A 288,358-nucleotide genomic window follows, 5' to 3' on the forward strand; every position below is an offset into this window, starting at 1 on the left:
TAGATTGAACAATGCCTACTTTTCACCAAAATGTAAACCATTCTATTGATTGTATTTTAATATAATTGATTAATTGGACTAATCCAGATGTTCCCAAACTAGGGGTTGCGACCCCATGATATGAAAATGGGGTCGGGAGAGAATGTTTTACAATTGACTCTCATAGTCTCAAATAAAAGAATAACAATTGTAGAATTTTTCTTCACATGGTTGAGGTCAAAATATTTTTTAGATATCAAAATGGGGTCATTGGCCAAAAGTTTGGGAACCCCTGGGCGAATCTGTGCAAGGTATGGTAAATCAGCATAAAAACAGCCAGTTATATTATGTCTTTGTACACCTATGCTAAGATATGGATTTAATAATATACAGAATGAGAAATCCATAAATGGAATTACAAACAAGCACCCCATCATCTGGTGAAAAGAAGGCACTACCCATTGCCTACTTCATTGAAGTCTACAACAGGGTTATTCAACTCTTACCCTACAAAGGCCAGAGCCTGCAGGTTTTCTGTTCTACCTCATCATTAATTGCACCCACCTGGTGTTGCAGATATGAATAAGTCCTTGATTAGGGGGTTGCAATGGAAAAAAATTGAGTGGAACTGGCTTTGAGGGCCAGAGCATAACACACCTTGTCTACACTGAAGCCATTTTCTTAAAATGGTCTGTACCAGAAGTCAGTTGTTATAAAACTAAACCAGTTATCGGCAGATTTTAAAATCAGATAAATATTAGTTACCTACATTTACAAGTTCATCTTGAAATCACTGCATCTGTGTCTTAGTGAGGTCCAGTGGTCTTCTGTCTCATGGTCCCATGTACTGCTGCAACATGGGTTTCCAGCCCACTGCTTTTTCAGCAAATTAATATCTTTCCCACTGTCTCAATCGAGAAAGCATAAAATGCCTATAAGTATATTTTACAAATTAATAATAATAATAGTCTGCATCTATTTGACATACTGTTTGAATCATGAAGTAGATTCCTTTCTCAAAAGCCAAGACTGAAAGTATATCCTCCTGAATGGAGCAATGGGATGTTGCAATACAATCTTACCTTTAAACCTTCAGCTCACCGTGTGTTAAAGATCAGGACCCCAGCCAAAGGTCCCCTAAGGTAACCACAGCTGATGACATCAAACATCCCAGAATTCTATTGCCAAGACCAATATAAGAAAGACCAGACAGCTTTATCGCAGTGTTGCTTTCCTCGCAAGCACAGCATCCTGGATGATATGGGCACACTGAGTGTAGCCTACAAGACGTCTTACATCCCTCTCAAAAATGTTGTTTGATCATAACTTGATAGCTGTGTATTTTATAATCACTTTCCTTTTAAATGCTCATATTTGTGATAATTTTTTACATTAAACAAAAATAAATCTTCAGTTAACTAACCAATTCCTATCCTGACAATAACACATATCAGGAAATACCAATGCAAACACTGTTTGAAGTCTAAGAGGCTGAGGGCAGGGCCAAAGAAATAGATGGGCAGGGCTTTGTCACTGTTTGATCTTAAGGAATCCCATTACCATGCAGTTTCATCATCCCTCCCAATGCAAAGTCAGCTGCAAGGTTGTGAAAAAAACGGTAAACCATTACATGTGGGCAAAGCGGCCTGTCACTAGTATTCACTGAAGCAAAATGAGGCAGTTTCATTCAAGAGAATCCCTGTGGAGGAAATGGACAGACCAATTAAGGGTTTCAATATCTTTCCTCATCGAAGTCAAACTGGGTTATACTTTCCAAGTGCACGACAGTACAGGCCACCTTAAGAGAAGAATGATGCCTCTTTCCCACTTATTGATCTGACCAGCACTCAGAGCTGAAATGCTTAGCCTTGATTTAGTGTAATGCCTGTCAATGCAACCTCTGTGTGGAACAGAGGTGGATCATTCTGCATCCATTCAGCCAACGAAAATAGTCTAAACCTTTATTTGACTATGTTCAATATTAAATGACAACTAATTATATCTGATAGATTACTTGTATGCCCATGAGATGACTTGTGCCAGTAAACACTGATACAGTGTGTAGGCAGCCTTTTACAACATGTAGATGGGAAGCCAGTTAGAATGTATCCAAAGAGGAAATGGTTCCATCATTGCATTTAGGCTATAACTGTACCAGTTCTACACTAAATGGTAATGAATGAACATCAAAATATGGCTGATTGTATGAGGTCATCTGAGATTTGACAGTGGTGACTGTAGGCCAAGGCTATGCAACACCTGTTGTTATTGTCTTATTACTTCAGGGCATTGGCTAGTATCCATTACCAAAGTGAACAAACCCTAGGCACTTGCCCTAGCCACCTTCCCTCAAGGGAATCCCTATCTAGACTGGAGACACTGTTGATTGCCATCTTAAGTGCTGGTCCAGTTTACAAGAGCTTGAGGGGACGATTGAACAACTTTGCTCACTTACAGGGATATTATCACTCACTATTTAATGGGACCTGTAATCCTCTGTGTGAAGCAGCTGGCAGTGAAGTGTCACATTTAATCAACAAAACAACATTTTTGAACATATGTGGATAGACTCCTAGTGAGTTGTGTTTGTTATAAACTCTGGTCACCACTCTCATTTGCTTGGGCAAGTGCATCTGCAAACACACTTATATGTAATAATGTAAAACATAATTCAAGAGCCTAGGGTTTAGGGGCTGTCTACTTTGTTTTTGTGGTCTAGCCATCGATTCAGAACTGGGACACCATGTGAGTGCGCTTACCAGATACAACCAAAAACCAGGACTGTTATGGTCCTCCAGGACCAGGATTGAATCACTGATGAACAGTTCTGCTTGGAGGTGGGACATGGAAGGTGGGACATGACTTCTGTTTTGTTCAGTGATTCGCCACTGCATGGAGGCGGTGTCCACATTCCCTCGTTTGCAATTGGTCCAGGAAAAAAAACGTGCCCAAGTGCTGCAGTAGCTTTGACTGGACAGCGTGAATGACACTCAAGAAACTCGTGTTCACACCGCATGTGGCGCAACGGAGAGAGGAGGCGTAAACATCAGAGTCGCGTAGCTAGGTAGCTAAGTAAGGTGAGTAATAAAAACACTTAATTACAAAGGATCGCTTTATGTAAATTGTTTGTTATTGTAGAGAATGTATGAAACAAATATCCACTATAAAATACAGTGCGTCTCTGAAATCTATGTATTAATGGCGGTATGGCTTGTTAATGTTAGCTAACGACTAGCATTAGCTACTTAGCCTTTTCTAGTAGGTCCATGGATGGCCTAGCTACTACAACGACGTGGTTCTTTATGCGCGGGAAATTACGCCTATTAGTATTGTAATTTGGCTTAATTATAATAGTTCCAATTGATGTGGATAACAATTTAGTATCGTAACGAACTATTTTGAATATGGTTGAGCATTGAACATTTTAGAATTTATATGGCTCCAACGCGGCCTTGCAATGCCAATTCCACATTCGAAACTGCAGTGGTGGTCATAACGTTAGCGTTTTGCTAATGTTACACTGCAAGCAGCTGCTGCCATCTCAACGTGACAAGGCCAGAAAGCCTCAGCATGCACTGGTCGCGCTTTTTACGATGTTAACTACCATTTTATGGCTTTTCTTAAAACAGTAACTCGGTAGAGTTAACCAGGTTTGTGTGCAGTAGGTTGCCTTGCTTATGGTTATCAACTGGCAAGACGTGACATCTTTCATTACCGTGTTAATACTTACATGCTATAGTAGCTAGTTAGCTATTTTAAAGTAGGCCCGTTAGTTTGTCCGCATGTCAGTTTGCTTGTAGATGGTAGCCATGACCAAACTACTATATTGCTGTTAAACTAATTTAACATTTCAGCAATAACTCTCTAATTTTAATATTAAATGACCCGCGTGTACTGTACCTAACTAACTATGAAATTGAATTTGCCTTAAACGTTAGCTAACTATCTAGCTAACTTGTAAACAAGAATTGGCAATTTTCAGATATTGTTGGTCTTTCAGTCAGGTAAGTACAGTGCGGTAACGTTACTACCACCAAAATCAGGCTCTTGGTATTTGGTTACTTTTTAGCTAACCAGCCTTTTCTTTATTTAGATGGATTGCTGTATTTTTTATTTACTGATACCTTACAGCACACGGAGGTGATAATGGGATACTGTAATTAGCTGGTCTTTGCTCAGAATTAACATATTTCATTATTCTCAGATTATGGAGTTCAAGCTTGTCACACGTGTCGCTACTTTAGTGCCAGCATAGCATGTGTCTGTAATTCATCGAAAGGCAACTAGTGACAGGTGGCATACCGATCCTTCCTTTTGACATTTTAGAATAGTAGTAGCCACAAGCTAACTAGATACCAGAGCTTGCTACTCACATTACCACATGTTTGAGTCAGTCAATCATTTATTTGAGTCAGGAAAAGCCATTTATCAGTATAGATTTTATTACCCACACCTGACCTTTGCCTCTTCTCTGGACTACCCTGCGTCTTTCTAATTAACTAGTAGACAACCTTGCAATTTTAGTTTTCAATAAGAATTTTCTGTTTTATTCACAGATTATGGAGATGAGTAGCAGCGAGTGCTTCCGATGTGGACGTCCTGGGCATTGGATCAAGAACTGTCCCGAGGCCGGGGGGCGTGGTCGCGGCAGGGGCCGAGGAAGAGGAAAGGGTACTTTTCTTGGTTTTTGGCACACACCCTAACTAATTCTGTAGTGTGAGTGAGAGAGAGACTTTTTTTTTTTCAAGCAGGGATGAATTACCGGTTTGAAGTAGCTGCCTTAATTTAACTGAGTACAAAGGTCTTTTCCTACTGATAACCTAAGTATTATGGGGGATTTCACTCATCACATTGTTATAAGTGGGATATCAAAATATATATATTTTTTAGAACATCCATTTTATAACTGTAGTTACCTTCACAAGCACTATCTCAAATTGGATACAAATGGATTGTCTGTGTTTTTTTTAATGGATGAGTGTGAAGCAAGCCCTGGTCTCTTCTTTCTCTAGATCTGTTCTGCTATCGCTGTGGAGAGCAAGGTCACATTGCCAGGGACTGTGAACAGACTGAGGATGGTGAGAACCATTTTAATTCCTTTAGTGAATGCTTAGTGCACACATGGTTTTGTCAACAAACTTTTTAAATGTGTAGTATAGACAGTTTTGCAGTTAGTAACAATACTGTCATCTATTGTAGATGAAGGCTCTAGGGACACAGAATTTCACTACATTTGTACCAGGTTTATTACATGTTACAGACAATATACAATGCAACTGCTTTTATAATGGTGTTTAAGAGTATTAATTATTGCTATATGGTGGTCTTAATTGATGTAGTATAGTTGTGACAACTTCATATTATGCGTTCACTAATAGAACACATGTTAGACATACTATTGTTTTTTCTCCTCAGCTTGCTACAACTGCCACCGGAGTGGCCATATTTCCCGGGACTGCAAGGAACCTAAGAAGGAAAGGGAGCAGTGTTGCTACAGCTGTGGCAAAGCTGGCCATGTGGCCCGGGACTGTGACCATGCCAACGAGCAGAAGTGCTACTCCTGCGGAGGCTTCGGTCACATCCAGAAACTTTGCGATAAAGTCAAATGTTACAGGTGAGTGACCAGTGTTTTTGTGTGTGTGGGGGGGGGGGGGGGGGGGGCGGCATTTGGTAATTGAAACTCATGGTATGACTCATACCTGCCTGTTCCCATGTACAGAGCACACATGACTAGCAACTGCTGAAAGCACAAACAAACATGGCGTTTCGACAAGTCTTTGAGTGACATGCAGTAACTGGTACCCCCTTCTTTTGGGGAAATGCTTTTTTGTTGTTGTTGTAGACTTTAGTCATAGGTATGTACCACCTTGAAGCTTTCAAGTAGTTGTGCTTTGTTTCTGAATGGTTTTTTTTAATGCTGTGAACATGTTCCATCTGCTTTTTGAGAGTTAGCCAAATGCATTTTAGTATTTCCAATTTAGTTCGTCTCCACCAGAACCATGAAAATGTGAAATGTTATGTAAAATTAATTGAATTCTTTGCTATATTGACTTGCCCCTCCAGGTGTGGTGAGATCGGCCATGTTGCTGTGCAGTGCAGCAAAGCCAGCGAGGTGAACTGCTACAAGTGTGGAAACACCGGCCACCTGGCCAAAGAGTGTACCATCGAAGCCACCGCATAATCAGTGCCCTTTGTTGCCCCTCCTATTTTTTTCTGATTTGATGGTTGGTTGTATTATTTTCTCTGAATCCTCTTCACTGGCCAAAGGTTGGCTGACAGAGGCTAGTCCCGGGCCAGTGAGCCTCTCGACATGTAATATGAAGAAAGGGGGGAAAATATCTTTATGCATTCAATACAAAAAAATGTTTGTTTAGTTTGGTAGCGGTGTTACAGTATGTATAATGCTTTGTTAAAGAACCCCCTTTCCCAGCCACTGGTGAGCAGAGATGAATGAATGGGACTAAATATATGGGATATAGAGGACCTGGGCTTGTGGAAAGTAAGTCTCAGTAAGATGGGGAGGAAGAAGGGAGTAAAAGGAAACCTGAACTTCCATGTATGGTTATTTTTGGTTTGTTTTAGTGGGAAAACATGAGTTGGCCAAGAGCGTATGATGTGGGAAACAGGTCACAGCATATGATCCATCTGCATCTGGGCCCAACAAGCAGCTAAGTGCCGGGCGATAACAAACTACGTTATATCGGTAAATGCCGTTACATTTTGGAGGAATTGAAAGAATCTTAAGTTCTTTTATAAAAAAAGAAATGTGTTTACAATTTCAAGGAGCAGGCTATCACAAAATAGACCAAGGTAGATTTTTCCCAATATGATTTTGGAAATGTTTATCTTGGAGAAAAAATTAGCATCAAGAGCAGTTGTCAGATCATCAGAATTAGCAGTTATTTGGGAATGGAGAATGTTTTCACAGAAATCAAATGTTATTTTTGTACAATATCACTTAGACTACTGTAAAAATACCATTTGCTTGTACTCAGTTTTTAAGTCGGAAGGAAAATGCAACTGAAGTCCTAGAACATAGAAATGTAATTTTAAACTATCAATAAAGCGGGAGGAGCACGGGGAAGAAGATTCTTGTCTCAGCATTTCTTTCTACGCTTGACTACTTGTATGTATTGTATTTCTAATTTAGCAGCTTTGAATTCCATTGGCATCAATTAAACCGAAGTTGAACATCAAAAAATGGCCCTGAATTAGATGGTTGGTAAAATGTCTTAACATTTTTAAATGAACTCATTGCCTTTGGGTGCCCCCCTCATCTCCCAAAGAGAATGTAGGACAGGTTGTGCCTGCATAGGGAATCCTCCTGTCATCTCTTAACCATTGGCTCAGATTTCCATGTCAAATTCCCCTCTAGTGACACTTGCAGTGTAAATTTAGCCAACCTATATATAAAGACCCACATACGACTCCGCGGATATCATGTTTTTTAGTACAGTTAGTTCTTTGTGGTATTTCTATTTGGTGTATTGCGTTCATTGCAGTAGGAAAGTAATCTTGATCTATAAACACAGATTGACATTGGCTTGTTTTTTTCCCCCCATTCCTTTCGATCGCTCCACCTGATGTTCAAAATGGCAGCGGGACTGCAGTCCACAATAGTTCTGCCTGCTGCTGTTGACGATTTTCAGTCTCAACGTTTTCAACGGCAAGGACCTCCTACTTCTCATAATGTCGTCATTTAGCCTTGCCCAGAAAAAAATCAATGGGGGGAGAAAATCGGAGGAAAACAAGCCCAATCTAACAGCCAGCTTAGCCCAAGCCGGCTTTTTATTCGGGCTTCATTCTTTTTCGGTCCCGGTGAAAGTAGGAGATGAGGGGACTCCTGCGGTTTTACCGGGCTCTGAACGCCCTGTATAACCGACAAGTCAGGCGAAGAGCTGGATTTGCCGGTTCTCAGTGCGGGCTTAGCGGAACCGTGTCTGATAGCAAGGTACGATTTGAACTGCAGCTGTTACTTCCTAATGAATTCTGCACCGTCAGTTGATTCATTGTAGACTTCTGCAGGCAATTGATACATTGTAGCCAAATGTTTCCTTGTAATGGGAGGCACACCAAAGAATGTACCAGCGTAGTGGTTAACTTGTGTCCACGAATGTTACCGTCTCTAGAGGATCAGACTTAAGAGCAACTACGATTTCATTGCAAGACGTGTTTGTTTTTCTGAGAAAAAAAACATCCTTAACACATAACGTTTTATTGTCTTGACAATGTTAGACCTACATTTAATAAAACTTCGACACATTTTGCACATTTCAATTTGGTAACATGTGAACCAATCAACCAATGTTTTTCCCTATCCAAACAACGTCCCCCTTTTAATGCCAAATCCCAATCTTTAGTGGGTGCTGTATGGTAATGTTTTGTCTATAATGCGGATGTTGATGATGCATTCTGCTGTGTCATTCCCAGAGGTTTCTGCCTTTGATCACAAAGATGCACTGCAGTCAATGCTGCTTTTATCCCCCTTCAATGTTTGATATTATTAAGGACCATTTGAAAAGAAAGAGAGATTGGATTTTAATCACCATCCCATATAATCCCCTCAATGTGTGTGGTAGTACGGCATATCTTATTTCTCTATAAATATTGCTGTATACGTGATAGATTTGATAAAACATTAAGAAGTATATTCTTTAGGAGACTCAAACATTTTAAATCCCAATGTCTTGTAGTTCTTTCTATTAACATGAAAAAATGAAGTTGGCATATGTTTTTTAATGTTTAATTTGTTAGTACTACAAAACAATTATCATTACATTTTAATATAATGGAATTATGCACCAATTTCAGTATACTGTTACACATGGTTTGAATTGTGAATGCTGATTGGCTTATAGCCATGATATGTGTATCAATAAGGAGTGCAGTATATGCCCAGGATAACATGGCTAAGTGCTGTTCGTAGACACGACACATCATGGAGTGAATGGACAAAGCAATTAGACGTGGTATAATGGCAATATATCAAAAATCCCCAAGATGCCTCATTTCTTTTATAAACAGGTTACAGACACACTTAGAGCAGTAAAAAGTGGCCTAATGTCATTCCTGTGGTACATGTGACCAATAAGGCACAAAGGGGTATAGTATATGGCCAGTATTCCATGGCTGAGAGCTGTTTTAGGCACAAAACATTGCAGAGTATCTGTGGTATGACATACCTGGACACAGCGCTTAGGTATGTCATAGCCATGGATTATGAGACCATATACCACGGGTATCAGCCAATCGAAATTCAGGATTCAAACCACCTGGTTTGTAAGAGAACGTATTGGCAATATACCACAGCTAAGCCCTGTGTCCATGCACTCCATGAAATTTAATTAAGAACAGCTCTTAGCATTGTAAATTATATTGGCCCTATTCTACACCCACATGCTTTTTATGTAATTATACTCTACACCCGCAGAGGGCTGTGATTGGTTACATTGCTTATTAGGGCCAATTTCTCTGTGTAGTGGGCATTGAGATTCGGTTCTGAAATTCCATTTTGTAATGTGCTGTGTCTGTAAAGCATTATCAAAAGAACAACATTAAAATATGCAGACTATTGATGATAATGTTTTTGTGATATTTGTTTTAAATAATACAATAATACATGTAGTTCCATCTAGCATAATGAAATGTACCACTCATTTTGAAAGAAAATTAGAATTTTAAATTACATTAGGATTGTGTATGTGCCATTCAGATCAACAGTCACTGGTTCTTGCAATGCTGTGAGACACAATCATGTAAATATAGCAATTTTACATACAAATGTAAAATAATGGTCAATGATTATTATTTTTAAGGAAAATTCTTTCAATTCAGTTTTGTGAAATTCCAACAAAACATGTTTTTTTGTTTCACGTTTTATGAGGAGTTTTAGTTCTACCCATGAATTGTAGTTATAAGCTATGAACTTCCACTCTCACGTCACATATGAAAGCAAAGCTCTTTTGTTGCCTGATCCAGAACCTAGCGAAAAGAATGTGTGCTTGCAAGATTTCAGCATGGTCATACAATACTGATATAACAACAAATAACAGAAACATCTAACAATATATGAACACATTAATGAGTAAAACCTTCATAACAGCTCCAATCATTCTTGGAATGCTGTCATACATGTAATGAACTATGGGTTTTTGGATGATGCACCATTCTTTAAGAAAAAAAGCCTCCAGTTCTTTGATGGATGAAGTGGATGGAAATCTGCTTTGCACTGGTGTTCATAAAACCACCCTTGAATGAAAAATATGCACTGCTAATAGGCAGTTAACCTTGTGTTACCTCAACTGCTTAGTTTTTTTGATTCAGTTACTTCAAAGGAATAGTCCTTTTCCATGTGGTATTTCGGTCATTTTGTCCACCCCCTGTAGATATGTGTTGTTAAATACCATCTCAGTCCCATGGTTTTGGGATGTTGTGGGTGTTGATCCCATTGGGTTGAATTTAATGATATGTCAAACTGTCATGATATGTCTAATGATCTAGACCAGGTGTGTCCAAACGGTTCCATGAAGATGAATATCTACAGGTTTTCGCTCTCACCTTGTACTTTGACTAATTAGGTTACTAATTGGTTAGTTTCTACCCTCACCTGGTTGTTTATGTGTGAACCAATTTATAGGAAAAAACCAAAAACCTGCAGACACTCGGCCCTCCATGGAACTGTTTGGACACACCTGGTCTAGATGCTGGAATAAGCCATTCTCTCTCTCGATCTCTTCCTCAGCCACAACCACGTTTTGGCCTGCTGTTTGACATTGATGGTGTTCTTGTCCGGGGAAAGATGCCTATTCCTGCTGCAAAAAAGACCTTCCAAAAACTGGTCAACTCTCAGGGACAATTTGTGGTACCAGTTGTTTTTGTTACAAACGCAGGGAACTGCATGCGGCAGACGAAAGCGGACCAGCTCTCACATATCCTGGGAGTGCCTGTAAGTGTTGCAAAGAACTCCTCAACCACAATGACCAGACCATCACTCTTAGTCATCGTTTTAGTCCATGTTAGCCAGAACAATATTGTCACGTACTGCAGGGTAAGGATATGAATCAGGACTGGATGAAGGAATATAACCACTTGGTGGCATTTTTTTTTACATGGCTCATACAGAAAGGATTGCTAAAACATGTCCCATACTGCATCCCTTCTGCACATGTACACCACCATTCAAAAGTTTAGGGACACTTAGAAATGTCCTTGTTTTCCATGAAAACATACATAAAATGAGTTTGAATTGGACATACACAAAAATTAATAGACAAGGTTAGAAATAATTGTTTGATTTAAATAATAATTGTGTCCTTCAAACTTTGCTATCATCAGAAAATCCTTAATATGCTGCAATTACAGCCTTGCAGACCTTTAGCATTTTAGTTGTCAGTTTGTTGAGGTAATCTGAAGAGATTTCACCCCATGCTTCCTGAAGCACCTCCCACAAGTTGGATTGGCTTGATGGGTACTTCTTACATACCATACAGTCAAGCAGCTCCCACAACAACTCAATCGGTTTGAGATTCGGTCACTGAACTGGCCACCCCAGTTTAGACAGAATAACAGCTGATTGTTTCTTCTTCCCTCTATAAATCTTGCATAGTTTGGCACTGTGCTTTGGGTCATTGTCCGGTTGTAGGCAGAAATTGGCTCCAATCAAGGGGGTATGGCATGGCGTAACAAAACAGTGATAGCCTTCCTTCTTTAAGATCTCTTTTACCCTGTACAAATCTCCCACTTTACCACCACCAAAGCACACCCAGACCATCACATTGCCTCCACCATGCTTGACAGATGGCACAAGCACTCCTCCAGCATCTTTGATTTGTCTGTCCATGACACTTTTTTCCAATCTTCCTCTGTTCAGTGTCTGTGTTCTTTTGCCCATTTTAATCTTTTCTTTTTATTGGCCAGCCTGAGATATGCCTTTTTCTTTTCAACTCTGCCTAGAAAGCCTGCATCTCAGAGTCACCTCTTCACTATTGATGTTGAGACTGGTGTTTTACGGTTACTATTTAATGAAGCTGCCAGTTGAGGACCTGTGATGTGCCTGATTCTCAAACTAGACACTAATGTCTTTGACCCCTCTTGCTCATGTTGTAAACTGGGGCCTCTCACTCCAACTTCTATTCAGGTTAAAGCCAGTTTACATTGTTCTGTGAAGTGAGTAGAAGGCAGCGTTGTACGAGATCTTCAGTTTTTTGGCAATTTCTCACATGGAATAGCCTTCATTTCTCAGAACAAGAATAGACAGATGTTTCAAAAGAAAGTTCTTTTTTTCTGGTCATTTTGAACCTGTAACTGAACCGTTGCTGATGCTCTATATACTCAACTAGTCTAAAGAAGGCTTCCTTAATCAGCAAAAAAGTTTATAGTTGTGCTAAGATAATTGCAAAGTTTTTTTTAATGATCAATTAGCCTCTTTAATGATAAACATGGATTAGCAAACACAACGTGCCATTGGAACACAGGACTGATGGTTGCTGATAATGGGCCTCTGCACGCCCATATAGATATTCCATTAGAATTCCTCACTTTCCAGCTACAATAGTCGTTTACAAAATTATCGATGTCTACACTGTATTTCTGATCAATTTGATGTTATTTTAATGGGCAACATATTTGTTTTTCTTTCAAAAACAAGGACATTTCCCCAAAACGTTTGAACGGTAGTGTACATTTTCTACATTTTCTGTCAACTTTGAAGAAATGTCAAGACCAATAGAGGTACCTAGACAATTATGTACATTTTCACAGAAAATGTAAACTAGTGTGTGTTTGAGGGTGGTTGCAACTTAGAATCACCTCTTGAAGATATTTCCTGTTGCATGCCAGTCTTCCTCTGGGTCAGTCTTATCTGACAACAGTTTTTTGTTTGAGGGTGGTTGCAACTTAGAATCACCTCTTGAAGATATTTCCTGTTGCATGCCAGTCTTCCTCTGGATCAGTCTTATCTGACAACAGTTTATTGTTACCAGATTGCCATGGACCAGGTAATCATGTCACACAGTCCACTGAGAATGTTCACAAAGTACCATGACAAGTGTGTTCTGGTATCAGGACAAGGACCAGTCCTGGATATTGCCAAAAAGTATCCTTTTAAAATCTACTGTCAGACATCATCAAGCTTGACCTTACGAGAGAAAATATAGCATTTCAAATACAGAGGAAGTCAGCTCATTATAAGCAATCTATGTGTAGTCCTTAACCATGTAAAGCCTTGGCTTCCAGAATGTGGTCAGTATTGACATGCTGAGAGAGTCCTTTCCACTGCTGGATATGGTTGACCACAACAGACGACCCAAAGTACCAGTGAGTGTATACAAATACGTTCATAGACAGGCTATATATAAGAGGTTATGCTAAAATTCTCTCCTTTTCTTTTCAGTCCAGTCCTATTGCCAACCTTCCCACCGTAGAAGGTAAGCGCTTGCGAACAGATACTGTTTTTCTGATCTCATTGGTGAAATGTCACTGTAATTGTCCTTGGACTTAAACATTCTATTAATTTTCTTGTCCTGGTCCAGCTGTTATTTTGTTCGGGGAGCCCATTCGATGGGAGACCAACCTCCAGCTGATAATTGACATCTTGCTGACCAATGGGAACCTGAGCGGAGCCCACCACAGTCAGAAGCAGCCCCACCTCCCCCTGCTGGCCTGCAACATGGACCTAATGTGGATGGCCGAAGCCCAGTCTCCACGGTAACCATGGTGGCTCAAAGCTGTTGTTGTAATGTGGTGAAAGGACACATATGAATAGAGTCAAAGACATTTGTTTTTCTCCTCACAGAGTTTATTCATGTCCAAAATGCATAATGGGACCGAGCTCAATGATGTCTGGCCTTCAAAAATGCTGTCAAATGGGACAAATGAGTACTCTCGTTTCTTTTTGATTCTGTATATCATCTACTCTAGGTTTGGTCATGGGACGTTCTTGGTGTGCCTGGAGAACATATATAAGAAGATTACTGGTAAAGAGCTGAAGTATGAGGCCCTGATGGGGAAACCCAGCGAACTGACCTATCACTTCGCAGAGTTTCTTATCAGAGCCCAGGCTGTGGAGAGAAACTGGACACAACCCATCACCTCCCTCTATGCTATTGGGTAAGACAGCTGTCACGTCAAATCACAAAAAGCCATTTATATTATGTGAAATAAACTGGGTTAAAATCAGTTATTCCTTTTGAGGGATTCAAAGCAGCGTTGAATTCCTCTTGAAGCAGTTCTGCTGATATCCATGAGGTGGGGTGTACCACCTGTACCACTTGAATTCCTCTCTTTTTCCTCTGGTTTTGTCTACCTCAGGGATAATCTGATGACTGACATCTACGGGGCCAACCTTTACAACCGACATCTGGAGGAGAGGAACAGGAGGAAGAACTCCAAAGTTGTGGCTAAGATGGCCACCGGGACAGGCTCCAGCGCAGCCCTGCCACAGGACAACGACCACGCCGAGAACGCTTGGGAGAGTGAGCTGGCTCCGCCCTCCGCCACCACCTGCAAGTCCATCCTGGTTTGCACTGGGGTGTACAACCCCCACACGGAGGTGCCCACCGATGCTAACCAGTGCATCAAGGAGACTGTGTTCCACGGGCATCGCGACTTCCGCTTTGACCCAGCGCTGGTGGAGCCTGGGCACATCGTGCAGGACGTGGCTGACGCCGTGGAGCTCATCTTTGAGCAGGAGAAGTTTGCGCCTCAGTGACGTTCTCCGCAGAGATCTTAATAGGCCTGTGCTGGCCATAGAATTCTTGATGATTCTATTCAAATTCTATGGCTGAAAGGATAAAGGAGTCCTGAAAGGATAAAGGGCAGATCCAACTGACTGACAATTATCCATTTGTCCTGTGTTGTCAATTGTTTTGCATGATAAAATGGACATGGAAAGCCCCTTGGTTTTAAACTGGGAAACACCACATACTCAGTCATTTTGACTTCTAAGGGCATTGAAGGAACAAAACAGAGGTCACATTTAAACTCATAACAGTGGAGAATACTGTAGTGAGATTTAATTTAATTTCTATTCCTTTTTTTTACATTGTTTTATAGGGGTTAACGTTAAGCACAATTACCCACTTATGTAATGGCATGTTATTTTTATTCAATAGTATTAACACATTCTCTTAGTTGCTATTATGTATAAAGATTATGAAAATATGTTAGATGGTTAATTTGATTCGTTGTCTTATTTATCTTCGTGACTACTATAAATATTTGTATTAGTATGATTTCGACTTGCTGAGACTGACCACATTTCTGTAAGCCTGTTACATCTGTCCATGCATTTCATGATATAGATTTAATGCATTATACTGTACTGTAAGATTACATAATTATGTAGGCTGCAATACCGTCCTTCAACAGTGCTGTCTACTTTATTTCTAGCAATGTTAACTGTAAACTTGTATTTGCACAAAACAAAATCAATTCTTTGTCATTTAATATTACCATATGGGCTAGTAATCTTGCCCTTAGTTGTAAATGTATCACTTGTTGTTGACATTAGAACCTTTACTGCAGAGGCAAAGACTACACCTAGCCATTTATATTTATATTAAATATATAAATATAAGAAAAGGTATTTTTTAAATGGTGGATTAGCCAAGCATTTTAGTTGTGTGTTACATGTTTTATAAGATGTTGTCAACGTCAGTATTGCTTGTTTGATTGAAGATAGTTTAGCTTAAATAAAGAGAAACATTTACCTATTTTTCAGTGCTGAAGATTAACAGAATTACTTTGTTTACATGAAAACAGACGTAATAGAAATTAAAACCTGTTTTAGTTTTTGCCATCCTACTGGTTTTGTTTCTGTCATGCACAAAATGTCAGTTTCACTCTTGTCTACAGTGTTTGCAGATTGGATGAAGGTAAAAAAAAAAATGAAATGTGCATAAACAACATGAACAGGGACAAAGCAAACTTCTATTTGAATTATGTCAAAGATTTCCTGCTGACATGCTGGCCACTCCCAAACACGCTGAGAGAGACAGCTGAGGGTAACTTGTCTAGGCAAAGCCCCTGGGTGATAAATACTGTTGAAATTAGCCCTCCCTATTCTCCAAGTGTAGAATTGGTGTTAGCCAAGTAGATCTACAATGGTTATTGGTCACATTGAATGGTTTTCATTGACCAGAAGCAACAACGGAGTGGATCTTGAAAATAGCTGTGTTATTTGGTAACACTTTATATTACAGCTGATTACTGACATGGTAATGACTCATGATAAGAGAGTAGAAAATAGTGGACAAAATAACTTTGTCATTGAAGATACAATGCAAAAGATACCAGGAAGTACCATTTGTATACCATATTTCTCCTAAATATCAACAGGGCTGTTATATTACAGCTGATTACTGACATGGTAATGACTCATGATAAGAGAGTAGAAAATAGTGGACAAAATAACTTTGTCATTGAAGATACAATGCAAAAGATACCAGGAAGTACCATTTGTATACCATATTTCTCCTAAATATCAACAGGGCTGTTCAACTGTTTTTCCATGACCAGTTTTAAAAGCATACAATTAAAGGCTTGATTTAATATGGAAGACATGCACTCTCAGGACTGAAATGTCAGTGCTACGAACTGAATCAAACTCTCAATAAAAAGGTGACTGCTACATTAATGTAATATCAGAAATTCAATTTAAATAAAATAAATGAGCAACTATACTCTTTTTTTACTTGAGCATCGTTTATTAAATGTAAATGAATAAAGTAAAACAACTTACTACACATAACAGCAATGGTAGATAACGGTTCCAGAGAGTTACAGGCTTGGTAAAAAAATGATCAAATCAAGATATCATTCCAAAAAGCCTGATAAACAGTGTTTCAATAGGCTTATTAACTCATTCATCAGCTGAGGTTATAAAGATCTGGTCAGCGCAGCTGTCTCCTCCACACGTCATATTGCCTTAATCTTTACATGCTTCTTGTGAAACATGTTGAGCCTCTGAGGCAACATATGTGTGTTAACCGCTGGCCTCTCTGTGTCGTCGGTCCAGGTGAGGAGAGCGGAGTTTTCGCTCTCCTCACACAGAGTCCTCTGGAGGCTCCTCCTGTGTTTGGGCTTCAGTGACTTCAAAGATTCAAGGTTCAACCCGGCATGTCTCCGAGTGATGTCAAGAGTGAAGGTGGAGTTCTTGGCCAACCGCAGGCTCCACAACAGCAGGCCAATGACACCGCACAGCATCGACCCCACCAGGATGCCGTACGCCCCGTCCGTGCAGCTTCGCCGGCCGCAGGAGGAGAAGTAGCTCTCGCTGAGGGAAGTGACGGCGACGTGCGCCACGCTACCGGGGCTGGCGCAGGTGGGCACCGCACCAGACACGACAGCCCGGTTCCTCCTCAGCCAGGCCCACAGGTACTGGATGCCACAGTCACAGTGGAATGGGTTCCCAGACAGGGTGACGCTCCTTAGACTTTGGAGCCTGTCAAAGTGCCCCGGAGGTACTCTGGACAGATGGTTGTCCTGGAGGTGGAGCTCGGTGGTGTCCAGAGAGAGAGGGGGCACTTCGGTGAGGTTCAGGGAGCTGCAGTTGACCTGTAGTACTGCAGACGGGAGAGCTGAACACCGGCAGGGCTGAGGACCTGCGGTGGAGGTGACCAGGAGTAGGAGGAAGGCTAGCCCTGAACCGACGAGCATCCTGCGGAAAGAAAAATGTATCATATGAACAGAAACCATTGGTTTGTATTTCAGAATAGGCCGGCCTGCTAAGTAAATGCTGCAGCAGCAGATACGTATGGATCTACATACTGTGAAATAACAGGACAACCTCATTGAATCATGTGTCTCTCATAAATTGTGGTTGGAACACATTTCTGTCATTCTACAAGCTTAACAGGCTGATTATGTTAAAGTGCTTCACTAGTGTAAAGCTTACCTTTCAGTTTCAAACCAAAGTAGTTGTTTTTGTAATTCCACTCATTGTTGTGGCCTGTTCTCCATTAAATATCAACCCACAGGTCTTCTGTTCAGCTGTGCTCTAGATGCACTAAAAATGTATTCTCCCTTTTTTGTAACAGACATTTTATAACTGTCAAAATATTCCTAGCACATACATAACAGCGGCAGAGTGATTGAAAGCCACCACTGGTAGGGCTAGCTTTGGGTCACGTGTTGAGTGTGAAACACCTCTGTTGGAAGAAGATAAGGGTTTATCTTCCAACATTATGGTAAAGGCACTTAGTGTGTTTGTAATATGAAACTGCTCTTTATACCCAATCAGAACCAAAGTGCCTTTGGACCTTCATTTTCAAAAACTAATTGTTGTGTTTTAGACTGAATCTAATTAATTAAAAAAACTATTTTGGTGAACAATCTACACAAACCCCTTAATGACCAAGTAAAAACATGTTTTAGACATTTGTGTCAGTGTATTGAATACAAAAAGCTGAAATATGTACATTCAGACTAAGTATTCAGACTATTCAGAACCTTTTAGAACAGCTGTTGTCAGCAATATGTCTCTACCAGCTTTGCACACTTGGATTTGGGCAGTTCTTCACATTCTTCAATGTATATCCTCTCAAGCTCTGTCAGATTGGATGGAGAGTGTCAGTGAACTGCTATCTTCAGGTATCCCCACTGAATTTTAATGGGATTCAAGTCAAGGCTTTGGCTGGGCCACTCAAGGACATTCACAGACCTGTCCAGGTGTCACTCTGGTGCTGTCTTAGCTGTGTGCTTAGGGTTGTTGTCATGCTGAAAGAGGAATCTTTACCCCAGTCTGAGGTTATTTTTTTCTTCAAGGACCACTCTGTATTTTGTTCTGTCCTTTCGGCCCCTCAATCCTGACAAACTCCCAGATCCTGCTGCTGAGAAGCATCCCCATAGCATGATGCTCCCACCAAAATGCATCCATGTAAAGAGGGCTAATCAGACGTAGTGCTCATCAGACGTAGCGCTCACCAGACGTAGCGCTAACCAGACGTAGCGCTCATCAGACGTAGCGCTCATCAGACGTAGCGCTCATCAGACGTAGCGCTCATCAGACGTAGTGCTAACCAGACGTAGTGCTAACCAGATGAAGTGTTTGACATTTAGACCTAATAGTTCCATTTTGGTCTCATCAGCCCAGATAACCTTTTTCCTTATGCACTTATGAGTACTTCAAACGCAGTTTGGCAAAATACAGAAGGTCATATGCATTTTACTCAACTTCCGGCTAGATCACAGGAGTCAAACCGATTCCACTCAAGGCCTAGTGAGTACAGGTTTTTATTTTTTCCATTTCAGTTGGTGCCCTAATAAGACCTAAACAACCAGGTGAGGGGAAATCCTAACTAATTAGGAACCTAATTAATCAATCAACTACAAGGTAAACGCGCAAACCTGCAGACACTTGGTCATCCATGGAACCAGTTTGACACCAGTGGTCTATCCACACTACCATAAAAGCCTGATTGATGAAGTGCTGCAGAGATGGTTGTCCTTCGGGCAGGGTCTACGATCTCTGTGGAGAATCTCTGAAATTCTGTTAGAATAGCCAAGTTACTTCATTTGGCCGGATGGCCAGTTCTAGGGAGTCTTGATGGTTTCAAACTCCTTCCATTTCTCAATGATGGAGCCCACTGCACTCCTGGGAAATTTTTTATAACCCTCCCCAGATCTATCAACAAAATTCTCTCCGAAACCTCAGAATCTTGGTATTGTGTATAGATTGATGCTGGGTATTTAGATTAACAGAATGTTAATTTTAATGATAAGCACACTTTCATAATTGCAAGTATTTGAATTCCATGGGTAAACATCAAAATAATTGTAAATCATTTAAGGGTAATATGTGGGGTACATAAAATATTGCTGGTTATATTCTTTCCCTCTTCATTAAATGTGAACTTCATGATCATTTTATGCCATATGTTGTTAGGCCAGTGGGAAAAGCCTTTTTAAAACCTGCTGCTGACTGTTCTAGGAAGATGGGCAGTGAGCAGAAATTAGACTAAGCAAAATCTGTCAATGCCAGTGACTGATAGCCTATTGATTTATTCCTTAACCCAAAGGTTGCTAGATTGTGAGCCTGCAAGTTGAAAAATTTTACTTTTCTATCTTAAGTCCAAGTTCACATCTACCACTGACCTCAAAAAAGTAAAGTGTAATTTCAGCAGAGTCCCAGTAGAGGGTGGCATCGGACTGGGACGCCTTGTTTCGTCTCACTACAGTAATAGGTTGGGTGCCTTTGAGATCAGTCATGGTTGTTGGCCCACATATGCGATCACCTCCAGCGTGTGCCAGATAAAATGTACGAAAAAGCTGAATGGTTTTGCGAGATGTGCTCGGGAGGACACATAGACTTTTGACTGCTGAGCGCGATGATGAGGCAAGGCCTTGTGCATGAATAGTACTTCTTGAACGTGCAATGGGAGAAAATACTGTATGTATACAGTTTATTGACAGCTAGAACTTTGTTTCTAAAGAGCTGGTGCACATTAATCTAAGACTATTTGTCAAACCTGAATTACTGAGAAAAAGACTCACCTCATGACATTTGTCTTCAATCTTCTCAAAGACGTCTTGGGCAATACTGTTCATCCATTTCATCACGATTGGGCGGTGCCCATACAGCGCTGATGATGTGGGGCTCTATACAAAGGCCAGTGATATCTTCCACCCGCTGAGCTCCTACCTCTAACCTCTAACCAATTCCTCCACTAATGTATTTGGTGTGTGGGGCCTCTCCAACTCCACAGGCAGAGAATATTCCTTCCACTCTCATGTCTATAATGTTTACAACTGAAGTGACTACGATCTGCTCGATGCCAAAAAAAAAAATGCTACACCTGAAATGCAACATCCCAATAACCTTAAGCTCCTTTCTCCCTGAAACTTGGGGACATTGAGCTGAATGTGTGTGTAGAGGTTTCACCCTAAGCTCATCACTAGACCAGTGTTATGTGAATATGTGAAAGCATGCCCATCTTCACTAACACTTAGTTCATTTAAGGGGCTGTGTCATAGTATACTAGGCTTCTTAAATGCAATGCAAAGCAATGAAAAATATTTTTGTGCTGTAACTACACTTCAATCAAGTAAAGAATAACACTTTCTTTAGGGATTTAAGATTACTTTAGGGATTTAAAAGGATGAATTTGTTTGGTACCTTCTCTGTATACACTCACCTAAAGGATTATTAGGAACACCATACTTATACTGTGTTTGACCCCCTTTCGCCTTCAGAACTGCCTTAATTCTACGTGGCATTGATTCAACAAGGTGCTGAAAGCATTCTTTAGAAATGTTGGCCCATATTGATTCCACCACATCCCAAAGATGCTCTATTGGGTTGAGATCTGGTGACTGTGGGGGCCATTTCAGTACAGTGAACTCATTGTCATGTACAAGAAACCAATTTGAAATGATTCGAGCTTTGTGACATGGTGCATCATCCTGCTGGAAGTAGCCATCAGAGGATGGGTACATGGTGGTCATAAAGGGATGGACATGGTCAGAAACAATGCTCAAGTAGGCCGTGGCATTTAAACGATGCCCAATTGGCACTAAGGGGCCTAAAGTGTGCCAAGAAAACATCCCCCACACCATTACACCACCACCAGCAGCCTGCAAAGTGGTAACAAGGCATGATGGATCCATGTTCTCATTCTGTTTACGCCAAATTCTAACTCTACCATCTGAATGTCTCAACAGAAATCGAGACTCATCAGACCAGGTAACATTCTTCCAGTCTTCAACTGTCCAATTTTGGTGAGCTCGTGTAAATTGTAGCCTCTTTTTCCTATTTGTAGTGGAGAGGAGTGGTACCCGGTGGAGTCTTCTGCTGTTGTAGCCCATCCACCTCAAGGTTGTGCGTGTTGTGGCTTCACAAATGCTTTGCTGCATACCTCGGTTGTAACAAGTGGTTATTTCAGTCAAAGTTGCTCTTCTATCAGCTTGAATCAGTCTGCCCAATCTCCTCTGACCTCTAGCATCAACAAGGCATTTTCGCCCACAGGACTGCCGCATACTGGATGTTTTTCCCTTTTCACACCATTCTTTGTAAACCCTAGAAATGGTAGTGCGTGAAAATCCCAGTAACTGAGCAGATTGTGAAATACTCAGACCGGCCCGTCTGGCACCAACAACCATGCCATGCTCAAAATGGCTTAAATCACCTTTCTTTCCCATTCTGACATTCAGTTTGGAGTTCAGGAGATTGTCTTGACCAGGACCACACACCTAAATGCATTGAAGCAACTGCCATGTGATTGGTTGATTAGATAATTGCATTAATGAGAAATTGAACAGGTGTTCCTAATAATCCTTTAGGTGAGTGTATATTGTCAATTGTAGGAAGTGAGAGTTAAGCTTATAAGAATGCAAAAGCCATGAGGGTAAAACTCTGAACTAAAGAACTCCCCAAGAAATGTAACTAATTTGCACATTTTTTTAAATATTACTGAATTTATATACAAAACATTAAATCTGTTTTCTCTTTATATTTTTTATTTCTGTTACCTCTCAAAACTAAAGGCGATAGACTAAAGCCTTACTAGAGTATTCATTTTTTTTTTTTACAGTCTTTTGTGATAAGTCATCGATATCCATAAAGCTTCCCTAAATATTTCAAAGCAGGGGAGCATTGCAGTAGCCAACAGAAAAAAATAAAATTAAAAAAATAAGATTCAGCAACTGATACATACACTGAACAAAATTATAAATGCAACACTTTTGTTTTTGCCCCCATTTATCATGAGCTGAACTAAAAGATCTAAAACTTTCTCTATGTACACAAAAGGCCTAGTTCTCTCAAATATTGTTCACAAATCTGTCCAAATCTGTGTTAGTGAGCACTTCTTCTTTGCCGAGATAATCCATTCGCCTCACAGGTGTGGCATATCAAGATGCTGATTAGACAGCATGATTATTACACAGTTGTGCCTTAGGCTGGCCACAATAAAAGGCCACTCTAAAATGTGCAGGTTTACTGTATTTGGGGGGTCCGGGTGGGTCTGGGTCAGTATCTAGTGTGACCACCATTTGCCTCACTCAGTGCAACACATCTCCTTCGCATAGAGTTGATCAGGTTGTTGATTGTGGCCTGTGGAATGTTGGTCCACTCCTCTTCAATGGCTGTGCGAAGATACTGGATATTGGCAGGACCTGGAACACACTGTCGTATACGCCGATCCAGAGCATCCAAAACATGCTCAATGGGTGACATGTCCAATGAGTATGCTGACCATGCAAGAACTGGGATATTTTCAGCATCCAGGTATTGGGTACAGATCCTTGCAACATGGGGCCGTGCATTTTCATGCTGCAACATGAGGTGATGGTGGTGGATGAATGGCACAACAATGGGCCTCAGGTTCTCGTCACGGTATCTTTGTGCATTCAAAATGCCATCAATAAAATGCACCTGTGTTCGTTGTCCATAACACACGCCTGCCCATACCATAACCCCACCACCACCATGGGCCACTCGATCCACAAAGTTGACATCAGCAAACCGCTCACCCACACAACGCCATACACGCTGTCTGCCATCTCCCCTGTACAGTGAAAACCAGGATTCATCTGTGAAGAGAACACCTCTCCAAAGTGTCAGACACAATCGAATGTGAGCATTTGCCCACTGGAGTCGGTTACAACAACGAACTGCAGTCAAGTCGAGACCCCGATGAGGACGACAAGCATGCACATGAGCTTCCCTGAGACGGTTTCTGACAGTTTGTGCAGACATTCTTTGGTTATGCAAACCAATTGTTTCAGCAGCTGTCCAGGTGGCTGGTCTCAGACAATCTTGGAGGTGAAGATGCTGGATGTGGAGGTCCTGGGCTGGTGTGGTTAAACGTGGTCTGTGGTTGTGAGGCTGGTTGGATGTACTGCCAAATTCTCTGAAACAGCTTTGGAGACGACTTATGGTAGAACTCTGGTGGACATTCCTGCAGCCAGCATGCCAAATGAATGCTCCCTCAAAACGTGCAACATCTGTGGCATTGTGCTGTGTGATGAAACTGCACATTTTAGAGTGGCTTTTATTATGGCCAGCCTAAGGCACACCTGTGCAATAATCATGCTGTCTAATCAGCATCTTGATATGCAACACTTGTGAAGTGGATGGATTATCTCGGCAAAGGAGAAATGCTCACTAACACAGATTTAGACAGATTTATGAACAATATTGGACAGAAATAGGCCTTATGTGTACACAGAAAGTCTTAGACCTTTGAGTCCAGCTCATGATAAATGGGGGCAAAAACAAAAGTGTTGCGTTCATCATTTTGTTCAGTGATATTACACAAAAATACACTTAAGGATAATGATATAACAAGTTGCAGTTATATTACTATCCACTAAGATGTTTTTATTTAATTCCCTTGTCCTACAAGAATCCTTGAATCATTTCAGATTTGTCATAGTTGCACATCTTACCCTGCTGTTCTGCTTGGTTAAATGCACATTGTTTACTCAACCAGGAAGTACTCACCAGCACCTACGCACCTGGAGAAGGAATTCAACAGCCGACAACCATGATTGCGCAGGACTGACACAGGAAGTTTGTTAGTTTATGACGATGAAGCAATAGAGCGCTGCGCAACAACCCCTCTGCCACTCAAAGCTGCAGAGCCAGTTAGTGGTGCCACGTGAAAGCTCATACACTTCTTGCCAACCCTTTAATGCTTCTGTGTCAGCCGGGAACTTAACACTTCTATGCTGAGCATGCTGCTTCTAACTGAAAAGGTGGTAAATTAATATGAATTTTGTGTATTGGTTGGCCTAACTTGAGATTTAACTCCCAATACAATTTAGACTGCACAACCAAGTAAACCACTATGTTGCACTGACACCTTCACCTCTGTTCATATGCCTGCCCTCTTGTGGTCATGCTGTGTATTGCTGCCAGTTTACTAACCATAACACAGATCAAACACACACGATGTTCCTTATTTTTCACTTTTCTTTTTTTAAACCTTGCTGATAAATATGCAACACGTATTTAAGAAGTAAACAGCACTATCAAAACATTACAACAAAAGAATGACTTACATTGCATATTAGAATCCAAAAACCAACACATTCATACCATAAGTCATATTTGTTTATTTAGCGTTCTTGACATTGTCACAGTTGAAGTTTTACAACAGGGTCTTACTGACTCGCTACACACTGGACAAACTGAATGCACACTGAAATGAGGCCACTCTTATCGTTCCCTTTTTAAAAGTGTGTCTCACGCCTGACAGAACAGCTTGCAGCATGGGATGAGAGGAAACGTGTGTGTGCATGTGTTTCGTAGGAGGCAGTGAACGTTATAACAGTCTGTCTTTGAGATCCAAAGCGAATGACTGTTACATTACAGTTGGAGGTTGACTGTTCATTACAAGCGATATGTTGAGAATCATATTGAACCATAAGAAGTGGTAGGAATATACCACCCTGATCTCCACAGCAGATATTAGATTGGGGTAGTGACAATATACATACTATGTACAGATCCTCATTCTCTCTTGGTCCCCTCTCATCTTGATTTTAGATAAATCACCCTTTTCAGAAATCCACAATCAACACTTTTCTCCTATTTACACAACTAAAGCCCTCGACTCAATAATAAAAGAAGTGCATTGATGTTTATGTTTTGTTGTTTTTACAATGGCTGTGTATATGTAGATGAAATGAATGCTGAGCTCCAACCTAAACTTGGGACAGCATGAAGAAATCAGGAGACTTCAAATCAAAACCCTGCAAAAACTAAAATAAAAAAGAACCCAATTAAGTTTCCAGGCTGACCTGTTCCGTCAGCTCACAGTGAAAAAGGACACAATGCATTAGGTCCATGCAGTGCATGGGGTATTCCTCAGACTACAGATGACTGTGGATTTCTCCAAGCTCTATGACAAAAAGAAACATGTATATATTTCATCTTCATTTTGTTTTACATTGTCCAACCCTTTCTGAGTTACAAAAAAGAAAATATAGAATCATTAGAAAGACATTCAATGGATTATTCATGGTCCAGATAGGATATATTCAGGTTCAAAATGTCCTTATTTTTCTGTTATATAATCATGGGTCAAACATGATCAGACATGTGTTAAGTCTGTCCTAAGCCTCAAGTGTGACTATGGTTTTCTTAGTGAATGTTAAAATACATTTACACCCTGAATATTGGGACAAACAGTTGACTTTTACTTTATTGTACACACGATAATAGACTCTTATTTTGTAGAATGTAGAAAGTTTTTTCTTTACACATAACCCAGTTCCCTCACAATTCTTTGTTGTATATTAGATCTACATTTCCTGAAAAATGAAAGCGCTCCTTCATATGTGCTTATCCAGCAAAATATTTCTGTTCTGCCTCTAGGGAAGCATATTCCTTTATTAAAATATATACACACATTCCTCGTTCTTCCCACTGTGAACGGTGTACGTATATAATCTGAAATGGAAAAAAAGATATTTTCACCTGAATCTCTTCCTGGAAAACATATCTGACTTGAACGCGTAGGAGGCCTACAAGTCTGTTTTTTCATATGTGATTGCACTTCAATCGCTATGGTAACACTGATTTGTTATACAATGTGCCAAGGATAGCCTCACATCAATAACGTCATTACATGCAAAATCACTTATTAGACATTCCACTGAATTCTAGGACTGTGTTTCTCAGAGAACCAATATAACAGCCACACATTAAGCCACTGAGAGAAAACGACAGGGGTCCAAACAGAATAAATAAATAAATGACACAACATGAAGACACACCAAACAAACAGAAGAGACACTTTGCTTGTTGCGAATGTACAAAATCAGTACGAAGATATTGCACATACATAAAAAAAAAAGAAGATAAAAAGATCACAAACAAACAAATCCATACCTAAAAGCTTATTTCAGTCACTCACCTACTCAGGTTTTGTGAAGAAAACAAAAAGATATAAGTACTTTAAGCAAACAAAACAATAAAAAAAGAATAACTGTACTTTGATTTATAGAGTCAAGAATGCAGCTGCTCCATACATGGAGAGCGTGAGCACTGGCCAGCTCTACTGCAGGTCCATCAGTAAAGTGACTTGAATCTCAACTTTTATAATGTTAAACATCTAGGAGGCCAGCATACAACCAAAGACCAAAGAGGCCACTGTGAACTCAAAAAGAGATCGGGGACACGTCTTCATTGCAGTCTTGACTTTACCCAAGGTACTAAACATCAGTACTTCATATAGGACTCCTACACTGAGTCAAGGAGGACGCATCCACCCAATATAGCAACGACATATGGTTGCTGGACACCCATGCCCAGAAATGTCTGTCCAGTGGGAGGTTTCATACATGACTGGCCATCACAAGGAGCGCCATATGACACAGCTGCATTCCAGAGTCTCACAACACGCTGGTTGGAAGGCAAACGGTTCCAGAATAGGTGATTGGTCTGCCTGACTGGATGTGGGTGTACTCACCTTTTTCCCCATCTGTCCTGTTACCATAGTCAGTTTAATACTGATAAAGTTCTAATGATAGTACTATTAATAATAATAATGCTTGTAAGTATAATCTTACAAGGTACTTTACGCACAATATACTGTACATTAACTCTGGACTAAATAGTTTATGCATTAGTAATTGGCACATTTATTAATGAGAGCAAGGAAACGACATGTAAAGCTGTCATCTACAGTACATACAGCACTACAACTACTAGTGTTGAAAGGGTCTACTAAGTTGTTAGCCTGTCTGTTGGTCTACTCACTGTGACATTATTTTTTCTATATTTTTTACACCATTTCTTTATTTTGAATTGAATCAACCTTTCTTTTACCAGGAATATCAAATAAGACAAATGCCTATTCACTGTTAGTGCCTGGCGAACCATCTGAGTTCTATAGGAAGCAACAACAAACGTCATTTGTTAAAATGGAAAGTGGACTTTGCTGGCCTCAGGGAAGCAGAGTGTTAAATGCTAACTTCGTTTAAAAAGACTGGCTACAATATAATATGCCGTGGTGACAGAGGAAACAGTCAGACGTGTTTTCTCAGGCGGTCTCTCCTCCGTATTAGGCGAAGGGAAGACAAGTCAATTGAGAGAACGGCCCAGTGGACAGCTGCCCGCACAAAATGCACCGTTCTCATCATTGTTTGGTTCATGGGAAGGAAAGGGTAAAGCTCATCCCCCTCTGAAACGCCTCCTCCTGGATCCCCCGACAGAGCGACTGGGGCCTTTACTGAGTTTTGAGCCGAGGCCCATTAGGGAAAAATATTGTCCAGTTTGGCTCCTGCATATTGGTGAGCATCTGAGGGGATAAAAAGGGTCACAGCAACAGCGGAACACAGTGGACAGGCCATCGACCTACAGCACACCCTCTGTCCATTCTATGACTGTCCCTCCTTTAAGTTCACTCCTCCCTCCCTCCCTCACCCTCCCTCTCTGTGAGGGATGTCACACCACAGTGCTGATGCCGCTGTGTTTGGGTTTGGGGCCGCCAGGCGCCGGGCCCTGCTGCTGACTGTGGTGGGGGGGTGCATGCTGGGAGTGCGGGCCGTGATGGGAATGCTGGTTGTGTTGGGCGACGTGGCTGTGCGGTGGTGCGACAACGTGCGGGTGGGGGTGCACGTGTTGATGCATTTGGGCGGAGGCGGCGTATGCCGCCGGGTGCTGGTGGTACTGAGTGTGGGGCGGGGGGTGGTAGTGGTGGTGGTGGTGGTAGGGAGGGGGGTTCTGCTGGACCTGGCAGTACTGGGAGTGGTGGAGCTGGGCCTGGGTCACCTGCTGGGCTGTGTGGTGGAGGTTGGACGGGTGTGGCATGTGAGAAATCAGGGTGGGGTGACCGGGCAGAGGAGGATGCATCTGGGACGAAGGCTTCCCCCGCTTGCTGCCGAAGAGGGACCCGAGGAGAGACGAGGAGTTGGGGTTGACGGGGGGGCCCCGGGGCGGGCCCTCGCCGCGCGGGGCGTGAGCTCTCCGCCGCGTGTGTGGGCTGCTAATGATGGACCCCTGTGGGAGAGAAGAAGGCGACACCCTGTCTATCAGGACCTCCTACACAGACGGAAACTCAGAAGCACACGGCCTACCGGGCGACCACCGTTAAGGGGGGGCGGCGTCACCTCATGAAAGCAGCTCAAACCTGCCTGCATATTCAAGGGTTGACAGCGAGTTGCAAAAAAACATCACAGTCAGGGCATGCAAAAATGGAACTGAAAATGTCATCTCATGATGGCGGACAGACGAGTTATGAATGGTAGAGTCAGTGTTATGGCCACTCTTGACAATGTTACAAATGGAGATAACAAGCCTTACAAGTTCTTAATATTAACGTGTCGAATGTTTATGCGAGCGATACGGAAACAGGACCTCCCCAATAGAAAGCATATAGGCCTATACATGTTCATATTGTTGAACGCCTTCCAAACCTGCCAAGAGTCCCACATGCAACTGGTTAAAACAAAACAATGGAGGCAGAGCATCTACATGCAGGTGACAGGCAAACTCTCCATCCATAGGCTTAGCATTCAACCGGACAGCGGGAAGCAGCAATGCTGGAGATCTGCTGGGCACATTTAAAAAAAAACTGTGGTCACTTATCCGCTTATCCTACTTCCAACTCTATCATTTCTTGTCATCCATCCAAGTTTTAAAAAGACTTCCTTCGAAGCTCTGTCGAATGTGGGGAGAGACCGTTAACATTTCGTTGAAAGCGGAAGGACATTTTCAAGGGTTCCCAGACTTCAAAATTGACACATGGACTCATGGACACATGGAATGAATAAATGACGATGAATGAAATCCACATCTTTCATATTGACACTTTCAGAGTGTGTATAAAGCCCATCGAGTCATGACCGTTAGGGGATGTTGTGACAGGTAACTGCTGTAAGATAAACTCCCTTCCTGAGCCTCACGCCTCTCTGGGCATTCTTTCAAAAGGACGGGCAGGGCAAAGAGAGTGACCAGGGTGGGTAGAGAGAGGCGCTTTAGGTTTAACCCACAGTGGGGGAAGAACAGTAGGCTCTACAAAAGGTATTCACTGGCACTCCTGCGCTATGGAACTCAGAAGGAAAGTGAAACTGCGAGTCGGGACATGGCTTAATGGAGGACAACAGACTGGGTTCCAAAAAGACTGGATGGGGGAGGTGGGGGTTCAGAGAGAGGGGAGAATGAGGGGTGGGGATTAGTGGCAGATACATGCAACTGGCCCACGTGACCAAAACAAGAGACGTCTTCCATTCGGACAAGGCCGACGTCCGAGGCAGGCAGCCCATGCATGCAGACTAACCCAGGCAGGCGGGATGTTAGAAGGCATCCGAGAAAAAAAAAGAAATGGAAGGAAAAAAAAAGAAAAAAAGAAATGAACTGAGAGTCTATGAAGCAGAGAGGGGTGCAAGACCAAACAAACTGAACGGTGTGTTTTGGTGCACATCATCACATAGAGTAGCTCGGACACCAGCTTCTTCCAACTTACTTCCATATTGCTGTCTAGTGATCCTGCACTGCTGCGACGCCCCCGCTTGCCTGGCCGAGACATGCAACACCACAGATTAGAGATGGACAGCACTCCTGGATCAACTACAGACGTCAGCGTCCCCTAACCTAGGAGGTAGCGCCGGGGGCCGCGAGCAGGATGCCCGGGAAGCGGAGGAATGTCTAAATGTGGGCTGAGGTGGGTTCGGGGTGGGGGGTGGGTCGGGTTGGTTTGGGTGGTCAGGGAGAGTGTGGGGGTCGGGAGGGACCGCTTGACGAACAGGTAGGAATGACCACCGCGAAGGCGCTTCCGTCACGCTCATCGTTTTTAGCTGCTTTGTTGGGATTTACTCAGGAGATTAAGGCCCGTGTTTAGGTCCGTGTGCTTTGGTACGACTCAAGAGATCCTGTCAGTCTGGTCATAAGCTCTCTCGAATGCTCCAGGGAGGTTCAGATGGAAATGGAACAGGATTCTACTTTTAGAGTTTCCTGCATAGTCTCCAAGTTAAAAGGACGAGGAACTAATTTTTTGTACCATTCAGCTAGGGAAACCTATCTAGCTACCAAGTGCAACGTAAGGATCTCTAGTTAGCGTCATCCATGTTATATATATATATATATATATATATATATATATATATACACACACATAAATATATATATTTTTTTACATGTCCTGATAAAAACTGTGACAACAGAGATTTGATGTTGTCACAAGATGTAGATTGTCAACAGGGAAGGCAAAGGGGTGGCTTTGTCGAGAGCCGATGGCAGGGACAGTCGCGTAGTAACAGAAACATCAAAGCAATATAATGGCTGTTCCACATGAAATGTACTGGCAAATACAGAGGAGAACCACTGTTCGACGGCACACATTCAGCCAATGGATACATGACCAGTCTTCACATGTGGACAAACGGGAAAACCCAATGAGAATGGAAACATCAGGAAGTACGTTATGAGATGGAGAATGACAAGAAAAGACAAAATACATTGTAGAGAGAAAATGGCCGCGCTGTCATGCCACGTCCTGCGCTGAGAAAGTTAGGGCTTGAACATAGGTGTAAAAAAAACCTACAGACAGGAGCAATAGTTTTTGGATCATTAGACTTCAGCCCTAACTAACCATGTCAGAACGTCAGTACAGTACCCAGAGAAACAATGGTGAGAGTAGATCCATCCCAATGAGAGATACTGTAGACCATATATGGATTTCATTATGTTCTCAGAGCATTTTAGCTGCGATCCAGAATGAATGACATGTCCTTAACATGACTCGCTTTATGTTCTGAGATGCAACATGAAACACTGATATTTATGACAGTGAAATGTTTTATTATCTGGAGCCAGATCTAGTCTAGTAGCAGGACATATTCCCATTAAGACCAGTGAGTTATGATCACATCAATCCATGACAATGGCTGATAGGTAGAAGAGGAATGGTGGGTTAATTAAACACAGAACAAGCAAGGCTCACCATGAAATGTTTTGAGAAACAATAGGGATTAAAGAATGAGAATGGGACACGTAAAAGTGCAAAAATCAAAGGCGTTCATTGAGATTCAGAAACAGGGGCGAGATCCATCCTTTCTTCAATTTCACTCTTTAATATAAAGACAAACTCTATTATGTAAGCCTATGGAAAATATCACAATGTGTTTCAGAAACTTTAGGACATTCTCCTACTTGTCCCAGATTGTGATAATGCTATTTATCACAAATAAATAATATCGGGAATAAAATTACAAAGGCCTAACGATCTAACGAAGTCTCACTACAGTATGCATATCAGTTATTTTACCCTGAAATGATGTTTTCGTTGACCTTGATTTTAAACATCATGTGGGATTCTTCTGACTTGAGCTACTGTGGGGATAGTGAGAAGGTGGCTACGACAGAAGGCCCCCACGAAAGAATAACCCTCTGGTGAACCCAGTGATGACCTTTGACCTTACCTGCTTCGGACAGGTCACGGAGGGAGCTGCTGAGGGCGCTCCTCTTCAGGCCCTCGCCCATGGTGTAGCTGTCGTCCAGGCTGGCACGGTTCATGTTGCCATTGCCAGCCTCTTTTTTCAGCCCAGAGCTCTGGGACATACTGGGCCTCACCACGCCCTTCTGCTTCTCCAGCTCAGCTGTATACGAACACACACAGAGGAAGAGTAAAGAAAGGTGTGTGTTTGTGTGTATGTGAGCTCCTCTTTTAAGCGCACAATGTTTCCTCATGGAAATCCCCTCAGTGGCGCTAGTCACCCATTCATATAGACTGTCATCACCTATCAGCATATACTGAATGTGAGAAATGTGACACGGGTTTGATTGCACCGAAATCCGACACATTCTTCAGCGCGTTTCCCTTTAATGCATAATGGACGCCCTTCCGCAAGCGTGGCCCTACTCCTGGTAGCCAACTCTTGAACTCCATAAACATTCCTCCTCATAAACGTGAAAGAGTAATGAGGACCGCGCCCTTTCTTCCAAGAATTCGCTGAGTTTAAATGGCCCTCGGTGGCAGAGATGGACGGTGGCAGGGAATGGAGGAGGGGCGGAAGGAGGGAGGGAATGAAGGAGGTGTGGAAGGAGGGAGGGAATGAAGGAGGTGCGGAAGGAGGGAGGGAATGAAGGAGGTGCGGAAGGAGGGAGGGAATGAAGGAGGGGCGGAAGGAGAGAGGGAATGAAGGAGGTAGGGTCAGACAGATGGGCGGGGGTGGGGGGACAGCCAAAATGTCTGCTCACACTCTATCCTGTATTTCTCCATTTCCTGGACCTCTGCGATGGACTCGCGCAGGTCGTCGGTAAACTTCTTGCGGTCCTGTGGGTTGGGCGCATTGAAGTTGATGAGGACTTTGATGTCGGCACCTGGTATGGCTGATGTAAGCCTGATCCCATTCCCGTAATCTAGAACAAGAGGAGAGAGACCAAGAGAGTGAGACCTTTAAAACCCAGCCCATCCATCACAGAAGTTCAAAAAACACGTTCGGAAAATCTGTGTAATGTCTTGAAAGTCTAAACAGTGTCCCATTCCATCACCGCAGAGTGGCGAGACGTATTTCTGTAGTAAACGAAATCCAGAGGGATCCACTACACAGACATTCGGAGGCTAACACAATGAGGGGGACTGAGAATGGACAGGGAGAGCTTTGAAGTACTTACACTGGTTCTCAAACATCAAAACCTGCATGCCATACAGAGAGAACGACTGCCGGAAGCTGTATGTCACAGAGTTCTTCTTCTTCTGGAAAATCTTTGTCACCTGCACCCAAATCAACACAGAAACAACACAACAAACAAACATGCTGGTTAGACCGCATAAACAATAAAGAGATTACAGAAACAAAAGAAAGCTTAGAGTTTTAACGTTTCAACCAAAAGCTCACAGACTAGAATGGTTCCCTCACGGTTGCTGTTGAAAGAATGTTATTTGAATGGTGGTATTTAACACAGGACAGGTGAACGTCATGGTAGGGGGACGTACCACCAGAAGATCGTTGAACAGGAAGATCTCCCGCTGGTGCAGGCCTAGCTTCTGGAGCTTGTTGGGGTCTGGTACTTCGAACAGGCGGCAGTAACACACCAGCCTGCGGTGGGGCAGGGACAGTACCTACACGCCAAAACAATGACAATGTTTCACACTGCTACGTCACACCATGAGCTCAGGCCTGGTCTCTGGTCACCGAGGAAAAACGGTTGAACGACACTCAGAGAGAACTTTGGCACATTTCTTTTGAATCAAAGCCTAAAGGTAGTTGTTTAAATTCTTCAGACTGTTATAATAGTTCTTAATTATTTGAAAAAGTTTTATTGTAAATGTATTAACACTTTAACCATACCGCCGGAGGGTGGATGGAGCCTGCTAGCCCTTGCACAGGGATGTGTGTCTAATGCTGTTTTGACGATGATTTAGTTTACGTTTGCTATTCATGTTTTCCGGTAGTTAGTTTAAAGCAATCCATGTATGTAAAACAAGCTAGTAGTATGAGGTATGTGTGCTCACAGTCCCATACGCGTGCCTCAGCTATGCTAACAGGGGGCTCCATTTTAGGATGATTTAGTGTGAGGAGTGCAGGGGAAATGGCTTTTAATGATGTCTGAAGAGTGTGCTATAAACCCACCAGCGCTGCTGCTTCTCCTTGTTACATTATTCATCCTACTGCATTAATTGTCGTTTGGGGACGTGGTTTCACCACCCCAATTTGTTTGGAAGTCTGGGGGACAGACTAATTAGACAAGCTTCCTTTCCAACAAAACACATCAGTCATTTATCCTCGCAAGCTAATGTGCTCGTAAAACTTTAATGCCGTGAAATAAAAATAAATATAAAACTCTTGATTCATCTAATGAAATGTAATGCAAAGCAGGAGTTGTTGATATCTAAATTGTTTCCTTATTGTAGAAAACAGTGGGTGGGTGTTAGAACAGAAGACAGTTTAGATAGATAGGTCACAGTACGCTAAGCGTAAGTTTATTATTCAGAGAAATACATTCAGAGAAATCTTTCAACACACTCAAACCTTTAAAACATTTAGGATTAATAACACCTATATGCCTTCTGTTTGGCGTAGGGTTAAGGTTAGGCATTAAGTTTAACTATTGGGTCAAGTTTAGATTTGGGGTTAGGGTAAGGTTTAAGAAAAAATCGTTTATACTCAATATTCGGTCCTTACATTGGCAGGAATTTGTTATTGTGTGTGTATGTAGCCCCTCTCTGTGTGGTAAGTGTCTGTGTGGTCTGCTCGTTGGCAGTGATATATGCTCTGTCTAACACACAGTCATTAAACAGTGCCCCTCACTGGCACACAGGAATGTACATGTGTGTAGACTCTGTCCACCAGAGCATCAAAAGAGATCCTGCTCATCTTGGTGAAAGGCTTGGGCAGTCAGGGGCAAGTAGCCCTCGGCTAAAGTCATCTGAAAAGTGTCTACAGGAAGCAGATCCTGGTACAGTTTCTATCTACAGGACTGGACCATCTCTTAGCCACCCTGATACAGTTTGTATCTACAGGACTGGATTTCCAACTTTTTTGGAAAGGAAAGAAAAAGGTGCAGTGGTCACTTGCTGTATAGAAAGTGGATGAACTTTCCTGATACAGTAAATATATAGAAAGTGGGTGATTTCAGGCACCTGAAATTCAAACTAAAGTCATTAGGTAGTGTTACAAAAGGAATGGTAGTGTTACAGGTAACCAATATAGTGAGACTACTGCATATTGTTGGAGGCTTCACACTAAATCCATGTAGAGTCAATGCCACGACTTAAAAACGTGGGTTAGGAAAATAACAGGATGATATGTTAAGAACATGCAAACTGGGAATTCTACTTACACATCCGATACCATGGTGGAGAGATCCAATCTGCAATGAGAGAAGATCAGAGAGACTCCCATTAGCCTGTAAGTGCATAAGGACACTGGCCCAGAACACATTCCAGAAAAATAAAGTCCAAACCCGTAAGCTCATCTGATTGATGAGGTCATACTGATGAGGTCATAATGAGTCCTGTTGCCCTCTGCAGCTGTATCTTTACATCTGGAACGGTCTGTCTGTCTTGTTTGTAAGTGCCGTCTTGCCAAATGCCTACAGGTCAACCTCAAAGTAGGGTCCTGTCTGTGAGTTCGGAACAGGGTGTAAATCTTACTAGTTTGCAGAAACAGACTATTAGAGTTTGAATGTCCGATATGTTTTTTAAAAGGGAATTATGTAGAATATTTACACTGTAATCAGTACTATATGCAGACACAGTGTTATGATTGTGTTCGCAATCTTTATTCACCCAGATATTGAGTGCGTACATAAGCGTGTCAAAAGTTGGGGTTAATATGTCTTCTTTCGTCAATATCCTTAGCCCTTAATCAGAATCTCAGGCCTTTTCTCCTTATACTGTTTCACAACTGAAATATTCTCCCTTTGCTCCTACTAGGTGTGGTACCTTGGTTCTCAGATAATCCAAGCCAAAAAAGCACAGGTCCCTCTCTCTCTTTATGCGAAAGTGTTAAGGCAGGGGCTTGTGCTGCGGATGAGAGGGGCCTCATTCTTCATTTGACTGTAGAGGTGGTTGACACCTCTCAAGGGCTGCGGATGTATTAAAGTCACCAGCGTGAAGGTCTCAGTCAGACTCTACAGAACCAGAGCTACAGGAGAAGCCGTCTGGAGCCAGAGGACAGGCAACACGGCACAGCATAAATCCTCCTTATCTTTCTGCCGGCACAAACACAAGGGTTTGTACTCCAGCAGCAGGAGAAGAGGTGATAACTTCAAATATGACAGTGTGCGAGGGAAAAAGACACAGCACTCTCTCAGTCTGCATAAATGCATGTGTCTTCGGGCTGTATTTGACAAATCGAACGCAGCAGTTCATTCCAGCGCTGTGGAGCGACACGTTCAATTAAGACGACAATTCTGGCCGGTGTAAAAACCCAAGGCCATGACAGTCCCCTGCCAAGGATCCGGGGACGTGGAGAAAAAAAAGTCTGTGGAAGAGTGTTTAGTAAAGCAGAGTTCCTCACCGGTTTCTTCCCCACGATGAGTTTCTCCACTTTCTGAACCTGAGAAACGTGGTCCTCGTTGGTTTTGAGCTCCCTCTTCCTGATTCTCTCATAGATCCCTGTCAACATTTCCCTGGGGATGTCCTCCCCGTCATCCACGCCTGGGGAGAGCAGAGAGATGGGACACTAAGTCAGGTGCCCACGCACACACCCACAGAAACATTTTGCTTTGGTATTCTATCGGGGAACGTAGAAACTATGAATCCCTCTTAGCTAATGGCTTCTTGTTGTTTTTCCCTCATTAGAGACACTTATGATAAATGATGAATTAGCCTGTTGTGCCTAATTTATCCAACAAAATCTCAAATGCCAAGCAAAAGAAGGCAAACGGTTTAGCCTGCCTCTATCACGCTGCTCACCCAAGAATAAGAAAGGGTAATGCGATTGTGTGATGGACCAATTAGTCAGAGGTGTAACCCTGTTCTTCACACGTCATAGTTAGCGATCTTTTTGAACTATAACACCTCTACCTCAAACAGCCACCACTCACAAACTATCAGAGGTTGACACATAGTGACATTTGTTTTTAACACCGGACATGTGGCAACTTCTTCTGAAAGAGTTAACATACCACTGTGAAAATGTTTCGTTTTCATCATCTGTTTGCATGGAAAAGGTTGCTTTCATCATTTCATTTTGACAGAATTGCTGATAAACAGCACAAACGCACAGTATTGTTACGACTTTGGTCCGAATAGTGACACTATGCCTGTGAACTGCAGATCAAGTTCCAGATGTCACTGATGCCAACTTCGCTCCTACTGAGATTGAGTGGATGTGCCTTTTCTCATTTTCTCCAGGTTGACGCGCCTTGTGAAAGACGTGAATCCATGCCATTGTGAAGGACCCCCACTCCCTCTATTATGAAGTCAGCTTTTATCTGACTTCATAATTAGTCCATGACTAATGCTGATAATAGCGAAAACAGGTATCTCTCTCACCTCTCAGGTTTTTGACAAAATCCTCTAACTTCATCTTTCGCTCAGGCTTGACGTTGGGGCTGTACATGTCCGTGTTGAGGAGGATGATGGCGAAGGCCAGGATGAAGATTGTGTCCGGGTTCCGAAACTGTCGCACCACCGTGGGGTTACAGATGCAGTAGCGTTGGCTAGAACACAGAGCCAGGAGATGATGTCACAAGTCAGAGGTCATATCGTGATATAATATGTCCGTCAAAGAATATAAAACTTGAATATAAAACTCAATTTGGTACGCACAATGTGGACATTTGTATTGGTGACTGAAATGTCGATAAGGCCGGGACAGAAAGCCCAAGGCACCAGGTGACGGTCAATACTTGTCAGCATTGAATGTGTATGGTGTCATCATTATCGCAGCATTGCGTGAGGAACTGCTCCATTTACTCAAGCGAAAGTAACTGAAGCACCGAGTCCCTCTACACATCAATAAGTCATTTAGCCAACGCAGCGTTGGAAGGATAACAATGACTTGCATTACCAAGACAGTGATAAACTTCAGAGCATTTGAAAATGGAATACATAAGAGCAAATAACCAACTTGTGACAAACTGAACATTATCCCAACCTATGGTGCAAAGGTCCAGGAATTTTACTCAGTCTAGTACTCTCGCATCTGTCTCACCTGTAGGCTTCAATGAGGCGCTCCACCTTCTGGGCCTCTCCCTGGACCCGGATATGGTTCTGGAACTTTCTCAGTGCCTCGTCCAGCTCCATTGACGAGAAATCCATCTCATCCACCACACAGCTGGAACGCAACCACCAACCAACCAATCAATTCACCAACCAGAACAAATGTCATCGATTTATATACAGTAGTATTTAATAAATGTCAAGTACAGTGAATTCTAATATGATATTGATATGTAATGGAATATGGATTTTACATACAGTTCCAGTCAAAAGTTTAGACACACAGTTTGTACAATAATAGTTAAGCCATCAGAACTATGAAATAACACTTACTGAATCATGAAACATTTCATATTGTTGATTCTTCAAAGTAGCCAACCTTTGCCATGATGACAGCTTTGCACCCTTTTCGCGCTCTCTCATCACTTCATGAGGTAGACACCTGGAATGCTTTTCCAAAAGTCTTGAAGGAGTTCCCACATTGAGAAAATGCCAAGAATGTGCAAAGCTGTCATCAAGGCAAAGTGTGGCTACTTTGAATAATCTAAAATATATTTATTTTGATTTGTTTAACACCATTTGGTTACTACATGATTCCATGTGTTATTTCATATTTTTGTGTTATAACTATTCTACAATGTGGAAAGTAGTAAAAATAAGGAGTAGGTGAGTCCAAACTTTGTACTGGAACTGTGTTGATCTGTTGTACAAAAACATCTAGTGGGATGTTTTTTTTGTGATGAACACCTAGAAAAAGGTCCAATAAGCATTTGAGTGTGGCCAAGTTTGAGGAGCACAAGAGATGTGTTTGAGCCATTTCTATTGCCATTACATTTGAATAATTAGTTTGGCCTCTCTCTCTCTGAGCCACAGTCACCTGAGTGTGGACATTCTACAAGGCTGGCTCCAAGCCACATACAAAAAACCTCACCAAACTTAGTTTGAGATGTAGAATTTTTATGGCCACAATGCTGGCACCAACTGTTCTAAGTCAATTACCTCCTAGTTAGCATCTAAATTAGGAGCAGTCAGTGCCAAGATGGAAGATGGAAGTTTGCTAGACAAAATAAATTGTATTGTTCTGGCCAGGTCTACAGTATATAGCTTTCTGTGCTTGGCACAAGAATAATAAGATTATTCCCCTGTTATTTCCAAAATGATGAAGGATTAATAGACTATTACAAGAATCCAGACATCTTCATCATGGCCAGGTCATGTGGGCGTGGCAAACCAACAGTACTCACTCCAGGACGTCTCTGTTGAACTGTTTCTGCCTGTTGCCCAGAAACTCTCCAATCATCTGCCTGCTCAGGCCCTTCCTCTGAAGCAGGAAGTGAGCCACACCCACAGGTGTGTCTGGGACAAAACCCCTCTCAGTCAGGTACTGGATACCTTTCTCTGGCTTCCTGCAGACACACACACACAAACGCACGCACGCACACACACACACACACACACACACACACACACACACACACACACACACACACACACACACACACACACAATAATGACATCAAAATAATAATGACATCAAAATGTGGCCTGTTTGTTAAGCAGGCATATCCCCATGCATCCATTCAGTGCACTGAGCAAAGAGTGGTGCTTGAGTCTGATAGACTTATAGGAAATGGTTTTAGTAGGAACAGCGTGGTTAATATTTAACCAGGGCACAGAAAATGGAGAGACTCTGTCCAGCTGTATTTCACGGAAAGTAAACAGATAAACATGCACATCTAATAAGGTCTGCATACATGTCTGTAAAGAGATTACGATGCACAAATATACACTCAGAGACCAGTTTAATAAGACCGTTCATGAATAGGAATCGCTCCTTAAGGCAGTGAGTCACATGGCCGTGGCTTGTTAAATAAAGCCGCCAAACAGGCATCGAGTGATTCAGTTACTGTTTGATTGGATGATAGTATGGAGAATATGTGGCCAAAGTGACCACATGTGGTATGACAGTCGGTCACAGGAGTGTCAGTTCCACCAACTCAGAAACCAAAGCTGTTCAGGGCTTTTCATGAACAACCGTGTTTATGGGTTAGAGAGAATGGTACAACCACAAAAAAAAAAAAATCCAATAAGACCGGTAGGCAAGAAACAGCTAACTGATGACAGGTCAAGGAATAGCAAAGTACCGTGAAAGGTAAAAGGCAGGCCACAAACAAGCAAACAGAGTCTCAGTCGTGGTGTGCAGAACGGCATCTCGGAATGCACGACTTGCCCACACTTGTCACTGGTGATCTATTGCAGCAAACGTCCACACCAAATTCCACTCATATCAGCTAAAAACCAGAAGAAACGGCTCTAGTTGGCACGCAATCACCAACACTAGACAACTGACGAATAGAAAAACATTGCCTGTTCTTGCCAGTTCAGTGGACCAAACAGTCCCCAGACCTCAGCCCAACACAACATTCTAGGGATGAGATGGAACACGTAGTTAGCAGCATGGATGTTCTGTTGTCCAATCTGTAGAAGCTGGGATGTCATTGCAACCGCATGGACCAACATCCCTGTGAAACAACCGCATGGACCAACATCCCTGTGAAACAACCGCATGGACCAACATCCCTGTGAAACAACCGCATGGACCAACATCCCTGTGAAACAACCGCATGGACCAACATCCCTGTGAAACAACCGCATGGACCAACATCCCTGTGAAACAACCGCATGGACCAACATCCCTGTGAAACAACCGCATGGACCAACATCCCTGTGAAACAACCGCATGGACCAACATCCCTGTGAAACAACCGCATGGACCAACATCCCTGTAAAACAACCGCATGGACCAACATCCCTGTGAAACAAGAGCATGGACCAACATCCCTGTGAAACAACCGCATGGAGCAACATCCCTGTGAAACAAGAGCATGGACCAACATCCCTGTGAAACAACCGCATGGACCAACATCCCTGTGAAACAACCGCATGGACCAACATCCCTGTGAAACAACCGCATGGACCAACATCCCTGTGAAACAACCGCATGGACCAACATCCCTGTGAAACAACCGCATGGACCAACATCCCTGTGAAACAACCGCATGGACCAACATCCCTGTGAAACAAGAGCATGGACCAACATCCCTGTGAAACAACCGCATGGAGCAACATCCCTGTGAAACAAGAGCATGGACCAACATCCCTGTGAAACAACCGCATGGACCAACATCCCTGTGAAACAACCGCATGGACCAACATCCCTGTGAAACAACCGCATGGACCAACATCCCTGTGAAACAACCGCATGGACCAACATCCCTGTGAAACAACCGCATGGACCAACATCCCTGTGAAACAACCGCATGGACCAACATCCCTGTGAAACAACCGCATGGACCAACATCCCTGTGAAACAACCGCATGGACCAACATCCCTGTAAAACAACCGCATGGACCAACATCCCTGTGAAACAAGAGCATGGACCAACATCCCTGTGAAACAAGAGCATGGACCAACATCCCTGTGAAACAACCGCATGGACCAACATCCCTGTGAAACATTTACCACACTTTGTTGGATCCGCCACCCCAGAACTCAGGCTGTTCCCTAGGCAACAGAGTCTGACCCAGCACTAGTAAACTGGTCAGGGATGTCCATATCGTTTATGTCTAAGCTTTACATTTTCAGTGGTCTCTTAATCTGAACCCTTCTGTTCCTCACTCAAAACCTTCCTTTTCAACTTTTTTGGAAAGGAAAGAAAAAGGTGCAGCGGTCTCATTATTTTTCCTGGAGCTGTATGTTTATTTTCATAAAGGACGATAAAGTTCTTAACTCCAAGTGACTGAAATTAGCCTAATTTATAAAATTATAACTTATAATACCAGACAAACCCAACAAACACAAGTCATGGTTTTCAGCTCACGGACACTTAACGGCAACAATCAGAGGTTGAACACGCAAGCACTGTGTCAGAGCTCAGCACCTACTTGTTGAAGAGGTTGAGGCCGATGCGGTAGTGCCTCTTGCGGATGACGTCGTTGCTGAAGACGGGCGAGTCCCAGCTGTTGCGCGTCTCCTTGTGGTACGTCTGCTTGCTGAGCGTCTGCTCCCTCAGGCTGTCCCGGGACGACGACTCGGAGCTACAGTTGATGGTGTCATTGGAGTTGGACGTGCTGTTGACGCTGTCGTTGTCCCCGTCCGAGAAGTCGGATTCGGACTTGCTCTGCCGGTTGGCCGAGCCGTTAATGGCCAGGTGGCTTTCCAGCGCCCGGTGGCGGTGGCGGAGGGGCGCCTCCTCGTCCCGTGACTGCGCCCGCGGGGGCGGGCCGTGGGAGATGTGCTTAGGGCTAGCCTGGGAGGACGCCACGATGTGGCCGCCCGCGTGGGTCTCGTAGATGGGCGGGCGTTTGATGGAGCTGCGGTCCGAACGGTCGCTGTGCTCGGCTGAGCTGTCGCTAGGCGGCTCGATGGTCAGGAGGGGGAGGTGGTCCACCCTAAGCCGCTGTTCCTGGCACTCCAGAGAGGGCGTGCTGCGGCAGCTGGTGTCCGTGTCACGCCCCTCGTCCTTGGGATCCAGGGGCCAATAGTCCTGGGAGGAGTTGGCAGAGCGCAGACGGAGGTCTGACTCAATGCTGGAGGGCTGGTCACCTGAACCCCGCGACAGACCCATTGAGGGAGACAGCTCCTCCTCATCGATAAATAGCGTCACGTCGCTGTAGGATGCCATCATGTCCTCTCGCATGCGCCCCTGCGTCCCGCGGTGAGGCTTCACTTGATAGGCCACCTCCCTCTCTGCCTCAGGGCAGCCCAGGACCTCGGGGTCATGACCCTCGTCTCCCTGAAGGCTGCGGCAGTTCAGGGCATCGTCGATCGACTCGGCTAGCGACTTTACCTGTCTGGAGAAGGCGTCCTCCAGCTCCGTGATGGCGTCCGTCAGGTCGTTCTGGGAGGTGGGGTGAGATGCCAGGTTGGCCTGGTGGTGGACCTCCATGTCTCCGCACTCAGACTGTACCAAGCCCAGGGGGTTCCCGTCATCGGTCAGGGACACCTGTTTGCCCTCAAAGTAGGAGCTGTGGACTTTCTCGGGGCCCTCGAAGGAGAACTGCATTCTCATGTTTGACAGAACGATGCGCCGGGACATGCGGTTCTCAGACATAGAACTCCGGAGACGTTCAAAGTTCTTGTTCATCTGGTACTGGCGGAAGGCTGTCTGGATGGTGCGGGCCGCATGCCGGGTTATGAAGCGTCCGCCATATTTACGCTCCAGCATCTCCACCTGACGGACGGACGGGAACAAATGTTAATTTGTGATTAAAGGAAAACGATTAGAACACAACACTAATTCACAAAGGAGAATATGACTCATGAACCAGCTTGTTGGCGAAAAGGGTAAGCTGAAAAACAGCAGCAAAGCGACTTCACCATTCTGTCCCATGTAGCTGCTTAGTTCGGTAGTAACGTATTGTAAAGTCAATGCTAGGGTTGTTCAGTATTGAAGATATGAAATGAGGATCTAGGATGAGCAGGACCTGAAGACAGGAGAACCTCACCTGTTTGTCCTGGAGGTCAGCAGAGAGCTCATAGCCCTCAGAGAGCGAGCGAGAGCGTTTGATGGCCTCCTCCTCGGCTTGCTTGCGAAGGATGGACTGAGAGTGCTGTAGCTTGGGCCTGCGTGGGGGGCGCTGGGGTCCCGGCTGTACCCCGTGGCTGTAGAGGGGGCCCTCAAAGCGGTCAGGGCTGATCACGGGGCCCCGGTAGCTGGCTCCACTGTCAATCTCACTGGGCCTTGCATCCCCCTCCACGCTACAAAAACACAGAAGAAAGAATGTCAGTCTTCTGCAGTGACACAATCAGACACATAGGGCTTATTTTCATTGCGAGAGAGAATAAAATGCTAAATCAACTGATCCTTGTTTGAATAATCATCTCTACAGAGGTTTAATTTACACTGGCATGTTGAAGACATACCATGTATGATTGTGGGTGTCAATCGAGGGAAAATGTATTGATGTCCGTGTGAACTGCACAGAACCTTGATACAGTTGTTTTTAAACCTGCAAAACACTTGGGTGGCTTGATCAAAAATGTGGCACTTGCTACCTTGGAAGGCGGAATAATATTGCATTGTCAACCACCAACATTGACTGTTCAGTAAACTAAGGTTCAATCCCTACCAACACTGACCGTTCGGTACAGTAATGTTCAATCCCCACTAACACTGACTGTTTGGCACAGCAACGTTCAATCACCACCAACATCGACTGTTCTGGTCAGTAACATGCATTGAAGGGCCTTGCGCATGGTCTTTAAGAGCCTATGTTAGGTTATCTGATGTACGTAATCCTCCAGAGTGGTACGTCAGTCATGCTCTGATGACTTGTATGTAAAGCTCAAGAGGATTACATGATCTGTACTTTCAGGTGTGTTACATGTATTATATATATATACAGCTCTGGAAAAAATTTAAAAAACACTACTAATTTTTTTTTAAATCAGCATCTCTACATGGCAGCCATTCCATTCCAGTGTCTGTTAAATTCCAACACAGGCACACTTCATTTTACTTAATGAGGTACCAATTCAGTGATTACCTGAATCAAATCTTATTTAACAAGGAAAAAGTATGCTGTTGTCATCACTGTCCTCTTACAATAGGACCAGCTGGATGGCAAAAACAGTGCAAGTAGTACCTCAAAGGTAATTTGAATAAAAAAATAACTATTCAGCATGACAAAATAGTTGAAAAGAAAAGCTTTGAGGGAGGAAAATAAGGGTTCAATTCTGGCTTTGTTGGCAGAGGGATACAGTGAGCGTCAGGTTGCTTCTATCCTGAACATTTCAAAGATGGTGGTTCATAAGAACAAGGTCAAGCAAACAGACATTGGGGACAACAAAGCTACAGACTGGCAGAGGGAAAAAACCACTGTCCACTGACCGAGATGACCGTCAACTCATTCAAATGTCACTCAAAAACTGTAGGATGACATCAAGTGACCTACAAAAAGAATGGCAAACAGCAGCTGGGGTGAAGTGCACGGCGAGGATGGTTCAAAACAGGCTCTTATAGGCAGGGCTGAAGTCGTGCAAAGCTAGAAAAAAGCCCTTCATCAATGAGAAGCAAAGAAGAGCCAGGCTGAAGTTTGATAAAAACCATAAGGATTGGACCGTAGAGGAATGGAGTAAGGTCATCTTCTCTGACAAGTTACATTTTCAGCTTTGCCCAACACCTGGTCATCTAATGGTAAGATGGAGACCAGCCACAGTGTCTCGCACCCACTGTGAAATTTGGTGGAGGATCGGTGATGATCTGGGGATGCTTCGGCAAGGCTGGAATCAGGCAGATTTGTCTTTGTGAAGGACGCATGAATCAAGCCAAGTACAAGGTTATCCTGGAAGAACACCTGCTTCCTTCTGCTCTGACAATGTTCTCCAACTCTGAGAATTGGTTTTTCCAGCAGGACAATGCTCCATGCCACACAGCCAGGTCAATCAAGTTGTGGATGGAGGACCACCAGATCAAGACAGATCATGGCCAGCCCAATCTCCAGACCTGAATTGGAATTTGATCAAGAGGAAGACTGATGGTCACAAGCCATCAAAAAAAGCTGAGCTACTTGAATTTTTGTGCCAGGAGTGGCATAAAGTCACCCAACAGTAATATGACAGACTGGTGGAGAACATGCCAAGACGCATGAAAGCTGTGATATAAAATCAGGGTTATTCTACTAAATATTGATTTCTGAACTCTTCCTATATTAAAACATTAGTATTTTGTTGTTGAAAAATCTATATGAATTTGTTTTCTTTTTTGAGGTCTGAAAACAATGCATATTATTTTGGTTATATTGACCAGTTGTTTTCTACAAATAAATACTCTAAATGACAATAATTTTACTCAAACACATACCTACCTAATAGTAAAACCTGAGAAAATGATCATTTTGTAGTGGTCTCTTAATTTTTTCCAGAGCTTTATATGCTTCGAGGATAAGTACACTGCATTTGTTTAGTACACCTTAGAGACAGCGCAGACCTCGCCAGGCCACTGAGGGAATAACCACGGTGTATTAAAGCAATGTGCTTTGTCTTGTGTTATCCGGGAGCGTCTTGTTTTGTCTCTTCTCCGTGTCTTATTTTGTCTGTACACCGTGTTTTTTTCCCCTGTTTGTTTTTAGTCATTGAACCAAAACGGTATATATAAATATGTATACACAGGGCCGAGCTGTAAAAGAGACCTTGGTCTCAGTCTATGTTCCTTGTTGAAATAAAGATTTTATAACATGCAATCACCGACATTTACCATTCAGTACAGTCTACTAAAATCACTACGGACACTAACCATTCAGCACAGTGTACTACAAACACCATCGACATTTACCATTCAGTACAGTGTACTACAAACACCACCGACACTAACCATTCAGCACAGTGTACTACAAACACCACCGACACTAACCATTCAGCACAGTGTACTACAAACACCACCGACACTAACCATTCAGCACAGTGTACTACAAACACCACCGACACTAACCATTCAGCACAGTGTACTACAAACACCACCGACACTAACCATTCAGCACAGTGTACTACAAACACCACCGACACTAACCATTCAGCACAGTGTACTACAAACACCACCGACACTAACCATTCAGCACAGTGTACTACAAACACCACCGACACTAACCATTCAGCACACTGTACTACAAACACCACCGACATTGATCATTCAGCACAGTGTACTACAAACACCACCGACACTAACCATTCAGCACAGTGTACTACAAACACCACCGACACTAACCATTCAGCACAGTGTACTACAAACACCACCGACACTAACCATTCAGCACAGTGTACTACAAACACCACCGACATTGATCATTCAGCACAGTGTACTACAAACACCACCGACATTGATCATTCAGCACAGTGTACTACAAACACCACCGACACTAACCACTCAGCACAGTGTACTACAAACACCACCGACACTAACCATTCAGCACAGTGTACTACAAACACAACCGACATTGATCATTCAGCAATCATTTGGCACCATTCTTCTTTCATTGGCCATTACTTATAAACACTGGATATACTTAGGAAATATCTATTAATCAAGCACCCACCAAATTAACTTAATTGTAAATGAAACCAGCCAAACAAAACAATGTCAGAATGAAGTCCATGTTCCTGTGTGTTTAGAAACGTCATTAAAAAGCCAATACTGCACAATTGGAGGAAGAGAAGCATTCAGCAAGAACACAACTCACAGTTAAAAAGTTGCAAGCAATTCTCAGAAATGCTGATACTACCATTACAACACCGCCCTCATCGGTTTCTCAACTCTGTGGGCTTTTTAAATGGACATTTGAAATGGGTACGCTTTGATTAGCATTTGAAATATTACTGGAATGATCCCCATTTACTCTCTAGGAATCAGAGAAAAGCGTCCCACTTCCAAGTCCCCCATCAACCCAGACAGGACACTGATAAGGGGATCACGCTGTGGGAAGTAGAGCAATTAACACAGAGACCAGAGAAACCTTCACCCAAGCATGAAGACAAACAGGACAGGGTACTCACAGACTCTTACGCTTCAGACGCCGAGAGCTCCGGCTTTCTATGAACTGCCAACTCTTCCTCCATATCTTGTCCACCATGTCTGACTACCAGCAGGAGTCCAAGGTACACACTCACAACAGCTCCACCACTAAATCCAACATGCAGTTTAAAGGTCAACCGGTGACCAACGACAGTTGCTTCATGTCTTTCATACACGAGACTCGCCTCACCTAAACTGAGTCTAATAAATATATATACAATAAAAAGTCCAGTTTCAGCTTGCAGAGAGAAGGTATGTGTACAAGTAAATAATCTTTCCGAGTCAACAGGAATCCGTTCAATGACTCGACGTGGAAGGGTTGTTTGAGAGAAGGGGCGGCTTTACAACGTAGTAGCTCCTGTCTTACTTCTTCTAATAGGTGCTTTCGTTTTGACACAGGACGTGTTATGGTTTGTATAGTGAGCTTACCTGTGCTTAATGCCAGACACGCCCCCGGATTCTTAGGAACATAAGGAGACTGAAGTATTGAGTAACAACCAGAAGGATTGTAGTTGGTAGTCAACTTCTCACATGTAAATTAATTTGAATTTTCAAACATGGTCTTATAGCAATGACGTCTCCAATTACATTTTTTGTTTCCTTATTAGCGAAGTGAGAAGTAGTGGTACTTCTCAACTGTCGGTATCATTTCATATTAAAACTATTAGTGAATTTTAAATGTTAAACCCCAGCTAAGTTACAAAAACAGATTGTTTCCCTATATTATCCAACCTACAAACAGACCTCTGAGTCAGAGCTGACTACAGCCAGTGTAAATCCCGTGACCATGACCACAATGTATTTGCAGTCTCATAGTGGGATGTCTTTTCCTTAAACAGTCAAACTGCAGTAATTATAGAAAATTCCCATCAGGCCTTTCTGCCTTGCAAACACATGCTGATGCCATGTTTAGACATTCACTCCCTCTGTCTGCCTGATTACAATGTTTAGGCCCTCTAACTTGGGTTTCAAAGCCATGGTAATATAAAAGTGGCTGTAATCTTCTGTCCTTTTCTTAATTATCCTAACTTAATCTTAGATAGGTTCAATTGAAATAAGTAATAGTAAAATAATAATAATATAAAACATCATTAGTATCAGTACAAAAAACTACAACATCATTAGGGCAGGCAGAAGAGAGCTGTTAATGTCTAGCCTTGATTCTAGACTCAAGAACAGGATGGCCAAAGGTTATTGTGGACAGATGAGACCAATACTAACCTGTAACAGAGTGATGGCAAGAGTGTGGACAAGGAATTAGCATACCAACTTAACTGTCAAATGGTGGAGGTTGTGTTTTTTTGGGGGCATGCATGAACTTTCACTTGTCTTCATTGATGATGTAACAACTGACGGCAAATTCAATTAAAGTCTATAGAAAAATGTAGTCTGCTCAGATCAAAACTAAATGCCTTAGATTCATTAGACAACACTTTACTTCCGCAGGAAAATGACCCCAAACTTTATTTCAGGATCAAAAAGTTGAATGTTCTTGACTGTTTAAGACGATGGAGAAGTGGGAACAGAGGGCAATGAGAGGGTGTTTTCCAGCCACTCTGCCCTCCCCACTGTTCGGCCCCAGCAACACGGGAGCCAAGGACAGAGAATGAAAGGTCGGGGAAGATGGGTGCCGCTGGACACCATACCGCCCAGCCCTGGGGAGGCCGCCACAGAGGTGACAATGCATCCCCATCACAGCGTTTTGTTTCCCGTTTTTGATACCTCCCTCACCTCTGCCCCTCACATTTATTTCCCCCTTTATTCAAACGCGCCCCAGGGCCATAAACATTTGTTCAGTGTCCATTCCCTGGTTCTCTCCAAGATACAAGTCAATCACCCAACCAGAATGCAATTTAGAAGACAAGACTGAAGGCCAAAATGCCCTGAAACAAACAGGAACTGGAGATTGCTGCAGTTTATGCCCAGCAGAGCATCACCAGAGAATATACTCACTGTCTGGTGATCTCTATGGGTGGCAGACTTCAGGCAGCAATCGAATACCAAGGATTTGTAAACAGATACTAAATATAAAAACTTTCTTGAAGATTAAGTCAATTTGTCCAGTTGCTTTCAGTCCTGTGAAATGGGGGTGTCTATGTATTAAAAGGCCAGTACTTCTTACACAGTTCCTGTTTTCTGTAAATTCCCTCCAAGTTCACATTAACCTCATTCATTGTATAATTTCAAATCCAATGTACCGGAGTACAGAGCCATAACAACACTTGTGTCAGTGTCAGATTACTTACGGACTGCACACAGTATGAGCATATTTACATTAGTAGTTATAAAAGAGTGTAGAAACATACTATAAAGCATAAGAAGGATATTACTATGCACACAGAAGGGTGACAAATAAAAAATAAAAAACTGAAAGAAATGAGTGGAGGAACAACGAATGCAGATGCTTCCATACAGGTGCACTGCATGACAGAATTAAGGCGTTAACATTATATCATGTTCTGTGGCATGTATACAATTGATGAGCAGACCCAGTTGAACTTGATTTTGGATCAAGATGGCAAAAGGAAAAGATCTAAGTGATTTTGACAGAGGGTTCATTATTCGGGCACAGATGGCAGAAGTCACAAAGACTGATCAACTGGTTAGTGAATTCAGTAAGAACAGTGACTAAAGCTGCATGTGCATTTAGGTCTATGGGACAGACATCAGAAAATAGGGTCAGACATTTTGGCTGAAAGCGCACATTCGATGACCGTGATGCTTGTGCATGTAGGGAAAAACAGAAGAGGTACTCTTTTCCAGGTGACTTTAATTAGGACGTGATCAGAATTTCAGTTGAGAACTACAAAGAGAGAGATATTATAATAGGACTTCAGTGTACAAACCGGTCTTTACAAAAGTTATTTCCTCTAATTTGTCACCCGTTTGTATATGATACAAAAACATGTACCCAATATGAAGTACCCAAATGTGCCAATGGATGCTTTGTGATTAGTAAATAATGAATATTCTCTCAGTAAAAGTATTCAGCAATTAGCAGCTATGCCAACTGATCGGATATTGTGGCCTCAAACAATTGAGGGTGTCAATATTCATCAAGTATATGAGCAACATGGAATTACTGAATATCAAGAAGGAGAGAATGTTGGTCACTTGACTCACACAATTGATACATTTCCTGTCAACGTAGGATTCAAAATAGTTTTCCAGATTGCAATGCAAATATTATATTAGAATATTAGGGTCCAGAAGCAAAACCTACTGACAACCTTCAGCAATAAAGTCTAGTAAAGTCTATTTTTGCAGAATCACTGACTGCCAAGTGGGCACTCTACCTGTATATATATCCCAAAACGCAAGGAGTCCGGAGGTAAAAGCATGAAACACATTGAGGAAAAGACACTTCAGTGGAGCTCCATCTGTGCAAAACACTACTGAAAGAGACACATTGTGCTTTGCAAGGCCTTTGTACTCGTTTTAGACACTCAGCTGCATCTCTCAGTGAAACGGTGTGTTTGTGATTTCTGTGAATGTCGGTAGAGGTGGCTCTACAGCGAGCAGCCAGCCTGCCACCTGGGACATGGTGGAATTAGGTGAAAGCAGACATTTCAGTGAACCACCTCAGACAACTAAAGCTCCCAGTAGGAACCCTACAGTGAGACATGGATCACATTAGTCTGCATTGAAATTGAATCCCTTGGGGGAATAAAACAGGCTACACCTTATTAAGTTGAACCAAATAGGATGTAACAAATTGTCATGGTAAAAAAATAAATATATATATATATATTTCTGTGGTAACCAAATTCACCCCCTGCCACTATTTCCACAGGAGACTATATGAGAGGAGATTCCTGAGACAGGTTAAGTGGATCATTTAAGTGGGTCACGCAGGTCACTGTGACATGGAATACCTTGACAGCAAGTGAATGCTAAGCACTTCCCTGGGGCCATTAGATAAACACCAAGTGTACTGTATCAAAAGCATCTAGACCTGCTGAAAAACTAGTCCGGTCGACACACACAGGCCTATTGACTGCCTGCAGAAGCAACACGGACCCATAGTGACAGAGTGATATCACACCTCTTGCATAATCGCTGTGGGGACGAGTGTCCCTGGCCATCTGCTGTGGCAAAACGGTGGAGCCGCAGCCGTCCCTGGAGTGAGAGGCGGCTCCACCTATCACGCTGCCACCAGAGAGATCGATGACAAAGGGGCCCGCGTTTCACCAAGGATCCGACGGAACCGCCATTTTCATGGTTTTTACGATCCCTGTCAATGATTTGCCATGGTTAATACAGTGTAATGCTTTATTTCCATGGGGAAGGTTTGAAGAACTGAATCAACATACCTTTATGAGGATCTAAACTGTGGTGTAATGAGTCTCTTACTCTGTAATGTTCTGGGGAATTCTCACCTGATCTTGTGTGTGAGTTTCAGAACCTACTTCTCCGACTGTATCGGTTTCTATCTTAATGTTTCAGGCCAAATACATTTAAGACCTAGCTGCTTTAGGGGGCACGAATTCACCTCCTCAACTATGCGGGTCAGGTCTATTGGAATATTGAAGAGTCTCTTCCAACCTTAGTCACTCCTTCTCCACTCCACTTATCCAGCTCTATCCATTACTTGGCAAACTCTCTCCCTCTGCTTTTAGCTGCCCCTCACTTCAACCACCAAAATGGTACAGGTAAGGAGGGAAATAGCAGGGAGGGTGCTAGAGCACATGGCTGCCTGCTGTATTCCCCTCTAAGGTCACCCTCAATTACCCCGCCAGGTCAGTCGATCATGATGGTTGGAGAAGAACAGGACAAAAAAATGCTGATGCTTCTGGCTGAAGCAAAATGTTGAAACAAAGGAGTAAGAGGAGGAAAGGAAAGCAGGGCCTCAGATGACATAATTCTAGGAGACAGCTTTTAATAACAAAACATCTACAGGAAAACCTTGGTTATTGAAGTTTAGACTACAAAGCCGCAGTGTCAGCATCAGCCAATCAGATATGAAGGGGATTTGCAAACCACCCAAAGGAAAAGAAAGAAGGTAAAACAATGGCAAAGTAATAAAAAAGCAATGTACAAACAGCTCCCAATACACAGAATCACATTGATATCCACATGAGATAAAACCGTTTTGGACTTGTACTTCACAATATTGGCAAACTGAAGCAGGAATGGAGGACCACGATCTCTTTCTAAGCGCTCTGGTCTAGGTCTGGAAAGACTGGTGAGCGGTGTCAACTCAGCTGGTACTGATCTTTAGCCGTGGGGCCAAAGATGGGTCTTCCACCCCGGTAAACGTGCATACAGTTGGCTTAAGTGTATTCCATCACATGGAAAGAAAAAAATCCACCCAAAATCTGAGAAAAGACGAGTCACATCCCATAGAGTTCTTGGAATTGTGGACTGCTAATGATTTGCAGGCTGGAGTTGTTAAAGATTCCCAGTGCAGAGTGAACCCTTTCAACACACACTCACACACACATTCCTTCATGACTGTCTTAACACCACTAAATGTGTTTTTCTCATCTCATCTGCAATATATGTTTAGCTTAATGTATGTATCCTTTCTTCTCTTGTTTAGAAACAGTCAATGGCAATCAGGAAAAAAGAATGACCGCACCCCTATGTTGTTTAAATCAATAAACTATGGCATTAAAGCAAGCCCTCAACCCACACACCACAAGGAGTGTACCCTTGCCGTCAGACCACCAGCACATGTTCTGTGAACACAACATAAGCAGATGTTGCCTTTCCCCTGCCAGCCAGTGACTCAGAGAGCTCATAAAAACAAACATAAACAGCGCTCCAAAAAAGACCCAGATGTGAAAGAATGTTCTGGAGGTCAAAGTTCAAGCAGACCACACAGCAACATGGTAAATTAGCACAAGTGCGCTACTAAAAAAGCAACAAAACTCCATGATAAACGTTCAGATACATTTCTCTTTCAGGTTCAAAAACTGTGTTAATGGATCCTTTTACATAGCTACCAAAGCTGAGCTGGTATACAGAACAGTACAACTGGAAACTAGCTAGCTAAGCCTGCCAATATAGCTAACTGAAAGATAAGGAGAGTTTCCAGAGATTATGTATTTGTCAGCAGATCTGTAATTTTGTACATTTTAATTTTAATGGTCTACTAACTCAGTTTCATAGGCAGGTCTAGCTGAAGCGTGGGCAGAACAAAGAATGATCGTCTAGACAGAACACCAGTCCCAACGTCCCTGGTGCAAAATGTCTCCTCTTCTGGCCTACAGCAACATTAATAGGCAACACACCTTGGTTGCAACACGTATTTCCTGCAGATGAATCATGCTTCCAGTGTAAATAGTTTCTCAGCTGATAAAAAATGGTTGACCTTTCGAATCATTCAGTCAGGAATAACTACTGTGGAACTTGTGTCTTCTCACACAATCATAGCTGACAAGGAGTCTGGAACCATGTTATTAATGTCTATGAGAGGTCTGACAGCTGTCACACCAAAACCATCCACAAATGCACATTATTGTTGTTTTTACTACTCTGAGGGGAACCTTCCCTATCAATGATCACCCATGTCAACCTTACTCAGAAACAGTACATATCAGTCAATGTCGCCAATTATCTCCTACCCACCTCTGCCAAACAGGCACTTAGTATTAATGTCATGCATGACTTTTCCAGCTGACCAGCACCACGCACTTGATTCATTTACTGATGGAAAAACTCTTATAGGGGTTGATAATTTACTTAAACAAGACTGTATTATTCACACGGCATTCAACCAGCAGTCGCGCACATGAGTTCATAAGCACTGCAGAAATTCAGCAAAACACAGATTATGGAAAAGACATGGCTTGTTGTTGATGTGACAGCAACAGATCTCTCACTCAGTCATTGTGACAGTCGTCCACTGTACAGACTGCTACAGTGTAGTCCTTAGCCCACAGACCTGGTGTTGGATGGCTGCTGTCTAAAACTGAGCCTGCCAGTTGTCATGTGTCTCTCTAGCGCCGATGCTAACAGCCAACTAGCCTGTCATTCTCTCAGTAATTAATAATTTAATTAGCCACCGCGCCACACTCAGCACCTGCCCTTGAACATTCAACCATTAGAGGAAAGTACTCTGTGACTCTATAAGAATGCCCTTCAGCTGTTGCCCTGGCCCCTATGCTGAAGCAGTGTTATTATAGCACTTGCAGTAAATCTATTATTAATGTATTCAGGCATGCAAATTATGAAAATGTTCTGTTTTGAATGGAGAGTGGATATCAAGAAGGCACACTTAACGCCTATCCAACAGAATTTATTATCATTACTGGCACCAGTACCTGAGCAGGAGACAGCAGGATTGATGACTTTGTCAAAATACGTTGGGCCCTAAACAAACAATCCAGTTTAACTGAGAAACTGTCCAATAAATTGCCATTATGCACAGAAGAAAAACATAACATCTCCAAAACACGGTAGCCATAGGTTCCTGCTCTCCAACTTTCCCCTCCAATTGGGTTTAAGAAGTAAACACAGAAAGTTAGGGTTAGAGGCCAAACATTTCAAAGAGACAATGTTCTCGACTACTTTATTAATTGTGTTGCGCTTAACTGCAGTCCATCAGCTAGTTGCACAACAAAACTATAGATTTTCTTACTGCCAAATGTATTTGACATTAAGAACATTTCTGACAATCCATTACAATCATGCCCTCTACAGCTCATATGCTGAAGAGACCATTACTCTATTTTCACAACTGTAAGAAAAGCCACTCACATACACTGGAGGGTATGATGCTGGAATGCTATGCACTTCACAAGAATAGCACTGTGTTTAGCATGACATACACACATCACAGCCAACATTCAGATTGCACATACAAATCACAAAGACACACACACACATTTTTGTTTCTGAAAGTGTCACCTACCGCTAGCCATTATAGACTTGTCTAACCTTATCCAATAACAAAATGTACAGACGTGAAGCCCAGATGACAGCGTGCACACACACACACACAGACACACACACACACAGACACACACACACAGACACACACACACAGACAGACACACACACGCACAGACACACACGCACAGACACACACGCACAGACACACACGCACAGACACACACGCACAGACACACACGCACAGACACACACGCACAGACACACACGCACCGACACCCTGTCTTACCAGCTGTCCAACTCCAGCTCCAGTAAAGACTGGGTTTTCTCTGAGTTACAATGTAAACACCACATGCTGGCTTGCCGCTGCAATCTGAGTTGCTCCAAGCATTACCAGCTCCCTCTGCCAGCCCTCATCGCTGGCCGTGGATCCCCTCAGATGAACAATGTGCCATTGCTTAGGTCTTTGAGTCGAGGTCGGGGCTAGCAGCAAATATCTCCATTGCTTTGTCTTCTCAAGGCCGCTACCCGTGGATGAATGGGGAGCAGGCAGCTAGCAGTGACTGCTAAGTGGCTATTGGCAGTAGGGTAGGGGGGCGGAGCGGTGAAGGGGTGTGTGTTATGCAGCCAGGGAGAGGGGAGGGGATTGAATGCCTCCGGCTGCACTCTAATGGTGTAAGGGGGGGTGGGGGTGGGGGGGCAAGAATGGCCGTGGACCAAGGAGGACAGAAGAATCTCATTCGATCGTGCCAGCTGAGGAAGGGGGGAAAAGAACATTAAAGATAGGATGGGATGGAGGGAGATATGGAGGGGCTCGGAGGGCAGAGATATTAGGTGGCCAGGATTCAGGCAGACTGGAGCACGGAAACAAAAATGGTACAAAGAGAGGAAAGAAGGTGAGTAAAAGGAGATTCAGAAAGAGAACAGAAGTGAGGGAGAGAAAGATCACTGGTTGCTTTTGGAGCCCATGGTCTACCCAGTGGAGGAATGTAAGTGGGAAGAGAGAAGAAAGCTGACGCAGAGAAAGAGAGAGAGAGAGCGACCGAGCAGTGGAAGCACCTCTATTAATAGAGCCTTTCAAAGCACAGATGACTATTTGGATATGGGAGGGAGAAACTGAAGGCTTCCTGAGTACTGTATGAATTTAGCTCCTCTCCCTCCATAGTCCTAACGCCAGCCTGAAGGACAGAAGAGCTGAGGCACAGTGCGCAAGCCCTCCTTTATTCTCCTCTGTTTTCGTCACCACCCCTCTCACAACCCGTATTCGATCCACTTTTAGGATTATCCTGCCGCGTTCTGTGTCCTGTATCGGGTTCTCTCATCCTCTTTCATGGAGGCTAACTGGGCAGCACACAGAATGTCTCCCATTGCACCTTAATGGTCGTGGCCGGCATCACTGAGCCACGAGCACCAGCGGATGCCATCACCTGCAGACGGCACGGTGCTCTCTAGGTTTCTTTGGGTTGATAGGAAAGGGCCAAGGAAGAATTAACCCTGTGAAAGGGGATGTTTGGGTACAGACTAATGCCTCCCCATCCAGGGGTATTTTGTTGACATAATGACACACAGGCACCGGAAATATGAGGGAGAATGATTCCCAGGTGGGGACACCTATCGCTGATGCGCTGGTCTCAGGAGGGAAGGTGGTGATGTCCTCTAATTACGAGCCCGGACACTTGGCCTCCCTGTGGAGAAAATGATTGCTTCCTTTGGCCCCCTTTCATCTGGGACTTCAAACGGAAGATTGAGATGAGATAGATGCAGAGAGGGAAATCGAAGGAAGCACACAAGGAAAGGGGTGCATATTTTACATACAGTATGCCAGTGAGCTGAGCTCAATGTCAGGCATTGAGGATAAGCCTAATAGAGATGGCAGATGGTTGTAGCGCTGATGGAGGAAGGCGACCTGACTGAGGAGCTATTTGACGGAGCAGACCGAAGTGCTTCTGTACAGACCCCCAGCTGTCGACACATTGGCTTACAATAGTCCCCTGTCACCCAGTCTTTCCATGGTTTGTAAACGCTGTTCCGACTAAATGCAAAAACAAATATCCACACCACAGAAAAACAACATCTGAAAATGTCCTTTAATCAAATAAAGGCACAGTATTTGGTAGTTCAGAAAGGGTTAAGAGACCTTGGGGGAGAGCGTCTATTCATTCTTCAGTGTTTTGAAATGAGTCCAGCATATTAGGAGAGAACCTGCGGGCTGCGGAAACAGTCAATAGTTTGTTGTTCCATTATGAGGGAGGACTGAAGAAAGCCAATCTCTGCTGACATGGATTTGAAAAGAAGAAAAGCGATGATGAGGGGAACATTTCATTACAGTCAGTATGGTGGTGAGAGGGGCGGCCATATTATCACTCGTGATTGATGATTACATGGTCTGGAGAAGATCACTGGTTTTTATACGGTCAATTACAATATTTTACAAAGTACTGTTACAAAGTACTGTACAAGTATGCTTTCAAGCGAGCCAAACTTTCTGTGTTATTATCTGAGCAAGAAAGACATGCACTGTTGGAAGAATCCGGAGATCGGGATTGTCTCATCATGTGAGAACAACTTAATTGGAACCATTGATTTGGAACCTCAACAGAAAACGTTGATAAGCAGTCTTAATAGAAGAAAGCTGTATGTAATCGCGGTGTTCCAAAAAGATCAATCTTGGACCTATATTTTCCCACAGCAATCTCAACAATCTCAGTATGCTAAACACACAACCTAGAACTGATAAAACTGACAACAAAAAAACTGAACAAATCTTTAACTATTCTCAGTAAACAAACCACCATCTCTCACTTTCTCCCCGTTCTCGTGTTTTTCTCTGTGTACCTGGAAAAATAACTACAGCCCCTCTGCACTATTCAAGTGTCTGCCTGGCTCTCTCCATGGGAATGATGTCATAGCTGGGAATTCCAACAGGAGGCCCTCTCTATACTCATAAAAACCCCAGGCCTCCCCAACTTACAGCACATGGCCACCCTCTAATTCAGTTCTCCCCTTTCCTCTCCTGTCCCGTCTTTCCTGCCTCTCTGGCAGGAGCCAAAGTAGACATCACTGCTATATTTTGCCCTTTAAAGTTAGTTTCACAGCCCATTTACATTTTTCAGTCTAGGGTATTTATTTATTTCACTTTTCATATGTGTTAAACTAATTAAAATACATTCATATTTTAGGTTCTTCAAAGTAGAAACTGTCCAAACGTTGGACATGTTGGACATGTTATTATTTTATTGTTATAATTTTTAACTGGAAGATATTTTTTATTAAATGCCTCATATGTAAAAAAATAAATAAAGAAACTGCTTGTACTGACCAACAAGGTTGCTGGACTGTCAGCTGGATACATAGCAAGCTTGCCTGCAAAGTAATTAGAATTTGAACACATGAATAGCCTATAGAACAGAGAGGCTTCTATGCTGACTTTTGGATTGGTCTGCCTTGGTTTGAAAAGGATATTTTGGAGTGAGGGGATGCAGAGGTCTGAGCGAGATGCAGCTATTATGGAGACTCCACTGGATTACTGCCGTCGTGTAGAGTTCATTCTGGTCGTTAGCTTGCAGCCACAAACATATCGCCAACCAGTAGTGTGCTACACACCCAACACTTGATGATCCAGGTTGCTGCCTGATGAAAAGGAGAGATACTTCTTCCTTCCTGGATCACTGATGCTCCTTCTGCTACTACTGCCTTCCTGACCTACCTCTAGTGATGGCCAAACAAGGCCACAATAAAAACAATCATTGAAATTTATAAGGCCATATATTGCCTCCAGTATGTAAAAAAGAACAGACAAGAACTACATTGGAACGGATATTAAACATAAAATGACAGACTAGATTGTTAAATATTTCGCCTTATACAGTTCAATGATGGCTTTTATTTTGAAAAAGAAAATATGAGTTAGCGCTGCTAGCATAATAACATGCTGCTAGAAGAACGGTAATGAAGCCTCCAATGGCCATCACTTGCTACACCTCAGTACCTGGCTATCACTATTATCCACACTAGCTGTCATCATTAGCAAATTATTATTTAGTTTAAGCTTCAGATTGTTATCAAATCTCATGTCTCTGAAAAATCCATTATGTGAAAATATTACTATGAAATCTGAATTTCATAGTACACTAAATGCAGATTCACACATTAGAAAACTATAGCGTGAAATTTGTGGGATTTTAATTTGATATCTTATTCCAGAGAGTTTCTGCTGTAGAGGCACGCCTCTTTTCTTCATATGTAGGTTATTATTGATCATCACAAAAAGCCCAGTGAAAAAATACTTTTCTATTTAATTTTTTTTGTACACATACACGTTTTGTACACGTTCATGTGACCAGAAAACTACACCAAGTATTCTAGAAAGGTTTTGACCAAGATAAAACAAGTGAGATGTTACTATATACTTAAGTAAAAACAAGCTAGGTAGCAAGTTTAGTGATAGATGATAACCACTTTCTAGCTAGCTATTTTTAGCTTCTGTTATTTGCCATTCATTGGTTTTGATTAGGTTACATTTAATATTCAGGCCTTCAATGTATAGGAACATTTTTATTTTAGGGCTGTCAAAATTAACACATTCGATTAATTAAAAATGCTTAACTCATTTTTTTCTTTCTTTTTTGAGCCTCAGAACCATGGTTAGTGCTTGACTTGAGCGGTAGCTGTCACATTAATTTGCAACAGTATACGAGTAACTTTGTTTGGCACTTTATTCAATATTACAATGTAGAGTAGCCTACGTATTCATGTCATGAATTGTGTTTACTTGCCACTGTGAATCCTGCAGTCAAATACTGTAAAGTGCTTACGCTTTTAACGACGGCATGCAGTTTGTGTGTGAACGGTGTGTAACAGCACGTTAGTACTCACATGTCAGAACACATTCTGCGCTAAGTTGGAAATTGGATTATCTACAAGAACAGCCGTGCCCCTTTGACCCTTTTCTGAAACTGATCCCTCGATGCTGTGTGTGCACGAATCCACCTGTTAACCTTGCTTTTAGCATGGGAAGTCATTTTGTTGGTGCTAGCCTAAACTAGACATTAATTTCATTGCCACTCACATTTCTACTAAAACATTTTATAATCACATAACCAACAACTTCTAAGCTGAGCATAAATAAATAACATATCTGATCCTGATTAACATCTCTGGCTATCTTGCCTATCTTTGCATTTGCCTATTTAAGTAATCTACCTTATGGCATTTGGAAATCATTTAATAAAGACACATATTTGGTTGTGGCCAAACATCTATCAAAAAAGCTACTTGTTTGCAGGCCCTGACCTGAACCCCAAGTACAACACCTCAAAAAGCACAGGTGTGATTCAGTGTTGGATAACATGCCTGCAGCTTTCCAAAGAGAGGGGCTGATGGGTGTTTTAAACAGAATTCTAGCTGTTATTGTACTTGGTGCCTAAGTTGACCAGCAAATTTCTATTTAGATTTACAGTGGGGAGAACAAGTATTTGATACACTAATGACTTTGCTAGTTTTCCTACTTACAAAGCATGTAAAGTTTTTAATTTATATCATAGGTACTCTTCAACTGTGAGAGACGGAATCTAAAACAAAAATCCAGAAAATCACATTGTATGTAAATAATTAATTTGCATTTAATTGCATGACATAAGTATTTGATCACCTACCAACCAGTAAGAATTCCGGCTCTCACAGACCTGTTAGTTTTTCTTTAAGAAGCCCTCCTGTTCTCCACTCATTACCTGTATTAACTGCACCTGTTTGAACTCGTCACCTGTGTAAAGACACCTGTCCACACACTCAATCAAACAGACACCAACCTCTCCACAATGGCCAAGACCAGAGAGCTGTGTAAGGACATCAGGGATAAAATTGTAGACCTGCACAAGGCTGGGATGGGCTACAGGACAATAGGCAAGCAGCTTGGTGAGAAGGCAACAACTGTTAGCGTAATTATTAGAAAATGGAAGAAGTTCAAGATGACGGTCAATCTCACTCGGTCTGGGGCTCCATGCAAGATCTCACCTCATGGGGCATCAATGATCATGAGGAAGGTGAGGGATCAGCCCAGAACTACACAGCAGGACCTGGTCAATGACCTGAAGAGAGCTGGGACCACAGTCTCAAAGAAAACCATTAGTAACACACTACGCTGTCATGGATTAAAATCTTGCAGCGCTTGCAAGGTCCCCATGCTCAAGCCAGCGCATGTCCAGGCCTGTCTGAAGTTTGCCAATGACCATCTGGATGATCCAGAGGAGGAATGGGAGAAGGTCATGTGGTCTAATGAGACAAAAATAGAGCTTTTTGGTCTAAACTCCACTCGCCGTGTTTGGAGGAAGAAGATGGATGAGTACAACTCCAAGAACACCATCCCAACCGTGAAGCATGGAGGTGGAAACATCATTCTTTGGGGATTCTTTTCTGCAAAGGGGACAGGACGACTGCACCGTATTGAGGGGAGGATGGATGGGGCCATGTATCGCGAGATCTTGCCCAACAACCTCCTTCCCTCAGTAAGAGCATTGAAGATGGGTCGTGGCTGGGTCTTCCAGCATGACAACGACCCGAAACACACACACACAGGGCAACTAAGGAGTGGCTCCGTAAGAAGCATCTCAAGGTCCTGGAGTGGCCTAGCCAGTCTCCAGACCTGAACCCAAAAGAAAATCTTTGGAGAGAGCTGTTTTAGATTCCGTCTCTCACAGTTGAAGTTGAAACATGCTTTGTAAGTAGGAAAACCTGCAAAATCAGCAGTGTATCAAATACTTGTTCTCCCCACTGTACATGGAATACCAATAGATTCTGACAATCATTGTGATTATTTGAGGGGAGACATTTCAGAGCCCTGTTCTAATGGACCAACTTGTAAAAAGACATGTCCTGCACTTATTTAATTTAAAATCAAGCAAGAATCAAACAATCTCTTTAACATAATGCACAGCTTTTTAAACAGAAAATTGGTTATATAGGACCAAATCTCAACACATTCTAAAATTGTGGTTAACTGCGATTAACTACAGACATTTATTCAATTAATCACTATTAATTATTTTTATTGTTTGGTGGCACTAGTTTATTAACAAAACAATGTAAGATACTCTTCCATTCAGAACTTGCAATTAATAGGGTTTAATTACAGCAAATCCTGTGGTTTACCTGATTACATTTCTAAATCCAATACATTTCTAAGGCCAATGTTGAAGAGAACAGTCAATATAGGCTACTAAGATGAATAATATATTTGCCCTACAGAGAAAAAAAAATTGTTGTCTGCCCTCTTGGGCAAGTGGTCAAATAACCGTTTTTTCCAGTGAAAGACCCAGATTCAATTCCCCTGGTCGCCTCCCAGGCTTGAAACTTAGAGTGTCTCATGTGAAACGCCGGGAAATGAGTCTGAGTCAGGTGTATTTTTATCCCACATGCGATTTTTCCTCCCACGTGTGATTTGTTCACGTGTGATTACGTTTCCAAAACGACATATCTGTGGAACGGTAATACAGCAGATTCCTGAGAGCCACACTGGTTTTCCATTGACGTGATAGTTTCCTGGATATCCACCCACTGATTTAGTATATTTCTAACAGAGTTGTCCTGTCCTACTCTGTCTACATGAAACCTTGCACCATTTCTCATATCTGCTTTTGTCTGGAGCTCAAGCCAAAGCCGGTGAGCACTGGACCAGAAATGGAAAATAAAATGAAAAACATCCACCACTTGGCCTGGTCTGGAAGCAGTTAGCTTGGTGATGTCATTGTTTGATACAGCAGCATTTTAACAGAGAGGTAGAGGCCCGGGACTTCTGAAGAAAACAGTAAGGAACTCATTAAAAGTTAAAACGAACACATTTTTCTGGTGAACTGGGGGGGAATAAAGGATTCCTGTGTCTAACAGGGGGCTGGAAGCAGACGCATAAAAGGGCCGGACTGACAGGGATGAAAGGATATGTTGCTCATCAGATCAAATCCTGGCTGCAAACAAAGCTGGAACAGATGCATTGCCTCTGGGATCCCCCTGGAAACCATGAACACTCATCAGACATCGGATAGTGATGTCTGGAGCTCTAGGAAAGATCCCTACTTCCTTCAGGACTGCGTGATCTCTGTAGGTTTGGGATAGGGCGAAATGTGCCCCTCATGCCGTATGGCAGTCCGTACGATCCCCTCTATAGGCAAAAGACCCATTTTAATTGGCTGCTGGCGGTACTGGGGTTATTTTGGATTTGCACACAACCAATGATGCTGCATTGAGCTGATGCACTCGGCCCTCTCTAATGACGATCTCTGGACCTCCACGGTGCTGCCCACGGCCGTGGCTGTGAGAGAGGTTATCACACACTGGCAGAACAGGAGCGCTGGAGGCAGGAATGGGAGGTAACACAACGGAGTCGGCTTAGCCTAGAGCAACACGTCTGCATCCATTTTGTAAGGGATGTATAGAAACCAAATTTTCTCGGTTTCTCTGGAACGCATAAATTATTTCCTTTTTCGTCAGCCTGAGCCTGTACAGAACCATGGTACATAAACTGCACTGTTGTGCTAAATACAGAGGCACGTGAGATTGGACGTGACATGTTGGGTTAAGTACGCGGTTGGGGAAATGAAAAACACCCCGCATCTACCCAGAGAGAGCTGATCCAGTGGTACAGTACCTGAAGATGTAGTACAGACTGTTTTACTGATGTTCTGTATGTTACAATGGCCATGACCAATGTCTCGTACCGCCTTGTCTCGCTACAGAAAAAACAAAAGAAGACTGGCGTTCTCTAATGGGCCTACTTGGAAAGTGAGGGCATAAGACTCAATAAAGAGTATTACCATAGTGTTTTCATACCATCTTTGGCATTACCATTAGTGTATACTCGGCCACCACGGTCCTCAGGTTTACCCCCAATGTGAGTGACCATGGAGAATACAAATAGATGGAATGGCAACTGGAGAGCATGTCAGAACTTCTCCTAACCACTGGTGCAAGAACAGATATGTGTTCATCGCCTTAATGACTAAATTAGGATTGGGGAAAAGTAATCTGATTCTAGATTTGTGGTTAAGGGCTAGCTACATAGAGCGCATGACACAGCTGTCCCACGCTGTGGATAGACACACAGGGCCTGCAGGCTGGCCAGAGTGATAGGGCCTTTCACAGTGATAGGGCCTTCAGAGTGATAGGGCCACCTGCTGGCCAGAGATGACATTTGCAGTCAACTTGCTTATCCAAACAGCTACAGTGACCCTGAGGGAGGGCTGAGCTGTGACCATGATCTCATGACGGACAAAGACGTCAAGCATCTCAGTGACCACGGAGGGTGGAATAAGACACTGACCAGCTTTTACTAATGAGTTGAGGTAGTGTTGCAATCTTCTGTTTGAAGCTGTGCAGAGACACACGTCTTTGTCATGTTAAGATGGTTAACTGATCCGAGAGCTCAAAAGAAAGATTAATGTAATATTTCTAAATATCCGAAACTACCCAGAAGGCCTGTGACAGGTGTGTGTTTTCAATGTCTAAACATGATCAAATGAGGCTAATTATATTTCCTGCCGATGGATACGTTTTACAGGCGGTAACATCTTACAACAACAAAGGCGGATGTAAAAAATAGAAAAACATCAAAAAGAGAGAGCAGTTGCAGTACCTTCTAAACACGTTTTTAAAGGATGGATACCATGAGAGAGAACGCCATCCCTGACTCCCCTTCTGGAGCCCTTAGAACCCAACTAAGCTGACATCTGCTTCCTGGTCTAATGGCACCGTGTTGACCAATCCATCATGGGACAGGCTCTTCATCCATAAAACGAAGGCCAAACGCTGTAAAAGACGCCTCCCTTGGCTCTCTTTTGTCTGGCTCCGAAATGGATTTTCAATGGCTTTCATATATCAGAGGATCATAATTCTGTCTGCTTCTGACGGTTCCAAAAATAGTTTGAAATCTGATATCCGCCCTCCAAACTTAAGCTGTGAGGGAAAAGCTCTTGATATCATTTGAACTGTGGCTACTGACAAGCACACCTGACTACAATGCAATCAACTGTTCACTTCAAAGGCAAAGGAATGTGATGCAGTTGATTATAGCGAAGTGCGGCTCACGATCAGTTGGTGGTTTAATACACTTTTACTACAATTCCTTCTGCCAATAAAAACCTTGCAATAAGGAGACTGACTCTGCGCTAGGCTTGGTCAGTTCCATCACTTGAAAAAGCATTACAAGGGGTTTGGGAGAACGAGGGGGAGGGAAAAAGAATGAGAATTACCCTAACAACGAGCCTGGTTCCCCCTATTCCCCTCTCTCTGTCTTCTTAAACCAAGCCCCCCCCCGCCCTTCACTCACCGACCACCCCCGATGGCAGCCAGACAGCCACTTCTCCAGACCAGACGTGCCCTCGGTGCTGTGCTCTTTCTCCCCTGCTCTCCGTATTCTTCTTAAGCCCCGGGCTTCTGCTGGAGGTCTGCTAGATCCAGCGCGTGCTACCCCACCCTACCCTGGCCTGGCGGTGTCCGTCATGTCGCTGTGGCATCCCGGCCCCCCCGGCCAGAGACACTGGGTCTATTGAGGCCCGGAGGGGCACCTCCCTGCCCGACAGTCTGCACTGGCGCTGCCCATTGTTTGTGTTGGCACGGGGCATAAAGCGAGCCCTTCTCGCGCTGCCTGCCGCAATGCACATTTTCCATCTTTGATTAGGGTGAAAATACAGACTTAGAAAAACAAGGCCTGCCCTGTGTACAGGCTACATGATGTGTCAAACTGTGTCAAAGACCGGCAGCACACAGTTTAAATGACACTGTTTTCTTTAAGAAAGGAACTCACTGTGGACTTATATTTTCAATGTATTTCTTTGAGAAGCTCTGTGAGCAGCTCAGCCCTTGAGCTGCTCGATTCCATTACTGTTCTACGTCATGGTTGGTGTTTGATGTGGACCCCACATCTTCCCCAGGAAGACAAGCTGCTACAGCAACAGTAAATTGGTGTCCAAATGAAACCCTAAAATGCTTCTCACAAAGCAGCTGACAAAGGCTGAGTCATAGAGCAGTATTCCGAAAAACTTTCTCATTTCTCTCCTAGTTGGTGCTCTTTCCAGGGAAAAAAAAACCTTGGAGAAGACATCTTTTTCACATTAACAACCTTCTCATTTGGCTGTAGACAGAAGAACAATAATTCATTTTAGATAAAGTTGTTTTAGGAAAGTGCTCTGTAATAAATGATTAAGGCCAGCTGTGGGACTGCAGCCGTGGGCTATTCGAGATAATAACTGAAAAGGTGATTAGCACTGAGTGACATCACCTAAAGAGATCTCCTGCAGACGGAGAGTTAAGCTGTGGACTTGACAAGAGGAAATTAATGTGGATTAATGGATGAAACACCATGAACTATCAGAGTGATTAATAAAGTACGGTAGATCCAAGCTTATGAAAAAGGAATGGTCTTGCTTTTAACAGTGTACTGTATTTCAGAATATTAAAATACCCAGGCCAAAATATTTACGCTTATTAGAGTAATTCAATTGTTATTAGAAAAAAATAAAATGTAAAGACTTTTCTGGAACATCGTGAAGCCCTTATACACCACTCTAAAAAATTTATTATCACAATATAACACCAAGTCAATAAACTTTCTGGGATATCAATCTGTCCATTTAGGAAGCATAAGCAATTGTGTTTTGGTGCAACAGGTGCACTGAAGAGGCAACAGCAAGACAACCCCCAAAAAAGGAATGGTTTTGCAGGTGGTGGCCACAGACAATTGCTCTCGCCCTATCCTTCCTGACTGAATCATCTTTTGAGTTTTCCTAGTGTGCTTGTGGTAGGATACTGGTAGGATGAGGCAGTACCTGCAGCCCATTCAGGTTGCACAGGTAGTCCAGCTCCTCCAGAATGGCACATCCATATGTGTTGTCACAAGTAGGTTTGCTGTGTCTCCCAGACTCAAGAGCAGGGAGGAGATACCAGGAGACGGGCTGTTACACGAGGAGAACTGGACAGGGCCGTGGAAGGGCATCAACCCAGCAGCAGGACCGGTAACTGCTCCTTTGTGCGTGGAGGGACAGGAGGAGCACTGCCAGTGCCCTACAAAATGACCTCCAGCGAGCAACTGGTGTGCATGTTTCTGACCAAACTGTCAGAAACAGACTCCATGAGGGTGGCATGAGGGCCCAATGTCCTCGAGTGGGACCTGTGCTCACAGCCGAGCACTGTGCAACTTAAAATGCATTAGCTAGGAAACACCTCAATTGGGAGGAGACAGCAGGACTCCATCCGCCGTCTCATCAGAAGCATGACCAGACGTTACTGGGAGTGCATACAGACACATTGGCGACATACACACTACAGTTCACATTAAGAGTTGGAACAACCTGTGATTTCAATTGTTTAATTGGATTTTCAGTGTGAGTTTGAATCCAGCCCTCAATTGGTTGGTGATTTTGGTTTCCATTAACCGTTGTTAAGTCATTTTGTTCTCAACAAATTACACAATGTACAGTAAAGATTTTGATCTTCAATATATTTTGTTCATCGAGACCCTGTGTGCGATTTATGTGTTCACTTAAATATTTTGAAGTGTATACATTTTCACTAAACATGCTTGGCCAATGTACATAGTCCCACAGAGCTCCCAGACCCAAGTCAGCAGGTCACAACCTAGACTGTGGGTTTTCTAGTCAAATACTATTCCTTTTACATGAAAATTATCTTAGTGTGTGTTGATATGTCTTGAGAAAAAAAGGTAGGTCTGTATCAGACACCTAGCTGTTAAAAGAGGCTCATACAATGCTAAAACCACAGAGGTGTTCTGGTTTTAATCTAGGAGTAGGGATCCTAAAACGTGTTTCCATAATAACAAGAACTATCTGAGTGAATTTAAACTATAGACTAACTGAGGTTTTGGACAGGCTGCCTAGTAGTTTCACCACTAAAAGCTGTGTTTTGGTGCTTGGGGAAAATGCAGCGTCAGGCCCACAAACATTTGTTAACTAAAGGAAATCCTGGCCACTTTCAAGTCTTCTCTCTTTTCCAAAACTCTGCAAAACTGAGAGGAAAACAACATCCCTATTACCGAATGTACGCCTGAAAACTCTCAGTGTAGGCCTATCCGCTTACTGGTAACGCTAACTTGGGACATCAGAGTTTTTTCCCAACTGCAACGGGATCTGGGTCATTAGTATTTAAATATTAATTGAAAAGTTTGCTTGAAAGCATCTCAACAATGAAGGGTAAATTAGGAGATAAATTATTCATGACTTTTGTCTCTGGCCTTGGCTGAAATACCTATTCTAGTCTTGTTTTTTTCTAGCTAACAAAAAGCACAGGCTAGGTCACTGAGCGAAACTAAAACGAAAACAACTAAGAAACTAAGATTCATACCTTTCATGCCGTCTTTATCTTGGTTTTCACTAAATGCAATTTTGCTCTGTAAGAATAAGCCGACTTTTCTGATGGTCACGAGTGTGTTGAGAAATGGGTTCATGTCGACACATTCCAGTGGAACCAGACATCCTGAGTAGGCACATTCCATTCAGACTTCATTTCCAGCAGGTTCTGGAAGAGTGCAAGTCAGCACATCCACTGTCTTTCTATGTTCACACACACAAAAAAAAACTCCCAAGCTGGCAGTAAGGAAGCACAGGTCTGTTTTTATATTGTGAACTGAGACATTTTTAAGTGTTTGAACCCCATGTCATGACCCATGCATTGGGCAGAAGGTGAAACTGTCCCATGAAAAAATGATACAGAAACAAATATTGTCTTTTGGCCAACTCAATGCTTTTGATCCATTCAGTCTGAAATAGTGCCAGGTCCTCACTATGGGAGGGATGCTGTTATGTAGGATTAATTCACCATGTTCCACGACAAACGACCTGACATGGACACACTTTCAGGCTAACTTTTTATCTTCTGGACCTCATCCAACATCCTTTTGAAAGTCAATGGAATCCCTTGGTTCAGAATGGAGCAAGAAAAGGCACTGGGTACGTAAGATTCAACAGCCCAATTAGGTCCTGCACAATGAGGGGAAAGGATTACAGTCATTATAGAGAAATGGATTAGAACCAGAGTCGATCCATCCGCTGTCTCGGCCTTACCCTGAGCAGTATGATATATAAGGCTTACTGCTTTATTGACTAAATGCACATTCCTAGTCTCGGTGGGCTACAGGGTCTATCGACCCATAGGCCCTGAATTACTCATTAGAACCCCCCCACCCGCTCCCCCAGCCTGCAGGTTAATCTGAAAATAACACTTTGGTCATTCCAAGGGCAGTGTGCCGCGAGCGCACTCTTAATGACCCCTTTCAGGAGAAACAGCGCTGTCAGTCACCTGAAGTAGCTGAGGGATCCTTGGGGGGGTGGGGAGAGAGGGATGGATTTCCCTCCTGTGTCACTCTGTTCAGCTCCAAAAAAGAATCACCTGAATTGAGAGAGATTGAATCATAAGCACGGCGTGAGCTCTGCCCCGACGCCACGGAGGCGTCACAGGGTGAGAGACATCCACAAGAACAGGGGACCTTCACCCAAACCTCCTGAGACAACATACACATCTTCAACTTCTAAAGGTACCCAATGTGTGCAATACATAATGTACTGTATGTTACTTAGGATCAAAGCGTCATCTAAATCAGTGGTTCCCAACCAGGGGTACTAGAACACCATAGGCTTACTAGTGAAATTAACATGAGGGGGTACTTCAGGGTTACTCAGAGCAGAGCAACATTCTGTTGGTGCTACTGGAACTGAAGAACCGCTGATCTAAATGATTCAAATGGTACAAAAGTTAGTTTGAAACTAAGTGATTATGGTTATCAAATATACAGCGAACAGTCATTCTAATCCTGTGACTTTACTCCAAAGCAGCGGTGTCACTCAAGAAGACCTAAGTGGACTTTTTTAAAGGCAACTCCTACTTTGATACCACACAAAATGGTATGGGAAAATTCCCAATCTAATCTGTGTGTGAAGACAAAGAACACTGTGACGGTGGAGTTAGTTTTTCGTAACGCTGAGCAACCCCTGCACCTACTGTGAAGTCAGATATCACTGTCTTCATGACGCTTTCCCTTAAATGCCCTGTCCTTGTCAAACTCTTGTTGTGTTCGTTTTCATGAGCGTTTTAAAACAGGGGATGGGCTGAACAGATTTAGGCGGAGGCAGTCTAACCTAAAAGGGATTTGGCTTGAATATCGCTTTAGATAGGAAGATCTCTATTCATACATATTAATCTCCCTTTGCATCTTATGATTCCCCAATCTACAAAAAAAAACCCTCAGTTTTCCCTTTCCATGGAAATGTTAGCCGAAGCCAAAGCAGAGGAAAAACTAGAACACAGAAACCTCACAGGAACAGCTATGCAGCCAGGAAATGCCCCTATCCTTTCCAATCTCATACACTACAGCCATACAGCGGGACCCCAGAGCACTAAGCCCGGCTGAACAGGAGAGCCAATGTGAGCGTGTAAAGAGCACTTTATCAGCCCCCTCGCTCTGGAGGGTAGGTACGTCTGCATCGATTGGAGCAGCACAGGGTTAAGTTGTTTTCGGCAAAGGGTTACTCCTGATGTAAATAACATTCTGTAGAGACCGCTCCCTTTACCTTGACACAACGCTGAACACGCCGATGCTGCACAAATGATGCCAGACACGCTACGCTGAACACAGAACAGTGTTTTGACACTCTTTTAAAAAATGTAGCAATTTTCCGTTGTCATTTCAGAAGAAGGCCACAACACGTTGACATTCTCAGTGGAATGACTGTTTCACAAATGTTTTGCATTTTATTTTCAGCCAATACAAAAATCGCAGACTGAACTGCAGATTTTCAATTGGTCAACAGGAACCGGACCAACTTCTGTTCTCAAAGGGAAAACTGGATCCCGCTCTTCCACTGACATCACTAAGAGATGTGGTCATCTCCTCCAATGGCTGTCAAGTGCAAACAAGGAGACATTTTTGGAATTTCCTGGTTGCAAAAATTCAACACCATTTTGAATAATTCCAGTGCATGGAATGTGGACAAAAAAAGGGATTTATTATTTAAATACTCACTAATGATCATGCGGGGTATTCTGAGTGTCAGTAAAATCCAACCCCCCCCACCCCCGCGAAGACAACAAAACAACAAACAATGTATTGAAAGGAAAAAGAGGAAGAAGAACATAGAACGGTGAGAATGACAGAGGAATAGATGAAAATGCCTGCCTAACAACATAAAGCAGCATGGAAATGAACCATGCATTCATTTAATCTCTGTAGCTTTTCCCAACCTCTGCTCCGCCACATGACTGATGAAAGAGAGACCCCTCGCCGCTTGTTGCCTTTCATTTGCTCTAATGATCCCACTAAGCAGGCCGTCCCCACATTTGCTCTGCAGTTCTGAGCAAATGTGGGGAAAGCAGGCAGGGGTCTTTTACAACCAGCAAAGCCTTGCATGCAACTGCAGGAACCCTTGGGGAGAAATCAATGGGCAGTCGGAAGAGAGTCCTGTCCTGTCCACTGTAGGTTCAATTGTAAAGATGCTAATAGGTTGTTTAGCATCTTTACATCTTTTGGGTCCTGAGCAGGATGAATCACCCAGGAGCTCTGCTGTGAGTCAGAGGGGAGATCTTGGCTGGATGGGGAAAGGCAGGGCTGCTTTGGTCCAGCATTGACAGAACACAATGGAAGAACCAACATAGAAAGGACAAAGTGGAAGAACACACATACACAGAATGGAAGAACCAGCATACACAGAATGGAATGACCAACATAGAGTGGACAGAATGGAAGAACTGTAGACAAGACAGAATGGAAGAACCAAAAAAGACAGGACAAAATGGAAGAAGCGTTATTGGCAGAATAGAACAACATACATAGACAGGACAGAATGGAAGAGCTGGCGTAGATGGCAAGCAAGCAAGCAAGTTTATTTATACAGCACAATTTATACATAAAAGCAATTCAATGTGCTCTACAAAGAATAAGAAAAATACAGATACAATACAAATAGATAGAATGGAAGAACCAAGATAGACAGAATAGACAGGACCGAATTGAAAAACCAACATTTAACAGAACAACCTACATAGAATAGCCCCAAAACATAGATTGAACGGAAGAACCAACTCAGAACGGAAGACCCAACATAGAAAGAACAGTAGAACCAAGATAGGACAGTAAAGCCACAGCTTGAATCTACAGGGCCTAAGAAATCCTCGCAGACCACCGCTGTCCATGACAACAACACCATCACAACGTTGAACAAATGTACGCGCACCCCCAGATGAGCACATGCATCTGAGCACTCATGTCTCCGCCCACCGCCGTCCTCCTCCGCCACGGGACATGCATCCCGTGTGACCATGACATCAGAGACGATGAACGGAGCCAGCGCTCTGCCGCACCGTTCTGTCCGCTGACATGGCCTCTGCGGACAGCTGCAACGCCGGAGCCCCCATCTGTTTGTCCGACCGCCAGCCTGCCACAGACAGCACGAGCCGGCGCACGTCAACAACACCCCTCACACACCACGCTGCTGGGGCCTGGTCGCCGCTTCCTCGACCAGCCACCTGACACACTCCGCCAGGAGGGCAAACAAGGCACACGTAAACCCACCCACCTGAGCCTTCGTATAGATGAGTCCTCTGTGTCAAGTAGCGAGATAGAGACAGGGAGAGAAAGCAGAAAGATATCAGAGAGCCCACATGCTATGGCATGTTGATCTCCGTAGCACTGAGGTCTGTCAACAGGCTGCTATCCAAGCAGGAGGATGAGGTGAGTTGCTGGGATAAAGAAGTGCTGAACGCTGCCTGTGGTTGGAAGACATGGAGCGCCAGAGAGGAACCTCCATCTCACAGATTTACTCTCTAGTCATCAGCACATTCCCCTGAACGTCAATGAAAAGGGGGAGGTTCTCCCGGCACTCGCCACCCGACACTACCTCCCCCTCTCTTGGCAACCCCTCTCTCTCTCTCGCTCGCTCGCTTCCCTCGGTCGATCGTACCCTCTTCCCTCTCCCTTTCACTCAAACTGCCCCTCTTGCTCTCCATTTCCCCACTCTCTTTCCACTCTCCCCCCTCTCAAGTCCCCCTCTGTCCCCCTTCTCTCTCTGCTGCCATCTCTCTCAAAAACTCAGCTGTTCCTTCATGCTTCATGTACTATCCATCTCTCGCTCTCTTTCAGATGCATTTATTTAGCTGCCGTGTTGATTCCGGGGTTCAGACAGAATGTGTGTCCAGAGTCAATGTGTTGATGCACTTGCAAGGCCACTACCTCCTGTCTCTCTCCCGGTCTGCCTGTCTCTCCCTCACTCTCGGTCTGCCGGCCTCTCTTTCGGTTTGCCTGTCTCACTCTCGGTCTGCCTGTCTCGCTATGTCCCACTTGGGGAGGAATCTGAGCTTGCAGAGACCACTCTGAAAATAAGACAGTATTACTGCATAACCTACACTGATCAAATCAGAACAAAACACTGTCTGACAATCCTCAGCGGCCGATAATAAGTGCTGGGTTTTAACGGGTTTGATTTAAAAACACCTCCGTGGTTTTGTGAAAGGGAAAGAAACGGGTTGGCACTGCACCATCTGAAAAGGAAACCGTGGACATCACAAGCGGAAAGAGCTGTCAGAATCATCCAGCTTCCAGGAAACGTTAACCTCACTGTCTTTCCGTCAGGCCTTCTGTCCTGTCCAGGTCTCACCACCCCAGCTCCCACATTCTCTGGCTCGACACTGTGCCAGCGACCACAACTCTGTCTGACAGGCTGATGGAACACTAGGAAACGTCTCTCCGAGGAAGGCTGCTTCTGGTTACCACTGTTACCACAGGACGTCCCTATTGCAAACTATCATTTTTTCTGTTTCAGATGTATCTGTAACAATTAATCTCAGACTTCCAGAACCAAATCTAACATAAACGTGTTGGCTGGATCGATTTTACCCATATTTGTCCGTGAGAGATGACTGAGCATGAATAAATGAAATGGCGCTACTAAACCCATCTGTGTCAATCAGGACTCAGCAATGACCTGGGTCTACCCAATCATATTCGGGTCGTATTTCATCCAGCACGCAGGCACTCGCATATGGCTGCTGTATTTGCCTCGGCTCCCAGCAGGCAACCTCTATTAACTCTGAACAATAGTTAAGTAAATGCTACCTATAAATCTCTGTTGAGAATCTGATGGAGAAACCGCTGGATGGAGGCCAGGGAGAAAGACAAGACTTGAAAGCGTGTTAGAGAGAAGGAGGGAGGCAGAGGGAGTTGAGAGAGCTAAATAATCCACTCTCAGGGAAAACACTCAAGGGTAACTAATGTCTCCCCACATCCACTCGTCTCTGATTGCTTCACAGCGGAAAATGCCCATATTGTTTGTTTGGGTAAAGACATTTCTCAGGTCGCTGTCCTTGGATAGATCACTGTCCTTGGAGTGCTGGTCGTATCGTTAGAGCAGTCTGCAGGGAAAGCATTAAAGCGAGAGGGAGGGAGAGAGAGAGAGAGAGGGGGAGAGAGAGAGAGAGAGTGAGAGAGGGAGAGAGAGAGAGAGAGAGAGAGAGAGAGAGAGGGAGAGAGAGAGAGGGGGAGAGAGGGGGGGGGGGGGAGGGGTGGGTGGAGGGGGCATGGGGGGAGAGAGAGAGGGGGGGAGAGAGAGAGAGAGGGGGGGGGGAGAGAGAGGGGGGGGGGGGAGGGGGGGAGGGAGGGAGAGAGGAATGTTGGTCTTACCATCACTTACAACAAAAACTAGAACCAACACTGTTGAAAGTGGACTACTGATACATGAAGAGGACTTGGTCTGGGAACATTTTCAGCAGAGAAGAGAGACCACTGTTGTAAAAGGTTCTTACCAACAGATGGTGCCAGTGGACAGCAAGTCAGTATTCAAAAACACTGCCATTCAATTTTCACCAGTCAGCCAGTCAGTCAGCCAACCCTTGAGGGAGTACAGAGAGACACTGCTCTAAATGAGGGAGAATGTGGGTGAGAAAGATGACTGAGAAAAGATATTGTATACCCAGGGAGAAGCAGGAATTATAGGGGGAATACTGTTCTCTCTCATTTTGGGAAGAGTGTGAAGCTGACAGAAAATGTAAAGAGAGAAAGGGTTTGATCTCGAAGTTCAATGGCAAGAGAGTAGACCGACAAGTTACTGAATGCTCCAGAGACAATTACATTTTCAGACTAAAGTTTTTGGCAGTGGGTCCCACTGAATACATTTCGTCATTGAAGTTTTAATGACAGAAAGCAATGATTAGGAGTCAATTATATGTGAGTAACATAAAAGAGAGATCCATAACACAACCATTTCACTGTGGAATGCTCAGTCTTTACATGATGATTAAATACAAGGAAATTCCAAGTGGCAATGCAGTCCAAGGCTCTCTGTAGTGAGGTGAAGTTGTCCCCCTCAGTCTAGGTTTGAGCAGTGATAGATGCATTTTGATGGGTGCTGGAATGGTCAGCAGGGATTTCCTTGACTCATCACACTCCAGCGACTCCATCAGGAGAGTTGGGTGACTGAAAAGGTAACTGAGGTTATCAGTTCAGTAATTGTGTCCTCACACACACTGATCTGATTGAAAATGGCTTGACGCTGAAGCCTAGAATGAAGACCTTCTGTGATCTTCAACTCTCCAGAGCTTGTTGGGAGTTGCTGTAACAAGACAGAGCCCTAACTACAATTGGATACCACAAAGTTGTGGAGAAACAATTCATGGATTATTATTACAACAAATTATAATAACAGCAAGGTAGGAGATTAAAAGAAGCAGTGCATTTACAAAAAAATATATATATAAATGAACCTAAAAAAGATGAGCAAAGGTCTTTTAAAAAAACTGCCTTGTGGAACATATGAATGAGAAAACCTCTTCCAAATGAAGAATAAAAAGGATGGAGGGCACGGCAAACAGAGAGCAGTTGTGTATCTGGGAAAATAGAGTGCATCTGGGGAAAGAGTGCACATGAAGTGTGCACATGAAGAGTGCACATGAAGTGTGCACATGAAGAGTGCACATGAAGAGTGCACATGAAGAGTGCATACCTACCATCCAGCACTGATGGAACTACTGCTGATGGTTGTCCCGGCAACTGAAAAAACCAAAGGAATAACTCCTTAATAGTCAAGGGAAAAGGCGGGCCGTACACACGGATAGTGCTAGAAGGATGAAGTACGTTTTAATGATTATTTACATGCCACAGTCCCAAAACTGTAATTCATCACAGAGGCAGGTTCTAATTTAAAGAGGTAGGGATCCATCCCCAGAGCCCAAACAGAAGCCTGCTTGAAGCCAAGCAAGTCAACAGTTTGTCCTAAACAGCTTGGGTGCCCGAAACACCACAAGGCATGATGAAGTATTTCGGTATATTACTTGGGCGCGTCGTGATTAAAAACGACTGAACGCTGCAATCAATAGACACAACCCTGCGGACGATACTTCTCGGTCCCTGGGATGTCACCCGACCAAATATATGAATGAATGTGGCGTGGTGATAACGATCCAATAGATGAACTAATCCTCCCACATCAACAGGGAAAATACATAATCAGCAGGATATCCAATATCAGCCTGGTCCGATAGATCTTGGCCAGAGAACGTGTAATGTTTCAGATATCACCCGAGGCCTGGCGTAATGGACCTATTGTTTCCCTGTACAATCTCCGGGTTGGACAGCTCTTTCAGCTCTGCCTAAGTATTTTATATTATCCCTCTTCCCCGTTTGTCTCCCTCTCTCAGTCTCTTTTACAAAACCACACACACGGAGGTATTTCTGCACACACACACGCACGCACGCACGCACACACGCACGCACACACGCGCGCGCACACACGCGCGCGCACACACGCGCGCACACACGCGTGCACACACCTTCCTCACACTCATTGCTATTTATCTTTCAAATACAGATTAGGATATGATAAGAAGATTCCGCAGTGGAGTGAAAATGGCTATCTAATTCCGGATAGAGGTTTCGACAACTTGCTAAGCACACACGCGTCCAGGTTCTGGGAGTGTGCGTTTTGCGCACGGACGTACGCACGGCATCGGAGCTGTGTGTCTGCGTGTGTGCGAGCTGCAGTGCAGCAACATGAGCTCATCGCTCCTCTAGTCCCCCTCCCCTCTTCGAACATTACATAAGTTAATGCAGCATGCTGCCTCATTATCCAACAGGCAAACACGGAGACGAACTGCTCAGGAATATGTCATCAAAGTAAGAGAACGATAGCGGCGCCAGAGAACGACGTGGGAGAACAGACAGAAGCCGAGGGGACCTTTGAGCCCCATCAACTCGGAAGACCAGCCCCACACACCGCCCCTGTCAAACACACACCAGAGGGGCCCAGAATTTTCTTTCTGTATTGCGGTCAGGAACACCAGAATGCTGTGGCAGAAAGATCGAGAAATAACAGGGATCTGGGAGAGTGACTTCAGTGCTTTAGAGAAAAGTCCTGCTGATGTTGTGTCTACCACAAAACAACTCATACCAACTTAACCCAATGCATGTACTGGAAGGCTTGATATCCTTGACTGGTTTCGAATTCAGAGTCCGCACAGCAGATAACTGCCTCGTTTGCACTTCAAAGCCACAGGCTGGAGCTGAAATCTATAGGAGCGTCCAAAGTGGCACAGCCCTGAAATACAAATAACTGGCTATAACTTCATGCACATTAACCACTGAACAGAAACAGCAGTATACATTAAGGTGAAGGGAGAGTTCTGTAGCTCCGGCTTGAGCCTTTAACCAGGTTACGTGGATAGTCTTTTGTACGTAAGCGAATCGTTTCGTTATTTCAACACACGGATAAGAACACGTGATCAACTGCAGCGCACTAGGAGCACTATAGTACAAAACGTTGTCCAAGCACAGAATGGGCTAAGCGGTCAGTGTACACTGGGCAGTGTCTCCCCAGAGAGTGACACGACTTCACATTATTCATTGATACAGACCTCCATAGCCCTACGCAAACACAGGGAGAGCCTGAGATGCCGCGGGGTGGAAAATACTGGGGTCAGGTCTAATGGGATAGAGCTCCTGGTCTTATCTGCAAACCAGGAGAGACTTGGTTCTAGTGTCAGACTTAAAAGAGTCGAGTGATTTACAGGAACCATGCTGAAAAAGACACGGATACAATTTCCATTGGACGTGCGCACTTGGTTGCGAAGGCAAATCACAAATACAGGCGTGAAGAAAGGAAATCAACTGTGAACTTGAGAATTTGGGCAAGAAGCAATGGCATTTGAGAGTATGTGAGTTTTGAACTGATGTCCGAATGATACATTACTTTCAACATGCCGATTCAACAAAAAACATCAACAGAAACCAAACTTTGCAATACTGAAATGGCTGGGATACAAACACACTTCAAATGGCAAGAACTAGAAGTAGTATCAAGTGGCATTATTTGACCAAAATGATTTCCCCAGCCATGTTTTACACCAGAAATTAACTTAACTCACCACAGTGGAACTAGGCATATGACTGGCAGGTTCTAGCTGTTCCATTACACACGTCTGTGTCTTCGCTGCCAGGAAAAGATCTCACTCGTCATAAACCGACGTACCAACACAGAGACTAAACTTCTCTGGGTCCCGATGGAGGTCAAGACTCTGCTGTTAGTCAAGGTGTCTCTCCACTGGGCAGGGCTAAACTGGAGATTTATGAAGCAGAGTTGTGTCACCGTTCGCCTCACAACAACCCCAGTTTCAGCATATTCCGCATTAGTTTCGAAACATAGGAAGTTACAGACACTGACATGAACCAGCTAATAATACACCGCCAGAAGCAGAAAGTGGACTCCAGTGGTTTACCATTCCGATGACACCCAACAGTGAGGTCAGCCTGCCGTTCCCTCTGGATTGGGGATGAGGTGCGGCAGCTTTCGGGCACCAGAGACGCTCTGGAGACACACGCACAGTAAATAAGTCATGGCTGCTGTGTTCCATTCTACTCGCTGCCATGGAACCAGGATCAGATCAGGTTGCCTGGCTTCTACTGTGTCATTACCAGGACACTCTCTCTGTCAAACAACATTATCATCAAAACCCTCCTCACTTCAACACTGTAGTGAAGCGAACAGTTGAGTAGTTCATTAAAAACATTTTTTTTTTTACAACCCAGAGAACACCACAGGAACGCGTCACCTTTGAAAGCTTTGCAGCCTTTGAGATATTATCAGAAAAGAACTGGAAGTTGGAGAAAAGTACATGTTGAGAAACAAATGGGACAGGAGGTCAAAAAATGGGATTGTTTGTTCTAAAGATAGGAATGTTCCCCCTGGGTCAGTCCTTGTCTTGCGAGTGACAATAGTTATATGTAAATCAGCTGGACAGGGTTCACTAAACAGATATGAGTTGGCAAAACACTGGAAAGTGGCTGTCAGGAAAAAGTCAGTGACAAAAAAAAAAGGTGTCTTCAAGTTGACAAAGATAATGCTTATCTAACGCAGATTGCTTATACATGTCTACCTGGGACAGTTCCTGCTCTAGGAAGATTTGCACTACTGCCACTCCTATAGTCTGCCTTCATATTCGTTCATTTGGATCCTTAGTCACTTTAACAGAAGCCACAGCTATTCTTCCTCAACACAAACCATGACAATTAAACCAACCACTTATGATGTCTAATGACTAAACCTTTCCAGGGTGTTGAAAGCCCGTCTCATACACATTTCTTTGGCAGTTTTGAAATCAAAATAGAAAATGCACACTTGAGCGTCTCGGGCCAGTCATTAGCAAACCAACCCTAGCGTTCCTTCACCAGAACAGGCGTGGTTGGAACAGATGATCTCCTACCTTATGGTTCGGCTTGAAATGCAGTACTTCCACATCACGTTCCACGCAGCAGTGACATCACTGCGGACACCAGACACGCAGGAGAAGAAAAAAATAAATCTATGCAGGTTGGCACAAGCAGTGAGGAAGTTTCCAAATGTCCCAAACGCACCAAACTGTGGCAACACCCCCTACAGCAGCCAGTGGAGAGACACAGTGTACCAACTCCCTTCCACTAGACCACAAATTACACCCCACATCCTTCACTTTCCAAAGAAAAACACAGAATTCATTCCCCTCCGGCTCCAGTTTCTTCAGTTGTGCCTTTTATAAGTGCTCCGATCCAGTTCATCCTGCCCGCAACCTAAAGTTGCCGGACAAGCAAGATCGCCTGATGACCAAGTAAGGTAAAGACTCGGTACAGTATGTATAGGCTAGCCGACGAACACCCCTTCCTCATGACAAAGCCTCTCCACCCACTCTGTTCACTACAAACCCACTCCTCCTTCCTCTAGAGAGAGAGAACACCCCTCGTTTATATTTACTTATAATGCACCCAAACTCATCTGGCTGGGACCAACTGCAATCCCCACTGGCGGTGGGCTAGGCCAGTGCTGTGTGTGTGTGTGTGTGTGTGTGTGTGAGGTAACACCTGGGCCTATGTCCAAGAATGACAGAGCTCTCAGTGGGAAGGCCAGGCAGGGGGGAGGGTCGGCCCCAGTTCAACAGCTGGGAGAGGCTGTTTTGAGTTACTACACCGGCCTTGATTTAACAACACATCTAAAGTCATGGAACACAATCTGACAAAGTTATGGTAAATCCTCGGCTGGTGCTTTTGACTTACACCCCATGACCACATTATTCCTGCGACTTGGAGGGATGAGTATGATGGACTAAATGACAGAATGGAATAAAAAAAAGGAAAGAGCAGCCACCATGTATAAAATACATCATTTGAGGAGACTAATGTATGAGAGAGAGAGAGAAACAAGGGCAAGAGAGAGCACTGAAGTGAAGGAATTACAAAAAAGCAATAAGAATGATTGCTACTAAGTTTTCCAATTAGCCAGGTTTCACGTACTGTACAGCATGTCAATAAAACGTGTAGCAAGTCAAACTGATGCATGCTAAACAGTGTATTGATTCAATACCAGAAGAAACACAATTGACATAACGCCTAGTGTTGCGGTCGCATTTTCAGCTGATGGGAATTCCCAGCAATATAAAGTCACATTGGGAAACCATTTTAAGGCTTCATTAATGGCTATGTATTATTAATGTACTTTCGACATGCCCTCATTCTCTGAATACTAATTACCATATTGTGGTGTGTGTGTGTGAATATGTTAGCATATACAGATGTGACATGGTGACAGCTTGAGCATTCCACAGATCCTGGGTGAGTCTTTCATGTCCCCAAACACAGCTCAGTTTAGATTTAGACATCAGGCTCTGGACTGATGCCTTTTAGCAACATCAAACCAACTATATAGGTTATGTGTGAATAAAATCCACAAGTAGGTGACGTATGTTAGTGTCAGGAGGATATTTAATTGCCCGAAGTTACAGAAGGTGAATAAGTTACTTATTATTATAATAACCATTCTCACCAGGGACAACGGACGCTTAATGGTTATGTTAAAAAAGGCCATTTGATTTCCAAGCATCAAAATGCAGTATACATAATAAAGCAGTGTGTGTGTGTGTGTGTGTGTGTGTTGAACATGTCTGCGTGGGGGGGGGGGGGGGGGGGGGTCCTTATATGAAGTGGCATCAGTTGATACAATGGGAAGATGGTCATATTCCCCAAAATAATTCACTGTACCAGTTTGAGGGTTACAGGCGCAGCTTTGTTTTTCTGCAAAATGCTAAAACATGCAGAACTTATTATCGTTAATGAAAACGTTTCATTGAGTGGTTAGGAAGAGAATTTGAAATAATCTGAATGGTATCTTTGTTTCATGCAGTGTCCTGTGGTGTGACCCCTGGCTCATATATGTATGTTGACACAGCTGTTTACTTCTCCTATGCATTCATGCTTAAATGAAAAAAGTTGGAATTCAATACATTTCTTCAGAAAAAAATATTTTCACAAGTGTGACACATTATTGCGAATACATTTCAGATGGAAGGACACTTTGTTCAATCAAGATGTGGGGGAAACATCACAAGCATTATCAGAGGGATATTTTGTCATTATGAATTCATGTATTTTACTTTTTGACCCTCCCATATTAGTTCCCATTTTATTACCAATCAAATACCTATAAAAAGAGAAATGTAAAGAAATCAAAAGTTTTAGGTTATGAATCTGTAGTGTTATGAAAACATATTTTAATAGTTATAGTAGTGAAATGCTATATAATCACTACAAGGCCTGATTTAGCCCACACTGCATTAAATGTTGATCGGTGTGACACTACTCCAACCTAAAACTCCACAAATGTCCCTTCCTTTTTTTATTTATTACTTTGAAATACTGTCATTACTTATAATGTTTTAGATTAGATTTTCATATTCTAAAATGAAACAAGCACTACAGCATGCACACACACTGAGCAATGTTCTTGTTTCGAAAGTGTTTTATTTTAAGACCAATAACACGGTTTTCAAGAATGTTTATACATATTGGCCAAATAATATTAAAAATAAAAATAAAATGTCATAACACCATATATGTCATTTAAATACATGGTATTTGAAAGACAAGTCAAATTGAGTTGTTTAAACGTCAAACAATCTAGTATGTCCAGTTAGGAATGTAATGGATCACAGCCATTCTGTACGAGTCAGTTTGTATTCTGAACAGGTCCATGGAGGAATCAAAGTAGCTGTCCTGGAATCTAGAACGGCAACTATCTGTGTCGTGACAGCCAGTCAAAGACAGGAAGGGCGTCTTATAATCCCAGCGGAGTAACAGGGTGGTGGGGGACGGTACATTGGAGAAGGCTTGGCGAGAAGAGTGCAGGGATCCACCTTCCTATCACATCAACTACCTAAAGCCCTTCATGTTAGACCTCTAATGAAACCCAATTTGTAGATGATTTGACCTGCCCTGCACTCACTCCCAGTAAATCCACTGACAGTATTTCCCATTCCTCCACCACTAAGCTGATAACGCTGACCTGCGATATGATCATGCAGCGTTAAATCCAATCTTATTAAGCATTATATCCACTCTCCTAGGAGACTGTGTAGCAGCATTAACAAACCACTGACTATTTACACTCACAGATTAACTACCTGCTCCTCTAGCTTGTGTCACTTCATAGAACACCCCACGCAGACATGTTTAACAAACACAGCGTTGTGAGGAATACTTTGAAGACGTTTTTTTTTAATAAAAACTGGCTGCAAAACGTAACGAGCTGACCTGCATAGACGCTGCACTAGGTGAAAGGTCAACGCCAAGATGGAAGGCTGGATGCTGAGCCTGTACACCTGCTCCTCCCTCCACCAAAGCCCTTAGCAGCTCCGGTGCCTTTTTTAGGAAGCCACGTTAAGACAACAGCCGTGAACATGAACGGAGTAAGTTAACCAGGAGCGCGAGGGGGGGAACTCCATAAACTTTATTCAAGTGGGTTTCCGCTAGATCACGGCCCAGCATATGACAATGGCCAATCACAAAGAATCACAAACGCCGTCAGCAATATATCTGACCAGTGCAGTGTTATTGTCATCTAGATAAATAGTCCCAGAGAAAGTTTTTATTCACTTTTGGTGTTCAAATATGGGTGATCCATTAGTCACAGGCAGAACGTACGCAGACCGACGCCAACTTACCTTTTAGGAAAAGTATTGTGAGGATGTAGGCACAGAACATGCCAGTAGTCCATACAGAATGTCTTAAATTTCCACATTTCTCGTGCAGAAGATCAACAGACTTCACTGTTCAGAGACAGTATCCTGTTAATCCATGATGACAGGTTTGGAGTATTCCCGGTGTTAGCAGATCCAGTGAACACTATGAGACCCTAGGTACTGTTATGGATGCTGCCCAGTTGTTCAGTCCAGACATGGGTGCTCCTCTTCTGGCCCATTTTACAGGTTCTGAGTGGACTAACCTCTCTGGACCACCATAGAGTCTACAGTCCGAACCAAAACAGAGGAATTGTCTCTACAAACTTCAGACCTGATGAGAACCTTGGTCCATTTAAAGATCCAGACCAGAACCTATTTTGATCGGTTTGACTAGCCAACCAAAGTCTGGATCCGGCTAAAACTGCATGCACACTGTGGACATTCTCAGCTCTATTCAGCTGGTATCCAGGTCACCCAGGCGCTGCCTTTCCCTCCAGAGGGTGTGTCAGAATGGGAGCCTGTACGGAGGCACGGCTCTAGATCCACTGCACGGAGACAGCAGGCTGTGGGAGTTTAGAAGCACAGAGGACAAATCCTCCGTACATCCCACATCTCTCTCTTCCCTGCTCGGGTAGAGGACGACTGTACCAGGCTCGGCAATGGCCTCCTACCTCCTCCTCCTTCCCCACCTCCTGCCTCTCAAAAGCAAACTTTCTTGAAGAGGGCAAGAGATGGCGTCACCTCACCATTTATCACTCCTCTCGTTTGGTTTCTCTGCTTCTCTTCCTTCTATTTGCTTAAAACAACTATCCTCAATTAATGCACCTTCACGTGATCTCCCAATCTTTCTCTCATTCTCTCTGTCTCTTCTGAAGTGAATTACAGCTACTGCCATCCACACAGGACCTCCCAGAAATGTGCCGATTCTGGTTGCCTGGCAACACTACAGTACAACTGAAACTGCAAATGGAAGCTTGCTGCAAATGCTCTCATTGGCCAGCTGGTATATGGGGAGTGGCTATAATATTGTCCACGAATGCATCCGTTTACGCCCATGCTGTGACCAGAATAGGCAGAGGCTTCGAGTGCTGAGTGGTTTTGGGAATAAAATCCTCTAAAGCAGGAGAAGGGCTGTTGCTTTAAACCGTTAAGGGCAAATAGATATTTTTGTGAACACAGTGACAACTGAATTATACAGAATATATACATATACATATTATGACATATACAGAAGAATAATTACACAATACCTGGTCTTCACATCAAGTGAAGGGTCCTTTTTAGACTACAAGTGAGGGAGTGAAGGAGAGAGGAAATTTGATTTATTTTACATAATCATTTAAATAAAATTTAAATTTACACTGTCATGTCCCGCAGAGGTTTGAGGGATTTATACAGGATTTATGGGTGCAGAGCAACTTGACTAGCCTCTTATCAGGGTCCAGACTTCATTTCAAACATGGAGGTATGTGAAGTAGCCTTTACATGGCCACTTTGCTACACAAAGCTGAATAACACCAGCGCTTGCCATTTCCCTGCTCTTCGTCTTCATAACTAACACAAATATAGCAGTAAGATGTTGTGTTGTAATACCGCTGGTATCGATTCTCATATTGATTGATTCTCTCGTACAGCAGCTATCAGTATTTAAGGATTAAACCAGATGGTTAATAATACTAAATCATGTATTGGTTTGAGTATTCTACTGTAAATATCTGTAAATATAAGGTAGTGCAAAAAATGTCTGGGTTTGATAGAGTATTTTCCATTATCCATATGAAAAAGATTAGTCAAAGTGCAGTTCAATTCAGTAGGTTTATATTTCTGGGTCCAAAAAACATTTTTGCCCAAGATCGATCAGGTCCATTTCCCCATCATTAAAAATCAAATAAGCAGCACACGGTTACGCTGCAATTGAGATGACACATAAGAAAAGGTCTCCTCTGATGGGCTGGTGATTTGTACTGGAATACAAGCGCATGCCTGTTCTCCCCAGTGGGTTGGTGACACTGTGCCAGCCTGTGGTCGCACCTCGTCTCAGTGGCCGTGACAAACATGGTACGGGTGAGGCATCATCTCATTACTATTCAAATCTCATCCATCACCATCCGCCAAATCCCCATCCCCCATTCCACTCTGCTTCACATACACACACAAACTCCCACACACAAACACACATACCCAAAAGAACCTGTTGATCTGGGAATTTAGCTCGCTCTTCCATTGACTGGCAGTCATGGCCAGTCCTTTTCACACCCTCCCTGGCACAATATTGGCTCTCTCAGTTCCAGGACAGCTAGCCAATGGGACCCAGAACACACGACACAAAGAGACAGGCAGCAACACTGGACATCTATTGTGAGCAGAGACAGTGAGGGATTAATTAATCTGCAAGCGATCCATCAGTAGACTGTCACAAGGCCTGGGTTTCCAATTCATAAGCATCTCACGACTTTAACCACTCACACGCTGCCATTTTGTCTCTGTTAATAAACCTTTGTTCGGAAAATGTGTAACCATTCTACTGAACTAACACAGCGACAAGAAGTGAGCTATTGTTTCATTGCTAAAATATGGAATCATCGTGGATTTTCTAAAACATGAAAGTAACCTATTATATTAGAGAAAAATATGGATTCCTTAACATCAACGCTGCCAATATTTCCTTATTTGTTAGCAGTTCCTGCCTTTCTGTTTATTAATGTTTGGTTGACCATTACAGACGTCAGTTAGTGTGGGTGGTAGTTCCTCAATCTTTCTTCACAACACCGAAGAGCATTTCTGCAGCGCAATGAGAGATGGGAGCATCCACTGATTAATTGACACACACACCAGCCTAATGGATACATGCAGCCTATGGTATGTGGACGAATAACAACAAATTGCTTGTTTATGCTGTATCTGATACTGCAAGGTATGCTGAAAATAATGCATTAACTGATGTCATCATGTAATGGCAATAACGCACTAACTGATTCAATACTGCTTTCCGAAGACAATGCATTAACTGATGGCATATCAGGTAGTGAAGATAATTCATTAACTGATACTATTCTGCTTTCTGATGATAATGAATTAACTGAGGCCATATCACATACTGGAGATAATGCTTTAACTGATTCTATATTGCATACTGTAGATAATACATTAACATGTGGCATAGCACATCCTGAAGATAATGCATTAACTGATGCCATAACACACCCTGAACATAATGTATTAACCAAAGGCATATCACATCCTGAAGATAATGCATTAACTGCAAGTCTCTTACTGTACAGTTATCGTGTTGAGTATAAAACCAATGGCCTCTGGTTATTGGATATAGCACAGCTCAAATTACTTCAGACTGACAGAACCTGGAACTAAGACATACAGTAAGAATACAACATACAGTAGAAATGCCAGGCTTCTCCAGATGTCAGAGGCATGTCAAATGACACATCCCGAACACCTCTGACCATCCCACTTCATTTAGGGGCAACCTTTATGACAAACACCTGTCTTTACTGGAGCAAGAGAACACTGCTCGCTCCGCGTCCGCCCAGACTAGAGTCACGGTGAAACGTCCAAAGAATGACCCGGAGTGACATTAACAGCGCTGTGTGTTTCGGAGGCCCACCAAAAGACAGTGTCATTCTCAGAGGGACATTGAGAACGGCTTCTTTATGGCCATGTCAACATAAATCTGCTGGCCCTGCAGACTGAAAGTCAGTAAAGGGCACCCAGTGGCGTCAGCAGAGCCATCAGTCAGAATAAATGAGCTGACACTCCACGCTGTCTGACAGGCTCTGGTCGTCTCCCTGTTGTACAGTGACCTGCCATCTGCTAATACAGTCTCATGTGGAATATTGTAGCGGTGTGAATTCCTATTCTCCTTAACAATCCTCTATGCGGGAGAATCCCAACATGGCGGCTGGCCCGTTCACCAAGAGGGACGTTTGAATGCGATGTCGACAGACGGTCAGAGAGGAACCCTGTCTGTTGAGAGCGAACCAACAGGTCAGCACTATTCTATTGGATAGGGCATCCTGAAGTGGGAGGAGGGGTTCTGGCTTCAGGGGCAGAGTGGGAGATGAGATAAGACGCAGTGGTCGAGCATGGGCAGTAGAGGTTGGAATGGAAAAAGGGTGAAAAAAGAGAGAGGGAGAGAGAGAGAGTGAAAAGAAAAAAACATGGAGGAAATAACGAAATGCTTGCGGGGGAAGAGATGGTATTTTGCCAAAAGAGAGAACAGGGAATTAAAGGATGGAGGGAAGCTGGAGGTTTGAGGTATCTGTGATAATGCTCAGTCTCTCATATTACTAATTGTGTTTTTTTCTGGGTTTTTCTCACCTTCTAACCAAAAGACATCTGCAAAGCCCTCGCCCAGTGAAAGGCAGTTAGAACAGATGCCTTAGAGGTGCACTCCCCCTAGTGGCAGCCAGCATTAGTCTTCTGGCCAAGGTGTATAGCTGCATTACCCACTGCGTTCCCTCCCCCATTTTCTTTCAGTCCAGAAACATACTACATACATGCTGCACCATTTAACCTTGACTTATGAGGGTACAACTGCACAATATAGCTGAATTCATTAAGCTGTTTCTTCTAATTCCTAAGGTAATTCCTAAGAATGACCAGAATTTGTTCATATCCAAGCCACAGATGAGACCCCTGGAATGGGGTATTTTTTTATATTTGGACAAACAGATATATGTAATATTCTCTATTGACAGAAAAAAGGAACCTAATTTGTAATGACACAAATCAGGTTACCGACACAATCATTTATTCATCAACAATCTAAAGAAATAATTCCATAGTGTAGTTGTTTTGCGTAGCTGTCTAGTAAACTCTTAAATTGACTGGGAGGAATTTGCATTTCTGTTATTATTTTAGCATAAAGGCATAACAGCGTTTTTTGGGTGTGATTTGTTAAACTGGGTTACCTTCATCGATGAATGTGGTTGGAATTTAGCTCAAATATCCACAATATCAAATATGTAACAAAAAAGAGCACACATGACTGTACATGTGTTCTGTATGTATGACCCAATCCGAGGAAGGGAAGAGGGAGGATTGTCTTACAGGGTTATGTTAGATGGGACAGGAGGTTACTGTATAGAAGGGCATGGAGATGCCAGGAGCAGAGCCACGGGGAGATCCTCTTACAGTCCAATCTCTCCCATCAAAGAGACGCTCCAGCTGTTCAGCCTCCAGACGTCAAGCGACGTCAAACCAAGAGGAAACGCAGGGGGGAGGACAGAGAATGGAGAGTAAAAGAGTGGGGAGGAGGAAAAGGGGGAACGGGGGGGGGCAGACAAAAGTTGAAATGTGATAGAGGGCATGAGCAATTGCATGGCAGAAGGTAGGAGTGTTTAAAAGGAGAGAGCAGAAAGCGAGAGGAGAGCTTCAGTAAGGACACCAGGGGGGATGTGTATAACGTGCCCCCCCCCCTTTCGCACTAGCTTGAAGGCTGATCCTTCATCCTGAGACAGCAGGGGAACAGAATACAACCTCAGACACCAGACCCCCGACAAAGAACATACAACATACGTTACAGGAAGTTGTTGAGATTTTCACCCTTATGAGTGCAGAGCTATAGCTGCTGTCTTGATTTAGTGTCTGATAACGGACAGTGATTTGACTCTGTCCGATGTGGAGAAAATGATTGGGAAGATATTGTGTATGACAAATACACTTACAATTCTGGATTTTCCCAGCTACAGAAAGGTTATCGCAGTTCAAAGGTTGTCAAAAAGAAAACAGACACACTGGATGTAAACGGACACGTTCAGTACCTAAAAAGGGTTTCAGTCGCAGTACAGGGGAAAGAAATATGCTAATGTAATCAATGTTTCTGCAACGTTTCACTGTATGTAAATATATCCCCCATGAATGTGTATCTTTGGCTCTGGGTACAGGCGCTCACTGCCACCCTTCTTCACCTCAGTGCCCCCCATGCCCCTGCTTTTGGCAATGTTAGGAGCCTGGTTATGCCTAAACCACTAGAATTTACCACTGAGCAGACGACAGCTCCCTGAAATATACTCCTGAGAGAACAAAAGCTCCCAGCGGTAGATAGAGCTAATCTGTGCCCTGAGCATTTTTCCAAACTGCCCCTGTCCAGTCCAGGGCCGGTACTTCAGTTACAAGCCCAGTAGCAATCACATTCAGAGACTCCAGCTCTTGCATGGATTGTCTGGAAACACACTCGGCTCGGTTCAGTTTCAGACGATGGAGCTGGCCAGCGCTGGTCTGTTTCTAATTTAGCCAATTTGTCATTGTCTTGGCAAGGCGACATTGAGGTAACCCTGTTAAACAAATGCTGGTAACAGGAACGGTGGCCATTTTATAGTCAATCCAAGGAGTGAAGTCGAAATTCGAATCACGAGTTGAACATTCCTCAGGAAAATAAGGTTTACATGCTGACTGAATTTAAATGGAATATCTGGAACACATTGGGCACCCCTGCTGTCGTAGCGTGATCCGTTCAGCAACCTCACCCCAAGGACATTGTGCACTGCCTGGCACGGCCATCAATGGAAACCAGCTTTAATGGGGGTGATCCTAATCATACTACAGGAGTGACCTTACTGAGTTATTTATCATCTTTTCATTCCAGCAAATCAAAACACCATTAGTCAACCCTGAACCAACCACATATTAAAAAAACAAGCAAAACAGCTAGGGGCATACAACAGTAAATGCAATAAGCTAACTACTGTAATTGCATAATTTCATACCAGTTAACATGAAGCAGTGAGTGTCTTTCTCTGCCCAGAGTCGGCGTGGAATTGGTCGACAACAAAGACACTGTGGCGACCGGTGCTTGGTGTGCCAAACACGTGGAAGAGAACCGGCCAGAAGACCTTCTCAATCATTTTCAATTGGCCAATGAAGGCCAGGTTTGACGTTTTATTCCACAACACCTGAGTTTTCGGACAGAACTGTCAGGGAATTAGATGATGCTTTTAATGACCCTGTTTGGTGGACAGGTGGAAAAAGCCACCAGGGCGCTGACCTTTCCATCACGCCAATGTAAGGGAGCTTCCAAGACTAACAGTAATCCCCGCCATTCAGATCTAACTATCAGGAATATCAGTACCTAGAAGCGTGACAAAAACATCAACCCGTCTATGCGCTAATCCCGAGATTTCATCCATGATCCTCAGAGACTGATCCGTATTAACGGGCGAGGCATTGCATACGCACAATCGACCCGGGCACAGGAGTTGGGTCAGAACAGTCATGGGTAAGGTATCGGGGGGCAGGTTCCGTCATGGTGTCCACTACACCCTGTGTCCGTCAGACGCCGGCGGATGTGGCGCAGGGAACAAGCTGACGACAGGCCCTTGCGCTCATGCAGAATGTATCTGAACGTAAGCCTGCGTGTGTGTGTGTGCGCACGTGTGTGTACGTGTGTGCGTGTGTGCGTGCAGGCGCGTGTGACTAGCAGGGCTATAGCAACATTCCCCACATGCTGACTAGATGAGTTATGACAACTGGGGCCAGGCAGTGAGAGTGACATGCTTTACTTAGTCATGGTCTTGCGTAACAGCCAACAGTGAACACGTGGGTAAAATACATTCCCTCGACGCTTTTTAATCACTCCGTGGTCACTTCCACTTGAGCCAATTACGGGAGTTTAAATTCAAAGAGAACGCACGCTTTCGGTCCATTCTTTCGAATTGAAATTCTACTCGGCGCGTCATCCAAAGTACAGAGCGCAATTGGATCTGAGCCGAACACCGGCCGTGTCGGCGCGTGTCGTGCAGGCTCTCTCTGGCTGGGCAGACATGATTGGTACATTGCGTTGCTGCCGTGTTTCTCGTACTACAACGGGAGAACCGAGCTGCCAGTATCTGGCTGAAACGGTGACGCACTCTGTTCTCTTCATCTGCCAGCCTGTCCCGCACGGCACTGGCATCATCGGGACAGAGGTTTACCAAGGCCACATTGGCTAATAACAATGCCTGGGCATTCCTGCATCCTCGCCTAAGCCTCGCAGCTCCATAGGGGACTCCAAGAGCCTTCAGAGAATCTGTGACATTATTCAAATGATGTAAAATGTCCACTGCTTATCTCAACGCTTTATTTCAATAGTGCAGATTTGGGCCAGCATAAGAATGAAATGTAATACTAAGTATTAATGGATATTAAATCCAGGAACTCATACCGCCTGTATGTTAAAACAACTGGCATGACTCTTAATAATAATTTCTAGCTCACAGAATAAGCATGCAGAATAAGCATGCTTCCCATCTATTTCATGATGTGAAATACAAATTGTTTGCGTGACAGGAAATATCTCAAATATATTTTTAATAAATGACTAATCCACTGACTAAAGTCTATCTGTACACTCTGAACTTGGAGCTGAAAACCGCTAGCCGGGGAAAAAAGTGATTTTCGGGCTGGGCAGCAACACTGATGTAAAGTATTTCCAGACCTTCCACAGGCAGCCAACCCCTAAAGGGCCGACCCTGGTGATCATTGCTGTATGTCTAGCCCTACACTGTTCACCAGGCATGCTGTTTTAAGATGCACTGTGGAGTACAATTATGTGCCCCAAGATCATTTCAGACGAATTAGGTCATCCAATGCTTTACCACATCACAAGTTTTGCATAATGTGAAACAGTAATACTAATATAAGTAAATTATTATGTAAATATGATATATATTTCTCATAAAACAAATTCTCGAAAAAACACTACAGATTTGGAGTGCTCACGATCCTGCATTTTTTTACGTATTTAGGAATAGCTCATTTAGAGAAGTCATTTTTTTTCCTGGGCATGTAGCCAAACTTCGATCCCTAAATCCCTCTGCACAAGGAGGCTATTAGTATGATGACTCAAAGACTATTGTCCCTGTGACCCTTAGCCCAGCACCTCATATATCTACCTTACAAACCTTGTACCACATATCCACATTTCAAACATAGGACTAGCACCTCGTACAAAACCAGGTTCCTTGGCTGTCCTTGTAGATTAAAGCTCTTTCGACTCCAAGGAGAAAGTTTTTTTGGTTCCACTATATTGGAGCAAGAAGGATTAACCAGGAATAAAAAAATTGTTCCATGTGAAACCAAAAAAAGGGTCCACCACAGAAAAAGCCAAAGTATCACAGGGGACGACTGTTTTTAGTGTCTACTTACCCATAACTTAGGCTAACGCCTTAGGAACAATAGGGCTTTCCTTCATGAGGAAGAGGGATTCTTCATTGAAATTCTGGAAGAAAACCAGCCTGACATTTCAACAACAGCATCATCCAACTCAGTCTCCTAATGAGAGGGGAACTGGCACCCTGAGCCAAACACAGATTGTCAGAGTAGAGCAGACACATTTGTGTCAATTTGCATCTCTATGCGCCTAAAAAAAAACAAGACACTGCAATTTCATATGACACAATGCATGTGTGTACCCACGTGTATGTGTGTGTGTGTGTATGTGTGTGTGTGGTTTGAACTGAATCCCTCCTCAAACTGTGACCCACTTCACCTTGAACGGGTCATGTGACATCTGCGTCTCATTTAAAGTGGACACTTGATGACCAGTAGAGTGGGCCGGCTGGTACTGAATGGTGTGAGGAACAGACAGAGATATGCTGCTAATTAGTCCATGCATACAAACAGACATTTCACTGTAGCGGTCGAGGCCTGATGGAGGATTACGACATGAACGTTATTAATGCAGAAAACACATGAAAAACCTTGTGTGGTAATACTGTGTTGCAAACCTGCACTGCCTATGGGACCGTGTCAAGACAGAGCAAAATAGGATACACCATAGGCAGAACTGGATTCCTGAGGCCTCAGCGTTGAAGTGAAACGTGTGCATAACCACATCACTAGTGAACACAGCTGAAACGTGTGCATAACCACATCACTAGTGAACACAGCTGAAACGTGTGCATAACCACATCACTAGTGAACACAGCTGAAACGTGTGCATAACCACATCACTAGTGAACACAGCTGAAACGGGTGCATAACCACATCACTAGTGAACACAGCTGAAACGTGTGCATAACCACATCACTAGTGAACACAGCTGAAACGGGTGCTTAGGTGTGCAATGAGTACACAAGTTTGGGTTAATTCCACTTGTCTTTTTGCAGTCATTCCAGCTCCGTGTGAAGTCATGATAGTCTGCGCCATTTTGTGAAATTATGAAAAGTTAAATGATTATAAGTACTATATAATTAGTTCTCTCCCAACTAACTGTATAGTCACTCCCGCTAAGGCCAAATTCGATTGGTTGGCAGTGGTTATGCTAGAACACAGATGTTAGTGTAAATGCCAGCACGAAACAAAAATAGCAACTCAAACACACCCCTGCTACCAAAGACAAGGCAAGAATTGCAACAAGACAGGAGGGAATGTTGAGTATATGACATTGGAATATGATATGATTCCTGAATCCTTTCAAAGATCTTAGGAGAGATGACACAAGGATAAATTCAGCTGAGGTAGCAGCAACACTGAACTGGTGAGACAAACATGAAGCAAATGGTGACGAAATGAACAATGACGTCTCTAAAAATAACATCCACAAATACACTACCAGGACCAGACATTCTTAAAGGCCCAGGCCAGTCAAAAACATGATTTTGAAACCGCTTTTTGTAAGAGCAGTTTGAAAAGTTGATTTGGTTATATTAGACCAGAGATTGTTATCTGAGTAAGAGGGAGGAATATAAATCATCCGATCAGCTAGGGCTGTATATGTAAATATCCTCAAAAGTCTTGTTTGTGTTTTTCATCACATAAACAGATACATATACAGACACACACAAAACACATACGTCAGAGCTAGGAGGGGACAAAACACGCTAGCTGTCACAGGATCAGCCAGAAATGAGTCATATTCTCCTAGTCACAGTGTCATCCCAGACAATCAAAAAAAAAAAGTCAACCCACCCAACACAAACCAGCCATCATCCCTCATCACATCTAACAGTTTTACCAGTATGGCAATGAGGAAGAATTACCCATAACAGACACAGAAACACACGACTCCTAGAGAGGCACGTCTACCACACACCAAACAGACTGTGGTCATTAATAACATTAATAAGTTTGCACCCAGAGCCACGGACCATCCCATCTCCAGGACAGGGTGAGGACAGGAGAAGGGAGGACGGAGCGAGGTCTGGTCAACGAACGCCCGGGTGGGTGACTCAGCACAAGCACACGAGACACCGCAATAACAACACGCCACACACCGCCACACACCGCCACACACCGCCACACACCGCCTCCCAGCCAACGGGTGCCACCCCCAACACCCCACGGCCACACATGGCCCACCCTGCCTGTATGCCACGGCATTCCCAGGGGCTGTGTTCTACTCACATGTCGTATAGACGGTAGGACATGGCGGAGCCGGGTCTGTCCGGGTGAGACCTGGCCCCGGGCGGCGCGCTGGACTCGCTGCGGGGCCGCCTCGGGTCGGTGCTGCTCACCACCGCACGCCATACGCTCGGTTTGTCCATGGTCCGGCTTGTCAGCAGTGGGACTCGGGTCTACGGGATGGACAGCGTGCGCACACGGACTCGCACGCTCGCTCACTGACACACACTCTCTTTACTCGCTCAGTCACAAGCGGCCAGCCAGAGAGAGCTCTGACTGGGATGTAAGGAGAAAGATCTGCCAGGCGGGCGGGGGTTGTCCAATCTGAGAGCAGTGCACCAGGGGGCTGCCTGTTTACCACTGATAAACAGCTTTCATTTACCGCCACGCTGGGTGATAATGACTCAACGCCAGCTAAGGGCTGAACACTTGATGGAAAGCCGTCTAAAGCATGAGGATGACCCACAGGAGGAATAACGTTCCTATTTTTAAGTCTTTAATGCAAACAGGATCCCGTTCTTGTCGTCCCCGCACCCCCCCCACTTTTACTCGCTGTAGTACAGTCCACAGCTGGGCCACCTGATTGGCCCGCTGGTCTCCGTGGAAACAGGAGGATGTGTTGGAGGTAGGGCTCATCTTTCTGTCTCCGTATCTATCCCCTCCCTTCCTCTCTACTCTCGATCCCTCGTCGTGGAATCAGTGAGTTTCCTATCCGCTGCACCTCGAACTCATTAAGACTAATGAGGGATTGTCCAAAAGTCTAGCTCGTCAGGTAGGGTCAATTCTGTTCATGGGTCTATAGGAAGACAGGCATCTGCTGTGTGGCTTTGTAGTGTCGTCTAACAGATGACAATTCCCTTATACTGACAGAGAAAGAGAGAGACAGACAGACAGATACAGAGAGACAGGCAGATACAGAGAGACAGGCAGAGATACAGGGGGAGGGGGAGGGAGAGACAGAGAGAAAATGGAAGAAAAAGAATGGAAGTGTGAAGACCGGCTGATAAAATAGTGAAGATGCAATTCTTATGAGGTTAGTGACTTCCGATGTTCAACACTGCAAATCAGCACCACCCAGAAATACTGGGCTTACACAGACATTGCATCATAAGGGAGGTTGGTTGACCCCACTCAAACAAAGAGAGGCTTACATGTTTACCATATACATGTATAAAAAGGGACTAGACACATTTGGTCCATTTTAAAACGAGCCACCTCAATGAAACTCTACTTTGTTGACCAGGGAGGCTGGGGAGAAGACAATAGATGAGCTCTGAATGTGAGCTGGAGAGCCTCGGCTGTGCTAATGTTGTCGTTACAACCAGGTGATGGGTGACAGCTCTCATCAAGACCCTACACATCGACCCAGAGGGCCATGGGAGTTTAAAGGAACCACTGAAAACCATAAAGAAATGAACCACCATTTCCTTCACTTCACTTCACTTCACTTGACTGTCACAGATGGAGCCAATAAAAGGTTGCTATGGTCTGGATTCTCCAGGGATGATTGATTTAATTCTGAAAAGGTTCTATGGCAAAAAGAAGCCCTTGTGGTAAAAAGGAAAGGCCTTGTTGAAAAAGAAAAGATCCTGTGGGTGAATAAAAACAGTAGTGTTGAAGGTCTTGTGGTTAAAGAAAGCTCTTGAGGTTAAAAAAAATAGATGTTGTGGTAAAAAAGAAGGTCCTGCGGTAAAAACAAGAAAATGTCCTGTGGAACACAAAGAAAAAGTCCAATGTGGTAGAAAAAAAGGCTGTGTTGTAAAAAAAACAAAAGAAAACACCCACTATAATTTGCTATACCAGGAGGAAGTTCGATATCTCAGAAATGAACACGGACGGCTCTCCCTTCAGCCAAATAGTTTTCCACGTGATCACCACAGACCACATGAAAAAGACAAGTGACCCTCCCCCATACCTCAAATAATAATTAAAACCAGCGCTTCATTTGTAAATTGCGAGATGCCATAACAAACATAAGCTCAAATATGACGGAATTAATTCGTTTTTTGCATCTGGCAAAGAGGTTGCACACGTGCCAATAAAGTCCGGGTAGAAAGTGCCCTTTTGTAAATGCATTTTGTAAATGTTATGTCATTTCAAATGAGACTGAATAATCACGTTTAATATAAATTATCAAAATTATAGGCTACTTTGACACAAAACAAGAATCTAAGAACTATAAATGACCAGGCCTTGAATCCATGAATACCTTTGTCTGAGGTATGTGGGGAAACATTATATTCCACAATATGAGGGAAGTACAGTCCTTAATAACAAGCTTTCCAGTTTCTGACTCAAATGTATCACTAAGTTGTTTTAACACAAATATATGCGCCCCCATTACATGTCTTATCAGGAGTGGGAAATATTGTGCAAAACATTGACAACAAAAATCTATATTTTACTAACACCAGAGTTTGGCATTGGGGGATAGAGTGTTTATTTCACCAGCCACACTGGCAGGTATTGACACATGGCTCCATACAGTGTTTCAATCACTTTTTTGGGATGTAAAAAATAACTCCGATATCAAGTATGCAAGTTGTGATTTATAGCAAGAAAGGTCAGCCACCAACGCTTTCAATGGATTTCTGAAATGTATTTTAATAGCTGTATTATTTCAAACACGCATACACACAATGACGTCAACAATGTGTGCACTGTATGGTACTGGCGTAGACTACTGGAGCGCAAAATTGAAAGATTAATCCCTAGCGCAAGAACGTTTTACCTGAGAACCACCTGATATGAGTTGGTCGGGGGTATTTGCATAGTTGTGTTCAGTGAGAAACATTAATAAGCTCATACTTTACATTACCATGCGAGCTCATGAATTTACAGCTCCAGAAAAAATGAAGAGATCACTGCACCTTTTTCATTCCTTTCCAAAAAAACACGAAAAGGAAGGTTTTGAGTTTGGAACAGAACCCTTCTGTTCCTCACTCAAAACCTTCCTTTTCAACCTTTTTGGAAAGGAAAGAAAAAGGCACATTGGTCTCTTCATTTTTTCCGGAGCTGCATTTCAGAAGGCCTACAACTGTAGCAGGCTAACTGCGCTTTTAATCTGTTGCAAGGCGACTGTTGCATCTTCTGTCAAGTTGGTGATGGACAGAAAGGTTGCCAGTTCCCATGCATTTGTCAACATATCATTTCACATGTCCAGTTGGCATCATACTTTTAGCCCTAACAATCACATCTTAATTTCAGCAGTCACAATCACATCTTAATTTCAGCAGTCACAATCACATCTTAATTTCAGCAGTCACAACCACATCTTAATTTCAGCAGTCACAACCACATCTTAATTTCAGCAGTCACAACCACATCTTAAATTCAGCAGTCACAACCACATCTTAATTTCAGCAGTCACAATCACATCTTAATTTCAGCAGTCAAAACTACATCTTGATTTCAGGTGTCACAAAACATATCCAGCCTTTCTCCCTAATTTAAGAAGCCTTAGCATGGAGTTTTAAATAAACATGTTTTAATTCACCATGAGACTTAATAACTAGCATCACAGCAAGAGCATACATTACAAACACGCTTCTGAAATAATCACTCAGCAGAGAGTGCTCTTCCCTAGACACTTCTGCCCAAGTAAGCGATGTGCGTTAGGCAATGAGCTTGGCACAAGGTCAACAGCAGAGAAGTTGATGGATAAACACAACTGGGGGTGCACTATGTGAGTAGAGGTGTGCTCCTGCTTGTACCACAAAGGAACAGTCACACTTTAGGTCTCAAACCTCCACTGTGGGGCTCACCACACGCCTTGGCTCACCCCAACCTGAACAGCCTATCCTGGCTAATAGTGGAAGCAATCGGAACCCGGCATACATTAAGATTAACTAATTCTAAAAAGCTGAGAGATATTGGAATTTTATTGTTTACAATTGACAAGACCTTCCCCTCCACTAGACATTAAACATTTAAACATTCCCCTGACAGAAATTAAAAAAGCCTGACCCGCCCCTATTTTATTTGAGGGATCAATTACCGAAATTACTATCAGTCCCTAAAAAAAGGAAAGACAGTATGTTAGGTTTAGAGTTGAGCCAACAAATAGAAAACGATCGCAGGCATTTTGCCAATACTATATTGTTCTGATCCATTATAACAGGTAGCCAATACTAATGGAAAGGTGAACATTGCAGGGAAATATGTTTCTGATTGTTTATGGGACAATTGATGGCAACAATAACCAAACTAGACGGAGCAGTTCAAACAGTAATTTAAAAAAGGTGTACATCGATGTCATCTCCCTATTTATTGTTAGTGTATCGATTCTGGCAACCGATTCAATATCCATATCACAATTTGGATATTGTCAGGCCCTGGAAATGCTATTGCTGTTCCTAAATGCAGGAAGTGTGTGTGTTTGGAGTCAGACAGTCTGTGACATTCATCTGTCAAGTCATCACTCACTCACCCATCAATATCACCTGTGTTTTGCACACAGGGAGAGAGGGACAGGCGAGGAACTCCAAACCCTCTAAACCTCAATCTTCTTCATGAAAAGGCTGACAGGCCCATTGTTCCTGAAAAGGACAGCTTGCGCTGTTCCCCGAGTAGCGTCATTCTCCACAGTGGACGAGGTGCTTTGAGTGGGGTGGTGAGATCCATGCCCCACTGACAGCGGCACTGTGAGCCCAAGACAGGATGTTAGTAGTCAGAGCACAGTCAGAGGAGGTGGTGAGCGTTAAGCGAGACAGACTGTCAGACTGACAAATGTCTTCACACTCCTTACAACACCAACACTGCCTAAACAGGTGTACGCACGCACACGCGCACACACGCACACACACGCACGCGCGCTAGGTAAACGCACACTGCTTAATCAAACTATTCACCTTTAATTAAAGCTGCCTGTTTTTATTTAATTGAAGCTTCCTGTGTGTCAGTGTGTGTGTGTGTGTGTGTGTGTGTGTGTGTGGCCCCTCTAACGTCGAAACAAAACATCCTCCACCCCACCACCCGTTTCCATATGGCCTTTCTGTGCCCAGCTGGCTCAGTGGATGAAACTGGGCATGGAGTCTGGCAGGGGTATGGAAGTAGTATGGCGCCCTGACAGCCTGCCAATACACTGGCACGCACATTCACCCGTACGTGCACACGAAGGAGACACGTGTGCACACACAAGCACACGCACACAGCAGCAGTGGAGGTTTTCCCCATGGCACGATGTGCATACTGATGCTGTGAGAGAGGCAGTGGACTGGAGCACTCTCTCAGTCTGCGGGATTCAACGCGGCAGGAAAGTGCTCAGACAGGGGATCGACACGGAGAAGAGCCCCCCGCGGTTACAGCCATGTGGGTCTTCACACCCACCGCCGAGAACACACATTAGCGGAAAACAACCGGCGGCTTTAACAGAGCGATGCGGACCGCTGCGTTCTCACAGGCCTGGAAGTCAGCACCTTGAGTCCACTCATCTGTTCTCTAACTCGAAACCCATCAGTCAAAGACAAACCAATAATGTCCAACCAACGTCTTGGACGAGGAAACTCGAACGGATAATCAAATCTTAACGCAGAGACAACAACACCAGCATCCGATTAACACCTAACAGAGCAGACCCCACATCAAAACCTACACTGTTTACACAAATCAGAGATCCAGTCAGGCCGGGCAAACAGGCTACGGGTTCTGATTGGCTGGATTCTGATTGGCTGAATTATGATTGGACAAGGGGCTTTTTATAGGTGTACATCAATCACACGGTTGAAGAGTTACATTCTGCAGTGCCGGCCTTGAGTGAGCTGAAGTCCGACAACAGAAGACAGCACTGCAGCCCAAACTAAAGCAGTGCACAGCAGTCTCTCTGCGTGCCTGCACCTTTATGAAACCTTAATGAGGCTTCACAGCCAGGACACACACGGCATCTGGGTTTGGTGGCCCGGGAGGTTCCAGATGCCGCTTGTGTGCTTTTTGTCGGCAGATCTGTGGCGCTAAGCCAGTTTTCCGTCTACACTACGTCGTCAGAGCAACGAGAGCTTGCGGCGTAGATGCCTTTCGTGGATTTGTACCGTTGCATTGCACCGGGGTAGGCTGAGATCGTTGTCCTGGGGTTGCTTTGCCCATTTGTGTCATTGCGTTGATAGCCACGTGCTGCGCTGGGTGTGTTGTGATGCTACCGATGAGAAGTTGCCTGAGGGGTGTGGCAGGGGGCCTGAGGGGCGTGGCAAGGGGCCTGAGGGGCGTGGCAAGGGGCCTGAGGGGCTACAGCCAATAGAATACAGTATTGTGTTGAAATAAGCCATGATTGTGCACCCAGGAATTCCTCCCTACGTTCTGTGAACTTCCCATGATGAATGCCCATGTCGCCCACAAGATGGCAGTGCTTTAACATTGTTGAATCGTTCAGACGAATATTACTTACAAACGGCATGGTGGAATGATCAATACCGTTCCTGAGCATGTGAGAATAATTTCCCCCGGAGGAAATAGGAACCCGAGAAAGAAACAGAGAGTTACAGACAGAGGAAGAGAGAGAGAGAGAGAGAGAGAGAGGTAAAAAGAGAGCGAGGAGTGAAAGAGAAATAGGTAGAGAGAGAGAAAAACAGAGACAGAGAGTTAGCAAGACAGAGAGACAGAGGGAGGTAGAGAGACAGAGGGAGGTAGAGAGACAGAGGGAGGTAGAGAGACAGAGGGAGGTAGAGAGACAGAGGGTTGGCAGAATGCAATAGACCTGAACAGGATGGTTAAGACAGTGAATCTAGATTGTGGGAGAAAATAAATATTCCTGCCTCCCAACACATTAGAGTGCTGAAGTCCATTAACATGACACCATTAAGATAAACTAACATGCTGACGACATACATAAACTGTAGACCCAGGTAATGAATGGTAGCAACAACATGTTTGGGAAGCTTTGATAATCAAGTACAAAGTCAGCAAAACAGGGAACAGCAATCACCCAATAGGTGGTTTATTATTTAATTCCATATTCAATCAGCAACCCAATACGACAATACGTTAGAACAGTCAGCAACTTCCGTGCAACCCTGTTGAAACAACATGCAGTATACAGAATTCAACAACATGCGTTTATCCTAAATAAATAACCATCTGATTGTTCCAATAACACACAGTCTATTTTTCTGACCTCTCCAATTAATGCCCGCGACTGGAAAAACTAAATTCCCCCGTGACCAGGACCTTTCACCTCTGGAAGCAGTGCAGTGGTTATTTTTTTTTTTTTATCCTGACACCATGTCTGTCTATCGTACAGGCCGCTGTGTGTGTCTGTCTGTCTAAGCCCTCTCAGGCAGCTAACAACCCGAGTTGTCTTGGGTTGGTAAGGGATTGGATGACAAGTCTGGGGATGGAGAACGTCGATCCCGGCATTGAGACGGCATGTACGGCTGAAGTCACCGCCACCGTGGCGATAGTGTCAGCAAGCGGCTGGATTTACAGAGCTTTGGAACAGTTTCACACTTGTATAGCGCAGGGATCCCAAAAGCTAGGATATCAGAAATGTTTGGTAGTCGGTGGGGAGTGTCGTTTTCCTCTAGTGTCACACAGCTTAATGCTTATGCAGTTGGGTTGGGTTCCACGTGTAAAAAGTCTCCCGCCGCGAGGCGCCACATTTACTTCAAGCCAAGGCGTTCAAGGTAAACATTTCAGTCGTCGGTGACTTAGAACACAACAAACACACCGGGTCTACAAAGCAAATCAAAAGTACGCCTGTGTCTTCATATCAGCCGTTATTGGGCAGCAAAGCCTGAAAGGCAGCGGAGATTAACAAGTTATAGATGTAATATTTAAGGCAATGATGTGCCCACCATCCAATCCAGTTCCCCTAGAGGGAAAGCCTTTAATACCTTATTCAGATCATCGGTCTTGTCCCCTCCTGGCCTAGCCCTGGAGCCTAGGTTGAATCGGAGCTAGGCCACCAAGCCGCGGAATTGCCAACGTCTGTTATCAGCCAGATAGATAGATCAGAGGCATTATGAGGCTCTGTTCTGACAGATACTGCAGAGGCATAAAAGCGATGAAATGATAAGCTGTGCCCAGACCAAATCACCAGCTATGGCAAATTCACAGAGAAATGTGGGAATTGTTAATCCCGTGAAAAGAGTGCAACAGTTAAGAGAGAGGATGTCAGAGCACTCTGGTGTGTGTGTGTGTGTGTCTGTCAGCCAGGCTTTTGGAAAGCTAGAGTGATGTCACACCTGATCACATCTCAGGATGTTACACCTGCGACACAGCAATAGGCATCTGTGCTTCTCTTCATCACCACAAAAATGAAACATTTTGCCTAGCCTCAGGTTAATAGCCCATCTTCAGCATACCACATAACAATGTGAATGAAATACAATGCTTAGCATGCATCTACACCAACATCTGTAACATACCTTCTGGTAGAAAGCCATTGGAGGCATTAGACTAAAAATTATCATTAACACAGCACACTATTATGTGTAACACAGCACGCTATTATGTGTAACAGAACATCATGTGTAAAATAAAATAAAAATTGCCTCTTAACTTGATTGTAATCCTTGAAGTTTCCTTAAATTAACTAGAACCTACCAGCTACTAGTCTTGACGGTAGTCTGTACCAGAGCTGCCGGTTTGCTCATCACAATGCTGTTCCTGTCTGATGAACGCTGCTGGTATTATGACAAAATACCACTGTGACCTAGACGCACCTTTTCAAACACTCCCATTCTCCTGACAGTGACATGATAGCTAGGTAGTACAGATCAGTCCAGGGTGGAAAATACACCTTTTAAAAGGTGTAGGATTTGGAACAAAATCAGTCCCTATGAAACCTTATTTTACGACAAAAACATTCATGTGAATGACTTTCCTATTAGAAAATGACATTCATTTTCAGAATACTGAACTTGGAGGCTCTCTGTGACCTCTCAATGACCTCTTGGCCCCTCTTGCCAGTACAGGTCAGGACCTCATCATCACAGCAACACCACAAACATAAAATAGACTACACACTAATAATATATTTTTTTAGATATGTCAAAAGACCTTAAAGACAAACATATTAACAACTGCCAGCTATCACTTGCAAGCAATTAAAGATATCCATTTTATGGACATGTTGGAACTGACGGACATTTGAAGGCTTCAAACCACTGATCTTTTAAAATAAATGCAACCGGGTTGACTATACTCTGGTATCCTCTGCTGTGGTGCAAAGGGTGTAAAAGATACTGATGGATCATCGAAAGCAATCAGACAATCATCCGATATCTATGCAAATAAATATGGCAGACTTTCCAAGTTTTATGATTGTGCCATTCTTTTATGACGTACAGTTGAATGTGAATCCCCTAAGAAATAAACGACATGCGTTTTGCTTGCTCACTCATGTTTTCTTTACAAATGGTACATATATTACCAATTCTCCAAAGGTAGATATCTATGCAAATAAATATGGCAGACTTTCCAAGAGTATGGAGATGTTTTGAAACAACACAATTTCAGTAGACCCACTCATTTTAAGGGATACATTGAAATTTTGTCCATACAGGAATTGTCCTCAATGTGGAAGAAGGAATTATATGAGCTCAAATGCTTCAAATAAAGCAATTATTATTATTATTTTTTTTTTTACAGAAAATAGATTTCACAGTGATGTAGATGGAAACCTCATTTCTTAGAATATTTGGGGATTTTTGTTAACAAAAAACATTAATGGAGAGAACTGTGTACATTTTTGGCAACCAGGAAAATAAATTTCTACATTGGCCACATGTACCCACCACAAAATTAAACAGCGTTCCCATTTTGACATGACAAAAGATACAAGCCAAGGGCAGAAATCAGTAGTTGAAAATCACAGCCAACTCAACACTGGCAGTTAATTGATAATGTGAAATGCCATCATTCCGCCATAACTGCATATATATCATGGACATTATCTAACAGTGTCTCGCACCCACTGTGATATTTGGTTTAGGATCAGTGATGATCTGGGGATGCCTCAGCAAGGCTGGAATCGGGCAGATTTGTCTTAGTGAAGGACACATGAATCAAGCCAAGTACAAGGTTATCCTGGAAGAACACCTGCTTCCTTCTGCTCTGACAATGTTCCCCAACTCTGAGAATTGGTTTTTCCAGCGGGACAATGCTCCATGCCACACAGCCAGGTCAATCAAGGTGTGGATGGAGGACCACCAGATCAAGACCCTGTCATGGCCAGCCCAATCTCCAGACCTGAACCCCATTGAAAACCTCTGGAACCTGATCAAGAGGAAGATGGATGGTCACAAGCCATCAAACAAAGCAGAGCTACTTGAATTTTTGTGCCAGGAGTGGCATAAAGTCACCCAACAGCAATGTGACAGACTGGTGGAGAACATGCCAAGACGCATTAAAGCTGTGATATTCATTTCTGAACTCTTCCTAAGTTAAAACATTAGTATTTTGTTGTTGAAAAATGGATATCAATTTTTTTTCTTGGCATTATTTGAGGTCTGAAAACAATGCATATTTTTTTGGTTATTTTGACCAGTTGTTTTCTTCAAATAAATGACAATATTTTTATTTGGAATTTGGGAGTAATGTTGTCAGTAGTTTATAGAATAAAACAAAAAATTATAATTTTACTCAAACACATACCTATGTATTGTAAAACCAGAGAAACTGCAATTGCCTCTTAATTTTTTCCAGAGCTGTATATTATTATAATGAATGGTTAGTAATTACCATTAGATCTCATGATGAAATCAAGGGGTAAAATCTTTATGGTTTAAAAAGTAAGTGCCTATGTCCTCTGGTAGCAGATGTTTTCTCTTCAGTCCACAATCTTAAACCTGTATGGGACTTATTAAGGACCTGGGTAATCTCTCCAGGTACAATATCCTCATCTTGGTAGTCAGAAATCCCAGAAAAACCTAACAATATATCAATATCAAAGAATAAACAAGGAGTAGCGCCTGCCATTGCCTCCACAACAAGTTTCAAGTATCAGTTTTAAGATGTATTTGTCAAATGCACGGAACAACACAGCGTCATCCTGTACAATGAAATTCTTGTGACATGGCATGACCTAAAAGAATTCTGGGCCTCATAGACAACTATTACAAAAGACTGCATGCTGTCACTGATGCTTAAGTAGGCAACAAACAGTATTAAGAACTGAGGGTACACAGACTTTAGAACAGGGCTCAGTTGTGATGGGTCAGAGAAATGTTTTTCTTTGTTGCCATGTTTTGTTTTATGATTGTGCCATTCTGTTATGACCTACAGTTGAATGTGAATCCCCTAAGAAATAAACGACATGAGTTTTGCTTGCTCACTCATGTTTTCTTTACAAATGGTACATATATTACCAATTCTCCAAAGGTATGCAAACTTTTAAGCACAACAGTATCCACCCCTTGTGGTAGTGTCTGTACAGTACTGTAAGTATCATGATTGTTGACCTGGGAATAACTCCAGCTCATGTCCCAGCAAAACCTTCCTGGATCAATCAATCAAATACTATTTTATGAAAGCATTTATACATTAGAGTTTGTTTACAAAGTAGGTACCCGGCCTTAACCACAAAAACAAAGCAATAACAAGAAAATGATGCACAGTGGTTATGAAAAACTTCCTTGTAGGGTCAGAAACTTGGAAAAAAACTAGAGGAACAGGACTCTGAGGGGTGGCTAGTCTTCTACTGAGCAAAACTATAACTGCAAATTTGAAATTACAAAATTTGGAAGAAAAAACCCCCGAAGAATAAAACTTTAGATCATCTCTTCCAAGTTCAGGAATGGCTGTTAGATCCTAAATTCTTAACTATCAGGAGCCCTAAGTCAACAGATACTATGATACAGAAGTGGACCACCAAGAGACACCACAGGAGAAAAGAGTAATGTATTTCAAGAAGAATAACGTAATTAATCAAGTACATATACTGTCCTGTTAAATAACAGATGGCTGTGGAGGTGTTATGGACCTCTGGATTTACAGATAGGAGAGGGTAGCAATGGAATGTGATGGGTCAGAGAAAAAAACATATTCAATAAATAAATATAATAACATAATATATCGATGGGGAAGTTCTAATAACAAAAAAAGTGAAAAAAGGTACAAAATCGTGTTCTGCCCAAAATAATATTTGAACAGCTGTTGGGACATCTGCAAGTCATTTTTTTTTTTAATATTTCCAGCAAGGTGAGTTATAATTGCTTCTCTGGGAACATTAAAGGTGTCCTTTCTATGGAATCACATGAGGAAATACTTTGTCCAGCCTGAGAAGCAGATCTTATTTGGATATTTGTCACCCTGAAACGTGCTGAGACATCAATCAAGGCAGGTTTATGGCCATGCTGCTGTCAGAGCAGCTCCCACGTGATGATCAAACTCTCGGAAACATTCAGGGGGAGTGGAGTAGGAATGATCACACTCAGCAAAACAAATGCATGCGTGCACAGTCATATTTCTAACACTCATCACAATAACATATCCATCCATTTTAATACTAGTCCTCAGAGCCATTACCATGGGAAACGGGGGCCACGATGATTGACCGGAAAAGAGACCAAATCATTCAGGGCACAAGCATTCCTCACCAGCCAGTTTTCCACCCAGAGTCAGCTAAGGTTTTGTTGCCCCCATGGGTGTGTGCGTGTCATGTAGGTGTGTAAAAGTGAGCTTAGGTATGTGTGTGTGTGTATGAGAATGGTGCTGGCTGTAGCGTTGTAGACCCTGGAGGTCAAGCGCGGGAGGAACTTGCATCAAATGGCACAACATGGAGAAAGTGGTACCCCTATGGATTCGAGTGGGGAAACGTTTCCAATTCATTTCTGCAATGTTTAAATGTGCATATGGTACCTTCTCCTACTGTCCCTTATACAGGCCTGGAATGTGGCCATTGAAGAGGGCTGGTTAGTGTAGAATCATGTGAATACATATTTCACTGAAAGTTAAATGTGTCTACATAATGAGAACAACAGAAACATCTGTGTTTAGATTCTCTCACTAGGTCGCGCTCTGATAACCTCAAGAATGTTGACGATGACCATTTGGCGTAGGCGTTCGAGATGCAATCTGTGATAGGTACACACGCCCTTCAATGTATATAACCGCTACCAACTATCTTTACAGTGAAATCGATGTAACATCAGACAACTCTGCTGTGGTGCTTTTAATTAAGCTTCTCTTTCTACCTTGATTTGACAGAGTACGTTCTTACTAAGGTAACCACTACACAAACAATATATATTCCAACAGATGGTGCTGCGACCCCGAATGAATAAGGTTTACTGATTCTGCTGAAACTCGACTGTGGAGCTTAGGGGCTCATTTTGCAATTGCAAGGAAGCAGTTGCTGGTTGCTGAAATCAACTGAACAGTGAGTCGTAAAACTACAACATATAAACAAATCAAATCAAGACCCCAAAAGCTTAGGTAGTCAAAAAGAAGACCCAGTTAGTCCCTGACTAGGCCATGGTTGATTTCATGTAACTCTATGGGTGGAAAAATTTGAGAAGAACCAGACCTAGCTAGTCCCTGACTAAGCCACGATTAATATCGCACAACTCTCCAGGGGTGGATACATTTTAGAGAAGCACTAAACTGTATTTCATTAACACTGCTATTGTGTTTTAGGCGATTACACAGTGACTTTTGCAAGTAAAATAATAAAAATAATAATAAATAAAAACTTTTTCCGGCTAAGCAAGATGGATTCTGAGGAAGTCGCGCTTGGAGGACCGATGGAAGGTGTGGTATAAACGAAGAACAAAGACAAAAGAACGTTTGTTTGTTGGCCGAGAAAGCACAAAAATTAAGATGGCCGAGAGGAGACCAAGACAACAATCAAAATGGAAAAATTTGCATTTTGTTAGTCCACCTGGCCAAACAACAACAGTCACAAGATGGCGTCCCTTTCATGGGACCCGGAATCAGGGCCGATACAAGGAACTACGTTTTTATAATCATTGATTAAGAGTTCTTAAATGTTCATTTCCAAAAATGTATTGTTCTTAAACATTCAAGAAAGATGGAACTTATCAAGGAAACCTGATTACTTTCCTCATTAATGGCCAGGCTTATCCAATTGAATATTAATTTGAAAAGCACTTTGGTGGTAAATAGCATGTTTTAATAAGCATTCAAGAAATAGCCTGTTTTGTTGTGCTTTGTCATGTTTGAGGTCATTTTGAGTTGAACAGCATTGTTAATGTTTTATTCCATGAGGCCTCCACTAAGGGATCACAATGTGATCGGCCTTTACCAGGCCCATCGCATGGTAATTTGCTGCCACGTGATGAGCTGTTAGCTAGTACATGTGGGGAAGTCTAAACTGAATGATAAATTAGAAATTTGTACAATGAACATTTTCTAATCTGGTAAAATATAATCTCATGGTTTTCTTACAAAAGGTTAAAATATTGTGTTCTCTCACCTTGTCTGTGAAGGATAAGTGGTAGAATGAAGAATCCACATGGTAATAGTCTTTAACCTTAAGAAAGACACACTGTGCCCCATGAGGACTGAATTTTAATCAAATATAGTCATCTTATAAAACAAGAGGTTAAAACAGCCAAAGTGAGTTCATTCCCCACAATAAATTCTGCTATCCTATTTTAAATGCTGAATTTAGTTAGGTTAAGTAATAGTTTTTTCTGTTTGTGTTTACCAATGATAACCGAGAAAGTACTTGTATATTAAAAACCATTGTCTGATACTGGTTGATGGAGTTTAAATTCTGAAATGGTAAACTGACATATGAACAAGTAGGATAGATTGATGTAAGTGTTAAATGTCTAAATTGAATGTTTTTTTTTATTATTCATTATTGTACCTTGATTTTAGTGACGTCATACATCTGTCTACATCACCATTCTTATGAATTTCCACCTTAATGTTGAGTTGCTGTGTAGATATGCTCTACAGCGCATGTGTTCATGTTTGATAACATGGCGCAAATAGGACACCATCAAGAACGAAAAGGATCATTAACAACAATGCCTGGAATCGAAATGGACAGAATGAAAAATAAAGTTTTCCGACTAAACAAGATGGATTCAGAGGAAGTTGTATATCGACAGATGGAGAGTATGATACATATGAAGAGCAAAGACAAGAAAGTGAAAATGGTCGAGAGAGGACAACAGTCGTAAGGCGGGAAAAGGATGGACGAAGATGCTGTTTGACCACCTGGCTGACCGACAGTAGTCACAAGATGGAGTCTCTGACATGGGACGCTGGAATGATGGACAATACAAGCTTACATAATAATTGATACAGAGTTCTTAAATGTTTATTTCCTAAAATGTATCATACCTAACCATTAAATGAGGCTGGAACTTATCAAGAAAACCTGATCACTTTCCTCATTAATAGCCAGGTTTCTTTAATTGAATATTACATGTAGTTTGAAATGTAAATAACTGAGATAATACTTGTGTTATAAAACCAACGCCCGAAACTCATCAATGAAGTTTAAATTCTAAAATGGTAAATTGATAAATGAACAAAGAGTAGACTGATGTAGTGTTAAAGGTCTAACATTATTATACCTTGATTTATTGATATCATATCATCTGTTTTCTGTCAATATCACCATTCTTATGTGTTTTCTTAAGTTCCACCCTAATGTTGAGTCGCTAGGTCCATATGACAAGCACATTTTTACAAACTGCAAACAATATTTGAAGGGTAGGACAAACTCTAAACCTTCAGTTAATAAAGGATAATGGTTAAGTTGAAAGAATAACATATCTTACCAGACAGTCTGAGGACCGTGTCAGATTTTTTATATGTGGAAACTTACATTTCATATACATTAAACAATGCATTTGACCTTTATTTATGGCTCAGCATAAGTGAGTAAAGCCATGGATTCCAGGAAGGGGGGCAGAACCCCTAGGGTGGCCCCAACCATTATTTCCCATTAAATCAGGGTAGCCCTATTACTAAGGGGTTAAATATGAGTGTTCAGACTGGTCTCACCAGTGTTCATTTCCCCCACATTAGCATATTCAGTTTTGGGATAATCAAACATTAAGTGAAAGCTAAATTTACAGGTGCTGGTCCTAAAATTAGAATATCATCAAAAAGTTGATTTATTTCAGTAATTCCATTCAAAAAGTGAAACTTGTATATTATATTCATTAATTACACACAGACTGATATATTTCAAATGTTTATTTCTTTTAATTGTGATGATTATAACTGACAACTAATGAAAATCCCAAATTCCGTATTTCAGAAAATTAGAATATTAATTAAGACCAATACAAAAAAAATATTTTTAAATGTTGGCCAATTGAAAAGTATGAACATGAAAAGTATGAGCATGTAGATTACTCAATACTTAGTTGGGGCTCCTTTTGCCTGAATTACTGCAGCAATGTGGCATGGCATAGATCAGTCTGTGGCACTGCTCAGGTGTAATGAGAGCCCAGGTTGCTCTGATAGTGGCCTTCAGCTCTTCTGCATTGTTGGATCTGGCGTATTGCATCTTTCTCTTCACAATACCCCATAGACTTTCTATAGGGTTAAGGTCAGGTGAGTTTGCTGGCTAATTAAAAACATGGATACCATGGTCCTTAAATCAGGTAGCTTTGGCACTGTGTGCAGGTGCCAAGCCCTGTTGGAAAATGAAATCTGCATCTCCATACAGTTGGTCAGCGACAGGAAGCATGAAGTGCTCTAAAACTTCCTGGTAGATGGCTGTGTTGACCTTGGACCTCAGAAAACACAGTGGATCAACACCAGCAGATGACATTGCACCCCAAACCATCACTGATTGTGGAAATTTTACACTGGACTTCAAGCTACGTGGATTCTGTGCCTCTCCTCTCTTCCTCCAGACTCTGGGACCTTGATTTCCAAAGGAAGTGCAAAATGTACTTTCATCAGAGAACATAACTCAGCAGCAGTCCAGTCCTTTTTGTCTTTAGCCCAGGCGAGACACTTCTGACGCTGTGTCTTGTTCAAGAGTGGCTTGACACAAGGAATGCGACAGCTGAAACCCATGTCTTGCATATGTCTGTGCGTGGTGGTTCTTGAAGTACCACGCTGACTCCAGCTGCAGTCCACTCTTCGTGAATCTCCCCCACATTTCTGAATGGGTTTTGTTCCACAATCCTCTCCAGGGTGCGGTTATCCCTATTGGTTATAAATTTTTCTACCACATCTTTTCCTTCCCTTCGCCTCTCTTTTAATGTGCTTGGATACAGAGCTCTGTGAACAGCCAGCCTCTTTAGCTATGATCTTTTGTGTCTTGCCCTCCTTGTGCAAGGTGTCAATGGTCGTCTTTGGGACAGTTGTCAAGTCAGCAGTCTTCCCCATGATTGTGTTGCCTACAGAACTAGACTGAGAGACCATTTAAAGGCCTTTGCAGGTGTTTTGGGTTCATTATCTGATTAGAGTGTGGCACCAGGTGTCTTCAATATTGAACCTTTTCACAATATTCCAATTTTCTGAGATACTGAATTTGGGGTTTTCATTAGTTGTCAGTTATAATCATCAAAATTAAAAGAAATAAACACTTGAAATATATCAGTCCGTGTGGAATGAATGTATACATTATACAAGTTTCACTTTTTGAATGGAATTACTGAAATAAATTAACTTTTTGATGATATTCTAATTTTATGACCAGCACCTGTATGTTCCCCTCAGCAGCTTTAACATATGATTGTATTGTGTTCCTAGCGACGCCGCTGTCCATCCCTACTACCAATTTTCTATTTTTCACATCTATCCTGAAATCCATCCTGGCTAGTGCGGGTTCAGGAAAGTACCTCAAGTGGCCGTATTCACTGTGATTCTGCTTTCACTCATGGTGTCACTTTCCATTGACTTAATTAAGTAAAAGCAGGGGGAATGTATGATATGATAATTGATTATGATTGAAAATAGCTGAACTGAGAGTTCACAGCAAATCAAATTGTTACTAATACAGATTTACATGAAAAATTGTTTTTTTCTGTTTGCGTAGTTATAACGGAGCATTGGCATCTGTTATGTTTTACATCTTCCATTTACAGGATTTGTTTTTGATTTGTTTATTAGAAATGGTTTTGTTTGATGTAAGGTCGATTTTTGATTTGGCTTGAGCAAAGTCAAGTCTGACTAAATCTTATTCTACAGCTAGTTGCTAAGGAATCAAACATCAACCAAGCCAGTTCTGGATGGAAAATACAATTTGGTATAGACTATTATGGAAACTTAATAGGGTATAAGCTTCACTCTAATGATGTAACTTCAGAGACCCACAAGTCTTCAGGACTGATCTATTGTCTTCATTGTTGGGAGTTGACAGGACAATACCCAGTGGATGGTAGTTTGGACTGTTGAACCACACTAATCGTTGTTTTGCAGTTATACGAGACCTCACAGATCGAGACATCACAAATCCTTTTCTGATGATACATCACCTCACGGGATACAGAAAACTCTGTGAGAGTACCACCAATTGTTCAAGAAGGATTACTACAACCACACTGGATGAATCTGTATCAAATCTTCCTGACCACTCACATGGCAGAACGATGCTAGGGTCAGATCACCTGGCTTCACAATCCATTTATAGATGAATTATTGACAGTGAGATGAGAGGAGAGTCCTGAAGGACTCCACAAACTACAGGTCAGAGTACCACAGGCCAGTTGACTGGAAAGGTCACATGGGCACAACACAGTGGAATACACTGTTGTGGTGTTAATCTTGAATTAGTGAAGTATTTGAAACTCACTATTCCACTACACAGTAGGGCTGTCAACGAATATTCTAAATTTGAATATATATTTGAATAGTTTAAAAAAAAAACGAATTTCGAAGGTGAATATTAATATTCGAATAAAAAAAAAAATGTGGAAAAAAACATTTGCGGTAGCAGAGGTTGTCTGGCTGTCTGCTTTGTGAGTGGGCGCGCTGGCGCCCGACACAACTGAAGCGTGGTGTCGCGACGTCATACAGCCATGGTTGATGCTCCACGCCCCTGACCAGCAGCTGATTGGATGAACGCGTGATGTGGGTCTGGCTACTCAAGAATTTCAACAGTGTCATGGTGGCTCGTTGAGAATACAATCTCGTATTTTACAAAAATAGTTCACTGAAACGTGTTTCTGAAAACATTTTAAGCGAGAAATAGGCCAAGCAGTTGTTGAATTAGTCTTCATTTCAGCTCAACAAAGGTTAGTTTGAATGATATTCGTCTACTTCTACTGGATACTCTACAACTGTGAAACTTCAATTAATGTTAATATTTGTTTCAATCACTGAATGAAGCCTGCTATATTTGGGACAATAGTCGCGACCTTATATTGCTTGCACAAAACTCTTGATCAGCATTCAAAATGTGTTTATTGTTGTTCATTTTAAACCGTTATTGCGCAGAGTGTGAGGGCGAGAGAGAGAGAAAGTGCTTGAGCGAGCGTGAGGTCTGTGGTCTTGGTCATTATTTGATTTACTAGTTTTTGTGTAGGTAATACGTAGGTAAATATGTTTGAACTTAACTACTTGTATAGGTAGTCTATTTATGTCTCTTTGTATTAATTTGTCCTGTTATTGACGTAATGCGCGTCATTGACAAAATGCGCACGCGCAACCAGATGTTCGAATAGTTTGAATATTATGTGTTTTTTTAGAGGGAATATTCAAACGTCATTTTTGAGGGATTTTGACAGCCCTACTACACAGGTACACTGACTTGTTAGGACAACCAGGCATTTTGCTGGGTCCACATCACACTGACTGCAATAACTGATATTGGATCATTACATCACTGAAACAAGACAGAGGAGACTGAAGAGAACTACAGGACACTTGATTGGAAACTAACTTCATTCCTTACAATCAAAATGTTCCTAAATTAACTGATATGGTGAAGGTTTGTTTCTTGCAAGACATGGGAAACTGTACGATGACATTTTCAGTGACGATGCTTAATGATCAACATTATGACAGCTATCATGGTATGTTTGGATAGAGAATCCTTCCCTATTAAAGGTAGAATTGTTCCCAATTAAAAGTAGAATATTTCCCTATATAAAAAGTACAACAGGATATGCATTTTGAGTCTTTTGTATGATATTGTAGCATGGATCATGATACAGACGGGGTGGGGTTTGATTGTTCAATGGACTTTGGGGGAATGTAATCATGATGTTATGTTGGGTCTGATTTTCTGCTAAACACTGTGTACACAGTGGTACACGCCCTTCAATGTATATAACCGCTAGCAACCATCTTTACAACGAGATCGATTGAACATGTAACATCTGACAACTCTGCTGCGGTGCTTTTAATGAAGCTTCTCTTTCTCCCTTGATTTTCGACCGTATGTTCCTATTAAGGACCCTCCAAGGATATGCCCCCAGAAAATCACAGACCCAGCGCCAAACCGGTCATGCTGGAGGATGTTGCAGGCAGCATAACGTTCACCAAGGCGTCTCCAGACACTTTCACGTCTGTCACATGTTCATTGTGAACCTTCTCTGTGAAGAGAACGCAGCACCAATGATGAACCTGCCAATTCCCCAGAGTTCTCTGGGGAATGCCAATTGAGCTACATGGTGCTAGGCTATGAGCACAGGCCCAATAGAGGACGTCAGGCCCCTCATGGAGTTCATTTCTGACAGTTTGGTCAGAAACATGGACACCAGTAGACTGTTAGAGGTCATTTTGTAGGGCACTGGAAGTGCTCCTCCTGTTCTTCCTCGCAAAAAGGAGGAAATACCGTTCCTGCTGCTGGGTTGTTGCCCTTCTACAGCCCTGTCCAGCTCTCCTCGTGTAATAGACCGTCTCATGGTATCTATTCCATGCTCTTGAGACTGATCTGGGAGATACAGCAAATCTTCTTGCAACGGCACATATTGGATGTGCCATCCTGGAGGAGCTGAACTGCCTGTGCAATCTGAATAGGCTGCAGCTACCACCTCATGCTACCAGTAGTGACAAGGGCATAAGCAAAAAGCAAAACTAGAGAAGAATCATTCAGGGAGGATAAAGAGAGAGCAATTGTCTGTGGCCACCACCTGCAAAACTGTGATGATTACGTGTTCCCTTAAATTTTTTTGAGCAGTGTATTTACTGCGGTACGCACGCACGCACATGCACACAGTGTGATGAATATACAAGATAAGGAATCAAAATGAAATGATGCTAATCTAGATGGTTTACAGATAGACAATGCGTACTCACTCATGGCTGATGCCCCCGCCACCTTTCATCGAAGATGTAGGCATTTAGTCCCACTGATGGAGGCATAGAGGCTATAATTAACACCTATAGAACTTGATAACAAAACAGAAGCTCTGAACATCAAAAGGCACAAAGCTTCAACCAAGAACTCTCAGACATTATGGACATCTTTCTCCCTTTCTCTCACAGACCATTAAAATCATTTTTGTTGACTAGTAACTTCCCACCTGGTGGAAAAAAACTTTACAATAGGGACAGTAGTAAATAAAATACAACATCCTATGCTTATGTGATTGCTATGCACTTTCATTATAGTTTGCACTAGCAGCCACTCTGGGCACAGCCCAGAACATTCCCCTTTCCCATAATGTTATCAACATGTGGTCTGGATGTTCCATTAAAATTATATGAATTATGTTACGCTTTCATAAAAACAATCGTAATCAGATTATTGAAAAACTACCCTAGATGACAACTTCTTGACATCTTACAAATCCATTTGTTATTCTTTCCAAGTATATAAAGTTCAAATCAGATTTCTAACATAGCCCTAGAGTATTGCAATAAATGTACAAATTGTCTTAAAAACCCTGTCTGTGCTTTACAACAAAACATTGGATGATTGATTGCTTCCCAATGATTGGTTTAAACATTGTAACCATTTATTTCTGATCCACCATTTGTACATTGGTTGTGTCCCTGCTACCCATCCCATGGACACCCACCAACCAAATCAAACCATACAGCTTTCCCCCTTGACCCCACCCCCACATAACTGGAGAAAAAAACATCTCCAACCATCCATTGTTCACTGACAAGGAGTTCAGAACTAATACAAACAATCTCAACCCCAGCCCCCAGTCCACTGTTTTCTGTTTAATTTGTTTTATCATGTTAATGTTTTCTTTTGAAATACATCCATCCATTATATTGCGGTATCTCACCAGGGGCTCAAACTTCCCAGGCTGTTTTATTTATGCTGATTGCCCTGACCATTTAGTATACCAAAATGCTAAGCATTTTTTAAAAGGTATTCTCGGTAATATCTTAAGTTGTAATGCAGAAATGGATGCGTCATTTGTTGTGTTATATATCAGATCTTAGACCTGATTATGTAGTATTGGTACAACAAAGACCTGTTCCAAACTGACTGAATTATGCCAGCGTTACATAGCATAGCTATTTGAATCAAACAAAAGCATTTCATGGTGTCTATTTGTACAAAGCATACTTTACTACAATTGTTCTATACAGTTTTTTTCAACAAATGAAAAAATGGCTTCATCATCCTTTAATTCCAAGAATACTGTTCAGAAACTTCAAATGGATTCATGGAAATTGTAACCAACTAATATATAAAAAGGGATACTTCAAAACAGGTATCTCATTTCAAGACACCACAAATCCTTGTATTTACTCTCTAACGAATGTAACATTGACATTATCCAACCCCTGTTAAATCAATGTAACATTGACATTATCCAACCCCTATTACTCATTATTGTCTGAAAAAGCCAATCCTAGAACATCAGGCAACTCATTTCCATTAGGGTTACTCCTTTCTCTCTGTGTGAGGAGCTCACTTGTCTCTCTCAGCGTGAAGCCAGTTTAATGATTACTGTTTTGTGCGTTGACAAAAAAAGTTTGAACTTCACTGAAACCTTCTCAGAAATACAAAGTATGCTTGCCTGGTATGTGTATAAGCTGTATCATTTGTTATTATTGGAAACTGCATTACAGAACCATCGTAAGACCTTCACAGTCCTTTCTGCTAGATTCAAAGATAATGGGATAGATGCACTATTAAAGGGAAATCGCACAAAAAAACATTCCAAACCAAAACATGTCTAATGATATAATTGTTCAATTGAAATATATTCAAAACATCCATTTTTGTTGTTATTCCAAGATAATTTGCAAACTTGAGAGTAATAAATGACAATTGAGAAAACAATTGGTAGAATATTAAACATAATAGTCAAGAGAAACATGAAATAAAGTGAAACATATTTTCTTCTCATCTCTGTAATATTGCATCATGACATGTTTGGCATTTTGAGTGAGTCACCCATTAGATCTCTCTCCAACTTCAAGCACTTCTAGGGCTTGTGCAATGGGAGAGAACTCTATAATCGGTTTTGCCTCCAGGCTGTTTTTAGTCTATGGTCTATGCTTACTTAAACTGGATGGAGCTACTTGCTGCCCTGTTGGGGTCTATGGTCAGTCTGTCCTGTCTTATCTTATATATTGTTTCATCTAATGAATGACCCCTGTATGTTTTCTGGTGTCTAGTAAGAGGACTTGAGCCCTTGGATCATGCCTCAGGACTACCTGGCCTAAAGAATCCTAGCTGTCCCTTGTCCAAAGTCCATTTAGTTGTCTTGCTGATCTGGTCAGAGGTCACTAGTTCCCAATTGTATTATTCCACCCGCTGGTCATAGGAACAGGTAAATGGAGTGGCTTCAGAAACTATTTAGACCCCTTCATATTCTCAGAAGGTATTTAGACCCTTTACCGGGTACTTAGTAGAAGCTCCTTAGCGATCACTTTCCGTCTTTCTGGGTATGACTATAACAGCATTGCACATCTACATTTGGACAGTTTCTCCTATTCTTCCTTGAAGATCCATTCAAGGGCCGTTGTCAATCAATCAATCAGTCAAATTCATTTATAAAGCCCTTTTTACAACAGCAGTTGTCACAAAGTGCTTTTACAAAAACACCCGGCCTTAAACCCCAAGGAGTAAACAACAGTAGTGTTGAAGGATGAATCTCTGCCCCGGTCTGTGGCCCTGTGCACACTGAATCAGGTTTTCTTCAAGGACCTCTCTGTATTATGCTCTGTTCATCCTTCCCTCAAACGATCACTCTGCCAGTCCCTGCCACTGAAAAGCATCCTCACAGAATGATGCTTCACTGTAGGAATGCTATTAGCCAGGTAAACTTTAATATTACCAGATGTAGCAATAGGGATTCAGGCCTAATAGTTATTTTGGGTCTCATTTGGCAAGATAACCTCTTTCTTCATGCTTTCAGAGTCCAAATGGAATGATATATCATGTAGTGCTGCAGAGATGGTTGTCTTTCTGGCAGGTTCTCGTATCTCTGCAGAGAAACTCTGAAGTTTTATCCATTTCAAGGATGATCAAGGACACAGGATGCACCTGTGCTCAATTTGGAGTGTCATGGCAAAAAGTCTATTTACTTACATACATGAGATTTTAAGTTTTTCATTGTCAATAAACAAGCATGTCTAAAAACATTAGACGTGCTTGTGCTTGTCAATGTTTTGGATTTGTCATTTTGGTATTGCATGTAGACTAATAAAATAATATACACTGCTCAAAAAAATTAAGGGAACACCTAAATGACACATTGGGTCTCAAACTAAATAGTGTAGCGACCTTGGTAAGGCCCCTCAAAATGTGATCTCTATTTGGAGCCCGCCTGGGGAGCCGAAGTTCGCGGGTTCGAGAGACTGCCCGCCAGATGCTACGTTATATTAAAGATCAGAATCTTTACTGTACATTGTTTCAAGTTTCAAGGTTTATTTCAAATGCACCGGTAGGGGTGTTGCATTATACCGTTATTGATGATTACCGTGATATTTAAAAAGACGCACCGTTTTTGTAGCCTATTCAAATGGAAAAAAGGACATAGTATTTTTCCCAAAAAGTATTTTTCCTTAGCTTTTTCATGGACAAAATGATGCATGTGCTTAAACTACGAGTCTGGACCTATACACTAGTGTTTCAATTAACGCCTTTTCGTAGCCTATTCACAGGGCGAAAATGTTTTCATTTTTAAAAAAAATAACTCTTGGTGTTAGGCCTTGTGGATGTTTTGTTTAGCAGTTTATCTGGTTGCCTTTTCACAATCCATTAAGTGCAAATGTTCTTGGTGTACGCTGATACTTCTTTTATTTGTAGAGTTATAATTTGCCAAAAAAAAACAAACACGTTAAACAGAGTTGAAGTTGAGTTTGACTGATAGCATTTTTTTACTTTGCTCTATAGATACAGCAAATTATTTTGGCCATGATAAACTTGTTGTGAAAATCTGATATTGTGACAGGCCTATGCACCAGACAACACAGCGTCATCCTGCACAATTAAATTCTTGTGAAATGGCATCCAACAACTCCGTAGTGAGAGTTAATTAGTTAGTTATGAAATTAGTTGAGAAAAAATGATGTAACAACAATCAATGAGAACCAAAATCACCAACTGATTGAAGGCTGTATTAAAACTCACACCGAAAATCTAAGTAAACAATTGAAATCACAGGCTGTTCCAACTGAATTTCATCATTGCAACACGTAATGTGACTCAGTAGTGTGTATAGCCCCCACGTGCCTGTATTTATTGCCGACAATGTCTGGGCATGCTCCTGATGAGACAGCAGATGGGGTCCTGGGGGATCTCCTCCCAGACCTGGACCAGGGCATCAGTTTTTCAATTGGATTAGGGTCTGGGGAACATGAGGGCCAGTCAATGGCATCAATGCCTTCGTCATCCAGGAACTGCCTACACACTCTGGCCACATGAGGTCGGGCATTGTTACATTGGTCACATGTGCTCAGTGTAAACCTGCTCTCATCTGTGAAGAGAACGGGGCACCAATGGTGGACCTGCCAATTCTGGTGTTCTCTGGCAAATGCCAATCAAGCTGCACGGTGCTGGGCTGTGAGCACAGGTCCCACTAGAGGACGTTTGGTCAGAAACATGCACACCAGTAGCCCGCTGGAGGTAATTTTGTAAGGCCCTGGCAGTGCTCCCCCTGTTCCTCCTCGCACAAAGGAGCGGATACCAGACACGCTGCTGGGTTGATTCCCTGTCCAGCTCTCCTCGTGTAATGGCCCGTCTCCTGGTATCTCCTCCATGCTTTTGAGACTGTACTGGGAGACACAGTAAACCTTCTTGCGACAGCATGTATAGACAGGCCATCCTGGAGGAGCTGGACTACCTGTCCAACCTGAATGCAGATACTGCCTCATGCTACCAGTCAAATAAACTAGTAAAGGGCAAAACTAGAGAAGAATCAGTCAGGAAGGATAAGGAGAGAGCAATTGTCTGTGGCCACCACCTGCACAACCATTCCCTTTTTGGGGGTTGTCTTGCAGTTGCCTCTTCAGTGCACTTGTTGTCACTTTCATTTGCACCAGAACAGGTGACATTGATTCAAAATCAGTACAGTACTGTGATGTGTATTCCAGGTTGCAATATCTATAGAGGTACGACCGGAAGTTTGTTTGAAATTGAGTGAGATGATATTGAGTATGTAATATCATTAACCACGATATGAAACGGCTGATTTCTAACTTAACTGGACAGATTGATATCCCTGAAGTTTAAATGACTTGGTGATACACAGTGATGATTACGTGTTCCTTCTATTTTTTGGAGCAGTGTATTTAATTATAAATTAAGTCTATGACACAATAAAATATGGGAAAGTGAAGGGGTCTGAATACTTTGATGATCTTAAAATGTCATTCTTGTAATTCCTCCTTTGTAGTGTCCCTCGGCACTTATCTAGGCTTTATCTTAGGTTCTAACCTTTCTATGAAATGTTCATAGCAACTTTTAGTTAACATCTTATTGCTCTTTGAGGCTGGATATCTGCATAAGCACTTTGTGAACAAACATTTGATTGATTGATTGATTATGGATTGGGGACCAAAGGGGGCCTGGGAATAATAGCTATTGTAATCCATGCTTCAGGTGATATATGTAAAGTCAATATGCAGTATTAGTTGATCTAAAAGCATTGTGTTCATATCCAAAGAACCATTTTAGGTAGTGTCATGTTATTTTTCTATATATAAATATATAGAAGTATCTTTTATGGTTGGACAAAAGTATGTGTTTCATATATGAAATATTTATTGAACACATTTCCTTATAATAATCATGTGTCATCTGAAAATTCAGTTTACATCTAAGAACCAAGAATGTGGCATAAATGTGGAAAATAAATGTATTTAAAGTAATTTATTGGAAATTGGATTTTCATGCTCAGGTTGACTTTACTGCGGAACTGCTCATCTGTGTTGAAGTAGAAAGCAATGAATTAGATTCATACCCAACCCATTAAGTAAAATGCAACATTAATTAATGACAGGCTAAACTCTAAAATCGATTGATCCCGCAACAGATGTTGTTTGAATTTCAATTGGTAATATTCCTTTTTGTCTTCTTCAAATGCTTGTTAATAGGAAAATGTAACAAATCAATCAAATTAAGTTACTGAGCACTCAAAATGTTCAGACAGGTAATGCCCATTTGGTATACTTTGGACGGCCCAGAACTCATGCCAATCAACACAGCTTTCAACAAATAACAGTGGCCACTAACAGCAGAAAACTACCACAGCCAGCACAGCCTTTATCAGGCAGAGGGCAGGCCTGATCACTCCACTAATCAATAGACTGAGATGTGCTATCATTGCAGAGGTTGCCGAGATAAGCCCTAACCATAGCCTACCTCTGAAATAGCCTTTCCCTATAATGAACATAATAAAGCCTGTGAATTATTAATGGAGAAAACGGAGCAAGTGGATCAGGCCAATCCTTCACTCCATCCCTAGCTTGGTCTCTGGCCTGGAGACACCAATCGGAGCTGGGCCAACACGGAACGCCTGGAAAGAGGAAGCGCCAAGAGCACTGTTATAATGCCAAATAATACGGAGGCCATGTGGAAATGAGAGTGGGGGTTTACACCTTCCACATCCCTTCACACACACCCTTTCTACCCCTAGCTGCCTCTCCAGGAAATAACAAAGAGAGTTTGGGTTCAGTAGTTTGATTTTCCATCACAGAGAGACAGTGAGAGAGAGAGGCACAAAGGGACAGAGAGAGATTGTGTCTATATTCTGTGCCAGACCCTGTCCAGGCTCTGCTGCCTGACGAAGAGGGAACCTAAATCCTGGCCAGTGCACTGGAGGAGACAGCGCGGAAACTCAACGTAGTAAATACTAAAGCTTCTGCACACACCGCCCTGTCAATACAATGCACTTCCATCTGCATTTCCAATAGCATGCTCTCTGTTCAAATGTTCCATGTGCTGGTGATGAATTAATTGAGGTTGTTTTCCTGTTAATGAGGGAGAATAATCACACGGATAGACATGAACACAGCAGTGTGCCATTCGCTTTTAAGTGTCTCTGGGATGCCTTTGTGTGTTATGGTCCCCATGGCTGATACGTTGTATACAGCAATTAATGTGTCACACAATGAGCTACAATCTACTGTCCCTGTTGGGTTGGCTCCCTGCTCCACTTCCTCTCAAATTCTCCATAGGAACAAAATAATAGTACTCTTACGACACACTTCAACAAACACGACCAATCTGTCATTTATTGACAACTACATTAACAAAGAATTTCAATAAGACACAGATCACAATTGAGAATGAGACACTGTTTACCTACACATGTAATTACACAATCAGGACGTGTTAGTAATGGGATGAAGAATTGGTCCGCTGGAGTATCTTCCAGAATGTCCTGGTGGGATCAGGACAGAGGTGAGGGAAAGGGATAGAGATAAAAGAGAATTTGGGGGGGAGAAGATAGTGGAGTAAATAGAAAAGAGGGGAGAACTAGAGGTAAACAAAAGAGATGAGAGGGGGACAGAGGTAAAGAAAAGAAAGAGGGAGGAAAAAAGCAAGGGGTAAAGAGAAAAGAGACAGAGAGGCTAAAAAAAGAAGACCAGAGTGAAGGAAGAGGAGAGAGGACAGAGTGAATTTAGAGGAACTGATAAAGTCTGTTCAGGAGTCAAGCCATTATTCACAAAATGACAACTTTTCCTGTCTACAGATTCCATGAGTCAAGACTTTATTTTAATTTAAGGTCCAGAGTCCAGTGAAAATGTTGAAGGTATAAAGTCATAATGGTAAATTAAATGCACAAACAGGCAATGACAGAGGAAAAGTTGTATTGACAGCTATGATAATTATAACTACAACTAGATGAGTTAAACAGTAATAAAAAATAATCTTAGACTGAAAATTATTAATTAAATTCTTTTTTACAGTGGGGAGAAAAAGTATTTGATACACTGCCGATTTAGCAGGTTTTCCCACTTACAAGCATGTAGAAGTCTGTAATTTTTATCATAGGTACTTCAACTGTGAGTGAAGGAATCTAAAACAAAAATCCAGAAAATCACGTGGTATGATTGTTAAGTAATTAATTTGCACTTTATTGCATGACATAAGTAAAAGCAGAACTTAATATTTGGTCCAGAAACCTTTGTTTGCAAGTACAGAGATCATGTTTCCTGTAGTTCTTGACCAGGTTTGCACACACTTCAGCAGGGATTTTGGCCCACTCCTCCATACAGATCCTTCAGGTTTCAGGGATGTCGCTGGGCAGTACGGACTTTCAGCTCCCTCCAAAGATTTTCTATTGGGTTCAGGTCTGGAGACTGGCAAGGCCACTCCAGGACCTTGAGATGCTTCTTACGGCCCTGGCTGTTTCGGGTCATTGTCTTGCTGGAAGACCCAGCCACGACCCATCTTCAATGCTCTTACTGAGGGAAGGAGGTTGTTGGCCAAGATCTCGCGATACCATCCATCCTCCCCTCAATACGGTGCAGTTGTCCTGTTCCCTTTGCAGAAAAGCATCCCCAAAGAATGATGTTTCCACCTCCATGCTTCACGGTTGGGATGGTGTTATTGGGGTTGTACTCATCCTTCTTCTTCCTGCAAACACGGCGAGTGGAGTTTAGACCAAAAAGCTAAAAAAAAATCTCATCAGACCACATGACCTCCCATTCCTCCTCTGGATCATCCAGATGGTCATTGGCAAACTTCAGACGGGCCTGGACATGCGCTGGCTTGAGCAGGGGGACCTTGCGTGCGCTGCAGGATTTTAATCCATGATGGCGTAGTGTGTTACTAATGGTTTTCTTTGAGACTGTGGTCCCAGCTCTCTTCAGGTCATTGACCAGGTCCTGCCGTGTAGTTCTGGGCTGATCCCTCACCTTCCTCATGATCATTGATGCCCCACGAGGTGAGATCTTGCACGGAGCCCCAGACCGAGTGAGATTGACCGTCATCTTGAACTTCTTCTATTTTCTAATAATTACGCCAACAGTTGTTGCATTCTCACCAAACTGCATGCCTATTGTCCAGTAGCCCATCCCAGCCTTGTGCAGGTCTACAATTTTAACCCTGATGTCCTTACACAGCTCTCTGGTCTAGGCCATTGTGGAGAGGGTGGAGCCTGTTTGATTGAGTGTGTGGACAGGTGTCTTTTATACAGGTAACGAGTTCAAACAGGTGCAGTTAATACAGGTAATGAGTGGGGAACAGGAGGGCTTCTTAAAGAAAAATGAACAGGTCAGTCAGTTGGAATTCTTACTGGTTGGTAGGGCATCAAATACTTATGTCATGCAATAAAATGCAAATTAATAATAAAAAAAATCATACAAGTGTACCTATGATAAAAATTACAGACCTCTACATGCTTTGTAATTAGCAAAACCTGCAAATCGGCAGTTTATCAAATACGTGTTCTCCCCACTGTATATATGAGGTACAGTAATCAAATGTTTTGGTTGGTATAAAGAAATAGACAGGGAAAACATTTCTGAATACTCGATCAGGGTCCTGGTCAATTTCAACTGAAGCCAGTCCACTCAGGAAATGCATAGGAATTCCACTTAATTAATAGAAACAAAGGAAGCATCTGTTTTCAACCTTTTCTAAAAAAGGTAGGAAGCAATTAATTTCAGTGTTTCATTTTTCCAATAATTTCCTCAGTTGAATGACTTCCATTGAAATTGCACTGTATCTAGGTGTAGAATCTCATGCTCCGAGAGAGAGACTAAAAAAGTAGAGACTTGCCTTGAACAAGTTCCTCCTTGGGGTATATTTGTGCAATTAGTCTTTAATATTAACTGTGTTGCTTAGCGCGAAAGGGATGGCTACTCACAGATTGCTTCATTTATATTTACAAGCACTAATCTTAGTGAATACGGCATCCTTCGCATTAACACTGACACTTAAGACTTGATGTGGACAAATAATCTGTATTTAGGATGTTGCAGATTTGTTTTGGTTTTTTACATCTGTCTCAAGCAGATTATACATGAGATTACTTTTGGATATGAACAATGCTCACAACAAAAACAACAATTTTAAAACAGCATCAGATGTTGAGTACTGAAATATTTGACAGAAAACAGTGATTCATCACTCCAGAGAACACGTTTCCACTGCTCCAGAATCTAGTGGGGCTGAGGTTCACACCACTCCAGCTGACACTTTGGGTGTGTTGATAAGAGGCTTGCATACAGCTGCTCGGCCATGGAAACACTTTTCGTGAAGCTCCCAACACACAGTTCTTGTGCAGATGTTGCTTCCAGAGGCAGTTTGGTACTCTGTGGTGAGTGATGCAACAGATGATAACCAATTTTTAGAGGTTACACACTCCCGCACTCAGTGAGTTTACGCAGTCTACCATTTTGTGATTGTTGTTGTTCCAAGATGCTTCCACTTCACAATTATAGCACTTACATTTGACCGGGGCAGATTTAGTAGGGCAGAAATTTCACAAACTGACTTGTGGCATCCTATGAAAGTGCCACGTTTAAAGTCAATGAGCTCTTCAGTATGACCCTTTGTACTGCCAGTGTTTGTCTATGGAGAATTCATGGCTATGTGCTAGATTTTATGCACTTGTGAGCAATGGGTGTGGCTGAAACACCTGAACTCAATAATTAGTAGGGATCTCCACATACTTTTTAGATTAGATTCAACTTTGTCATTGAACAGTACGAGTACAGTACAACGAAATGCAGTTAGCATCTAATCAGAAGTGCAAACAGAAGAGGGCAGGAAATATACAAGAATTAAGTAAAGTGGAAGTTACAAGTGGAATATATAAATGTGCAATGAAGGCAAATAGTGTGAAAGGGCAATTCTAAATATGCAATGAAGGCAAACAGGGGGAGGGCAGAAAATCTACGTATTTAAGTATTTAGTATATGTACGAGCAAGTGGGTGGCATGTGCAACTAAAAGGCAGGGATAGCAACAATGAGGTTCTCGAGGTAGAAAAGTAGTACAAGGGAGTAGTGCAACAAGATCCCTGAGAGGCAGTACTAAGTGGTGGGAGGGTATGGTTGGTGATGGGTAACAGAGTTCAGCAGGGTTTCAGTGGATGGAAAGAAGCTGTTCCTGAGCCTGCTGGTGCGGGAACGAAGATATCTGTACCGCATGCCTGATAGTAGGCAGGCAAACAGTTTGTGGCATCAGTGTGAAAGGTCACTGATGATAACACACGCCCTGTGCAGACACCGCTTGTACTGAAGGTCCACGATGGCTAAGAACTGGACGGTTTTCACCAACCGTTGCAGGGTCTTCCGGTCGTCCACGGAGCATCCGCCAAACCACACTGTGGCACAGTTCGTTAAACTGCTCTCGATTATTCAGCGGTAGAAGTTCACGAGGATCTAGGAAGACAAGCGGCCTTCCTCAGCCTCCTCAAAAAGTGCTGCACCTTTTTGACCATGGTTCAGGAGTTGAGGGTCCAAGAGATGTCCACAGAGCTGGACACTCCACCTCAGTGCCATTGATGAGATCTGGCAGGACCTGGTCAATGACCCGAATCCACATTAAGCTCCTAGGTTCTTTGCATTGAGGGCCAGGTTGTTATCAGCGCACCACTTGACCTCCTCCCTGTAGGCTGACTCGTGATTGTCACTGACCAGGCCTACCATCCTGGTATCGTCTGCGAACTTGACAATGATGTTGGAACTGTGTACAGGAGTTGTGGGTGAAGAGGGAGTACAAGAGTGGGCTCAGCAAACAGCCTTGCGGAACACCAGTGTTCAGGATCAGGGTGGAGGAGGTGAGGTTGTCTAACCTGACAGACTGAAGTCTGTCGGTTAGTCCAAAGTCGTTTGACCATAGATATATATAAATGATCTGGGTATATGGTCGTTTTTATATAGTATGTTTTCTGCATGATCTTAGATTTCTAATAGAAATAAACAAAATTGTTCAAAGAAAAAAGGGGAAAAAAAGAGTGAGGATGAAAGCAACCTCAAAAAACAAGCAAAACAGTCTACACATGGGGGACTAAGGAAAAGAAAATATCAGAAAGAACTAAAGCCGCATTTCCACCAAAGAGTACCCGGAACTTTGATTCCCAGGAACTGCTACTCAAGGAACGAAATTTTTGTGTGCGTTTCCACCGCGGTCTGAAGACCTGCGAAGATTAGGCTAAACAGTCCACTGACGTATGTTCTTACTCTGACGTATGCACCATACGCCAATCAAACCGACGGACAGGCATTTTTATTATTTATGGGACACTGCAACACCACAGCAACTGGGGAGATTGTGTTGATCATGATTGATTGGTTTGCAAATGTGGTCATTGAGTCAACGGTGGAAAACAGACGAGCAGGAGTAGCAAAGCAGATTCAAAATCCCTGAAATGATAGTCGAGTTGCAAAACAAAGTGAACGGATTTTACGAGTAATCGCGGAGATTGACAATGAGATGACTGATGAGACTGATTCACGTCTTCGCGCACAAAAAGAGAATGTTACGATTTACGTTCAAGTACGTTACAATTGGGAACAATGTTACTGTAAACTACATCGACTTATTATTGGCACCTTTTTGTGTGTGTTTCAGATATGCAAGTACTACAGAATGCATCGTGTTTCTCCATCCGTTTGGGTACACAAACAGTGGGAAACCGTGGTTTCAACTTTCACAGAGGCCAAGTGGATTAAGAATTTAAGGACACGTTTCTGTACCTGTGCCATCGATTGCAACCATAACTGGGGTGACATGACATCGCCGTCGTGTCCCCATTCACAAAAGGTTCGTCATTGCACTAATGGAAACCTGCAACCAACAACAGGAGCATTTCTCAATTGGAGTCAGCATTACTACGGTGTGTCACTGTACACAATTTCTGCAAACGTTGAGATTTAATAAATATTTCAGCAGTGAGCAAGACAGTGTGTGGAAGTTGTTCTATTTTCAGATTTACACAAACAGCCAATATAAACACGTATTTGGTTCCACAACTATTTATCTGCATAAATGTAGGTGCAAAACACAAAGAGGCTTACGATTTTGTCCAATAACGTTTCATTTCCTCTTTATTTGTGTTACAAAAGCTTGATCACAGTTTCAATTACATGCTTACTAGAAAGTTTTAGCTACCTTTCATGCCATCTGGTGAGGAAGGGGAGAATAAGTCAGATCACTGATAACAGCCTACGTGATTATGTCTGGTCGGTCGCGTCGAAGTTCACGATTTGCAACAAAAAGTGTCAATACATTGTTTTCCGGAGTGAATAATGTTCAGCTCACCTAACTTGTAGGATATTTTCATGTACACCTTATCATTACGAATCGCCGTTTCGAATTCTCGCTGGATTTGGTCGTCAGCATAAACACTCAATAAGGGCCTGGACTTCGTCGTCGGTCCATCTGTCGCTCTATTTCCTCTCCATAATATGTTCTCTTATTCTTTTTTGATAAGCAAAATAAAGTCCTTTAATAACTCCTGTACATTTAGTCCGCTGAGGACGTTTGAAAAATTCTGTGAGTAAACTCTACTACTGCTGGACCAATCAGAAATGTACATCACTGCAAGCTCCACCCCAAAAGTTCCGGTACTCTGGGAGAGTCCTACCTCCCAAGCAGGGACTGTTTTGGGGGTAAAATGCAGTTCCTGGTTCTAGACCCCGGTTCCTAAGGTGGAAACGCAGCGATTTCCAGGAAAAGTTCCTAGTTCCTGCGGTGGCAACGCAGCTTTTATCAGACAGTTTTTATTGGGTGAAAACAATTCTATGACACACACACTCATTAAGGATTTAAACACTAATGACAAACAACTTAATTAATGCATGTATTTAAAAAGCCTATTTTGCATGTACTTCTAATACACAGTAGCAATGAAAAATAACAGATCTATTTACTTTCTCCACATTTTGTTGTGTTACAGACTTCCTTTCATTTGAGCGCCTGGCGTTACTTCCTGCCTGGATGCCCCTGTCCAGGGATACGGTCAGATGAGGCCACAGTGCCTTCGGAACCCCCGGCTCAGTCTATCCTGTTTTAATTATATGCTGAGGTTTCGTTTTGGACCCAAGGAAGGCTCTCTCTAATTTTCCTGGTGTCCTTTTGAAACTTATGATGAAATGAGCCCAGCCATTGTCCGGCCTGATCTGGCAACTCACAACTGTCCCTGTCCAAAGTCCTCCGGGTTGTGTTGCTGATCTGTTTGTTGCCTGATGATTCTTGCTGTCACTGCCCACACCCCACCTGGTAATACCTGCCCTTGTCTACTTGGCTGTGCAGCTGATCTGCATTAACTGATCTGCTGATCATCTGAACATGCAAAAATAATGCTGTGGCCAAAAAGGTAACTCTTATAATCTTCACCCGGCACAGCCTAAAGAGGACAGGCCACCCCTAATGGTCTGGCACCTCTCTAGGTCTTTTCCGAAATGTTGACCATATTAGGGAGCTTTTAGCCACTGTGCATTCATGTTGTTGCTGGCTCTTTTGGATTGGGGCAGTTTCTCTCATTCTTTCTAGTAGATCCTCTCAAGATCCGTAAAAATTTGATTGGGAGCGACATTGAACTGTGATCTTCATCTCTCAACAGGAGTTCAATGGGTTTCCAAGCTTTTCTGGGCCACTCAAGGACATAAACAGACATGTCCCAAAGCCACTCCAGCGCTGTCTTAGGGTTGTGCTTTGGGTTGTTGTCGTGCTGAGAGATTAATTTTCACCCCAGTCTCAGGTTCTGTGTGCTCTAGATCAGGTTTTCTTAAAGGACCTCTCTGTATTTTGCTCCATTTATCTTGGCCTCAATCCTGATCAGTCATCTAGTCCCTGCTACTGAGAAGTGTCCCCATAGAATGACATTCCCATTACCCTGCTTTACCGTAGCGATGGTGCTAGCCAGTCAATGCAAACTGATAGACGGACTGGAAAGAAATTACCAGAATATCAGGCACTTGTGATTTTTTTTAACCAACATTTTTTTTTTAAACCTTAACTTAAAACATTCCCTGCTGATGTGTTCTTTTCACTGATTCTTGTAGAAGAGTGAAAATCTTACAAATGGCCCCTTTGCGTATTCAACACAACAAAATTAGGAGAAAGTGAACAGGTCTGAATACTTTCCGAAGCCACTGAAATGCTGCCGTAAATAACACTTGTTAATAATGCTAACACATTTATCGTATTAACCGCCTGATGGGGTAAATTACCACAGCTACAAAAACAAACCAGTAAACTGTCCAAATAATCACCAGGGGCATATCAGATTGTTGTGCTGTCGTCAGTTAGCTGATTGGTGATTAGGCACTGATTATGATAATGAGTCTGTGGGATGACGAAGCACAGCCAACAAACAGACAGAGCTGTCGAGCCAGCCAATCCCACTTCATTCATCATGGTTTTGGCTGTCATAACTCATTTTACCTATTAGCGTGTAACAGCCTTCCTCTATAAGGGTAATTACAAAAAGAATGCAAGTGATCCGACACACCCGTGAAGTCAAAATCAAGTCCTGTGTAAGATGTCATACCACCCCATGGCAATTAAACTGAAGACTAGGATACCATCCGATTAGCAACAGATGTTCGTCTATATTCATGTAAACTTTGTTTAGCCAAGCACGTCAATTAACAACATGGCCCTACTTACAATACATGCAATTTAGAAAATAAGCTAATGCTATATACCACGTTGTAATTTCAAATTAGACTGTTCTCAAATAGCTTACCTGGTACAATAAAGGTGAAGCAAAATATGTTTCAGTCTAAAATATGTTGGAGTAAAAATGTGATGTCTTTTCATTGCATTTTCAACTCTGAACTCAGCTGATATTGCCGCAAAAACTATTAAATTGCAAAGGTGCACACTAGTCTTGACACGTTCTAGTCGACAGATTGCAAAGTCAATGTGGGTCTGCTCCCCTAAACCTCCCCAATTGTATTTGTCCAGCGACAACCACACATCAATCCTCATGTCACCAAAATAACTCAATAATCATTGGAAACGAACAATAAAAGGAAGCTGTATATCACTGTTCATGCTCCCAGATGATTTTTGGGTTGGGTCTTCGCCAGCCATAAATACCACAGGTAAGGGACCGTGTAGGAATTATTGCCTTTTATCCACCCCATTTTAATTGGACAAATTAGCATAATCAACAATAAAGTTGTCATATCTATAACTTGGTTGTAAATCCTGACCTGTCACCTAATAAATTCCAAAACAAAAGTGGGAGGACCATAGAACATAATCAATACGTGACTCCAAGTTTACCAAGGAATGGTTATCATGTCCATATTTACTCAGCGAGGCATTTCCGCCACTATTAAAGGCTTTATTAACTTTACAGACACAAAAAAAACAAGTCCTGTTCCCATCTTACCTCGCACGATTTATTTGTTTTTACATGAATTCACTGGCATAAAAACTCATGGACGGAAATGTGGTTAATGACACACTTCACAACATCATTCCCATTTGAAATATTAGACACCCATTTTCCTGCCCTTGCCCTCTTCTTTCCACATAAACACGACATGGACGCAGCTGGTAAACATCCTTCAAATGGGCCCGGTAGGAGTTAGGCAGATTATTTTGTAACAAGGAGGGCAGGTTAAGGAGTGGGAGCTCATTTCCATTTGATGATAAAACACAGCACACAGACTTTAAAACCTCCATCAAACTCCATTTGAAACAGTGTGCGTGTGTACTACTTTGTCTGTGTGTGCCTCTGGAGTGTGGGCGTGCATCTTTGACATGCATTTGTGTGTGCATGCATGAATTTGTGCTCTTTGCACTCTCATCTCGTTCATCTTTTGTTGCTTGTTGAGAGGCTCTCAGGCTCCGGCCCAATCACGGCTAATGTAGCCATAAGGGGCGGGTATTACACAACGACATCATCTCATTTGTGGACGAAATGAGGAAGCCTACGAAATGTGGACATTATAATGAGTCTGGAGGGAAAACCCCACATCTCCCAGGTGGATCTGTCGCAACAAGCTAGAAAATGTCAAGAGACCTAAACATGACGCAGAAGATCCACCGAAAGGTGAAAACTGCTTTCAGAACATATTAAACACTTAGTCAACTGGCATTTGATGGGTCATGTTGTGATTAAAGACGGTCAGTTAGTCAGTGCCACTGACGTAGAACACACCTGACACATCAGCACTGCAATGATGCTAACATACCCTAAAGAGGCAGACTTCCACTTGCGGCTAGGAAATCCTCTCCTGCAGCCGGCCAACACCAGACTGGAAGGGTTATCGGTGACATCAATGGGCAGAGAGGCATGTCTCCTGTAGTGGAAGAGGGGAACAGAACAGAGTCATTACAACAGGACCGGATATAACGGAGCCACTTTATTGCAAACTGAATGACAGGATACATGTGTGCGAGTGTTGAGTGTCTTGGGACTCTTCCCCAAGGGGACCTTTCAGAGAGGGAACTATTCTGGGGATCTTTCTTCTTCACTCACAACCTGATTGCGTATTCTATCCATGCATTATGTTTCACAACTGATAGCACATTTTGTATGTTAAATGTAAAGCACTAATCACTCCAACCTTAACCCAAGAAAGCAAAATAGTTCAAACTGCTCTGCTATTCCTTTATCTATTTACCGTTTCCCTAACTTCCTACTACATACGTTTCTACCTGGAGCTGTCCGAAACGCAGTGCAACATTTTTTTTTGGAGATTTCTTTTTACTTTAGTCCTTTGGCAGATGCTCTTATCTAGAGCGATTTACATTCAGTGCACTCATCTAAAGCTAGGTGGAAGAAACACAAATTGCAGTACTAGTAAGTACATTAAACTAATGTGCATTAGCAAAGTCACTGCTAGAAGGAAGAAAAGGAAAACATTTATTAATTAATTAAGTTTTGAATGTTACATTAAGAGCCTTGCCGGTTTAGGTTTGTGAAAGATTCTAGCTAATTCTGGCTATCATTCACTGCTGGGCTTGGACGTTTTATTACAGTTTGGTGTAATACAGTTTGGTGGACGTTTTATTACAGTTTGGTGTAAGGTTCAAATGGTTTTAAAAACAGTCTGCATGGACAAATTGCCTGTCTTCCAGCTTAGTATGGGATATTACAGTCCTATAGAAACTGTCAATGTCAGATGGGTTCATGAAGTAGATCCAACTTTAAGATTTACATTTATATATTTTATACCAGTCACTATCGCGTGGGAAACAAAACAGGATTTTAAGTATGAGGCCCTTTCACCCATGTTATTTATTTTATAGTCTGCTCCTCTTTATCAATGGTGTCAATCGTTTTGGAGGTGACTGTAAATCATGTCGAAACACTTCAACATTTTTATTTTTGTCTGTAAAACAAATAAATAAAAACACCTAATTTTTGTATGATTCTTTGTCTTTGTGTGTGTGTGTCTTGGTGTGTGTTCTACAAAAAATATTTGGAACAAACAAAAATGACCATGGTCAGCAATTTTAGGGGTCAGAAATGTATTACTGCTTTTAAGGCTCATAAAGAATTCAGTTTGATGTAGTTTCTATGGCGAGCACACGTAACCTATGCACAGATGATATGTATAGCCTACAAAGTCTAGTTTTGTCTGACATCTATGACATTATACATGAAGTTTAACAAAATACATACTGTAACTTTTCCCAAATTCCGAAATACTAAAATGAGTCCTTTGAGTAGCAGAATCACAGTTTTCATAATTCAGATGGCTCTGCTACCATTATGATCTATCAACAGCTATGAGTACATCTTGGAAACAAGGGAGCTCATAATATTAAACATTCAGTAAAACAATACTTAGTGCAGCATCTATCATCATATTCTATGATCAATTCCGTTTAAAGATTAATTTTCAAATGAGTGTATGAATCAATGACATGGAAACAATGAGATCTTAGATAATAACGCACTAAAGCCATGTCAACAAAAAGTTCAGCAGCTATCCAGATATACATTCATAATGAACAGAGGCCAAAAGACTGAAATTCATCTCCAATAGTCCACCTGAACAACTCGTAAAAAAGCCCAGTGGCTTATTGAAGTTCTGTCTATTGCAGCCGCTACCGCATAAATCTCTTTGTGGCATGTTGGGGAAAAAAACATGCCCTTTATCACACTTCAATCCTGCTCAAGTAGGAGGAGGAAGAGAGAATGGAAGAAATGTGCCAATATATAAAGAAAGGAAGACAAATCCAAAGATAGAATAAAAAAGAAATGGAAAGTAATTGGCAGAGGAGAAAGAAGGTCAATTTCTTTGTTTTGTGTCTATAGTCCATAGACAGTCTTCAGTGTTTCTGCCCCAAATTCCTATTTTTCCCAGCTGCAGTTCTCCTTCTTTCAAAATAGTTTTTATGTAAAAATGAAATAAAATGTAGGCTATGTTTTGTGGCTCAAGATGACAACAAAATCCACAATGTAATGCTCTCTCTGGAAAGGCTGATGGATGGAGTACTTAAAGTATACTTCAGTGGCTCAGTACCTAGAAAACATACCAACGCAAAATACTACCAGTCTGAAACAGAATGGGAAAGAGTTGTAAAATAATGATTCTAAGTCAAAGATAAAGTGAGTCAGGTTGCTATGGTGACATGCAAGGCGTCCCATGAGTCTGCTAAAAGTGAGATGAGGGACAAGAGGAGAAAACTGTTTTGCATCATGGTAGTTTAAGAAAAAAATGATATCAAAAAGCCCTCAGAGTACTTTCAGTAGACTTGAAACAAAAATACAAACTTGAAACCATTTGAACATCAGTAGAGACACCTGAAGATCACAGAAAACTGACACTACCTATTCAATCTGACAGAGCTTTAGAGAATCTGCAATGAAGAGCGAGAGAAACGGCCAAATACCAAAGTTGGCATCAATATAGGTAGCAATTCTATTTCATGTTACATTCATTTAAATGATTATGAATAAAGTCTAAGACAATAATATGTGAAGAAAGACTTACAAGACCAATCAGGATAAACTTAAGGACTGAAGAACGGGACAACAAAACAGCAGGAAATACGAAAAAAAAAAAATCTGACTCACTGTAAAAAATATAGTATAGAAAGTACAGACTCACTGTAAAACATATAGAAGGGATGCACCGATACCACTTTTTTTCAGACCGAGTACAAGTACTTATATTTAGGTACTTGCCGATACCGAGTAACGATAACAAGAACTCAAAGCAGCACTAGGTAGGAATTTGTCCCCTATAAACATGTTGTGGAACCAGTTCTGGTGTTTCCACGATTCTCTCGTTTTTTCACTTGACGAAAAAGTCAATAAATCAGTATATTGATATTTATTGTATCAATGTCATTCATGAATGAAAGGGAAAAAAGGTTGTCATGCCATGAAATAAATAGCTTTCTCAGTGTAAAGTTTGTCTTCAGTCTCGCTAGCAATTGCTCAATTCTTATGACTTTTCCAAGTAGTAAGATACTACAGCCACTGGCTGTAAAACAGCCAGTGGAAAAAGCCATACAGTTCATTGATGCTACTGTGGTAGAAGTAAACTTAATAAGAAATGTTACTCAGTTAAACACAATGCTTAGTGGTGTATAGCGAAATATTCAAACTTGGCGTGATGTTAATGCATGACAAAACAATCTAATGTTGAGACGCAATTTTATGACAGGTTAGCGTGTCCTAATCAGTCCCAATACTGGCATACAGTGTCTGAAATTAACGTTTTGGCTCAACTTCCAGGGGGACTGGTAGATGAAAAAATCCAGTAGCAAAGCATATTTTTTACTGGCCAAAGAAATAACTTACTTCTCGTTACATTAATACATACATTTCAGTAGATTTCATTGTTGAATACAACGTTTTTATTTCCAATGACAAATTAGTTGTTTCTGCTTTTATCTTTGGCATACTGGCCACACACAAAACAACTCGTCACCACAGCCTAAGCAACATCCTTGTAGCAGCCTCCTGAAACCAACTATGTGATGCTACCAAACGTTTTATGTATTACAATAACGTCATCCCTTTACATCAGTCTCTCTTCCAAGTTAACTTAGCATTATTTGACAGTGATTATTAAACATCATTCCCTACTATGTCCCCCGTCAATTAATAATTATTTAAAACTGTTCATGAATCGCCTCCCAGATTTATAACACAATCCCTCTCTAAACCTAATGAGCAAAAGCAAATTTACAACAATAACAAAATGTTCTTTATATTAGAAAGCTACATTATCTAACTATTTCTGAATGTGCTCCACCTTATTATAATCTTTATCTTATGTAATGTATTATTTAAATAGTAATTTGTTTAATTTATATTTTACCCCACATCATTTTTCCTTTGAAAATATAAACAATACACACAGCCCATCGCAGGCTTTTATTTTGAAGGCAAAATACGAAGATCTGAAGTTTTATTTTTGTTGCTCAAGGTGAATAACGTTTCACCCACAGTAAAAATTAAATATGGATGTAGTAACCATGACGTGACTAAAGTTAGCTGAGGCAATACCAGAAAGGACAAACCGCTAGCAGTGACACGAGTGACAGTAATGTATTATTTTATGTAATTTTATAAGCATACTCATTGAACTCTGCGCTGTGTTGTGTTTTCCTTTCCTCTTGACAATTTGGCAGAGCTTGCACTCTACTTGTGTCATTGCTGACATCTCCTAGTTCCGCTCTACAAATCAGAGTTCTATATTCTATACTTACGTGTCGCGGGGTGACATCGAGACCATTGAGTTTCACTAAATGTTTCCATGACTTGGTATCGGCATATTTCTACAAGTACATGAAAACCAAGCATTTCATTGCCATAACTTGTTATTACAAATGACAAATAAACCTTTTGAACTTGAATATGAAGTATCGGCCGGATACCGGTATCGGTACATTCCTAATATACAGCTTTGGATTTTTCAAATATCAGCATCTCTACATGTATGGCAGCTATTTCATTCCAGTGTCTGTTAAATTCCAACACAGGTACACCTCATTTTACTTAATGAGGTACTGATTACCTGAACCAAATCTAATTTAATGAGGAAAAGTATAAAAAACACTGCTGTTGTCATCACTATCCTCTTGCAATAGGACAAGCTGGATGGCAAAAACAGTTTGTGGCAATTAGTACCTCAAAGGTAAATTGAATTTAACTATTCAGCATGACAAAAGAGTTGAAAAGAAAAGCTTTGAGTGAGAAAAAGAAGGGTTCAATTCTGGCTTTACTCGCAGAGGGATACAGTGAGCGTCAGGTTGCTTCCATCCTGGAAATTAATGACGGTGGTTCATAAGAACAAGGTCAAGCAACAGACATTGGGGACAACAAAACTACAAACTGGCAGATGGTGAAAATGACAGTCCACTGACCGAGATGACAACTCATTCGAATGTCCCTCAACAACTGTAGGTTGACATCAAATTACCTGCAAAAAGAATGGCAAACAGCAGCTGGGGTGAAGTGCACCGCGAGGATGGTTCGAAATAGGCTCCTAGACGCAGTGCTGAAGTTGTGCAAAGCTAGAAAAAAGCCCTTCATCAATGAGAAGCAAAGAAAAGCCAGGCTGAAGTTTGTAAAAGACCACAAGGACTGGACCGTAGAGGAATGGAGTAAGGTCATCTTCTCAGACGAGTCAAATGTTCAGCTTTGCCCAACACCTGGTCGTCTAATGGTTACACAGAGAACTGGTGAGGCCTACAAGCCACAGTGTCTCGCACACACTGTGAAATTCGGTGGAGGATTGGTGATGATCCGGGGATGCTTCAGCAAGGCTGGAATCGGGCAGATTTGTCTTTGTGAAGGATACATGAATCAAGCCAAGTACAAGGTTATCCTGGAAGAACACCTGCTTCCTTCTGCTCTGGCAATTATTCCCCAACTTTTGAGAATTGTTTTTTCCAGCAGGACAATGCTCCATTCCACACAGCCAGGTCAATCAATGTGTGGATGGAGGAACACCAGATCAAGACCCTGTCATGGCCAGCCCAATCTCCAGACCTGAACCCCATTGAAAACCTCTAGAATTTGATCAAGAGGAATATGGAGTTACAACCCATCAAACAAAACGGAGCTACTTTAATTTTTGTGCCAGGAGTGGCATAAAGTCACCCAACAGCAATATGACAGACTGGTGGAGAGCATGCCAAGACACATGAAAGCTGTGATTAAAAATCAGGGTTATTCCACCAAATATTAATTTCTGAACACTTCCTAAGTTAAAACATTATTATTTAGTTTTTGAAAAATTAATATGAATTTGTTTTCTTTGCATTATTTGAGGTCTGGAAACAATGCATATTTTTTGGGTTATTTTGACCAGTTGTTGTTTTCTACAAATAAATACTCTAAATTACAATATTTTTATTTGGAATTTGGGAGTAATGTTGTCGGTAGTTTAAAGAATAAAACAATACTGTTCATTTTACTCAAACACATACATATGAATAGTAAAACCAGAGAAACTGATAATTTTACGGTGTTCTCTTAATTTTTTTCCATAGCTGTATAGTATAGAAAGTACAGACTCACTGTAAAAATATAGTAAAGGATGTACAGAAAAGCAGGACTAACCACAGTCATTGAGGCACATGCAAGCTACATGAAGCGTGGCTGCCCCCAAAATAATAATTTATTCAGTAGACTGGAGCATATGACATCACAAGTTAGAAAACAAGACAAGTATGCCCATCAGTTCCACTCGGTTTTTTTTATTCATTAATGATGAGGTAGAACAGAAAAGCAGCAGGCTCTGGATCTCACAGGGCTAAGTACCCATTATTTATGGGCTGATTTGGTATGTTACTTATATAAAAGCATTGTGAAGTGTAATAGTGTGTTATCCCCTATTTACATCATAAGCTAAAACCCATTGCTACACCATTTCTCGATTTCACAGACGGACTGTTAGGAAGTTAAATCAAGTTGAAAATTCTTATTTCACCGGCTGATAGAACATAGGCTTTCATCAAATTACAGTTTCATGATTTGTGTTTCTGGGGTGGATTACTCCTTTAAGCATGGAGCCTTTTACATACGATAGAACTTCTGGTGTGAACCACGACCATTTGTTAGACACACTGAACAGCAGGACATGATACCCAGAATTTATTATGAAAGATGTTTGATCAATCAAATTAACATTTGGCCTCTATTTCTTCGCTAAGGTTCCATGGAGAATAGCCTGACTGGTGGGTTTGACGTGTCAAGTTATAGGCAATTCCTTTTTCCCACTATTTAAATTCACAGCTTTGTGAGAAAAGTAATTATAGGATGAATAGTGGTGAGGAATTATAGTCGCTTTCTACCGCAGATAATCAGTTAATGTCTTGGTTGAAAACACCTTCACAAAAAAAGCACAGAATGCACCTAAATCCCATTCTTTCAATTTGTAATTTCTGCACACAAGCCAAGGGTAGTGTCAGCTTTTAATTATATCAAGAGTTTTCATTTACTGCTATTTTCGCATAATTAATTTCACAAATGCTTATTTTGTCAGTCCGTCGGTCTCGATCCATCCCTTTAGTTTGTGGAGCAGTGAACCATGTATTACCCTGACTCCATTTCTGTGCTGTCCTCTATTAGTGTCTCAGACAGAGCTGCAGAATCCAAACGCCGGCACAGAGAGACTTGTCCAAATCGAATTAGCAATGGGTGTTACACAAGCCCACTGGTAAACGCTAAGGAGAACTATCCTACCAACCGGTAGCACCGGCTTATACAACTTAATGGCCCATCATCATAAATAACCTCCGTTCTGCTTGACCACCACGGCTGATGGTGCAGACTGTCTGTGTTGATGTGTGGAGGTCCTTTGACAAAGCACAGAGCTCAGGCACTTCATGAAAACAATACCGGGAAAATCATTCCATTATTTGTCCAGTATATTGTCACTCTGACAGAGTAATGCGTGTGTGTGTGTGTTTAAAACAGTGAAGGGAGGGAGTTCAACTCAAGGACAAACACTGTAATCTACAAACCGTTATCAAAGTGTACCATCGCTCTCCATGGCGCCGAGATACTGCACGCGCTCATGAGACGCCGGGGACAACCTCGTTGGATTTGAACGGAGTGCAATTGGGAAAACGTTTCAAACGCTTCCCGGGAGAACCCTACTAATGAATCCAGAGGTGACCTGGGGTGGTAGCAGAGTACTGTAGACACCTTCAATCCCCAGGGACCAGAGAGTCAGCGCCCAGTGACAGCTCCTGACGTCTCAATGTGACTGAGCCTGATGTCAAGCGCTCTGCTTAAAAAGTCTCGCGTCACAGCAGGTTGCCCTGTCAAGGTTATTTCCTGCCCCCTGTTGCTAAAGCCCTGAGCTAGAGTTCCACATGCTGTCGTACCACGACTCAAATCTAAACCTTAAGTCAAGGTACGTGTATTTTGTGCGGGGGGGGGGGGGGGTCCAGTTTCCTAAGTCCTCTTAAGCAACTCCCCTTTGTGTCGTGACTTAGGTTTTTTCTAGATATGCTAAGCTAATGCCTTACCTCAAAGTATCGCTAAGTGTACTTAGAAAAAGGAGCAGTTGCCAGGCAGCGCAGAATAAGGCAAAATGTTGCACTTCTTCCATTGGTATTATGTCATTATGTCTCGCAAATGACCAAGGCCACCTACTGTGCTGGAGCTCACTGAATTCATTGATTGATTTTGCGTCATCACTTTAGCATGATTTAGCTTCCGTTCTTTGAGACTTTGCAATGAATGTGATACTTTTGGGCATTATGTTGGAGGGCCTACTTTTCTGTTCTTGAGTCACTGGTCATGATTATTCCATCTTGTTACTTCTGTTTGTATCTCATTTCATTTGGGGAATAATGGGGATAATAATGTTTTGTTGTTGTCAAAGTTCCCCTTATTTTCCCTTCGCCTGTGTTCAAAAACAAGTGTTTGAAACGTATGATAAATTCATCCAGGGAGCAACATTGTATCTCTTTAAATATCATTCCAAACCGGTGAAATAACTATCCAAAGATGGACTACATGCCCTATCACATTAACAATAATATAAAAAGTGCTATTCTGTAGAGTAAGTGCACATTCACCAACTACAATTCTCATATTATCATGCTACGCTATATATGAAACGTGACACAACAATGCTTTGTTCCAGTTTTCCTGTATTACAGACAGTGGTTGCTTCAGCTGCTACTGAAGTTACAACACAATGAGCAGGAATTGACCTAACACCAGGGAGTAGTGCCGGTGCTTTGTTCTCTCTCCTCATGGAAAAACGGGGACTTTTTCTAATCCCTCTCTCTTTCCGTCTCCACATCTCCCCGCTGAGAATGACAGAGGAATGAAAAACCACTGATCCTGCCAAGCCTCTTGTCGCAAAACGCCTCAGTTGAGCCTCCACAGGAAGGCAAACACAGGCAGGTATTCCCACACTGTCAATCCACATTGCCCGCACAACATACGTCAGACGAGGTACCTCATTCAGGAAACCACTAAGAACAAGAGATAGCTAGTCTGACTGGAATCTTAACTGACACTGTGTGATCAAACGTTTTCATTACAACATTGACCAGAGGCAGTACAGAAAGGTAATCATTAATGTGCATTTACCTGTGCTTTCTGTGTTTCATAGGGTAACGAAACTCATTTGGGGGGAAAACAAAAGCATACCCGCACACTGCGAACTGCTATTCAAATATGTATCATATTCTGACGCATATTGCTTTCATCGATCTCCAGTCCTTGTCCTGCAATGAGTATCTGTCGGACATCTGGTGAATGCTCCAACGCTTTCCAGACCATTGTCCCTGTTTGTCAGGGCTTTTGAATGAGTGCTGCTTCACACAGCATCAGGGAATACGGCGGCAGCGTCCCGATATCTCCAGCCAGTCAGTGGAGAACAATCCAATCCAAACCAGGTCAGCGAGGCACTTCTGGGGGCGTTCTATACACCAGCAGCCAGTCAGTCACCCTGCTGGAGCCTAATCACAACAGAATGAAGCCATCCATTCTGATTACTGTGGAGCAGGCCAATTAACCAAAGTCATGTTGTTATTCCTAATTAGCTACTGTGTGTGTGCGCGCGCTTGCGTGCGTGCGTGCGTGCAGGCCGGGTTCTGGTACGCGTCCGCTCACTGTGTCAGCGACCATGCCTCAAAACACACAAGCAAAGCCAAATCCTGCGGGAGTGTGGCTTATTTATAGCATCCTGTGCTAAGTTTAATGGCTTTTCCATTATTAATGATAGAGAGACTTCGATAACTATGTAGTGTACTGCCAACACTAGATTTTAAATAGCAGTCTGGGTCATATTGGAGCTGCGAAACTTGTAAGCAATATGCATTTCAGTATAGGGAGTGTCACAGTAGCTATCTTACGCTTTTGAATATGAACAGCCTGGATGACTTGAGCATTGGTATTGTATATCAAAAGGAAACACCAGGGTCTGTGAGTCTGTAGGCCTGCGAACGAGAATGCAGACTACATTAGTGGTTGTTGAAACAATTTCCCTCAGCCTGACATTACATTACATATTCATGTTGAAAGACTACAGACATACAGTGCCTTGCGAAGTATTCAAACCCCTGACCGATTCTCTCATATTACTGAATTACAAATGGTACGCTGACATTATATTATGTTTGATATTTTATATTACAAACAGACACTCGAAATCAATTACTGTATGGTGAGATAAATTTATTTGGGGAAATAATTAAAATAAGAAAATAAAAGTATTAAGCCTTTGCTGTGGAAGCTCCCAGTTCACACAGACGAAAGACATCTTACCAATGGCCTACACCTGTCAGCCACTAAAGTTGCTGTCACATTTTCTTGATAAAAATCCCATTGTTGAAGGATCATTGGTAAAGCTGTGAATCTGAAGGAAAATGAAGACCAAAGAACATTTTACAGAAGTTAGAGATAAAAATGTGATACAAACGCATAGATTAGGGAAAGGGTACAAAATAATATCCACGTTTTTGGATATCCCAGTGAGCACAGCTGAATCAATATTCAAGAGTGGAAGCTGCATCACACCATCCAGACCTAACACTGCCCATGCCTCAACAGCCACACTATCCCTAAAGTGAAATATGGTGGTGGCAGCATTATGCTGTGGGGATGCGCATCTTGTTTTCCAATGTAAAACCAAAGTCACCATACAATTGTTGATTTTGAATGTCAGATTTTTTAAATAAAATAATACTGAGAACAAAATGTCAATGTACCATTGGTAATTCAGTAATATCAGAAAACTGGGGTTTGAATACTTTTGTAAGGCACTGTATTTGAATGCCTTTCCGGGGAGTGTACACTAGTAGCAGTGTTGTATAATAAATTACTTCCCCCGGTGTCATAATAAATGCAGAGGAACCACAGGCTTCCGCTGTAGCATGGATTTTAACTACCCGTGTGTAAAGATAAAGGCTTAATTAGCTAGATGGGTTATGGGCCAGTCTCAGTTATCCCAGGAAGCCTGATAGCTGATCGAAGAGGCCCTAGTCTCTTGTGTTTCACAGTTTGAGTCTCTGGCAGACACGCTGCATCTTTAGTAGACTGGCTATGCTGGTAATGTTGCTCAGCGGGTGAGCACACAGACACAAACACAGTCAATCTCTCTCATATACACACACAGAAAAACAATGACAGGCAGACAGCCCTGGTGCGCCGACCTTCTCCTTCCCCACCGCCTCAGAAAAGAGGACAGCCAGTACAAAACACAAGAGATTGGAGGACAACAGATAACATGCAAGGAGAGAAGAGAGCCACAGTCCACAACACATCCAGATCCTCTGCGTTCCGCTCCATTTTCACAGCTACACGTTACCACAAACTCACAGCGGAATCACGTTTAATCAGTGGGATAAATGTCTGTGTATGATGTGAAAGTACCATTGATTGCTTAAGTATTCACCCCCCAGCCCCCAAGAATTTTCTAAAGTTTGTCACTGGCCCAGACACCGTACGGTATGAAAATGTTATATCAAGGTTATAGTGACCAAAATAATAATGGTTATCAGTATTACCGCGGTACTGTTAAAATGAGCTGGAAATGTTAAAGTACTGATACACAGACTGAAATCATTTACCAGGTTTTATATTGAAAACCAACAAAAAATAGAACAATACAACCATATGAAAAAAATCCAATGTGCAGGTGTTGACATAGAAATAAAACATTAATAAATATGCAAACAAATCAAATGAACAGCACTGATTGTACATCCGTTCTCTCCTTCATAAAAAAATAAGCTGCTCCTGGCCTAACATCCTGTATGTACTATATGTACCTATGTTCACTTGAGATTAAAAGAAAAAAATATCAGCATATTTACTTTGTCCGGTTTAAATTACCTTGCATTCGCAATAAGGTATTGGGTGCTGGTCACGAGGACTTGAGACATTAAGTGTTTTTCAAAGCAATCTTTTTGCATGTTCTCCAGACAGGGAGACCATGTTCGATTAAGTTTCCCTCAGCACTCTTGTCAATCCCAAAATACGACCACACTTCAGATTTGTCCTCTTAGAAGTGCTGTCACTGCCAGAGGATGACTGAGAAACATATAAACAAACACCCGATGCAGACCACAAAGGTTTTAAAAAAAAGTCTGGGAGAAAGTCCCGGAAAAGCACCAGACAGGGAAGGACTATGAAAAGATTTTGTAAAGACTTTGAACATTCCCAGCAGTACAGTCTACAGCAGTACAGTACAATCTATTATAAAAAACTGAAAAAGTATGTCCAGCCAGGATGGGAGAAACTGTCCATAGGCTAAAGTCAACTATTACCCGGTTCTCCACAAATATGGATTACATGGAAGAGTGTCAAAGAGAAAGTCAATGGTGAACATCTGTCTCACATAATCCTGTTTGGACTTGGCCATAAGGCCCAAGGGAGACACAGCAAAGATGTGGCAAAATGTTCTCTGGTTGGATGAGATCAACATGCAAGTTGTGTGGCTCACAGTTTATCGCACAGAGAACACCACTATGTAAAGCATTCTGGATGTAGCAGCATTTTATGGGGACGCATCTGCAGCGACTGGGAAAAACAGGAACCAGAAGTGTAATACCGGTTGAGATGTAACCAAAAAGACTTGCAGCTATAATTGAGAATGGTGGTTCTACCAAACGTTTACTGAAGCTGGTGGATAATAATCCAACAAACACAATCCAACAAACACAATTTTAATTTCTAATTAACTTTTTTCACATTAAAAACAATATTTGGCAATAATTGTAAACGTGGTGTTAATCAAAAGGAGAGAATCAATCTTCAACTTTTCCAATTGTAACATCTATTGTGAAATAGAAACTTTGGAAATTAAGCCACATCTTTTAAGCTAAATGGTTAAGGCTAAAGGTTTGGTATAGGGGAAAAACACAAAACAAGCTATCGCTAATGATTTGGCACGAATTCTGTTAGGCCCCAATGCAGCCTATATAATGTCATGACTAAAAGCATTTCTCTTCTTCTAACACATCACAAACAGCTCTTAAACAAACAGGGACATGTCATTACCTTGACAATAGGAAAAAGTGTTATTGGGTTCTTAAAAAGTGGCAAAAAAAAACTAAACCTGGTGCCTTTCACTGGGCAACTCACCCACAGGAACAGGAGTGCGCAGCAAACATTGACCCACTGGCCATGTCCGCTTATGACGGTGGCAGGCGACTTGATGCTAATAGAATTCATTGTTGCCCCTATAGGCCGCAATTTCGAATATAGACCCGGAGAAAGATCGCAGTCCAACTGGAGTGATCCCTCTGCACAGAACCCTGACGGTTCCAGCACTTGGCAGTCAGGAGGAAGAGTCTATTTCACCATCTGCTTAAAAGAAGCAGATCCAATCAATTCCTGCACATCTATAATGTATGGAGAAGGCAGTGGACCACAACTATAGGCTCCTGTGAACTGGGAAGCATAGCACTTCCACTTGACATACCAGTCATGTTTTCCAAACAGAGTCACGTTCCGTCACTGATGTGTGCTTATTCAGTTAGGAATCACTTCACGGCTTCACTGAGACACAGCCCTATGAATCTGCTGCCACAGGGTCCATATGAGGAAACGACAAGGCAACGGAGAGTGACCTTGGGCTGCACTCAACACTCCAACCCCTCATTGGCCCGCACTCAACACTCCAACCCCTCATTGGCCCCACCGTAAGGGCCACTAGTGAACACCTGAGGACCTCATCAGTGTCCGGCTGAAACCGTCATCATCAGGAGAACCACTCATTTCCCTCCCAGAGTAGTGTTATTACAGGGTTGCTAAGTTGAAACTGTGGGCTTTATATGTTACCTAGAACCAGAACCTACTCAGAAACATGAGTGGGTGGAGAGTAGAAGGAGAGGCAACAGAGAGAAAAAGAGAGGGAGAGAGAAAAGGAGAGACAGAAAGAGATAGAGAGAGATGAAGGGAAATGGAGAGAATGAAAGAAAGTGAGAGCGAGAGGGGAGAGAAAAATAAAAAATAGAGGGAAACCTAGTGGAACATTGGAAACAGATTACATGCATACTGAATTCAGCAGAATTATGCTAAACATTCAAAGAAAAGCACCAAATAATCAGTGGAGAGGAGAACTTGTACGATTCCCTCTAATGTTCATTTAATTAAGCCCAAAAATAATTCCTACAGTTCATAGCACGGAAAGCAAGCTGTACCCTGAAAAGAGTCACTACTGTCAGCTGTTAAAAACACTAAACAACCCTATTATCTGAACACAAAGAAATCAATCAAATTGTTACAGCAATGAAAACCTCTTGACAAAGGTGACAAATGAAACAAAAACAGAAGACCATTTGTACTATGTCAGAGATACTAAACAGAGACAGATCATGACCAAATACAGGCTCCGTGACCACAGATTTGGCGACAGAAAGACGCCAAAATACATGGCTGCAGAATAAGCCATGTGAGGTTACAGCACAGCAGGGGAGGTAGAGACACATGCTCCTCCTCTACTATGAGAAACACACCCAAAGAATAAACTTATTTTAAAAGAAAATATGACAATTATTTCCCAATGACTGTGCATTTGCTGATGCCATGAAAGTTAATAAAATTTGGTCTGACAGAGAAAGTGGCAATGCAGCCAACAGATATGTTTACGATTGTTAATGGCTGGCTGAGGGGCCTTTCATGATCAATTATTCTGTGATGTATTTACATAATTATATAGGTTTTATCTAAGAATATTATTGTGCATCATAACCATCATGCGTGTGTTAATTGGAAGTTAAAATAATCCATGATCCAGATTGGTCCAAATGTCCTCACTAGTATAGAAAATCATGACTAGAGAGGACATCTTACCGGTCCTCACTGATATACATTGTTTTATTTAGGCTTGGGGTCAAGGTTATAATGGGGTATTAGATAAAGAGTGTGGGAGAGAGAGGAGCGAGCCAGATGGATGGTGATTGACATGAAACACACTTAACTGAATGCATACATTACATCAGGACTAACAGCGTACATACCTGACCATTCTAGAGCTGTCACATTCAGATCTGAAAAACAAAGAGGCCACTGATTAGTATATTTAGCAATAAATAGTAAGTTCATTCATAAAGGAGTGACATTTAAGTACTAGCACGTTGATAATATGGACAGAAATGGAATTGAAACTACTAAGATTATATAAGGCAATACAATATAAATGACAAACAGGCTTGGTTTCTTCAATCAGTGACTTGTAATAATGTTGAGCATGAGCATTTTGCTACGCATCACCTGTAGCATAAATAGCAAAAAGCCAACTTAATATACAGCTCCGGAAAAAATTAAGAGACCACGGCACATTTTCCTTTCCTTTCCAAAAAAGTCGAAAAGGAAGGTTTTGAGTGAGGAACAGAAGGGTTAAAATGAAGAGACCAATGCAAATTGAACGCTTCTGTTCAATTTGTTTTCAACTTTTGGAAAGGAAAGAAAAAGGTGCAGTGGTCTCTTAATTTCTTCCGGAGCTGTGTGTATGTATACACACACACTATATTTGGTAACACTTTATTATGAGAGTCCCAAAAGTGTACTCTACAGATTGTTTAATGACTATCTGCTAACCCTAACCCTAACCTTTATTCTATCGCTAATCTTAACCCTTACCCTTATACTAAACCTAACCTAAGCAAGCAGTTGTTTATCAACCAACAGTTTGTTGAAAGTTTGTTGATAGTAAAACTATCTAGAACATCTACAGATGGAAATTTGGACAAAATAAAATGTAACCCTTTATTTATATATATGTACAGTACTCCGGCGACATTAACAATAATAGACAACACTGCTGTGCTGTGCTCCTGTCATTTTCATGCTCTTCAAAGCAACAATACCACAGGCAAGAAAAAACTGAAGATATTACATTGAAATCCCTGACATTATTGCTCTACACTAGCCTGTAGCAAAGAATACAGTGCAGTCATGTTCACATTCCACAGACAGAATATTCACCCACTGGGTAAAAAAGGTTGACTACAAAATACTTTCTCTGAAAATATGTATTTTCCCCTATGATCATTCTGACAGAGACCCATCTTTGGGTGGCCACATGTTTTGATGGAAATTAACGCCACATTTTCTGGGAGAGTACAGAGAACACAAGACAAAGCTATTAGACAGAATACCTCATTTCAACCATGTAGTAACAACGATATGTGACGCATTCATGGTACTCCCTTAAAAGATGGGTTCAATTTAAAATGGATTAATATGGAGTTAGGATTATGTTTGGACGCATACTCAAAGTTAGAACAGGAAATGTCAAAGTGAGCATTTGAGAGAACAGGATGCACGGCCATCTAACAAATGCATCATAGTCATTAGCTTAATGGCTCTCTGGCCTCACGTAGAACAGGGTCCATTCGCTATAGCACACTCTTTAAGATCGCCCATGCGAATCCACATGCGCTCCATACTATGGACGGACACAATATAACAAATGGCACTCTCTAACCATTACGGGAAAATACTCAGCACGCGCCTGTTCTCCGGAACACAGCACTCAGTGCCAATAAAGCTACAGGCTATCAAGCTACATTCACGTGAACCATCATCACCTTGCCATTTTTGGCATACAGAGTAGGGGGGAAAGGAATTCGAGCAAAATATCCCACTCCTAGCTCGGGCATCGCTTATTATGAACAGACAGAAACGTTGTTTAGTCTTAAACTGAAATGCAGGAGGAAAACCTCATCTGAAGTATCAGGAAAGAGAGGTTCTCCTAATTCAGTGGGAGGAAGTGGTCCTTTAGACCTTTAGATGTTGGTTGTTATTTTCAACAGAATCTTCTGGACGTTCTCTGGGGTTTCAGACTCTAGTCTGCTGAATACATCTCAGTCTATTATTCCACATGGCAACTTCCCCGTTTCACTCGCTCTCACACGTTTCCCCGCTTTTTAATTCCCCGTTAATCACCTAATTCTCTCTCTTCTCGGAGTACAAAGGAAACAGAGAGACAGCAGACTCCTCTCACAGCTCAGCATCTGTTTCACTCCCTAGATATCAGATTGAGCAACAAAGGGAGATAAGTACTTACACGCCTATACGGGTCTCTGTGTATGTTTTTTAATCACCAGCCATGGACTTCTTTAAATCCTGCGAAGGAGAAACTGTCACAGACAAAAATGTGATTATCTGACTTGGCAAATGGCGTGCCTGGTTTCCTACTTCATTGTTGCCCATTAAGATGAACAGGAGACTAATCACTTTAACAATCTATTTGAATTAGAACAAACTTCTGCTGGCAGTTTAAACAATCAAGTGCTAAGTCCCCAATCCTCCCTGCCGATGCGCATCTTTATCCCACGCTGTTTAGGTCATTCACATTGGGGTGCTTGAACCAATGATCACATTATAGGTGAATATTTGTCGGCTGTTCTACAGGGCTATTCAACTGTCAGTCTCCAGATTAAATCTGACCCATTTACCCATTCAGAACAGATCAATTCAGAACATGACTAATAACATCCAAAAAACAAAATCCTTGCGAGAATCCGATGTTTAGTGCCACAATGAGCCATTGTTCAATATTCTCCAATGACCAAAAATGTTTTCCTGTAGCCCAGCCCATTAACTGCTGTCAATCAATATCACTGAATGTACCAGTTACAGCCAAGCAGAATTACTAAAAGGGAGGCGACCTGCGGGTCTTTCGGATCTCTCACAGAAGACTGCACTGCCAAATATACCAGATCATTCTTGGTGCTGAACTCAGCAGTGCATTGCTCAGTGGGGAGTCCAGGATTTGAATACCGGCAGGACAAAATCACTGATGGGCAAAAAAAAAGACAAAGCAAAACCTAAAAGGCCCATGGACCACTGACACGCAATAACAGAAACCTATACATATTAAATGCATCTAGTGCTGCAAAATCAATCTAATATTTATTACGATCAGAATATTGCTATACTGATAATTGACCTGCTTTTCTGAGTGCAACTAATTAAGGGCTCAAAGTATTAAGTGATGGCAATAGGCAGCATTGAACACACATGGTTTTAAAACACTATGCCATTAATAAACAAAATTAAAACTGATTTAAAACAGTTTTAATGTTCACTTCAAACAAATATTTTATTATGCCACAGGTAAAAAAAAAAAGTACATTCACTCAATTCTCTTAATGGTTTACACAGTATGTGGGTATTATGTAGGCAAATGGCAATTATAACATGAATCATAATGCCATGTAGAAAATAAACTAAATTACATTTTTCATAAAAAAAAATAAAACTCACTTTAAAATTGCAGCTAGTTTACATTAAGTATATTTCTTGCTATATTTTAAGTCTATATATTTCTTAATTCTTACTGTGTAGATGTGTGCCATGTCACAAGAATTTAATTGTTCAGAATGATGCTGTGTTAGTCGATGCACTTGATAAAATAAACTTTGAATTTTAAAATGGGAAGTGTTGACCATTGTCAGCAGACTAGATTAGATTCAACTTTGTCATTGAACAGTACAGTCCAACGAAATGCAGTTAGCATCTAACCAGAAGTGCAAATAGAGGGCAGATGTACAAGTACTTTCAAGTATAAAGAATATGTTTATTACAAGTGGAATGTGCAGATTGGCAATAAAGGCAAATGCAGTGCCAATGGCAATACTTTGTGCAATTAAGGCAAATAGAGGACAGCAGAAACTTTACAAGTATTAGATGTAATGTATGTTCCAAACTTCCATTATCAGACTTGCAAGGTGGTGTCAGAGATGTACAAGGGAGTAGTGCAACAAGGACCTAAGAGGCGGGGGGTGTGGTCAGTGTTGGGTTACAAAGTTCAGAGAGTTCCCTGGGTCACAGAGTTCAGCAGGGTTACAGTGGATGGGAAGAAACTGTTCCTGAGCCTGCTGGTGTGGGACCGAAGAGACCTGTACCACCTGCCTGATGGAAGGAGGGCAAACAGTTGGTGGCATGGGTGTGAAGGGTCCCTGATGATCCCGCGTGCCCTGAGCAGACACTGCTTGAGCTGGAGGTCTGCAATGGCAGGAAGCTGGGCACCAATGTTGTGCTGGGAGGTTTTCGCCACCCGTTGCAGGGCCTTCTGGCCGGCTATGGAACAGCTGCTAAACCACACTGTGGCGCAGTTTGTCAGAATGCTCTCGATTGTGCAGCGGTAGGAGTTCACAAGGATCTTAGAAGACAAACAGGCCTTCTTCAGCCTCCTGCTGCATCTTTTTGACCAGGGCAGAGGTGTTGAGGGACCAGGAAAAGTCCTCGGAGATGTGGACACCCAGGAATTTCAAACTGGGCACATGCGCCACCTCAGTACCATCGATGATGACTGGGGTGTGGCTGCAGCTTTCATAATTCATGTAATCCACAATGATCTCCTTGGTTTTCTTTGCGTTGAGGGCCAGGTTGTTGTCAGTGCACCATGCCACAAGGCGAGTGACCTCCTCCCTGTAGGCTGACTCGTCACTGTCACTAATTAGGCCTACCACTGTGATGTCGTCTGTAAACTTGACGATGGTATTTGAACTGTGAACAGGATTGCAGTTGTGGGTGAAGAGGGAGTACAAGAGTGGGCTCAGCAAACAGCCTTGTGGTACACCAATGTTCAGGATCAGGGTGGATGAGGTGAAGTTGTCTAACCTGACAGACTGGGGTATGTTGGTTAGGAAGTCCAGAGTCCAGTTTCAGAGATCGTGAATATGTAGATAATTGATAGGCTACTACTAAAATAAGAGAACATATCTGCTCCAAACTCAAATGTGCTAGTCCAACTAATTGCTACTAAAGTAGGAGAAGGCGGCAAGGTTTTGTTTTAACAATGTCTATAATCTCATCATAATTTAAGCTGTATGTAAGGACGGAATGTCAAATATCAACATACACAGTGAGTTCAGAGGCCCTGTGACCGTGGACCTCCTACCAGCTGTCATTATATGGTTGACGCTATAGAATAGTCCTGCAACAGTGCATGTAGTCACTGGAAGGGTAATAAGAACCTCGAGCAAATTGTGTGGGGACACCTGCACTGTCCCCTGAGGCTGTTCTCTCAGGTGGAGCTCGGGAGAGGACTGGCGATGGTTTGCTCAATGCATGCTCTTTTTACAAATTGAAATAGTCTTGTGCGTTTTGACATTTTCTCTATGATCAGGTTATTGTCACAAGTAGCTCGATTCATGAGGGAAAATGCTTGGTAATTCGTTGCTAAATTGGCTATAACTAAGAAAATGGAGCTTTTCTAACATATTGGCTACTGTAGGTGAATACAAATATGAATATAGCGAGTCTATGATTGGTCAATCACTATGATTGGTTATGTACCGTTTCAAAGCAACAGTAAAATAACAAAATCCATCGTTGATTGCAGAGCCATTAAATAAAAATCTCTCAAGATGGCTCTGTAATGATTGATAAGACGCACCTGAAAAAGGTGTGGGGAGCACTTAGAGGCTGAATTCATTGCTTGATAAGTGTAACCATTTATTTTTCTCTAAGAGAGGAGTTGTGAAACCAGAGATAATAAGCAAATGATATACTGGATCATTCTCGCAATTACATGTTTCATCAACTACAGAAGGACAACACAACGGGATATAGTTTCCATCCAGATCCTTACAAATATCTAGGAGGGCCAATGTGTAAATTGTTTGGGCCAAGGCCCATCCAGGCCCAAACGTGCAGCCACCAATGGCCTTGCCCATTGCTTTTTGCAATAAGGTGATCTACACAGAGAAAAAATTATGTTCCGTGAATATGCAAGGCGGCAGTGTCAAGAGAGTAGACTATGTGCGCAAGCAACTGGTGGTGTAACAGTCTCCACAAAACAACACACAGCTAGACCAGGAAAGAGTGCTCAAAATTAGGTCTTACTGCTGAAAGGCTTTATGTAAAAGTTGTAAAGGAGGTTGTTTTTCATGACATGTGCAATGACTTGAATGGGCTTCGTTTGGCACAACGTGGAAGGGATAAAAGAGTTATTGACATGATTGACATTCTCTTTCATGTTGTCTCTTTTTCCCTCTCTCGGAGCCCAAACAAAATGCTCCATTTCCCTACACTTATATACACAGTAAAATATTTCCAATGGATACAAAATAAAAAAAGATTTCAATTATAATGAACATTCAACAATGTGATGCTGTTCCACATGCCACGCACATATTGAGTGTTTAAAGAAAACTAAAATGAAGCTACTGTATATAGGCCTAACATACAAGATATATGAATTTGACAGGGATTAACTTGAGTACAAATGAGTTAAATCATTTTTTTTCTAAGTTTCTGTGGATGGACTAAACTTGTCTGTGAACAATTCTGTAGCCATGCCAAATGAGTCAAATGTTTGCTAAAGATTGCGGAATTCTCTCAGCAACAATGTGTTTTGTAAGATTCTAATTGTGGTAGACAATGTTTTTATACTACTTTCAGGAAGAGTAATCCTACGTAGAAAATGCCTGGCCCTCCAGTAACAAACCATTTTGGAATCTGGAATGATATAACCGAATAGCCCTGGTCTACTACAACCCAAATAAAGACTACTAAACTAACCAATGACCAGGTGCTCCAGTGAACTCATTAGGGTTCCCATCACATTCACCGCAGAGCCCGGTGAAGCTGGGCAGAGCAGAGCAGTAACAGTGGGTCAATAGGAGAGTCATTGACACACGGAGCTCAGTACCCATCCAATGCATTCCCAATTATTGTAATATTGATTAGTGTTCATACTAACCCTGTACCAGTGCGGCATGACATGCACGAAGACAATCCCTCACTAGACAAGAGCTCCCATTCAACCGTGACCTTAAATACCTCTGTGAATGAGAAATGCCATTTCCTTGAGCCCTCATTCCTGTCTGACAGGCTCAGGGCGGAGAGCAGACAGAGGCTCTCTTTCTTTCTCTTCAGACAGATGGAAGCTGTTTGAGTGGCCAGAACCTTGGACAGCTCCATTCCCACAGAGACAGGGCATTTAATGCTAAGGCCGAGAGGTCGGCACCGCAAGTTCTTATATTCCCCAGAAGTTTTTAGGGACAGATACAAAACGAAATATTTAGTTTTTTATGGTTCTTGTCAAGACAGATTAAAATCACCATTTATTCTACAATGTATTTAATTTAGGAAACATTGCTCCCGAATATTCACAGAAATAAGTGTGTCAATGTGATCGAGGTAGGAAATTTATATTTTCAAATATAATCTCACTTTGGGCTTGTTGTGGTCAGTTTGCAATATATGTTTTATAATTATTATAATGGTGTCCCCCTAGGGGTGAATTGGTCTTAGTTGGTGCCTTGCATACGACAGTACCCAGGTTCCAACAGAGGGTGAAGCAACCTGGCTCAGCACCATCCATGACCTAACAAAGCTGCCGTGTCTCAACGAGCTCTAGCAACTCCTTGTGGAAGGTAAGACACCCGCAAGCTCAATTGTGGTTGTTGGCTGGCTGCGCTATTTTCTAAGCTCATATGCACAAGTGAATACCTCCTGGTTCAGCAAGCAGTATAACAAGTGGGGCTGCAACGATTATTCGGGTAGTAAAATCAGTTGACTTTTTGGCCAGCGATTAGTCACTTGTATGTTGCCCATATTAGCCTACATATGTTTTGCAACTCTATGTAAACCCAACAATCTCACACGCATCACCTGAAACATAACTGAGTCAGGTCAGGCATCAGCAACCTGCAGAGTGACCCATATCTTTTGAAAGACCAAATCAACAATAACCATATGTTGCAATATATACTTAGAACATGCTTCCGTCATGGCCAGATCCACTTTGCTTTAGCACTTAAAACAAAAGCATACCGGCATATACATTTCAAATAACAAATCATACACTTCACTTAACGTAATGTGTACATGGTTTTCTAATGCAGTCGTTACACAATCACTTGTATTTTATGTCACAGTGATTCACTATGATGCTGATAATTCCATATAAATCTCTTGCTCTCGCAGCTATATGGAAAGGCAGACCCTGCTTTACTTCCTGAGACTCTGCTGGTCTGATTTAAAAAAAATATATATATATAGATTGAGATGATGTTCTCCCCACAAAACATTCTCTAAATAGCCCTAATGTGTAATATCACGTTTGTTGATGTTTGTGTTTGGACAAAGTACGTTCAAAGAAGTTACGAGTAGATAGGTTAACTAGATGCTTGGGACCACAGTGCTGCTCAATTGCCTAATTCAAGTTTGTTATGTATTACGTTATTTTTATGAATTAAACGTTTATTCCCACAGAAGAAGTGATCAAGTCACATACTAAATCACTGCTAACAATGTGAAATGGTCATTGCTATCAGGCTGGTTGTGTAACGGCGGCATGAATTCATTGATGCGTAATACTCTTATAAAGGAAAAACAGTGTATTTTTATATTGTACCAGTGAACATTGTATTGTACCATAGAAAGTATCATAGCATTAGGCTTGTGCTTAAAAAAAAAAAAGGATTTGCTCAGACTTATGTTTTTCTTTACTTTGTTCCGAATATACAAGAAAATATAAATGGAATATGCAACAATTCCTAAAACGTCACAAAGCTACGGTTTATAAAAGTAAATCTGTCAACTGATTAAGATTTGTCAGGGATTAAAATGTCTTAGATATTTGATTTCAGCTTATGAAACATTGGACCAAGACTTCACATGTTGTTTATATTTTGGTATGTAAAAAGCAACACCACTTAGACAGTGAGACATTGTCTTGGCTCTTGATTAATTGAAAAATCAGGCATTTAAGCATAGAATTACTGATTATCAAAAAAATCAATAGCTGCAACCCCAATGATAAGAAGCAGGATGTCTTGACTGTCGACTCGCTGAAATAGATTATCTGTTTGATCTAACAAAAGGCGCTAGTTGCCTACCCCTGTCTTTACAGGGAAGGCTACAGAAAAGCCTTACAAAATAACAAAACTAAAGAAAGACTGAAAAGAACAACAAACGTATTGGAGAACCAATGACTAGTGGAGTACTTTGTATTATATGTTACAACCACATCCATTAATTTATATTCAAATTAAATTACATTATACATTATACAACTTTCTGGTTGAAGGGGAAAGGTGTAAATGTTACAGACTTAACAAGATGGACAGTGGTAAACTGCATGCACCTAACACAAATGTTCCTTTTAAATACTGGATTTATGAGACAAAATGCAATCCAGAACACATTTTTATAATGTACTCTTTACAAGAGTGAACTTCAAAATATCCAATTACCACTCTGATTTGAATGCAATACGTGCTACTGCATGTCACTGCTACAAAATCGCCAGTGCCAAAAGTACTTTAACTACAGCCATTATAACACACCAAATAAAAAATACTTCCAATTCATACAAAAAAAGCGTAATTCATCTTTACACATGCAGTGAATCAGAAACTTTTTATACCAGCCTAATGACAGGAATTCATCACCGGAATGGTTGTAGGTGTATGTTGAGCTAACAAAAAGGTACTTTCCAGCAGAATTATATTAACACTCTTTCCTTCCCCATTTTAGGCCTCACACAACAGCTGCATTCCCCTTTCAATAATGTATGAAGTGCCAGATCCCATTGAAGGTATCATTCTACAGGAAGATCTTTACATGCTCTCTGATTGGTGGGGCACATATTGCCCTTTATAGAGAGCCCAAATCTCAATGATTTCAATCCAGCTGCTTCCTGGAAACCGGATCTCACCTTCCTATCACAGCTGTCATTTTCTCATTCTCTGTTTTTTCTCCCTGACTATCTCACCCTCTCAGACTTCTTCACCACTTCCTGTCCTCTGTTCTGACTAGGTCCAAGGTGAGACTGCCTGGAGACAGTTTGAACTCCGGAAGGACAGTCTACTTCCTGGTGGAGATCCAAGGAAAGGAAAGACAGACCAGCCCAGGACAACACCCCACCACAGGGCTCAAACTGCTGACTTTAGCCTTTATCAATCAGCCTTTCTGCATCAGTAAGCGCAACTGGACACGACTGCAAAAATCAAGCCTTCCTGCTTTGCTCCATTTACTCATATTTGTACGATGTCTTTATGTTCTGCTGCACATCCACAAAAGCTCTCTGATCCACATTTTACTCAAAAATTGACTGTGAAAAGATCTTAAAAATGTGTTCTCTCAAACTTAAAATAATCACAGTTAATTGCATAATCTTCTGTAGTAAAACACAATGATAGCAATTTTTAAATGTGCTCCAATGTAGCCATAAAATCACATTCCTGTTTAAGAACATTGCATTTTGTTAAAAAAGGAACCCCGACTAGTAGGACATGTTGGCCTAATAAGATAAGGTGGGCGTCAGATATACAAAAGATGGTACAAACACTCCAAATGTTTTGGTTTTTTTGCATTCTATGTAGTGACGTGTAAAGGTTGTACTAGCTGCACTGCGTCTAGTGTTTTCCCAACGTACCAGCTAAATTTGGACCGTAGGCCCACAGTAACAGCGAGATGAACACGTCTGCCGTTCGGCCTTTTCAGTTTGAACCCGAGTAGGCTTAAATCTGGAGAATAACGCGGAAGATGGTAGGCCTACTAAAGAGTTACATGATGAAAATGAAGACTATCAGAGAGTTGAGGAAGCGAGATTGGGGCAAAACCGTTGGTGTCTGTGCGGCAACTGTTTGCCAATGCCAAGCGAGAACGAGAGCGTTTGCTGTAAAGAGCTCCACTCTTTGTCAGCAGCTGTCCAGGGTAGGCTAAGATCAGACTCTTATTGTCGGTATAAATAATGTCCTAATCATTACCGCCGTCACTGCTTAATGAGAATATACAGTAAAACGCTAAAACAAGATGCTTTGATTATATTTACAGATACTCCGTGTATCAGCACATGAAGTGAGTAAAAGCATAGCGTCTTTCACTCGCTGTGCGCGGACGTTTAGGCTCCTTGTGGGGGGAAATTGACAGCACGGCATTTGGTTTTAGTCTTCGCTTGTAACCAGCAGCACCGGTGAGCTCTTTTAGCCGACTAAATGCCTCAAATGCATCAGGGCTGAAGTGCCGTGAACACAGCCGTGGGTCTTTAGGGAGTAGTACTCGTCCACAAGCAACTTCCCACTGTTTTCTTATTTTCTTCTCGTGAGGAAAGCAGTGGAGGCTTACATCACTCTCCTTGTTGCCATTGGACTGGAAATTACTACCAAACGCTGCACAATGTGGCATTATATTCACTTTTCGGCTGTTGCTACAGTTAAACTTAGCGCCATTAGCACACCTCTCAATCTGAACACAACCATTACATGTCATCGACCCAGAATTTCGCACGTAAAAAATAATGGCTGCCTTCGTAGTTCAAATTCTGTAATACAATGTGAGGATTTTTAAATAACGAAAATATTTTATGTATTTCTAACTATGTTTTTTGTAGGAGAGAGCAATTGTAGTATATTTAGTCCTATGTATCTTAATAGTCAGGGTTCCTTTTAAAGACATAGTGCTTAATTGTAAGGAAAATATAATAATTCAGATTTTTATTATTATCATTTATTTAGACTAACAACCTTCTGTCATGGCTATAACAGCTACAGCTAGTGATGGCCATTTGAGGCTTCATTACCGTTCTTCTAGCAGCAGGATATTATGCTAGCAGTGCTAACGCAGATTTGTTTCCAAATAAAAGCCATCATTGAAATATGTTAATAAAGTTAATCTAGTCTGTACAATGAATTTTTAATGTCCGTCCCAATGTTATTCTTGTCTGTACTTTTTCACAGACTAGACTGTTAACTATATTGCCTTATACATTTCAATGATGGCTTTTATTGTGATAAAGAAAATCTGAGTGCTGCCAGCATAATATCCTGCTGCTAAAATAACGCTAATGAAACCTCGAATGGCCATCACTAGGTACAGCTCCTCTATACATCCTCATGCAATTTGGGAAAGCTGTATATATATATATATAAAGAATGCTAACAAGCTGATGGATGAAAACGTTACTATCCCTAAAATAAACCACCAAAATGACTTTCAGGTATATAACTTTCAAGGAAATGTATAAGACTGTTTTTGATGAAAGTCATGATTGAACCCAGTCCATTCTAGCAACGCAAAATAGAGCAACATTACCTTTTGCTGGCGGCAACACAGATATTTGGCTAGCTTGTTTGCTATGTGTTATCTATGGGACAGCTGTACTGCAGTGCTAGACCTCTCACAGTGGCATGCATCAGTTATGGGTTGACAAATAAGCAAAAGAAGGTGAAGTTGTATTGGCGCAATGGATGGTTCTGAGGCTCCAAAAAGTGTGAAACACAACAAGACAACTGCATTAAATATTTTAAATGAATCCACGCAGACAATAACTATGACAGCCCTTTTTACAATGGTTCATTGGTGAAAGCAGTGGAATTTTTATTAAATATTGCCAATATCAAGTCTATGTTAATCCTTAATATAAAATTTTAGTTTAGCAGACACTCTTACCCAGAGTAACTAAGTCATTTCATCATATACACACTGTCCGTGGGAATTGGACCCCCAACTCTTGTGGTGCATGTGCCACACTACCAACTGAGCAACAACAGATCTGACTTGCTTCTAAAGCATATTACATTTTTCTGTGCCATGAAATATTTGCTTAATGGAAAAGTTTCCAATTCAATAGGTTTGTATGGGCCCAAAAAAATATCAAACAGCAATATTTGTCTTCTACTGACATACTATACTGTAAAATAAATCAAAACCTGAGTCAGGCACTATGTTCACTTGCACCAAACAAAACAGCTTGAACCATTAGATTTGTAGAAAAATCTGATTGCAATGCCATGCTGAGAGAATGCAATGCATAGTTATGGAGTTAGTTGTTAAAAGTGCTATTCTTATCAGGGTAATTTAAGCTGAACGATTCATATTTTATTCAGGTAAAATACTACATGTGGCTAATATTTCATCAGAAACAAGTTGGGTCGTTTTCATAGCTTTTTAATTTCTTATAACCGGTCAAAGTTATTTCATTTGGAAATGTTGCAGTGTTAATATTTCCCGGATCTTTATAGGAAATTGCAGTTTCCTAAGTAGAAGCATTCAATTATTTTGATTCATGACATTCTTTTAGAGAGCATGGATTACATTTACCAAAGTCTATTCAGCAATATTAAGTAATAATATTATGGCAGTACAATTATTTAAAGTAGGCAATATTGCATTAACAATTACATCAACTCAGCTTTTTCTTGTTTTAATAAAAGTCTAAATTTCACTAGTTTCCTAAATAATTTAAAGCATTATCACGATTGTCTGTGAATTCATATTAGATTACTGGGAATGAGTTTATTTCTGTGAATGACTTGAAGAAATGCTCTGGCTAAACTAACAAGTGTATAATTTGGAAAGACTAAATCATGCTACCTAGTTAACTGCTATAACACAATTTTTTTAGGGGGGGGGATTTATAGCAAGAAAAAAAATTGCAGCATCTTCATGTTTTGGATAAATCTGTTGAATGCACATTATGAGAAACAGGCCCAGCGTGGAGCAACTGTGTGTACTACCTTCTGATTTGAGTGACAGGGACCAGGCGGGCTATGTGTATGAACCAAGCAATTGCAGGAGCGAGAGAGTGTGTGGAAAAGAGGAGCCAATAAAACAAATGCAATAATTGCAATCTATAAAAAAAGTTTGGCACTCTTCAGGATTTACCTCAGGATAAATTTGAACAAACACAACGTTCTCAGTCAATCCAAAATGTTATTTAACTTCAAACCTGAGTGTTCAACAAAGGAAAAGTTAGTTTTGTTTTTCTCAGGGGAATATACAAGTGTGCACAATTATTAGCCAACTATTAGTGTGCACAATTATTAGGCAACTAAATTACAAAATCATTTATCCAACTCACTTGTTTATTCAAATTTTTTTGAGTGAGTGCAACAAATAAGTAACAAAATGACAATTAAATAACATTTCTGGACATATTCAGTGACCTATACAGCCCCCCTTCTTTTCAATACCGAGACTTCCATCCATGGAGTCTGTCGGTTTCTTGATCTGTTCACGATCAACTTTTACTGAAGCAGCAACCACAGCCTCCCAAATGCAATTCAAAGAGGTGTATTGTCTTCCCTCACTGTAAATCTCAAGTTTGAGAAGGGCCCACACTTTCTCAATAGTATTTAAGTAAGGTGAGGAAGGGTGCCAGGTCATTATTCGGGCATCTTTGAGGCTCTTGTTGGCTAGCCAGGCAGTGGAGTACTTGGATGCATGTGATGGAGCATTGTCCTGCTTAAAGATAATGGCTTTCTTGAATGCTGAGCACTTCTTCCTTTACCACTGCTAGAAGAAAGTATCTTCCAGAAACTGGCAGTAGGTTTGAAGTTTTCATCCATCTTCCACCTGAAAAGGCCCAACAATCTTATCTTTAATTATAGCAACCCATACCAGTACCCCTCCTCCACCTTGCTGGCACCTGACTTTGAATTGGTGCCGTGTCCATTACTGATCCGGCCATGGGCTGTCCGTCTGGTCCATCAAGAGCCACTCATTTCATTTGTCCATAAAACCTTTGAAAAGTCTGTCTTCAGGTATTTCTTTGGCTAATCTTCACACTTGAATCTTATTCAGTGGTGGTCGTTTTTCAGCCTTCTTCGCCAAGGCCATGTCTCTGACACCTTATACTTCTGGACACTCCAGGCAGGTTGCAGTTCTGGAATATGGTGGTACTGGAGGATAATGGGTTCCTTTTTTTCTCCATATTTTTTTTTACCCAGTTGACTATTCACAACAAGATGTTGATTGTCTAGTGGTCCTGCCTCAATAGTTTAGTTATTTCTAGAGTGTTGCATCCGTCTGAAAGGCATTTCACAACTTTTCAGTGTCAGTTAAATCTCTTTTTAGGCCCATTTTACTTAAGGTAATGAAGCTGCCTGACAATTATGCACATCTTGATATAAGGTGTTACTCCCTTTCGCCACACCCTCCCACATTACACAAACACAGATCACCTTAAAATGATTCAATCCAATAAGCATTCAAGTTTATATGGTTTGCCGTTGGAAAATGTCAAAAGAAATGAGAAGATCAGAATACTCACTTGCCTAATAACTGTGCATGCAGTATACAGTGGATATAAAAGGTCTGAGACAAAGATAAATCATGTCAGAATATTTTCCACCTTTAATATGACCTATAACGTGAACAATTCAATTGAAAAACAAACTGAAATCTTTGATGGGGAAAAATAAAAAACTCACAATAACCTGGTTGCATAAGTCTACACACCCTTAAAAAAAAAACAGCCCCAAAGCATGATGCTGCCAACACCATACTTCACTGTGGGTATGGTGTACTTTGGGTGATGTTCAGTGTTGTTTTTGCACCAAACATACCTTTTGGAAGTATGGCCAAAAAGTTCAACTTTGGTTTCATCAGACCATAACACATTTCCGCACCTGCTTTTGGGGTTTTCAGCAAATTTCAGCTGGGCTTGGATGGTTTTCTTTGTAAGAAAAGGCTTCCATCTTGCCACCCTAGCTCATAGCCCATTCATATGAAGAATACGGGAGATTGTTGTCACATATAGCATACAGCCAGTACTTGCCAGAAATTCCTGCAGTTCCTTTAATGTTGCTGTAGACCTCTTGGAAGCCTCCCTGACCAGTTTTCTTCTCGTCTTTTCATACATTTTGGAGGGACGTCCAGTTCTTGGTAATGTCTCGGTTGTGCCATTTTTCTCCACCTGATGATGACTGTCTTTACTGTGTTCAATGGTATATCTAATGCTTTGGAAATTCTTTTGTACCCTTCTCCTGACTGATATCTTTCAACAATGAGATTCCTCTGATGCTTTGGAAGCTCTCTGCAGACCATGGCTGTTGCTCTGAGATGCAACTAAGAAAATGTCGTGAAATTCCAACTAGAACAGCTGAACTTTATTTGTGATTAATTAACGTCACTTTAAATGATGGCAGGTGTGTAATGACTTGTATTTAACATGAGTTTGAATGTGATTGGTTAATTCTGAACACAGCCACATCCCCAGTTATGAGAGGGTGTGCACACTTCTGCAACCAGGTTATTGTAAGGTTTTTATTTTAAATTTTTCCTCCTTGAAGATTTCAGGTTGTTTTTCATTTGAATTGTTCACATTCTAAGTTCCTCTCAGGGAGCCATCACCTTATCGTGGTGGAGAGGTTTGTGTGTTCCTATGAACCTGAGGGCTGTGTTGTCCGGGCCTTAGTGCTCCTGGTAGGGTTTCCCATGGCAAAGTGGTCTCAGGGGAGGAGACTAAGAATGGTTAAAAAAAATAAAACCTATGCACAAATGAGGAAGAGGAGGAGTTACCCTGCCCAGAGGAAGCCCGGGGCCCCCGTCTGGAGCCAGGCCCAGAGGGAGGGCTCGCCGGCGAGCGCCTGGTGGCCGGGTTTGCCACGACTTTCGGTCGGCACCATCCATCCATCCATCCATCTTCTTCCGCTTATCCGGGGCCGGGTCGCGGGGGCTCTACTCTACAGCGGCTCTACTCTGAGCTCCTCCCGGGTGACCGAGCTTCTCACCCTCTCTCTAAGGGATCGCCCGGCCACCCTGCGGAGAAAGCTCATTTCGGCCGCCTGTATCCGGGATCTTGTCCTTTCGGTCATGACCCAAAGCTCATGACCATAGGTGAGAGTAGGAACGTAAATTGACTGGTAAATCGAGAGCTTCGCCTTACGGCTCAGCTCTTTCTTCACCACGACAGACCGATACATCGACTGCATTACTGCAGAAGCTGCACCAATCCGTCTGTCAATCTCCCGTTCCATCCTTCCCTCACTCGTAAACAAGACCCCTAGATACTTAAACTCCTCCACTTGAGGCAGGCACTCTCCACCAACCTGAAGTGGGCAAGCCACCCTTTTCCGACTGAGGACCATGGCCTCGGATTTATAGGTAATGATTTTCATCCCCACCGCTTCACACTCGGCTGCAAACCGTCCCAGTGCATGCTGAAGGTCCTGGTTAGAAGGGGCCAACACGACAACATCATCTGCAAAGAGCAGAGATGAAATTGTGTGGTCCCCAAACCTGACACCCTCCGGCCCCTGGCTGCGCCTAGAAATTCTGTCCATAAAAATTATGAACAGAACCGGTGACAAAGGGCAGCCCTGCCGGAGTCCAACATGCACTGGGAACAAGTCTGACTTACTGCCGGCAATGCGGACCAAGCTCCTGCTTTGGTTGTACAGGGACCTGACAGCCCTTAGCAAAGGACCCAGGACCCCATATTCCCCAAGCACCCTCCACAAGATGCCGCGAGGGACACAGTCGAATGCCTTCTCCAAATCCACAAAACACATGTGGATTGGTTGGGCAAACTCCCATGAACCCTCCAACACCCCGTAGAGGGTATAGAGCTGGTCCAGTGTTCCACGGCCCGGACGAAAACCGCACTGTTCCTCCTGAATCCGAGGTTCTACCATCGGCCGTATTCTCCTCTCCAGAACCCTGGCATAGACTTTCCCGGGGAGGCTGAGAAGTGTGATCCCCCTATAGTTGGAACACACCCTCCGGTCCCCCTTCTTAAAAAGAGGGACCACCACCCCGGTCTGCCATCCCAGAGGCACTGTCCCCGACCGCCACGCGATGTTGCACAGGCGGGTCAACCAAGACAGCCCCACAACATCCAGAGACTTGAGGTACTCAGGGCGGATCTCATTCACCCCCGGTGCCTTGCCACCGAGGAGTTTCTTGACCACCTCTGTGACTTCAGCCCGGGTGATGGACGAGTCCACCTCTGAGTCCTCATCCTCTGCTTCCTCAATGGAAGACGTGTCAGCGGGATTGAGGAGATCCTCGAAGTACTCCTTCCACCGCCCGACGACATCCTCAGTTGAGGTCAACAGCTGCCCACCTCTACTGTAAACAGCGTTGGTAGGGCACTGTTTCCCTCTCCTGAGGCGCCGGATGGTTTGCCAGAATCTCTTCGAGGCCAGCCGATAGTCCTTCTCCATGGCCTCACCGAACTCCTCCCAGGCCCGAGTTTTTGCCTCCACAACCACCCGGGCTGCAGCCCGCTTGGCCTGTCGGTACCCGTCAGCTGCCTCAGGAGTCCCACAAGCCAACCAGGCCTGATAGGACTCCTTCTTCAGCTTGACGGCATCCCTTACTTCCGGTGTCCACCACCGGGTTCGGGGATTGCCGCCTCGACAGGCACCGGAGACCTTACGGCCACAGCTCTGAGCGTCCGCTTCGACAATGGCGGTGGAGAACATGGTCCACTCGGACTCAATATCTCCAACCTCCCTCGGGATCCAGTCGAAGCTCTGCCGGAGGTGGGAGTTAAAGATCTCTCTGACAGGAGACTCGGCCAGACGTTCCCAGCAGACCCTTACAGTACGCTTGGGCCTGCCGAGTCTGTCCAGCTTCCTCCCCCGCCATCGGATCCAACTCACCACCAGGTGGTGATCAGTTGACAGCTCCGCCCCTCTCTTCACCCGAGTGTCCAAGACATACGGCCGCAGGTCAGATGAGACGACAACAAAGTCGATCATCGACCTGCGGCCTAGGGTGTCCTGGTGCCACGTGCACTGATGGAGACCCTTATGCTTGAACATGGTGTTCGTTATGGACAAACTGTGACTAGCACAGAAGTCCAATAACTGAACACCACTCGGGTTCAGATCAGGGGGGCCGTTCCTCCCAATCACGCCCCTCCAGGTGTCACTGTTGTTGCCCACGTGGGCGTTGAAGTCCCCCAGTAGAACAATAGAGTCCCCAGTCGGAGCACTTTCCAGCACCCCTCCCAGAGACTCCAAGAAGGTCGGGTACTCTGCACTGCCGTTCGGCCCGTAGGCACAAACAACAGTGAGAGACCTATCCCCGACCCGTAGGCGCAGGGAAACGACCCTCTCGTTCACCGGGGTAAACTCCAACACATGGCGGCAGAGCTGGGGAGCTATAAGCAAACCCACACCAGCCCGCCGCCTCTCACTATGGGCAACTCCAGAGTGGGGAAGAGTCCATCCTCTCTCAAGGAGTGTGGTTCCAGAGCCCAAGCCGTGCGTAGAGGTGATCCCGACTACCTCTAATCGGAACCTCTCAACTTCACGCACTAACTCAGGCTCCTTCCCCGCCAGCGAGGTGACATTCCACGTCCCTAGAGCCAGTTTCCGTGTCCAGAGATCGGGTTGTCTAGGCCTCTGCCTTCGACTGCCGCCCGATCCTCTTCGCACCGGCCCCTTATGGTCCCTCCTGTGGGTGGTGAGCCCACGGGAGGGCGGGCCCACGTCGCCCGTTCGGGCTGAGCCCGGCCGGGCCCCATGGGGGAAGGCCCGGCCACCAGGCGCTCGCATACGAGCCCCAACCCCGGGCCTGGCTCCAGGGTGGGGCCCCGGCTGCGCCATACCGGGCGACGTCACGGTACTCAAAATTGTATTCTTCATTAAGGGGGTTTTGAACAGCTCTTAGCCTGACCCGTCGCCTAGGACCTGTTTGCCTTGGGAGACCCTACCAGGGGCATATAGCCCCAGACAACATATATCTCCTAGGGTCACTCGGGTACTCAAACCCCTCCACCAAGGTGTTTCTGGAAAACCGTCCGCCACCTCAGGAGGGGAAAACGGGGAACTATCCAAGCTGTCTACAGTAAGGATGGAACACTGTTGACCTCAACTGAGGAGATAATTGGGCGATGGAAGGAACACTTTGAGGAACTCCTAAATACCACTTACACGCCCTCTATAGTGGAAACAAAGCTGGAGGCTGATGGGGAAGCATCATCAATCTCCATGGCAGAAGTCACTGAGGTAGTCAAACAACTCCACAGTGGCAAAGCCCCGGGGATTGACGAGATCCGTCCAGAAATGTTGAAAGCTTTGGGTGTGGAGGGGATGTCTTGGATGACACGCCTCTTCAACATTGCGAGGAAGTTGGGGAAAGTGCCTAAGGAGTGGGGGACCAGGGTGGTGGTTCCCCTGTTCAAAAAAGGGGACCAGAGGGTGTGTGCCAATTACAGGGGTATCACACTTCTCAGTCTCCCTGGGAAAGTCTACTCAAAGGTACTGGAAAAGAGGGTTCGGCAGATAGTCGAACATCAGATTGAAGAGGAACAATGCAGATTCCGTCTTGGTTGCGGAACAACTGACCAGCTCTTTACTCTTGCAAGGATCCTGGAGGGGGCCTGGGAATATGCCCATACAGTCTACATGTGTTTTGTGGATTTGGAGAAGGCGTATGACCAGGTCCCCCGGGAGATACTGTGGGAGGTGCTGCGGGAGTATGGGGTGAGGTCCCTATTGAGGGCTATCCAATCCCTGTACGTCCAAAGTGAGAGCTGTGTTCAGGTTCTCGGTAGTAAGTCGGACTCGTTCCAGGTGGGGGTTGGCCTCCGCCAGGGCTACGCTTATCCTGTTTGTAGCTTTTATGGACAGGATATCGAGGCGTAGTCGGGGTGGGGAGGGGTTGCAGTTCGGTCGGCTGGGGATCTCATCGCTGCTTTTTGCGGATGATGTGGTCCTGATGGCATCATCGGTCTGTGACTTTCAGCACTCACTGGACCGGATGAGGATTAGCACCTCTAAATCTGAGGCCATGGTTCTCAGCAGGAAACCGATGGAGTGCCTCCTCCGGTTAGGGAGTTCAATTATCTCAGGGTCTTGTTGAGGGGACAATGGAGCGGGAGATTGGCCGGAGAATCAGAGCAGCGGGGGCGGTATTGCATTAGTTTTACCGCAAGTTGTGACGAAAAGAGAGCTGAGTCGGAAGGCAAAGGTCTCGATATAGCGGTCAATTTTCATTCCTACCCTCACCTATGGTCATGAAGGCTGGGTCACGACCGAAAGAACAAGATCGCGAGTACAAGCGGCTGAAATGGGTTTTCTCAGAAGAGTGGCTGGCTTCTCCCTTGGGGATAGGGTGAGAAGCTCAGCCATCCGTGAGGAACTCGGAGTAGAGCCGCTGCTCCTTTGCGTCGAAAGGAGCCAGTTGAGGTGGTTCGGGCATCTGGTAAGGATGCCCCCAGGACATCTCCCTAGGGAGGTGTTCCAGGCACATCCAGCTGGGAGGTAACCTCGGGGTAGGCCCAGGACTAGGTGGAGAGATTATATTTCGACACTGGCCTGGGGACGCCTCAGGATCCCCCAGTCAGAGCTGGCAAATGTGGCTCGGGAAAGGGAAGTTTGGGGTCCCCTGCTGGAGCTACTGCCCCCGCGACCCGATACTGGATATGCGGATGAAGATGAGATGAGAGGTGAGACTTTCTAAGTTACATTAAAAGTGGAAAAAAGTCCTGACTTGATATCTTTGTCATATTCTTTTACATCACAAAAACCTGGCATTTTAACAGTAGTGTGTAGACTTTTTATATCCCCTGTGTATGTTTGTGTATATATACACACACACACACACACATTCATACATACACCTATACACTCAACTAAAGGATTATTAGGAACACCATACTAATACTGTGTTTGACCCCCTTTCGCCTTCAGAACTGCCTTAATTCTATGTGGCATTGATTCAACAAGGTGCTGAAAGCGTTCTTTAGAAATGTTGGCCCATATTGATAGGATAGCATCTTGCAGTTGATAGAGATTTGTGGGATGCACATCCAGGGCACGAAGCTCTCTTTCCACCACATCCCAAAGATGCTCTATTGGGTTGAGATCTGGTGACTGTGGGGGCCATTTCAGTACAATTAACTCATTGTCATGTTCAAGAAACCAATTTGAAATGATTCGAGCTTTTGATACACTGCCAATTTTGCAGGTTTTCCCACTATCAAAGCATGTAGAAGTCTGTAATTTTTATCATAGGTACACTTCAACTGTGAGAGACAGAATCTAAAACCAAAATTCTGAAAATCACATCGTATGATTTTTAAATAATTTATTTGCATTTTATTGCATGACAAGTATTTGATCACCTACCAACCAGTACGAATTCCGGCTCTCACAGACTTGTTAGTTTTTCTTTAAGAAGCCCTCCTGTTCTCCACTCACTGTGAGAGCCGGAATTCTTACCTGTATTAACTGCACCTGTTTGAATGGCCAAGACCAGAGAGCTGTGTAAGGACATCAGGGATAAAATTGTAGACCTGCACAAGGCTGGGATGGGCTACATGACAATAGGCAAGCAGCTTGGTGAGAAGGCAACAACTGTTGGCGCAATTATTAGAAAATGGAAGAAGTTCAAGATGACGGTCAATCTCCCTCGGTCTAGGGCTCTATGCAAGATCTCACCTTGTGGGGCATCAATGATCATGAGGAAGGTGAGGGATCAGCCCAGAACTACACAGCAGGACCTGGTCAATGACCTGAAGAGAGCTGGGACCACAGTCTCAAAGAAAACCATTAGTTACACAAGCCAGATACACAAGCCAGCGCATGTCCAGACCCGTCTGAAGTTTGCCAATGACCATCTGGATGATCCAGAGGAGGAATGGGAAACGGTCATGTGGTCTGATGAGACAAAAATAGAGCTTTTTGGTCCAAACTCCACTCGCCGTGTTTGGAGGAAGAAGAAGGATGAGTACAACCCCAAGAACACCATCCCAACCTTGTAGCATGGAGGTGGAAACATCATTCTATGGGGATGCTTTTCTGCAAAGGGGACAGGACGACTGCACCGTATTGAGGGGAGGATGGATGGGGCCATGTATCGCGAGATCTTGGCCAACAACCTCTTTCCCTCAGTAAGAGCATTGAAGATGGGTCGTAGCTGGGTCTTCCAGCATGACAACGACCCGAAACACACAGCCAGGGCAACTAAGGAGTGGCTCCATAAGAAGCATCTCAAGGTCCTGGAGTGGCCTAGCCAGTCTCCAGACTTGAACCCAATAGAAAATCTTTGGAGGGAGCTGAAAGTCTGTATTGCCCAGCGACAGCCCCGAAACCTGAAGGATCTGGAGAAGGTCTGTATGGAGGAGTGGGCCAAAATCTCTGCTGAAGTGTGTGCAAACCTGGTCAAGAACTACAGGAAACATATGATCTCTGTAATTGCAAACAAAGGTTTCTGTACCAAATACTTATGTAATGCAATAAAATGCTAATTAATTACTTAATCATACAATGTGATTTTCTGGATTTATGTTTTAGATTCCGTCACTCACAGTTGAAGAGTACCCATGATAAAAATTACAGACTTCTACATGCTTTGATAGTGGGAAAACCTGCAAAATCGCCAGTGTATCAAATACAAACCCGATTCCAAAAAAGTTGGGACACTGTACAATTGTGAATAAAAACAGAATGCAATGATGTGGGAGTTTCAAATTTCAGTATTTTATTCAGAATACAACATGGATGATATATCAAATGTTTAAACTGAGAAAATGTATCACATTTTCTCAGTTTAATAAGTTGATTTTAAAATTTTATGGCATCAACACATCTCAAAAAAGTTGGGACAAGGCCATGTTTACCACTGTGTGGCATCCCCTTTTCTTTTTATAACAGACTGCAAATGTCTGGGGACTGAGGAGACAAGTTGTTGTTCTAGAACTTGGATATAACGGTCAGCATTGATGATGCCTTTCCAGATGTGTAGGCTGCCCATGCCACATGCACTCATGCAACCCCATACTATCAGAGTTTTCCACTTTGCCACAGTCCATTTTAAATGATCCTTGGCCCAAAGAAAACGCCTGTGCTTCTGGATCCTGTTTAGATACAGCTTCTTTTTTGACCTATAGAGTTGTAGCCGGCAACGGCGAATTGCACGGTGGATTGTGTTCACCGACAATGTTTTCTGGAAGTATTCCTGAGCCCATGTTTTGATTTCCATTACAGTATCATTCCTGTATGTGATGCAGTGCCGTCTGAGGGCCCGAAGATCACGGGCATCCAGTATGGTTTTCCCGGCCTTGACCCTTACGCACAGAGATTGTTCCAGATTCTCTGAATCTTTGGATGATATTATGCACTGTAGATGATGATAACTTCAAACTCTTTGCAATTTGTCTCTGAGAAACTCCTTTCTGATATTGCTCCTATTTTTCACCGCAGCATTGGGGGAATTGGTGATCCTCTGCCCATCTTGACTTCTGAGAGACACTGCCACTCTGAGAGGCTCTTTTTATACCCAATCATGTTGCCAATTGACATAATAAGTTGCAAATTGGTCCTCCAGCTGTTCCTTATCTGTACATTTAACTTTTCCGGCCTCTTATTGCTACCTGTCCCAACATTTTTGGAATGTGTAGCTCTCATGAAATCCAAAATGAGCCAATATTTGGCATGACATTACAAAATGTCTCACTTTCAACATTTGATATGTTATCTATATTCTATTGTGAATTAAATATAAGTTTGAGATTTGTAAATTATTCCATTCCTTTTTTACTCACAATTTGTACAGTGTCCCAACTTTTTTGGAATCGGGTTTGTACTTGTTCTCCCCACTACACATACATAAACGTGTATGTATGTATGTATGTATGTATGTATGTATGTATGTATGTATGTATGTATGTATGTATATATATATATATACACACACACACACACTTGTGTGTACAGTCTGGTGGGTGTGCCCGTAGTCAAAGGAGTTTTGCAAAACACTGGGGTGGTACTGCGGATCGCCTGCTAGATATTTGATCATCATGGCACTGCCTCGTTTACCAGTCTTATAGTTTGGGGGTAAAAATTGAACAGGATCCTGTCAGTTACAGACTTGAGGCACTGGTACAGCCTGCCAGGCCAGTCAAGTGGAAGCTGAGGAAGGTCTGGAGATTGGATGGCTGGAGTCATTATCAATATTTAGGACCTTCCTCACACGGCACGTTTTAGAGGTCTTGGATGACAGAGAGGTTGGCCTCGGTGATGAACCCGGGGCCATTTGCAACACTCTCTGAAGCCCCTTCCGATCAAGGCTTGAGCAGTTGCTTTACCAAGCCATTATGAAACCTGTCATGATTCTCTCAGGGGTGCAGAGGAATACTTTTTCTTAGGATCTGAGGGACACACGGCAAATCTTTACAGCCTCCTCAGAGGGAGAGATGCACTGCATGGCCTAAAAATGTTTCTGTTATTTAACCAGGCAAGTTAGGTATGAACCAATTCATTTTTACAGCAACGACCTGGAGGAAATGATACGAGGGGAAGAGCAATAGGGTTAACTGTCTTGCTCAGAGGCAGAATGACTACTTCCACTTATTTTTAAAGTATCAAACCTAAAACAGAAATCAAAGTAGCACATTTATCATTTATGAAATATGACCTATAAATACTTGGGTACTCAATATGAGTATTGTAGTTCTCCTTTAAAAATACAATTAATATTAATGTTGAAAAGTCTGTTTTATGCAAAAGGGTGTGGGCCAACAGGGGAAACTAAATGGTGGGTTTACTATACAGCACAATGTGAAAGTGAGAGCTGATCTGAAGGCAGTATTACATTTTCCCCAGGTAGCATTTGGGGCAGGGAACCGGATTCCAGAAGCACTTACTGGCATCTTCCCCACTCTGGATCTCCCAACACTTGGATTTCCTTCTGTCCCAGAACAGAAATCCTTTTGTCATTGAGAAGCAACTAAAAACATCTTGCAATGGCACAGAAATAGTTATATTATCACCAGCAACTGCACTTGAGCAACAGGCTGTGTCATGTTAGCTACCAGGTAACCAGTAACACAAAATTGGAATCATATTATGTTGAATGTTATATAAATGAAATTCTTGTCACAATGGTACAGCTATCACCAAGAAGCCACAATAGCAAATGTACCACTTTCAGCAGCTGCATACAAAAGAAATTCAGCCAAACCAGACCCAGCTCCACACACTGTAGCATCCATTCTTGCCTCCTCCATCACTGTCTGGTTCAGGTCTGCCCGCTACAGAGGAAAACTCACAGATTGTACGGTCCGCAGAAAGGGTCATCAGCTGCCGCCTACCCTCGATTGATGTCGTACGTGACTCCAGGGCAAGGTAGCATGCAGTAAAGATATTCGCCCTCTCACCATCACCCACTGTTCCAAAAATCATATTTAAACAGTCATCTGTCCCACACAGGCTAAAGAAACTTTTTACCACATCAAACCACCTCCAAACTGTTAACACCTACCTCATTTACCTGCTTCAAGATAAATGTAGATACCGAAACAAAATTTGTAAACACTATGTACATCAGCTGCAAATATATGTATAGAATATAAGGTGCTATAGAAAGTTAACAGCCACTTGAACTTTCACATTTTGTCTTGTCCATGCCTCAGAATTTCATGCATATAAATTATGATCTATTTTCCCCACTTATCTGCACAACACACCTGTGTGAAAATAAAGCAAGTAACATGATTTCAGAATAAATTCTGCAGTTTGTTAGTCCCATGTTGGGTAGTGATTTGCAAGTGAAAACACGCAACCATGAACATACATTTTGGAAAGACAAATCTGGGAAAGGGAACACGGTCAAGATGATTATTAAGTGGAAGGTGTACTAGATGGACTAGATAAGGCCATCCCTCCAAACTAGATGACCAAGGAAGTAGTGCACTGATTAGAGTTGATTGAACATTAATTGTTAGCAAATTTCAGTCAGTGAAGTCTGAATTATTAAACTGTTATTATTGCCCAAGTTCAAAGTATGAAGTTTGAACAGAAGAGTAGCATGTGACAAAAGGTACAGGCTTTTTTAACAGGATTTTTATTAACCCACTCCTTGGGTTGACAACAGTATGGTGTAAATAAACATGCATAACAAGAAGACAAACTTCAAATTGTTCTGGCTAGTATCTGAAAACAACTGCAAAGAATGAATAGCATTTCAATTACTATATGATACTGTGGGCTATTTTGTTTCTGTTGCTGTTTTAGTAACTGTACATTTTGATAGTCATATCTTCCTACTGGAAACCCTGGGTAGGGTATCAAAAATAAAGCTATTCTTTAAGAAAGCCCTCTATTTGAAGAAAAATATACACCCAAAGAATAAAATCCCTAGTGCGAAGCAAGGTGTTGGCAGCATCATGTTATGGGGATGTTTCTCATTGTCAAAACTGAGAATAAAAGGGAACATTTATGGAGCAACAGACAGAAAGGCCCTTAAGTAAAGCAAACAGCATTTTGCAAGTAAGCTGAAGCTGATTTCAAATTCACCTTTCACCATGACAATAACATGAAGCAAAAAGCAAAAGCAGCAGTAAACTGAAAAAGCAGAAGGAACTGAAAGGTGAATGTCCTTGAGTGGCCCATTCAGAGCCCCAACCTACAATAGAAAATGTTTGATAACCTGAAGTTTGCGGTCCATCCACACTCCCCAAGGAACTTGACATTGCTGGAAATGTTTTTACCAAATGCACAGTTGGTAGATACCTAACCCAGCAGATTCATCTGTAATTACAGTCAGTCAAAGGTGCTTCAACTAAGAATGAAGTTAACAGCTGCCCTGACACATTGACCTACACACTGAAAAAGTGATTTTGGGTCGAGGGTTAATAACTAATAACTAATTCCCTAATAAATACCCTAAATATGGCACACTACAGCTATTTTTAGTAACAGGGTTACTCCTTTAAAATCTGCTTTTGTCCTGAGAAAATCATATCCCTAAAGCTATTTATTCATCCTTGACTTGTTTCAGGGCTGATCTGGTCCACAGTAATGTTTTGCATAATTTTTTATTACAGTCAATTATTTACAGAGGGTAAGACTTAAAGGCCAAACATATCTTGCAGCTTCTCGTTAGATAACCTTTCATTATACCAACATTATAAAATGGGGAATAGCAAAGATGATAGAGGAAATACTCATGTGGCCATTTCCTATTTCTGTCTGGGTACGGAAAGTATTATACATTTTGTCCAAGGTGCCCGATTAGTTATTAGACATTCCAAAAGGTTATTTTAAGTGTGTGTCCCACGCTATGACAACTACGCTATTATGAGTATCATACCAGCCTTTTTCATCAAGGCTTACCTGGAAAAGGTATTGATATGGGTGTTAATGAAAACAACAGTTCTTATATATAACACCTGTTCTCCTTAAAAGTCAGCCCTCCCTCCATATCTTAATTTATCAGATTGCTTTGTTCAGAAAGCACACCAAGCAGTGGTGAACAAACAAATTCCTGCAAGCTCTAATGGAAAATAATGTAATTGTGTCAAAAACAATCTGGGATACACAGAACTTTTAATAGAAAACAGGGAGGCACTTTTCCAATTTTGTGGTTCTTGCTTCACATCACAACAGTGTCACCAAATGATCAATGGCTCAAACTGCTGTTCAGCAATGGCAGCTCAGTCATATTGGGACTTGTGAAAGCAAACATTGTTAACCTTATCCAGTTCTCTAGAACTTCTACGTAGGAGGCCGTTCCTAACATCTATTTCCCTGACAAGTTACACTTTGCACAGGCTGCAGAATTCAGCCTTTCAGCAGAAAACTTTGATGATATGGTGGGTGGATGGGTGTTTGGGTACAGATCCCACTCCATACAGTGCTTTTCCTCAAACTACATTGAAAATTAAGACCATTAATCATAATGTTGACCCCAGTCCAGAGTTATGGCACCCACTTACCCCATTACTGAAATCTGTAAATCTGTAATAAATTACTGGATCTGTATTTATCAATGACTAATTACCCAGAGACATGTCTGGCTAACCAGTTAAAATTAGTCTGTCTGATCCTTGGACGTGTGATGTTTCTCATGGTGCTAGCTAATTAGCGGTGGGGGATTACTGTAGCATGACCCCCCAAGCTGTCCACAGCGGGTACAGTGGGCTCTTATTTCCTTATCTGCACACTAGGGATTTTTTAGGGTATTATGGTTTAATTATTATCATGACAGGATAGTAGGAAGCAGAAGCTACAGAGACAGGTATGTAGACGGAGACAGAAAGGAAGCGGCCAGGAGGCATTTATGTTCCGGAGCTTACACCGCTATACCAGACTGAGAATCAATTTTTTTTTTTAACTAGAACAAAAAAGAGCTGTGATGTTATGGATTGGATGGAAATTAATAAGTAATGCTATTTATAGAATTTGAATATTACCCAGGTCTATTTCAAGACTCTTTGGCTGCTACAAAGCTAATACTGGTGTGAATTGAAGCGTGCTCTATAAAAATTCAAAAAAAAAAAAAACACAGAAACTGCAGGCATATCAATGTTCCAGATTGGTATATTTTAAAGGAAATGGGGTGAACAATTGATTGAAGCGGTTAGTTATGGAAAACCCAAAAGTTACAATTCCTCACATTTAATAACATGGTATCAGTAACATTTTCACACAAAAATGAACAAAAAACTCTAATCGTGTAACATTGCATGCACAGCTGTCACACACACAGAAAACAAGTGCACACACCCTACCCATACACACCAAGACAGATGAGAAATGCTTTATTCATCCAAATTTCATTTCTCTCCATCTACTTTCAGTGATTGCACCGCAGTGGTCAATAAGTTATTTAGGCAAGCGGTGGATGGCATGAGTAGAGTGGCTAGTGAAGCGGACATTTATGGATTGATACATACTGTCAGTCATCAGTCTAGCTGTCAAGCTAGCGGCCATGCCTGTATTGACAGACTGTTGCAGGATCTTTCATCTGTCTCTCTGTTCCACTTAGCAGCTATATGTCAGGTTAAAACGCTTCGGACAAAAGTGTCAGCTGAATGGCTTATGCTGTAATGGCCAAAATAAATCAACCATTTTAGTTAATGAGGGATACAAAGCATTTTAATAACAAGTACTTCCACACAGGTGTAGAATAAATGTACCATCATTCTTAGATTAATGCATAAGAATGATGGGCAGGCCCAGCTGCCCATTATTATGGCAACAGTGGCTAGAAGATGTGTAGAGAGAAGTCGTTGTTAGGGCACATGTAAAAATTTTTGGAATTTCTTGTGGAAGAACCGTGTTGCTCCAAGACCTCAACACACATGTGGAATTTGTGTTTTGAAGCTGAAGCGGTTTTGGCAGCAAGCAGTGACCACAACAATACATTTGGTCTGATGTCTACCGGATAATGCCCCATTTGAGACTTTGATGACAAACCGAATACATTAGTGTGTTAAATCTTTTTTTACAAACACCACATTTAAAAAGTAAAGGCACACTCAAATATTCTTTACAATTTTCTTCCCAAGTAAAAACCTAGACTGTTGGCATCAGTGACTACAATGTAGATTGTCAACTTTGTAAAGAGGGGTTATTTCTCCTGTCCCAACAATAACTGAAGACCAGCAGCGGTCCTAACAACAACAGGTAAATACACAAACACAGATTTCCATTTAAATCCAACTACATTCCTGAAAATATTGCTTGGATTTGGAACAGCCTTAGCAATCTTCAGTAAAGGGCAGGGTGAAGCACAAGGCGTCGCTTCCACTGGCAGTGGCAGATAGATTAAATACAAGGGGTTGCCTGGGTGTGATTTCACTCAATCACAAGAGCAGGCATTTCCATACTGATGCATTTACAGACTGGAGGCTGTAGGGTGGATGCAGGCCTTCTATAAAGATAGCATTCTAATACTGAAAACAAAACACAGAAGAAACTCTGATCGCATTACGATGTTTTGTTCGCTCCTTATATACGCAACCACACCTGAAACTGAGGATGAAGAAGACAATGCTTATAATACAACCACATGCCACTTTGGTTTACAGCTAGTGAGACATCAAAGTAAAAAAAACCTGATTGAACAATAAGGGTTCATATAGTCTGGCTAGGACCGCAGTGTTCTTGCTGGTCTCCTTACGTAAGCACTGTGTGCTCATCAGGACCTGTGTTTCACAGTTGACTCAATATTCACCTCAACAGCCAAGACAAATACACACACACACATGCACGCGCACACACGCACGCACACGCACACACGCACAGCACAGCACAAGCGGCAACAGTTCAAACAGCCGACCTTCTACAAGTTTCAGACAAATCTAAGGAATCAGCTGCATCAGGCGGGGGAGGATAATGGCTTAGATTGGGAGGAAATGAAAGACAAATGGAGCCACAAATAACATTTATGTGCATTATCTCTTTGCCAGATGCAGGATCAGAGAACTTCACAGATATGTATTTGTCAGCAGCACAATTTCAAGCCAAGTGGATGTAATGAGTAGCATTTTGGGAATTATGCTGAATTGGTGTTTAAAAACAGTACAGCGTTACATTATCAGTGACATGTTGAGCAGGTCCTCCACTGGGAGACATTCTGGATAATTTGTATATCTGTTGATAGCATTGGCCAGAGCTTGACTTACTAATACAGAAAGTAAAGATGGGTCTCATGTCAAGGTGGCTGAGTCATGCTGACATGCACATTATGCCTTGTCATCTCTCACATCCTTGTTACTAACAGCTTATTCAGAAGGTTGAAAAAAAGAATTAAATAGGATCGAAAATTAAATGAAACCATATCTGGTGTGATTCCCATAACACTGTGACTGACCTAAGCAATGGAGCGAAATGCTTTCTCACGATGAACACTTCTGAGAATCGCCATTCTCAGTGCCAATGCCTGAGCGGAGATATAAGACTGAACAAATCCCCCATCTCCATTAGAGTCCAATTAAAATGTGCACTATTAAACCCTCCATAATGAGAATCAAGCTCATCACATCATGAAAGGTATATCTGTCAGTCAGCAGAGTCCAGCAGGAAGCTTGCAGACAGAAAAAGAGAGAAAAGGAGGTCTAACGACCGGTTCTCAGACTGACTTCCGCCTTGGCTCCACCAGTGAAGCCCATCTGTTAGAGATTACAATCATAAGCTCAAAGGTCTTCAAAACAGATTCCTGAAACAAAGTCAAATTATGGACCTCACATCTAACACCGCAATGTACGGTGCTATCGAATGTCACAGGGAATGAAGGGACGTTTCCAGCCTCACTCTCTATTAGAAGTCAAATGAAAGGTTAAAGTAAGGCTTGCAGAGTCTGCTCCCCGTGACCCCCCCCCCGCCTCTGGGTGGCTTTTACCATCACCACAATCACATAGGGCTAAGAGCGCTCATTAAAGCAGTCGTTAGCCGTCCTCATGGGGGGGCAACTCCAGCTACATCAAAAGGACACAAACCTTAAGTCCATCTTAATAGCCCGGACCGTTAAGGGCAGAGGTCAACACAGTCTGGCAATCGTCCAGCAACACAACTCTGGCCGCTGAGAGACATTGGGGCGTGATTCTCAGAGTGTTTTCAGAACTGCACTCCATTAAAGGATAAAGGCTGCTTTGGGGGAGTGTGTGTGTGTGTGTGTGTGTGTGGTTATGTATGTGTGCATGCCCTAGCTACAAATTATCTTTGACTATTGCCAGAGATTTATACTCTGGTCTGAATGCAAATCATCCTTGCGTAGACATTAATCTAAAGGGGGGATTTCATTAAGGGTTTTCGCCAGAGAGATGGAGTTCAGGCACTCGTAAATTTAGCTCGGCACACTGATTGTTCAGCAGATCGCTGGGTGAATGAGTGTTTGCCGGCAGCCACAGGAAGTAGCTGTCTCTATCATGCCATTATTTCCTGCTGAGGGGTCCCCAAACACATGCTAAAACGGTTAAGGCCAGGGAGGATTTGGGTGGGAAATTATCATGAACTTGCCAACTGGAAGGCTTCAATTGAGTTTGTTTAGAGGGCAAGGCATAATGATAGCGGAGACTTCATTGGTTTGGCAACAAATTACAGTCTTGTTTTTTTTTTTTTTCTGCCATATACCGTGTGGAAAAATAAGTACACCCTTAAATTCCAACCACATTAATTGATAAAGGGAACCCAATTTAAAAAAGCTTTTGAAACCATTTATGGAATTAAAACTACACAAACCATTTATGTAATTAAAATAGAAATGCAATTCCGTGGTGGGGAATAAATACACCCCTAGCATCAATAGTTTGTGTAGTTTTGGTCTTTTTGAGAGTAGAAACTTCTTACTTCCTGACCTCCCATGTAGGCCAACTTTGTGCAGTCTCTTTCTGACAGTTGACTGATGCACTTCAACACTGATTGTCTCAAGAGAGGCCTGTAGATCCCTTAATGATACCCTGATGTCCTATTAGCGACTTCTATTAGCATCTTTCCGTCAGATCCTGGTCTGAATTTGGTGGAACAACCTGTCCTACGTAGATTGCCAGTGGTCTGAAAATCAGGCAGTGGAGTGACATACTTCTAATGTCCTGGAAATGGCTTTGGTTGCAGAATAATTATGGGAAATCAGGTTTATTATTATTAACATATATTAATCATAATAATATAATAGTACTACACTACATAGAACTGAAGAAAATGTTTGTGTCTAGGCACCTCATATTAAAACAGAATCAAATTGGTGATGTAAATAATGTTGGTTAACTCGTTAGTATATGGGTAACTCAATAAGTAATAATAAAAGGGGTGGGGCCTCCCAGCTCAGCTGTGTCATTACGACAAGGGGTGTGACAATATTAAATGTGAAAAAGGGGCACCTAAGGGGGAAAAAAGGTTGGGAATAGGATCTTTAATTACCGTCGTCATACACACATGGTGTTAACAAGACTGCATGAGACCTTTATCATGAATGCACTAGTTCTAAGCCAAGAAAGCCAGGGGCAATTTAGAATGACTAACCAAATCTTAACCGAACATGCTGTTTTCATAACATAGCCAACTCATTTTTCACTTAATTTTAGCTAATTAAAATGATTAACATTTTTCAAATGTTTTTTTTATTTTTTTTATACGGAGCGAAGTATATATGCAGACATTTCTAATGTTCATATTTGAACACTTAACCTCTTGATTTATTGGATAATTAAGCTCACATCCATTCTTTATAAAAACATGATTATTCACTGTGCAATAGACCCTATCAATCTTTCCCCCATAGAAGACATTTAATTTCAGTAGAAACTAAAAGAAAAAAAATCTGTGTAAGAACTTTTTCAATCTATAGTACAATTTCCTGATTCTAAGTCAAAGTGGTAGAATAAGCCTGTTCTGGCAATGATCCTTAACTTACTGTTCACTACTGCTTACCAACATCAGAGGCCTGATTCTCTCCCAGCCCGTCCATCAGCTCTGACTGATGTCCACATGAGTTCCATTACCACATTGCTACAGAGGACAGCTTTGGACATAACCATGATTTGTCACACTGTCCATCAATACCTCATCAGGCAAGAATGCTTTTAAATGTTTGTTTACTTGAGGCTTCGTTTTATGCTATATACAAAATGGCCACCTGACAGGAGGCCACCCAACGTGCTGCTAGAGGCCAACTGCTGGCGTTGCACGTACACACAATTTAATACAAATACAAACAACCACACATGCACACATGCGCACATACATACATAGGTGGTAACTCATTGAACAAACAGCAGAATGTAGTATGCAGCAACCTTGGGACAGGAGTTTGAATTCCGGTTGCTGCATATATAATGAATAGGGTGTCATTTGAAGCACATCCCAATGGCAAATCCCAGTGGGATGAACAATGACCATGGACATGCTCCTCTTACACTAGTCAAAAACTTTCCAGAATAACACGGTCTAATAATCCAAGTGCTCCGATTCACATCACTCAGGAGGACACATCTGAATAAATGTTTTACACCTTCCAGAAGCTCCAATAAAATATAAATTATTCTTGGTGACATTACTTCTTCAACGTCTTGCGGTCAGAGAAACTATTTCTGCAAAGATCAGGTCAGCATCCCAAATATTGTTTACAGAATATAGGCCAACCAGGAAGGAGAATTGGCCAGAATGCTAAATCAGTCTGCAGATGCATCTGGCTAGATAAGAAATTAAAGTGCTTGCAAGCAACATTCTTCCCAGGGCCGAGAGGTCCCATTGGGATCAGAGAAAAGCCCCTATGATTAAACCTCCTGCAGTTTTTTAATGCATCATGCAATAAAAAGACTGCATCGGGCCAGAAAATAACACACTACGCATACGGCCATTCTGCCCAATGACAGAACTTTAAGTGGTTTTGTTTCTTCAGATTACATTTGACTTTGGATAACTGGAGACTTTTTAAGCACGTAGCGGTGATGGTTACTGCCAGCTTGTGTTTCAGCATTCAAGTGAAACAGGATAAGACTAAGATAAACATGCTCTGGCTGAGAATTGCCATTACTGTCACAATATTACATAATGATACAAGGATCAGAAACATGTATATGTTGGCTCTGAGTGGAGCAGTGCCTTGTAGTACAGTAGCGTTGCTTAGGACAGGAGTTTGATTTCCGGTTGCTGTATACCACTGTGTTTTAAAAACATATTTAAACTCCAGGTAGCAGATAATGGACTATCAGGTAGTTATGTAGTTGGTGCTGTATATTGACTAATATGAATTGGGTTTTAACCACTGTAACATCAAGGTTAAAATTAAGAGACCACTGCAAATTGAATGCTTCCTCACTCAAAACTTTCCTTTTCAACTTTTTTGGAAAAGAAAGAAATAGGTGCAATTTTTTCCAGAGCTGTATATGAAATTGTTTACAAACCTGTCCCCCACCTAAGTTTTGGTAAGGCTGATCACAAATTTGCTCACGAGTTTGCTCCTCCCATCCTATAGACAACACTTAAAACAGGATAAACCGTTTTTTCAGACAGTTCAACATTGGAATGAGGGATCCATTATTGCCATACAGGACTGCTTTGAAACAACGAATAGTGAGATGTTCTGAAATGCAGCCAATGGAGACATTGACGAATACACAGACTCTGTCTCAGCATGTATCTCCAAGTGCATCAATGATGTTGTCCCGAGGGTCAGTGTGCAGATTTTCCCCAACCAAAAGTCCTGTGTTAATGGTAATGTCTGTGCTAAGCTCAGAGCACAGTCTTCTGCCAATAGCTCTGGGGCCCAGGAAGCTTTGAGGAGATCCAGAAACAACCTACGGAAGGCTATCAGAGATGGAAAACAAGACTAGAGGAATAAGTTGGAGTCTAACTCCCACAGCTCTGACCCCAGATGCATGTGGTGTGGACTGCAACACATCACAGACCACAAAGGGAGGAATAACATTGATTCTTGTCCCGTTGCCTCGCTCCCTGATGAGCTCAACACCTTCTATACACGGTTTGAGGAGACCAACACAATTCCTTCAGGGAGGCTTGTTGAGGACCAGGACGACTGCACTCTGTCCTTAACCACAGCTGACTTGAGGAGAGCTCTTAAAAAAAAGATAAACCTCAGAAGTCACCAGGTCCAGGTGGTATTCCATCACCTGCCTGAACTGCACTGACCTCCACCATCATTAAGTGCTTCGAGCAGCTGGTCAGAACTGACATCTGCTCCACCCTACCTGACACCTTGGACCCCTTTCAATTTGCATACCGCCCCAACAGATTTACAGATGACGCCATCACCCTGACAACACACACAGCTCTTGCCCAAGTGGAAAAAGGCAGCGCACAGGTGAGGATGCACAGGTTTCAACACTATTGTGCCCACCAAGCTTGTTCCTCAGCTCAGGAGCCTGGGACTTAACACCTTCCTTCATAATTGGATCCTGGACTTCCTTACAGGCAGACCCCACATGGTGAGAATGGGCAACCTCACCTCCTCTGCACTGACCCTGAGCACCGGAGGAAACCCTGATCACTGTGTGACAAAAGAGCGAGCGCGCATATGGAGGAATCAGTGTGGTTGACACGCAAAACTCGGCTACAGAGCTAAAAGACAATATTTATCAACAAATAACACTAAGTTTACTGAAAAGATAAGTCTAAAAAAAGCTAGTTAGCTAAGCTAGCCAGCTATATGCTATTTGCCTAACTCACGGTTTTCTGCACTCTCAACCGCCTTATATCACAGCTGAACTTTACGTAATGTTTTGTGGCCAAATAATTTTACTGTAGGTAACACTGAATAAATATATTCCATCTCCCCTTGAATTAGTTAACTTATCTACTTGCTAACGGTAGACTATGCTGTATATATCATGTCATTCTGACAGACTGGACCCCACCACACTATACTGCTTTGATTGATGATCGTAAACAACAAACTTGTGAAGGAGCGTGTGAATTACGTAAACATTTCTTTTTTAAATGTCATGTTATACGTAAAAATTCAAGATTGGAATTCTAATAGTATTTAGAAAAATAATATTCAAGTCCATATTTCAATAAATAAATGTGGGGCCAATTTGAATATACACACACAAGTACTCAAACAGTTAATTATTTTAGGATATTCAACTATCCGTCCCCAACCCCTAGTGGCCACACACAACTCGACACCATCCTTAAATTTGTGGATGACACAACCATCCCGGGTCTCATCAACAATGATGAGACTGCTTACAGAGAGGAGGTAAAGACCCTGGCTACATGGTGCCAGGACCACCACTTCTCTCTTAACGTCTACAAGACTAAGGAGATGATCGTGGACTTCAGGAAGCAGCAGGGGGGACATACATGTCAATGGAGCTGAAGTGGACAGAGTCTCCCAATTCAAGTTTCTCTGTGTGTTCATCATAGGTAACCTCACTTGGTCCGGGCAAGCAAACTAGGCAGGGAAAACTGCCCAAAAACAACTATACTTCCTGAGGAGACTCAAGAAGTGTGGCATGTCTGTAAAAATATCACCAACTTCTACAGGAGCACCACTGAAAGTATCCCTCTCAGGCTGCATTACTGCCTGGTATGAAAGCTGCACCACTACAGACTGCAAGTCCCTCCAGAGCGTGGTAAGGTCTGCGGATCGGCTGCCATCTCCCCTCCGTACAAGGCATCTACCAAACACGATGCCAGTGGAAAGCACAGAATATCATCAAAGACCACAGTCACCCAGGCTCGGGTCTGTTCACACTGCTGCCATGTGGTACACGCTACCGGAACATTGGGGCACGCACCTCCAGACTCACAAACCAGCAACACTAATGCATGATTATACTGATCACACATCAACATTCCAGTTGCTCTGATGTTTTTTCAGGTACATTCAATGTACACTAGAATATTCCTTTGCATGTACCATTCATAAGCATTTTACACTGATATGTATCAATAACATTCAATACTTCTGCCCATATAGTTCATATTCACCATCCTACTCTTTCTAAAATTGCTGCTAGCTTACAATGTTATGTGTACTGCTAGTTTAGAGTACTCTTAATTGCTGCTAGTTTACAGTGTTATGTATATTATTGCTTTATATTTTCTGCTCTATTTTTGCTTTATATATTTTTCTTAATTATTACTACGTTGATGTCAGGTGCCATGTCATAAGAATTTCATAGTGCAGGATGACACTCTGTTATTCGGTGCATTTGACAAATAAACTTGAAACTTAAAGAGCAGTCCATGAGCGCAGACAACAAGATCTGGAAAGATTCTGTATGGAAGAATGATCTAAGATCCTTTCCAGTGTGTTCTCTAATCTCATTAAGAATAATAACGAAAGAGGTTCAGTGCTGCTATCTAGCAAGCGGATGGTGCACATAGTATTGAAGACAAGGCTGGACATTTGTCAGAATCATTCTGTTGGATAATTCAAAGAAACTCTGTGAGTTGTAGACATCATTAACACTCTGACATGTGAACCAACACTAGCCTATCGTATAAGCCTGTTCCTCTCTTTGGCTTCGCCAAGCTAGTTAACCATATCAGTTAATTATCTAAACTACAGATGTAAGGAATTTAAAGTACATTGATGGCCTTTATTGATCCATTTGAGGTGATGTCTGTTACATTAGCGGTCAAAGGCATTCATCTTGCAGGATCTGGGTTCTAAAAACAATTATATTTCAGAATTCTACAATTTATAAAAAAATATTATATTTTACACACACTAGCTCAAAAGTGAACCTTGACAAATTATCAAGTAGATTATGAGGGCTTGTAGAGGCAGGCAAAATAGGCTCAGATGAAAAGGGATATGGCTGTTAGGTGTGACTTGCCATGAGGAAGTAAGCAATGGGGAAGCAGGAGTGTATGTGTATGAATAAACACGGCCTTGGTGGTAACAAGATATATTTTTATTATTTTGAAGAGATAAAACCGTTATAGAACATCACGGGTGAGACGTGAGCATTTTTCAAAGAAATTGATTTCTACTGGCACAAGTTTTTAACAACTGAATGATATACATTACTGTACTGTACTTCGGTCTGTCATTCAGAGGCCTCATAAACATCCTTGAGAAGATGGCCTTGTTCTTTACAAACGCTGACTAAATGGAAACTGCATATAGACAGCACAAACACTCAGACAACAGAGAGCTGACCAGGCAGGCTGTTTAGGAAACATTAAGAAGAGCAGGAGCCACAGATCATCGGACTCCTCTCAAAATGGATAACTGCTCCCTCCAACTTTGCAACTTCGAACAACAGAGTGTGTGGTGTGTGTAAGAGTAACAAAGAACGGGATGAAATGGATTTAGTGCGATTTAACCAGCTTTACTTTACCCTGATCCAGCTCTACTCCGGTAGGAAGCAGCTTGGGAATTCAAACATATACAGGCAGTTAAATCAGCTTAACCCCTTCCTGACCATCCTAACCTTGGGGCTTGTCTATAGGCTCATGTAGGACTGCAATAGGGTCTAAATCGACTGCAGGGTCAGTGGCTGCTAGAATGATTTCCAATATGTCGGCCCTCATCAACACTGCCCAGGGCTTCGTCTCACAGTACAAACACATTGGAAAATAAATCTGTTGACTTGGCAACGCCAGGCGTATTACCAGGTATCCATGTGAAGCTCTATCTACTGGTCTGTAATTTGAAAAAGAAAGGGTTTTGGGAAGAGACAGTGTGTCATGCTCAGAATTCAAGATGTGTGGAAACATAAAAACTGATGTCTCATCAGCTGACTAGCTGTATTTTCAACCTCACTATAAATAAACCCTAGGGGATAAAAATATCCCCAAGAGCCATAACAGCAGGCTAGAAATAGGCTAACTTTTAAGTTTCAAGTCATTGAGAACAGCTAAACCCAAGATAAGAGAGGTTCTGTAGCAGACTCATAAATGACACCAAAGGCTGATGATTCTCCAGTGACGGTGGTATGACGGAAGGCCCGTCCACACTCGCTTTATAAGTAGGCAGAAAGATATTTAGTATGCATTATAAAAATAAGGACAAAAAGCAGCACGAGAAAAACTGAACTACAAAATAAGATCCCAAATGTTACAGATTTCAGCCCATCTCCAGATCAGATGGGCAAATGATCAGTCTCCGTTTAAGTGCCAAAATACACACACCATTTAAATCATGTCGTCTCCTACTGAAATGACCTTTACAGAAACCAGGTAGTCCTGCACTTACAAGGAGGCTGCAAGATGTGAAATTGCTCACCACACTTGTGTCATTTAGGATTCAGTAACCGGGCATAAACGTCCTTTACATTAATAATCTCTGTCATATTTAATAAGGATCATAAAAGAGACACACACACCTTAGTAACCAGCATCACATAGCCTAGGTCTCCAGGGCATCTGTCAGTGCTATCACACAGTGTGTGGGGATGTCCAAGAAGGGAAGACGTAGAGTAGCCTTTTTCTAACATCAAATAATGTGGCCTTGTAGCAGATATTCATTGAAGGGCTAATGGTAGAAGGCAGAGAATATGCTAATCTCCAATGTTGTGCTGACCCTAAAGCAGAAGACATTTTCTACGAGTCATCCATTTCCATATTGATTACCTGCCACAAGCCTCATCATGACACAAAAATGCCCCCCCTCGGTAGACAAAGGTCTCTTGTGGTCAAAAGACCCAACTGACTGTGGTAAGTCTGTATCCTGTGAGGAAATGCTTCCATGGAGTGGACTTCAAACCCAGCACCGAGTTTTGGAGGGTAATCCTGACAACTTGCATTTCACTAATTGGTTATAATATAAATGACATGAGCCTGCCATGCCCTCTGCAGCCCACCATCCAATCCTAGCCAGAAGAGAGGCACCTAGAACACTCTCCGGTGACAAAAAAATTTAACATAACAGCTCTCATTCTTGGGTAGTACGTGGACAGTAGCCAGTTATATTACGGCTTGTCCTACTGTGTACTGTATGGCCTACTAGTGCTCAGTTATATCATCGTGTTCTAAGCCTCTTGGTGTGGCTGAAGTCTCAAAACTGTCTTGTTTACAACTTGGGAAACCTTTGGATACAAACCTTTAATATGGCCTATCATATATCTATTTAGGCTGTACAGGAAATAAGCCTATGCATTTCCAGAACTGATTTTTTTCAAAACTGCATTATGGCGTGCATTTATTAAGAGTGATTTGCTGTAATGTATACAGCAATAAGAGTAAGTACAGTTATTTCAATAATTTACAATATAATTATCAAGCTCAAGCCAGATTATTGCCAACTACTTAAGCTATGGAACGATTGTGCGTTATGTTAATGTCTTTCAATAGTGTACTGCTTTCAATTAACTCTTACTTTTCTTGGGTGACATCTTTTATGACACCAAACGTTGCATGGCAGTTGTCTTATATGAAGCAGCCTATATGTAGCCAGCTGGCACAAGAGATTACTGTACCATACCTAAACGCCTGGATCAACAGCTATGTTAGTCCATGGCCCACTACAATAAAGCTAATGTATTTGTCTGCCATTTTAGACAACTAGAGACTTGGAGAAGGACTTGACTGGCAGTGGTGTTGGTGAGGTCAGTGGGGGTGTAATGATGCCCCTGTTGACGGGTGTAGAGTGCAACCGTATTCAACTCATGTTGTGAAGGCTCGGATTACCTGACATGCTAACAAACATACCATTGTAACAATTTGTGTATAATGAAATCATTGTAGCCTTTAGACATACATGAAGGCATTCTAACTTGCAAAAAGTAACTGAAGTGTTAGTCAATACAAAATCTGTAATACTGCTGATTTGTTTGGTATAATTTTCTGGTGTTTTGTATTATCTTGTAAAAACGGATAAATATAACACTAATAGTGTGATATATACTAATAAATGTTAATTATTATTTCCTGATTTTATGGAAAATAAAACGATTTTTTTATCATTTTGATGGAAATGTATTTCAGGAATAATTTAATTAATTAATGGATTCAATAAATAACTCCTTTTGTGAAATTGACACAGGTTGAGCAATTTAAAATCAGAATACAACTTTGTAAACACAATAATAGTTTTCTTGGTATTGTTAAACACTATTACTGTGGCTACATCTTCAACAAACACAAATATTGCATCTAGCTTCTTCAATTGTTAGATATTTAAATAAAAAAATTAAGGAAATGCATTCTGCAGTAAAAACATTTCGGGGGAGGACCCCCAGACCCTCTTTAAAGTTTGTCCCGCCTAATATTAAAATTCACTGGGCAATAGCTTAGAGCAAATAAGCCTTACTTAAAATCGTGGTTGTTGTCGTGCGTTTAAGAGCGACTTGTCGCGTTTACAGTTATGAAACTACAGTAGTCCTTTAAATACACGGTCTAATAATCCAGCTAGAGCTGATTTACAGCCAATCACTCAAGATGTACAACAATTGTGTCATCTACCAACATCTTTCAATAGTGTAGTGTCATCAATAAACTCTTACTTTTCTTGGGTGATGTTTTCTTTTATGGCACCTAATGTTGCGAGGCTGTTGCCCTGTTGAAGCAGCCTACACGTAGCCAGGTGCCGCTGGTATTGGTCTTTCAAACAGGCGTTTTCCGAACACAATTCGGACACTTGCTGCTCCAGTTCCTCTATCCTATTTTTCTGCCTCTCCAGTAACTCCTGTTGGGTTTCGATTATGTTATTTAGCTCCTTCAGATATTCCGCAGCCCTAGTTGGGTTCTCGGTCGGGCTTTCCATCTCGCTCCGACTTGTGTTGACCCCCGATTTTCTTTTCAGAGACCGTCTTCAACCTGCGCGGTGGCTACGCGCCGTTAAATTCCAACCCGATATGCCTTTTGCGTCTCGCCATTGTTTTCATGTGCAGATGGAATGAGTGAAAATCAAGTGTGAGAATTGGTGTTCTTTGCGAAGCGCGTTCCAGCGTCTACGACATAACTGATTTCCCAAAACCACTCCAGTTAGAGAAGTACAAAAAACCTATGACTCTTCAAACGACGCCAACCCAGATGTCTTCTAGAATTCCTTTTAGTTTGCCCACTTATTCTAAACATTTAGCCAGCGAGCTGTCGGAAATAAATCGCACAGCCCACCTATCTGATTCCGAACCTCAGTAGAATGTCTCGCTATCTTCCTCTGGTCCACGTTGTACCCGTGACTTTTCGTAAACAGACGCTGTCAAGTAGGCGGGGTTTTGAAGTTTTATGAATCTGCATTTAGGCTACTGGCTGCAAAGCTGCTGCAGCTAGAGGCACAACCTTCTTGCAGTAAATCTGTCTGAAAAGGCTTTTACTGGCTTTCGGTGCCAGTGTGTAGGCCTATATATTTTGGACCCAGGGAACAACATAGTTGGGCTATGTCTTTTATCCCAGTGAGAAATGTACGTCTTCATTCCAGACTCCTGGTATTTTTTGGTTCAGAATGTGTTATACGACTTTTTCGATGGATGACCACTTAATATACAATAACATTTCCTGTAGCCTACTGGTTACGTAAAACAATATTTATGATAGTAAGGTTGTTCATCTGGATGTCTGCTGAAGTCCAACATAAAAACAAATTATTGCAAAGAAAACTGGGATTTGTTTTAAGCTATGTTCCAAACAAGTAAATTTGGACGGTCTGGACCAAACAAAATCTAAACTTAAGCTGTTTCACATGTTTAAAAGGTACTGCACATTACTGCACAGCACAGTAGACAGAACAGTTTATATTTATTCAATTCAGTATAAAGCATTAGCGAAATGTTGGATACAATACAGTGCATTTTACAGTGCCATACTTCATGTGTAGTACCACAGAGGTGTAGCCTAAAGTACATCCAAATGTGTTACCAAGCAAAAGTTGCGCCCTAAATAGGAAAACTACTTAAAGGTGCATTCTGTGATTTTTGGCCACTCATACAATTGTGGATGTCATATGCAGGTGCTGGTCATAAAATTAGAATATCATAAAAAAAGTTGATTTATTTCAGTAATTCCATTCAAAAAGTGAAACTTGTATAATGTATACATTCATTCCACACAGACTGATATATTTCAAGTGATTATTTCTTTTAATTTTGATGATTATAACTGAAAACTAATGAAAAACCCAAATTCAGTATCTCAGAAAATTTGAATATTGTGAAAAGGTTCAATATTGATGACACACTCTAATCAGATAATTAACCCAAAACACCTGCAAAGGCCTTTAAATGGTCTCTCAGTCTAGTTCTGTAGGCTACACAATCATGGGGAAGACTGCTGACCTGACAGCTGTCCAAAAGATGACCATTGACACCTTGCACAAGGAGGGCAAGACACAAAAGGTCATAGCTAAAGAGGCTGGCTGTTCACAGAGCTCTGTGTCCAAGCACATTAATAGAGATGCAAAGGGAAGGAAAAGATCTGGTAAAGAAAAGTGTACAAGCAATAGGGATAACTGCACCCTGGAGAGGATTGTGAAACAAAACCCATTCAAAAATGTGGGGGAGATTCACAAAGAGTGGACTGCAGCTGGAGTCAGTGCTTCAAGAACCACCACGCACAGACATATGCAAGACATGGGTTTCAGCTGTCGGATTCCTTGTGTCAAGCCACTCTTGAACAAGACACAGCATCAGAAGCGTCTTGCCTGGGCTAAAGACAAAAAGGACTGGACTGCTGCTGAGTTATGTTCTCTGATGAAAGTAAATTTAGCATTTCCTTTGGATATCAAGGTCCCAGAGTCTGGAGGAAGAGAGGAGAGGCACAGAATCCACATTGCTTGAAGTCCAGTGTAAAGTTTACACAGTCAGTGATGGTTTGGGGTGCCATGTCATCTGCTGGTGTTGGTCCATTGTGTTTTCTGAGGTCCAAGGTCAACGCAGCTGTCTACCAGGAAGTTTTAGAGCACTTCATGCTTCCTGCTGCTGACCAACTTTATGGAGATGCAGCTTTCATTTTCCAACAGGACTTGGCACATTGCCAAAGCTACCAGTACCTGGTTTAAGGACAATGGTATCCCTGTTCTTAATTGGCCAGCAAATTCGCCTGACCTTAACCCTATAGAAAATCTATGGGGTATTGTGAAGAGGAAGATGCGATACGCCAGACCCAACAATGCAGAAGAGCTAAAGGCCACTATCAGAGCAACCTGGGCTCTCATTACACCTGAGCAGTGCCACAGACTGATCGACTCCATGCCACGCCGCATTGCAGCAGTAATTCAGGCAAAAGGAGCCCCAACTAAGTAGTGAGTGCTATACATGCTCATACTTTTCATGTTCATACTTTTCAGTTGGCCAACATTTCTAAAAATATTTTTTATTATAATATTAAGTAATATTAAAATTTTCGGAGATACTGAATTTGGGATTTTCATTAGTTGTCAGTTATAATTATCACAATTAAAAGAAATAAACATTTGAAATACACTCACCTAAAGGATTATTAGGAACACCTGTTCAATTTCTCATTAATGCAATTATCTAATCAACCGATCACATGGCAGTTGCTTCAATGCATTTAGGGGTGTGGTCCTGGTCAAGACAATCTCCTGAACTCCAAACTGAATATCAGAATGGGAAAGAAAGGTGATTTAAGCAATTTTGAGCGTGGCGTGGTTGTTGGTGCCAGACAGGTCGGTCTGAGTATTTCACAATCTGCTCAGTTACTGGGATTTTCACGCACAACCATTTCTAGGGTTTAACAAGAATGGTGTGAAAAGGGAAAAACATCCAGTATGCTGCAGTCCTGTGAGCGCCTTGTTGATGCTAGAGGTCAGAGGAGAATGGGCCGACTGATTCAAGCTGATAGAAGAGCAACTTTGATTGAAATAACCACTCGTTACAACCGAGGTATTCAGCAAAGCATTTGTGAAACCACAACATGCACAACCTTGAGGCGGATGGGCTACAACAGCAGAAGACCCCACCGGGTACCACTCATCTCCACTACAAATAGGAAAAGAGGCTACAATTTGCCCAAGCTCACCAAAATTGGACAGTTGAAGACTGGAAGAATGTTGCCTGGTCTGATGAGTCTCGATTTCTGTTGAGAAATTCAGATGGTTGAGTCAGAATTGGGCGTAAACAGAATGAGAACATGGATCCATCATGCCTTGTTACCACTGTGCAGGCTGCTGGTGGTGGTGTAATGGTGTGGGGGATGTTTTCTTGGCACACTTTAGGCCCCTTAGTGCCAATTGGGCATCGTTTAAATGCCATGGCCTACCTGAGCATTGTTTCTGACCATGTCCATCCCTTTATGAACACCAAGTACCCATCCTCTGATGGCTACTTCCAGCAGGATAATGCACCATGTCACAAAGCTCGAATCATTTCAAATTGGTTTCTTGAACATGACAATGAGTTCACTGTACTGAAATGCCCCCCACAGTCACCATATCTCAACCCAATGGAGCATCTTTGGGATGTGGTGGAACGGGAGCTTCGTGCCCTGGATGTGCATCCCACAAATCTCTATCAACTGCAAGATGCTATCCTATCAATATGGGCCAACATTTCTAAAGAATGCTTTCAGCACCTTGTTGAATCAATGCCACATAGAATTAAGGCAGTTCTGAAGGCGAAAGGGGGTCAAACACAATATTTGTATGGTGTTCCTAATAATCCTTTAGGTGAGTGTATATCAGTCTGTGTGTAATGAATGAATATAATATACAAGTTTCACTTTTTGAATGGAATTACTGAAATAAATCAACTTTTTGATGATATTCAAAGTTTATGACCAGCACCTGTATGTGCTAATGTGCTAATCATTCACTTTTCAAACTCAAATGTCATGGCTAACTGCAGTATAATAGTGATTGTACCTATAGATTCCACGTATTTAAACATATTACACATTCAGCTCAAAATGGTGGATTAAAATGTGTTTGTTATTCAACAAAAAACTGCTACTGTAACTCTGCTGAACTCTGTACGCAACACTAACCATACCCACCTGTCCACCGCTTGGTACTGCCTCTCAGGTACCTTGTTGCGCTGCTCTCATTGTACTACTGGACTCTGACACTTGCTGTGCAAGTCTGAAAAGGACGTTTTACAACATGTTCTGAGGGCAGAAAGAAATTGATTGGTTTAGGTGAACACCCAATCGAAATGGAGAGGATGCGGTGCTCATGAACATTTTAAGCTTGATCGAAAAAGCAAGTGAATGTTATCTCACCACGAAACCTAGTAACTTAGCACATACTCTTTCACCGACGTTAGCAGTGTTAATGAGCACTGCCTCCTCGCCATTTCGATTGGATGTTCGCCTTTACGAATCACATTACGTTTCGTTGGACTGTACTGTTCAATGACAATAAAGTTTAATCTAAGCTAATAACAGTCGATCCCGGGAAGCAGCTTTAACTGCTAAAGTATTAAACCTAATAAGTTTTACAATAAACTGAAAGCAAAAAAAGAGAGCTATTCTTCAATTTATGTCAAATGTCCAAAGGAGTAGCTTGCACAACTCTTCAATTGCAGAGATGCGAGGAAGTTGCCGTTAGCAAGGGGTTAAACTGCCTTGCCGGGACAGATTTATTTATCTGGGATCTGATCTAATTACTGTTGGGCTACTGGTCAGATGCTTCTTTCTGTATTAATTCAACCAGCCAGATTGATTATTCTGTTTTACCCAAATAAATTAAATGTATATGTTGGAAGTGCAGCTCATTTTTATATATATTTAATACAAACGGCAAAATAGATGAGTGTATTGCTGAATCTATTGTTGAGAATGAGAATTGTTCCAATGTATATACCGTGTCCAACATAATTATTGGATCCCTTGTTAAAGATTAGCTATTCAAAGAAAGCAAAAGGCTATAGAAAAATGACATTGTTGTTTATTAGCTTGACCATGCACTCAAAATAGGAGAGAAGTATAACCTTTAAATTAGGATATTAATCAATAAATAATATTTTACTCTCAAAACATGTGTCACTATTATTGGCACCTCCAGGAATTTTCATGAACCAAATCTAATTAAATAATTTTCCAATCGAATATTTTAGTTTTTTCAAGTTCATCTGAGTCATTAATATATCTTTAGTGGTCATCCAGGACATCCTGTTTCACTGGGTTATAAATATCAAAACACATGTCAAACTCCCTTAGGCTGTGTCCCATAGCGGAGGGAGTATAAATGATCATGGGTGTAGGGGCAAATAAGACCCTCCAGGGGCACCTTCCAGCAAATGTGAAACATTGCAGTCTTCATGGGAAATCCCAATAGACATCGTGTATTTTTGAGCTTGCACTGTTTAACACTGAAAACATGGATACCATTTTAAGCATCCTCTTTACTCTGCATCAATCTATCAAATAACATTTCAATATCAACAGTATTACCACGTGCCCTTCTTTTTTAGACTTTCAATAAAGCTCCCTGGTCTTTTTAGTTGAATCTGTGCTTCATATTCAATAGCTGATCTGACAGACCCTCGGCATTAGACATTCCTTGATGGAGAACATTTTAAAATCCACAACCCTTGTTCCAAAATGTTGGACGCTCCAGAAAATGCAAATAAAAACAAAATGCAAGGATGTACAAAACAGTTATCCCTATATTTAATTGAAAATAGTATAGTAAAAAGAATTCACATCACATGTTGAAACTGAGAAATTTTATTCGTTTTTGGAAAAATTTGGGACAAGGGCATGTTTACCACTGTGTTGCATCACCTCTTCTTTTAATACTCTGTAAGCATTTGGGAACTGAGGAGACCAAGTGCTGTAATTTTGAACGCAAAATGTATTCCCATTCTTGCTTGATATAGGATTTCAGCGGCTCAATATTTCAGGATCTCCTTAGTCTTATTTTTCGTTTCATAACACACCAAACGTGTTCAGTGGGTGACAGGTCTGGACTGCAGGCAGGCCAGTTAAGCACCCAGACTCTTACTACGGAACCATGCTGTTGTAATACATGCAGAATGTGGTTTGGCCTTGTCTTGTTGAAATAAGCACAGCTTTTCTGGATCTTGTTTAAATATGGTTTCTTCTTTGCATGGTAGAGTTTTAAGTTGCATTTGTGGATGCAGCGATATACTGTGCTCACAGACAATGGCTTTTAGAGGTGTTCCTGAGCCCATTCAGTTACAAAGTGTATTTGTAAAGTGCAAGTGTAATAGTTTTGGTCCTAAAACTTTAAAGCAGTTATTTGGAGGATATAGTACAAAACAGTTTCTAGGCATTATCACTTTATGACTTATCCAATGATAAAAACCACTCCAAATTAGTTTAAACTGTTTGAAGTAGTAACATACACAAATATTATTGGTTGTAACATATCAAATTAAATGATTGATGTAAGTACAGATTAGAATGACATTGTACACGAAAAACAGGGACCCATTTTGGCTTGTGCTTTTACAAAGGCAGCCTGGTGCACACAGTAACGTAAATACACAGTAAATCTGTATATTAAAAAGGCAACTGTAAATGTCACCCGCTCCACAAAGGATGCAACACCCCTCGGTGCCAATCATTGTAATGCCAGACCTTTATTTTTTTGTCAAAACCTTTCCAGTTGTGTCTGAGCTACTGGGTGGATTAGGATCACTTCGATCCCTGTGCATGTTTGCCAAATGTAATTACTTCATGACTAAATCAGATAAAAAGAATAAAACGTGCTGTTATAGCACTACAGATTGGCTGATACAAACGTTCTTCTTTGGTGGTGTGTGTGGAGGTATTTGTTTTGTACCTCCTTCCACTCCCCTTGAAAACCCACCACCCACATCAAACCTCCCCGTTGGTCACCATCCTCCCTCTCCTACAGAATTGTCCTCCACTCTCCAACACACAACTGCTCTGCCTCACACAACTGGAGGAAAAGATACGTCTCACCATCCATCATTCACTGGTTGCGAGTCCACAGCTAACCCAATCGATCTCAACACCTACCCTCCACTGTCCACAGAATAGCCTATCTTTTCCAGTATTTTATCATGTTTTGCAACACATCCCGCCATTCCATTGTGGAATCTCACCAAGGGCTTCTGACAGCTGGACAATAAATGGTGTTGCGGGGGTGGTGGCCCCATTTGTGATTGGAAGAAATACATCTAATAATTCATGAAAAAAAGTATGTATTGAACTGATGAATTATGTAAAAAGAAAAAAGGATTGTAAATGTGCGCAAAAATACATTATTGTTTAAAACTAGCCTTTTACTTACCTACCACTGCCAGCAACAGAGGTGTTGGGCCTGACCCCATGTGTTTGGATCTTTTCATATATATTTCATATATATATATTTCAAATATTTTGAAGTGCTGATACCTGTCACTCTCGCGGTTGCTATGATAGTGGCTGATTCACATTTTTTGATTAGAAGTCAATTAAAACTTTCTCTTTAGCGCCATCTGCTGATTATTTGATAAAGCAACCTGAACGTTTATTTCAATGACAAAAAGTGGTCCATTAAATCTGTACTGTCAAAGATATCTGGTGAAACAGTGCGGAAAATTCATCTCAAGCACTCAGTGGTGCCATAGCTGGCACATGTACAGAAGTATATACCTCTGGATCTGATTGAGTAATAAATTTTTACACGCATCCTTATGGATATAGGTCGTGCTTGTGTGAGGAAAGACTTATCTGTAATGATTCAGCACATTTGTATGTGTGGTTGCTAGTAGCATCTTTCCTCACAGTCAGTCCTATAACTCCTTTGAGACAGCAGCAGGCCCTCAACTCAATGACACTGGGAAAGACAGGGCTGGTGACGGATGCCGTGACTGGCCTCAGAAGAGAATACAAAACAGGGGCTCACCATCTGACATACATTTATGTATGTATATATGAATGTATGTGCTTGCATACAGGTATCTATTCAGACACATTGCCCAACAGAATATCACGTCTTTACACTGAGAAAAGGATCGGCAATGTTGGCAGTAAATATTCGAAAACTGTTTGCCATCATACTGTGTGTATACCATTACAACTAGATCATAAAAAAGCATCATTCATCTCAAAACATGTCTTAAAACAGCAATAACAAATCCTTCAGATGAAAGCATTCCCTAGACGGACAGCTCAGCTGGATCCCTGCGACACCACCCGGCCCCCCCCCCCCTCGCATTAAGAAGCCATCCCCGCGCCATCTCATAACATCACTTGCATCCGAAGAGGTTTGGAGGTGCATTATGCATTAACTGAGACCAAGGAATGGGACAGGAGTGGTGCATTATTCACTCTACTGGCTGTGATCTTCTTCTTCCCTGTTAGGGCCTCTGTTATCAAAGCCGTGCGGGAGATGACAGTGTAAGAGCCCCCCCGAAAAACAAGGCGCTGCTTTGCCACGTTCACACCCGTTCGCAGTCATTCTCCCTCTCCTCTTGTCTCCACACTCTCTTTTCCCTTTGATCAATATTTAAACTAATGAGTGAGATGCTGTAATCTCGGACACCGTTACGCTGCATTTGAGCCAACTTGCTGTCTGTAGCGCAGAGGGGATTGCTGCACTTTGACTGGGAGTCTCAGAAGAGCCGGGAAGGCCTCCACACTGGATGACGTGTGGTTGGACAGATATAATGTGTTCCCTTGTGACAGAACCATGCAGCAAAGCACCAAGAGTGAGAGGCAGGCCGGTGCAGACATAGCGTATTAGGATTTTTACTGCAGCTCCTTAGTCCCCATGGCGTGGAGCCAGGGAGTGGGGAGGGCCTGCCCATGCCGGAGGTTACCAAGGCTCCAGTGCATGGCGTCCAGATGCGCTATAAAAGACATCTGTCCACAGAAGCAATCAATCAGTTAGTTTCCAAACTCTACACCATGGCCAAGACCAAAGAGCTATCCAAGGATGTCAGGGACAAGATTTTAGACCTACACAAGGCTGGAATGCGCTACATAACCATCACCAAGCAGCTTGGTGAGAAGGTGACAACAGTTGGTGCGATTGTTCGCAAATGGAAGAAACACAAAAAGGCTGTCAATCTCCCTTGGTCTGGGGCTTCATGCAAGATCATGCAAGATCACACATTATGCTGTGAAGGACTGAAATCCTGCAGCGCCTGCAAGGTCCCCCTGCTCAAGAAAGCACATGTACAGGCCCGTCTGAAGTTTGCCAAAGAACATCTGAATGATTCAGAGGAGAACTGGGTGAAATTGTTGTGGTCAGATGAGACCAAAATCGAGCTCTTAGGCATCAACTCAACTCGCCGTTTGTGGAGGAGGAGGAATGCTGCCTATGACCCCAAGAACACCATCCCCACTGTCAAACATGGAGGTGGAAACATGCTCTGGGGGTGTTTTTCTGCTAAGGGGACAGGACAACTTCACTGCATCAAAGGGACGATGGACGGGGCCATGTACCGTCAAATCTTGGGTGAGAACCTCCTTCCCTCAGCCAGGGCATGGAAAATGGGTCGGGATGGGTATTCCAGCATGACCCAAAAAACACGGCCAAGGCAACAAAGAAATGGCTCAAGAAGAAGCACATTAAGGTCCTGGAGTGGTCTAGCCAGTCTCCAGACCTTAATCCCATAGAACATCTGTGGAGGGAGCTGAAGGTTCGAGTTACCAAACATCAGCCTCAAAACTTGGAAAAGATCTGCAAAGAGGAGTGGGACCAAATCCCTCCTGAGATGTGTGCAAACCTGGTGGCCAACTACTAGAAACGTCTGATCTCTCTGATTGCCAACAAGGGTTTTGCCACCAAGTCATGAGGGGTCGAATACTTATTTCACTCATTAAAATGCAAATCAATTCATAACATTTTTGATATGCGTTTTTCTGGATTTGTTTGTTGTTATTCGTTCTCTCACTGTTCAAATAAACCTACGATTAAAATGATAGACTGATAATTTCTTTGTCAGTGGGCAAACATACAAAATCAGCAGGGGATCAAATAATTTTTTCCCTCACTGTAGGGGCCGCAAGGGGAGGGGGCCCTAATTGAAATGTTGCTTAGGACCCACAAAAGGCTAGAGCCAGCCCTGCCTGCAGGGTAACATTCACCATGGAGCTGGTGTCAGGAGGTGGTATCAGAGCAACAGCATTTGCTCTGGTGCACATCACCAGAAGTGTGTCACCAGACGCCTTAACCCATTGACGTCTCAATCCACTTCATGCCCAGCTTATGTCCTCCAGTGTTAGGTTACACGCCACGCAGACTGAGCAGCATGTGTTCAGCATTCACCAATGTCATGTACCATCATCTGTTAGAGAGCTGGTCTCTGCTGCTTCTCATGCCCGTCCCTCCGCTTCTTTCATCAACCTGTCTGGCACCAGGGGAAATAAGTAAACAAGCATGACGCGGGGTGTGTTTGAGCCGAGATGCCTCAAAAGAGCAGGAGCCTCCAGTTTCTGTCCCAGCTTGATGTATCAGCACACCCCCAGGGTAGAATGCTCTGTCGCTAATCTAACTAGGAGTAATGGGTGGTGCAAAATGGGCATCACTCTGTCGAGTACAACACATTAGTGGTGGATGAGAGAAGTAACCACACACAAGATGTAAAGCATCCTGAATTACATTATTTGTCATGGCCCAACAACCACGCAACGTTCAGAGGACCATATGGTTTTCTTAGAGAATGGGTTTCCTATAGTTGTATTCAAGATTCACTCATTTTGGGAATGGTAAAGAACATTACTTTGCTTTGAAATATTCTCAGCATATTTAGTAATTATCATTAAAATATTCAAGAGAAATCAGATTTTTTAGTTTTAGTGAGGCACAGCAATTCTGGTCTTCATTCTGACAGTTTGTTCCACTGAAAAGTGATATACACTGATATATCAGTGATACAGTGATATTCCACTGTAGTCAGTCATATGTAAAATGTATGCACACATGACTAAGTTGCTTTGGATAAACATGTCTGTTAAATTGTTTATCTTTTTTAAACTAGTAAATCTAGCACCTTTTGACTGTAATGGTTCAACTCTGCCTTTGAACTGTTTAGTGCATAGGCATCTGACATAATATTGTTTATATTTACCAATTACATTCATTGGTTTACATGATGTCATGCCAGTAATTTTTGTTTTTATAAAGGAATTAGGGCAGGTCCAAAAGCATTGGTTAAATCTAGTAGGTAAATAAATCAATCAAAGGAACAATCTTTAGGAATGACTTTGGGCGGGACTCTGACAAATACAACAAGAAACCTGATCAGTTTGGTGTTACCCATACAGGTGAATGCAGAACACACCATGTTGAGAGGAAAATAGATCTCAGAAGACATTAGGAAAAGGGTAGTGACAGCTCGAGAGCTATAATGGGATGTGAGAGCTCGTCGCCACTGGGATGCCCTCCCTCCAATGCCTTTCGGGGGAAGAGTCACTGGCTTGTTGTTTTCTCTCTGTTGCGCACTTGTGCAATTGGGCTGTACTCTGCTGGCAATACTCAGCCCTCCTCATTTAGGGTGGTTGCAGTTGGTGGGTGTCCCTTTGGTTGATGCTTGGCAATGTGGGTGGATTGATTTCCTGCCTGTTGGGCCCTGTCCGGGGCCTCCCCCGGGTAGGGCCACAGTGTCTTATGCTGCTATACTATTGTGCTGGGGGAGTAGGGTCAGTTCCCATTCCCCGCTAAGTTCTCCTTCTCCACTATAAATCATTGTTGATTTGAGGAACGTATTTTCTGAATTTTCTCAGTCTCCTCCCGTTTTAAACTTTAGGAGGACATGAGGTCCTGGTCCACACCTGCGGAGTACCTAGTTTGGGGGGCCCGTTGCTGTCCCTGTCCAAAATCCTCCTGGTTGTGTTGCAGATCAAGACGATACCTGACGATTTCAGCTGCCACTGTGCTGACACCTCCTCCCTCCCCTGTGTTGTCCCTGTGCTTCTTCATCTGGTCATGCTTCTGACCTAGTCTAAATTTAAATAGACTCTGGCTTTAGCCCACATGCAATTATTAATTATTCCAATTGGCCTCTTAATATTTCACTCGGCACAGCCAGAAGAGAACTGGTCACCCCTCTGAGCCTGGGTCCTCTCTAGGTTTCTTCCTAAATTTCGGCCTTCTTAGGGAGTTTTTTGTAAAAGCACTTTGTGACTACTGCTGTTGTAAAAAGGGCTTTATAAATACATTTAATTTATTAATTGATACAACCATCTTGAAAAAATTTGAACTCAATCAATCCACTATAAGGCAATTATTTACAAATGGAAAATATTTAATGTGACAGCAACTCGGCCAAGAAGTGGATGCCCTTACAAAATATCCCCAAGAGCCACAAGAAAAAGAATGAATCAGTTTGCCAAACCAAACATAACATATGGAGATTTCCAGACCTCCCTTAGTGCATCTCTGGTTCCTGTGCTTTGACAATCAACATTTTATAAATGGGAGGGTTGCTAGTAAGAAACCTCCGCTGTCAAACTTTACTTTTCCAGAACTTTTCCATCTGGACAGACCTCAAGGTCTCTGGACAGATTAGTCTACAACTGACCGTTTTAGTCACAACAAAAACCGCTATGTTTAGCAAAAACCCCACACTGCCTACCACCAAAACAACCTCATCCCAACAGTCAAGCATGGTGGTGGGAATGTCAAACTCTGGGGCTGCTTTTCCTCCTTTGGACCAGGTCGACTGCACATCATTAAGGGAACCTAGAATTCTGAGGTAAACCTGGAGATTTTTGAACAGAACATCAGGCCACTGGTCAAGGAGCTAAAGCTGTGTGGAAAACGAATCTTCCAACAATACAACGACCCAAACCATTCAAGCAAATCTACAGAGGAGTGTCTTAGGAGAAAGATGATATGTGTTTTGGAATGGTCAAGGAAAATCCTGGCCTTAATTCAGTTGCTGCGACAGAACGTGAAGCAGGCAGTACATATCAGACACTCCTCAAACCTCACTTAATTGGCTGTGGTTTGGACTGGGCAAAAATCCTTTAAAAAGATGTCAGAAACTGTGAGACATTTACTCTAAGTTATCACTGCTAATGAAGGTGCCATAAGATATTGAATAAAGGTGCTCACTTATTTTTGTTAGTTTTATTAATTCGTTTTTGTTAAAAAACAACAACACTTTTGCTAAATTAACAATAAAAATATACACTCACCTAAAGGATTATTAGGAACACCTGTTCAATTTCTCATTAATGCAATTATTTAATCAACCAATCACATGGCAGTTGCTTCAATGCATTTAGGGGTGTGGTCCTGGTCAAGACAATCTCCTGAACTCCAAACTGAATGTCAGAATGGGAAAGAAAGGTGATTTAAGCAATTTTGAGCATGGCATGGTTGTTGGTGCCAGACGGGCCGGTCTGAGTATTTCACAATCTGCTCAGTTACTGGGATTTTCACACACAACCATTTCTAGGGTTTACAAAGTATGGTGTGACAAGGGAAAAACATCCAGTATGCGGCAGTCCTGTGAGCGAAAATGCCTTGTTGATGCTAGAGGTCAGAGGAGAATGGGCCGACTGATTCAAGCTGATAGAAGAGCAACTTTGATTGAAATAACCACTCGTTACAACCGAGGTATGCAGCAAAGCATTTGTGAAGCCACAACACGCACAACCTTATAGCGGATGGGCTACAACAGCAGAAGACCCCACCGGGTACCACTCATCTCCACTACAAATAGGAAAAAGAGGCTACAATTTGCCCAAGCTCACCAAAATTGGACAGTTGAAGACTGGAAGAATGTTGCCTGGTCTGATGGGTCTCGATTTCTGTTGAGACATTCAGATGGTAGAGTCAGAATTTGGCGTAAACAGAATGAGAACATGGATCCGTCATGCCTTGTTACCACTGTGCAGGCTGGTGGTGGTGGTGTAATGGTGTGGGAGATGTTTTCTTGGCACACTTTAGGCCCCTTAGTGCCAATTGGGCATCATTTAAATGCCACGGCCTACCTGAGCATTGTTTCTGACCATGTCCATCCCATTATGACCACCATGTACCCCTCCTCTGATGGCTACTTCTGATGGCTGGGTCCTATTTTCCTCTCCGCATTATTTTTCATTTTCCAGTCAGTGTGATGCGTGATGCCAGTGATAGTAGTGGTGTGCCAGCACATAGATTTACAGTGTGAAACCACTCATACAGTATATTTCCGCTGAGGTAAAGCCTTAGTTCAGCTTCACAAAGCATTGGCCCACACTGTGATAGAAAAAAGAAGGCCCCATCATTTAACCAGCAGTGTGGAGAAAGTTTTGACAGAGAATGCCAAGAACTCCACCAGCCTAGTACTATTGTTTAGCTCTACAAAGCCCTATTCCTCATGAAGATATATGATCCAATGCAACATGCAATAGGTGTACGATGAATGTGAATGGGCTTTGGGCTTTGGGCACATGGGCGAAAATAATATAGGATGTGCAAAACTTTGATGGGCTACAGGACAATATTTCAGAAAAGTAATGTTCAGTATATTCAGTGGGTATGGAATGTATTCAGACCCCTTTAAATATTTCACTCTTTGTTTCATTGCAGCCATTTGCTAAAATCTAAAAAGTTTTATTTCTCATTAATGTACACTCAGCACCCCATCTTGACAGAAAAAAACAGAAATGTAGAAATATTTGCAAATTTATTTTTGTGATTAAATGCATTGTGGCAATTGTTTGTGTTCAAATGTTTTTCATTTGTTTTCAGGGGGAAGGGGAAAGCCATTGTGCTTTAGTATGAGATAATAAAGAATTCATAAATTAAACAATGTATAGATTATTTGGGGCTTAACCATTTTTAATTATATGCACTGCTAGGACAAATTCTTACATATGTTTAAAAGTATTTTGGACATTCATTTAAATAAAACCATGAGGAAATCTGTAGGAATCAATAGGCATATATTGCAGCCAATCATATTTGGCAGGAAAATAATACTTTGAAACACCATCTTTCTTGTATTACCGCACACGACAATGATGTGTAAAAGATCCAAATGAACAACAGAAGAATGTGGTTCTTAAACTACTCTGAAGGATTTTAGATTTCCAATTTTGTACTATAGTTAACTGTCTAAAATTGTAATCAGTAACTTTTGGATTACACAACCTTGGTAACTTAATATAATTAGGTCCCATTTAATTTTAGATAACATTTCTATCAACAGGCATTAGAAGAAAAATAAAAGATGAATATTACCAATTGGGCAACATATACAGTATCTCACAAAAGTGAGTACTCTTCACATTTTTGTAAATATTTGATTATATCTTTTCATGTGACAACACTGAAAAAATGACACTTTGCTACAATGTAAAGTAATGAGTGTACAGCTTGTATAACAGTGTTCATTTGCTGTCCCCTCAAAATAACACAACACACAGCCATTAAGGTCTAAACCGCTGGCAACAACAGTGAGTACACCCCTAAGTGAAAATGTCCAAATTGGGCCCAAAGTGTCAATAATGTTATGTGGCCACCATCATTTTCCAGCACTGCCTTAACCCTCTTGGGCATGGAGTTCACCAAAGCTTCACAGGTTGCCACTGGAGTCCTCTTCCACTCCTCCATGACGACATCACAGAGATGTTAGAGACCTTGCACTGCTCCACCTTCCGTATGAGGATGCCCCATAGATGCTCAACAGGGTTTAGGTCTGGAGACATGCTTGGCCAGTCCATCACCTTTAACCTCAGCTTCTTTAGGAAGGCAGTGGTCATCTTGGAGATATGTTTGGGGTCGTTATCATGTTGGAATACTGCCCTGCGGCCCAGTCTCCGCAGGGAGGGGATCATGCTTTGCTTCAGTATGTCACAGTACATGTTGGCATTCATGGTTCCAACAATGAACTGTAGCTCCCCAGTGCCCGGCAGCACTCATGCAGCCCCAGACCATGACACTCCCACCACCATGCTTGACTGGAGGCAAAACACACTTGTATTTGTACTCCTCACCTGGTTGCCACCACACACGCTTGACACCATCTGACCCAAATATGTTTGTCTTGGCCTCATCAGACCACAAGACATGGTTCCAGTAATCCATATCCTTAGTCTGCTTGTCTTCAGCCAACTGCGGGCTTTCTTGTGCATCATCTTTAGAAGAGGCTTCCTTCAGGGACGACAGCCATCCAGACTAATTTGATGCAGTGTGCAGCGTATGGTGTGAGCACTGACAGGCTGACCCCCCCACCTCTTCAACCTCTGCAGCAATGCTGGCAGCACTCATACGTCTATTTCCCAAAGACAACCTCTGGATATGACGGTGAGCATGTGCACTCAACTTATTTGGTCGACCATGGTGAGGCCTGTTCTGTGTGGAACCTGTCCTGTTATAGCCTAGCCCATCTTTATGTAGAGCAACTATTCTTTTTTTTAGAGCCTCAGAGAGTTCTTTGTCATGGGGTTCCATGTTGAACTTCCAGTGACCAGTATGAGGGAGTTTGAGAGCGATAACACCAAATTTAACACACCTGCTCTTCATTCACACCTGAGATCTTGTGAAACTAATGAGTCACATGACACCAAGGAGGGACAATGGGTAATTGGGCCCAATTTGGGCCCAATTACACACACCTGCTCTTCATTCACACCTGAGATCTTGTGAAACTAATGAGTCACATGACACCAAGGAGGGAAAATGGGTAATTGGGCCCAATTTGGACATTTTCACTTAGGGGTGTACTCACTTTTGTTGCCAGTGGTTTAGACATTAATGGCTGTGTGTTGAGTTAATTTGAGGATACAGCAAATTTACACTTTTATACAAGCTGTACACTCACTACATTATATTGTAGCAAAGTGTAATTTCTTCAGTGCTGTCACATGAAAGAATAACCAAATATTTACAAAAATGTGAGGGGTGTACTCACTTTTGTGAGATATTGTATAGTTGTTTGGCAACATTGTAGTTGTTTCGGTTGCGTCTCCTTGAGCCAGACAAACAGGTTGCTTTGAACGGGCCCATTTCCCACACCTCGCTCTTCAGTGATGTGTTGGGTGACCTTCAGGTTTGTCGGCTGGAGTTGTAACCACGGAAGCCACCATTAAAGAGTAGGGAGTTCTGTGTGACAGCGGTTCAGATTTGGACGGTGTCGGTGACAGAGCTCACACCACATCAATTAGTTGCAGCTTTTTACCATTTTTGACCCTTTCAGCAATTCTGTTGCTCCCTGTTGGGCCAGCATGCCCTGGTCAGGATGACAGGACACCAGTGGCGTATATGTCAGCAGACAAGGTGGGACACGGCCTCTTTCACTCTGTTGAGAATAACAAACTTGTCATCGGTTTGCAGCATCTCCACCTCCTGTCAGTGAGTGAGGGTGATCTCCCCAGGTTTGTCAACATAGACACAGATTTCTTCTTGAGGCGGAGTGGTTCGGCAGGGCCTGCATCAATCTCTTTGGCTCCTGAAAAAATGGGCCTTGTCCACTGGTTCTTTCGATGGGAGATGCAAGCACTTGTCTGGGGGTATAGGAGTCTATGCACCAGTGACTGTGGACCCTCTTTACACATTCCCATTAATAGATCTCATTCAGCCAGTGCTGAATGACCAATAAAACAATGTTGGTCATACAGGATGTATGAATGTATTCCAAGCATTCTTACAGTCTGTCCTGGAGATTACAGTGCCAAAACCAGTGGAACAGTGATTAATCTGCCAGGTCCAAGTGCACCTTTCCCCAAAGCACAGTCAGGAAGATGGTTCGGGAGACAAAGAATCCAAGCAGCAAAGTGACATTCCAAGAGAAGTGGCAAAGTGAAGTTGCATCCAATGGCCCGTGTTTGGAGTTACAGAACTCTTTAATATGGGGCCACATATCATTTTAGTGAACACCGGGGGCCACATACTTCCATTACGCTTTTTTTATGTTTGCTGTTCAGATTAATTTCATAGCAACTGTAACTGGCCTATAATTAAATCACGCATTAGCTTATATACAGTAGTCAAGCCTTCGTATATTTGTTGATTACCTGAATTTCATCATGGGAAATGTCTGTACACATTATGCTCCAACAGCTTCTAAACATGATCCCTAACCCTTGGAAAGGCTTATTTATTGAGAGGCATAAGAATGTGGGACCCACAGTGTTGAAATCCAGGCAATCCAAAGGACTGCAAATCAGTCAATTCAAGGTGATCGAGAGAGTGTTGTCAACATAGCATGTGAATGGATAGAATTTCAAAGCAGTGTCATTTTCCAACATTCTACAATCCTTAAAGCAGTGTGTAAATTCACCATGGAATGCAGGCAGTAGTCAAATACAGTATCTTTCTGCATTGAAGGTGTCCGTGCAGGATTTACTCTTTAAAAACAGAAACGCTCACTTATTTTTTGTATGGCTTTGGAACATTGTCAGCATAGAAGTTCTTCAAAATATTAACATAAATGTTTTGGTTTGGAATTACTTTAACAGAACTAGGGAATTTTCCCAAATGTAAAGAAACAAAATTATTTTGTGGTTATTTCAGACTTTCAAGACAATATATCCTACTGGTTTGCTTCTGATTCTGTTGTTAGTAGTTTTCTCAAGAACATTTAGAACATATCATCCATACTCTGTTTTCAGAACATGAATAAAACAAACTAACTGACTTCCAAAGATAAAGAACAGAAGATCGTATTATATATTATATTTAAAATCTCATGTCATAAAATCTAAATGTCCTTAATACTAAATTATATTTCTATGTCCGAACACTAAGTAACATTTTTAAGTTATTAAAAGAAATAGGAAGTAGATAGAGTTCTTCTCACAACCAAAATATTCGTTCCTACGACCTCCAAGGAACCCAATGAGCTAGCTGGATGAGCTCTGTGGTAATGTCACACAATTTAAGGGCTTCCATTTGGTTCGTAATCTCATCATCTAAAACCACTGTGGCATCCAGACGGTGATCAATAGGAAGTCTTTGCATGTGTTGGGTTCATTCAGGGGGAGAGGTTAGCCAGCGTTTCTATTCCTGTCAGGTCTGCTTTACAGCCCTGGTCACATTGATTTCCTCCCCTGTCAGTACAGTAAACCATCTGGACGCAATGTCACTCTCTCCTGCCCTTCTACCTTCACCTAGGAGCAACCAAGACAGCTCCTAGGGAGACAGGTGTTTTCTTTCCTCACAACTGTCACACACTTATGTGGAAAATGAATTGACTGTCTAGTTTTGTTTACCATGCATGACAGCACTCTGCAGACACTTTGCTGCTTGCTTCAGGGCACCTTGCATGTCATTTTCGGCAAACATGGACTATGATGTTTTTAAACACTAATACAAAAGCAGTGGATTTCTGTTTGAATATATTTTCTCTAAGAGAAACCAGGTGACCAAAATCCCTACAGCCAAAATCATTTTCTGTTGCTATGGAAAGCACATACATTTGTTTTCAACAAGGCCTCACAACTCTTAATAACCAGGCCTAAATCTGGCTTTACAATATGTCCATCAACCACAGCGCTGTTAGTCTAGTCCTGAGCTAAGCAGCTGGCTCTCTATTCAAGCAGCCACACAATCTTCAAGTACAGGGAGAAGCTCATTCTCAAGAGCAACTCTTTACAAGTGAATGACATACATCACCACTGTCTGTAATGCAAATCCAAATCACTTAAGCAGGTATCTTCAATAATGCATAAGTTCGTGTTTACATCTCTCTGGTGTTTTGGGGTACCTGCCCCTTCCAGTCCCACTTTAACCTCAGTTAATTTGCTTACTGTAAAGATTTGGTGGCATTCAAGCACCCGGACACAAATGTCACACTATCAACTAAAATAACACATTAGCATCTCACAGATCTAAGGAGTCATTAACGAGTGACAGCTGGCCAATTTGGCTCACAGCATCCTGCATCTCATCATGCTCTTCTCCACACTCGATTATGGCTGCCGAGCAGTTATTGGCATCTGCTGTGCTGGAGCAGTAATACAGATGAGCACTGTGCTGTGACTGACTGAGCCCACCAGGCCAGGCTAGACCCATGACTCAGGCAGGTGGGAGGACGGGCTGTGTTTGATCAGTGGTCTCAGACCTTTAGCTCATCTCCAGAGACCCCAATCCACCCCATCTGCAGGGCGGAGGAAGGGTGGTGTGTGATGGCACCGCTGGGCTCCGATGCCGAGGACCGCCCGTCTACTGCTCCAACGCTTGAGGGGTGAAAAAAAAAGTGTGTGTATCACACGGAGGAACCCATATGGTGTTCCTCCCTAACACTATACCATGGAGAGACAGGCTTATATACCATGGAGACAGGCTTATGGATTGGTGGAAAGCAATTGTTGGAAGCCTTAATGGGGAATGACGACTAATGCTGAACAATTAGTTTAAGTTAAGTAATTGACAGACTGTCTTTATATGCAAGCAACACTCAGAAAGAGCAAGGTCAGGTTCCGTCCTCCACGCTCGTTGTAATTAATTCCAATGATGAGGAAAAAGTTGATCAAACGCAAAAGTAAAAACTTTATTATCACACAATGACAAAGAGTGAAGCTGGATGGAAAACCTAGTACTAGCACATCATGCGGCATAGTTCTTCTGCAAGATGAGTAAGGCAGTGTATTTCAATCTTTGAAACCTATAACACTGGAAACATGAGGCATTGCAGCAGACGAATAACATACTCCATCTGCATTTTAAATCTGAAAGCAATCAACATAAATCACCTTGAGAAAGTCCACAGGTTTCCCCAAACACAAAAACAGTGATGATTCTTCCTAACAATTCAGTGCAGTCTTAACAGTCTTACATATAAACACACCAAAGCTTGCCTTCCAGGCTCTCGCCACATACATATGAACATATGTCTTGTAATACAGAGATTATGTACAATAACCTCATCAGCCCAATTAGGTCAGAATTGTGTGATGAAAACTGAAAGTTCACATTTCCAAAGTATTTCACATTGTTGATTCAAAGAGCTGCCTGTTTTTAGGCTCAATATGTACTGTACTAAACAAAGCATTTTAAAATTAATAAATACAAGTTGCAAAACAAGAATACCTTCAAAATTAACACACTGACCATATTCAGATTTTGAAAATAGAGGACATATCACCTGATAAGAAAAAAAGATTAAGTCGTCGTACTCAAATTCAAAATGCTACATTGCCATTTAATTTTTTTTGGAAATGAAATAAGCTACTGTGTGTCATCCTTGGCTGCTTACAACTAGGTTATCCAGGAGATTATTTAAATTCCTGAGTGTCCCAATGAGAATTATTGATTAACAACATATCTTCAAGCATATTTGAATAGCAAAATTGTTACATACGCAAAGCAAAATAAGAATATAAATTTGCCAAATGCTGAAGCCTCTCAAAATAAAAAACTGGTCTCCAAATATCATATGGTATAAAACAGGACTATAAAAAAATATTTTAAAGGGATAGTTTGGGACTTCGCAATATAAGAACTTTTGGATACAGGTTTCAGTTTAAGGAAGCTGCAAAGAAATGTAACGGCAATAACTAAAAGACTATGGAAATTCTTACCACAGTTGGCTGTACCAGTAGATTTGTTATTGTGTTAACACAAGTTAACTTCATATTGTGAAACTTTACTTTCTTCATATTGGACACAGACATACAAATACAGTCCAAGATTTCACCTGACTGAAGAAGCAGATGTTTCACGCCCAAAATCCACAACTATCCCTTTAACATGCCATGCTTCTCTCTCACACACACCTCATCTGTATACAATTCACAGAGATGTCGAGGAGAGGACGGATGTTTGCCCAGTTGAGAACACACTTCATTCTTGGAGTTTCTCCCTAAGCAAACTGTGTATCCTTTCGAACAATGAACAAATGACTGAATTAAGGAAGAATTTTGAAATGTTTGACAAAGGCACCACTTTCCAATGTTCAGTTCAGGCCTGGTGTTGCCACAGGCAGGGGAAGTGCGGTAGGGATCTTTACCGAGAATTGTAGTCTGGGGAAAAAAGTCTGATTTTGGGGCTGGTCTTTGTATCAGGGGAGGCTATCTTGTAAACAAACGAGTTTGAGACCGGTGGGGTGAAACCTGAAGAGTGATTGAAGCACAACAAGTAAGACAACTGGAACAGCACATAAATGCAAGGACTCTCCATAAAGCAGGGTATATGAGCGATAAACAGCTGTCACCGTCTCCAATCAGCTATTAAAACAGTATGCCCTCCAAATGAGCCAAACAAGATGGCCAAAGACAGCTGAAGTAAACATTTATTTTTATTGTAGTTAACCTCTTACAATAAAAATTTGTTAGAGGTATGAAGACTGTGACGAAACTTCATTTAAAATAAGGGAAAAATTGCAAACATTAACAGGTGTCTACCTGAGGAGGCTGGCGACCTCTGGATGAAGGCCGGGTGAGGTGCCAAGTCCCTCTGGGAGAACAGGGCGTGGCACACTGAGTCGGAAGAGAGCGATAACGTGAGCGCCGCTACATAGAAGCCATGACAAACCTCAAGGCAAAAACAGACAATCCACGCTGGGGACGTGGCTACTCACCGATGATGACGACGGCGGTGCCGGCGAGTAGAGCGAAGACGGTGAAGAACATCATCTGGTAGGAGTCGATGAAGCCCTGCAGGAAATGGCCTCCCTCCAGTGGACCCATGGGGCCGGATGCTGTGAGGAGGGAGAATGAAGAGACTGTAAAACCTCGGTCAGGGACAGGCTGCTGTTGAATGTTTCAAAGCAATGAAATTACGAAAAGGTTTTGTGCTGGGGGATTGGGTCAGTTCTCCTTCTCCACTAAGTTCTCCTTCTCCACTAAGTTCTCCTTCTCCACTAAGTTCTCCTTCTCCACTAAGTTCTCCTTCTCCACTAAGTTCTCCTTCTCCACTATAAATCGTTGTTGATATGAGGAATGCATTTCTGAATCAGAATTTTCCCAGTCTCCTCCCATTTTAAACTTTAGGAGGACATGAGATCCTGGTCCACACCTGCGGAGTACCTAGTTTGGGGGGCCCGTTGCTGTCCCTGTCCTTGTCCATCTGGTCATACTTCTTACCTAGTCTACATTTAAATAGACTCTGGATTTAGCCAACATTATTAATTATTCCAATTGGACTCTTAATATCTCACCCGGCACAGCCAGAAGAGGACTGTTCACCCCTCTGAGCCTGGGTCCTCTAGATTTCTTCCTAAATTTCGGCCTTCTTAGGGAGTTTTTCCTAGCCACTGAAATTCAACACTACTGTTGTTTGCTCCTTGGGGTTTAAGGCTGGGTGTTTCTGTAAAAGCACTTTGTGACAACTGCTGTTGTAAAAAGGGCTTCATAAATACATTTGATTGATGATTGATTGATTGATTGGTTGGTTGACAATGCTGTGAAGTCTTAATGTGCTGCATTTCCCCAGTCCATTAACACCTAATGGCTAAATGGATGGCTGGCTGGAGGCTGCAATCACAGTGAAATCTGCTCCTTCTGATGCCGTAATAACACAGCTCGGCGTTAATGGCTGATCGGTGCATTTCAAAGAAAAGGACCCAAGCACTGGTATAATTATGTGAAACATCGGGTGGAATGTTATAGCGTGCAGAGTATGTCAAATAATGTCTTTACCTGACCTATGACCCCACCCCAAAAAAACCATACTGTCCCGAACCATCTCAACGTTATTCAGTCTTGTGTATTTTTTGACTCGGCAAGCTGACCTCGCATTGAGTTAGTTGGATCAGTCACGTGGATGAGGTTGACTGGGATGACGAGCGTCTGGCCGGTGGATGAGCTGGTTACAGACACGGACGCGGAGGCAGCAGCATGAAAGACCAGCGCACTGACCGTGTACTTGGAGAAACTGGGAAAGCCGTGGGACACCTCTCTCTCCTGGACAGAGATGGACGGAGAGCTGGAGGCTACCTAATGGAGTGGAAAAGGGCGGAGGAAACCGTGGGGTATTAGCAAAGTAAATATCATACAAGTATTTCTCTTCTCCATTTCCATCTCACATTGTGTGATGAAACCCACTTTGAATGCACCTTCAAATTAAATTGATTCGTAAACTGACTGTTACCAAAGGGAAAATTGGCTATATTAAATAAACAAGAAATTTGCTTTTTGGTCTCTAGGGTTAGGGCTAGGAGGTTTAAACATAACAATCCAAGGTTATATTATGATATTAATGATCTTAAATAAAATAAATACTAATTATATTTTGGCTGTTAGCCACGACCAAGGATGTACTTACCATTTAATAAAGTTAGATCATTATGATTACCATATTACAGAACAGATCCAAATACTATAATATAATGCTAATATAAGACAAAATATAAGACAAAAACACCACTGCATTAAATTGTGACAGAAAAATCTAGTTTGCCGCAGCATTCTGCATAATAAACATTTCAATTTTAAAGGAATTTCACCCTGGGGGACCTTTCTGTGGTTTTTATCATATTTGAGAGATTTCTATGCCAGTGCGATTTGTTCCGCACACAATCGGCCGCAGGAATGGGCTTTACGCACCAAACCGTACACTATTACATCAGAACATGCATTGAAGGGCAAAGCAAGGTTTGAAAAAGGACGTAGCCATGTTTTTTTTTTATCCTGCAAAGCCTCCATGGTCTACAGATCGTGCTACAAGTCAATTTGGGTTAAGTTTTAGTTGTCCTTGATTGATAGAGCCATTGGATGTTCCTATCAGCAGACACATTAATAAATGTACAAGTAGTACAAGACTCTGAGTAGGAAGCCCTGCCCCAGCATGAGTAAATCCCCCCCATTCTCAGCAGATTGCTAGCTAATTAACAAACTTCAGATTAATACTTTTTTGGAAGTGATCTTACATGGTGATATTAAACCATACGTGTCTGATCAGTAATAGGCTAACAAAGTGCATTTGAGATACAGTGAGAGCTGGATATTCAACCTGTATCAGCTATTTCCTCCAGACGATAGAATTTACATACCAATTGCATTTCAACCACAACAGTTTTATCAGGACTAAGACGGCAAATAAATATTTTTTTGCCGGACCGCATAAGCAGAGCCAGCCAAGACGAGCAAATGTGACTGACTGACTCTTGTTAATAAGCGTAGTGATTAGAGACGTGGACCTGCAACAAACGCCCCACGTTCAAATCTCATCACAGTCAGAGCAATCTCCATACAGCTTAAAGCATAGCACACACAGTTACTTCACTATTTTTCTGGCCACTCAAGTCAAACAAACGGTGACTTCCTTCATGGCACTAGGACATTTATTTGCAAGTTGAGAAAGCATGAATTTGCTTGTCAAAATAAAAACCTAATTGGAAAAGTTTTTGGTAAATGTGTGTTAATGTTTTTGCCTACTGTAGCAGGGAACTCCGAAGGTGCCCCACTCGGCATATACAAAAGTGTTTACAGTAGAGTTGTATGTAATCCGCTAGACAATTGGTTAACAGTATGAATTTGCTTGTTAAAAGAGACATATACAGCTGAAAAGTAATTTCTACTGGTGAATGTGTGTAATTGTTTGTTGGCATTGTAGAAGAGTGATATACTGTACATGTCCATAATATCTAGAATGTGGTGCTAAACTTGTTTTAGCTACAGAATGCATGGGTTACATCTCCACAAGGCAATAATACATTTGTGTAACATTAAACAACATCCCCTCAACACAAGAGGAATATGTAAAATTACAATTCTGCAGAAGAATCCGGAACCATTTGCTCGTTGTGGATTGTGTTCGAGTAGACGCTTTATTTTTGACACAAATGTAAGATTGTCAAAATTATGAATTAGGAAATTAAGTAGGTAAGCTATGATAATTTCTCTTTAATCAGTTTCATGGGGATATGCATTCAAATCTTCTTGAGTTACTCTGTGTTGTTTTCAAACTAGCCTACGTTGTCATTTTAAATGATGTACAGTGAACACATTTTCTGAGCAGATGGTGTGTATTTTGCCCAGCGCAATATGCTGTTGATTGATCAAAACATGAGTGGAAGGTTTTGGGAAGAGCAGCAAGAAGTTGGATCGACAGCCATTTTGTGAAAACAAAGCTGACTGACTAATGTACCTCCAGGCTGCTGATTGCTGCGGAGGGACCGTAGATGGTGAGCTCCGCCTCGGGGTGCAGGTTGCTGAGCAGCAGCTCCGTCTGGTCGGAGTACAGGCCAGTCTCCACGGGCAGCCGGGCACTCACCTGCTCCCCATAGAATGCACTGCCCTCAACCCCTGCCCTCACTGACAGGTCGGTCAGAGACAGGCTCAGCATCCGAGTCTGTTGCTCATTTAGAGGCTGCAGGATCAGGGAGCATGTGTAGAAACCTGGGGGGAGAGAGTTAACTAGAAGTGTTTTCTCCTCAAGCAGTCACGCTTATGAAGGCTTTTCGAAATCTACTCCTTAGAAAACGATTCATGTCCTCTACAAACAGAGCAACCCTACAAGCTTAAAAGCTGATAGCCCCATTAAATGCCTCTTCCTTTGAACATTATTTAAAAATGCACAAACACATTAGCTGCAAGAATGCCATTTAAAACCTTATTAGAAATCAGGGAATTGTAATCCTGTGCAGCGACAACAGAGCGACAATCTCTCCCCACCTATACTGAGTAAATTCATATTCATACAGGCCCATAACAGCCTCAGTGGGCTTCAGTCACCCAATTTGGGCCTCCGCAAGAGATAAAGGGTGATGGCTTTTTCTTTATAATATACAGATTTCACAAAGTATATTGAAGAATAAGCAAAACAATAAACATTATTGTTTTCTAACTGTGCTAAATGCTGACTGGCTGATAGCTGTGGTACATGTAAACAATAAAGCATAGGGGGTGTGTAATATGGCCAATATACCATGGCTAAGACTTGTTCTTAGGCACAATGGATCGCAGAGTGCTGGACACAGCCGTGGTAAATATAACAATATATTAAACAACCCCAGATGCCTTATTGTGCAAATAAATTGGTTACCCAGATAATTAAAACAGTAAATACTATCTACAGTCTCATATACCACATCTAAGCCTTGAGCCACTACCTACAGTAGAACACACACTACTTTGAGAGAAAGTCCTGCTCCGGGTTTTCCAGTGTGAAGGGCGATGTAGGTTAATTAGTGACAGCAAAGAGAGTGAGCAGATTTCTCAAGGGAAACCGGTTGGAGCAAAGTTGCTGTAATGGTTATCAATGCACTGCTTTTTGGCTAGGGTTCTTTTTGCAGTAGGTACAATGAAACCATGACACAACTTTATCAGGAAAGACCAGTGGAAGTAGCAGGGTTTTACAGGGACAAGAATATTGAAATATCGGAGTTACTACTTAATCAGCTTTGTGTTCTGTTCATAGCTGTACCTTCCGTCCCATTGGCATGTCAAGACGTGGAAACATGTTGGTGGCTTGTCATATCCCTCAGTTCAAGCTCTCTTGGTAGATTTCATGTAAATAGAATAATTATGTAAAAGAATCTCTCTCTGGTTTCCTATCCCTCTTGCACATTTAGAAAGGCTAAGGTGGCGGTGGGACGGACACGAGGGAAATAGGGAGTGGGGCCCCAAACTTCCCAACACAATTAGGCCCATGTCTGAATCAGACATTAGAGAGAGATGGTGCCCATTCAGCTGAATACATCACCCAGTAAGGTTTATGGCCTTCAGTAAATTCATTTCATGAGCGTTACAGTTATCGATTATTCCCTCGTCAACTGTATTTCCTGGACCTCTTTACCACAGCAGTCTCATGGAGCACTGTAGCCCCACCCCCCACCTGTCCCCCAGCTTTCCCACTGGGGGTTTCAGTAAGACCCTCCTGCTGTGGCCATTCTAATGGGTGGTTAATTATGTAAAAGGTCAAATCCATTACACACAAAGTGAATGTTCGGGGGGGGGAGGCGTTCGGTAAAAAGATGTCAGGGAGCATTCAAGACCTCGCCTTTATTGAGCCCTGACAGGCAGTACCTGTGCTGGGGTCGAAACCGGTGCGTGTGAGGTAAACGTCGCGGGCGGAGAACCCGACGGCATCACTGTTGAAGCTCGGGTGGCAGCTGACGGAGGTCTCTGGGCGGAGTGCGGCGATGGCCTCGGTTTGGACCAGGGAGCAGGATCCTACCAGGTTGGTTCCAGTGTCTCTGGTGCTGAGCAGCACACTGGGGGCCTTGTCCCCTTTGGCCCCTGCGGGGAGAGTCCACGCCACGGTCCTGGTGGCTGCCTCCACCACCACCTGGTGCAAGCACATACAGGGTATGTCAAGAGGGACAAACGACACCACAGAGATGACATTACCGATAACACCGTGCGACGGCATGACCGATAACACCGTGCGACGGCATGACCGATAACACCGTGCGACGGCATGACCGATAACACCGTGCGACGGCATGCACTCTCTGTTTCCATTAATCTGTGCTGACATCATGGAATGGGACTGGTGAGAGACTGTAGACAGCCTCTGCGTTGCCAGCACCTATCCGGCAATTTCAATTCCTTTTTTTTGCAAATGTAAGGGCAAAACGGACGAGAGCAGCTGTGCCTATTCACTTCAGTGGCCGGGTACAGAAACGCAGTGTCACTCTACATTGGAGGCCTTCCTCCTTTAAGGTTTGGTTACTGTGTAAGAGCGTTGACAACTGATTCAGATAGCATCTATCTAATCCAATCCACACTGATCCTCCTCAGCCATTCACTCCCAGCTAATTGAGACAGATTCATATGGAAATACAGGTCTGCATAAAGGCCTTTAGCAGCCGGAATAAGGAAGCAGCCTGGAAGCAACAGAGAGGCATAAGAGGCGGTGGAAATGTTCTTTGAGTAAGTGAGCGAGCGAGCATGAGGGAGGGAGAGACATCTGAGAAAAAGGGTGAGCTAATTAAAACTCTCCATGACGCCTGCATGTCTCTATAGAGAATCACCTCAGCAGAATGGGAGATAGATGGGAGGGGCGTCACGTAAATTAAACTGCGACAGCCACGGTAATCTGGTGCTGATCACGGCGATGACGACAATAAGTCTAAGCGTCTGTGTCAGGCGTTAATCGTGCAGAACTCAAGCATAACATCGGATGCGCACAACTCGCCGCTGCCACCTCTTCAGAATGTAGGGCAGTGTGGGACTAGAGTCTAAACCACGTCGCTCTTGCATGTTCTGTCATGAGATCTCAGAGGAGTCCAGATGTAACGCTGTGTGGCAGAGAAAAGCTGTGGCTACAAATACCTCTCTGTATGTCTTGACCAGGCCCGGGATTTGATAGAAGATGGTGGCAGTGCCGGCGTCCCGGGCCATGGCCACGCCCGTTTTAGGGTCCACCTGCAGAACGCCGGAGGATGAGGAGCTCCAGATACCCGGGACACCTGCGGGGGGGGGACAGGGACGAGCTCAAATGCTACACCTCTCATCTGCAATATTCACACACAACTGACAGCATTTTTTCTAGTCCCGGGGGAAAAAAGAAAAAATGAGAACGAAAACCACTCAAGTTGATGAAAACAAAGGAAATTGTTAAACGTAACCATATCCTGAGTTAACATTAAACGCACACATTTTAAAGAACCACGTGAAACTGCATCGATCTAATGAAATCCCAATTTGCTCAGAAAACATTTCACATGCATGGGTTTTACCACTGTTACAACGCCTCGCACATTGACCTCTCACCTTGAGGGCTGACCACCTGGGCGCTGAAGCACACCACATCCCCGACCACCAGCCTGGCGGCATCCTCGGGGTGGATGGCGTGGTGGACGGGCAGCGCCAGGTAGTCGGCCATGCCCGGCTGCTCCTGGTCCCACACAGCCAGCATGGTGAGGCCTGTGCCGACCGTCCTCACAGTCAGGGTGTTGTTACCTAGGCCGCGGGTCACCTGCACCAGGTCGTCCCTAACAACAGACAGGAAAGGTAACGTCAACACGTGTAGGGCTACTCAATGTCCCATGATTCACTGGGCACGGTGCGAATCCCTCAACAGCCGACCAAAACTGTTTTACTGATTCAACTTCCCTACAATAGACAGCTCCTTGAGAACAATGTAATTCAATCAATTTACTGTGCAGGAGAATGAGGGAGTCCCTAACCGGGCGGAGTGGCGCAGCCTCCATACTCGGCCTTCTCCTATTAATTTAGCTCACTCAGACGGAAACAGCTCACTCTGAGATAGGCGGGGAGGAGCAGCCCGGCTAAATAAGGGCTGTGAACCTTGGGGGAGACGTGCTTTAGAACCTGCCATGGCACACTCATTCACCGTGGTTGCAATGCGGCAGCATTGGGATAAACAGACCTGGGACCGACAACATGCAGTCACCCTCTGACGAACGCGTGCAGACAGACTCTTCCGTTCTACTCTGGCAGGGCTTAGTGCTGCAAGTCTCAATGCCATGTACAGAGAAGACACGGGTCGATCTCATAAGAAAAGGAGTACACCATATACGAAAGGAATTCAGAAAATCAATAGCAGGCAGGCTGTTGCTATTTACAAAGCATACTTTGCTGTGAGATTTACAAGGCCTGATTGAGTAAATTCATTCGAAGAGATTTGAGTGCCAAATTCAATTTTCTGAATTCGGTTTGAAGTGTTGTCATCTCTTGTCTAACTCTGTTTAAGAGAGCGACACATTAGTCTGGAGGAAGGCCGGAGGAGCTGGCACAAAAGGAACACAGTGAAGAGCCTTGAAACTGGCTCCAGTTCTGGTTCAGAATGACAGATTCATAGCCTTGGTCCTTACAACACACACAGCTTCATAGCCTTGGTCCTTGCAACACACACAGCTTCATAGCCTTGGTCCTTGCAACACACACAGCTTCATAGCCTTGGTCTTCACAACACACACAGCTTCATAGCCTTGGTCTTCACAACACACACAGCTTCATAGCCTTGGTCCTTACAACACACAGCAAAACAAACTACACTTAAATGCGACCACCACATATCAAGCCTAGTTCTTGAAGCCTTCAACTTAGCGGTTCTTTTTTTCCTTCCCCTGTTTGTACACCATTACATCTTAAGCACAAGTCACCTTTGATATGCCGAAAGGAGTCACAATTGACTTGACGTCAACTGCCCGATATAGTATCACAGTAATCTGCAATTAATACAAATAACAGCCACCACTGTTGAAGAATAATGAGCGTGAGCTTGCCTGTTAGTGGCAAACGTGAGTAGGGAGTTGTGGCTGTGAAGGCCTTCCCCAGTGTTGGCGTGGAGGTGAACAGTGAAGGTGAGGACCACGCCCAGTGGGAAGGTAGACAGCGTGTCTTTGGAAGGACTATGGAGAACTGGACCGGTGCTGAACCGCAGGTAAGACACTGGCGCCACCTAAGTAGCAATGGAGAGAGTCTGCCGTGTGAGGGAATGTGGTTTGGGTAAAACACGAATACAACAGTCTACCATTTTGTCATGACGTCATACCGGCAAGAAAACACTATAGACAGTAATGGGTGTGATCAAGTTTTCGCCAGTGGCAACATTTACAGATGTTATAAATGTTATGAGGTCTCACCTTTACAGCAAGGACCAAGGTTTGATTGACACCGAAGGTCTCCTGGGAGGTGACGAGGAGGGAGGAGGAGCCAGTGAGCGAGCCTGAGGACAGGAAACCCTTATCGTCCACCTGGACAACAACAGCCTGGTTGGGACAGTCCAGCACTTGGTAGAACAGAGCTCCCACACCATCCCTGTTCAGTTCCACATGAGAATGCACCAGGGTTAGTAGCATTCTGTCACCAGAAATGACTCAAACCGGTTGTTTAAACCATAACAAGCCCTAAAAAGCTAATAGGCTATTAACTTGAGAACCAATTCTCTTTTTTGAGGAACTCCTGGCCAAAGGCATTCATATGCAAGGCAGTACAAAGAACAACTAATTTTATTAAAATGCATAAATATTGTGTGTACACACACACACACACACACACACAATAACATTGACCACCTGCCTAATATTGTGGCCTTTTGCCACCTAAACTGCCCTGACCCGTCAAGGCATTAACTCCACTAGACCTCTGAAAGTGTGCTGTGGTATCTGGCACCAAGACATTAGTAGCAGATCCTTTAAGTCCTGTAAGTTGCGATGTGGGGCCTCCGTGGATCATACCTGTTTGTCCAGCACATCCCACAGATGCTCGATTGGATTGGGATCTGGGGAATTTGGAGGCCAAGTCAACACCATGAACTTATGTTCCTCAAACCATTCCTGAACCATTTTTGCTTTGTAGCAGGGCACATTATCTTGCTGAAAGAGGCCAGTGCCATCAGGGAATACCGTTGCCATGAAAGGGTGCACATGGTCTGCAACAATGCTCAGGTAGGTGGTACGTGTCAAGGTAAAATCCACATGAATGGCAGGACCCAAGGATTCCCAGCAGAACATTGCCCAAAGCATCACACTGCCTCCGCCAGCTTGCCTTCTCCCCATAGTGCATCCTGGTGCCGTGTGTTCTCCAGGTAAGCAACACACATGCCCCCGGCCATCCACGTGATGTAAAAGAAAACGTGATTCATCAGACCAGGCCACCTCCTTCCATTACTCCGTGGTCCAGTTCTGATGCTCACATGCCCATTGTAGGCGCTTTTGGCTGTGGACAGGGGTCAGCATGGGGACCCTGACTGGTCTGCTGCTACATCGCCCCATATGCAACAAACTGCAATGCACTATGAGTTCTGACACCTTTCAATCAGTACCAGCATTAACCTTTTCAGCAATTTGAGCTACAGTAGCTTGTCTGTTGGATTGGACCACACGGGCCAGCCTTCACTTCCCACTTGCATCAATGAGCCTTGGCCGCCCATGACCCTGTCGCCTGTTCACCTCTTTTCCTTCCTTGGACCACTTTTGATAGGTACTGACCACTGCAGACAGGGAACACCCCACAAGGGCTGCAGTTATGGAGATGCTCTGACCCAGTCGTCTAGCCATCACAATTTGGCCCTTGTCAAAGTCGCTCATATCCTTACGCTTGCCCATTATTCCAGCTTCTAACACATTGAGGACAGAATGTTCACTTGCTGGCTAATATATCCCACCCACTGACAGGTTTCATGATAACGAGATTATCAGTGTTATTCACTTCACCTGTCAGTGGTCATAATGTTATGGCTGATCGGTGTGTGTGTGTGTGTGTGTGTGTATATATATATATATATATATATATATATGGGATATTCAGCAGATACAAGCTGATTTCAGATACAGTTCTCAGCTGTAAGGTCAAGACAAGAGTATCAAGCTTAAAAGCCTATGTTGAGTGAAATGTGGGGGCGCTTGCAGGGAAATGTTGGGGTGTTGGCAGGGAAATGTAGAATGTTCATTCCTTATCACATACCTGCTAGTTTGGAGTTTGAGCCCAGAGTTGGGAGCCATCAATATCTCCTCAGCCTCAACGGTTGGATTCAGCATGTGCAGCTTGTCATAAACCTTGATCAAAGGGAATAGTAATCAACAGAGATTTTTAACCATCCTTTGATGTTTGGGTTTTGGTGACATGAAATAAAGCAGTTTAAAACACCACTCACAACAGGCTCATCTGCCTTCTTATCACTTTACAAAGTTAGACACTTTCAGTGCTCAACCACAATTAAAACGAATGATTTACAGCGTTTGTTGACTTTCATAGTTTGTTTTCAGGTGGACGCAAACAGGACGACAAGCAAAGGGCCGTAAACATGCAATATAAAAAGACCTCTGTGGGGTCATATTATATATTTCTAAGGCAGTGTGATCCAGACTCACAGACCCATCAAAGCAATGTGTCTTGGAATAAACCTCTGAGGTATTATTGTGGTAGAGGTTGAGTAATAGTAGAAATAGTAGTAGTAGACGTAGTAGCACAGGAAATAGTGATTAAGTGGTAATACAACTACCACTACTACTAGGTTGTAGAATTAGTAGTTTATTAGAACAAAGGCAGTTTACTAAAGAAATATATTAATGCATGTCAAGTATTGGTTTCCTTCCAATAATATCTATGCTGAACAAAAATATAATAATAGCAGGAGCAGTAGTAATACCAGTACCACAAGTAGTAAACATAACACTACAGTAACTTCCTGGTAGAAACAAAGCCAGGAGTACTCTGGACCTGAGATACAGGGATCTCCATAAAGACAGTACCTGGATCTGGAGTTCATCACTGAGCTCCACCAGGTTCCCCTCCAGCTGACCAACTTTTGGGTCAGTGACTTTGAGCACCACCTTCAGTCCTGTTCTTCCCTTGGTTTTCCCCGTCACACTCATAGCAAAGTTATGCTCCGGTTGGAGCTGCACAGAGGCCTAGGAGACAGATTTAATCAGCGAATGAAAGCAAGCGACAGAGTTGGAATTGAGAGCATAGGAATACCAGGGTTAAATATCAGATAATGTTTCTCTAGTGAAGCCGAGCATAATTGTGCCCTAATCAGTGACTCTGATACAACAGGATCCCAGAACCTCAAAACAAAGGTGCCTTATCAGATTCATCTATAATTGAATCATCCAAGTTTCTCCCAATACACTATTCATGGCTTTTTGTGGACTCAGTTGAACAGAATGGTGCTTGTAGCTCTGAATGGAACTTCAGCCTTTGCCATTAATCAAGAAAAACACCAAAGCCATTAAAACGGGTTCCCACCTCAGCATGTCGTGATTGGACTTCCAGGATGTCTCTCTTGGTGGTAGTCCAAAGGAAGGTAAGGCCGGGCACGGCGTTGCCAAATGAGAAGGGGGTCTGACTGCTGGTGAGTCCTATCAGATACACTGGCATCTAGGAAAGGATTAGTCAAATATAAGTTACACATGTCCTGATTTCCAATGATAATAACTACCATTACCACCATTATTATAATTATCATATTTTTATTCACCAAAACTGTTAAGACACTGTTTAGTAGTGGCTAGACATTTTTTTAATAAACTTACTAACAGTTAAGCATTTTCTGCAGACACATTCAAGAAACAAAATAACATTCTGGGTTTACCTGTGTCCCAGTCTTCATTCTGGTGATGGGGGCACGAATGCGGATGGCCCTCAACTGTACAACTTCAACCTCTACTTGGTCCTGTACGTAGAACACAATAATAGAGGGACATTGCTTCAAATAGGTGGAGAACAGGAGGGAGAGCCCATTGGGTTGAACCTGACGATGAGGTCCAGGTGAGTTACCTGCGACACGACCACCAGCTTCCCAGTCTCGGCGTCCACAGCTTGTACCAGTCCTGTTACTGTGACGTTGCCGATGGCGACGCCCTTGACGTGACCCATGCCATTCACAGATGCTATCTTCTCATTGGCCATGGAGAACAGAATGTTGGACTGCGGCTGGGGGCCACCCTCCGATGTGATCTACAACATTACGATGTTATGTAAGACGTGCTTGTGTGCACGCGTGTGTGTAATAAATATGGGACACTATCAGTTTCACATGACTGGACTTGAGGACACTGACAGTGTGTTCATTAACTTGTCAATGTGGGGTCTTTAAATTGCTGAAGGCAATCAAATCATTAATGGTCTGTTAGAATAATGAAAACTGGAGGATCGGAGATTAAATCCACATGTTATTGAAAGGGTGTGTACATTTACAACAGCAATTAGCTGGCATGTACAGAGCTTTGCAGAGAACACAAATGAGCTGTTTCTCAAGAGCTTATGTGAAAGCACGTGGTGATTCAAATCATCTTCACAAGAGGAGATTCTTCTGTCAGGGCACTGGTTGTTTGAGGGTATGGAAGGTGGAGGGGTGAAAGCCAAGGTTTTCCCAGAGGAGTCCTACCATTGAACAGTAATTTACCTGCATCATCGCTCCGATTATCAGAGTCATTTTCCTGGGGATCAGTTTGAATGGTGGGAAAACCTAGAAAGAACCAAACGAAAATGAGCGTTCGTCAACACATCTGTCAGTGATAGAGTGAGGGTCTTGGGAAAAACACCTACCTCAATTTGCTGGGGAGCAGATGTAATTTTCCTTCCAGTTTTGTCTAGTAGTACAGCCGAAATGCTGGTCTGCCCAATAGCTAAGCCTTTGACCAGAAAGATTGCGGTGTCCTTCTCTGAAGGATCTGACAGTGCTCTGGGGAAAAGACCAAAGTTAACTTCTTGTGTAGTTTACTGAAATGCAGGGAAAATAAGATTAATTCATATCAGTTTAATTCATATCAGCTTTTCAAGTCCCAGACAGGGGAAACGTGTGGGTGTACTGTATGCGTCACAATAAAAGAACACAAAATATTGATATTTGACTTGATCATTTAACAGTAACTTACTGCAGAGACACAATAGCAGACACTGCACTGAGTTTCAGATTCAAAAATCGGAAATATTTGGCAAGAAATGGCTTCTTGTTGTCATCCAGAACCCTGACATGGGCCTTCACAGATTTGCCTATCTCCACCTGAATGAGACCAATAAATGTAGCGTTAATATCGAAAGTGATGTGTGTCGCTTCTGTTTTTACCAAGTCTACAAGCAGTTACTTAGTCATGCTTTAAAAAGCAGAAGGATACACCAACATTTATTCTTAACTCAAAATCCCTTTCCTGAATAGATGCTTCACAACAGTCAAACACAGATGCTTGAATTTCAGCACAATGTCAGGTGTCAAAAGTCCAGTCACATGACGTGAACGTGCACGCTGAGGCTGGCCACCGACCTTATCCACCACTCGGACAGAAACCTCCATGACGTTGGAAACGTGGACCGAGGCCGTGGCAGGGGCGGGGAAAGCCAGGCAGAGGTCGTGAACCATGACCTGCACCATCCCCGGTTTGACCGGAGCCACCTGGATCCAAGGAGAGCGGTGATGGGTTTATAGGACATGTTTTCATTTTTTATGGTACGCTGCTTATCCAAAAGGCACACGGCTGTCCTAGTGCTGTCCTTGTGTTCAGTAGCATGGCAATACCATTACAAAGCATAGGATGTCAAGGGGCTTATAGGGGAGTAGGGACCAGCGGGGCTGGTTTGCCTTCAACACAGCGTACTATACTGAACCGTGGTGTCGTAATCCAATAAAAACACACTGAAAACCATTCTCAGGGTTCCATGTTTCTCCTCACCTCAGCAGATCCTTGGGCTTCCTTGAACACCACATCTGCAATCCCCACGACACTGGTGTTGACGAAGAAATACCCAGAGCCTTCCCTCAGGGTGAGTTCAGCCTGCAAGACACACAATGAAAGAATGAACGGGTGACCGCATGGTTTTCCACCATGGACAGGATGACCGAGCAGCAGCCCTGCTGAAAGGTAAGTGCCTGTCACATCACAGGCCACCAGTAACCAGCTGGCAATGAAAGGTCAGCGGGTCAAATGGGTCTGTTTCGAAACAACAGAAACCAGGGCCATCGGTTCGCTGGGACCTGTAAGCAGTCAGCCGTGCGCAGGGAGGCATAGAGCAGGGATTATACGGCAGGCTGTGACCTCGGTAAAGGATTACAGAGTATGAAACGGGTAAAAGGTCAGACGGGATTAAGACAGTAGGGCCCCCCTGAGGAATAGGCCTGTAGGACCATGGAAATGAGATTCACCAATCAGATAGCACGAATGACAGTGAAGGATGGGTCACATTCAGCTGAGTGCAATTTCTACCCAGAATACATTTTGAACATTTTTCACAGGTCACTCACCCGAACGTCTGGATGATTGTATATAGTGACGGAGTCAGGACTGACTGTAACATCCTCCACTAACAGAAGCTCCAGAGTGGCTGAGACAGGGGTCAGCGGGTCAAACTGCAAGGAGGAAGAGAAAACAGTACGGGTGCCTTGGTTACAGGCGTAAATGGGAGTGATACTCATACAAAGTGGTGTTCTTAAAACCGTGTTCTCTTTGGTTGAAGTCGAGTGAAATCCAGTCTCCACAGGCGGAATCTGTCTCAACAGCATTTGAAAATCTGATTGCGCCCTGTGTTGCTACAGCAACCTCACAGCAAATAACATTTCTATTTTGTTTTGGTCTCAGAGATCATCTCGTTTAGCGGATAGCATCCTGTTTGCCGGTCACATGAAAGTCAAAAAGCCCCAGTGAAAAATTACTAATCACACGAGGGGCGAGGAACCTGAGGAAGAAGATTCACTGATTCTGGTTGTTTCTTACCGGGCTGAGCACTTTGGCAGCCTGCAAGTGAGAGACCTGGTAACCCATAGCTGTTACTGTAATAGCAGCTGTCCCAGAATGGTGGTGGACCATGACAGTCTGACGACCTAACACCAAAACAAAGAACATCTAAGTTAGACCAAGCTGTTCGAAATAGCATGTGCAACCATCTTGCATCAGACCACAGTATACAGATTATATCAAAACAGGGATACGGTCACAAGCGCTACAAAACACGGTACCGTGAAGTTTCTTCTGCTTGTTGCTGTCCTCTTGTACTTCCAGTTTCATGGGCATGCTGGGTTCAATGCTGGCAAGGGAAACCTTGGTGGACTCCCAGACGACACTCAGAGAACTGAAGTTGTCAAACTTCCTTCCGTGCTGATCGAAGGCCGCCAGGTCCAGCACAGGGTTGCGGTAGTTTGAGACAGGCACCTGAAATAAGGTTTACATTTTCCGTTCAGTTTCTTAAAAGCAGCTAACATCAAATAACATAGTAACACAGACAGGTAGGCAGACGATTCAATCAAACGCTATTCCCCTTAGGCACAATTAGGGAAAGTAGAGACATGTGATGCCCTCATTTTGGCTCTTTAACACCTAGATAGCTTGCGCCGAACCACGAAAGGAGGCTGTATTTCCCTTGTTTTCTCACCAGCTGTTTGTTCTGCTGCAGCAGGGGGCAGGTGAGGTCCAGCTGGGGACTGGTATATACAGGGACAAGGGTGAGGCGAGAGGGAGGGGCACACACAAACTTTACAACCGCCGGTTCCACCGCAGGATAGGGATTAGTCAGACTGGGCTGGTTTCCCACGGTAACTGCCAATACCTGGAAAGGTACAGATATGACACGCTTTGTTACTGGGCTACCGGTTTCAGCTTTTGATCCACAGTGTTTTATTAAAAACCTATAGTCTGCTGAACATCAATGTCAATATAACAATTTAAAAGGTTTTACTTTCATCTGGCCATTATCAATGGATTTCACATGACCGGGAATACAGACGTGCATATGGAAAAACATCTGGGAGCTTTAATTTGGGCTCATAAAACACAAGACTAACAATCTGCACATTTCTGTGTTCACTTTTAAAGCCTGTTGTCTTATTAAGCAGGACCCTCACCTGTTCTCCCAAGGCTCGACAGGTGGCTCTGACCCAGTGTCTCAGGTAGCTGCGGGAGGTGGGTCCAGTCAGAGCCAGGCTTACACTGTTCTCATCTTCTGCCTTCAGGTTCCGGAAGAACTTGGAGGGCTCTAGGACCCAGGGCTTGGGCCCGCCCTCAAACAGTATATCTTTAGATGAGCCCAGGGTGACCAAGGCAACAGAGGCCGGATCCACAGCCTGCACATGACAAACAGGTAAAACATAGATCAGAGAATACCGGTCCTTCCCTTCACACACTTGTTTTTCCCCACAGCACGCAGAATAGGTAATCAATTAACCAGACGCAGCCCAGTCTGAGCCAGTAGCGCACACCTAACTGAAGCAACTTTGTAAGAAGGGGGAAAAAACAACATTCAGACCAGCTACACATGCTGATTAGGTGGACTGAACGCCCGTCACGTCTCTGACATTCCCACACATCCCTAGCGGCCATTTGGTTTGTTAAGTTATCTGATTGAACCATATCTGTCGCTGCGGTTCCCAGGCTCTTCTGTCCTGGGGACTACCAATTGACAATGAGTTGCAGAATTTCTTTACATGAAGAAATATCTTGCAGCTAAAATCACAATTTTGTAATATAGGTCTAGTATTATTAGATACAAAGTGCATTGTGAAAAGTATTATTTAATGAATATGCCCACCAGTTATTTTTGGAAGAATACCAACTTTGAATTAATTACTGTTTTTAACCCAGACAACAGGTTGAGAATCTACTGCCCTATAGGATGGGATTGGATGTAAGAATTTAGGTCAACCTTTCCCCTATCCAACCCAACATCTAACATCAAAACCCAGGATTGTAGATTGTTTTGTAAGACCTAAAAAAGGGGGCTGAGTAGGACAGCTCTGATCCACAACAGTTGAAAGGCACTAGAACCAAGAATATTCTAATACAACACAGGAATTTTGCTTGATTCTGTAGAGATTCTCTGCATTATGTGGTAAGTTGATAATATTGGAGGTGTCAAAGGGATTCTATTAAGAAGTGAGGTGCAGGCTCTATTTTAAATGAAGGGAATAGGTTTAGAAGTTTAACATTTTTGAAATCCAAGTCTAATAATGAATTAGAATAGGTGCAGAAACCGTGAAATACTAATGTATGGGCCCTTCACCTACAATACACTCTACAATATGTAGACAAAGAAAAGCATGATTGTATATATTCCTTCTGTAACTAAGCGATTACAATAACAATAAAAGATCCAAAATAATAATCAGTAGTGAGTTAATAGGAGTGGAGACATCTACATATAAATAAGGGTATCAGCAGATGAGTGATAGGCAGTACCCAGACTGATCTCAACCTAGATGGCAAAAGACATTTCGGTTCAGAATCCAGAATGTTCATATGCACAAAATAAGTTCAGAAATTGGGCCTCATGCTCAATCAATAAATAGTGTCTAGGAAGGAGAATACTGACATCAGCCCCCTAAAATGTTTCATTGGCAGTGCAAGAATAGAACATCTTAGTAGTAATCTTACACAGACATCGCATGCAATATTAAGAATCAATCTATCGCATACACAATTTGCATGAGAAGTTTGAACTGAAGTAAGGTGGGTAAAATAGCCTATAAAAAAAATAAATCTAATAACAAAAGCCACTTGTTTCTTTAGCCCTCTAGCAGCAGGGATAGCAAAACTAAAGTTTGCTGGGTGTTAGCTTTGCAGAACGAAATAAAATTGACACCAAGTATACACAACCTTGTTTCCAAAAACGTTGCGACGCTGCGTAAAATGTCAATAAAAACAATGCAATAATTATGTGCAAATTATTTAAACCCTATATTCAATAGAAAATAGTACAAAGACAACATATCAAATGTTGAAACTGAGACACTTAACTTTCTTGAAAAAGATATTCCTACTTTAAATTTGATGTAAGCAACACATTTAAAAAAAGACAGCGGCAACAAAAACCAAAATGTTGTGTAATACTAAAAAACTAAACCTGGTGGAATATCACACAACTAATTAGGTTAACTGGCAACAGGTCAGTAACATGATTGGGTCTGTCAGAAGTGAGGATGTGGAGGGTTTCACATCTCTGTGAAAGACTGCACGGGCAAATAGTGAAACAATTCAAAATAATGTTTCACGGCGTAAAAGTATAAAGAGTTCGGGGATTTCATCTACGGTATATAATATAAAGATTCAGAGATTTCAGAGAAATCTCTGTATGCAAGGTACAAGGCAGAAAAAACTATATTGGATGGCCGTGATTTTCACGCCCTCAGACAGCACTGAAAAAAAATAATTGTACTGGACATCACTGCATGGGCTCAGGAACATGTCTGAAAACCATTGTCTTGAAACACAGTAGGTCGCCGCATCCATAAATGCAAGTTAAAACTCTACCATGCAAGGAAGAAATCGTATATAAAAACGATATAGAACCACCACCGCCTTCTTAGGGCCCAAGCTCATTCAAGGACTGAGGTGAAATGCAAAACTATCCTGTGGTTTGATGAAACAAAATTTGAAATTATAAAATACATTATTTTTGGGAATAATGGATGCTGCGTCCTCCAAACTAAAGAGTAGAGGGACCATCCGAGTTCTTATGAGTGCACAATTCAAAAGCCAGCATTCGTCATGGTATGGGGGCGCATTCATCTCTTAGGGACAACAGCGAGATTACACCAGTTTTATAAATCCCTGTATTCTATACTAAAGCAGATGGTAAACATTTTGGTGATACGCTCTCATCCTCCACAAAATGTTGTTCCAGACCAAAGTGTGTATTTTCACCAAACCAGTCGCTACAGGCAACGCTATGGACGAAGCTGTCGCTACAGGCAACGCTATGGACGAAGCTGTCGCTACAGGCAACGCTATGGACGAAGCTGTCGCTACAGGCAACGCTATGGACGAAGCTGTCGCTACAGGCAACGCTATGGACGAAGCTGTCGCTACAGGCAACGCTATGGACGAAGCTGTCGCTACAGGCAACGCTATGGACGAAGCTGTCGCTACAGGCAACGCTATGGACGAAGCTGTCGCTACAGGCAACGCTATGGACGAAGCTGTCGCTACAGGCAACGCTATGGACGAAGCTGTCGCTACAGGCAACGCTATGGACGAAGCTGTCGCTACAGGCACGCTATGGACGAAGCTGTCGCTACAGGCACGCTATGGACGAAGCTGTCGCTATAGGCACGCTATGGACGAAGCTGTCGCTATAGGCACGCTATGGACGAAGCTGTCTATAGCCAAACTATGGATGAAGATTTTGCTATAGCAATACAAAGCTGTCACTACAGCCATTCTATGAACGCAATAATGGTTAACTGCCTTGATTTGGGACAAAAATACCTTGGAATTTGATCATGGGTCCTTCCAGTTATTACCCCTTGACCCTCCACTAATGGAAGGTCGAGGGGCTGCAATGGGTAACCCTTACCCTGTGGCGTCTCACCTGTTGTTTTTCAAAAACTATGTGAATCCTGCAGTTTTATAGCCTTTCCCCCATTTGTTCTATAACATAAGATGGAGTGTTGAGGGAACAGACAGGGAACTTTTTGCTCTAGTTATTGAACCTCTGACCTAAGCCATAATATCACACCCAGATGTGTGTGGTTAAAATATTAAAGACAACCTAAACAAACATGCTTCACTATTGAAGCGTCTTTCCTTCATTGAAGCTAACATACTATTTTGAGGAACCATCCCAATATCCATTCATCCATTAAGATGGTTTTCCTCCAGCAATTAATTCCAAATTAACTCCATAATCATGCCCAAATCCTGTTCAGTTGGACTCTTGTTAATCCGTTCATTATTCCTGCTGTTGATAGTGAGGATCGGTGATTACGCCCCCGACCAAACTAGATAATGCTGTTGATAGTGAGGATCAGTGACTTCGCCCCCTACCAAACTAGATAATGCTGTTGTTGTGAGGATCAGTGACTTCGCCCCCTACCAACCTAGATAATGCTGTTGATAGTGAGGATCGGTGACTTCGCCCCCTACCAAACTAGATAATATTTTGATCGCTGAGGAGAGGTGGGAATCCATACCGTTGGTGATCTATTTCCCACAAGAGACATTTGCCTCAGATGAACTGAAGGAAAAATACAACATTAATCAAAAACAATTCTTCAGATATGTACAAATAAAAGACTATGTAAGAAAACATTCCTGCATTCTAGACTGGTAGACCTACTATGCTTGCTAGGTGTATCAAAATGTGCCCAACTTCTGATGAATTGAGCTCATGTCCTACTTCAGACAAGCATCTCATCTATGACACATTTCAATTTGTCAATGGTCCCTCCTGAGGGCCTTTCAAGGCAAACTTGGAGGGAAAACAGTACTGAAATACCAATGTTTGTCTGGCTTGTAGTACATTCATAGCTGTTCTATCAAGTAGTGTTGTGTATCGTGCATAGAAGACACTATTCCAAGGATAAACTGCAAACCATATTCCCAGATACATCACCCATGTGTGACATGTCATAGCTCTGGGGCCACGCTGATCTGAACCTAGCATTTGGTGGTCTGCGCGTTAGACCACAGCACTACCTGGGAGGCCAGCTGATCATTTAATTTCTAATGAAATGTACACTGACGTTTTTCAAGAAAGAATATAATGCTACTATATAATGCATATTTTGGGTGGGTGGTTGGCTTTGTGGGAAGGTAATGCTGGGTCCACTCTCCAGAGGGGTGGCTGTCAGCAATTGGATTACTGCTTTGTTTTGTTGTCTGATATATTTCTTTCATTTTCCCTTTCTTTTGATGTTGATGTTCCACTTTTATTTCATTTATGCCTAAGGAAGTATTAGAGGCAGGGTACTGTATTATTTTTGCGTCCATTCCACAAACCATGGCATCTTTTGGTAGAACACATTAAAAACAGAAAACCTCTTAATGTAATAAGCAAGTAATTTCTTCTTCTGGTTATTGTCTAAAGGAGCCGTGTCTTGTGGGTTAATGGGATGAATTCCCATGGCCGTGGAAGACGGCGTGTGCCCGAATGGTGCATGCATGTGAATGGAAATGCCTCTGCTTTACAGACTGTGGCCCTTCGATGTGTGGAGGTGACATCCATTCCATTACAGTCCACTACTTGAGCCAACACTGTGGGAGGGAAAACTAATCAGCGTATTGACTGCATGAGTGCATAATTAAAATGCACAAAACATTGAAAGGAGCCCGGGAAGAGGTAATTGAACACTAGCTGATCCTTGCACTTCTGATTGCACAGAGATAGAAAGAGAGTGTGTGTTTGTGTGTGTGTGTGTCCTGATCTTCTGCTGATTTTGACAAAGGCTAATTGCAGCTCCGGGGAGTGTTGCATGGGGGAGAGGAGTGACTGCAGATCACTGGGTAGATTTTTTGGATAGCCTCAACACATAGATGGGTAAATGGACAACTCATCAGACTCTGTAGGAGCGAAAACCAAAGCTCAGATCGATACAAGATAAGGAAGCACGGCCCACGAACAACATCAAGCTCAAGTCTCTGAGCGCCTCTGAGAGGAGAAGGGGAACGAGTAGATAAATACGTCAGCATGTTGGGGCAAAGAAGAGGCCACGCCCTGATGCACAGAAGAGGCCACGCCCTGATGCACAGGTGGGTGGGAGGACTCACTTTGAGTGGCGGATAGGCAGCGATGGTGATCTTGGCTCCGAGGTGGACGTTGCCATGGGTGTAGCTGACCGTTACGGTGGTGTATCCTGGGGCGAGGGCATGGGCCCTTACCCCACTACAGTGGCCCTGCCCCGGGGCCAGCCGGCCTGGAGGGGGACAAAATAAAGGTCATCGGTCACATGCTTTGTTAAAAAGAAACTGCTTAATTAGGGACCCTTTTGTGAAATTGCTGATAGAAGTAGATACAAATCTAAGGATGGAAAGTAATGACAGGAATATATGCACAGCGATATGAACAGCAATAAGATGGAATATATGGAGAGATGATATACGACATTAACCATTTACAGGGTGTACCAGTAATGATTGTAAAAAATACATATGGCTCGAACCCCAGTCCTAGAGGACCACAAAGTCCTCCTGCTTTCATACACATCTCTTATCTAACATGGAAGCACAAAAGACCACAAGAAGAGAGATTTAAGACCAAGGCTAGTAACAAAACAAAATTAAATTAGGTATTTAAAGCGGTACGTCTTACGCACAGCTTGGCGGGATATTAAAACCGTTTCTGCCAATCTGGGACATAAGAGTAGAACACTGCAGAGGGTCTTTGTGAAAGATTTGCGCCTGTCTAGTTGTCTTGAGGTTTTACTGCAGGTCTTGGAGCCTCACCCTCCAGCAGCTGAAACACTCCCTGGGTCTCCTCCTCCACCTGCAGGTCAAAGTGGCTGCAGTCGCTCAGCATCACCCGGTTCTCCCCAGTTCCACCGTCCCCTAACAGGCCGAAGATCCGGAGGGGCAGCTCCAGAACCCGGCCTACGCAGGACTCCACGGGGCAGGGAGAGAAGTCCATACCCACCGGCTCCACCACATACACCTTGGGGGAGGGGTTTCAGGTAGGAGTAGACAGGTCGGAATAAACAGCCAGTTCGGACTTCTTTAGAAACTTTTCTATGGAGTCATTTAATTGTTTGCCTCTTTTGTATTGTATTTCATTGACGTAACACTTTTTAATAGATTATATTAACCGTTGCAGTGCCCATTCATGAAGATATGTCATCCGGTTATTTAGTCAGGCATCAGGGGGAGGGGCAAACCATCTCACCTTCATTGTCCCGTAGTGCAACGGGTTGCGCACATCGTGAGCATACACCACACTGACGCCGATGTCGCTGACCGTCGTCATCACTCCTTTCACTGTCACCGTGGCAACAGCCAGGTTTGACGAGGACCAGCTGAAATTCCCACTGCCTCCAGCTGCCTGGGATACAATGCAGCATGGGTAAACATTGACACATAGCATACACGACACAGCATCTTCGAGAGACAAACGGATGTCATTCTGATTCAGTGTCAGCCATATAAAAACTAGGAGTTTGTGTCCAAATGTTGCAGGTCTAGCGTCGTCAATTGCGGCAGATTTGGTAGATTCGGTGTCAGCATTAACAGCGGATCAGTGAACATTACAGTGCACAGGGCTTACATTTAGAAGAGACAAATACCTGGATGGTGTACTGGTAGGCTCCAACCTTGGGCTGCCATGGAAACGTGAGGATAGCGGGACTGAGCAGTATAGGGTTGTAGATTTCTACATCCTGTTCATTGTGGACCGGGTTGGCGAGCTCATGGACTCTTCCATCCTAGAACATAACAATCTCTTTAAGATGTAAGCACATTTTTTTTTTCTCCAAAGATACATTTGTTGGGCATTTGTTTCTCTTTGAAAGAGAGAGGGAAAAATATATCTTTGCTGAAAGCAGGGGGATGTACTCAAACCCATGCTCCAGTTGTACATGCACATAAGAGGCAGTGGTTCAGACCTCTGGACATCCCTCAGACAAGTAACCAAGCTATTTCAAACTAATTAGGAGCTCTCATTTTTGGATGTAAGAGCGTAAAGCGTTATGTAAGATAACACCTACTCAAAAGCTTGGCGATGACATTAATTCAAGGTAATGAAAACACTCACTTTATCCAGCACAGATTTGAGGGAAGCATTAATTAGCGTTAGTCCTTTTTTCAAAGCCTTGACACGGTGGTAGGACCCGTTGAGGGAGGACTCCAGAACCTTAAAGTATTCCTCTGGAAAGACAGGTTCGATCCGAATGTTCTGCAAATGCAATTATTAAAATATTTAATACAGAAGGAAAGTGAACTGTTTGAATGGGTGGGGAACAAACTGCCATAAGAGGCTTAATGATTTAGGACAAGAAAATCCTGAATTTCACTTAGCAGTATTTTAATGTCTTACAGCTGTATTTCAGTCTGCAGCTGATTGCACATCAAGATGTCAAACAATAAATCCAGTTTTCCATTTTATAGGATGGAGAAAAAGTAGGGAGTGCCACAGTGTTTTCACAGACAACTTCAGACAGAATGTTTACTTACATCCGATACATAAATCCTATTGCTCGACTTGTCCAACACCTCGATGAGGATATTATAGACTCTTCCTGTTTCCAGGACCCAGCTCTCTCCAGGGTTAATCTTAAATCCTGGCATGGAGAAGGAAGACGATACAAGGTCAAATGTAAACTCAACAGTTTGCTTTGGAGGAACTGTGAACACACGAAGACGGAACCAGGCAAACGTACCCAGATATCCGGGCTCCACCACATACAGAGTGCTGTTGGGAAGCCGCGACACACCTTGCATTCGCAGACCTGAGCAATTCGTGTTAAGGACAGTATCGTTCAGCATACAACAAGCGATATTCAGAGACCATTTTAAAAACAGCCTTCTGTGTTCAGGGGTTGAACACCATCAAATTTCCTGTCTTGTGTTTTGTCAAGTTGCATAGCACAACCATCTGGGAAAGGGACACATGAAGAGAGCTTTAGCTAGTCAGTCAGTTGAATCACGTTGTTACCAGACGCCTCTGTTCCACTGGGCTCTCGAACCTCCTCTCTAAATACAGATGAAGCCCGTGAAGAGGACATTGTCAGAATGGAACACTGTCAACCAACGACTGCTCAGACACACCATTCAAGTAAAACACCATTGCATGCCAAATACATTGACGTTAGCGATAGACACACAACCATGTGGATGAGGCCGTGCTCTGACAAGTCGCTAAATGATTAGAAAGTAAATGTTGCGGTGCTGTAGAGGAACCGCGGCCACGTTAAAGGATACTCTTGTGATCCAGCACCATGTTAACGTGTCCCACTTGCAGGGCAGTGGCGGTGGAGGTGCTCTGGTCCAGGCTCGCCACGGCCATCTTAGGGTTCCCATCCGGCCCTGGCACGCTGTTCTGGAGGTGCAGCTCGTACTGGTCGCAGGGCATGGACAACTCTGGAAGCCAACGGCGACAACCCGGGTTAGATATTTATCATAAACGCCTGTATTAAATTAGCGTGGCATAAATGTTTGGTTTTCTGTAGTTGGATGTGTGGCGGTTAGGCGTCACCTGTGATCTTCCCCTGTCTGATCTTCTGGACCTTGTACTGGATGGAGGTGCCCACCAGGAGGTAGACATCATGCGCGGGGCTCAACAGGATGTTCTCCAGAATCAGCAGTTTCACCTCGGCTGCACCCACATCCTGTGGAAAGTAAGGTAACCATAGTAACAGCCTAGCAACCTACACTGCCTGACTCATTAGGACACCAAAACAACTCTGTTCCACTGTGCTTCAAAACACTGTAGATAACTACACCGCGGGACTATAATCAAATCTGAACCACTATACAATCATGTTTCGTGTCATCTCACTATTGGCAAAACAACATTTTGTGTAATTGCTGCACAATGCACGTCCACATCTCTCTACTCTCCTTTTTACAGCGGTCTGTCCTCCTGGAGGGCTTGGGCCTGTCTGTCAGACATGACAGAAGGAGACCCTTTCAACTGAGCTTTAGCTCCTCGACTCTCATGTTCTCGTTAATTGCTTCTAAGAAATATATACTTTTCAGCCAGTATTCAATTTTACAGATACAGTAGTTTAATAAGCCAGATAATAATCTACTTCAAAAATAAAAGGTAAGAAATTCAGGAAATGATTAAACGGAATACCTTATAGAGAGATTCTTGAATTTTGGCCTTGAGCTTGGCATGGCCTGTTTTCAGTCCTGACACCAAGATGATATCCCCTTGTTTCCCCACTCCTTCCATCTCAGATATGTAACCAGGGGGGGTGTACGTAGACTCAGAGAATTTAAGAACACTTGAGGGGTGACAAAGGGATTGAAAAATACATTAGAGGCCTCTTATCGCAAGTGACAGACTTCTTACAATTAACCTCTATACACAGAAGTCATCATTTCAACTTGAGGTAATGTGAGGGCTGTCCTACATGAAAATTACATTCTTGTGCATGGGTGAATAATCCCCAACGGTGTTCAAATAACTTGTAAATCATGAGTCTGAATATGCATTATTGACATTGTTAACCGACTTTACATTCAGTCCAACAGGCAGGGTGTTTTCTCAATGATTTAGTGCACGGCAACATAATGGAAGTTACCGTAATGAGCTGTAGGAGTCAGGAAATCCATCCATGTCTGCATCTTTCACAATAGTCCAGTCAAACACCAGGCTTGCTAGAGTGCTGAAGGTGTTGCCTGCACAATCAACCATTTTGGGGGAAAGAGGCATGGCTGAGCAAATGTTACCATTGCTTTGGATTTGATTGATTGCACTCTGAATGTAGATAGGGCTGTATACATCTTTTAAAATAGATATGACGTGACATGTAAAACATCGCCCTGTAAATGTCATAATGTGTTGAACAGACTTCAATCCCTGTGGACAATATAAATGTGACACACTACTTTGGCCTTGATGGTTGCAGTAGAATAAGCCCAAACAAAAGCCAAATCCAATAATACTCAACAAACACTGTATTTTTGTTATTCCATTCGACAGATCTCAGAGTAGTACACATTAAGGCAAAAACAAACAACAAAATGCGCCCCGCCTTAGGGGCCGTCATCAGAGACAATCAGGTTGAGGCTCCAGCTCATTTCACAGGGTGTTTGTGCCTGGCTCAAATGGAACCAGTGAGACAGAACCAAGAGACATTTAACTGCTGCCTCAGGGACGCCTGCCTCAGGGGATCACAATCATCACTAGAAATGTCATTAAACTAACTAGTGAACACCACAACACTGTCTATAAGCATTCAACTGAATTCTACTGCTAGTACTTCACTGTTATTTCTGTAGTGACACGGTAAGAACAAGATATTACCATGTTACACAGGAATTTAGTGTTATACAGTTACATGGTGCTATGTATTTATTGTACCAGTAGAACATCAGTTGTTTTTTGATAATTTTTTTTTGATTACTATCTCAGAATGGCATAGTGATATCACAGAACCGTGACATTCAAAGATGAATAAGGTCTGGCATCATTGCAGCCACTCCCTGAGGCTTAAGAGAGTCAAAGATCGGGGTTTGTGTTCTCAAAGCCATGCTGGTTCTTACCACACTGCTTGTTCAACCAGTAGGTTAGCCAGCACAAAGCAGCTTGGACAAGAATGTTACTCTGGCTATTGACCACAATGGCTAGAGTACAACGGCACTTTGCACCAGCGGCACTTTGCACCAGCGCTAACAGGAAATTGCACCAGGGTTGCAGTGGCTCAGACGCATCTCACCCTCAGAGTCAAGGGCATGGATCTTCAGTTCAAGGGGGGAGTCTTCCAGGTGCAGCTCTCTGGTGGTAGATACTATCTGGATCTCACTGATGATATCCACGATGGCATCACAGCGCAGCACCTGTCCGGTCACTGAGCACAGGAGAAGACACATTAACACACAGGTACTTCTGCCAGATATTACGGAAACGCAACAGACTTAGCAATGAGTGACACTTTAGAAATCAGATACAATATTCAAAATGTATTTCATTAAAATAAAGGTACATTGGTGTCAAAATGTTTGTTTTGTCTATGGTACTTCTGTGTTGACCACATTCAGTAACAATGTACACAGTGTTATTCAGATAGTCATGAGAAAGGAACCTGGAAAGGCCTGTTCATAATATCACCAATGACTATTCTATGGCCAATGACTATTCTACGACAACCCAATAACACTGGCATGAACGGATGGTTTACCGTATCCTACTATTTAACAATAGCTGTGTTCTTCATTTCTTTTACTGGACCCCATGCGATGCACCTTTTTGTTCTAGCCCATAACTTAGAAGCCCAATCCAGCAATTCAAGGGAAATGTGTTAACAAATATCATTACATAGTTCTTAGGGTCAACTTGAGAAATATTCTGATTAGATTATCTAGTGGTTGCCTACAGGTTAAATCACCCAAGTGATAATTCTGGATATAAGTACATGTCCTCTGAGTCAGATTGTCAGTGTGTATGAAATAAGGAAATTCGATTTTTCCCCCAAGCTGTTGTAGCTCGGGACGCCCAGTCTCAATTCATGAATTTGGACAATCCTTATAATGCCAATTCCAACCTGGAACAGAGTTGAATAAATGGCTTGAAAAATTACTCCATGGGCCTTCAAGAACAACTCAAGGTAAGCGTTATTTCACCCTAAAATGAATCTGGGTGGAACTATCCCTTTAAGGCCATAGTATAAGAAAACACATTTCTTATAAAGATTAAACCAGCACTCACTTTTGGATTTACCTGTTCCTGCCTCACGTTATGCAGGTGGACAAGGCTGTCCCAGGTTGTTTTAGCAAAACCTTCCATTCACACAACTTTCCAAACATTGTAGAAGTATGCTGAAGTTGATGTTTTGTACCTAAATGCTAAAACATGCAAGAGACAAGGGTGCAACTTGCCCTTACTTTGAAAGCACTAATTCACATTGACATGTGTGCATTTACAGTATATATTATGGCTGCCAAAGTTAACACACACGATTTAAAATGCACACATTTTTTTTTTCTGAGCGGCAGAAACATCCCTAGTCAGTGCTTGACTTGAGTGGGAGTTGTCTGTGAATCCCTCCAAACATAGCACTAGTTTAGTACACAGAATGTGCTGTTCCAAGTTGTAGGAAATTGGAATCTCTCTTCTTGCACCCCACCTCTCCATCTCCCCCCAATACCAAGGGAACAAGAATGCCAGTGCTGCTTCCTCTCTGACCCTCTTCTCCAACCAGACTGTATGTTAATTTGAATCCACCGTCTAAACCTTTGCTTGTAGCATGGTCTCATTGTAGCATGGTCTCTTTTGCTTGTAGCATGGTAAGTCTCATTAATGAATTTGCTACACTCAATGTTTTTGCTAAAATAAGCAATAATGTTGTCACCAGTTGTGTTTCCACTAAAACATATTATAATAACTGAAACCTACCATGCCGCACATAATTTACAACTCCCTCCTGATCGACATTTGTGGATAAACAGCTCTAGACAACTTGCCTTTCTTAAGCCTTTACCAATTATTAAAGCACCCTACTATATGCATCAGATTGAGTTAGGGAATCATTTAGGAAAAACAAGTATTTAAAGCTGAACCCCATTCTAACCACGCTTTAGCCTATACTTCAAAGAACAATACCTAGAAAGTCAAATACCTACAAACCCAGCAGTTCTCAAGATAAGAGCTAATATCTGTTTTATACAGTAGCCTAAAATAGCAGTTCTACTCTGTGCCTTGATCAACAGCACAATGGTAGGAGATGGTAGAACTATACACAAAGGTAGGAGATGGTAGAGACCAGCTATTGTGGTTATTTTAGTGGAGAAATGTAAGGAATGTGAAACACACTGGTCTAATGAAACCGCTTAGAAAATCACCTGCACTAATTAAGTTTCCATTCAAGCACTGTCCATGGTACTTTTAAACAGAATAAATACATTCATTTAGGGCCAAAACATTCTAGAATTGAAATTAACTACAGAAGATTGTGATTATTTTAATTGTTTGTCAACACTAAATACATAAATATAAAAGGTATAAACACAATATGGTGCCCTCCACAATTATTGACACTATAGATAAATATGAACAAAAAAGGCTGTGATAAAATGTAATTGTGCTTACAATCAAAAATAACATAGGAACCTTGGAGTGAAAACTGTTCAAAGTAATGTCACCAAAATACATGGCAAATTTAAACTATAATTGAGATATATTACTATTAAGAGAATACTTTTGAAATGTCAACTGAGTCTTTGGGAAAGACTTAAGTGGTCATCCATGACATCCTGTTAAACTGGGGTATAAATATGAGACACACAGGCTAAACTATTTTAGTCAACATGGGAAATGCCAGAGAACAAACATTAAATGAGACAAAAGTTTGTTGACCTTGACAAATTAAGCAATGGATATAAAAAGATAGGTATTCAGGCATGTAGCTTTCTCCACTATTACGACAATACTAAAGAAATAATTGGAGCTGTGATGAACATGCCTAGAAAAGGAAGCATGCCTGGCAGAGGAAGCATTTTGCCCCCAAGCACAGAGAGATGGTTCAAATATCAATAACATTTTAGATTCAAATTAAGCTTTATCACAACAAATACCAGAGGTGGGTTTGGCATAAATATATCCATGGCCATGCAGAAAGTAACCTAATGGCTACTGTGAAGTATAATCTGTGATGCTGTTTGGCTGTTATACTTCTAAATGCCCTGGGAACTATGTTAGGATACATGTCAACATAGACACAGTTAGAAGGGAATTTTAGACCAAAACATGTCTGTGTCAGCCTGGAGTCTAAAATTAGGTCAATGAGATCTTCCAGCAGGACGATCCAAAGTAATGCCACCAAGCCCACATAACTGTTCACTGACAATAGAATCAAGCTTTTCTAATGGCCATTGCAGTCCCCTGACCATAACCACATTGAAAACCTGGGGATTGAGCTGACCACATGTGGACCGATGGACTTTGAAGGGTCAGGAGAGTTTCTGTATGGAGGAATGGTCTCAAACCCCTTAATGTGTTCTCCCACCTCATCTGACAGAGGATGGCATGTTTTTGAATAAAATACTGTACACACCAACATCCTCAGCCAGTATGATGCTGGTCAGTCTGGAGGGCTGGGTTGACCGGGCCTGGAGGACAGCCATCTGGGAACACTGCCTGCTACGGTCTTGTTCCACAGCTTCTATGCTGGCCACCTCCGGTCTGGTCGAAGACCTGGAGGGAGGAAAGGTGTACGGACACTCTCTGGGGATGATTCCAGTTTGGATAAACAATTGAGAAATGAAAAATTTGCATTTTGCTTCTATCAGGGTGATTGTTGTCCATTTCGGCAAATCCTGGTGAATATATCACTTTTTTTTTTTTTTAAAGAACACGATGGAAGCTGCAACCTGTCTAATGAAATAAAATATTTTTTAACAGGATATTATGATTGATTCTAAAATTACATGTAGTGATTTATTGGTAGGGTTAGCGCACAGCACATGCTAGGTAGACTACTGAACAGATGCTACTGACCATCAGACTTGGACAGGGGTCAGTTAATGTGGTGCTAAATGGAGAGAGCTGGCCTTATTTCCACATGCATGATCACCATTATTTTTCAGAAAGGCTCCTGGGTGTTTGAGCAAATCAAAGCCAAAACAATTGTTTCCATGAAACACTTGACTTTTTTATTAACTGTGGTAAAAATGCAAGTTCTATGACCTTGTAACATGATACTGTACATGCAGGGAACAAACGAAACAGTTACACACACACACACACACACACACACACACACACACACACACACACACACACACACACACACACACACACACACACACAACGAAACAGTTTAATATATATATATATATAAAATAAATGTACAGATTTGAGGCCTAGAATACTTACCATCTGTAACAACCTTCAGATGCCTCCAAAGTGAAGTTTATTCTGGTGCTTCGGGCAAGTGGTAATAAAACTTTGGGAATATTCAACTTCGAGCCACGCGTGGTTTGAATGGAACTTGAAATCAACAACAACATAATTGACAGAGACCTCAACGTAAAAACCGCCATTTCCGGCAGCAACTAGATAGATTGCAGAGATATGGTCAATTAAAAAAAAAAATCATAGGAAAAAAAAAAGATTTTAGTTATAGGCAATTACAGTGCATTATTTATCTTCAATTCACATTTTCTTCAGTGAGTTATCGCCAAGAGGTAAGCGTTACATTAAACTAACATTTTACTGTTACAATTAACTGCAGCCAAATATCCTAATCATTTATACTTAGTTTCAATTTCTGAAAGTAACCGTGAACACCGGCAGCATGACTATGATAATTTCGTCTGTTCCTCGAAATTAGCGTTTTCAATTCAAGTTTTATAATGCCTTTACAAAAAACATACAGCAGATGTTTTCACTCTATCGTCTAAGCTAAGGATAGACCATAGGTAATTAAGAAAAAAAATAAAATTCATAGGACTTGTAGAAATACCCGCCATTACAAATTATTGGAGCTGCAGCGTGCATGCTGGGAGTCAGCGTACGTCATTTACAAAAAAGGGGATGTTAAGCTTGGATGACGCTTGCTTAAAGATGTAGAAGTAACATTTTAGCTAGAAACATTCATGCTTACTACAGTGTTGTTATAAACGAACCCACAAGTAAACAAGCCACAGCTGGCACGTGAGTCCTGTATGGCATTGATTTTATTAAGATATTTGAAGAGGAAATGTGTAATGGTAAGTAACTACACAGCATTGTAAATGCAATCCTACACAGCATAAAAAGGACATTTATTCTGCTTGCTCTGTACAAAATATATCTTACTTATTATTGGCTGTTGACAACATTGATGATAAGCAAAAAAAATAAAAATACAGGTGTAAAATAAGATCTTATTATGTCCCTGATCAGAGGGTTGCAATGCAAAAACGTTGTGGAACTGGCTTCTAGGCCAAAAGTTGAGTGTGATGGCACAGGTATGTGTAGTGTATGGGCGATAAGCTACATAAATTGAACATAAATCACTTTTATATTCAAAGATGTGAATACCATGCTGCTCTCACATCAATAATGGTTTCACTGAATTGTAGCCTAAACCTCCTTCTGTTGACCTAATAGACACATTGGGATCACGTGCAATTTTAAAAGATGTCAACAGCTTAAATATTGAGATATTGAAGCCTCACAAACACTTCTACCTCAGTTGAGCTAACAGGCACCCAAGCCGCCATAAGGAGATGCTAGAGCACAATGAGGCAACCATTTTGAATGACTAAACCCCCAAACCTGGTGAGTGCAGGCCAATTACACCACCCTCCGGGGGGACCCCTGGGCTAATCCGTGAGCAGCATTCAAACCGTGGTCTTGCAAAGCAGCATTTCTTTTTCAACAATGTTTTGAACCAGTGAGTACTCCATGAGGAGAAAACCTCAAACAGAGCTGGCTAATACATACAGTCATATTCGTGTATTGAAGTGGAAAGCAATGGTGTAGAAACATAACCCATGAAGTAAAATGCTATATCCAATTATTTCCAGCTATTTAAACTCATACATTGATTGATCCTTTGTATAATGTCATTCAATTAGTGATATTTTATTTTGCCTTCTAATGTCTTTTAATAGGCAGACGAGTAAATGTACAAAGGTATTTGGATGTGTTCACCAGGTGACAGAAGTTCTTAATATGACCTAAATGTCCAGGTAAAATGAATTAATTTAGGTCTTTAATTGCAACTTCACTGTCCTGATGAACAAAGCCAAGTACTGTTAAACACTTGGGAAGTACTTCTACACTGAACTTTCTACACCTCTGACTTGTCCCTGTAAAGGATAACATTTAAAAAGTAACCTACCCAACCCTGCTGACAACCATCTATACAGTCATCTGTGAGGGGGACCTCAACCAGTGCATTTGATCATCTGGTGATTGATGCACCTTACAACGCATTTAGTCCACGTTTGACTGGGAGTTACAATAATCGCTTGGATTGCCTATTTGAAGATAGTCGGATACATGACATCCCACAGATGCAAGCAATTACCGTGTGGCTTGAAAACACAGATTGCACTAACTTACGTGTTTGTGAGACGACACATTACCTGGGTCTCTGTGTTGACCCAGACGGCTGAGGATCACTGTACTACATTAATTAGGTAGCGGTGCACCATATATCAATGTGATGGTTGCTCCAGAGGTCAGCAGGTCTTAACGACCCTCAACAACTCAATCCCTCCTCTAACATCCAACCTCTCTGTCTCTGTCTCTGAGCAGTAACTGCCAGCAGCCTCAAAGGACTGCGTGGGTTAAGAACGTGTCCTATGGATTATGCATTTATATTCATTAGTGCCAATATAAACCATAGAGTTGGTTGACACTGGAACGGGAGCACAATAGCTCGCCACAGATCACTACACAAGTTCAGCAAATCAGTCGAGACCAAGGGAAGTACTTCAGGATCAAAGATGTACCTCTTAGTGCTGCCAGGTTGAAAGCAAACAGCTTCATTGTCTGATGTATGACATTTATCTAAGTGAACTGAGCACAAAATATATATTCTCATCATCAATAGCAGTCTTAATAGCATGGAGATGTGATCTGAACAGGGTCTTGGGCTTTTAAATCTCTGAAGTACAACCCCATTTCCAAAGAAGTTTGGACGCTGCGTAAAATGCAAATAAAAAGAGAATGCTTATATTTAATTGAAAAAAGAACAAAGACAACATAGCAAATGTTGAAACTGAGAAATGTTATTGTTTTTGGAAAAATACATGCCCATTTTAAATTTCAATGCGAGCAACATGTTTCAAGTTGGACAGGGTCATCTTTACCATTGAGTTGCATCACCTCTTCTTTTAAAAACACTGTAAGCATTTTGGGATCTCCAAAATGCTTGGGATCAGGGTCTCCTTTGTTGTATTTTTAGTTTCATAATGTGCTTTCCCCTATTGAATGTTTTCAATAGGGGAAAGTTCTAGACTGCAGGCAGGCCAGTTTTGCACCCAGACACTTTTACTATGAAGCCATGCTGTTGTAATTATGTACAGCATGTGGTATGGGACTGTCTTGCCAAAATAAGAAAGGCCTTCTCTTAAAAAGATGTCCTCTGGATGTCAGCGTATGTTGCTCCAAAACCTGTATATATTGTTCAGCATTAATGGGGCCTTCACAGATGTGCAATTCACCCATGCCATGTGCACTAATGCACCCCCATACCATCACAGATGTTGGCTTTTGCACTGTGCACTGATAAGAAGTCGTATGGTCCCTCTCCTCTTTAGTCCAGAGAACGTGGCATCCATGATTCCCAAAAACATTTTCACATTTCGATTAATCAGTTTTGCCCTTCACCTCAGTCCATCTTAAATGAGCTTGGACCCAGAGAAGTACACTCACCTAAAGGATTATTAGGAACACCAGTTAAATTTCTCATTAATGCAATTATCTAATCAACCAATCACATGGCAGTTGCTTCAATGCATTTAGGGGTGTGGTCCTGGTCAAGACAATCTCCTGAACTCCAAACTGAATGTCAGAATGGGAAAGAAAGGTGATTTAAGCAATTTTGAGCGTGGCATGGTTGTTGGTGCCAGACGGGCCGGTCTGAGTATTTCACAATCTGCTCAGTTACTGGGATTTTCACGCACAACCATTTCTAGGGTTTACAAAGAATGGTGTGAAAAGGGAAAAACACCCAGTATGCGGCAGTCCTGTGGGCGAAAATGCCTTGTTGATGCTAGAGGTCAGAGGAGAATGGGCCGACTGATTCAAGCTGATAGAAGAGCAACTTTGTCTGAAATAACCACTCGTTACAACTGAGGTATGCAGCAAAGCATTTGTGAAGCCACAACACGGACAACCTTGAGGCGGATGGGCTACAAAAGCAGAAGACCCTACCGGGTACCACTCATCTCCACTACAAATAGGAAAAAGAGGCTACAATTTGCACGAGCTCACCAAAATTGGACAGTTGAAGACTGGAAGAATGTTGCCTGGTCTGATGAGTCTCGATTTCTGTTGAGACATTCAGATGGTAGAGTCAGAATTTGGCATAAACAGAATGAGAACATGGATCCATCATGCCTTGTTACCACTGTGCAGGCTAGGTGGTGGTGGTGTAATGGTGTGGGGGATGTTTTCTTGGCACACTTTAGGCCCCTTAGTGCCAATTGGGCATCGTTTAAATGCCAAGGCCTACCTGAACATTGTTTCTGACCATGTCCATCCCTTTATGACCACCATGTACCCCTCCTCTGATGGCTACTTCCAGCAGGATAATGTACCATGTCACAAAGCTCGAATCATTTCAAATTGGTTTATGGAACATGACAATGAGTTCACTGTACTGAAATGGCCCCCACAGTCACCAGATCTCAACCCAATAGAGCATTTTTGGGATGTGGTGGAACGGGAGCTTCGTGCCCTGGATGTGCATCCCACAAATCTCCATCAACTGCAAGATGCTATCCTATCAATATGGGCCAACATTTCTAAAGAATGCTTTCAGCACCTTGTTGAATCAATGCCACGTAGAATTAAGGCAGTTCTGAAGGCGAAAGGGGGTCAAACACAGTATTAGTATGGTGTTCCTAATAATCCTTTAGGTGAGTGTGTATGGTTTCTTCTTTGCATGGGAGAGTTTTAACTTGCATTTGTGGATGCAGCAATGTACTGTGTTCACAGACAATGGTTTTCAGAAGTGTTCCTGAGCCCTGATGTCCACTACAGTCTGTTTTTAATGCAGTGCCGTCTGAGGGCCCGAAGATCACGGCCATCCAATATTGGTTTTCAGCCTTGTCCCTTGCATACAGAGATTTATACGGATTCTCTCAATCTTTTAATGATATTATGTACCGTAGATTATGAGATCCCCAAACTCTTTGCAATTTTAGGTTAAGAAACGTTATTCTTTAATTGTTTCACTGTTTGCTTGTACAGTCTTTCAGAGTGGTGAACCCCTCCCCATCCTCACTGACATCCTCACTGACAAACCCAATTATGTTACTGACCTGTTGCCAATTGACCTAATTAGTTGTGTGGTATTCCACCAGGTTTAGTTTTTTAGCATTACACAGTTTTCCAGTCTTTTGTTGCCCCGTCCAAACTTTTTTGAAACATGTTGCTGACATCAAATTCAAAGTGCGCATGTATTTTTCAAGAAACAATAAAATGCCTCTGTTTCACCATTTGATTTATTGTCTCTGAACTATTTTCTATTGAATATAGGGTTTAAATGATTTGTACATAATTCCATTCTGTTTTAATGTACAGTTTACACAGCATCCCAACTTTTTTGGAAACAGGGTTGTATTATCAATCACATTTAGCCTCTGAGTAGTAATTGTTAAAGAATAAAGTTTTAACCAAAAGTGTGATTATTTTTTGTACATGTCTTGGCAAAAGATGAAGCAATAGTGTCAGCTGTAATTTATGTACCTGTACTATCTAACCGTGCCTTGTAGTTCATTACCAGGTGATTCCACTGCATATGCAGTGCACCCCTTTTCACCCCTAGATGTCACTGACAGCTATTTTACTTGTGTTCAGAGCCTTATTCCATATTTGCTGGCATGGGTCATTCAAAATTCTTTGTGAGTTCAATGTTCACATGCAGCTTATTGATATTATATTGTTGTTATTCAAATATATTCTATTGAATTCCATTAAATGTTCTATTCTGTTCCCTTCAAATCAATTGTATTTTATATTCAAATCCTTATATTTAGATTGAATTCCATTCTAATTTAATTATAATAATACATGTTTTTAATTAAATTATATATGATCTCAAATGTTCTCAAATAAACAAGCAATATACACTCACCTAAAGGATTATTAGGAACACCTGTTCAATTTCTCATTAATGCAATTATCTAATCAACCAATCACATGGCAGTTGCTTCAATGCATTCAGGGGTGTGGTCCTGGTCAAGACAATCTCCTGAACTCCAAACTAATTGTCAGAATGGGAAAGAAAGGTGATTTAAGCAATTTTGAGCGTGGCATGGTTGTTGGTGCCAGACGGGCCGGTCTGAGTATTTCACAATCTGCTCAGTTACTGGGATTTTCACGCACAACCATTTCTACGGTTTACAAAGAATGGTGTGAAAAGGGAAAAACATCCAGTATGCGGCAGTCCTGTGGGCGAAAATGCCTTGTTGATGCTAGAGGTCAGAGGAGAATGGGCCGACTGATTCAAGCTGATAGAAGAGCAACTTTGACTGAAATAACCACTCGTTACAACCGAGGTATGCAGCAAAGCATTTGTGAAGCCACAACACGCAAAACCTTGAGGCGGATGGGCTACAACAGCAGAAGACCCTACTGGGTACCACTCATCTCCACTACAAATAGGAAAAAGAGGCTACAATTTGCACGAGCTCACCAAAATTGGACAGTTGAAGACTGGAAGAATGTTGCCTGGTCTGATGAGTCTCGATTTCTGTTGAGACATTCAGATGGTAGAGTCAGAATTTGGCGTAAACAGAATGAGAACATGGATCCATCATGCCTTGTTACCACTGTGCATTCTATTCAAATGTATTTTTCATTCAATTCCATTCTTCTTCAATCTATTCAATTAATTTTTTTATTTCAGTCTGTTTATACAGAATATAGACTGATCATTTGGCCATCCCTAAGGAATAAAATTAAATTTCTCAGGAGAAGAACAGACATACTAATCACAAGCAAAAGTCATTTGTATGGCAATAGTAATTATGCATGTGTTTACTTATTTGTATTTTACTTGGGGGGTTGCAATTACGAGATCACATTTTTTCATGAAAATCTGGCCAAAGGCTATACATTGGTGAGACACGAGATTAGCAATGCTAGGAATACAAACAAGGCAAATACAAGCATAAATACAAGCATCAGATAGAGAATTTGCATGAAGTATGCAGTATGAAGAATGAATACATTTCTATGAGATTTCCATCCTCATATAAACAGTAGACACTGGACATGCAAAGATTTAAACTCATCACAGTAGGCAGTGCAAATGGAGTCCCTGATACCGTTCAGTTCTTTAACCGTGAAAAATTGAAATGCTGCACACTGGAAAACAGAGACACAATCAACGTCTCTAATTGCCACCTGTGTCAAAGGAGACAAGAATTTACAGTCAAGCAGTGAAAGCTATAATCAAGCCAGTTATTTTACGAGGAAGGTTTACCATACATGTACAGCACCTGCGCTCTCCAAGACAAAACCTAGTCAAAAGGCAAGACACTGGAGGAGATGGTTGTACAGTTCAAATGTAGGGGCAGTGTTTTCCATCACATCAGTTAACACTCGAGCACGACAGAGGAGGGAAACAGGACAGAGCTGGTTTAGTAAAAAGACGTCACGTCGGCCAATGTCTGGTTTTACGGAATAAACAATGAGCTACGGGAGTGACAACAGATTTATATCTCATCCCTTGTATGTGTAATCATGCATCGGCATGGTGGCAAATGAGTTCATGAGTGAACGCTCGTGGAGTTCAACCAGATCTGTAATCACGCAGCGTCTTTGCGTGTCTCCTCTGATCCGCAATGTATCCGCCTGCTCTTTCATCCAAAACCAAAACGTTCAGTCACAATTGTGTTGCTGCTTTCCTGGGTAGTAAAAAATGCAAAGCGCGATGAGACGCGTAATTGTTTTCTTAATGTGTTTTAATTAACGTCCAAGAGGCGTTATCAGACAGGTCGCATTCCTGACTGCTGGCCCTGATGTTGTCATTGGGTTCCAGACAACCTGGTTGGTTTGTTGGCAATCATTTAGACCATTGTATGCTTAAGTGTTGAATGTAACTGGGGAGAACTGCACTTTTCAAGTACAGCATAATACACTCTGATACATAATGGCCAGACTTTATATAACATGATGTTTTTATTGAAATATCCTTAAATGTTCACCAAACATTCACTAAAGTATTGTGTAACAGAAGATTCTGCAACAACTACTGCAGACCATACCCAAAATAATCTCATTAAGTTTCCAGATAATGTAACAATATGCAAGTAATCAATATGTAATATTTGAGAGCAATCTCCTAGCTACATCAGGCAAATGTACTCATCAGCATGAGTACAATCCCAGAACGTTCTGAAAACATTTGCCCGTAAACTGACAAAATTCCATTGAGAATTTTAATGGAACCAAATTCAGTTTGCTGGGAAGAAAGTAAGAACTGACAGAAGTATGGTGACATCTGAGAATGGTCAAACGTTTTGTTTTGACCGTTCAGAAGGGTATGCGTGGGAAGAGTTGTTGGTACTGAGGTCTGATTTCAGCACAGCTGATGTAACGGCTCAGCAAGAGAGGCACAATACCTGAAAGGAAAGCAGCGGGTCTGTTAACAATTCCTCAGAGAAACTGCCCCTCATGTCTAGACAACAAAAGAGCTGAACACCAGACCAGCCTCATGCAAAAACACAGAGGCCCTGTAATGTGGGGCCGGTCCTTTGCATTGGAGAGATCGGCCTGTGATCTTCTCAGTCTCAGTCTGCTTGGCAGTGTTCACAGCTAAGCTGCCATGAACTTGATCCAAGGAAAGAAAAGGGGAAGGGCTCCAGTGGTAGGGGTAAAAAAAAGAGAAAATACTCAAACATTTTCAGTAGTTTTTGCCAATGTATTTGAAGGGGAATTGGAGAATATTTTCGACAATATGGCTTGGTTTCTGGAAAACGTTTGTAGGCTGGTATGGTGAACTCTAAGAGGTTTTCTTAGTCAGAGAGGCAAATTATTTATATTTATAATATATTCACCGTGATTTGTTTGAATAACCTGCACCACAGGAATCCTATGTTCTCTAATACACCCTCAAACCCATTGGCCACCCTGCCTGATATTGCACTGATACTGTACTGGAAACACAAGACTGATTATTTTGCTCTTTCTGGAATTTGTAGCTGGTGTGCCTATAGGACTTTGGCACTTCTTCCCAACAGCTGCCCATACAAACGGGTATGAGGGAACAAAAATGTACACCTAGGGTTTGCACACAACGAATGATCCGAATCAACATAAGGGCCTTGGACCATTCCTTTAGTGGGTCACAGGAAAATGTAAAAGGCATTATAGGGATCTACAAAACTAATTGTTATGGAGTTTTCTCCGCCTGTGAGGCACAGTAAACAGTGTGCAGTAGGTATACATCATTAAAGTTGTTACAATGCTGTGAATTTTGACCCTATGTCAGAAAAGGCGTTCTGTTTTGAAGGAATGATAACATTTAGTCATTAACAGATGCTTGTAACCAAGCGATTTACAGAAGTGGATGCAAACATTTTCCTGCTATTTCGACTTGGCCTCCCGTGGGTATTGAAGCTGAAGAACTGGCATTACAAGCATCACACTACCAATTGAGTTAAACAAGACTTTTTTGGTAATAAAACATTATTTCTCATCCATCAAACTCCAGTAGTAACAACAAAGTTCTGTAACTCGTTTTTGTTTGGACACGTATAAATCACATATTGTAAGGCTGGAAAATAAACACACTGTTGTATGTAAGCTGTCTTTAGAGAGATGGATTAATTGTGTTAAATCACATTAAAAAGTACTTAATTCCATGCTTAAAATATTCTTACTATTTCCATGGAGCAGGTATTTAGTAAATAGAACTGAAAAGCTCCAAGTACTCATAATCATGGACAATCGCTGATAATCTCCTTAAAACATTTTCATGGGTTCCCAATCTAATGTATTCTAATGATTGTGTATTTAACATATTTCAAACCCAGGAGATGTATTCATTTATCTGCCTCAATACAATAGTTCACACCGGTCAAGTGTATTCATTCTGCTCATGGATACAGTGAAATACCTCCATTGTAGAAACTGGATAAAATGTGTCCTTTACTTGACATAAATAGACAGACTAATTCAGAATAAGCTAACAAAATGTAACCTTTGGTGAAACTGCAACATCCCTGCAATGCCAGGAAGCTCTTTACAAGATGCAGGTGTGCTCTCACTTTCATTATATTCACCCTTCATGTCCCCTTGTGTGCCCCCGCAGTGCCATAATGCTCTGCCTGAACTGGGCTGCATTAAAGACTTCCTTCCCTCACTTCATCACTGGCCAACAGTACTGATCTTTGATTGGAAAAACGGCTAGGTAGAGGGGCAGGCTGTTAGAACAAAGCAACACAATCATTTTATTGAACAATGGCCAAGCTGGGGCCACATGTGTGGCAATACCCCGGCCAGACCCGACTGAGATCCTGAGTTGTCCATTAGTATTCCCTTCATGTTTGTGATTTGTTCGGTTTTGCTGGTGCCTTTCAAGAATAATAGGGTTAACCGTTTTTTATGCTTAGGTCCAATTGTGTACCTCAGTAAGGCCTAGTGGCATTTAACGAGGAGGTGATAATGGACAACCCAGAGGATGATGCTGCAGGCAACATCTCACAATCTCAGTATAAATGTGACTATTAAAGACCAAAATCAGGGGCGAAGCCCTCTCCACCTGTTTAAACAGATGGGAGGTCAGCACATTGTGTCACGTGGTGGGGAGATAACATTAACACCTGCTGCATGCAGGGGGCCCCCAGCAGACAATGATGTCACAGTCAGTGATGTCCACATCAATGAGAAGAATGTGGACGCACAGATTACAGCGAACCCGCCCTGCGCTGACCCGCGCACGAGAACGACCCGACTCCGTTCAGAAGAAAGAGGCGCTGTAAACGGGTAATAAAACCGCTCTCACAGCCCTTTAGGAAACGTGTAATGGTGGAAAGTCCCAGAGAGTTTCCGGAGAGACCCCTGAGTAAATGGGCCCCATTTGGTGGATTATTAAGAGGCAGCGAGTGAGGACGGTGGGGTGGGTGAATTAGTATTGGCAGAAGTCACCATTGAGACATGCATGACTGGGAAATAACAACAGAGCTCGGCGCTATTACCTTTCCCCAATCAGGCCTGCGCCAGGTCAGGTTACCCTGTCTGAGAGGCACTAGAGAAGCCAGGTCGCCCGCTGGGATTCTCAGACGAGCACTCAGAGGTCAACTACTGTACTCTGCCCGCTGGTGTTACACGATGACATCTTTCACAAGTCGCCTCCGTCAAAGGTCTTCAACCTGCTTATTAAAACGTTTTTTGAGGATGTTGAGATCATTCGGGAAAGAATCAATTAAACGTCAGATTTTGGAACCTCTGGTTTTTCTTTGTTGAAAGGACATGGACGGGATTGCATGTTTGCCATAACAATGATGAAAAGCAGTGTGGTTAAATATTAAATATTTACAGGTTTAAGCTGCACGTGATTGGTCCATGCATTGTAAAATCATAATTCCAGAAAAAGTATGGGGTCTTTGGTTATATAAAGTGTATCAAATGTACCACAGACTTCAAACTGAATGTTCTCCTTCGGTGTGTGGTTTTATTCGTGCCATTATGAAGGCCTGTGCTCCAACTATTAAATCACTAACTTTTTCTCTGAAGTCACAACTGATTCTCTTCTCCATATAACGTCACACAGTTTTTGACCAGAGACAAGTTTACGGTTCTGGTGAAAACTGTGCCCTTTATGAGGAATGACTAGGTATTCCTGAGGCGGTGGATGGTGGTTTGAATTGCACATAGGATTCTGGAGTTGGGGACAGAGTGACACTAGCTCCAGAGCCAGTTAGCTCATTACAACACCCCAGAGAGACTGTCTGCAGGCTCAGCCCAGCCCAGCCCAGGCTGACACCTAAGTCTGGCCCTGGAACAGTTAAAAATCCCGTCCCGTGTGCAGTCACCACCTGATTATGCTGACAGTCACATGTACATGGACACACCTTGGTCGGATAGCCTTGATGTGACACTGGATGACCACCACAGATTCTGGCATGGCAGATCATTGGGGGGAGGTATTTTACGCATCAAAGAATAGCACTGAACAACACTGGGTATTGGATTACACTTGGACATATTTGTCTAAAATACTGTTTGGTGAAAGAAATAGTAAAGCTTAAGGGCATTTCTGAATGTAAAAACCATTTTGTCTCAAACTGCTTAGGCTTTCTGTGCTACAATAGATCAATAAAGTTCAAAGATAGTTGTAAGATGTCCGTATTGTTTTTACTTTTCAACAATACGCACACAAGAAAACGTTCTAGAATCACTGACTCCTCCGTGTCATTAATTTGTCATGGGTGGTATACCTAAACCAAGCCACCAACAACCCATTGTCTGTTTAATCAATGTATCTATTCAGTGAAGGGGCTTTTGTCTCATGGACCATTCTCACTCATGGCCTCAACGACCCTAAGATAAAACAGATTGGACAACTGGACAAGTGTGAGCATGTGTGTGTGTGTGTGTGTGTGTGTGTTTGTGTATGTCCGATAATGATGGAGTTAGTGGTAGCTGACCTCTCCTTCGGGGTTATTTCAGAGGTTAGCCCACATCACAGAATCTCATCAGTGCTCCAGACACCATGTCTGTCTATTAGAGGGCCAGGAACTAACCCACTCAAGTGAATTACTGTACCTTATGTCTTCAACCAGTTATACATAGGCTGTCGTTCCTGGGCTTGGACATGAAGAGGTCCAGGCCCAGGGAAGACAGTCTATGTATAACTGGTCATGTGATATTTTCCTTTTGAGAGGATGTTGGCAGGAGTTGTATTATGGTGTGACTTTTAAGCCTACATTCTTATCCTTTTAGGAACGGACTATAACACGGCAAAGTTTAAAGGTTTTTCAAACCAATTCTGTGTTGTATTTCGCTGCTTTTACATTAAACAAACATCTTGCATTTCTGTGTATATGCTGTATGTGTTTTGGAAAATAACTGCATTCTTCAAATGAACTCAAGTGATATACATATGTGACAGCAAGCAGCGTATTCCAAGTAAACTAGCAGCGCGAAGCACTGATTCAAAGGATTGGAATACGTTCAAGCATGATGTCGCATAATTAAATAGAGGCGCGAAATTACTCAAGACCTCTTATTTGCCCAAGTATTCCGAGGGCAAAGAAAGTTATTGTCCCGCCCCTCTCCTCTCTCTCTCTTAGCTTTGAGCGCTTGCACACATCCAACGTCCGTACTTGAACGCGCTCAGCTAACTTTGGGCCAGCACAGAAGATAGCCTATCGGTCGCTCACTGACAGAACTGGGAGGCAAGGTAAAGAACAACTTTTCAGGCACTGCCTTTGTACACTTGTTTGTGAGAATGTTTTTATGTGTTGACCTTATATCAAAGACTAGTGCTTTCGATTCTTTCCATTATGGGAAAAAATGTACTAATGAAGGTGCTTTCCCACATTTCTACCCTTCAGTTAAATGCTGGGTATTTTCGTTCCATTCATAACTAAGGGATTTCAGAATTAATCTCCTATTAATAATGATTTATTCACGCTGATTTATATTGATACAAGTCAAGTTTCCAATATACATTTATGGAATATGATAATCTCTTCACTTAGCGCCGGCGTCTTGTTGTTTATCTCCATTTCTATGTAATGACAGTCTGCAAATCTTAACATTTCTTATAAGTGATTTGGCTCTGTCTGAGTTTGTGCAGCTTATCAGCCCTCAGGGTACTCGCATTCAAATCATTCTTCACCGTCTAGATAGATATAAGATAACTTTCCTCTATCTCTAGACCTTTACATCAGGCAGAAAATACAATATTTCCAAACAATCTAATCTCAAACATAACTCTGGAAGACATTTCCTGATGTTCATTATCACACATGCATACAATGTTTCCTGTGTCCTAACAAGTGCTGTGCTTAACAAAGGTCAAACTCCTGGCTAATAGGATAGTGGGATGAACAGGCCAACACACATTGTTTGAAAAGCTTTGGACATTGTGTTGGCTGATTGAAAAATAAAACAATGTACTTTGTTTAATTTAAAAACAAATTAGTGTTATCTATTAAAGTTCAGCGAAGATAGCATCCAAACGTGTCTTCCATTCACTTCATCTTCTTATCATAGACTGACAGTAGTTTGGAGTGATAGATGTTGATACAATATGTTTGATTTTCCTGGACCAAATTTCTCTTTTCTTTTTCGATTGTCACTATCAGCTGAGGCAGAGTTAAATTATCCAACATCTTCACATGCCCTCTGTTGAATTCAATATAATCAAAGGGCCAGATACCACCCATGACTGTGAGACCCTTAAAATGATCTCTTGCCCGCTGCATACAAAGCCGTCATTGATTGGCCGAGTTATTGTGCTGCAGTCTGTTCTATTCTGTGGTCTGGTACGATGAAGTGAGAGAGACGTAGCTCCAGATGTGAGGGAGTTTGCCAGAACCAACGTTTTACTTCCAACTGGATGTCTGATGGCAACAAAAACAAAAAGTTGAATTTGGAAGGGGAGAGTGAAATATTTCATTTGGAAGAGCTTTGCACTGGACTGCCATAACCTGTTAAATGTGCTTGGTTGACTTTGACACTGAGGGGCTGGGTAAGAGACGATAGAATCCTCACTGAAGGAAACCCTGTGGTCCTCTTCCTAATCAGCACGAAGGAGGAATTTGCTCCTAGATAGTAGAATGACTCAACACACAGCAGCCTACTTTGGTATACTTACCAGGCTTTGGGGTCAATTCCATTTCAGTTCAATCAAATTAAAATGAATATTTTTTTGAATATTAAAGGAGAATTGTAATTACAGTTGTGTCCTCAATTTCCTGACCATGATAGTTCTAGTACGTAACTTTGATAAACTCTCCATTGAAATATATTCCTGACTCACGGGATTCATGAAATCGGGAGATAAAATGTCAGAAATGTAGTTTGTTTTAGAATATGTTAATATAGAAAACCCAGTGTGTAGCTCCAGATTTATGAATTCCTGCTGAGAGTTTAAAGACATTTCAGAGTAGGTTTCTCCATATAACCAATGTACACACAAGCGTGGAGCAAGTCTACTGAGGATAATATACCATGTCAGCCCAAACTGCTTTACCATATGGTGGAATCCATGCATGAGCATGCTATTTCCATGCACTCTCCTTTATCTGCTCAACCCTGTCTACAAGCCAAAGTTAAGTGCAGGTCTGACCAGTTACCAAGAAATGTATGGAGGATGTTGTACCTAAATTGACTATTAAAGTATATAACATTAATAACGTCTATGCAAAACTGAAAGCCTGTTCAATTGTAAATAACATCATTTGTAAAAGAAGGAAGATGTCGGTATATACAGGCTATCTATGACCTTCGCAACACAATGCAAAGTCAGTACCAGGCCGTAACAGAAAGGATGTGGCTGGGACTTAAAACAATAACAGGTTGCAAATGGAAAACCAGCCGTGTTACGGACATCGACGCATTAAGCTTAACGCATTCTTCTCTGCGCATTTCGGGGTGAACTGAGACTTCAGGGAGAGCCAACCCAGGTTATGTGTACCAAAGTCAGAATGTCAACTACAGCTCCACCTTAGTTCACCATAGTTCCCCAAAACAACACCATAGTTACTCAAAAGTACTAGCCCCAAAAGTACTAGCCCTGTACGGATCCTTGACCTGCTGGCGGCCAACGCCACGTGGTGACTAGGGAGTGGAGGGAAGGCGACATCACTTCCACATGCTGTACCTCAGCACGGCAGGCCGACAAGGGTGCCTGCTCAGCCATCCCTTGACGTGAAAACGGAGGGAGCTGATCGGGGACTTCAAATGGACGGCATGAGGGAAGGGTTCTGTGGAGAGAGTGAAAAGCTTTTGGTTTCTCAGTGTGCACATGACTGAGGACCTGGAATGATCCAACCATACTGACACTCTGGTCGAGAAGGAGCAACAGCTCCAACCTGAGGTGGTTGAAGAAATTAGAGAAGTCCCGGAGGCACCTCACAAACTTTGACAGATGCACCATCAAGCCTAGTGCATATTGTTGTTTGCGCTGCTAGCAAACTAGACAGTTCTGTAGCATCATAAACAGGACGGAGGCTGCAGAAAAGCCACCCCCAGGCCATCAGACTGTTAAACTAACTGTTTATCGGCCCTGCACTCTGATCGGCACCCGATGACCCTTTATTACACTCAAACAAACAACGTACACTCCCCGTGCACACACTAAATCACACACTGCCCACAGACACATACAGACCCAGAAATCCACACTCAATATACACCCACACAAACACAAGGATAGCGTATTCACCCACATGTACATACACACATTCAGTCCACATGGCTGTAAAACACATTGTAAATATTGGTGCTCAAAACCGGTAACTTTCCATTCATTCATATCTTGTTTATTCTTTCTAGTAGCTCAGTGCTATTTGCACTGATATATAATTGAACACTTCTATTTGTATAAATGTAATATTTGTGAATTTGTCATGTCCACTGGTGTTGATTTTTTCTTTCTTGTTAAATTAAAGAAATATAAACAATTTCATTATATAGCAGCCATTAAAACAGTGCATTGTTCTAGACCTGCAACTACATCTGCATTATGCAATGGATACAATGTTGAAAGTTAAAACACAAAGACAGCAAGGAGTTGCTATATGTGCTTTGTCTAATTCGCTATTACCATCCCTTAGTCAAGGCTCAGTGTTAAAGATGCATTATATAATGTTAGGAGTAGATAGGGTATTTCTTCATATACACAGAATGTTTCACTTACAAAAGGAATGCAGAATATAACTTTGAATTTATACAACAGATGTCTTTACTTGAAATGTCCCCTTGTCCCTTAGGACTCAAAAAAACAACACACAAAAGAAGGGAAAGTGAAATAGAAAACACCTGGGTTTCAATATGTTCTCTAATTTGAAGTCACATCACATACTTGCATCACACCAGTAAAGACTGGTCTGAATAACCATTGGAATAGTACAGTATTGTTACTCATGTTTCTAACCAAGAATTTACAGCTCTTCTTAGATAGTAAACATTTTGAATAGCAGATTTAGAGAACATCTGTCGCTATCAATCATGTTACTAGGCTACTGTGTTGTGGTAGACTTTTAGCTTAGCTCTAAGTTATCTTTATGAGGGTGTCTGGTGAAGCTTTTCATGCTCCATCAGGTACAGCAGGTGAACAACTATAATCTGTTATTGTTCCTTTCACATGCTGAAAAATGATTACTGTAAAGTACCTCATCACTGCCCTGTCTGTCTTAAAGAAAAGAGTCACCTAAAAACATCCTTTCATTATTAGTCCACTGTCTGAAAATATTTTGCATGTCACTAAATATCAGTTTGTCTGTCTTGGTGATGAGCTCAGGACCCCACCAGGAATGATCCCCTAGTTTACACTGAAACGTGTAAACATGGTGGGCCAAAAATAACAAGTTTCCCCCTAAAAGGACATTGAAACATGTAAACATTGTGGGCCAAAAACGATAAGTTTCCCCCTAAAAGGACACTGAAACGTGTAAACATGGTGGGCCAAAAACGACAAATTTCCCCCTAAAAGGACACTGAAACATGTAAACATGGTGGGCCAAAAACGACAAATTTCCTCCTAAAAGGACACTGAAACGTGTAAACATTGTGGGCCAAAAACGATAAGTTTCCCCCTAAAAGGACACTGAAACGTGTAAACATGGTGGGTCAAAAACGACAAATTTCCCCCTAAAAGGACACTGAAACGTGTAAACATGGTGGGCCAAAAACGACAAATTTCCTCCTAAAAGGACACTGAAACGTGTAAACATTGTGGGCCAAAAACGATAAGTTTCCCCCTAAAAGGACACTGAAACGTGTAAACATTGTGGGCCAAAAACGATAAGTTTCCCCCTAAAAGGACACTGAAACGTGTAAACATGGTGGGCCAAAAAACGACAAATTTCCCCCTAAAAGGACACTGAAACATGTAAACATGGTGGGCCAAAAACAAGGTTCCCCCTAAAAGGACACTGAAAAGTGTAATCATGGTGGGCCAAAACAACATGGCGGTTGACACTGGTGACCAAGCTGGATGAGATGGTTCCCTCATGGGGCAGGATGCAAGTTGTGGCCAATGACAGACTCCAGTTGAAAGAGATTGGACTTTTCCGGGATGAAGAGTACTAAGCAAAGTAGTAATCATGTTTAGAATAGGAAGTACTATCAAAATACAGAAATACATCAGTGCAATATGTATTGTATTTTACAATGCAGTATGTATTGTATTTTACAATGTATTTTCGTGTATTTTTAAAGTTTAATATTTGGAAACATGATTAATAGTTTACTGCTCTTTGTCCCTGCTCAATAACTTTATTGCTGACATTCTAAATGTTGTATCAACAGTGAAACAAATGAAACAAATAGCATTAGCGTTGTTTTGGGTGAATCTTTCCTTTAACGAAACATTATTAGGCAATATCTAATTACACCCATATCGTGTTCTGATAAACAATCTTCCGCTCCAAGCATTCAGTGAGCTGTTAATTTGTTGGCCTCCAATTGTATTTTATTGGTTCAGATGGAAGGAGGGTTTTGTTATTTCAGCCTTGCTATTCTGGTCAGTTTCTATGAAGTTTTCCATATTTCCGCCAATCCCTATCCGGTGTTACCTGTAGCCAAATTTCCATGCATACCAATGTATTGCAAATCACAGCATGGATCCAAAGCTCTCATATGACCCGGAGGGTGAGCATGGAAAAACACAGCCCGATGGTCAGTTTAGGCCTAATGACAGGAATGTTATCTAGTTCAAACAGTTGTGATGAATTCTGTCACCACGCTCCTGTCTTATCATAACAGTTATATCATGTTGTTTCTCTTCAATTCTCAGAGGTCAAAGGAGGCCCACTGAAATTTGGTTGCTTTGGTTCGGCTTCAGAGGACTGTGGACCAAAGTTACAACAAATTCTACTTTCAACGTTTTGCTTCTCGGTTACTTCATGCAAAAATGAACCGAAAGAAAGTGATGCTGTTTCATTGTGTGCTCCTTTTGTGCCTGGGCACCTGTCTAGGCCAAAATGACTGTACAGGCGTGGATTGCCCATTGATGGACAACTGCATTGAGGAGGTTCTGGCGAAGGGCGATTGCTGCGCCACCTGTGTTAAAATAGGATGTGAATGTGAAGGTTACCAGTACTACGATTGCCTCCATGCTGGCTTCCGGAACGGGAAAGTTCCAGAAGGAGAATCTTACTTTGTGGATTTCGGAAGCACAGAGTGTTCTTGCCCACCCGGAGGTGGGAGGATAAGCTGCCATTTTATCCCGTGTCCTGAGGTTTCCACCAATTGCATCGCTGTCACGGAACCTGTGGACGGGTGTCCGCAGTGTGAGCGATTCGGCTGTGTCCATGGTAGCCAGAAGTACGAAGCAGGCCATTCCTTCCAGATGGACCCGTGTCAGGTTTGCCACTGCCCCAACAATGGCGGGAGCCTAATGTGTTCTCCCGTCCCCGACTGCGACCCTCATAAAGTCAGCAAGCCCATTTTGACCACGACCACCATGAACAGCAACCTTCCGACAGACCTCCATAAACTGCATGACAGCCAACAGACACGCCCCCTGGACCCCGATCTTTACAAAGCCACAGATGAACTTGAGGACTACGATTACACACTGCCTGAACCCACGTCGACTACTCCGCGAGACCTGGTCCAGCCTAGAGAATCTACCGCGGCGTCACCCTCCCATCCTGAGACAAGCTCTCCTCCGTATGAGATCCTTGACAATCTGAGGCAAGAGCTGAGAGAAAGACTTGGAACATTTGATCAGGACGGAAGAGGGCAAGCGACAAGCACTGAGGAGCCTGATCACATTCACCAGACCACTTCAATGGCCCAGGGAGAGTCAACAAACTCAATGACAAAACAGGAAGTTACCTCAGAGAGCCACAGGTATCGAGAGGAAGTTGTTGACTGGGACAGCAGGCACCATAGAGACAGCGACCCAGTGACAAAAAGTCCCACTTCGACAGAAGCCACACAAACTACAATCCGTAGTGACAAAGGAGTGAGACACACTGGCCTTCACGAGCACAAAGACAGATTCAGCAGCCACCGCCATAACACCAGTCATTCAACTTCAAGGCACGAGAGGCAACACGAGAAGCACCCACCGGAGCCCCAGAGTAAACCTGACCAGGATTCCTCGTTCACTGCAGTGAGGTTCAGCCCGACAAGCAGATCTCCTGTGATGACAGCGGAGGGAGACCAGTCGGTCAGCAGACAGTCCCAGAGCCTCTTTAACTACCAGGGCTCAAACGAACAACATGTAAATACTGAGGGTGAGTAAACATTATAATGACCTTTGACCTTGTCTGTAGTTGACAGTAAACCTCTATCCGTCCACACATTCTGAAATAATAGTGTGCCGCTGATATTTGTCTATAATTACTTTGATTTAAATTGAGTTAATCTCATGCAGTGTCCTTTGAGACGTTATGAATGGCACCAGGCCTATACTTGAAAGCTCTGTTTCATATTCATTTCTGAATTCATTAAAAGATAGGAGCCACATTGAAGTAATGTAATGGTGTGCCTATGACGTCATTAGCCCAGCGTTAGAACCTCCAATGATTTCCTGTGTTCTTCACATCCACTGTAAGGTACAGGCATTTATAATCACTCTCTAGTAGCTGCTAGCTGGCACTGGTCCAGGAAAAACTAGGGTTTATGGTCTGTAGACAGTGACCCTTCTACTTTTCTGCCCACAGCAGAGATGGAGATTACCACAGATGCTTTATCTTAAATCAAACACAGGAGGAAAGTAGTGATGCAGCAACAAGAAAATGTGATTGTTATGTGAATAATTAACGGAAATGTTTTGCGGTGGAAGTGGAAATAGCAACTTTTAGTCTTTTAAAGTATTTTAAAACCTAGAGTACTCTAGAGGTTTACGTTTCCTTCTATGCATGAACATTGCTCTTTTAAGGAATTTCTAACTTTATTAAGACAGTAGGACAGTGAGGAGTTGGGGCAGGCTGGAGAACAGTAGGAAGGGAGGATGCTGAAGTTGGGCTTCGGTCTCTTGTGGAGAGCTGTATACGTGATGGGTGCCACGAAAGTTTTCTGCATTGCAATGGCTCTGCATCTGGAACATTCCTTTCAAAACAGGAAAATCTAATTAAGATGTGGCATCAGGATGGTTTCATTAAACAGAAAGTTCAAAGTAAAAATGTCAAATTGAAATTCCAGAGGCTAACCTCTCAGCACAGACTACACTGGAGTTAACTGGAGAATTCAAGGATTGTCAACTTCGCATGTTTGCTTTAACTGGAACCAAAGTGACAGATTATATACAGAAATGTGAAGTATTCTCACGTCCCTTGTGGCATGTCGCCAGTGTCTTCCCTCCTCCCAAGAGCTTTCTGAACACCACTCCGATTCTGAAACAGTGTCAGCACCATCAGTCATCACTGTGAGTTAGCAGGCCATCGCCAAGAAATAAATACAATTAGAGCCCCATCTGAAATGGAGAGCAGAAGATGAAGAAATTAGCTAAACGTCTTGACGATGGGTTAAGAGGCGACAGTGTTAATAGGGGAGACCCATAACCATGTTTGGAGAGTGGGCTTGTCAGTGAGACAGTCGTGTATTGTAGCTAGGATTATGTATGTATGTAACTGGAGCAACAGTCAATAAGATCATGAGATTCCACTAGGGTTTATGATTGTACATTCTATAATGTCTACAGTACTAGTGTGTACTCATTACACATAATAGGATTTCAGTGTATTGCAGACACGCTGTAAATGGTGAAACCAAACAACCTCCTCCTGATTTCATCACCACTGTACAGCAATGAATTACAATACAAACTAGTTTGGAGTTATGGGAATTCAGACTCTTGTTGCTAGGTATCGTGTGACAGACCGTCATCTGTGCATTTTCCCAGCCTTGCTTTACTACCCTACCGCTGTTCAGACCTGTTGGGGTTTTTCTCTGCTTTTCAGCACCTGGCCTCCATAGGAATGTATAGTATGTGCTAGTTCTATAGGGTTTTCCTTTGGGAGTTGGCACCGGAGATCATTGTCAAGTACATTCCATGCAGCAAACTGTAGATTATGCAGGTCAACTAGACTCACGAAAAGCAAGATGGTAAAGTCAGGCCAACGGGTGCTTGGGGTTCACCATTCCATCTAAGGCCATGGTCAATGTATGTCTGGACAAGGTCCAGTCTGCCTGTGAGTCAGTATACCCTGATGTTGAATGCAGCGCGACACGTACTGTAGATTTGTCTCGACAGATGCCCTGAACTCTTGTCCACACTGCATATCATAATATTAGGATGTAATCCAAGAATGAAATGGTAGATTACTGCTTCTTCCTGGTAGGTCGGTGGACTATGAATTTGTTCACATCCGCGACTGTCTAAAATAATATTCCAAACCGTCTTGAGCCGCATGTTCCAGGGGGTAGCGGAAGACAGGCCTGGATAATCACCTCCCCCAACCCCTCCATCTGACAAACTGACATTGTTAGAGGTCAGAGGTCATGGTCACTGGGTGAAGGGAAAGGGGTTTGGCGACATCCTTATGGACAGGAAGACACTCAGTCGATAAGGTCCCTGAGTAATGCTTGTTATTAAGGGGCCATGTGCCAGATTCTTTGGGAAAGGAATAGAGAACCGCGCATGACAAAAGCACAACAGTTTTTCACTACACATAAGTGAGCCTGGTGTCTATTGGAAAGCAGCCAATGGTAAGATTTTTTTTTCTTCTTCTTTTAGAGTCAATAACTAGCAGTCTACTTTCGTTCTCTCTACTAGTTAAACAGATTGGAGGTTTCTAGGCACTGGCTGTCTTGGCAGTGGTGGTGAAGAATTTCTGGTGAGGGGGGTGTACCTGAAAAGGGCATAATTCACGTGATGAATGAACCCACTGTTGTGGCTTGATTGCCAGACTCTTTTCGCTGCTCCCCTATGAGCTGCAGTGATTATAGTTCTCCCACAAGACACCGCGCCCGCCAATACAACCGGTAATCACTAGAGCTCAGCTAGACTAGACTTTCACACTCAGTCCTTCTGCTCATCGGGGAACCTACTTACCCTATTCAACCAAGCTGAATTCATTGTGAGATCAATTTGTTGAACAGGCATGGGAGAATGGAAGACATGCACAGTTCAAGTCCATTTGGAACTTTTACACAGAAGTATCATCATTAATGGACCCGGAGATGATTTTCTCCCTCAGTGTTTGTGTCAGAGATAGAGATACATTCTGTTACGACGTGTACTTTAGCATCTGGGAGTGAACTTGGCAGATATGCAGTTTCTGTGAGCATGAAAAGGAGTATGGATTCCTGACCAGGCTGCATCAGGTTTAATAACAACCATAGTCAGGATGGACTTGGAGCTGCTAAACGAACCAATTTAGGGGAGTTGTCCAAATCATTTCCAGAAATTACAACGTATCTTATTACTGCAATGTCTCTTTATCGTTAACCGGATAAAATTATCCTCAAAACCACTCAGAATATAAAATAAGTTCACAACGAGGCCACATGCAGGAAACCAGATTGTCAGCAAGACCTATAAGTAGCGTGAGATCGGTGATAAATAACATGTGAATTACATGTGTGCCACTTTTACTCATCAGCATTACTGTCATCGCAGTTGTGGTGATGACCAATGACTTGCAGCTGTTTCCAACCCACCATGAAGGCATCCTCGGTGCTGAAGATTAGAAGATGTGTGCTATAAGTCTTCATTGATGTCTTTGTGTTGACAGTAATACATTAAAAACGCACCAAACTGGATTGGAGTGATTCACCTGTTTAAGCACAAACGGACAGCTCCGTGAAATAGAACCCTCCTCCACGTGCAAATGTGTGGTTAGAACTAATTGGTTTTGGAAACCTATGAAATATAAATGCGGTCTTCTGTATACCAAGATTATTTTCATTGCCATTGAAACTAGAACCGGTTAGCATATGATAATGAGGAAAAGGAATGAACATTCACCTTGATCATCTGGCATTCCAGTGTATGGTCCCATGGACTTGTTTAACTCGTCTATTTTGTGTACAAAATAATAATTGGCTGGTTTATAACTGATTGGTGTGGATTCCTTTAGGAATTCAATGGGATGTGTTGGGGCCTCAAAGAAAAAAGTGGTCTGAAATGTTTGAAATGCCAGGGAATTTTTTTTAGCCCTGCCCCTGGTTCAAAGAAACAAACAACCAGACCTACACCAATTACTTATGTACAATAACATTGCTTGCAATCCTGGAAATGATAGAAATCCTTCAGCTCACTGGAGCCAGTCAGGAACTGCAGAGCCCCAGGGGGCGGGATGATGCCGGCCTGGTCGTCATCCAACCACATGGAAATTTGATGGGATTGGAGGTTAGTGAGGGAAACCATAAAAGATAGTGTTGTATGAATAGCCCTCGGGACTCCTGTCAACAAACCATAGTCAAGAGTTCAGACTCTAGAGAGAGGGAAGGATCACACATCACCATCTGTTCTGCTCACAAAATACATCAGACCTACCGATTAGGAGAAATAGCTGTCCATACGCAGTCTTCTACACCAAGCTTCAGCTCATGTGAACTAGTAGAATGTACTGACTCCATGTAATATGACAGGAATATGATGGTGGGCAGGCCGGGCATGGTTCTTTTTATAAATGGAGTGGTCGTCCCTGTCTAAGTTGTAAACAGCGAGGCTTTGCTGTGCTTAAAGAGCATTTCGCCTATTTGCTCCCGCAGTCGTATCAGTCCAGTTCATCTGACACCGAGTCACGCGTACCAACCTGTCTGAGAGAATCAAAACATCCGCTCATTCCGTTTGTCCGACGCCGCGGCTATGGCACGAATCAACGGTTTGAGTAACATCAAGGTGAGCTGTGTGGCAGTTCTGACCTTTTAGTTTTGGCACGTGGATGGAGACATGCTCAACCATGTTTTCTTATCCTCTCAATGGATGTTGTAATTGGGGTTAGATGTGGGCGACGGGGTACGTGATGTTACTGGAGCTGAAAGACGGATGTAATGACAGGCTAAGATAAGTGCAGTTCAAACTACACATCCCCCCCATGAGCCTTACATGATAAATGAGCCGTGGAGGTGATTACACATCCGAATGGTACATATTTGCTTCAGTCTCCTAATTAGAAGTCCTGACAGCGGGATGTGTGATATTCACAGGCCTAGCTTAGACATGGTTCAGTTGCTGCTGGGGGAATTGTCTTAAGAAGCGAGGCCTGCACTGTGAAGTGTCGTGTTTCAGTTTACATGTTTGTCTTCATCTGCAGGGTGCCTTTTCAGAGCTTTTCTGTTGTGTTCCTCTAAGGGCTCAATGTAATCAAACTCTGCAATGTGGTGTATTCACAGTACAGGAGCTCTTTCCCCACAATTGGACCCATAGAATGATTTTCAGTCATTACAAATCTGCAACATTTATGTCAAATATGGTCTTTGCACTTCAAAATGTAGAAGTATGTGTTTCTGGACAGAATTTAGTAAAACAAAAGACTGTACACAAACATTGCTTTGGCAGGTCTGACTGAATTCCAGTCAAACTGCTGATGATATCTTAACGTCTTGATGAGCAGATGAAACCGTTCTGTATTGTTTCATGAGAACTGAACTGTTCCCACCTTGAGAGGAAAATGAATAGGATGCGAAGTAGAAGTTCTCTGTCTTGATAACAAATGAACCCATGGTTCAAAGAAGGTTGCTGTCATATTGGTGCGACATGGGACAGATATTTATGCATCAAATGGAGCTTTGCCTTCTTTAAGGTTTCCTATCTCCTCATTTCTAATCCCATAAATTATGCACTGCTGAAAATGAACAGCTTAGTGCTCACACAAAAAGACATGTCAAGGAGAAAGGGCAATTAGGATCCAAACAAAGTAAAGTAAATCACAAGAAAAAAGTTCAGGAGGTTATGGCAAAAAAAAAAAAGAATTAATTACCAGTTAATCTGCTTCCTAGTAAAAATTGTGTTCATGAGTGTTGGTTTTGTCTTGTTTTGTAGTTATATTATGCAAGCTTTTCATCATTCCTCCTTTTTTACTATAATTACACGCATACTTTCATTTATTATTTTAGACTTTTGGTGTGGAGTGTGATCATGTAGAATTGGATAAATATTGCAAATTGGCAGCTTTCTGTTCAACACCTCTAGCTGCTCATTCTGTTAAATAAAGTGTTAAAATATTTAATCAGTTTGCATAATAATGGACAAATTAAAGTTTAAAACGTAGTTAGATTCATATTTCAGCTTCAGAACATGTTCTTGTTTTGGATTGATCCAGGGTAACCTGCTTAGTGACGTCAGTTGCCCTCAATGACATTGAGACAGTTTTAAGATATTATGTCATGTCATGAAATAAAACTATCCAACCATTGTAATGCGCAAAATGATTTTAAGCTAACTTGGTTGTAGTTAACTGAAACTGGTTGGCCGGTCTGACTGGCATAAAGTGTATGGTAAGGATCAGGAGCATAGGTTGGATTTCAAATGTGTGGGGGACAAATATTTTTTGCAAATGCATGTGGTTGTGGAGTGGGACGTCCAACAAGCTCCTATAGGTGTGATGGTCGGGTGTCCACATACTTATGGCCACATGGTGTATGTGCACTGGTGGAGACAACATCTCTTCTGCTACAACAAACATGAAAAATACTGCCTTCAGACATTTTATTTAATATTACATAGTTAAGGTATTGTCTAGGATGTGTGCTCTTAGTGTGGGTGACATAATATGAACTATATGTACATTTTGCCTGTACTGTACTGGAATTTCACAACCTCACCCTCCAAGCTCCACCACAACTCTCTGGCATGACTACAGTGGTTGACTCAACATACTTCAGGGTCTGCTAATAAATATGAACATTCAAGTTATGGGCTACACATGATAACAAATAATTTTGGTGTGTACTGCTATGTTTCATCATTTCACCTCAACTCCTATGGTGACCTTTTCGTCCTGGCTGTCTGTTCCTGCTGTGATGGATAACTCTGTCACGTTCACCATCTGATCCTGCTAAAATGCAGTACAGAATATGACATAAACAGCTTGAACTAGAATGCAACTACATATGTGTATGGAACATGTAACGTTAGCTAACTTTTCAAGGATGGACTGTTAACCTAGTTAGTTAGCAAGCTATATCTTGCAATGTCTCATAGATAGCTAGCTGTAGCACTCACTTTGTCTTTGCATAGAAAAAAATGCCTGTATGTCTAATTTAAGTCTCTTCTTGGCTGGTGTCATATCGGTGCTGGCTGTGAGTGGAATTAACATAGTGTAATGTGTTAGATTGTTTGCTAGCTGGCAAATGAAATGTTAGCTAGCTAGTCATTTTCAAAAAGGGGGGTGGGACATGTGCCACTCATGTATAATGAAACCTATGTCACTGGTAAGGATACCAATAGACAGATGTAACCGGACCTAGGAGAAATCTATCTGTCATCCCAGCGCTTAGGATGTGAACAGGATGTAACTGTGATGATTAATTGATCATGAGGAAGGGGTTGGGGGCTTTTCCGTTTTCTGTTAAAAGTTCTGTGGAAACAAAAATACAGAAAAGACATTATTCAGTTTTGAACAGATTTACAACGTAAGGGAAATTATGTAATGTCCGCTTGAAGGTATCTTCTATGTAGAATTTACTCATCACAGCTTTCCATGTTCAAAAATAGTCAATTTCAAGTCCAACACACATCCTCATTTTTATTTTACATTTTCATTTAGCTGATGCCCTTACTCAGAGCAACTGACATTAAGGGCATACATTTTTAAAAAGCTAAGTGAAACAACCACACAATTTAGTAGTAAGTGCATTCTAATCAATTTGCTGGATAGAAGACCATAAAAACATAAAGAGTTAACAATAGACAACAGACAGAGGTGGTGGTAGTGGAACTGTTTTAAGTACTTTATGAAAAGTTACACTTTTCAGTTGTTTTTTGGAGATAGACAGAGACTGCTATCCTAGCCAAGGTGAGCTGGTTCCACCGTTGAGGTGCCAGAACAGAGAAAAGGTTTGATTGCGTGGATCAGGAGCTGCCCCGAAGGGGCGGGATGACCAAGATCCCAGAGGTGGGCGAGCCAAGGGCCCGGGTTGGGATGTAGGGTTTGAGCATTGCCTGAAGGTAGGGAGAAGGGGAGAAGAATCCTCCTCAACACCCTGAAAACAGATCAGTTCTTAAGAATGGGATTTATAGGAGTGGACAGTCACTCTGATCACTGATTTTGTATCTTTTGGGGGGAATATTAAAACACAGTAATATTCAGTAGGAGACAGGTGAAATAGAGACACCAAGGTGAAGAGAGTGGAGACGGCTCTGCTCATTAAACTGTAGTTTTTTTTTTTTATCTACCCTTCCAACTGGCTGGGCTACACTGGGAAATGTATATTCTTTCTACAAACACAGTATGGGAGGCACCAATAAAAGCTGGAAAGCCCTGAACTGATGTCATAGTGTTGATCACCGAGGAGCCCAAGCAGTTTTGAACATCTTAAAGAGATGTTACATTTCCCCCTTGTCTGTTCCTGGTGTTTAATGTGGCGATTATGTAATACTATGGTGCCTGAACACTGATTAGCCTTCAGGCTAAGATTTCGGATGCATTGGCTCTGAAGTGTACTTTATAGAGTGTAAGGTTTCTTAATGCTCCCTGCCAGGCAAACAAAGAAAGAGAGAGAGAGAGAGAGAGAGAGAGACGGAGGTGGAAAAGAATAACATGATTGGTTCCTTATGCGGCTGAATGTGCATTCAATCTATTCAGCAAAAGCACATTCAGACCAAAGTCAATAACTCATAAAAGACACGTGGAACAATAACACAGCAGCCGGGATACAGAGCCTTCCTTCAATTGATTTGTCTTTAGATATGGACTACAATGTTACACACTCGGTTCTGATGTCCATGGCAGAGGAATGTAGCCCAGTGAGTAGAGCATTAGAACGGTAAAAATGTTTTCGCTCTTTCGATTTCCCAGAGCTGACAAGGTGCCCTTAGGCAAGGCATTTCACACTTATTGCCCCATAAGGTACTCTGAATAAGAGGCAAGAAGAAAATGTGAATGAATGATGATGATGATACTGTAATTCTCTTATATTGCTTTTCTTTTCATGTTCCCACTGTAACCCTGACTAAAACCCCATCCGTGTGTGTGTGACTGTGTGTGGCCGTATGTGTGTTTCTCTAGTTTCTGTCATTTCTTCCAAGGAGTTGGTAGAGATCTGCTGTGATACTGGGGAGAAGTGGGCCTCAGCCAATAGCCACTGCAGGAACATGGATCTCCCCAGAGATGACAGACACTCCATCTGTCGGTAGGCCCACACAGATGTGTAGCTACTGAGTCCGTCATCTGTGTAGCGTTTAGCCGACTGAAATATAGGATTTTATAATAAAAATCATCTAAAAACTTATTTTCACTTTTAGGCCCATGTCATTGTTGTGAGGCATTGTTCAATAAAATGTATTATTTTATGTTGTAATTTTTTTTTTATGTAAAGTGAATTATATCACAATTTACAACTTCATTACCAGTTTTAGTTTTGAAACTGTACATTTTGCAGGCAGTTATTGGAAATGAAATTGTATTGCACAGCATACTGGTTTCACTTTTTGTCTTAATAGGTTTCACCTTTGGATAGTTAACAATTCCGGACAATGCTGATTTTGGACAGAGAAAGAGCTAGCTGGCCAACCCAATGCTTGTTTGGGACCACAGTTGGGTCTAGGTACCATCAAAACATTGACTCACATCTTAACCCATCTTCTTGGGTTCTCTCTCTCTCTGTCTCTCTCTCTGTCTCTTTCTGTTTCTTTCTCTCTCTCTCTCTCTCTCTCTCTCTCTCTCTCTCTGTCTCTCTTTTTCTCTCTCTCTCTCTCTGCAGGACAGCTCAGAGACAGTGTTGTCTAGGAACCCTGAAGGAGAGTCGCTGTTTCTCTGGGATGAATGCAGCCAGAGCGGGAGCCATGTGTGAGGTGGACAGCAGTGACGAGTGTAGTGCCGACTCCTACAAGGTAAATGTGGTTTCCGCGGAGCTTGATTGCAATGGGCGCCACACCAAAGACGTGGGTTGAATTTCTGCATGGCCCGCACTGCATACACTGAGTAATATGCTGTTGTTCGTGACTCAGACAACACTTTGGAAAACTCAAGCACTCAATATACTGTAAGTGCTTGGATTTCGATTGAAGACCATGGCCCTATATTTTCTGTAGCCATGTTCCCTTAACTGTTGTATAAGCTGTCTAAATATGTGTGGCCATGACATTATATAAGGTCCAGACAAGATTTAAGATCAAACGTGGCCAACCTGGAAATCATTTCAATCAATCTAAATGCCTCAGCAAGACATCAATAGGATAGTTTTGTTGACTAAATGGATGCCACAACGACGTCTGTAAAAGTAGTTAAAAAGAAAACCTCCCTTTAGATTTCCACTGGCCCTAGTCAGTAGACTGTATCAATCAGGAGAGGAGTTCAGAGTCCTCTGTGATTCAATTACTCTTATTCAATTTAGACAACTTAGCGCGGAAGGAGCATGTTTGTGGTCGAGGTTCGCACAGCTTTAGGACGTTCATGGTCATAAAACAAGGCTGCAGGTCTGCAGGAGATGTCTCAAGCTGTTTTCCCAAGATCAATAGCTTGGCCTCGCCCATACTTTGGAATCGTTATAGTGATAAATGATACATCTGGAGAAAACGTCGCTGGGTAATCCAAGTTTTGCAGTGGTTGTCAGGGACAGTCAAATCGTCAGGCTGTAGCGTGGAGTCATAGTGAATTGGGCCATATTTCCAGAAACTGTTCATCTGCCATTAGAACCGTGTTCCAGAAAGTACCAAGAGTGCCTTGAGCAGCAGGGCACCATTAGAAACTCACGCCTCGGTGTAATGTTAAATATTGGCTTTCACCACTCCACCATAGGCTCCACATGACTCAAGTCATAAAACACTTCTGTGAGCCCCACTATACATATTTTAGGTTTTATGTTTCGCCCGGTTTTATCTTCTCCCCCCACCTATGAATCCTGAACAATTTTCTGCAGAGGCAGGGATAGAAAGTTGAAACTGGGGACAGAGGTTGGAAATCTGGATGAAACTTTGTTACCTTAATATATTTCAATGACGCTCCTCCGATGCGCCACATCGTACGTGTGATTGGTCGGCCTCTACGCCACCCTGGGCAGATCCTGTTGATGTCTGGTCTCTTCCGACCCAGCAGGAGTGTTGCAGTTGCTGCTCTCTGGGCCGGCGCTTCCGTAGAGAGGGCCACCCCTGCGAAGCCCACCAGTACCTGGGTTACCCCTGCAGCCACGTCTTCCTCACCTGCTGCGAGGGCGAAGACAGGGACGTGGGGGAGCGGGTTGGCGAGGGGAACGACCTGGAAGTCCTGAAAGAGAGGCCCGCGGAGGACCCCACCTTGGCGCCGACGAGAGGTAGAGTCACGCCGACGCGTACCTACTCCTCCCCGCCCCTCCTTAACTGAAGTAGTGGAGGCGCATTACAGCCGCTCTTCTCTCCCCGTCCCGTAGTGTCAGACAGCCAGTTCCCCAAGGAGGCCTTCTCAATCGGGGAGGAGCGGGACAGGGACAACACGGTGGAGGGTCCCCTGGAGACGGAGGACGTGGATGAGTGCCAGGTGTACCAGGCGTGCCACCACAGGTGTATCAACACTCCCGGGTCCTTCCGATGTGCCTGCCACCCCGGCTATGTGTTGCAACAGGACGCGGTCACCTGTCATCCAGGTAAAGGCTGACGACTCGGAGGTTGTAAGAGCGTGTCAACAGCCCCCCCCCCCCCCAACATGTGTATGGGGAAGATTGCTTAGCTAACAACCCGGGTGCCATTCAATAGCCGCACACGGTCGCCTTAATTGGCTGGACGATGACAGGCCTGGTGAAGTGGAAACAGATTGGCACCCGGGTTAACAGCTAAAGTATACAACGGCTCTGTCATTTGAAGTGTATAAACGTCTGAAAGAGGGCCGACTCCCGACATGGTGTACAGGAGTGCCAGGTGTTTCCTGCCAAAGCCTTTCTCTCAGCTGGTCTCTCAGCAGAATGAATGGCAGAGTTCTGATTGCTGTCAGGTTATTTCTGTCCACACTACCTATTCCCTATCATGCTAAAGACATCATTCCTGTCTACTGTTCTTTCCTGTCCGATTAATTAATCGGGCTGATAAATAAACATTCGCAACCCTCACTTTCCAACCCCCTAAGTAAGCTCATCTGCTAGCCTGGTAGATGTTTTGAGATGTTTTGGGCTAGCAGATCATGTTTAGCTTGTAGAGAGTAATCTCAGAGATTACGTTATATAATCAATACCACAGAAGCTGCAGTGGTATATGGTTGAATTCTACTACTATAAAGACTTTTCACGGCCGACACAACAATATCCTACATACATTTAGATGTAAAGAAAACATGGTCATGAATCCCCGAACCTACAGTAAGCGTGCCATACCTGAATCAAATGGGGCTTTCAGCCGTGCAAGCCTGTCTGAACAGGAATCTAATGTGAGACCTACTTTATGGAAAATTACAGTGAGTCTGCACAGTGAGTGCCACTAATAAAAACACAGGTTTTGTCTGCAGGCCATGCCTATTCCTGTCAAACCCTAACTCTCTCGCTTTCTCTCTCTGTCTCTCTGAGGTAACTTTAATCTGTGCGCTGTGGCTGCTTAGCTTTATATTTGTATGAATTGGAAGCGTTTAACAGCCTTCTCCTTATCCGCTAAGATAGAATGACTCCGGGCGGTTTGTTGTTTGTGCTCTTTAATGAGTCTTTTCCGTGATGAGTTTATTCCTGTCTTCGCAGAGACGGTGGAGGAGGAGAACAGATTGAGAGAAGACGACAGGCCAGATGTGGAGTCAACCTCCGCAGGTTCTCCCACCACCCCAGCCCCTGTCAACCCCTGCGAGGGTGGGTAGAACCTGGCTGGAGGCCAGGGTGGTGAAACCGTAGACCCGGTAGACCTCAGGGTACTGCGTCGTCAGACCTTAAACCCAGTAAAACGCTGGGCTAGAAAATATCCAAATGCATCTGGAATCAATTTGCCATACTAGTCATATTATAATGGTGATGTGGCTATAGGAGGAACCACTGTGGAACCAAATTGAATATTTGAAATCATTAGACACCATCATTCTTTATGAGACACCAGGGCCTATTTTTTTAGTCACTTGTAGGTGTGATTCCTTCACATCGTTTCCTCCTGGTCCTACACTCAGTTATATTTGACTCATTGTATGTTTAAATGTCACATACAGTATAGAAATTATATTAATAGGTGTGTGGTCATACTTCTGTCGTCTAGTATATTATGTTTAGTGGGGGGCGGTTTCCTTAGGGTGTGTGTGTTTGTCTCCATAACAAGGGTGGGGTCCCGTCCCGGCGGGCCGTGGTAAGAAATAAAATATGAACAGCTCAGGGGTCAAAGTGGAAACAGGAAATGAGTAAACAGGAACAGAGTAAATCACCGAGGTTATCTTAGTTCTCTGCTGGGCCAGGGACATGATCTGTGACTTTATGTCACCTTTACTACTGTTGTGATGTGTTTTGGTGTGTGACATTGTGTTGTGTTTTGGTGTGACATTCTGCTGTGATGTGTTTTGGTGTGTGACATTCTGCTGTGTTGTGTTTTGGTATGTGACATTGTGTTGTGTTTTGGTGTGGCATTGTGCTGTGTTATGTTTTGGTGTGTGACATTGTGTTGTGTTGTGTTTTGGTAGTGCATTGTGCTGTGTTGTGTTTTGGTGTGGCATTGTGCTTTGTTATGTGTTGGTGTGTGACATTGTGTTGTGTTTTGGTGTGACATTGTGCTGTGTTATGTTTTGGTGGGGCATTGTGCTGTGTTGTGTTTTGGTGTGTGACACTGTGATATGTTTTTGTGTGACATTGTGCTGCGTTATGTTTTGGTGTGTGACATTGTATTGTGTTTTGGTGTGGCATTGTGCTGTGTTGTGTTTTGGTGTGTGACATTGTGTTTATGTTTTGGAGTGACATTGTGCTGTGTTTTGGTCTGATGATGTACTGTGTCATGTTTTGGTGTGTGACATCGTGTCGTGTTTTGGTCTGATGATGTACTGTGTCATGTTTTGGTGTGTGACATCGTGTCGTGTTTTGGTCTCATGATATTCCCCTCATGCAGGAAATGGCCCCTGCATGCAACAGTGTTCCCCAGTGGCCGGACACCCTCACTGCTCCTGTTTTCCAGGATTTTCTCTCATGTCTGATAGACATTCCTGTGAAGGTAAGGGATACAAACACACACACACACACACCCACACAAGCAAACATGCGTGTATATGGAAAAATATATTCACACTCCCACAACTCAGCTGTGTCTAGTGTGTCAGAGTCTCTACAATAAATAACTGCCACCTTCTCCAGTCTCATGGAACAGAGAAGAACTGCTGTCTGCATTCTAGAGCACTAATCCCCTTTTCCTTATAATGACACTGGAGGGAGAGACGCTCGGATGCGGACAAACAAAGCCTTTCACACTGAGAGACGTCAACCGTCACACGCAATGTACCTAAACTGCGACGCGTCACACACGCCTGTACGGTGACCGTATGAGAGATCCCTGTTCACACACACTACAGGATCCTCTGGATCTTTACAGGATCCTCTGGATCTCACAAGAAAGCCGGCCAGCCAGCGATCTAATCTCTTAAAGCCGCCCTGGTAAAAAAAAGCCTGGGTTATGCAATGCTGTTAGAGAGATTTCTCTGATTCCACATTAAAGGGATAATCCACCTCTTGTTGCAGCCTGGGACTTCCTGCTTGGGGCCAGTGGACTGTTCAGTTGTGTCATGGTGAATGGTGGTGCGGTGTTGTTGACAGATCTGTCATTGTGTGGGACTTATACCCAGCGACTGTGTCCCCAATCCCTTTCCTCTGTGGCCAGGGGCCAGGTTAATCTATCTGGGACTAGTTACATGGTGAACAAACCCCTCTCGGGTTGAATATGGTTCTTCTAATGTTCAACACTTTTCATTCCATTTCTTCCCTCTTACTTTAATGTTTTTCCACCGCTCGTCCAAATCACCCCAACTTGTGTCTTTTCTTCATTCTGTCTTTTTCACATGAATATTTCTCTCCCTCTTTTTTTCCCGCCACCTTTCACCCCACCTCTGTCTGTCTCTCTCTGGCTTTCCGATTTTGGCAGATGTCGATGAGTGTTCGACCCGTCCCTGTCAGACGAATGAGCGCTGCGTGAACACGGCCGGGAGCTTTGTGTGTCAGCGTCCGTTCACCTGTCCCCCGGGTTACCAGGTCAACCGTGACGTCTGTGAAGGTATGGAGATGGCTCTGTTGCTGAGATCTGGAACGGCGCCCAAACAGCCACCCTCCACAAATGGTTGTAACTGGTGGCAACACAACAAGTGTGTATTATGTTCAGCTTTCCCAATCTGAGGAAACCCTATTGTTTAGTTTCACGGTCACTGTTGCCACCTTGGGAGTGACTTAGTCAGAGGATGGGAGCTGCCTTTTAACTTGGCTTTATGCAGGCTGCATTGAGTGATTATATCATTTCACAGCTTACCAGACAAACACTGTTTTGAAGCTGAATGAAGCATTAGCATTGTGTTGTTGTTTTTGTGCAAGGATCTGTGAAAAGATCTAATTTGACTGTCTTCCCATCCAAAAGGAAACCTCCAAACGGTTCCTTATTATTTCCACAAACCACATTTGACCCATTGAACATTTGAACTCTGTGCCCATAACGGATGCCACTTCAGATTGCTGATTGGGGTTTGGGATGGAGATTGACCTTACATGGCTTGCACGCTCCCCCCCTCGATGGTTTGAGAAATTAAAGCGCTATTCTTGTTCTTTCCACAGACATTTTCATAACACTGCTGGTGGTCATGGTTTCAAATGGGTGAAATGTTAATTTAGAAATTGATTAATTAATGGATACATCCTAGCTGTCATATCACATTGTCTTTTAACCCTTTACATTTGCTCAAGGGTATTTTTTTATACAGTTCAGTTTGGACAGTTTAAATTGAAGCAAATGCGTACACATATATACAGTTTAGATTGAATTGTATAGATGAAGACACCTGTACTTTGTCAGATGCAGAGACGAAACGTGTACAAATAATAAACTTTATATACATCACAGAAAAGTACAGTTTAACACTAAGTATGTTTATTAGTCTGTACCCTGTGGTGACTACCCACAGATGTTTAGTGAGTCAGTAGACTATACTGGTGATTCAGCAGCGTCTTTTCAACAAATGCCCCAAAAATGAAGCGATATCGTATTCCACTCTGTATTTACAGTGGGTAAAACAAGTATTTCATACACTGGCGATTTTGCAGGTTTTCCCACTTACAAAGCATGTAGAAGTCTGTCATTCTTATCATAGGTACTCTTCAACTGTGAGTGATGGAATCTCCATCCATCTCCATCTTCTTCCGCTTCATCCGGGGCCGGGTCGCGGGGGCAGCAGTCTAAGCAGAGATGCCCAGACTTCCCTCTCCCCAGACACTTCCTCCAGCTCTTCCAGGGGGACACCGAGGCGTTCCCAGGCCAGCCGGGAGACATAGTCCCTCCAGCGTGTCCTAGGTCTTCCCCGGGGTCTCCTCCCGGTGGGACGGGACCGGAACACCTTCCCAGGAAGGCGTTCAGGAGACATCCGAAACAGATGCCCAAGCCACCTCAGCTGACCCCTCTCGATGTGGAGGAGCAGCGGCTCTACTCTGAGCTCCTCCCGTGTGACCGAGCTTCTCACCCTATCTCTAAGGGATCGCCCAGCCACCCTGCTGAGAAAGCTCATTTCGGCCGCCTGTATCCAGGATCTTGTCCTTTCGGTCATGACCCAAAGCTCATGACCATAGGTGAGAGTAGGAACGTAGATTGACCGGTAAAATCGAGAGCTTCGCCTTGCGGTTCAGCTCTATCTTCACCACGACAGGCAGATACATCGACTGCATTACTGCAGAAGCTGCACCGATCTGTCTGTCAATCTCCCGTTCCATCCTTCCCTCATTCGTGAACAAGACCCCTAGATACTTAAACTCCTCCACTTGAGGCAGGCACTCTCCACCAACCTGAAGTGGGCAAGCCACCCTTTTCCGACTGAGGACCATGGCCTCGGATTTGGAGGTACTGATTCTCATCCCCACCGCTTCACACTCGGCTGCAAACCGTCCCAGTGCATGCTGAAGGTACTGGTTTGAAGGGGCCAACACGACAACATCATCCGCAAAGAACAGAGACGAAATTGTGTGGTCCCCAAACCTGACACCCTCCGGCCCCTGGCTGCGCCTAGAAATTCTGTCCATAAAAATTACGAACAGAACTGGTGACAAAGGGCAGCCCTGCCGGAGTCCAACATGCACTGGGAACAAGTCTGACTTACTGCTGGCAATGCGGACCAAGCTCCTGCTTCGGTCGTACAGGGACCTGACAGCCCTTAGCAAAGGATTGGGCAGCCGTCGAAGTGATGGAATCTAAAAAAAAATTCCAGAAAATTACATAGTAATTAATTTGCATTTTATTGCATGACAAAAGTATTTGATACATCACAAAAGTAGAAATTAATATTTGGTACAGAAACCTTTGTTTGCAATTACAGAGTTCATATGTTTCAGATCCTTCAGGTTTCAGGGCTGTCGCTGGGATCCTTCAGGTTTCTGAGATCCTTCAGGTTTCAGGGCTGTCGCTGGGCAATACGGACTTTCAGCTCCCTCCAAAGACTTTCTTTTGCTTTCAGTTCTGGAGACTGGCTAGGCCACTCCAGGACTTTGAGATGCTTCTTACGGAGCCACTCCTTAGTTGCCCTGGCTGTGTGTTTCGGGTTGTTGTCATGCTGGAAGACCCAGCCACGACCCATCTTCAATGCTCTTACTGAGGGAAAGAGGTTGTTGGCCAAGATCTCGTGATACATGGCCCTATCCATCCTCCCCTCAATACAGTGCAGTCGTCCTGTCCCCTTTGCAGAAAAGCATCCCCAAAGAATGATGTTTCCACCTCCATGCTTCACGGATGGGATTGTGATCTTGGGGTTGTACTCATCCTTCTTCTTCCTGCAAACACGGCGAGTGGAGTTTAGACCAGAAAGCTCTATTTTGTCACATCAGACCACATGACCTTCTCCCATTCCTTCTCTGGATCATCCAGATTGTCATTGGCAGACGGGCCTGGACATGAGCAGTGGGACCTTGCCTGCGCTGCAGGATTTTAATCCATGAAAGCGTAGTGTGTAACTAATGGTTTTCTTTGAGACTGTGGTCCCAGCTCTCTTCAGGTCATTGACCAGGTGTAGTTCTGGGCTGATCCCTCACCTTCCCCATGATCATTGATGCCCCACGAGATGAGAACTTGCATGGAGCCCCAGACCGAGGGAGATTAACCGTCATCTTGGACTCCATTTTCTAATAATTGCGCCAACAGTTGTTGCCTTCTCACCAAGCTGCTTGCCTATTGTCCTGTAGCCCATCCCAGCCTTGTGCAGGTCTACAATTGTATCCCTGATGTCCTTACACAGCTCTCTGGTCTTGGTCATTGTGGAGAGGTTGGAGTCTGTTTGATTGAGTGTGTGGACAGGTTTCTTTAATACAGGTAACGAGTTCAAACAGGTGCAGTTAATACAGGTAATGAGTGGAGAACAGGAGGGCTTCTTAAAGAAATACGAACAGGTCTGTGAGAACTGGAATTCTTACTGGTTGGTAGGTGATCAAATACTTATGTCATGCAATAAAATACAAATAAATTATTTAAAAATCATATAATGTCACTGTGACGAAAAGAAAGCTGAGCCGGAAGGCAAAGCTCTCGATATACCGGTCAATTTTCGTTTCTACCCTCACCTATGGTCATGAAGGCTGGGTCATGTCCGAAAGAACAAGATTGCGAGTACAAGCGGCTGAAATAGGTTTTCTCAGAAGGGTGGCTGGCTTCTCCCTTAGGGATAGGGTGAGAAGCTCAGCCATCCGTGAGGAACTCGGAGTAGAGCCGCTGCTCCTTTGCGTCAAAAGGAGCCAGTTGAGGTGGTTCAGGCATCTGGTAAGCATGCCCCCAGGACATCTCCCTAGGGAGGTGTTCCAGGCACGTCCAGCTGGGAGGAGACCTCGGGGTAGACCCAGGACTAGGTGGAGAGATTATATTTTGACACTGGCCTGGGAACGCCTCGGGATCCCCCAGTCAGAGCTGGCAAATGTGGCTCGGGAAAGGGAAGTTTGGGGTCCCCTGCTGGAGCTGCTGCCCCGCGACCCGATACTGGATAAGCGGATGAAGATGAGATGAGACAATGTGATTTTCTGGATTTTTGTTTTAGATTCCGTCTCTCACAGTTGAAATGTACATATGATAAAAATTACAGACCTCTACATGCTTTGTAAGTAGGAAAACCTGCAAAATCGGCAGTGTATCAAATACTTGTTCTCCCCACTGTATATACTTTTAACCATAATAAGGCCTCGGCGTCCCCTAGTGGAGCAGGATGAAGTTGGTGATGTATGAACATGCTGCCATCTGGTTGGTCATTTATGATGGGAGAGAGGTTGATAAAGGTCTCCACTGGAGATTTTTTTCTATCTTTCATAAGTGAAACAAAAAATTATTTCACAGTATATATCACACACTAGAACAATATATACTTAACAGAGTTTAATATATTAACTAGATTTTTTGTCACATTTCAGTTATACACACTTTAAGCTTACACTGTGTGTATGGTTTTACCTCAGCCTAAATTTGTTCTGTCATTGACTTGGCTGACAGGTTAATGGGATTATTAATCACTTCAATTAATGTTTCACCACGTAGATGTTTTGACCTATTCAATATTTGGAAGCACTTTAACCAGCGATGATTTTGAACTGTGCAAATGGAGAAGGAAGGGCCGTTTTATCTCCCAATCCTATTGACTTTCCACCCACTTTTGTTTTACCTTCCCGTTACCTCTCACCCCCCCCCCCCCCCAATCGAATTAAGCCCCTTTGACTTCCACGTCTTGCACAATCACTTCACATGTTTCTTCAGGAGTTGATTGCCTCCCCTAATTTCTTAGCCAGTAATAGTGGTCTGTGCTTGGAGGGAGAACTTGGTCTCTGAGCATTGTCCAGCCGCTCCCTTCCAGTTACCTTCCAGTGGCAATGCTTCAACCCGCCAGTTTCTCACCCGTTCGTCCCGTTCGTCTCTGGCCCTGTCCCTGTGTCCTTGTCCCTGTCCCTGTGTCCCTGTCCCTGTGTCTCTGGCCCTGTCCCTGTGTCTATAGCCATGTCCCTGTGTCCATGGCCCTGTCCCTGTGTCTCTGGCCCTGTCCCTGTGTCTCTGGCCCTGTCCCTGTGTCCATGGCCCTGTGTCCCTGTCCCTGTGTCTCTGGCCCTGTCCCTGTGTCCCTGGCCCTGTGTCTCTGGCCCTGTCCCTGTGTCTCTGGCCCTGTCCCTGTGTCCCTGTCCCTGTGTCTCTGGCCCTGTCCCTGTGTCTCTAGCCCTGTGTCCCTGTCCCGGTGTCCCTGGCCCTGTCCCTGTGTCTCTGGCCCTGTGTCCCTGGCCCTGTCCCTGTGTCTCTGGCCCTGTCCCTGTGTCTCTAGCCCTGTCCCTGTGTCCCTGGCCCTGTCCCTGTGTCTCTGTCCCTGTGTCCCTGGCCCTGTCCCTGTGTCCCTGGCCCTGTGTCTCTGGCCCTGTCCCTGTCCCTGTGTCTCTGGCCCTGTCCCTGTGTCCTTGTCCCTGTCCCTGTGTCCCTGGCCCTGTCCCTGTGTCTCTGGCCCTGTCCCTGTGTCCCTGGCCCTGTCCCTGTGTCCCTGGCCCTGTCCCTGTGTCTCTAGCCCTGTCCCTGTGTCCCTGGCCCTGTCCCTGTGTATCTGTGTATCTGCCTGGTTGTTGTCAGAGCTTCACTCCGGCCTGTGAGAGCTGTGCCAGGCTTGTGTCAGCGCCTGGATGGTCTTAATGGGCTAGTTAAAGCCCCACACTACCCAGAATCCGTGTTTTTAGCATTGTACCTACTGAGGGATTACAGAGATGCCATGGTCCCAAACACACACACACACACACACACAGTGCATTTGGTTTCAAACACATATGAAGGAACACTGGCGCTTGCCGCATAGAGACAAACAAGCACACACACATAGGCTTCACACACACACCTACAACAACACACACAGATGCAAAATTGGCACCAGATCTTGGTTATGACAGCTATGTACAGCAGCTTGAGAGTCAGGATGATTATCAGCTTGGGAATCCCAGAGGAGACAGGTGGAGCTGTGAAAAGCTGTGGGGAGCTGCGAGGAGCTGTGATAAGCTATGGGGATCTGTGAGAAGTTCTGGGGAGCTGTAAGAAGTGGGGAGCTGTAAGAAGCTATGAGGAGTTGTAAGAAGCAGTGACAAGCTGTGGGGAGCTGTGAGAAGCTGTGGGGAGCTGTGGGGAGCTGTGAGAAGCTGTGGGGAGCTGTGAGAAGCTGTGGGGAGCTGTGAGGAGCTATAAGAAGCAGTGGGAAGCTGTGAGGAGCTGTGGCGAGCTGTGAGATGCTGTGAGGAGCTGTGAGGAGCTGTGAGATGCTGTGAGGAGCTGTGAGAAGCAGTGGGAAGCTGTGAGGAGCTGTAAGAAGCAGTGGGGAGCTGTGGTGAGCTGTGAGGAGCTGTGAGAAGTTGTGAGGAGCTGTGAGAAGCATTGGGAAGCTGTGAGATGTGGAACTGGGCACTCTGAAATGTACTGCTAAAACTACTACTATCACAGACATACAAACACCAGAGAATACGAAGACTAATCGCTACACTGTTACAAGCTGACTCACTGGAGATGATTCCTAATGTGGAAATAATAAGCAGTATCTGTTTTGACACCACTGGGATGACGATGATTGGTGATGGGAACATTCCTACGATTCTCTCTCTGAAGGGGCAAAATGAAATTTTTTACTGTTGATTGTTTTCTTAAAGGGGAGGCAG

The 288,358-nt window shown here is 42.6% G+C and overlaps 5 protein-coding genes across 16 annotated transcripts in view; 3 read left to right on the plus strand and 2 right to left on the minus strand.

Annotated features, from left to right (window-relative positions):
* The first annotated feature begins 2,932 nt into the window (after positions 1-2,932).
* cnbpa (CCHC-type zinc finger, nucleic acid binding protein a) lies at positions 2,933-7,068 on the plus strand. Of its 2 annotated transcripts, none has more exons than XM_010902330.4 (5): positions 2,933-3,056; positions 4,536-4,650; positions 4,992-5,057; positions 5,395-5,593; positions 6,043-7,068. In XM_010902330.4, exons 2-5 carry the CDS (start codon positions 4,539-4,541, stop codon positions 6,158-6,160), a joined length of 495 nt encoding a protein of 164 aa, XP_010900632.1. In that variant the 5' UTR covers positions 2,933-3,056; positions 4,536-4,538; the 3' UTR covers positions 6,161-7,068. The 2 variants fall into 2 exon arrangements, with proteins under 2 accessions (XP_010900632.1, XP_034151880.1); XM_034295989.1 differs by lacking the exon at positions 6,043-7,068 and adding an exon at positions 5,699-6,029.
* A 103-nt stretch (positions 7,069-7,171) lies between these two features.
* Positions 7,172-16,604, plus strand: LOC105029142 (haloacid dehalogenase-like hydrolase domain-containing 5). The gene is made up of 8 exons (XM_010902331.3): positions 7,172-7,930; positions 10,721-10,924; positions 12,960-13,072; positions 13,200-13,293; positions 13,370-13,403; positions 13,509-13,683; positions 13,897-14,085; positions 14,287-16,604. The coding sequence occupies exons 1-8, from the start codon at positions 7,811-7,813 to the stop codon at positions 14,684-14,686; spliced, it is 1,329 nt and encodes a 442-aa protein (XP_010900633.1). The 5' UTR covers positions 7,172-7,810; the 3' UTR covers positions 14,687-16,604.
* A 929-nt stretch (positions 16,605-17,533) lies between these two features.
* LOC105029144 (IQ motif and SEC7 domain-containing protein 1) lies at positions 17,534-192,344 on the minus strand. Of its 10 annotated transcripts, none has more exons than XM_013132417.3 (16): positions 191,695-192,341; positions 149,363-149,392; positions 134,149-134,256; positions 44,046-44,298; positions 42,483-43,771; positions 39,782-39,943; positions 38,530-38,652; positions 37,869-38,035; positions 36,889-37,028; positions 35,708-35,737; positions 33,861-33,986; positions 33,539-33,638; positions 33,122-33,283; positions 32,344-32,520; positions 30,390-30,439; positions 25,013-28,924 (listed from the first exon to the last, which is right to left on the minus strand). In XM_013132417.3, exons 1-16 carry the CDS (start codon positions 191,952-191,954, stop codon positions 28,370-28,372), a joined length of 3,732 nt encoding a protein of 1,243 aa, XP_012987871.2. In that variant the 5' UTR covers positions 191,955-192,341; the 3' UTR covers positions 25,013-28,369. The 10 variants fall into 10 exon arrangements, with proteins under 10 accessions (XP_019907224.2, XP_012987871.2, XP_010900635.2 ...); XM_020051664.2 differs by lacking the exon at positions 25,013-28,924 and adding an exon at positions 28,931-30,198 and having other exon boundaries at positions 191,695-192,344; XM_020051665.2 differs by lacking the exons at positions 25,013-28,924; positions 30,390-30,439 and adding an exon at positions 17,534-17,635 and having other exon boundaries at positions 191,695-192,342.
* Positions 192,345-212,471: 20,127 nt separating this feature from the next.
* Positions 212,472-247,140, minus strand: nup210 (nucleoporin 210). Its single transcript, XM_010895306.3, has 39 exons — positions 246,530-247,140; positions 245,709-245,848; positions 242,376-242,507; positions 241,239-241,335; positions 240,788-240,938; positions 240,185-240,317; positions 239,911-240,069; positions 239,370-239,438; positions 239,164-239,270; positions 238,745-238,885; positions 238,278-238,415; positions 237,881-238,036; positions 237,448-237,652; positions 236,773-236,918; positions 231,135-231,353; positions 230,666-230,839; positions 230,253-230,445; positions 230,011-230,117; positions 229,542-229,646; positions 228,973-229,074; positions 228,567-228,695; positions 228,181-228,308; positions 227,852-227,987; positions 227,709-227,771; positions 227,081-227,260; positions 226,896-226,976; positions 226,550-226,681; positions 226,054-226,212; positions 225,266-225,357; positions 223,444-223,618; positions 223,084-223,259; positions 221,606-221,826; positions 221,165-221,301; positions 219,914-220,175; positions 218,034-218,284; positions 215,677-215,881; positions 214,525-214,644; positions 214,349-214,423; positions 212,472-214,057 (listed from the first exon to the last, which is right to left on the minus strand). Exons 1-39 carry the CDS (start codon positions 246,694-246,696, stop codon positions 213,951-213,953), a joined length of 5,670 nt encoding a protein of 1,889 aa, XP_010893608.2. The 5' UTR covers positions 246,697-247,140; the 3' UTR covers positions 212,472-213,950.
* A 12,518-nt stretch (positions 247,141-259,658) lies between these two features.
* The window catches only part of LOC105024968 (fibulin-2), a 33,776-nt gene continuing 5,076 nt past the window's right edge, over positions 259,659-288,358 (plus strand). The window contains exons 1-9 of one of the 2 annotated variants that reach the window (XM_010895305.4): positions 259,659-259,730; positions 265,299-266,748; positions 275,635-275,758; positions 276,329-276,458; positions 277,663-277,876; positions 277,973-278,185; positions 279,260-279,364; positions 280,593-280,694; positions 281,616-281,744. In XM_010895305.4, coding sequence (XP_010893607.2) covers positions 265,416-266,748; positions 275,635-275,758; positions 276,329-276,458; positions 277,663-277,876; positions 277,973-278,185; positions 279,260-279,364; positions 280,593-280,694; positions 281,616-281,744 — 2,350 coding nt within the window. In that variant the 5' untranslated portion in view covers positions 259,659-259,730; positions 265,299-265,415. The remainder of the gene's footprint in view (positions 259,731-265,298; positions 266,749-275,634; positions 275,759-276,328; positions 276,459-277,662; positions 277,877-277,972; positions 278,186-279,259; positions 279,365-280,592; positions 280,695-281,615; positions 281,745-288,358) is intronic. The other variant, XM_020051353.2, reaches the window with a different exon arrangement.

The sequence above is a fragment of the Esox lucius genome, chromosome 12, assembly GCF_011004845.1.
Source record: "Esox lucius isolate fEsoLuc1 chromosome 12, fEsoLuc1.pri, whole genome shotgun sequence".
Lineage (NCBI taxonomy): Eukaryota > Metazoa > Chordata > Actinopteri > Esociformes > Esocidae > Esox > Esox lucius.

Bases quoted from the DNA above. Each gene is read 5' to 3' on its own strand.
- LOC105029144 (XM_013132417.3), bottom strand. From the start codon at position 191,954: ATGGAAAGCCCGACCGAGAACCCAACTAGGGCTGCGGAATATCTGAAG. The intron at 38,653-39,781 runs GTGAGTACTGTT...GTTGCGTTCCAG, and splicing joins TTCAACAGAGACGTCCTGGA to CTGTGTGGTGGATGAGATGG. The intron at 35,738-36,888 runs GTGAGGAACTCT...CTCTCATTGCAG, and splicing joins TCATCGTGGGGAAGAAACCG to ATTGGATCTCTCCACCATGG.
- nup210 (XM_010895306.3), bottom strand. From the start codon at position 246,696: ATGGCGGTTTTTACGTTGAGGTCTCTGTCAATTATGTTGTTGTTGATT. The intron at 238,886-239,163 runs GTAAGTAAACAT...TTGCATTTGCAG, and splicing joins ATAGGATTTATGTATCGGAT to AACATTCGGATCGAACCTGT. The intron at 226,213-226,549 runs GTGGGAACCCGT...TCTGTCTCCTAG, and splicing joins TCCAATCACGACATGCTGAG to GCCTCTGTGCAGCTCCAACC.
- cnbpa (XM_010902330.4), top strand. From the start codon at position 4,539: ATGGAGATGAGTAGCAGCGAGTGCTTCCGATGTGGACGTCCTGGGCAT. The intron at 4,651-4,991 runs GTACTTTTCTTG...TTCTTTCTCTAG, and splicing joins GGGCCGAGGAAGAGGAAAGG to ATCTGTTCTGCTATCGCTGT. The intron at 5,594-6,042 runs GTGAGTGACCAG...TTGCCCCTCCAG, and splicing joins GATAAAGTCAAATGTTACAG to GTGTGGTGAGATCGGCCATG.
- LOC105029142 (XM_010902331.3), top strand. From the start codon at position 7,811: ATGAGGGGACTCCTGCGGTTTTACCGGGCTCTGAACGCCCTGTATAAC. The intron at 7,931-10,720 runs GTACGATTTGAA...TCTCTTCCTCAG, and splicing joins GAACCGTGTCTGATAGCAAG to CCACAACCACGTTTTGGCCT. The intron at 14,086-14,286 runs GTAAGACAGCTG...TGTCTACCTCAG, and splicing joins ACCTCCCTCTATGCTATTGG to GGATAATCTGATGACTGACA.